Raw genomic sequence first — 288,358 nt, 5'->3', positions numbered from 1 at the left:
CCTTATGGCAATGTGAGAACAGACAAGTACCTGACCCCACCCTCAAAATTATATGCACATTCCAGGTCACTCCCTATTTTCTATCCCTCACCTCCAGCTCCTGGCAACCATGAATCTGCTTTCTGTCTCTGTAGTGCTGGCTGCTCTGGACGTTTTCTATGAGTAGGATCATAAAACACATGGCCATGGTGTGTGCCTTCTTTCTTTTGGCATTATGTTTTTGAGGTGCAGCCGCATGGTGGCCTGTGTCAGTGCTTCATTCTCTCCATGGCTGAGGACACAGTCACATTCCATGGTGTGAACACACCATGCTTTGTTTATTCATTCATCTTTCAATGGGCATTGGGGTTGTTCCCACTTTTTGGGTACTGTGAATAATGCTGCTATGAACATTCTCATACTAGTTTTGGTGTGAACATATGTCTGCAATTCCCTTGTGTATAAATACCTAGGAGCAGAATAGCCGGGTCAGATGGTAGCTCTGTTTAATTTTTTAAGGAACTGCCAAACTGTTTCTACATTGGTTGCACCATGTTACTTTCCCACCAGCAATCTATGAGAAATCCAGTTTCTCCACATCTTCACTGCACTTGTCATTTCTGTTTTGTTTTTTATTATAGCCCTCGGCATGAGTGGAAAGTGGTACTTCCATAATGAGTAGCTGCTGAGTATCTTTTCACGTACTCATTGGTCATTTGTGTATCTTCTTTGGACAAAGGTCTCTTCGAATCCTTTGCCTACTGTTTAATTTGGTTATTTTTCTTTATATTGTTGAGTTCTAAGAATTTTTATATATTCTGGATACTTGTCCCAGATGTATGATTTGCAAATATTTCACTCATTCTCTGGGTTTTCTTCTCGCTTTCTTGATCGTGAACTTTAATGCACAAAAGTTTTAAATTTTGATGAAATTCAATTTATGTATTTTTTTCCTGTGGTTGTATGTGCTCTAGAGAGTGCTACCTAATCCAAGACCATGAACATTTACACTTACTTTTTTTATAAGAGTTTTATACTTTTAGCTCTTACACTTAGGTCTTTGTTGCATTTTGTGTTTGTTTTAGTCTAAATCTCTGACATGAGTAAAGCAGGACTCACCCGATAGCAGGTGCTCTCAGATCCCTGCCCATCCATTTCCGGCCAAAAGAGCCTTCAGGACAGGTCCAGCAGTGCCAGGAAGCTGAGGAGGAGGGTTGTCATGGCCACAAGGTCTGGAGATGGGAGGGCAGGGGTGTGTGTGTGACTATGTGTGAGTGTGAGTGTGTGTGTGTGTGTGTGTGTGTGTCCCTCTTGCAGCTTCTTAGTGTACCTGTAAATGCCCCCAAGAGCAGCCGGCATGCCTGTCCTGGGCCTGTGGCCCTGATGCCCTCCCATCCATGCCCTGCCCTTCCTGCTCTGCTGTGAATCTGTGGGGTCTGGGGGAGCAGAGGCATAGAACTGGGCTTCCCACACCCCTGGTCAGCTGGCCTCAGGCTGGGTTGAGACAGCGAGAGGCCCTGGTGGGCGATGGGGCCAGGGAGGACCTGGGGTATTTTCCCACCCTTCTCCAGAGACTTCCACATCCTAGAGCAGGTCTAGAAGCTGACGTGGTCCCCACAGCCCAAGTACCCCAGTGCCCTTTCTGCACCCCCTGCAAGGCAGAATGAATGTATTTTCTTAAAGTTATGGTTAATTCCCTCTTGTTTCTGCAAAGCCCCCACACCCACACCTTCTACCACATTACTTTGAACTTGAGTGAGTTTTCCTAGAATTGACTAAATTATGTTTTCTGCATCAGTCAGAATATTGTGGTAAAAGAGAGACTAACTCCAGTTACATAAAAGTAATTGCATTTGGCATGACTGAGCTTATGAATTCTGAAATGCGAGCCCTCCGCAGCCAACACAGGAGGCTGCTGTTGGGATGCCTGTCACAGCGCAATCTGTCCTCATTCAGCCCGGCCTCACCCCCCACCATCCCCTAACCAATGCACACGCAGGGCACTGGGCCCAAGGAGAGCCTGCTCTGAGTGTGAGTCCAGGTAGAAGGCCCCGCTCAGGAACCCAAAGCAAAAAGAGGTCAGCATGGTGCCATGTCTACAGCGTTGCCACTGCTCGGCCCATTGATTAGGAGACAGCTTCCCCCAGTCAGCTTCCCATACCCTCCAGTTCTCCCGCAGACCTAGGAATAGAGCCAGGCAGGCTTTAGCCCACGGGCTCAAGTGGTGAGAGCTGGAGCTCCTGGTCCACATCCCACGCCATCCCAGCAGCTCAGGGGTTGCTGGCAGAGGCGAGGACACAGGACTGAAGGGGCTGTAGCCACTGTTCAGCCACACGAGCCTGGGGGAGAAAGGCAGCCCCTAGGCATGGCTGTATTCTCTCCTCTGCAAGAGGACTGGGCTGCCTTTTTCTGCTGGACCGAGGGTCTCCAGCTCAGAGAACCCTGGGGCTGCCTTTCCAGTGGGAGTGAGAAGGCAGCTGCCAGCTCCCCCACCCAGCTGCTCACAGGCCCACGGCCCCATCCCACACACCCCTCCCCAGGGAGAGACAGTCACCCTCCCACGTCTGCCCTCCTGCCTCTGCTCTTCACAACACCATTTTTCTCTTCTTGGGGGAAAGTCTGCCCTCATCCTGTGTATTGGGCCAGGCTTAGCTGTGTCAGCACACAAACACCTAAAACTCAACGACCTCATGAGGAAAACACTCATTTCTCTCCTCACAGGAATGTGGAGTGGTCATGGCAGTTGGGAGGAAGGCTCTGCTCCATGCAATCACTCAAGGACCCAGGCTGGTGGCTGCTCAGCTACCATCAACATGTGGTTTCCAGGATCATCTGGGTGTCACCATCCCAGTCAACAGGAAGAAGGGGGCCATGTCAGGTGATCACGGGAAGTTTAGGGCCCAGGCCTGGATGTGATGCACATAGCTTCTGCCCACATTCCCCTCTGCCCACATTCCCCTGCATAAAGGTGGTTACCTGACTATGCTCACTGCAAGGCAGATTGAGAAATGGAGTCAGCTCTGGTCCCAGGAGGGAAAATGGACTTGGGGAATAGCCAGCCACCTCTGCCCAACTGTCTTCTCATCAGGGTGCTTCACAAACCTCCCTGAGGTCACCTGTTGGTTTCCAGGTCTCTGTGCCTGTGTGCCACGTGTTCCTATGTCTTCAACAGGAAATAGGAAAATTCAGAAAACTGCTCAGAGATCTCAGGTGCCAAGAACCCCAGGCCTATGTACTTTGTCCTCTGCGTGAGTTCAGTGTGGACTTTCCTAGCTGAGAATCTCATTGCTGAGATTCACCGTTTGGGAGCCACATGGGTGCGTTTGAGGGCATGGACTGAATTCTTCATGTTTTTCCTGATAGTTGAGTCTCAGGCTGGCACCCACCAGTGTGGGTAACACTTTGTGGTACAGGAAGTTCAGGACTTGAATCTGCTACTGGGAAATGCAGTCTCCTCTGCGTGGGTGAGGTTTCTGCACAGACTCAGGCATGTGGGTGGAAGGATGTTAAGTGCCCAGAGCTCTCCAGAGACGGAAGCAGCAGAAGTCATCATTCGCAGCACAGGTTTTTAAATTGCATTTCTTCCTCCCAGTGCCCTTGCTCAGGATGAGCGCTGGGTGGAGACGTCTCCTTGGTGGAGTGAGAACCTCCCGGAGGCCTGCTTTCTCTGCTCTCTGACAGAGCACAGCTGGGCCCGGTCGTTGAAGGGTGATTTTCTGCCCAGCACTGACAGCCCCTCTGGAGGGAGGACTGAGCTGAGACCCTCCAAAGTCATGGTGCCGTGGGTGACAAGGGAAGGCAGGCTCCGGAGGTGCTGCACAAGCTCGAGGCCGGGCGTCTTCTGCGCATTTGTTGAAGTTACAGAGCCCTCGTCATGATCCTAGGGTGGAAAGTGATGCTCCTCCACTCTCCATTTGTGGGTGTTGTGCAGTGACTTGGTGACAGGCGCTGCTGGTGGGGAGTGGAGGGCACTGAGATTGAGGCAGATGGAGATGGGAGTAGGGTCTGCCCGGTTCATTTCCAGCACACATCACTGCTTTTCCAAGAGTAAGTGTTAAATCCTGACAACAAACTCTCCTGGAGACTCATCCCTCAGATTAAAGGCACTGACAAGTTCTGCAGTAAAAGAAAGTCATGCATTCACTTTGCTAATGCACTGCTTGAAAAAAATGGAAAAATTACCGCAGAATACTGTTTTCATGCAATGTCTTCATGTTCTATAGAACTAGTGTGTGCAGGAGACACTGTGAAAGAGGCAGCCCTCTAAAATGAAGACAAAACTCCTGAGCCTGGCAATCGACGCCTTCAAAAGTTTGATTCCCCTCATTATGGTCAACACCAACACAGTGACTGCATTTGCCACATGCTGTTCCAAAGCTTTGCTACGTTAACTCATTTACTCTTCACCATAAGCAAATGAGGTTTGACAATGATGCTTCTCACTTTCAAGATGAAGATGGTAATACTTGGAGTTCTCAAGATGCACCGAGCGAGGAGAAGGCCCAGGTCTGGGACCCCTATGACAGCTTCTCCAGTAACAAATGGCCCTGAAATCCCAGCAGCAGCACAAAACCTCAGTTCTTTCTCACTCACATTCCATGAGCACAGTGGGCTGGGGCTCGGCTCAGTTCCACGGAGTCACTCGGGACCCCGATGACCTGCACCCTCATGCCCACACTGGACACAGCATGTGGCCCCTTAGTCAGGGCAGCAGGAAATGTGCAGCTGGAGGGGCCCAGGGGGCTTTTCTCCACCTCAGCCAGGTGTCACCAGGTCCCTCCTGCCCTAAGTCCACTGGCCAGGACTAGTCACAAGACTTTGCCCATCAGCAGGGGGGCGGGACGTATGTGGACAGAGGGAAGGTCAGGTGGGCGCCACACCTCCACCCATCCTCCTGCTTAGACTACACAGAGGGGTCTTAGAGGGCCTTTAATTTATGATCCTGTTTCTGAGATGAACACGAAGACCTCTCGGACACCAGAGCCCAGAGGACAGAGTGTGTTGGAGCAGCCTTGTGATCGAGATTGTTTCCCACCCAGGGGGCAAACGCACCCAGGAAAGCCCCCATCGAATCCACTGAAAATGGAGAACGCACACCCCAGGGGAAGCTCAGAGCCTGCTCCACGGCTGGCGGCCAAATGCACACGGAGCCTCTGCTCAGTGTTACAAGGAAGGTTTTCACTGCACAGAAAACTCTCTTCTCTGGACTTGAGAAACAACCAAAGCAATGGCTCGTGGTGGATCCTAGCACCGTGAGGCCCAGGAGAGGGGAAGCTTCCAAAACCAGGGAGCAGGGCAGCGGCTGGAGGCGCTCGCATCCGCACCCGCTGCACAGCAAAGGGCCGCACATCTCAGGGGCGGAACGCGGGGCTTCCTTCCCAGGTGACTGCAGTTTGGCCGCGGTGGCTCAGATCTCAGTGGGGCTGGCTCAGGGGTCTGAGGGTCCAACGGGTGTCAGCTCACCTTGCGCCACTCAGATGAACAGTGCAGCAGCGGCAGTGTGGCTGGCTCTGCTCCCGCACCGCGCGTCCTCCCTGGTCCCACAGGCAGCCAGGCAGGTCCTCCTGTGCTGATGGCAGAGGCGCAGGGAGTGAGCCTCGGTGAGGAGCTCCCTGGAGCCCGGGCAGCGCCTGTCCGCTGACGTTTCACTGGACAACGCAGGTGACATGGCTTTGATTGGAGCAGGATATTCCACACCTGGAGAGCGGGGCCAGGGAGAGAAAGAATATTTCAGGAAAATCATCTCATCTCCCCCAGAACACAGTAGGGTGTGGGCCTGGGGCTGCCAGGGCCATGGGCCGCCCCTCCCAGCACTCACAGCCGCACGCTTGCGTGTGTCCTCGGCTGGACCTGGAAGGCTGCACCCCCACGGCCCCAGCAGGGAGCATACCCAGTGATGCCTGTGCTACTGGATCCGCCACTGCCAAGGCCTCCCAGGGCAACCACAGCACGCGCCCAGCATTTGTGCCCATCCCTTGCCCCACGCTGCAGGGCCTGCCTCCTGGGGGCCTCTGAGCCTCTGAGCCCTGTGCTGCTCACGACGCTGAGAATGCTCCTGATCAGGAACGGACCCTACCCGCACGCCCAGGGCCTCACCAGCTCAATCAGGCCATCCCCCGACAACAGCTTCCAGGTGTGCCCTGCCTTCTGAACATAAAAGCTGATGAAAATCCCATCGCCCATGGGGAGTAAACGCCATGTGCATGGCTGCTCAGGAGGAGTCTGTAGGGAGAGAATCTTTCTTCCTTAATCTTCCGATAAGAGACCTATTTTCCCTACTGCAGTCGTGAGACACCCATAAGCAGTGATGCGGTGTTCCTGATGAGTTGTGAATTATCTCCTAAGTGTCTAGAAAGCGCCTCAGCCCACAGCAGCCTGCTGCCTTCAGAGGATGCACTAGAGAACGGTCTCCCCAGCTGCTGGCGGGAGTCCTGTTCCAGTGTGGTGAGGAGCCAGGGACATGGACACGGGAAGCCTGAGGGATTCTGCACCGTCCCCATCCCTTTCTGCTGGCCAGAACCACTCCCAGGCTCAAGCCCAAAGCCAAGGGCAGAGGGTGGGGGCTCCGCAGGGAGGGGTGAAGCCCTGGGGCCACGAGCTGGGTCTATCGCAGCCCTCACAGAGGGCTATTTACAGGTGGGGGTGAGAGAGGAGCGGGGACATCCCTGAGGGACACCTGGGGAGGAACAGGCCCTGCAAGGTGACTCCAGGTCAACCTCTTAGGAGGACACCATCTCCCGGGATCCCGGAGGGAGCCACACGTTTCTGAACAGGGCCAGATGGAAAGTAGAAAATATGAGGGGTAGATGAGACTAGAACTGTTTTCAAAGATACAGAAAAAGGAGGGATTAACTCCAGGGACCCTCTCCCTACTAGAATTCCTGAAGGAAATGCATAAAGAAGACAATTTACTGAGAAGCAGTTTGAAATACAGTAAGTTACAGTGAGAAAAGAAAATGATGTATATGGTACAATATTAAATAATTATTAAATAATAATATTGACAGAGGAAATAAAACCAAACCCAGCTAAAAGGCTGTATGTTAACAGACTGTCAGCCAGAGGGCAATTGTTGACATTAATAATTATAATTCAGAAAGGAGGCAGAGATGGCTATTAATGAAAGTGTAATGAATTTAACACACTGGTCAAAAGATAAAGAAACGAGAGATGCAGAATGTCCATCCTAAAAACCTGTAGGGGAAGGAAAAGAATGAAAAAAACTCTGAAGAAGATAAGTCCATGCTGTGCTATATTATCTTAGAAAGCACACACATCTCCATGTTTCTGTGTGTGTTTAACATATCCCTGGAGGTTCATAAAAGACAGGGTTGCCCACGGAGGGAACGTGGAGATTCCTGTCTAAGTGGTAATTGTTGAGGAAAAGGACATTTCATTTACATTCACAGCATATTCAGGATAAAAATAAATTTATTTTTAAAGCCCACCATTTCAAACGAATTAAAAAGCAAGGCTGTAAATTGGAGGAGAACTAAAGGGCGTGCTGGGAGAGAACATGGGCTTAGGAAGGAATTCCCTTGAGACAGGTGCTCTGGGATGCCTCTTGAGATGGGACGAAGGAGGACGTGGGTGCAGCAGGACCACAGAGCGTGGTACCTGCAATGTCAGAGGGACCTGGGCAGGAACACCCGCCACAGTCGTGTCATCTTGTTTGTGCCCCGGTTCATCCTCCCGGAGCCGGCCCTTCCATCCCCAGGAGCAAACTCCGCCCTCCCTATCATAATGAGCTGACCAGGGCCAAATTGGTTTCATGAAAAGGAGACACCTGCAGGCAGAGCCCAGCAGACACTCGGTTGTCTGAAGTTGCCGCATCTGCTTCATTTTGCTTATTGAGGTACTCCTGATGCCCACAGCACTTTCTAACAAGAAATGAGCAGTGAATCCACGGAAACCAATGGGAACGGGATGTGGCAGGCACGATTTATAGTTTAGTTAATTCGAATAAGCAGAGAATCACACCTGCTGAGAGATTTGGAACCACAGCCTCCACGACACACGGCTCCTCTCAGCAGGAGTCCTTCCCAGCAAAGGCTCCCCCAACACACCCCGTTCCACATCACGGAGTGCCAGCCCCGGCCCACCCCGGCCCATCCTCAGGGAGATGGACTCAGCAGGGCTGCCAGAGCCCAGGCCAGCGCTGCTCCCTCCCTTGCCATCCACAGCTCATCTTCACAGCTCGACCCTATGCTCTGGTCACTTTTCAGCCCAGTGACTGTTTCGAAGGTGTCTGGCACAAGTCAGGAGAGTGCTGTGGAGTCAGTGGAGGCTCCCAGCCAATGAGAGCACCCCCTTCAGGTGAGCTCCTTCCCGCACGGGGACTGCAGCATGGGGGGGCTGGCTTCCCCGCATCAGCCCTGCATAAGCTCTGAGCTCTGCTGCTCCACGCCCTGCACGGCTGCTCTAGGGACAAGCATGGTGACATCTGGCTTCCATGCTGGGCAGCCTCTGGTCCATCAGCAGAGTGGGGGATGCACGCATGGCCCTGCCATGGAGACAGAAGTGTGGCTGATCGCACCCCAGGGCATTGGGACTCCCACCTATCAACAGCAGAAGTGGACCTGCTCTGTGCACAAGGGAGTTGCCTTTGACCTGATTTTGGCAGTGATGGCCGTGACCAGAGAGGTCAGGCTTTACTGAGTTAGAAAAAAAATGACCCGGGTTGCAAACCATGAGCTGTGTGGCTCTCAGGACCACAGGTGGCTGCAGACCTGGACTGAGAGGCCCCAGAGACCAGGCAGCAGGGCCCCATGTCGCCCCGAGGACACACAAGTCCAGGCCTGGCTGCTGATCTCCTGCTGGTTACCCCAGCGCCACCTCCCTCCCAGAGCCTCATTGTCCCCATCTAGATGAGGAGACAGGGGTCTGGGCCCCAGAACTAACCAGGAAGGCCCCAGTGGGATGGTGGGAAATGGGAGTGACCCACCCAAGCCTTCCCGGTGAGACCCCCAAGAGCCGCTGTGGATCTGGGACTAAAGTCCCCCGGGCAGGGCAGCTCTGGGCTGGCCGGGGGGAAGAGGCACGTGGTGAGGAAAGCGCCCTGGACGCAGGGATCAGGGCCACTTTAGGAACCAGCCAGGGCAATAGAAGCGTGTCCAGGTGATTTGGGCATGAAAAAGAGCATCTCTGGGAAGAATCGAGGGGTCTGTGCAGGGATTTGATTTTTCTGTCCCCACATCCTGCTCTGTGTCCGTGAACCCAAGAACACTGGCTCCCCTCCCTGGAGTCCACCCGGCCTCAACAGGAGGGAAGCAGGGGGCAGGTAGTGTGGAGACCTGAGCCACACTGACCACCCCCAACATATGTGCCCTCTCCAGGCACCCGAGGAGGGGCAGCTCCCTGCAGACAAGGGCTCTGCCTGGAGTAACAGGGGCTCTACCTGGAGCATCCTTGATTCATCTGAAAACTCGCCAATGGGACCCCACTCAGCAAGGAGGGTGACACTGAGCAGGGACAGGATAGGTGGACGGGGCACCCGCCTGTGTCCCCATTTACACCAATAGGAGCTCACACCACGTGGCCGTTCCTGAGCCAGATACAGCTCCATGGTTGCTGCTGTCAGCACAGGTGTGCAGGGCTCCCATGGGAAGAACCCCGTGGGGCCCCATGATGTGCCTGAGCACGCGGTGTCCAACCAGGCGCTGTGAGAGCGTTCTCCAGTCTCCAAACAATCTTCCGGCAACGGTGTGTGAACGTACATTTTGTTCAGGTGTGAATTCATTTATTGAATACATTTCCACAGTTGGAATCGATGGGGCTAAGGACAGAATTGGCTTCGACTTTGCTCAACAGAGGCAGTTTGCACCAAACACCCTGTTAAGACCCCAGGGCAGCCGCCCCGCATAGGAGTTGCAGGGAGCACATGCTTTATGCTGCTTTTCTAAGTAGGTATTTGCCCAAATTGAAGAATAAAGAAATAAAAGAAAAAAAAGAATTTTCCTGGGACAGCCAGGCATGAAACATCTGGGTAGGTTTAAAATTCTCAACGTTCCAAGCTAGAGGCCATGAAACTCCTTCGGCCTGGGTTACAGCAGAGCCACATCCCTCCCGACAGGGAACGCCGGTCCCTGTGAGAGCAACCGCGCCACGCCCTTAACCACGAGAGAGTGTTTTGCTTTCTTCTCGGTGCAAGTCGGCTGCTCCTTCCGTCTCCCCAGGGACAGCAATACCCGAGTGAGTGCTGGTGTATCCCCAGGCTGCGCTGATGTCCACACATGGCCCCGGGCAATCCCAACCACGTGGCAGGAAGGCACCCTTATCCCCTTATCCCCAGAGGAGGAGACTGAAGTCCCACAATCCGAACTGGTAGGAGCCCGGACTCACTCTCCACAAGGCCCCTGCTCAGCCCTGGGCCCCGCCTGCCAGGGTACAGCCAGTTTGTGAAGAATTTTAACAGAAAAGCCACAAATCTGCGGCAACGTCCTTCCCGTGATCCGCCTGGCTTTGTGACCTTGGCCAAGACCTTTCTTCCCTTGGGACTCAATTTCCCCATCTAAGATAAGGAGGTTACCCAAGATGGACAAAAAGAGCCAGCACAGGGACTGGGCACAGTGGCTCATGTCTGTAATCCCGGCACTTTGGAAGGCCAAGGAGGGAGGATCGCTTGAGGCCAGGAGTTTGAGACCCCATCTCTAAAAAAAAATTAAAAAAAATTGATTCTTCTTTCCTCTCTCTCCCTTCCCCTCCCCTCCTCTCCCCTACTACTCATCCTTTCCTTCCTTTCCTTTTCCCTTTCTCCTTTCCTCCCTCCCTTCTTCCCTTTTTTTAAAAAAAGTGGATCATAATATATTTTTCTGACATTTAAACCTGTAACTTAAAAAATTTTAAAAATTAGTTTAAGGGAGGCGGCGGCGGCGGTGGCGGCTCGGGTGGCTGCGCTGGGAGGCGGCGGTGAGAGGCTCGCACGCCTCCAGCCCGGCCCTGGCCCCCCGGGACGGAGAGCCGAGCAGCCCCGGCTCTGGGCTACGGACTATGGGCGAATAGCTCTGACCACCCGGCGAAGCATGCCGCCTGCCTTGGCCTCCCAAAGTGCCGAGATTGCAGCCTCTGCCCGGCTGCCACCCCGTCTGGGAAGTGAGGAGCGTCTCTGCCTGGCCGCCCATCATCTGGGACGTGAGGAGCCCCTCTGCCTGGCTACCCAGTCTGGAAAGTGAGGAGCGTCTCTGCCCGGCCGCCATCCCATCTAGGAAGTGAGGAGCGCCTCTTCCCGGCCACCATCCCATCTAGGAAGTGAGGAGCGTCTCTGCCCAGCCGCCCATCGTCTGAGATGTGGGGAGCGTCTCTGCCCCGCCGCCCCGTCTGGGAAGTGAGGAGCGCCTCTACCCGGCCGCGACCCCGTCTGGGAGGTGAGGAGCGTCTCTGCCCAGCCGCCCCGTCTGAGAAGTGAGGAGACCCTCCGCCTGGCAACCACCCCATATGAGAAGTGAGGAGCCCCTCCGCCCGGCAGCCACCCCATCTGGGAAGTGAGGAGCGTCTCTGCCTGGCCAGCCGCCCCATCCGGGAGGGAGGTGGGGGGGGTCAGCCCCCTGCCCGGCCAGCCGTCCCGTCTGGGAGGTGAGGGGCGCCTCTGCCTGGCCGCCCCTACTGGGAAGTGAGGAGCCCCTCTGCCCAGCCAGCCGCCCCGTCCGGGAAGGAGGGGGGGGTCAGCCCCCCACTCGGCCAGCCACCCACTCGGCCAGCCACCCCGTCTGGGAGGGAGGTGGGGGGGTCAGCCCCTCGCCCGGCCAGTTGCCCCGTCCGGGAGGGAGGTGGGGGGGTCAGCCCCCCACCCGGCCAGCCGCCCCGTCCAGGAGGTGAGGGGCGCCTCTGCCCGGCCGCCCCTACTGGGAAGTGAGGAGCCCCTCTGCCCAGCCAGCCGCCCCATCCGGGAGGGAGGTGGGGGGGTCAGCCCCCCGCCTGGCCCGCCGCCCTGTCCGGGAGGGAGGTGGGGGGGTCAGCCCCCCACCCGGCCAGCCGCCCCGTCTGGGAGGTGAGGGGCGCCTCTGCCCGGCCGCCCCTACTGGGAAGTGAGGAGCCCCTCTGCCCGGCCAGCCGCCCCGTCCGGGAGGGAGGTGGGGGGGTCAGCCCCCCTACCCGGCCAGCCGCCCCGTCCGGGAGGTGAGGGGCGCCTCTGCCCGGCCGCCCCTACTGGGAAGTGAGGAGCCCCTCTGCCCGGCCAGCCGCCCGGTCCGGGAAGGAGGTGGGGGGGTCAGCCCCCCACCCGGCCAGCCGCCCCATCCGGGAGGGAGGTGGGGGGGTCAGCCCCCCGCCTGGCCAGCCGCCCTGTCCGGGAGGGAGGTGGGGGGGTCAGCCCCCCGCCCGGCCAGCCGCCCCGTCCGGGAGGTGAGGGGCGCCTCTGCCTGGCCGCCCCTACTGGGAAGTGAGGAGCCCCTCTGCCTGGCCAGCCGCCCCGTCTGGGAGGGAGGTGGGGGGGTCAGCCCCCCGCCCGGCCAGCCGCCCCGTCCGGGAGGTGAGGGGCGCCTCTGCCTGGCCGCCCCTACTGGGAAGTGAGGAGCCCCTCTGCCTGGCCAGCCGCCCCGTCTGGGAGGGAGGTGGGGGGGTCAGCCCCCCGCCCGGCCAGCCGCCCGGTCTGGGAGATGAGGGGTGCCTCTGCCCGGCCGCCCCTACTGGGAAGTGAGGAGCCCCTCTGCCCGGCCACCGCCCCGTCTGGGAGGTGTACCTGGCAGCTCATTGGGAATGGGCCATGATGACAATGGCGGTTTTGTGGAATAGAAGCGGGGGAAAGGCGGGGAAGGGATTGAGAGATCGGATGGTTGCCATGTCTGTGTAGAGGGAGGTAGACACGGGAGACTTTTCATTTTGTTCTGTACTAGGAAAAATTCTTCTGCCTTGTGATCCTGTTGATCGGTGACCTTACCCCCAACTCTGTGCTCTCTGAAACATGTGCTGTGTCCACTCAGGGTTAAATGGATTAAGGGTGGTGCAAGATGTGCTTTGTTAAACAGATGCTTGAAGGCAGCATGCTCGTTAAGAGTCATCACCACTCCCTAATCTCAAGTACCCAGGGACACAAACACTACGGAAGGCCGCAGGGTCCTCTGCATAGGAAAACCAGAGACCTTTGTTCACTTGTTTATCTGCTGACCCTCCCTCCACTATTGTCCTATGACCCTGCCAAATCCCCCGCTGTGAGAAACACCCAAGAATGATCAATAAAAATAAATAAATTAAAAAAAAAAAGCCACAAATCTGATGTGAAGACGCCTACCTGAGAGACGGTGAGCGGAGGGGTGACCCGGGGCAGGGACCAATGAAGCCCCTGGAGCAGGGTGGAGGCGGGTCTGGGAGGTGCATCAGCCTCTGGGAGTCTTAGGAAGCTCCAACGATGACACAGGCCGTCCCTCACCTGAAAATGCACAGGCCGCGTCACGTGGGAGGGAGGAGGGGCTGCTTCTGGGGGTGTCCATGCCTCCGAGTGCGCGGAAGAATGGGTCAGCCGCTGAGCAAATGCTGCATTGCAGGCCTGGCCCTGTGTGACTCTGGGGGACATTCTGGCACCAATATTTCCTGAATAGTGGAGAAAACAGAAAGAAAAACAGTAAAAGACATTTGTTTTCTTCCTGTGTCCATCCGTCTGGGGCAAGGTCTCCCCTCCAGCTATTTTATCGAGGGCAGAAACTGATCACACCCAAGCCCAGAGGCCCCGAGGAAATCGATGGAAACCAGACTCATTTCCACGGTTCAGCGGCGTGAGCTTGTCACTGCTCCTGACCTGCTGCTGGGTCCTCCTGGGTGCTTCAGGCTGGAGCAAGGAGCACGGGCGGCTCCGGAGGCTCTGGAGGGGGAAGGAGCCACCCAGAGCCCGGGGAAGCAGGAGCAGCGTGAACAGTGACTTGGGGGTTATTTGTTGGGTGCCCTGCAGACTTGGCTCTGTAGGGAAACAAGCCCCAGAGATGCCCAGGTCCTGGTCCATGACAAACGCGCACTGTGTGTGTAAGTGGGAACCAGCCGGGACGCGCTAGGCTGCCCTGCGGTAACAAACATCCCCGATCCCAGCTGCTCACGAAGGGAAAGGCTCGCCCCCGCTCACGCTCTTCGTCCATTGTCCCTTGGCTGGGCGTCTCGTCCTCGCCATCTGCACTTCCTGCTGCTCAGAGGGAGGAAGAGAGAACGTGACGAATAACTCATGAAGTACTAAAGCTGCTGCCCAGAAGCCACGCCCCCCACTTCCTCTCCAGTTTTAGGGACAAAGGCAGTCGCATGGCCCAGCCTGATGTCAGTGGTGGGGAAGGTCCTCTGACACGGAGGGGCTGTGAGTGTTTATGAGCAGCCGTGCTGTGGGCTGTGCCAAGCGTTGTCTCTTCCCTCTCCCTGGTGAGCCCACGCCAGTGCATCTCTGCTGAGGGGGCCCTTCCTGCTCTTAGATTTGTCTTTTGGAAAAGGCTCCAGAACTCCTCAGGCAAGACCATGTGACTTCCCCAAGCCTAAGCCAATCAGGGCATTTATTCCACCAGCCACTGTGATTGGCTGAGGGATGGACATGTGACCCAATCCGACCCAGTGAGATCCAATGAGATGATTGCAGGGAATGCTGGGACCGAGGCAGGTGGCTTCCCAGTGGACCTGAAGCTGAGACAATGTGAGGTCCGGAGGGGCTGCAGCCATTTTACATCCATGAAGGAGGAGCCTGTCAGAGAAAGGAGTCAACGTGAAAGGAGCAAGGAGACAGTGGTGTGGGGAGAGAGGCATCGGGCCCTGATGGCGCCATGGAGCCTGAACCCAGTCTTGCAGGAGCCAGCTCTAGCCCTGGACTGTGCAGGAGCTTGAATCCGAAATCCCCTGGTTGGCTTTTCTGTCACTTGTATCCCAACGAGTTCCAGCTGCTCAGAGCACTTAGGGCCCTGTCTGGCCTTCCTCACGACACAAGACAGGGACAGGGGAAGGGTCCTCTGACACGGGGTGACCTCCTCCCAGGCTCGGGCCATGGACTAGCATGAGACTTCGGAGCTCAACCCTGGATTCTGATGGCCTGGAGTGAAGTCCGGCCTCTCCTCTTGCTCACTGTGCAACTTCTACCTCACTTTACTTATGTTCAATTCAGGAACATAACAGAACACACCTCATAGGGCTGCAGTGAAAATGCAAGGGATTAGACAAGTAAATTCCTGGTGCCTGTAAGGGGTCAAATAATGTCAGCCGGGCTGTCCCTATGTCCCCAATACCCAGCCCAGTGTCTGGAGTGGGAGCGCCTCAGGACATGTGTGACAAGGGTGTGGGATGAGATCACATAAGGGCTGTAAACCCCCTGTGAGGAGGAGGATCCCAGAGGACAAGGGAGCAAGGGTCCCCTGGAAGGTGTAGGTCAGCAGCTGATGATCAAGGAATAGTGGGATGAAGATGGAAAGAGGGAGGTGGGGAACAGAGGATTGTCCCACTGATCAGCCATGAGGACAGGTGGGAGGGGCTGGCCAGAGTCACAGTTGAGGATTCCCTATCACAAAGCAAATGTACAAGGACCACGGTGGCATGATATGGCATGATGTGTTATGACATATCACCCAGTGAGGGAGGGTGGTTGTGAAATATCATGGACTGCATTCATCCCTGTTTGGTAAAAGAAGAAAAGGCATATATTTTCAGAAAAGTAAGACCGAAGGAAAGCTGTAAAAATACTGCTAGTGAGAATGAATGACCAGACTTTTTCTTCTCTTATTTTAGACAATTATTTGGTATTAATTTCACAATATCTCAACATATTCTCTGTGTAAATCTCCGAACAGTGCCTGTATGTTTAAGAAAGAAACAAGTTAATCAAAACCACAATGAAAAATGACCTCCCTTTCTCAAAGGAATCAAGACATATAGAAAATGACAATCATTTAAAAAAAGAAAGGAGGGAAGGGTAACTGTGATAAGGTTGAAGATGGTGATGAGGATGAGGAGGATAAAAATTGCAGCCCCGTTACTCACTCACTGTGTCCTTGGGCAACTAACCACACCACTGAGTGCCTCAGTTTCCTCATTTGCATATTGAAGATAAGGCAATCCCCATCTGTTAGGATGATCATTCAGTGTGCAGGTCTTATAAGTAATTCTCCCACAAATGTGGTCAGCACAGAGCAGGTATCATTAATACTGGTTCTTCCTATCAGCACATTGATCAGGGGTGGTTCAGGGTTCACATCCTGGGGCTGGAGTCTCCAAGGGCCCTTACAGAGGCCACTCCTACTCAGGCATCCCAGATTTTATTTTACAGTACAGGAAGTGCCTAAGATAATGAACTGTCGGGCCAGATTGCTGGGTTTGAATCCAGACTATGCCAGTCATTACTTGTATGACATTAGGTGAGCTCCATAACCTCTCTGTGGCCCAATTTCCTTATCATTAAAATAGGGATTATGATGACACCTACTTTCTAGGCTTGGGATAATGATAGAGAAGTAATAGATGAAAATCACCTAGTGCAGTCACTGGGACATGGGGAGCACCATATTTCGTGATGGCTGAGATAATGGTGGCAGTGAAAATGATGACAGTTATGGCAACAGTGATAGTGAAGGTGATGAGGGCGATGATGGTAAAACATATGATAATGAAGAACACAATAACAGTGATAATGAAATGACAAGGATGGGGGTGCTCGTGATGAGTATGGTAAGAAATATGATGATAATGCAGAAGACAATAATGACAGTGATGATGATGATGGTGTTGATGGTGAGGATGATGGTGATGGTGATGATGGTGATGGTGAGAATGGTGATGGTAATGATGGTGAGGATGGTGAGAATGATGGTTATGATGATGGTAATGATGGTGATGATTGATGGTGATGGTGAGGATGATGGTGATGGTGAGGATGATGACGGTGATGGTGATGATAATGATGGTGATGATGGTGATGGTGAGGATGATGGTGATGGTGATGATGGTGATGGTGAGAATGGTGATGGTAATGATGATGGTGAGGATGGTGGGGATTATGGTTATGATGATGGTAATGATGATGGTGAGGATGGTGGGGATTATGGTTATGATGATGGTAATGATGGTCATGATGATGATTGATGGTGATGGTGAGGATGATGGTGATGGTGAGGATGATGGTGATGGTGATGATGATGATGGTAATGATGATGATAATGATGGTGGTGATGGTGAGGATGGTTATGATGATAGTGATGATAATGGTAATGATGGTGATGGTGATGATGGTGATAGAGATCATAATGGTGATGATAAGGATGGTGATGATGATGGTGCTGGTGATGGTGATAATGATAATGGTGATAGTTATGACAATAGTGATGATGAAACGGATGTTGATGGTAACAAAGGTGATGATGGCAAAGAATATGATGATAATGAAGAAGATGACAATAATGACGATAATTATTACAATGACAATGGTGAATGGTTATGGTGATGATGAGGGTGATGAAGATAATGATGATAATGGTAATAATGATGGACAGCCAGGTGGTGAGAATAAAATGGACTCCTCCTCCTTTGCCTTTCAGACCTTCCTCCTGAACTCCATTTCCATGTATATCCTTTCATTTCCCTGAGGCAAAAGAAAAAAAGGAGCGTGTGCTCAGCACCCACACCCCTATCCATGAACTTAGGCAACCTGCTTACAAGCCAGAGCCAAAATGGTACTCAAGACTTGAAGGGCTGTAGCAAGTGGCACAGGCTTTTGTTAAATCAGACAAGGCTGTAGACATGGGCCCCACCATTAGGAGTTGAGCCTAGCTCCTGCCTCTGTAGAATGGGGATAATTTTCAGGCCTGTGCCACAGGATTACCTTAAATATGCATCAGAGGATGCATAAAACACACTGAGTCAGCTTCTGGTACACATACACCAGATAAACGGTGCATATGTGGTCTTCCCTCCCCTCCACCAGTAGTTCTTCCATCATTAATGTAGGGAGCCACTGCAGATCCTGGAGCAGGGGCTGTGCGTGCTGCATATTGTACATGTGTTCCCTTCTCCTCTGCCCTGTAGAAAAGTACCCTTGACTTTTCACCCTCCCAGGACAGGGCAACAGCACCCACTGCCTGCACGACCAGGATCTGGGGGACTGGCCACCCTCTGAGGATAGCTCCTCCCTTCTGAAGCCAGGGATACATCCCCATTAACCACAGGAAGGGCATTCTCTGCTAAAGGGAGGGAGGGGACTGTTTATAGACTGAGAGTCCATGCTGGTTTCTATCATCAAGAAAATGCTGCAATTATACAAAGCTATAATAATGAAGAAGCTCTTAACCTTATTGTGTTAGAAAATTTTTCCAGCAATCTACTGAGGAGATGCAATAAAATCATACACTCTCTGCCAGTCATGTGACAAACTTCACACTAGATAAGAGACATTCTGCCTTCAGGGAAATGGGCACTATTTTTTTTTCTATTTTTAAAAATCAATTTTAATTACACAGAGATGCATGAACACATTCCGAGTCCACCATCTTGGGAAATTAATTTTTAGTTGCACACCTGTGTAAGGACACTTTCCCCTCTAAAGCTAACACATAAGTCCAGAGGCTTTGAGAGCCTCCTCCAATCGAACCACACCTCACAAAACCACTGTAACCCGTGGCCTCTGTGGCAAATATCTGCTACCCTGTGCAGTGGTCTTACAAACACACTGATGCATGCACAGAAGCATAAGGCGCATCTGACAACACAACCAAGATCTATCTCTGACATTTTGGCTGGGATGGCCACCATTTTTCCACCTGACAAGACCTCACTGGTGATGCTCTGGCTGTGATGTTGGACCATCATTTTGCCAGAAGTTACCACTGGGGAAACTGGGTAAAAGTTGCAAAAGGTCCTGTATTACTTCTTATGACAGCACATGAATCTACAATTTTTCTCAAAATCAAAGTTTGAATTGAATATATGTGATCTTTCATTGTTTACACACATGTACTTAACTTGCTTGAAACTTATGCTTGGCTCATTGGGCTTGTGTGTGAGGCACAGACAATCAAAACCCTGCATTCCCCTGGCCACAATTATAGGAACATAGATGGATGGGTGACCCAAACCAGACCTTTAGGAGACAAGGAAACTAAATTTTGGAACTCTTGTTTTAAAGAACTTGAGAAATCAAGAACTTCCCCTTCCAGCAGGGTTCCTGAGAGGCTGAGATGCAAGCCTCACAACCTCTAGAAGGTATCTTGACACCACAGTGAGGGATTCTGTCTGAGGATGCAGCCCATACAGAGGAAGCACAGGAAGAGGCAACAGGAGAGAATTATGGAGATCTCCTGGATCCAGCCATGCCTGAAGATAAACTATCCCTGAGTGGTTATTTGCATCAACAAACAATGGTGTTTAAGCCAATTCTAGAGATTTCTGCCACTTAGAAGTGAAAATAAATTCTCATTACACTGTTGCAGCTCATCACCAACATGAAGAAAAGTAGAGCCAAGAGGTGTAAAGAGACAGCCTTCAGAGACCTAAGTTGATCTCCTAGATCCAGCCATGCCTGAAGCTGACATAGCTATGAATAGTTATATGTCAAAAAACTTTCCTTCTTACTCAAGTCAGTTTGAGTTGGGCTTTCTGTCACCTACAATGGAAAAAGTCCCGATTATCCTGCTGTATCACAGTGGTTAACACATAGTCAGCATCAGTGAATACTTGGTGAATAATTGGTACATAATGAACAAAAGTGAACGTTGTGTGACCACCCCAGGATGCACTCTTTCTAAGCACCCACAAGGGGACAGACAAGGGCTCTGGAATGTTCCAGCAGATCCCATCTGCAGGTGGGAGGCTTAGGACTGGTGACTTCCAGAGGTCGCGCATGAGCAGGAAGTTCATAGAGGGGCTGAGTTTACAGTGGGGACTCCAGACAAGCAGGCAGCAGGAGCAAAGGCGCTGGGGCTGGTGTAGAGGACAGGAAGGAGTCTGGGCACCAGGGCAGATGGTGTGTGAGGATGAGAGGAGGATGAAATGGGTGGGGTAGAGGCCTGAGTGTCCTGGTGAGGGGTACGTCTGCACTAGGGTCCAACCAAGGAAAGAGGGGTCACTGCAGGTGCTTCAGCCAGTAAGAGACAATACAGGGATCTGCATGGAAAGCTGAGAAGGCAAACAAGGGCCTGTGAGGCAAAGATCAGTGACAACCCGTCACTGACCCTGGGATAGAGGAGCCAAGAGAGAGGGTTCAGTCTTCAGCTCAGGGGCCACAGAGGAGACTGGCAGCATGGTGGAGACACGGGCACTGCAGATGCGGCCCAGGCAGAGGGGAACACCGTGGGTCCTCCTTGCCCTCACCCTCCACCACAGCCCCCCACCGCTAATCCAGGCAGAGACCAGCCCTGTCAGAGCCTAGGAAATGCGGCCCATGGGGGTGAGCCCAGAGACTCATGGGAAGGGGGATGAAGTGGCCTGAGGACAAGCAGGCCCAGGGCAGCCCCGATGTTCCTCCAGACCAACCCTGAGTCCAAGAGACTTCCAGAAGCCCCTCGTGGTGCTGCTCTGAAAACACCACGCTTCAGGAAAGAGACAGCCGGCTCTTAGAGTAGCATCATTCCTCATCAGAGCAACAGGAAATGTAGTTAAATAACCAAAACTCAATCTATTTAGTCTAGACATAAATAATGAGATTTCACAGAATTCTAATTTCAAGTGTAATATATTACACAATTATTATCCCTCTAATGTGATTTTATTCCTTTGAAATGGATTCATGGATAGATTTGGCCTGGGTATAAATCTGTGTTTACAGCTGGATCACGGGCACAGGCTGATGTCCCCTGTCTCTATGCCCAGTCCCCTGCTGCTGCACAAATGGCACGTATCACATTGTGCTAACCTGGGTCGCAGCAGGTAGCCTGCCCGCAATGTCCTGCCGAGGGCAAAAGTGCCCCCAGCAAACACACTGCCCATGGTCCTGCACTGGGCTCAAGCAGCCCCAGCTGAAAAGCCATTAGCATTTGATCCACATGGATCTGCGGCCCTCAGCAAGTGGGCCGAGTGACCCTCCCGGACAGAGGCTGGAACGCCTGCATTTCACCTGGCCTGGAGCCATGACACTCATTACAGGGCCCATTCTCCAGAACCCCAAGGTCACGGGCTTGTGGATATTCAATTTCACTTTCAAGGTCTAGTGGTGAGTGAGGGACCAAAGTCAGGCAGGCTCGGCTCCTTCTTGCAGATCCAGGGAAATAAGAAAGGAGATGTTCTGGGGTGAAGTCACCCCACCCCTGCTTGTGTGTTTGTGGTTCTGTGCGCCTGTGTAGACGGTTGTTTCTGGGTTTGTGTGTGTGTGCATGTGTGTCTAAGTTTCACCTGCAGGTGTGTGTGTCTGGATCTTTTCACAGGTTTTGCATGTTTGTCTTGTCAGAGATGTGTTTTCTCTGGATACGTGCTGGCCTCCTGTCTCGCCTGTCTGCAGTCCAGCAGCAGGATGGATAAAGGATGAACCCGATCATCTCACTCCCTGGTCACATCCCTCCCATGGCTTCTGCATCATCGGGTTCTTTGCTGTAACCACAGAAGCCCACCCGTCCAGCTGCATTAAGCAGGAGTAGCTTATTACAGATCACGCTTCTCCAACTCCCATTACACACAAATCCCCAGGGGTCTTGATGAAATGCGGGCCCTGACCAGCAGGTCTGGGCTGGGGTCTGAGACTGTGCATTTCCAACGAGACCCAGGGGAAGCGGATTCCTTGGGGCCAGTGTGGACATCAGGAAGCTCCCAACCCTTTGTGGGACAGAGACTCAGTGGCTACAAGTGTCCAGCCCACACCAGGGACTGCTCTGAAGAAGGCCATTCAACCAGACCCCACAGCTCGCCCTGATGACCCCAGGAGGGGACATCAACTTCCTTCCCATTCCCCCTGAATCCACCAGGCCTTTCTAGCTCCTGTGCCCACACATTGACCTGCCCAGCACCATCTTCTCGCCCTCTTCCTGAGCAGAGGCTCAAGGGAGACTTCTGATTGGTTGAGCCTGGGTCACATGATGGGATTCGGGTCACATGAGGGGCCTGACTGCAAGGGAAGCTGGGAAATGGAGTCTGGTTTCCTCCTTGGAACTGTGCAAGGCAGCATGAGGGACGTGTGCATGTAGGAAGGGCACTCACAGGGATCATCAGAGGCCACAAAATGCCCACGGCAGCTTCTCCCAGAGCCCAAACTCTGACAAGACTCCAGGCCCCTTCCTGTGCATCTCAGCACATGCCTCCTTCACACCAACCAGGCCCATCCCCAACTCATGTCTGGAATATTCTCCTCACACATCTCCTTCCAGGCCTCAGCCAGAATGTCACCTCCTCAGAGAGCTTTCCTGACCATCCCAGTCATTTCACAACATGATACCCAAATCCAAGGCAGCAGACTGAAAAACCTGCCCAGAAGGTTCCCCAATGCCCTCCCCCTTTCAACATGAGACTCTAAAATGTCTTTCCAAGGCCATCCCAGCCAGACACCATGACCCCAGCGGATCTGGTCCATGGATGCTCCCAGGCATCTCCCAAACAGAGGCAGGGCTCCTCAGAAGGTATATTCTGGAAATGAATCTGAGTCTGCGCTGCTACCTGTGTCTGTGCATGTGGCTTCTTCAAAAGTCTGGATTCTTTGCCAGTGCCCTTCTCTGCCAGCGTGATCAGAGTTCTTGGCCCCAGCATTTAACAAGAATCCACTGTGCATGCTACCACGCTGGACTTCTCCATGCATGACACTTTTAAAGGGTCTGCCCCTCAACAAACACGGATGCTAGAGGTTGATGCAGGTGCCCAGGGTGGGGAGGAAGCCTCAGGATTGGGGTCTGTCTGTCTGCCTTCCTGAAGCAGGATGGACATGTTCTTCCGTGTTTAAATAGCAAATCATTTCCCTACGCTCAAAAAATGAGCCCAGTGATTCAGGGAAGGAAGGAAGATAGGGGCCGGTGGTGCTGGGCATGCTGGGTCTCTCAGCTGCTGCCTATTGTGGGAGGGGCTGTGGTGATGGAAGTGGGTCCATCCCCACAGCCAGTGGCAGGAACAGCAGAATGGCCTTCTGGCGTCTCCTGCATGAACTGGAGACCTCTAGCTGGTGTGTCTCCAGGAAGGACGCTGGCTCTGGCAGGATGTGTCCAGGGACCTGGAGCCCCTCTGTGTGCAATAAGTGGATCAGACTTGAAGAGCACGGACAGTGGGTGGAAGAGATGCCTGCTGGGACTGAGCCGCAGTGGACCCCTGGGGTGGTGCTGGATGCTAAGGGACTCCTGGAGGGTCCCCTCATCTGTCCATGCACACACTCACTCCCTCACTAGGTTTGGGTAAAGGGAGACAGGTCTCAGGAACATGGAGGATGGGACGGGCAGGGTTGGGGAAAGAGAAGGGAGTGGACAGAGGGCGAAGTCACAGCATCACCCAGGTGAATTGAAAGTAAGTTTAGAAGCAGGTGAGAGCCATGAAGATGGAAGCCAGGGATAGGGAGGGGGGAAGGTGAGGGCAGAGCTGTTGGGATGATAGAGAAATCAAAGTTCTTAATCCCGGCTCATTCAAACACTTGTGATCCCACTCCCCAGGGAGCTGCGGGCAGTAGTAGTGAGGGTGCCCCCAGGGTAGGCAAGAGATCAGAGGAGTGAACTGGAAGAGGCTGGATCCCTCAGCTCTGCGGCTGAAATGAGGAAATTCTTCCTAACAGGCAAGCCTGGACATCAAAGCATGAAAGAGAAAAATCTTGGTCCCCAAAGTAAGGCCCTGGTTCCTTTCATGCCTAGGATCTTCCCATTAGAGTAGGTAGACCAACTCGAATAAAGTCAGAATCATGGAAAAACACCCATAGTTCTTGAAAATTGTATTTTACCATAAAACGTATAAATGTACACTTTTTTTGCTAATCTTTTTAGTGTGGGTTTGATAGCTGGAGATCTGCCCCCTATCTCTTACATCTCTTGCACCCATAATATGTCCAAGAATAAGAGTTTTATTTTACCTTTTTAAAATTTTACATTTTATTGATACATAATAGATGTACATATTTCCAGGGTACCTGTGGTAATTTAATACATTCATACAATTTGTAAGTATAATTGGGATACCCACCACCAATTACATAATGGATATTTGAGTACCAAAATTTACAATTTGAGTACAAAATCCTTCAGACTTCTACTAAATACTTCATAGTTCTTTGATCCCAATGTACTCGTAATGGTTTAATTTTTAATGACTCTATTAAATAATTCTGAAAATAGCAATTCAGGTTTTACAGAAATAACCCATTTTGTCCTTTTATCTCAGTGGGTTACGGTGGTTTGTAAAAGTACCTAAACTCAATAACACATATAACCGGCACAAGCAGATTTCAGATCAGTCAGCATTTCCCCCAGCAGGAGCACACATGTCTGGGGACTGGAGAGGGGCTCAACCTACACGTGGTCCACACGCTCGGGCTGTGGTCAGTGTGTGTAGAGGGAAGAGTAAGTCAATGTGGGGGGTTCACCATGTGGATATAGACCAAAATGCCTTCTACTAAGTTATTATATGGCATAAAATGGGACTCTGGTGCCCACTCATCTAGCTTTTAAAATTTAAATATATATAGCCAACAGAGAGAGAGCAAGAGCAATTTAAAGCCATTTAGGTAATTCCAGTCAAGGAGCTAAACCTTGACTGCAAGGGATTTGTGGGTTGGAGTCTGCTGTCCCCTCATCAATCTCTCCTGTATGTGAACAGCTCACCATCTTCAGGGTGATCCCAGTGTTTAAAATTACATTTTTCATTCGAGAATCCTACAAACAAGGCATTCATTTCATCTGCTGCTCAACAGAAAAGAAAAACAAAAAACCAGTTATCTCTTACAATGCTGAACAATTCCAGTGATGTCTAAAGGAACTGAGCTGAAACTGTACACCCTATATCATGTAGTTATTATTTTTCATACCCACCGTTTATTGTGCTCCACCACACCATGCTGGGTCCTGGGTGTGAATGTCCCAGCTTAGACTGGAACAGACTTGGGTGGGAATCCTGGATCCACCCCTTGCTGGATGTGTGGCCAACTCTGTAAACTCTCTGTGGCCTCAGTTTCTACATGGGTAAAAAGCACATGACAGTGGTACCAGCTTCACTGGGTAAGCATTAAATAAAATACTCCATTAAGACCCCTTAGCAGAAGGACCGTCACACAGCAGGTGCTCAGTAAATGCTACTGTTATTAACATCACATGCACAAGATGGACTTTACATTGAAGGATGCAGAGGTAATATAAACATCCATCAAGCTGTGTTTCAGGGCATTGGCGAATGAAGAACTAGATTAGAAGGCTTTTGATCAAATACATTCACATCTCTCTCATAAATAGGTCCCTGGACTCAAATAATTCTTTATGTTAAATGTACATATTTGTTCCTAAACCCATATTTCTTATTGCCTCAGTCTTAATGCTTAAACCTACATTTTAGAAGAATAACAGGAATTGGAACCACTATTTATTATTTTTCAAGATTAAAATTGATTTTCAGATTTTATGCAATATTGCCTTTTTCACACTGCCTGTGGGTTATTAACATTTAGTCAGAGCTTCCATTTCACATTCTTCATATCTCATTTCTCCTGCTTGCCATCCAGAAGAAGAGAGTCTCCCTGAGTTTTTAGGCAACTCGCTTTAGATTATTTTTAATTTACTCCTGACAGAAAACTGAAATTGCTCAAACTTAAACTTTCCTATTTTCCCTCAGGCTCCTATGTCAGCAACTATGATTTCTTTTTCTCCATTTTTTTTTAGCTAAAATTTATGTAACTAAAATTAACCACTTTAAAGTGAACAATTCAATGACACTTAGTGCATTCACATGTTGTGCGACCACCACCTCTATCTAGTTCCTCAGTAGACTTGTCCCTCAGTATCCACAAGGGATTGGTTCCAGGACCCTCTGCAAATACCCAAATCTATGAATGCTCAAGCAGTTTATATAAAATGGCCTAGTATTTTCATTATTGTGCTGCTATTGTCATAGGATCTTTGGGGTGTCATTTTTCCAGCCTGAAACCTTTGTGGCTGGTGGTGCCTTTGCCTGAGTTTTGCTCAGGCCTGCTGGGCTCATTCTGCCCATTCAGCCCAGCAGGCTGCACTTGGGAGTGCTACCAGCTCAGATCCCAAGCCTGCCAAGGGTGCACCAAGTGCAGAGCAGTAAGGGGTGTGTGAGTGAGCATGGGGCCCAGCCACTGTGCACAGCCAGGCAGGCCAGCTGTGGCAGAGTGGGAAGCTCCAGGTGCCAGCACAAGCAGCAGCTTCATTCAAGGCTGCAGCTGGGCCAGACATATTGCAAGCAGCTTCCACTGTGGGCACCAGGGAACATGGTGGCACCCAGAGGCTTGGAGATGCCAGGAACTGCAGAACCCCAAAAAGGGTATCACAGCCCTGGCTTGGAGAGTCCCTAGGTCTGAGCTCTGTGCTCAGAGTGTAGCCTGCTGGTTGAGTGGGCAGAATGAGCTCAGTGGGCCTGAGCAATACTCGGGCAAAAGTGCCACCAGCCACAGATCTTCTCTCCTTCTTGTTGCCTGCAACAAGACGAGCAGGGAGCATGTTTCAGCCCTGATGGTGTTACAACTCTTTCGATTGTGCCATTCAGCAGGTCCCAAGGTCTTGTCCCATGTCTTGTCCCATGTCCAGGAAGATTGAGTGATATGGTTTGGCTGTGTCCCCATTCAAATCTCAACTTGAATTGTATCTCCCAGAATTCCCAAGTGTTGTGGGAGGGACCCAGGGGGAGGTACTTGAATCATGGGAGCCAGTCTTTCCTGTGCTATTCTCATGATAGTGAATAAGTCTCATGAGATATGATGGGTTTATCAGGGATTTCTGCTTTTTCTTCCTCCTCATTTTTCTCTTGCTGCCGCCATGTAAGAAGCACATTTTGCCTACCTCCATGATTCTGAGGCCTCCCCAGCCATGTGGAACTATAAGTCCTATTAAACCTCCTTTCCTTCCCAGTCTCAGGTAGGCATTTATCAGCAGCATGAAAACAGACTAATACAATGAGGTATGCAGACAACAGGAAGGTGAGCAAGGTGGAAAAGAGCTTCAATGAGCTACAGAACAGCTTTCAGGAGATCCAGAGGGAGTAGCCCTTCTTTCTGCAGGCAGGTCTCCCTGATGAGTGTCCAGCTCTCAGCAGAGAGAAGACCCACAGTGGGTAGCTTATTTCTGTAGGCAGGTCAACTCTCAGTGGTGCCCAGCTATCAGTGGAGAGGAGACCTGGAGTTGATAGCTCCTTTCTGCAGCAGGTTGTCCTGATGATTTGAGGAGAACCAAAGTGGGTACGTCCTTCCCACAGCTGGTAGTCATGATGTCTCTGTGAATCTGGCTGAGTCTAGGGTTTGTATGGGCCTCAGAAGGGAGGAAGTGCGTACTGATTGGTCCATGGACGGCCATGGGCGGGCCCACAAAAAGCATCATAAGTTCTTACTCCAGGCCACAGACACCACCTGGAACTGATTACACCTGGAATTGGTGGGACTCCACCTGGCCCCCATGCTTCCAGCCGTCCCTGGCTTGAAGGTGGGGCTTCACTGGAAACCCACCCCTTTCTGCCTGCCCAGGAGCGTGTCTGCCTCCTGCTGCCATCAATCATATTGTCCACAGTGCCCAGGTTGTTTGTGTCAATGGGCAGCTGTAGGCTCATGCCAAGCCACCCTCAGCACCCCCCTCAGCCTCCCTCCCATGCTCTTCAGCACCCAAAGTCTGGAGGGGGCCAAGGTGGCAGGGTCATGACATCTTAGTGCCACCCTGAGCACATGCACACCCAGCCAGGTTGAGACAGCATGCAGGCTTGGCCTCAACTTTGCTCCAAAATCAGAGCAGCCACCAGGAACAGGGAAAGGACAGGCAGCAGGAGAAGGCACTTCTGAGCCTGTGGGGGAAGGGGGATTCCCAGGCCCCTGAGGGTGAAGGAAAGCCTGGTCTGCAACCATGGCTGGGCAGCTGCAGCTGTGCCTGGGAGCATGGGGCTCCCGCCCCAATAACTCGGAATGGGGTGGGGTTCCCACCTGTTCCTGGCTCCTACTGGCTCCATAGAGCATGCAACCCCAGCTGCACCTCCCCGGCTGCAGCTGGTGTCTTCACAGTGGCTGCTCCAGATAGGCCACCGCTGCCATCACTATCATCTGTACACAAGTATTTCTTAGAATACCTGTGTTCAATTTTTTGGGGTATATACCTGTGAGTGGAATTGCTGGGTCATATGTCCTATAGTTGAAATTTGATCCCAAGTGTTGGAGGTGGGGCTTAATGGAAGGTGTTTTGGCCATGGGAGCAAATTTCTCATGAATATATTAATGCCCTCCCTGAGGAGTGAGTTCTCACTCTGTTAGTTCCCATGAGAGCTGATTATTAAAAAGAGCTTCAGACCTCCCCTTCTGCTCTTGCTTCCTGTCAGTGATCTCTGCCTCCCCTTCACCTGGCTCCCCTTCACTTTTCACCATGAGTAGAAGCAGCTTGAGGCCCTCACCAGAAGCCAAGCAGCTGCTGGTGCCATGCTTCTTGTACAGCCTGCAGAACCATGAGCCAAAGAAACCTCTTTTCTTCATAAATTACCCAGCCTCAGGCATTCTATTATAGCAACACTAAATGGACTAAGATATATGATAATTCTATGTTTAACTTTTTGAGGGACCTCCAACATTTTTATAGGGACTACATCATTCTACATTACCACCAGCAAGGTACAAGGGTTTCAATTTCTCCACATTCTGGCCAACACTTTTTATTTTCAATTTCTTATTTGTTTTTTTGCTTATAGCTATCCTTGCAGGTGTGAACTGGTATCTCATTGTGGTTTCAATATGCATTTTCTTACTGACTAATGATATCAATCATCTTTTCTTCTGCTTGTTGATTTACATATCTTCTTAGGAAAAACATCTATTTGAGTCTTTTGCAATTTTCAATATTATGTTGTTTGTCTTTTGTTGTCAAGTTATGAGTTTTTATATATTCTGTATGTTAGACCTTTATGAGATAAATGATTCACAAATGTGTTCTGCCATTCTGTGGATTGTCTTTTTACTTCCTTGGTAATGTTCATGATGGATGAAATATTTTAATTTCTTATTATTTTACTTATTTTTTAATTGATAGATTACAACTATACATACTTACTAGATACAGTGTGATGTTTTGATACATGTATATATTTTGAAATAACCAAATCAGGGCATATAGCATTCCCATCACCTTATACATTTATCATTTCTTTGTGGTGACAACATTCAAGATCCTCTCTTCCAGATATGTTGAAATATACAATGTAATATTTTTAACTATAAGCATCTTATTGTGTAATAGAACACCGAAGCTTAATCCTTTTGCCTAACTGTAACTTTGTGCCTATTGACCTATTTCTCCCTCTACCCTCCCCAGCTTCTGGCAAGCACTGTTCTATTCTCTACTTCTATGAGATGAACTTCTTTAGATTCCACATATGTGTGAGATCATGTGGCATTTGTCTTTCTGTGCCTAGCTTATTTCAATTAACATAATATCCTCCAGGTTCATTCAAATTGCTGCAAATGACAGGATTTCATTCTTTTTATGGCTGAAGAGTATTCCATTGTGTATCTATGTCACATTTTATCTATTCAATCTGTTGGTGGACACTTAGGTTGATTCCATAGCTTGACATTTGTGACTGGGTTTGCAATAAACATAGGAGCACATATGTATCTCTTTGACATAATTATTTTCTTTTGCATATATGGCCAAGTGTGAAATTGCTGGATCATATGGTAGTCCTATTTTTAATTATTTGAGGAACTATATGGTTTTTCATAATGGCTGTACAAATTTACAGTCCCACCAACAGTGTATAAGGGTTCCCATTCTTCCACATTCACACCAGAATTTGTTGGGGTGAGGAGATATTGCATTGTGGTTTTGATTTGTGTTTCTTTGATGATCAGTGATGTTAAGCATATTTTCATATATCTGTTTTTCCATTTGTATGTATTTTTTTCAGAAATGTCTATTCAGGTATTTTCACCCATGTTTTAATCAGATTATTATTTTGCCATTGAATTATGTGAGTTCCTTATATATTCTGGATATTAACCCCTTGTCAGATGCATAGTTTCCTTCACTTTAAGTCTATTTGTGTCCTTACAGGTGAAGTGAGTCTCTTGTAGACAACATATAGTGGGGTCTTGGTTTTTAATCTATTCATCCACTCCATGTCTTCTAACTGGGGGACATAATCCATGTATATTCAAGTTAATTATTGATAGGTAAGAACTTACTATTACCATTTAGATAATTATTTTCTAGTTGTTTTGTAGATTATTTCTTCCATTTTTCCTCTCTTACTCTCTTCTTTTGTGGTTGATTTTCTGTAGTGGTATGTTTTGACTCCTTGCTTTTTATTTTTATGTCTCTATTACAGATTTTTGCACTGTGGTTACCATGAGGCTCACAAAAAACATCCTATAGTTGTAGCAGGTTATTTTAACTGATGACAATTTAAATTTGATGACAAAAAAAGAAAAAAGCTCTACCATTTACCTTATTTCTCCTCCTCCCATATTTTGAGTTGTTTTTGTTTGATTGTTTGGTATTAGGTTATTTTTACTTTAGTAGCTGTAGGGGTACAAGTAGTTTTAGGTTACATGGATGAATTGTACAGTGATGAAGTCTGAAATTTTAGTGTACCCATGATATGGTTTGGCTGTGTCCCCACGCAAATCTCATCTTGAATTGTAGCTCCCATGATCCCCACATGTTATGGGAAGGACCCAATGGGAGGTAACTGAATCACAGGAGCAATTACCCCCATGCTGCTGTTCTCATGATAGTGAGTGAGTTCTTACAAGATCTGATGGTTTTATAAGGGTTCTTTTCCTCTCTGCTCATTCTCTCTCCTGCTACCCTGTGAAGAGGTGCCTTCCACCATGATTATAAGTTTCCTGAGGCTTCCCCAGCCAGGCAGAACTGTGAGTCAACTAAATCTCTTTTCTTTATAAATTACCCAGTCTCTGGTGTTTCTTCATAGCAGTGTGAGAACAAACTAACACAGTAAGTTGGGACCACAGAGAGTAGCCTGATGATGCCATAGAAAAGAAAAACCCATTTTCTGGAGGGGAAATTCAAGCCCACTGCAGAAATGTGCATAAGTAATGAGGAGCCAAATGCTAATCACCAAGCCAATGTGGAAATTTTGTCCAGGATATGTCAGAGACTTTTGTGGCAGCCCCTCCCATGACAGGCCCTGAGGCCTAGGATAGATAAATGGTTTCCTGGGCCAGGTCCAGGGCCCCCCTTTTGTATGCAGCATTGGGACTTGGTGCCCTGTGTCTCAGCCACTCCAGCTGTGGCTAAAAGGGGCCAAAGTACAGCTCAGACCATTGCTTCATAGGATGCAAGCCCCAAATCTTGGCAGCTTCCACATGGTGTTGGGCCTTCAGGTGCACAGAAGACAAGAACTGAAGTTTGGGAACCTCTGCCTAGATTTCAGAGGATGTATGGAATGCCCAGATGTCCAGGCAGAAGTCTGCTGCAAGGGCAGAGCCCTCATGGAGAACCTCTACTAGGACAGTGCAGAAGGGAAATGTGGGATCAGAGTGCCCACATTGGGGCACTGCCTAGTGAAGCTGTGAGAAGAGGGCCATTGTCCTCCAGACCCCAGAATGGTAGATCCACTGACAGCTTGCACTGTGTACCTGGAAAAGCTGCAGACACTCAACACCAGCCCATGAAGTCAGCCAGTAGGGGGGCTGTATCCTGCAAAGCCACAGGGGCAGAGCTGCCCAAGGCTATAAAAGCCCACCTCTTGTATCAGCATGTCTTGGATGTGAGACATGGAATCAAAGGAGAGAATTTTGGAACTTTAAGGTTTAATGACTGCCCAGTTGGATTCTGGACTTGCATGGGGCCTGTGGCCCCTTTGTTACGGCCAGTTCCTCCCATTTGGAGTGGGTGTATTTGCCCAATGCCTGTATCCCCATTGTATCTAGGAAGTAACTAACTTGGTTTTGATTTTGCAGGCTCATAGGCAGAAGAGACTTGCCTCATCTCAGATGAGACCTTGGAGTTGGACTTCTGGGTTAATGCTGCAATGAGTTAAGACTTTGGGGGACTGTTGGAAGGGCATTATGGTTTTTTGAAATATGAGGACATGAGATTTGGGAGGGGCCAGGAGCAGAATAATGTGATTTGGTTGTGTCCCCACCCAAATTTCATCTTGAATTGTAGTTCTGATAATCCTCACATGTCATGGGAGGGACCCAGTGGGAGGTAATTGAATCATGAATACGGTTACCTCATGCTGCTGTTCTCATGATAGTGATTGAGTTCTCATGAGATCTGATGGTTTTATACGGGGGCTTTTCCCTCTTTGCTCATTCTTCTCTCTCCTGCTTCCCTGTGAAGAGGTGCCTTCCACCATGATTGTAAGTTTCCTGAGGACTCCTCAGTCATGTATAACTGTGAGTCAATTAAACCTCTTTTCTTTATAAATTAACTCGTCTCAGGTGTTTCTTCATAGCAGCATGAGAATGGACTAATACAACCAATCACCTAAGTAGTATACAATGTACTCAATATGTAGCTTTTTATCACTCACCACCTTCCACACTTTTCCCTTCTGAGTCTCCAATGTCTATTATAACACTCTGTAGGCCTTTGTGTACTCATAGCTTAGCTTCCACTTATAAGTGAGAACGTGCTGTATTTGGGTTTTCATTCCTAAGTTGTTTCACTTAGAAAAATGGCCTCCAGCTTCATCCAAGTTGCTGCAAAAGACATTATTTCATTTTTTATGGCTGAGTAGTATTCCATGGTGTACCTATACCACATTTTCTTTATTCATTCATCAGTTAATGGGCACATATGTTGATTCCATACATTTACAATTGTGAATTGCACTGTGATAAATGTACATGTACAGGTGCATTTTTTATATAATGACTTCTTTTCCTTTGGGTAGATACCCAGTAGTGAGAAAGGAAAGTAGTGAGCTTGCTGAATCAAATGCTAGGTCAACTTTTAGTTCTTTGAGAAATCTCCATATTGTTTTCCACAGAGGTTGTACTAATTTACATTCCCACCAGCAGTGTAAGCAGTGTATAAGCATTACCTTTTCCCCACATCCACATTAATATCTATTATTTTTTGACTTTTTAATAATGACCATTCTGGCTGGGGTAATGTAGTATCTCACTGTGGTTTTAATTTGCATTTCCCTGATGATTGAGTGATGTTGAGCATTTTTGCATGTTTGTTGGCCATTTGTATGTCTTCTTTTGAGAGACAGCTATACATGTCCTTTGCCCACTTTTTGATGAGATTTTTTTTTCTTGCTAATTGAAGTTCCTTGTAGGTTTCGAATATTAGTCCTTTGTCAGATGCACAGTTTTCAAATATTTTGTCTTATTCTATGGGTTGTCTGTTTACTCTGATTATTTCTTTTGCTGCAGAGAAGCTTTTTAGTTTAATTAGGTCCCTTTTTTGTTATTACATTTGCTTCTGATATATTACTTATAAATTCTTTGCCTAAGCCAATGTCCAGAAGAGTTTTTCCTCTAGATTTTTTTATAATTTGGGATATTAGATTTAAGACTTTAATCAATCTCAAGTTGGTTTTTGTGTATGGTGAGAGATAGGGATCCAGTTTTATTCTGCTACATGTGGCTTTTCAGTCTTCCCAGCACCATTTATTGAATCAGGTATTCTTTTCTCAATTTATGTTTTTGTATGCTTTGTTAAGAATCAGTTGGTTGTAAGTATTTGGCTTTATTTCTGGGATTTTATTCTTTTCCATCGGGGTATATATCTACTTTTATACCAGCATCATGCTGTTGTGCTTACTGTAGCCTTCCTTGTAGTATAATTTGAAGTCAGGTAATGTAATGCCTCCAGGTTTTTTTGTTTTCTTAGGATTTCTTTGGCTATTCAGGCTCTTTTTTGGTTCTATATGAATTTTAGAATTTTTTTTCTATTTCAATGAAAAAAATAATGTTGACATTTTAATAGGAATTTGAATCTGCAGATTGCTTTGGGAAGTATGGTTATTTTCATGGTATTGATTCTTCCAATCCATAACCATGGGATATATTTCCATTTGTTTGTGTCATCTTTGATTTCTTTCAGCAGTGTTTTGTAGTTCTCCTTGTGGAGATATTTCATCTCTTTTGTTAAGCATATTCCTAGATATTTTACTATTTTTTCGCAGCTGTTGTAAAAGAGATAGAGTTCTTGATTTGATTCTCAGCTTGGTCATTGTTGGTGTATAACAGTGCTGTTGATTTGTATACTTTGATTTTGAATAAATAAAAGGAATAAATAAATACTGAATTCATTTATCAAATCTAGGAGTCTTTTGGAAGAGTTTATAGAGAGTCTTCCAGGTATATAATCATATCATCAGCAAACAGAGATAGCTTGACTTCCTCTTTTCCAATTTGGATACCCTTTATTTCTCTTGCCTGCTTGCTCTGGCTAGGACTTCCATTACTATACTAAATAGAGGTGGTAGAAGTGCGCATCCTTGTCTTGTTCCAATTCTTAGGTGGAGTGCTTTCTACTTTTCCGCATTCACTATGATGTTGACTGTGGGTTTGTAACATATAGCTTTTATTATTTTGAAGCATCTTCCTTCTATGCTTAGTTTGTTGATGGCTTTTATCATAAAGGGATTCTGGATTTTATTAAATGCTTTTTCACATTCATTAAGATGATCATATGGCATTTGTTTTAATTCTGTTTATGTGATGAATAACATTTATTCACTTGACTATGCTAAACCATCCCTGAATCCCTGGGATGAAACCAGTTGACCATGGTGAATTATCTTTTTCATGTGCTGTCAGATTAAGTTTACTAGTATTTTGTTGAAGGTTTTTGCATCTATGTTCATCAGAAATATTGGTTCATCAGAAAATAAGGATTCTATAAGAATCCTTATGTGTTAAGTGTGTCTCTTTTTTATTATTATACTTTAAGTTCTGGGATACATGTGCAGAAGGTGGAGGTTTGTTACATAGGTATACACATGCCATGGTGGTTTGCTGCACCCATCAACCTGCCATCTACATTAGGTATTTCTCCTAATGCTATCCCTCCCCTACCCTCCCCACCCCCCAACAGGCCCCAGTATGTGATGTTCCCCTCCCTGTGTCCATGTGTTCTCATTGTGCAACTCCCACTTATGAGGAGAACATGTGGTGTTTGGTTTTCTGTTCTTGTGTTACTTTGCTGAGAATGATGGTTTCCAGCTTCCTCGTGCCCCTGCAAAGGACATGAACTCATCCTTTTTTATGGCTGCATAGTATTCCATGGTGTATATGTGTCACATTTTCTTTATCCAGTCTATCATTGATGGGCATTTGGGTTAATTCCAAGTCTTTGCTATTGTGAACAGTTAAGTGTGTCGCTTGAGGACAGCAGATATTTGGTTTGTAAATTTTTATCCATTCTGCCAATCTGTATCTTTTAAGTGGAGCATTTAGACCATTTACTTTCAATGTTAATAGTGACATGTGAGGTACTATTCCAGTCATCATGTTGATTGTTACCTAGTTACTTTGTTTTCTTCACTGTGTTATTGTTTTCTTTTCCTTGTGAATTTTATGCTTTCAAGAGGTTCTATTGTGTTGCATCTTGACCCATTGTTTCAGGATTTAGAACTCCTTTTAGCATTTATTTTAGGGCTGGTCTGGTAGTGACAAATTCACTCAGCATTTGCTTGTCTGAAAAAGACTTTATTTCTCCTTAAGAAATTTAGTTTTGCTAGATACAAGATTCTTGTTGGACAGCTATTCTGTTTAAGGAGGCTAAAGATAGGACCCCAATCCCTTATGGCTTGTAAGGTTTCTAATGAGAAATCTGATGTTAGTCTGATAGGTTTTTCTTTATAGATGACCTGATGCTTTTCTCTCACTGCTCTAAGAATTATTTTCTTCACATTGACTTTAGATAGCATGATGACAATATTCCTTGGTGATGTTCTTTTTGCAATGAATCTCCCAGGAGTTCTTTGAGCTTCATGTATTTAGAGATCTAAATCTCTAGAAAGTCCAGGTAAGTTTTTCTCAATAATTCCCTTGAATATGTTTCCCAAACATTTTGCTTTTTCTTCTCCCTCAGGGACACCAGTGATTCTTAGGTGTGGCCTTTTGACATAACCCCATATTTCTTGGAGACCTCATTTATTTAATTCTTTTTTTCTTTATTTTTGTCTGATTGGGTTATTTCAAAAGCCTTGTCTTAGAGCTCTGAAATTCTTTCTTCTACTTGGTCTAGTCTATTGTTAAAACTTTCCACTGTATTTTGTAATTTCCTAAATGTGTCTTTCATTTCCAGAAATTCTGATTGGTTTTTCTTTAAAGTATCTATCGCTTTAGAAAATGTTTCATTCTTATCCTGAATCGATTTTTTAAAATTTCTTTATGTTGGTTTTCACTTTTCTGTTGTATTTCCTTGAGCAACCTAATAATCAAGCTCTTGAATCCTTTCCTGGTATTTCAAAGATTTCATCCTGGTTTGGATCCATTGCTGGATAGCTAGGGTAATCTTTTGGGGGGTGTTATAGAATCCTGCTTTTTCATATTGCCAAAATTATTTTTCTGGTTTCTTATCATTTGGGTAGATTATCTCTTGTAATTATTTTAATATTTTTGATTCAACTGTGTTATTTTTCCTCCCTTGAGGATGTGACTTTAATATTTATAGTTTATTGTAACCTAATTTGGCTCTGGGTGCTTTCAGGGATGAAGACTTTGCATAAGTTCCTTGGTTACAGAGAGTCTTTGTATGATGGCTTTCTCAGATGCTGGTTGTAGTAGCAATCTGCTCAGTGTGTGAGCAGGTTGGGAATGGCAAAAGTCTCATGAAGCTTATCTCATGCCCCACTGGTGTGCACTTTTTAATTTATTTATATTTTCCTCAGTGTTTTTTCACTGGGTTGAACAGTTCAGGCTTCAGGCCAGTAGGAGGTGTCCACAAGTGACAAACAGTTGTGGCTAAAGCAGGTGGGTAAATGCAATACTCAATAGTAGGCAGTAGTCCCAGCCTTTACAGAGGAGGCTGGGGGAGCTTCTCTAAAGGAGGCTGGAAGAGAATCCTGCTTCTCCTCTGGGTCTAGCCACCTAGTGAGGCTGCCACACTCCAGGGTAGTGCTGGGGAATGTCTGCAAGGGATCCAATGATGTGACCTGTTGTCAAGTCTCCCAGCAGGCGGTACCAGCACCAGCTCAGTGAGACACATTGAGGTCTTTACAGGGGGAAGGAAAGGAGCCACCTCAGCTCCTCTATCAGGCCAAAAGGAAAGTGATTTACCTCCCAGTCATACTCCTGACACAGTGTTCCAGCTATTTGGATCAGACAGGCACTTCTTTTCATCTGCAGGAATGCTGATGTCCTATGTAGAGAGGGATCATGATTCTACCCCTTGTACAAGCCTGAACCTGGAGGACACTTCTCCTGTGGGGACGCAGTGTTCTAGAAAGTCTGTCTACAGGTGCGGTGCACTCATGCCAAACTTCCTTGGGAGAAGCCCCAGTTGTGACTGCAGTGATGGGGATGTGGGAGGAGAAGAAATTTTCTTCTCCAAGACCCTTCACAAGCGCCAGAGCTGCCTGACTGTTGAGCTAGAGCTGCAGACTTTCCTCACTGAGCCCAGCACTACGCCTGTAGCACTGCTGAAAGAAACATCCCATAAGCAGAAAATTCTGGGACTCAAGTCCTGCCACCTGGATTCTTCTGTCCCATGGAATGCTCCTTTCATGTGGTGCACTCCCGTTTCCCCTAGGAGTAGGAGTCCCTGAGTCCCTGCCAGATACTGTGAATCCTGCTTTTCCTCTGGGTATAGCTACCCCAGACCAGTGCTGGGGAATGTCTGCAAGGGATCCAGTGACCTGTCCTCAAGTCTCCCATCAGTGGGTACCAGCACCAGCTCTCATGAGGGTGGCAGAGGGGTGATATAGATTCTGTGAGATTTCCTTGGTTACAAATAGCCTTAGTGTGTTGGTTTTCTCAAATGCCAGTTGTAGTCGTAATGAACTGGTCACATGGACACTCAGGACCTCCTGTAGCCAGCGTAATACAGGCAATGGTAGTAGCTGAAGTCACACATAAGTTTTCTCTTTCCTGGGCATTGTGTTATTCTACCTGCAGATGTTACAATAGACTGTTGGCTGGCCTCCAGCCAGGAGGTGGTGCTTGCAAAAGAGTGCCAACTGCAGTGGTAGCTAGCAGTGGGATTTGTGCTTGCCTTGTTACCTAGGGGAAGTACTCTGATGTCTCAGGGAATGGGCAAGGACGTGGAGCTCCCAAAAGTTTCTGTCCTTTGTGTTAAGCTACCAGAGGGGGTGGAGGAGAAAAGCCAGGTAGGGACTGGGTCAGGAAAGTCCACATTCTGGCTCTTCACATGCAGGCACAAGCAGCAGCCCCAGTGGGGAGTTGAGGGCAGTTCTCTGGCTATTGGGGTAGTGTTCCAGGGAGAAGCACAGCTGTCTCTGCTGCACAGAAAAGTCCACAGGGAGTGAGGAGTTGCAGGTGTCAGTAAGCCTCTAGCTCCCATGCACTTGGCAAGGCAGGTCTCACACCAGCAGTGTCCCACTAGCAGCAGCTAGCTAGGTTCCAGGCAGTCTGTGCTCAGAACTCAAAACTGCCACAGGCCACAAGCCTTCCCCACTGAGGCAGAAACCATGGCTTTCAGGCCACACCACTACCAGTCTTCCCATGAAGCAGGGATATGCAGTTCCTGCCTCTGTGACTACAGCACACATCCCACTGTCCCCTGAGTTCTGGACAAGAGCGGTTAACCCCACTTGATATTATATCATGAATCTCAGCTGGGAGCTTTTCTCAACCTGCGACTGCTGCCTGAGTTAGCTGGCAGATTTCTGTGAGATCCCCTGTGAGGCAGGATCAGAAATGGCATCCCTCTGTCTTCACTGGAGTCTGGGAGTGCGTACAAAGCACATCCTGATGCCACTCCTTCTTATATACTCCCCACCACTCACCAAATTAGTTCCAACACTGGGTAGGATTAAGGCCTTCCCCCACTGCCTAGATTGCCAGGTTTCCCAGTGGGAGCATATATGCTGGAGGCCGTTCCTCCTCCCTCTCACTCTGAGGACTCACAGTTTTCCACCTGGCTCATGGTGTAGGCTTCAGCCCACCAGTTCTTTCAAAGGGTCTGTGATTTCTTTCAGTTTTTTCTTTTCTTTTTTTTTTTTTTTGAGATGGAGTCTCGCTCTGTTGCCCAGGCTGGAGTGCAGTGGCGCCATCTCAGCTCACTGCAAGCTCCACCTCCCGGGTTCACACCATTCTCCTGCCTCAGCCTCCTGAATAGCTGGGACTACAGGCGCCCAATTTTCTTAAGTTCCTGTAGTGCTTCTTGGAAAAAATTTCACGGCATGAGTGGACACGCTATTTTGTCTTTACAGTGGGAGATGCATACAATGTCTCCAAACTGCCTTCTTAGAAATTTTTTTTTTACTTCTGATGTCATAATTTACATGTTTTATATTGCCTATCTCTTAATAAATTATTGTACTTATTACTATTTTAATAGCTTTGTCTTTTAACCTTCATACTAAAACTATAAATGATTTACACACCACAATTACATTTAGAGTATTCAAAATTTAACTCCCTATTTATTTTCCCAGTGACTTACATACTTTCAGATGTTTTCATGTTACTTATTAGCACTCTTTTCTTTCATCTTGAAGTAATCTCTTTAGCATTTCTTGTAATACAAGTCTGGTGGTGATCAATTTCCTCAGTTTTTTGTGTTTGTTTGTTTTGTCTGGAAAAGTCTTTCTCTCTCCTTCATTTCTTTACTGAATACAGTATTTTTGGTTGGCAGAGGTTTTTTGTTTTTTGTTTTTCCCAGCCCCACCACCAGCACTTTGACTATATCATCTCACTGTCTCCTGGCCTGTAAGGTTTTCCACTGAGAAGTATGCTGTTAAACATATTGAGGCTTCCTTATATGTTATTTGCTTCTTTTGTCTTGCTGCTTTCAGGATCCTCTCTTTGTCTTTGATCTTTGATAGTTTGATGATAACATGTCATGAAGTAGTCTTATTTGGATTGAATCTGACTCAATACCTTTGACTTTCCTGTACTTGGGTATTTATATATTTCTCTGTATTTGCAAAGTTTTCTGGTTTTCTGTTATTTCTTTAAATAAACTTTCTACCTCTTTCTCATTGCCTACTCTCTGATACAGTGATGACCCATATATTTGTTCTTTTGTTGTTATCCCATAAATCCCATAAGCGTTCTTCATTCCTTTTCATTATTTTTTCTCCTTTGAGTGTATATTTTTTATTAACCTGTCTTTGAGCTCTCATATTTTGTTCTCCTGCTTGATCAGTTCTGCTGTTACGCTCTCTATTGCATTTTAAAATTTCATTGTATTTTTCAACTCTGGGATTTCTGTTTGATTTTTAAAACTATTTCAATCTCTGCTAAATGTCTCTGATAAATTTCAGAATCACTTCTCTGTATTTGGTTGATACTTTTTGAGCTTCCTTAACCCTTTCCCATTTAGAAAAAAAAAAAGTGCAGCTCACTGCCAGCACTCACTAAATTTTATGTAAATACGCTCTTTGAAGTTGAGGCAAATCTGATTTTCAATGTGAAAATAAAATATAAAAACTGTTCTTACAGTTATTTCTAAACAGAACTAACATCAGAATCATCTGAATCATCAAAATTGTCTATTTTGAAAAAATCAGATTCATCAAATGAATCTTCAGCCAACAACTGTTTGAGAATGATGTTAACATAATGCATAGGAATGTTACATTTTCTAGGACTTGACATTTTCAGTGATCAAGAATTATTATATTTTGTAAATGGAAATGCCACTACTAAAAACAGAATGCTATAAATAGAATAATGTCTTTTGTTTGCAAAGTCGATATACTAGAGCAACGCAAAAATAATAATAAAAGTGAGCTATTTCGTGGCAAAGTTATCTCGGGGTAAACACTACAGCACAAGCACCACTAGTGAGTATTCTCAGGGGAAATGGGAAAACGGTTACAACAGCTGCTTTGAATTGTTTGTATTCTTCCATGTCCACTTTCTTAGGGTCAGTAACTAGCACCTCATTTTGTGTTTGACAATGTCATGTTTCTCTCATTAATCTTGATCCTTGTGGCCATATATTGATGTCTGTGCATTGATGTCAGTACCCAATCCAGTCTTTATGGTCTGGCTTTTGGAGTTTCCTTCAGCAGGAAGCCTGTCCAGAAATTCCAGGCAGGTTGACTTGGAGAACCTTAAGCCCATGACTGCTTCAAGCATTAAAGCCCTAGTGGTCACCCAGGACCAGGACTACTGCAGCTGGAATCCTTTAGACACCAAGGCTGAAACAGCACTGGTCACATTCAAAGCCCATGGCCACGGAGACCTGCATAGCACTGAGGCATGCCCAAGACCCATGACTTTTGCATCCTGCCCACCACTGAGATTTATTCAGTGCCCAAGGCTGCTATAGTCAGCAGGTAGTGATGTGGGCCAGATCTCACACCATCTTCCCAGGGGCATGGGTTTCCCTCTGGTACCAATGCAGTTAACAGGATCTGCCCATTGGTACCAACCTGGTATCAGGGGCTATGAGGTTCTGCCCAGTGCTGAGTTTTATTGTGGCAATCCCAGTACTGAGTTCCAAGACAAAGCCCCATACTTTTCCCAAAAGTGAGTACTCTCTCTGCACTACACTGCAGTGCCTGGAAAAGGGGTGACCTGAGCAATTCCATGGCCACTGAGGCTGACAAAGTAGGGTTACATCCAAAGCCCACAACTGCCAAGATCAGCACAGCACTGAGGCATGTCTAAGGCCCATAGGTGCTATAGTCTGCCTGCCACTGAGATTTATTCAGAGCCCAAGGCCATTGTAGTCAACCAGCAGTGATATGGGCTAGAACATGAGTACATCTCACTTGGACCAGAGGCCCCTGTTTGGCACCAGATGGTACCAGAATAGGTCAAGAGGTTCCCTCTGTGGGTACTAGCCTAGTGTCAGAGACCAAAGGGTTGTGCCCAGTGCTGGGGTTTACTGAGGAAGGCACATTACTGTGTTGCAAGGTAAAGTCCTGTGCTTACTTCCTTCTCCTTCCCCCAAGTGGACCATGTCTTTCTATGCTGTTCTCCCTGGGGTTGTAGAAGGGGTAATGTGGGTAACGTAAAACTGTCCTTCCTACCCACTTCACTACATGTTTTCTTATTATTATGCTAAAACAATGTACTGTGACCTCTCACCTGTTTCCTGAGCTCTTGTGAAGGTTTTCTTTGTGTGTGAACAGTTCTTCAAACTGATGTTTCTGTGGAGGAATTATCCCTGGAGAGTTCTACCCACCATCTTGTTTCATTGCTTCTCAAGATTTTAATTTTTACAAAATTCAATTTATTCTTTTCTTCTTTTTGCTGCTTGTGCTTTTGGTATATTTAAAAATCCATTGCCAAATCCAAGGTTATGAAGATTTGCCACTATGTTTTCTTCTAAAAGCTTCATGTTTTTTCGTCCTTATGTTCAGGCTGCTGGTCCATTGTGAGTTCATTATTGCACATGGTGTGAAATAAGGGTACACGTTTATTTTTCGCATGTGATAATGCAGTTTTCTCAGAACCATTTGTTGCAGAGACTGTGCTTTCTCCACTGAATGGTCCTGACACAGTTGTCAAAACTCATCTTACCTTATATGTGAGGGTTTATTTGGGGTTATTTATTCTATTCCATTAGTCTGTATGTCTGTCTTTATGCTAGTATCACCCTGTTTTTATTTCTGCAACTTTGTAGTAATTTTTGAAATCAGGAAGTGCAAAACCTTCAACTTTGTTCTTTTTCAAGGTGGTTTTGGCTATTTAGGGCCCCTTGAGATTCCATATAAATTTTAGAATGAATTCTCCTATTTCTACAGAAAGAAATTGAGATTTTGGTAGAAATTACATTAAATCTGTGGATCGTGTGGGTAGTATTGTCATTTTGACAATATTAAGACTTCCAATCTATGAGCACAGTATGTCATCCCATTTATTCTGGTCTTCTTTAATTTTTTCAGGGAAGTTTTGTGGATTTCAGTGTGTAAGTCTTTCACCTCTTTGGTTAAATTTATTCCTATGTATTTTATTCCTTTAGATGCTATTATGAATGGAACTGTTTTATTAATTTTTTTGATAGTTCTTTACTGGTGTCTACCATCACAACTGTTTTTTGTATGTTGATGTTGTATCTTGCAACTTTGCTGAATTCATTTGTTAGCCCTAGTTGTATGTGTGTGTATTTTTTTTGAGATTTTAAAAATATATAGGCTCATGTCATCTGTGAATAGAGATAGTCTGACTTCTTCAATTCCAATCTGAATGCCATTTGTCTCTTTCTTCTTGCCTAATTACTCTGATCATAACCTCCAGTATAATGTTAAACAGCAGTGATGAAAATGAGCTTACCTGTTTTGTTCCTGATCTTAGAAGAAAGTTTTTAGTCTTTTGCTATTATGTATATTGTTTGCTATGGATTTGTCATAAATATGCTTTATTATGTTGAAGATATTCCCTTCTGTTCCTAGTTTACTGAGTGTTTTTATGATGAAGGGGTGTTGGATTTTGTCAAATACTTTTCCTGATCATGTAGTTTTCATAAATGATCATGTGGTTTTTCTCCCCCGCATTCTATTAACGTGACATATTACATTGACTGATTTTCTTACGTTGACTCACTCTTGCATTCTTGGGATAAGTCACACTTGGTCATGTTATGCTATGCTTTTACTATGCTTTTGAATTTGGTTTGCTCATATTTTGTTAAACATTTTTGCCTCTATATTCTAAGGGATATTTGTCTGCAGTTTTCTTCCTTCTGGTATGTTTGTCTAGATTTGATATCAGGTAATATTGGCCTCATAAAATAAGTTTGGAAGTGTTGCCCTCTGATTTTTTTGGAGGAGTTTGGGAAGAGAGTTGGTGTTAATTCTGCTTTAAATATTTGGTAGAATTTAGTAAAGCTATTTGGTTGTGGGCTTTTCATTATTGGAAGGTTTTTGTTTACTGATTCTATCTCTTTCCTAGTTACAGATCTGTTCAGATTTTCTACTTCTTCTTCAGTCAGTTTTGGTAATTTGTATGTTTCTAAGAAATTATCCATTTTGTCTTGGCTATCTAAATTTTTTGGCATACAATTGTTTAGAGTATTCTCTCATAATCATTTTCATTTCTGTAACAACAGTAGTAATGGCCCCACATTTATGTTTTATTTATGACTGTCTATGACTATTTATGATTTTGGACTTTTTTTAGTCTAGCTAAATTTTTTTTGTTTTGTTTTGAGCTGGAATGTCTCACTCTGTTGCCTAGCCTGGAGTGAAGTGGCATGATCTCGGCTCGCTGCAACCTCCACCTCCTGGGTTCAAGCAATTCTCCTGCCACAGCCTCCCGAATAGCTGGGATTACAGGTGTGTGCCACCAAGCCTGGCTAATTTTTATATTTTTAGTAGAGATGGGGTTTCATCACGTTGGCCAGGCTGATCTCGAACTCCTGATCTCAAGTGATCCGCCCGCCTTGGCCTCCCAAAGTGCTGGGATTATAGTCATGAGCAACTGTGCCTGGCTTGATATTTTTAAGGAACCAACTTTTGGGCCAGGCACAGTGGCTCACGCCTGTAATCCCAGCACTTTGGGAGGCTGAGGCAGGGGGATCACAAGGTCAGGAGTTCAAGACCAGACTGCCCAACATGGTGAAACCCCGTCTCTACCAAAAATACAAAAATTAGCCTGGTGTGGTGGCGCGTGCCTGTAATCCCAGCTACTCAGAAGGCTGAGGCAGGAGAATCACTTGAATCTAGGAGGTGGAGGTTGCAGTGAGCTGAGATTGTGCCACTGCACTCCAGCCTGGGTGACAGAGCAAGACTCCGTCTCAAAAAAAAAAAAAAAAAGAACCAACTTTTGATGTTATTAGTTCTATTGTTTTTTTCTATTCTCTATTTTATTTTTCTCTGCCGTAATTTTTATTAATTACTTCCTTCTACTTTTAGGTTTTAGGTTTACATTGCTCTTCTTTTTCTAGTTCCTTAAGGTGTAAAGTTAGATTACTGGTTTGAGATTTTTCTTTTGTAATGTTGATGTTTACTGCTATAGATCTGTGTGTAAGAAGTGCTTTCACCACATTCTATAAGTTTTGGTATGTTGTATTTTTATTTTTATTTGTCTCAAAATATTTGCTAAATTATCTTGTGATTTCTTATTTGGTCCACGGTTGTTTAAGAGCATTGTTTAATTTCCATGTATTTTTGAAATACCAGGCCGGGTGCGGTGGCTCACGCCTGTAATCCCAGCACTTTGGGCGGCCAAGGCAGGTGGGTCACTTGAGGTCAGGAGTTCAAGACTAGCCTGGCCAACATGGTGAAACCCTGTCTCCACTAAAAATACAAAATTAGCAGGGTGTGGTGGCCCACGCCTGTAATCCCAGCTACTCGGGAGGCTGAGGCAGGAGAAGTCATTTAACCCAGGAGGCAGAGGCTGCAGTGAGCCAAGATTGTGCCACTGCACTCCAGCTTGGGTGACAGAGTGAAAATCTGAGAAGAAAGAAGAAAGGAAGAAGAAGAAGAAAGAAGAAGAAGAAGAGGAGAAGGAGAAGAAAAAGAAAGAAAGAAAGAGGAGGAAGAGGAAGAAGAAGAAACAATTCCAGTTTTTTTTTTTTGTTTTTTTTTTTGAGATGGAGTCTTGCTCTGTTGCCCAGGCTGGACTGCAGTGGCACGATTTGGCTCACTGCAAGCTCCACCTCCCGGGTTCACGCCATTCTCCTGCCTCAGCCTCCTGAGTAGCTGGGACTACAGGCGCCCGCCACCGCGCCCAGCTAATTTTTTGTATTTTTAGTAGAGACGGGGTTTCACCGTGTTAGCCAGGATGGTCTCGATCTCCCGACCTCATGATCCACCCGCCTCGGCCTCCCAAAGTGCTGGGATTACAGGCATGAGCCACTGCGCCCGGCCTACAATTCCAGTTTTTATTCTAATATTGATTTCTAGCTTCATTCCATAGTAGTCAGAGAAGACACTTCATACAATGTCAATCTTTTTAAACTTGGTGAGGCTTGTTTCGTGACTTAGTATATAGACTACCCCGGAGAATGTTCCATGTGCACTTGTTAGGAATGTGCATTTGGTTGTTGTTCGTCTTCTACTTCTTATTCGTCTCTGTCTATCAGTTGTACCCATTATTGAAAGTGGTCCCTCTTTCTTCTCTTTTTAATACTCACTCATATAAGGCATATTTAAATGACCCCCAAAACAATGGAACATCCCTCAAGAAAATCTTTCAGCATCCTTACAGCTGGAGGTATCCCCTTCACCCATTTCCAGGCATATTTCACACTTCCTCTCCTGCCACTCACCATCCAGCCCCTTCTGCTCTCTACAACCCCACATCTCTCAGGATGGATGATACTCTGCAGCCTGCAGGTAAGGGCTGCAGCTTCACCTGACTAACGCTTCTTAGACTCAGGGAGATAGCAGGGGTAGATCCTGCAACAACAGAACACAGCTGAAGTTCGTCACATTGGTGAAAAAGCATAAGTTTTCTGGAAATCTAGAATGTTTAACGTATTAGGAGTGAAGTCAAAATAACCTCCTTCGTGGTATACAGATAGTGCAGATTTCATCCTGCTGCCATCCCACCATCTCTGCTCCCCAAATCTCTGACATGTGAGTTGATTTACACGACTTGATCTTCCCACTGATGCTCACACCCAGCATCCAGGGGAGGGCCTGGTCCACAATCCACACTCAATAAAGATCAGGTTAAAGAGTGAATGTCAGGGAAGTGTGGAAGGGAGGCCAGGTTCCCAGGGCCATTCAGCCTGCTCCTTGTCATGGACATAGACTTATACCTAGGCTCAACATCATCATAAGAATTCAATGTGGGCTTTTCCCAGGAAGTCATCACCGCCACAGGTCACAGACAACGTTCTAAGATCCATGCCAGAGCTGGTACAGCTGGTGATCAGAAAAGCTGAGAGAAATTGCCCAACTACTCTATAAATAATGGTGTGTGATTCAGACTTGCCAGTGATAGAAAAAAATGACCCCCTCCCTAAGAACCTTTCAAAAATATCAGAAGATCACAGCAAGCAAAGCACAGTTTCTTAACAAAATCAATCTTTCAATGTATCATTTCACAGTTAGGACACAAAAAGCACAAACACAACATTCTCAATAGAAAACAAAAACACTTCAACAGATCACACACTTTCCAACCTGTTTCTTTGCCCCAGCATTTCTAGGAAGTCATTCTGCTGATCCTCTGCCAAGTCTGCTAAGCAAATGGCAGCGTCAGCACTCTGCTAAGTGGGTAATTCGCTCTCAGGATTCCAGTTCACGGTGGTGGTTATTTGGGGCTGACTCACCCTGTTCTACCTTTCAGGATACTGGTGAACACTGCCAACGTTCTCTCCTGGGCAGCTGGACGCATCCTTCTCAGCACATTTGTTTCTATTCTCCATCCTAAGGTCAGCTCTCCCCACCCAATACCTTGCACATACACCCCTGGCCTCAAGTGGAGCTGCCTTCCAGTCTCTGCAAGCTGAAGGGCAGCTTTCCTTTACTTCCAGAACCATAACCACCTATCTTAGATTCCCACTACAGCCCTAACAAATCACCACAAACTTAGTGGCTTAGACAACACAAATATTTTCTTGCAGTTCTGTAAGTCAGAAGTCTGACGTGGACCTCACTGGACTAACATCAAGGTATCCACAGGCTGTGTTCCTTTTTGGAGACCCTAGGGGAGGATAATTTGCTGACACATTCAGGTTGTTGGCAGAATTCATTTCCTTGTAGTTGTAAGACTGAGACCCCTGTTTTCTCTCTGCCTATGGGCTCAGCCTTCCCAACTTCTAGGGGCCATGTGCATGCCTTGGCAGCTTTCTCTACCTTCCAAGCCAGCAACAGGGTGAGGCTCTCTCAAGCTTTGAATTTCTCCTCCTTCTGACTCATCTCTCTGACCCAGCTGGGAAAGTTATCCTATTTTAGGGACTCACATGATGACACTGGGCTCACCTGGACAACCCAGGATGCTCTCCCTATCTCAAGGCCAATACCTTTAGTCACATCTGCAAAGCCCTTTCTCCCATGTGAAGTAACATATTTATACATCCCACAGATTTAAGTATGGACATACTGGGGGGGCGTGATTCTGCTAACCACACCATCTCCGTTCTCCCCACTATTTCCACACACAGATGCTGTCCTGTGATATGTTGAACTGCTTGTCTGTCCATCTCATGTAACATGAAAGTCAAACTTTCTCAAGGTTGAAAACAGTATCACCATTTCCAAAGATCCATTCAGTGAATATGAGTTGATGCAAAGTTGGAATCTTCAGAACACCCTCGGGCACATGGCTACAGGAGAAATGGAGCGGGTGGGCTGGATGAGCTGGTGAGAGCATGCCCCCAGGAGGGAATGTCCACTGCTCAGCCATGGCTGCCATTTGAGAATGGGGCCTGAGGTAATCAGAGTCCTGACTGTTCAGGAAAATCAGAAACCTGGATTACAAACAAAACCTCTCAATTTTAAGCATCAGCCACTAATTCAAATGTTAACACTGATCATGTTAAGTAAACACCTGAGGATCTTGCCCAGCACGTGGTCCTCCAGCGTGACGTCTCTGCCCTGGGAGATTTCTTATTTACCAGGAGCCCAGTGCCTCCTTCACAGGCCTGCAGATTAAATCTGATCTTGGTGACCATCATTTTACCCCCTCCCTCAGAGGATCCGATCCTGAGGCAGAAGGCTTTCCCCTGCCTCCTCTCCAGCTTCACCTGCTGCCCTACCTTCCTCCATCTCCCATTTCCCCCACTTCCAGCAGTTCCCCTTCACCCCGCTGTGTGCACTCCTTAAGCCTTGGTCCTGCTGGTTTCCACCCCTGGAATGTCCTCTCCCATTGCCAGCCTGGTGAATCTGCCTTCATGGAGAGCCCCCTCCTCTGTGAAGCCTTCCTCTATTTCTCCAGGGGACTCTGGGTATTTTCCTCTGAGCCAGTATCTTCCCCATAATGGGCTGCCACCGTGCATGATAGATGTTCATGGATTCAACCAAATGTTTACTTACCACCTACTATGTACTAACAGCCTCTCAATCCTGAAAACATGGCAGTGAGCAAGACACACATGGGCTTAGCCCTCATCAAGACAGTGATGCCAGCTATGAAGGGAACCAAATTGGGTGAAACGGTGGAGAGTAAGGTAGGCTTGAAAAAGGAGGTCCCAGAGGGGGTTTCTGGAGAGGTAACTCTCTCACTAGAATGATGGGAAAGAGTTGACACCCAACTGGCTGTGGGAAGAGCTTTCCAAGCAGAAGGAAAAGCAAGTGCAAAGGCCCTGAAGTAAAGAAAAAGGAAGATAATCACAGAGGCAGAGCAGGTTGGGGGTGGAGAAAGTCAAGCATATGACGCTGAGGAAATGAAGACAGAGGAGCGTGTAGGGCTTCACAGACCAAAGTGAGGGGGTTAACTGCTGATGTGGATTCTCCCCACAACCCCCACCTGCTGGGGGACTCATGAGTGCTGAAAGAGAGCACGCCCAAATCACTTGAAGGGTGGACCGCAGGGCCGTGGGGTTTGGGCCCTTTCTCCACCGTGGGACAGACTTACAGCGCGGGTGAGTGCTCTCTTCATCTTCCCCAGGTGACTCAGGAGCTCCGGGTGTCATTTAGTTGCATTGCTCATTCCCAGATCGAGCGGAAATCTCAGCCTGGCGTCTTCCACCAGCGCTCACATGCGTATCTGCAGCTCTCTGATACTTTGGGACGTCTGGGCGTGATGTCAGTTTCCGAGTTCACGAATCAGACAATTAGATTAAAAATTCAAATTCCACTTGGAACTCCCAGACCTCCGAAGCTCGGCGTGTTCTGCACTCAGTGGCCGCACAGTCCGGGTCCTGGCGCGGATGCACTGGGGCTGAACTCCTACTCCTGACAGCGCCGTCCAGAGAGGTGCGGCCCGCGGCGGGGATGGGGGAGCTGGGGACCCGCGGGCCCAGAGGAGGCGCAGGACAAGGGGCGCCGAGCCCCACCAGGACCGTCCCGGAGGCCTGAACGCAGTGTCTGGTGAGCCTGAGGAGGCCAAGACCCGGGCCGCGTCCCCGTCTCCTCGTCCCCAGTTCCCAGTGTGGGGCCTCGGGGCACACACTCCACAGCTGCTGAGGGCCTCGCCCCCTCCTTCCGGGACCTCCCGAGTTTCACTCAGGAGCCCGCCCACCCACAGCTAAGACGCTGGGACCGCTACAAGGGCTCTTGGTCTATGAAGGGGCCTGTGACCCAGGTGTGGTTGGAAGCCCCTTACCCTGGCTCTGTGATTGGTGCAGGGCTGGTCACGTGGCCCAAGCAAGTCCAATCGGAGTGAGCATCAGGATTTGTTCCCTGGCCAATGGGAAAGGTTGTTACACTTCCACAGGCTGTGCTCTGGCTTTGTGATTGGTGCAGAGCTGGCTACATGGCCGGAGCAAGTCCAATCAGAGTGTCAGGTGGCTGCACCCTGGGCCTATGATTGGTACAGACCTGGTCACATGACTCTGCCAGTCCAATCAGAGTGCATGCCAGGACCTGCCCCAGGGCTGGCGGGAGAGCTACGGAGCTGAGAGGAAGCCAGGAAGCAGCTGCAGCCATCTTACTCCTTTGTAGGGGGAGCCTGACAGGTAGAGGTCCCTGATTGGGGCATTAGCAGGGCCAAAGCTGCTGAAGGCCCAGATATGAGATAGAAAAAAAGATCACTGGAGCCCTGGATCCAGTCGAGCCTGCAGCCAGGTCTGTGCTGCAGCGTTTCCAGGGCCAGGTCCCCTCCCCGCTTTTATTTCCTTCAGCTCATTTGAGCGTTTCTTGGCTTCTGGGCTTCCTAGCCCAAGGAATCCTCATCCACACAGAGCCGGATCAGAATCCGGAACCCCAGAACCTGGATCACTCCCCTTCCTTGCTGCGCGGTCCTGACCTGGGCCCGTGGCCTCAGTTTCCCTGCTGTGAAAACCCGGAGGGCGCGGGCGTTGGGAGCGCGAGGGGCCTCAAGGCAGCATTGGGGGGGGGGGGGGCGGCACCGGGCAGACCCCGCCTGGACGCCAGCCCCGAGCCCTCAGAGCCCGCTGTCCCCGCGTCTGCCCGTGCGGGACAGAGAAACAGGGTCAGGCCGGAGAAGGGCCGCGCCAGCCGGGCAAGAGTCCACAGAGGGGCCGCAGCACTTGCCACCCGGGCAGCAGCGGGGCTCCCCGCGCCAGGCCTCTGGACGACCCCTGGTCGGAGGGGGAGTGGCTCGGGCTCGCTTCCGAGGGTCCTGGCCAGCGGAAGGAGGGGCTCAGGGACGGGCGGGGAGATGCCGTCGCGGTCCCGGTCCTGGTTCCGGTCCTGGTGAGGACAGCGGCCGGCTCTTCCCGTGACCCGGAGGGCCCTGTCGGAAGCAGCTGGAGGACCCGGAGTTCCCCGGAGTTTCTTACCAGCCCTCGTCTCTACCCGCCCCTCGCACCGCAGTAGAGGGAAGGGTGCGTCCGCGGGCGGCAGCATGTGAGTATCCATGAGGCCCCGTGCCTGGGTGACACTGGCAGTGTCCACATGTAGCACATAGGTAATAATCATGTCAGCAGCCTGCGTGTGTGACACCTATCAGTACAGGTGCAGGTGGCACAAACATGGGTGATGCAGATACACCCAGGCAGCGCCACACACAGCACCATGCAGGTCATACAAGGAAGGAATCCGCAGACTCCTCCCACGAGCAGGGGACATACGGGAGCATGCAGGAATGGTTTAATACACAGAGCAGCAGGCCCAGGTAATAGGAGGTGGCACACACAGGCTGTTTACAGGCAAACGCACAGAAGTAGCCTGCAGCAGAACGCACACACACGACATATCAGGTAAAATACAAGACTCACGTGGCAACACAAATGACCACCAGCAGACAGATGACAGGCACAAGTGACACAAGATGGTGACACACTTAGGTAACATGAAGGCACCATGGACACAGGAAATACAGACAGTGCACGCCAGCAGCCTGCACGGTCATAATAACACACGCGAGCAGCCTGCACGGTTATAATAACACATGTGAGCAACCCATTCACTCCCCGGGTGAGTGAATGTGTAGGTTGCATGTAGAGGGCATGCAGTTAATATACACATAATTCATGGAACAGCCCTTAAAGAAATGCAGCCAGGTGGTACACACATAGAGATAACACGCACACAAGATCCACACTCAGCATCAAAGGAGCATGTGATCAGGAAACATGCAGGTAACATACTGGAGCATAAGTGTAGCACACAGGTCACATATGCAGAGATAACCTCCAGATAGCAGCACACGAGAAACACTCAGATACCACACTCACTGGGAACACAGTAGTACATAGATCACTGGGAAGGAGCACATGTGTCACACCCAGGTGACACGCAGAGGCTTACACATGTAGGACCTGCAACACACATTGGCAGCCCGTAAGTCACAATTCACATGGGACCAGACAGGTAAGGCACAGGTTACTCACACAAGTAACAGATACCACCCACAGGATGCACATCCATAGGTGCAGCACGATGTTTAAATAAGGTAATTCACAGGAGTTCATTTCCTTTTTCAGCATCACTGGTGCAGTAAATACTTTGCAGTGAAGCCTTCATTTCTTAGATTTAAAAAAAAGAGCTTATGCAGACACTACTTTTTGAGTTGCTTCATAAATCTCCCCGGTTGTGTCCTACTGCCAAGGCCTGTCCAAGCACCCCTCCCCTTATTGGAAGCAGGTTTTTACTGAGATGTTAAAACTGCTGGGCTGAGACTGGAGAGACCCCCCCCAGATCCTAGGAGGCCTCAGGCAACTCTGGGAATCACAGTGGAGCTGGTGTTAGGTGACACTCAAGTTTACTGCACTCATTCCTAATACTTCAAAGAAAGTGGAGGCCAAGGACCCCTGGGAATTTTATAATGAGACAGTGGAAAGTGATGCTGCACCTGGACATTCCATCCTGAGAGCAGTTTCAAATCCTTACCCTTCAAGCGACTTGGACATACTCTCTTTCAGCACTCATAAGTCCCCCAGCACTGCCAAGTTGGGCCGAGGGAGGAAGCTGTACCTAGGAGGCGGTGTTATCCACCAGGTCCCCTAGTGGAACCCCTACTAGGGTGGGGTGAGGATGCAGTTTCACAGATGTTTGCCTGTGAGGCAGCTGTGATCTAAGCTCACTTTCATCTCTCCTTCATATGGCATGTACAAGGCATCAGAACAGGGCAAAAGTCTCAAGTTCAGATGGATATATGTTAAATTTCAAAATGTTTCTGTCTTTTCATGTTTGGCTTGATGGAGATACATATGGAGGTTTTGGCATGTGTATGTAGGCATTTACTATTTATGTAACCCTGACCAAGTTCTTTATCTATAAAATAGGGATAATTGGACTTACCTCCTCACATGATTGTAAGGATAAATGAGTAAATATAGGATCCCCATCCTTTCATTGAACCCATTTTATCTGAATTGCCCTGAGTCCAGGTCTGCTGCAAGACCTGGACCTGCAGGGACTATGACTTGTCCCTGGCAGAGATTGTGTCCTTTGGGTGCAGCACAGCCTTGGACTCAGGCTACTTGGGAAATGAAAGGCCCTTCTGCAAACCCCCTGTCACAACTCAGCTGTGATAGGACTGGCACCCCTCACCCTTTGCACCCAGACTCCAGATGCCCCCATTGATGTCCACCATGGGATGGACTTGGGAGCTGGACATTTTTATTACAGCATCTCTACCCAAATTTACCCCAAGCTCCCCTCCCAGAATGTCACCTGTCCCCAGTGCACTCAGTGGAGCATAGAGAAGGGAGGCTCTGTGTGAATTAAAAATGCATCAAGGCTGTCAAAAGACATCAAACTCGAATTCAGTTTTCAAGAACAAAATGCATTTCATGGTACAGCATTGCAATTACTTTGCATTATAAACACCCAGACCTTTTCAGACCTGTCTCCATCTCCTCATTTCTTATGCAAGATCTTAATGCAGAGTGATACCCACCTTAGTTGTAATTAAAAGCTCATAATGCACAAATGTATTTAAAAGGAAAAAGGACACAGATTCTCTGAGGATAATTATGAGATTGATAATAGCTCATTTTCTAAGTCTCATGATATGTAAAACTCACCCCATGTGTCCACCAGGGGCCCTGATGGAGCTTTGTCACATGTCATTCAGCATGCATTTTTCTGATTTTCTATCATGAGCCAGTCTCTGTGTGTTACTGATGGCATAAAACTTTGCAAGACAGAGCCCCTGCCTTCAAGGAGATTTCAGTCTAGAGAGGAACACAAAGAAGGACTGAGAAATCCTACCAACAAAGTTAAAACTAATAGTCATTAGAAGGAAAAATACAGGAGTCTATGAGAACATAAAGCAGAGAAATTCAGGAGAGAAGTCCTGAGGAAGCAACATTTGAGCTGAGATTTTTGAACCAGGCAGCTGAGTGAGATTACAAAGCCTGGTGTTTCCCTGAAGGTCACACAGATTGTCAGTGGTGAAAACAGTGCCTGTGGATATTCAGATCTGACAGTCTGTCTCCCAAGACTGTGCCCAACCACCTTATTGGAATAGCTTACAGCCTCCCTCGCCTTTGGGAAAGGGAGAGGGTGGGCTCCTTATCCTTAGTGCCACCTATCGGCCCTTAAGAGCTGTGATCAAATCCCTCTTGATGCCCCAGTTAAGAGCTCTGCAGGGGATATAGACATGTTTGGAAAAGGCAGATACCACCAGAGAAAGACCATGGCTCATCAGGAAACCAGAAGTTTCTCTAGAAACGCTATCCTGATGCTTTTGTCTCATTGAGTTTGGAGACACAAACCTAAGGACCATTACATTGCCTCAAATTATTTTCTGCCTCCTTCAAATAGAATCCCTCTCCCTCACCCGCTACCCACTCTACCCCTGCATGAGGAACCTTGACAGGAGTAAGGGCTCAGTCCCAGTCCTGTGCATTCTGGTGCCATGGGGATCACACTGACTTTGACAATGTTGTCGGAAAGAATGTGAACAAATAGTGGTGATCAATAACCCAACCTCCAGGGATGGGGAACACATAGCCCTGAGATCATGCCCCACATGGGTGATAGGCCTGTATGTTTGTGTGGCCACTGGGTGGTCACCCAGCTCTCCAGGTTCACCCTCTCTCGTGCATGTAGGAGCTTGTCTTCATCCATTTTGTACTGCTAAAACAGAATACCACAGACTGGGTAATTTATAAAGAACAGAAATTTACTTCTCATAGTTCTAAAGGCTGGAAAGTCCAAGATCAAGGTGCTGGCATCTTGTAAGGTCCTTCTTGCTGCATCCTAACATGGCAGAAGGCATCACATGGTGGAAGGACAAAGAGGGTGAGAGAGAGCAAAAGGGGACCAAACTCCCCCTTTTATAATGAACCCATTCCTGCAATAATGGCATTATCACTCATTCTCCCCTTGGGGCCTAATCACCTCTCACTACACCCCACCTTTCAGCGCTGTTGCTTTTGGGATTAAGTTTCCAACATGCTTTTTGAGGGACACATTCAAACCACAGCAGAGCCATTGACTCTTGTCCCCTCTCTAGGACCATCCAAGAGCTTAGGTTGAACGTATCAGGAATTCTACCCCCAGCTGGAAAGCATCTGTGGGGAATATTTTTACATATTTAACCTTTGACAATCATAGTGCCCATCAAGTATATCCCCTACAGGGGAGGGCACAAGACCCCAGGAGCCCCCATCAGAACTTCTGACCAGGGGTTTCAGACCAGAGCTATGGGCCTCTCTGCAATGGTGTTGGCTGGCTAGGCCAGGAAATGCCAAGCTCTGTAGGTTGATTCTCACAGAAAAAAAATTGGTCTGAGAGTCACATTGACATAGAGAAGAGGAAGGAAGAAGGCCTGGTGAGTTTGTGGGTCCCTTCCCATTGAGGCCCCATAGCTTAATGGCACCCCTGCCTCCAACAAGTTTTGGTGAAGTTCCTGTGTCGGGAATCCCCAAGACCACCCTCAGGTTTAATAATTCACTAGAAGGACTCACAGGACTCAGAAAAGCTGTTATACTCTTAGTTATGATTTACTTTCATGAAAGGATACAGATAAAATCAGTGAAAAGGAAAAGTGCATAGGTCAGAGTCCCGGAGAAGCCAGGTTCAAACTTCCAGGTGTCTTGTTCCAGTTAAGTCAGATGGACAGCACTTAATTCTCCCAGCAACAATGTGTGACAACACACATGAAGTACTGCCACCCCAGGAAGCTCCCCCAAGCCTTGGTGTGTAGAGCTTTTGCTAACAAGGCCCAGTGCAAAATGAAAATGCAGGGCCCCTCACTCAAAAATGAATGAAAAAAATGCATTTTCTTCAAAAACGAGTAAATGTTAGTAACAACAGAGCATTAAAGCAAGCATGGATCTCTTCAAAATGCAGGGCCCTGAGTGTATGCCCATGAAGCTGGCCCCGCCCTCATGAACACAGCCGTTTAGGAGTGGATGTTGTTGGAAACAGCATGTGCAAAGGCCCCGAGGCAGGAGCCTGCCTGGAGGGTGAGGAACTATGCATTCAAACAGTGTGTGCAGAACAGAATAAATGCAGAGAAAAAGAGAGCTGAGGCCAAGAGAAAATGGGAACCAGACCACATGGCCCTGTAGGCCATTCCCAGGAGGCAGGCTCTACTATGAGAGGCAGGCCAGCTGCTGGAGCATTGGGAGTAAAGGGGTACCATGGGCCTAGCTAGCAGGGCCCCACTTTACCAAGGCATGATTTACTTACAGTAAAATTCACCTATTTGAATGTACCTTTGATGAACTGCAGCCACTGTAGACAGTCCCCATTCCCATGTGCTCTCCCTCCTGCAGACCAGTTGTTCCCTCAGACGCTCCCCCTCTCCAGAGTGCAGTGAGTGTCAACTCCTTAGGGAAGCCCATGCTGACCTCCTCGACCAGGTCAAATTGTACCGCAGGTTCCCACAGCATCACGAATCTCTCCTCATAGCTGTCCCAGCTTCCTTCACATGAGTGTTTGTGGCTATTGGATTCAAGCCCATCTCCCACTAAACTGTGAGCAGCACAAGATCAGGGGCTGTGTCTGTCTTGAGTCACCATAGAGGCCCTATCACTTGAATGAACATGGCCCAGAGTGGTTGAGCAAAATAGAATTACTGAATGAGTGAATAAATGACTGAACCTACAAAACTGGAAGATAGTAAAACCATTTAACACCCAATGCTGGCTAAGCTGTGGGCAGATGGGCATTGACACTCCCTACTGTGCACTGCTCACTGGTCTCTTCTTTCTGGAGTGTCAGTGACAGTTTGCATTAGATATGATAAAGGTTCTTTGGCCCACTGATGCAGTTTCCAGAATGCATCCACAATACCTGACGTATACAAAGATATATCTATTAGTATGTTATGTACTTATAAAGGCAATTATACTCCATAGATATCTATAAAGGTGAAAATACCCATTTCCAATTACGTGGCCATGGTTAAAGAGGGACTCAGACATCCATAAAATAAGATGCTATTCATTACCACATCAGCATGACTCAATCAGCCTCCTGGGAGAGCCCAGGGTCTGGGTGTGCCCTTCAAGCCTCCTCAGGTGACTCTGAAGTTCAACCAGAGGACAACTCATGCTAGAGAAGAAAGATCAATGCCATTAAAAATAAAGTTAGACTGTATTGTTACATTGTATTGTTAAGAAAAAAGCCCAATATTTTGTAACCTTTAACCCCATCTCCCCATCTCCCTCACCCCCCAGCACCTGGTAACTACCATTATACTCTCAGCTTCTATGGGTTTGACTATTTTTGATTCCACATGTAAGTGAGGTCATGCGGTATTTGTCTTTCTGTGTTTGGCTTATTTCGCTTAACCTAATGTCCTCCAGGTTCATCCACGTTGTCACAAATGGCAGGATTTCCTTCTTTTTAAGGCTGTATAATATTCCGATGTGTGTGTGTCTGGATAGAGAGACAGAGATAGAGATAGTTTATATTTATCCACTCATCCTTTGAAGGACATTCATGTTGTTTCGTATCTTGGCTATTGTGAACAATGCTGCATTGAACATGGGAGTGCAGATCTCTCTTCAAGATCCAGATTTCATTTCCCTTGGATATATACTCAGAAGTGGGATTGCTGGAGCATATGGTAGTTGTGTTTTTAATTTTGGAGGGAACTTCTCTGGCAACTTTAGTTAACAATTTCTGTATTGTATACTTGAAATTTGCTGAGGGTAGATCTTAAGTATTCTCACCAAATAAAGGGAGGGAGGGAAGGAGGAAGGGAAGGGAGGAGGGAAGGAAAGAAGGAAAGAGGAGGGAGAAAGAAGGGAAGACATAGTAACTATGTGAGGTGATGAATATGTTAATTACTTTGTGGTGATCATTTCACAAGGTAGACAAAACATCAAGTTGCATACCTTAAATATACATAATTCCTGTTTCTCAATTATACCTCAGTAAATCTGAAGAAGACAGTTATAATATAGGATGAATCCATTTTCATGAAGACAGTGCACAAATGTGTAAGTGTATACACAAGCTCTCACATGCACAGAACCTGAAAAGCTATGAAATATTCACCACAGTTTTCTCAGTGGCATAATCATAGGTGGTTCTTTTCCTTCCTTTTGGTTATCAATAATTGACATATTTTCCATAATAAAAAAAAATTGCTTCTAAGCTTCCAAACACAGTTGTTGGTACGTGGATATTTCAGAATGGATATGTAAGATATTGTTAATACTAATAATACTATCACAAGAGGAAAAATCCCAAAACTCATGATTTTATAGACTGACATAAATGATTAAGAGTTGGAAATGAATAGAAGTAAATATGTATACCTGGAGTCAAACTGCTAAATTTTTTTCTAGTAGTTGCTCAAGAAAATGCTCTTTAAAAATTAATAAATGCACACCAATAAATAGATGATTTCCTGGAATAAGGCCAAAACTTGATTCACTGTTAAAAAAAGTGATGAGTGGAAATGTTTCATTCAGGAAGGGGCAGAAATCTTTGAGCAATCAGGGGAGACTTCACGAGAACAAGTGGAAGGTCTGAGGGTTCATCATGAGAACCAGCTGATTTCCAGGCTGGTTCCTTGCAGGGATGTCCTAAGAGAGGACACTGAGGATTACTGGGCCCAAAGAGAAACCAAGTTGACAGTTCCTCCAAGCCCGGCCCTCCAGCCCAGCACTGCAGCTTCCCCGTCTGCGTTTATAGCAAGAGTCTGTGCAGGAGCCAAAGAGAGGACGGGAGGAGGTGTGGGAGAGTGATCCCTTCTGATTGCGGGCAGACGTGCTGTCTTGAAGAGTGCTTAGCATCCTCAGGTACAGTCAGGGTTCTTGTGCCGCAGCCTCCAATTTCTAATCAACCTTCAGAAGACAGAAGGGAAGCCAATCTTAAAACCCAGCAAAATGGCTGATAAAACCTACTTCACAGACGCAGAGAAGCATGAATGGAGACTATTAACTCATCATCTGGATCTTCCCCAGGCCTCTGATATCACAATGGTGCCACAGTCTCCTGCTATGGAATGAAACTCACAGAGCAGCCAGGTGAGGAAAGGTAATACATTAACTGTCACTTGCAGCTGAAGAGTAATGGGGTGGCCTCCAGGACTCACAACATTGCAGAGCCCTCACTCTCTGCCAGGAACATCCATGTTAGATTCCTTTTTGCTGATTGCTTTTCTCTGAAGGCTGTTCTTGCAGGTGGAGCTGGACAGAAAGTGTCCTAGGTGGGGAATGTGAGACGCCTGGGCTGAGACCCCAGAAAGCATGTAAGCCCCTGCTACTCCAGGTGTGGAGTAGGACCTACAGCACAGAATCCTCTGGGAGCCTGTAAGAAATGCAGAATCCCAGGCCCCTGCCCAGACTTAGGAACCAGCAATTGCCATTTAATTAGTGCTCTAAGGAACATGGGGCTGAGCCACAGCCAGGAGGGAAGCTGCTTTCTCCAGTAGCAGCACCGCACAGAGGGTCAGGAAATGCACATGCTATGGCCATGTTGGTTAAGGTGGGATCAGCTGTGAGCCACTGAAAACCACAAACACAGGAGCTTAAACAAGACGGGAGCATACTTATCTCTCACAAAACAGTCTAGAGAAGTGTAGTCCAGACCTGGTGTCGTCATTCATCTCCATAAGGGAGGGGGACTCCTCCATCTTGCTTCCCACGCATCCTCAATATTTGATCCTCCTCACGTTCCATGATGGCTGCTTGAGCTCCAGCCCCTGCACTGCACTCCATCAGCCTGGGACAGGGAGGCCACCATCCTTATGTGACTCTACTCTCCCACCTTCTCCAGTCACCTCCACACTTGGGCTCAGCTTCACACAAAGCAGCCTTCACACAAAGGCAGCCGTGGCCTGCATCCTGCGATGAGCCCTGGGAAAGCCTAAGTAATTCTGCCGTGGGGCCAGGCAGGAGGAACTTTGTGCCCTGTGTCCCCCACCCCACATGGAAAGAGCCTGACCAGCATCCGTCTACAGGACCCACCGGGGAGAAAAGAGAGAGTCACTTCGTTTAGGAAACATCTCTCAAAACCCAGGAGATCTGCAGGACTGGGAATAGAATGGAGGGAAGGTACTGTTTGCAATCTCACTGACAAACACAGCTTGTTAACCTAATAGGAGCAGAGGAGTCTCCAGAATATGTGAGCAGGCTGGGCAGCAGGCATCAGTCTGGCCATTATCTCACTCATCTAGACAGACTCCATTAGACCATTGCTCTTTCTTTCTTTTTTTTGAGATGGAGTCTTGCTCTGTTGCCTAGGCTAGAGTGCAGTGTCGTGATCTCGGCTCACTGCAACATCCGCCTCCCGGGTTCAAGCAATTTTCCTGCTTCAGCCTCCCGAGTAGCTGGGATTAAAGGTGCACACCACCCTACCCAGCTAATTTTTTTTTTTTTTTTAGTAGAAATGGGGTTTCACCATGTTGGCCAGGCTGGTCTCGAACTCCTGACCTCATGATCCGCCCACCTTGGCCTCCCAAAATGCTGGGATTACAGGTGTGAGCCACCGTACCCAGCCTCCATTGCTCTTCCTTGATTAAATCTTCTCTAACGATGTCTGTCCAGGGAGGGAGAGAATAACCACATCTGCTGGAGGAGATGTGAGGGTGAGGATGGCAGGTGGTGCCCCTTCCAGACCTGCCCACACAGCACCTCATTCTCCCTCAGCCCTAAGTCAGAAGCAACCAGTGCATGGGCCTTCCTGCCGTGGGGGGACATCCAGGAGACCCCCAGCTGTGAACAAGAAACACTGCCCTGCTGGCTGAAGGGAATGAAGGAATTGTTCTTGTCCAGCGGTGGCCCTAAGGGGGTTTCCAGGGCCGGTCCATAAAGCAGCTCCACCCAGAATCAGGAACCTCAGCTCACTCCAACTCCGGAGCCATTCTTAGTAGTTAGCTGTAGCCTGACTAGATCTCCTGCATCACATGATGGTTCTTGACTTCCTGGGTAAACACCACAGCATCTGGGGGAGAGACAGCGAAGATACCCTTATATTGTCATGGGATCCTTGGAGTGTCACTTCACCAGCCAGAAACCTCTGTGACTGGTAGCACCTTCTGCCTGAGTACTGTTCATGCTCACTGGGCTTATTATGTCCACTCAGCCCAGCAGGCTGCGCCCGGCTCACACTACTGACCCAGATCCCACACCTGCCAAGGGCGAGCCAAACGTAGAGCAGCAAGGGGTGTGTGAGCGAGCAAGTGTGGGGTCTGGCCACTGTGTACAACCAGGCACACCAGCTGCTGCGGTGGGGTGGGCAGCTCCAGGTGTCAGCTCCATGTGAGGCAGCAGCTGGACCAGATGTACCACATGTGGTTTCCATTGCAGGCACCTGTGTCTGGACAAGGAATGTGGTGGTGTTCAGAAACTTGGAGACACCAGGAACTACAGAGCCACAAAGAGGGTGTCACAGCCCTGGCTTGGGGAGCTCCTAGGTCTGCACTCCCCAAAGGGCTACAGCTCTTCTCTCCTCATCCTCCACAACATGGCAAGTTGCGGGGGTGGGGCATGTTTCAGCCCTGTTTGTGTCACAGCTCTTTCAGTTCCACCAATCAGCAGGACTGAGTTCTGGTCCCGCCAGAAAGCATGAAGTACTCAGACAACTGGAAGGTCAGCAAGGCAGAGATGAGCTTCATTGAGTAACAGAACAGCTATCAGGAGACCTGAAAGGGTAGCTTCTTTCTGCAGGCAGGTCATCCCAAGTGTCCAGCTCTCAGTAAACAGGAGAGCCACAGTGGGTAGCTCCTTTCTGCTGGCAGGTCATCCCAATGACTGTACAGCTCTCAGCAGAGAGGAGACCCACAATGGGTAGATCCTCTCTGAAGCTGGTAGTCCCAACATCTGTGTGAGTCTGACTGAGTCAGGGGTTTTTATGGGCTCAGAAGGGAGGAAGTGTATGCTGCCATGGGCAGGTCCAGAAAAAGCACCATGAGTTCTCACTCCAGGCCACGGACTCCACCCAGCACTGGCAGCCTGGACCTCATGCTTCAGGCCGTCTCCATCGTTTTCCCAGAGTTGAGTCCAAGTTCCAGGGAGCTTCTGTAGCACCAAAGTATCAAGAAGTGGAATCGGATCCCCACTTCTGTAGCTGAGAGCCTGCACACTGCTCATTCCTCTCTCAGTATTCTCCAAGTCCCTAGAAAGACAATAAAGAGGGAAGAGGATGGGGGAAGAGAACATTTCCAATGTAGTTAAAGCACACCTTGGTGACATGCCAGGAGAGAGCTGGCAGCCAGAGAATGGGAACTGTAGCTTGTTCCTGCCATGGTGCCAGCAGGCAGCCTATCTTCCAGAGTGAAGTATTCACCAAAGCCTCACCCCACCTGGGGGAGGGTGGTCCCTCCTCCCAGCTCCCTCAGGTCTTTTTGTCTACACTAAGCGGGGAAATGCTGTCACTGGAGTAACTTGTGAGGGTTACCACCATAGATACAAACCTACTAAAAGGCTGAGATTTATTGTAAGATGATAGAACATTTCTCCTACCCCACACATTACCCCCATGACAACGAGAATACAGAACAACAGAAACTGACTACAGCTGGAAGAGATGCAAGATGCAGACTCTATGAGGAGTGTACGGGAAAAGTCCGAAGTCAAGAATAAAGACAAAAGCAAGGACACTAGAGGAATTTGAAGCCTCTGGCACCTACAGCTACAGCAAACATTAAACAGCCCAACTCCTAGCCAGGTAACGTAAGTCTCGATGTTAAAGTCCTCGTTACCTCAGTTCCTAATACCCAGTACAAAATGTTCAGCTTCTAACAACAATAACAACAAAAATCGCAAGACTACAGATGACAAGAAAAAGACCAACCAAGCATTAGAACTAGGTTCCCATATGACACAATGTTGAAATTATCAGACAGGGAATTCAAAATAACTAGGATTAATATGTTAAGAGCTATAATGGAAAAAGTACACAACATGCAAGAACAGATGGCTAATGTAAGCAGAGCTGTAAAGACTAAGAAAAAATCAAAATGAAACACTAGAAATAAAAAACCCTTTAACAGAAATGAAGAATGCCTTTGATAGGCTCGTCAGTAGACCAAATGCCGCTGAGGAACAATCAGTGAGCTTGAAGACAGGGTCATAGAAATTTCCCAGACATAAATGCAAAGAGAAAAAAGATTGGAACAAATAACACCCAAGCCTGTGAGGCAACTGTAAAAAAAAAAGTAACATGTGTAATTGGAGCATCAGAAAAAAATTAGAGGAAAGGGTTGGAAGAAACATCTGAAATAATAGCAACTGAGAACTTTCCAAAATTAATAACAGATATTAAACCACAGATCCAGAAAGCTCAGAGAATACAAAGCAGGATAAATAGAAAGAAAATCTTGATGTTTCATATTAAAATTGCAGAAAGCAAAGACAAAAAGAAAATCTTGGTCAGAGGAAAAAACGCCTTACTTATAGATGAGCAAGAATAAGAATTACAGCAGATTTCTTGTCACAAACCATAGAGGCAAATAAAGACAGTGGAGTGAAATATTCAAGTTATTGAAAGAAAAAAATCACCAATGTAAAATTAACATAATATCCAGCAAAATGATTCTATAAAGGTGAATGAGGTTGGATGTGGTGACTCATGCCTGTAATCCCAGCACTTTGGGAGGCTGAGGCAGGTGGATAACTTGAGCTCAGCAGTTAGAGACCAGCCTGGGCAACATAGTGAGACCCCATCTCATAAAAAAATAAATAAAATAAAATAAAATAAAATAGTGAAGGAGAATAAACACTATTTCAGACAAAACTTGAGGGAATTAGCCAGCAGAACTTCCCTGTAAAAAATGTATAAAGAATTTCTCCAGAGAGAAGGAAAATGATACAATCAGGATGTAAACTTAGATCTACATAAAGAATGGGAGAGTATCAGAGAAAAATAAATGGAGGTGAAAGAAAATGTTTACTTTTTTTTGTTCTTGATTGATCTAAAAATAGCTGTTTAAACTTATAGCATCAATGTATTAGATAATTATATACCACATAGACAAGTGAACTGGATGATAACAGGGCATGGGGCCAGAGGGAATTGAGATACAGTGTTGTAAGATACCTGTATATCTGTGGTATACTCTTATTTGAAGATGGATTTAGATTAGTTAAAATCTATATTACAATCTCTAGGGCAATCACTAAAAATAAAATAAAAACTAGTTAAAAATAGACATTGGGCATGGTATCTCATGCCTGTAATCCCAGCACTTTGGGATGCTGAGGTAGGAGAATCACTTGAGTCCAGGAGTTTGAGACCAGCCTGGTCAACAGAGTGAGACCTCATCCCTACAAAATAAAAGGTCAAAACTTGCCAGGTGCAGTGGTGCACACCTGTAGTCCCAGCTACTTGGGATGCTGAGGTGGGAGGATTGCTTGATCCCAGGAAGTTGAGACTGCAGTGAGCTGTGATCATGCCATTGCACTCCATCCTAGGTGACAGAGTGAGACCCTGTCTCTAAAAATTAATTAATTAAAAGTATACACATTGGAATTAAAAAGTAAGTCTAAATTCTACCAAACATTTAAATAAGAAATTATTCTAATTCTAAAAGTCAAAATAGATGGAGACATATTCCATATTCATGGATGGGAAGACTCAATATTGTTAAGAAATGAATTGTTCAAGATTGACCTGTGGATTCATTGAAATCCCAATCAACATCTCAGCAAGGTATTTTGTAGATATTGACAAACTGATTCTAAAATTTATGTGGAAAGGCAAAAGGCCTAGAATAGCCAATACAATTCTGAGGAAGAACACAGTATGGGGACTCATACTTCCTGATTTGAACAATTACCATAAAGCCAAATAATTAAGACAGTGTGGTATTGGAAGGAAAACAAATAGACACATATGTCAGTGGAATAGAATGGAGAATGCAGAACTATAACAATACAAGTATAGTCCATTGATCTTTGATGAAGGAGCAAAGGCAAGTCAATAGTGAAAGGAGAGATCTTCAAACAAATGAGGCTAGTACAACTGGATGTCCATTAAGACATCCACAGGCAAAAAGAATGTGTCTTGACTTCAGCTTCACACCTTATGCAAAAGTTATTTTTTAAAGGATTCTATATTTAAATTTAAAGCTGAAACGATAGCCCTTTTAGAAGAAAATCTTTTGGATCTAGGTTTTGCTGAAGAGTTCCTAGACATGATACCAAAAGTACAATTGACAAAAGACAAAATTGATAAAGTGAACTTTATTAAAATAAAACTTCTCTTTGGCAATTTCTCAAAAGAAGTCAAAGCAGAATTACCATTTGACCCAGCAATCCCTTATTGGGTATATACTCAAAGGAATATAAATTGTTCTACCATAAAGACATGTGCACATGTATGCTGATCACAGGACTATTCACAATAGCAAAGACATGGAATCAACCTAAATGCTCATCAATGGTAGACTGGATAAAGAAAATGTGATAGATATATACCACAGAATCTTACGTAGCATAAAAAAGAGTGAGATCATGTCCTCTGCAACAACATGGGTGGAGCTGGAGGCCATCATCCCAAGTGAACTAACAAAGGAACAGAAAACCAAATACCATATGTTCTCACTTATACATGGGAGTTAAACACTGAGCACACATGGACACAAGGAAGAGAACAGACACTGGGGGGCCTACTTGAGAGTGGAGGGAGGGAGGCAGGTGAGGAGTGAAAAATTACCTTACTGGGTACTATGCTTAATAATCTGTATATCAAACCCCTGTGACATGCAGTTTACCTGTAACAAACCTGCATTTGCATCCCTGAACCTAAAATAAAAGTTAAAAACATAAATAAATAAAACTTTTGCTCTGTGAAAGACTCTGTTAAGAGAATGAGAAGGCAAGCCACGGATGAGAGGAAAATAATTGCAAAACACGTATCTAGTAGAGGAAGGGCTCTCTCTCTCTCTCTCTCTCTCTCTCACACACACACACACACACACACACACAATGGCATGTCAGAGGGACACAAGATCCAACTGAGAAAGCTCTCAATGGCCAAAGCTGGAATAATTTGAGCAACAAAATCATTAAAGTAGTATTGGATAATAATCCATCAAGTAAGTATCCATGAGTCTGTACTGATATCAATGGCTGAATTAATTAATAAATGGGGAAGAATAGACATGTCCCATGCAGAAGAATTCAAAATAATTTATGCAGAGCCTCCTTCCTTGAGGAGGTAGAACATAACTCCACAATCCTTTAGTGTGGGCTGTGCACAGTGGCTTCCTTCTAAACAGGATGGAATGGGGAGACAGGGAGGGAGTAATTTCCCATTGGAGAAACCGGACAAACACTACCTCAGCTCAGTGATTAAGGTCATCATCGACATATAAGTCATATGTCAACATACAAGTCAACATATAAGTCATGTTGATAGTATGTACATACCCTTGACATGATGCGATGAGAATGACACTTTACCTCTAGTCTTCCTCCCCAAAACCCATAACCCAAGTCAGGCATGAGAAAAACATCAGATCCATCCCAACTTAAGTACATTCTACAACATACCTGATCATTAATCCTTAACAACTGTCAAGGTCATCAAAACAAGGAGAGACTCAGAAACTGTCACAGCCAGGAGGACTGTAAGGAGACATGGCTACTAAGTGTAATGTGGCATCTGAAATAGTATCCTGCAAGGGAGAAAGGATACAAGGGAACACCTGGAGAAATTGGAATAAAGTACTACTTTAGGTGATACAGTATCAATACTGGTTCATTATCTGTAACAAATGTGCCATATTAACATAAGATGTTAATAATAGAGAAAACTAGGTGTGGGTTACATGGAGACCTTCTGTATTATTTTCACAATTTTTCTATAAACCTAAAATGTTCTAAAATAAAATGTTTATTTTTTTAAATGAGACACGGAGAATGAAACACAGGAATCCAATCTGTGGACAGCAGGAATTCTTTATGGAGACAAAACCATCAGGTCAATAATGGGATCGATATGCAGCCAAGTCTCACCTTTTGATTTACACAGAGCTGATTTTAATTGCTTATGCTGGAGGGCCCTGACTTTCACTAATAAAAATGACTGGTTGAACTCTCTCTCCTACCCATGAGAGGAACTGCATGGTAAATATTCACCAGTTAAAAAATACACAAGGTCAATCTACAGTTATGACTGCAATGAAGCTTTTAAGTGATCTTATTAATTACAGCATGATCTACATTTGGAAAGACAGGCACCTAGATGTAGGAGACACATTGCTTATTCAAACTGTAGACAATGCTTAGGGTAGATATTGATTAGCAGATACTCTGTTTAAAAAAACAGTTCTGCGTGGCCACCACAGGCTGGGAACCACGGATCAGTACCCTGGAGGTCTGCCATAGAGTTATTTCCACTCAACCCACAATCTAGTCCCATCCCTGTATTCCAGAAAGTCTAATTAATAGCCGCCCTAGCCATGGGAAAATCCATTGAGATTCAGGAAAACAATCCTGATCTCCAGAGTAAACTCATGAGTAAGAAAAAAAGTACTGGCACTGCAGAAGATTTGCAACGCAAACACATCATAAAAAGAAGAAAATGCTCTTCTTGGAAAAGGTTTTCAAGTGAAGCAAGTAAAATTCACAGCCTGGCTGTTTTATCAATAAGATAAAAGAACACACTGCATCACATCAAGAAGAACCCATCTGGATAAAATGTGCTGTGCAGCAGAATGAAAACCACAGCAGACTAAATAAAACCTTTGTTGAAAGCAGGAAATGGAGAACTGACCCCGAAAAAAGTATAAACTTGGTAAGTAACGATTATTTTATAAAATATATCCAAAATATCAAGAAAATATAAAAATAAAGAAAAATAAGAGATGATGATAAACACAAAGGACACAGCACAGATTCCCAGCTCGTGAACAACGGGAGTCCCTGATAGAGATGAATGCACATCTCAAATATGCCATCGGAGCTGCAACTCAGAAAGGATAGCACAAAAGGCCTGGGATTCGAAAGAGTGGCATGTCTATATTCTACTAAAAACTAAGAATGAAAACAATATCAATACATAATCTGGTTAAAAATTAAACTGTAAGGGAAAGCATCTTGAAATTTTCCAAAGAGATCAGACGAGGGTAAGTTGACTTTCACATAAAATTATATTATTAACTTCTGAATTTCTCTTCGTTAAACAATCATACCTACAGATGTTTCTGGGGAAAAGGATGTGACATCAGAATTGTGTATCTTGATTTACAAAGAAAAAAACAAAAGATACTCTCTTTTTTAATAAACTTAAAATGTTCACATGGCAAGTGTTCACTCAGCAAAGTACTTCAGAACAAATTTCAGAATCACCAGAGAACCAGTGAACGAAGAGGGTGCAGAGATAAGGAGAGGCATTAGATGATAAAGCAATCAGTTCTCCAAGGAGACGTAACAGTCCTCACTGTGTATGCACCAAACAACACAACACCCCAATACATCAGGCAAACTGATGAACTGCAAGGAGAAATGGCCAATTCAGATGCTGACTGGATTAGAACAAATACCCCAAACTTGGGGAGTAGTGCTCAATATCATATGCCATTAGGGAACTGATAATTCAAACAATCAGATGTCACTACACACATATTAGCATGGCTGATATGCTGGTGAGGATGTGGAACACAGAAACTCTCATTCATTGCTGGCAGGAATGCAAAATGATGCAGCTACTTGGCAGTCTCTTATAAAACTAAACATTTTCTTACCATACAATCCAGCAATCATGCTCCTTAGTATTTATCCAAATGGGATGAAAACTTATTTCCACACAAAAACCTGCACACAAATGCCTATATTAGCTTTACTCATCACTGCCAAAATGTGGAAGCAACTAAGCTGTCCTTCATAGGTGAATGGATAAAGTGTGGCACCTCCACACAGTGGAATATTATACAGCAATAAAAAGAAATGATCTGTCAAGCCATAAAAAGATATGCAGGAACCTTAAATGCATACTGCTATGCAAAAGAACCCCATCTGAAAAACATACATACTGTATGATTCCAACTATACGACATTCTGGGATAGGCAAAGCTATAGAAACAGTAAGAAAAAAAAAAAGAAAAAAAATAGTGGTTGTCAGGCTTAGTTGGGGAGAGAGAGATGAACAGGTGAAGCCCAGAGGGTGTTTTAGGGCAGTGAAGCTACGTGATGCTGTAAGTCAATACTTTTGTCAAAACCCATAGAACAGTACAACACAGAGTGAGCCCTGGTGTAAACTATGGACTCTTGTTAACAACAACGCATCAACATTCATTCGCCAATTGTGACAGATGCACTGCACTGATGCAAGACATTGATAATCGGGGAAACTGCAGGAGAGGGATGGGGAAAAGGAGGTATGAGGGAGCTTAGTTGTTCTATAGACTTAAAAGTGCTCTAAAAATAAAGCCTATTAATTTTTAAAAAGTAGATTAACAATTTAAATTTGCTTAATTTATAAATAAGATTAAAATAGCATGAATGTGTACAACTTTTAAGAGTAAAAACACTAATATGAAAATCCTTTTATTTTTTATTTTTTGAGACAGGGTTTTGCTCTGTCACCCAGGCACAGTGGTAGGAACATGGCTCACTGCAGCCTCAACTTTCCAGGCTCAAGCGATTCTCCGGCCTCAGCCCCACAAGTAGCTGGGACTACAGGTGCACACCACCACACCCGGCTAATTTTTGTATTTTTAGTAGAGACGGGGTTTTGCCATGTTGCCCAGGCTGGTCTCAAACTCCTGAGTTCAAGTGATCTGCCTCCCTTGATCTCCCAAAGTGCTGGGATTACACGCAGGAGCCACTGTGCCTGGCCTGAAAATCCTTTCTTTAAATACCAAACAGAAACAAAGTTGCCAACAGTAAGTACACACTAAACACTAAGTTTTATGGGCCTGTATTATGGCATTAGTGCAGATGTAGTCAGGGAAAAGCCAAGATAGCGCTGAAGCAAATTATTGTAAAAGATTGAAAGATTGCAACCCAGACACCAAAAAGCAAAACAAAACAGAAATAACAGAACAACACTCCCCCCAACCCCTCTACCACAACCCCCCACCACAAAAAAACCCAGGAAGCATGAATAAAATGACGGATGCAAAATGTTACAAATAGATCACATAAATATCAAGATGTCAACTCCCCAATTAAATGCAGAGATCCTCAGACTGGCTTTGAAAGCACAGCCACTAATACGCTCTTTAGAAGGAATCATGCTAGCGCAAACTGGCATAAAGGCTAAAAATAGACGCTGGGCAAAGAGGAACCAAATACCATTTAGAAGCAAGCAGGGAATCAGACAATGCTGCAGACTGCCCACATCTTCTTTGCTCACATCCAAACTCCCTGAATTTAGCTGAAAAAAATATTTTTAAAGGCCTGTTGGAGCACGAAAATAATGACTCCCATTTGTGGACTGTAATTTCTGATGCCTCTGAAGGAAGTCAAAGGGCGGCAGGAACAGCTCGCTGTGGAGGAGGGGCCGGGATGCAGGAGGGCACTTGGGACGCCCTGCCTTCCAGAGTGGCCACTCTGCCTCATGCTTGCAGCTCCACCAACCTGACTCGTCCCCTCATCCCCAGAGGCTAAAGGGAGAGGCCTGGCCAAGGCTGGGCGTCCAGTGGCTTGCGGGAGAGGGAGGGCCCTGCACCACCCTGGATGGGCGGCACCGGCTGAGGCATTTCTCCAAGCACCCAGGACGGCCACAGCTGCTGGCTCCTGTCACCATGTGTGCGGCTCCGGTGGGACCTGGTCCCACTGTCACCACAGGAGAGCGCAATGGGGATGGTTGCAGGGCAATGAGTGATACCGTAAACAAATGAAACATCTCCCCTATATATTCAGAATTGTAGCCACCTTCCTAAGAAAATGTAAAGACATACGAAACACTGTTCAAACTCAGTAGTAATCAAGAAAATACAAATGATAAATTTCACACATACTAAGCTGGTGATGAGAACACTGCTCACCTTTCCTGTAAAAGTTTTGAGAAATGAGAGTATCAATAAGTTCTCACTGAGAATATTAATAAGGTATCACCAGCAGTGAAAACTGACCCGACAACTCTTTTGGTAAAGAATTTGGCAGAATGTTTCAAGAGTCATGGAATTCTTTACTTTTTGACGCAACACCCATTTTTTTTCAGATTTTTAACCTAAAAAATAATCAACATAAAAAATAAGGAAAAAAGTCATAAGCACAAAGACATTATATCTATTCCTCTATTATATATTACAGATATAAAAAATATTGAAATGTTACATAAATAAAAATATATATACGATAAATATGTAAATGTTGATGTATGACACAGAAGCATAGAAATAATCCAGTTATAAAACAGTGCAAGATTTTTGGTAAAATATAATATGTAACGGAACACTTTATATTACAATCATAATTATGAACAATAGAGAGTAATATGGAAAGTGGTTTATGAGTGCATATTAAGTTTAAAAGCAGACGGTGGGCCAGGAGCGGTGGCTCACACCTGTAATCCCAGCACTTTGGGAGGCCGAGGCAGGCAGATCACCTGAGGTCAGGAGTTCAAGACCAGCCACGCCAACATGGTGAAACCCTGTCTCTACTAAAAATACAAAAATTAGCTGGTTATGGTGGTGCGTGCCTGTAGTCCCAGTTACTCGGGATGTTGAGGCAGGGGAATGGCTTGATCCTGGGAGGTGGAGGTTTCAGTGAACCAAGATGGCACCACTGCACTCCAGGCTGGGTGACAGAGAGACTCTGCCTCAAAAAAATAATAATAATAATAATAAAAGCAGACGGCTGCACAGCAGAGACAATGTAGGACCATGTAAATTACATCTCTGTAAATTCTGTAAAGAGCAGAAAAACAGCATGGGGAAGGAATGAATGAGTATATCTGGGGGTGTGGCATGTGGCTGAACTCCGCCTCCTTTGAAGCAGCGGCCGTGTATTTTGCAGTAAATTACCCTGGGCAGACAAAGGCCTGTGCACGTCCCTCCAGGCCTCCTTCCCACGCTTCCTCCCCAGGCATGCTGCTTGCCCCCGGTTTGTGTTCATACCCCATCCCTGGGACACAGGCTCCCGGGGCATCCCCAGAGCAAGAATGTGTGGGGCTCACAGCAGGTGCTGAGTGAATGTCTACTGAGTAGATCCCAGCCTGGGATTTTACTGATGCGTTAAGAGACTCACGGTCCTGTTCACATTCCACCAGCAACAGATTTTAAGGAGCACACTTTCTTTTCAGGACATGAAGAGTTTATTTCATAAAAATCACAACATATTTTCACAACTTAGTGTCATCATCTTTCTTCTACTATAAACTAAACATTTCATGCTTTCCAATTTCTTATTTTTGGCCAAATTATGTATAGATAATAAAAGTACTGCAGAAGCCAAAACATAGAGCCTATAAATAAAGTGCATGACTTTCATTCATTGGAAATAAAAGGTTTAGACAGGTTTTGTTCATTACTTATCTTGAAATATTAGCTATATAGATGAATACGGCAACAGTTAAAAACAAATAATTCCATCTAAACTAAAGATAGTTCCTTACTTGATTTGTTTCACTAGAAACTAAGGAGAAATATCCAAGTGTAAATTGTAGGAATACAGTGTTCTCACTTCTAGGTGCTCACCGGCGTGATGAGGATCTGGCACTGTGGTCCACGTGACCTGGTTTCTGGGGTCACGGGAGCCTGGGGCAGTGGCTAAACATGGGACTTTAGTCCATACTAAACATGGGACTCTTCACTGAACAGCGGCCTTGGCCTGCAGCAGCCAGGTGTGCCCGCCAGAGCACAGTTGCAGGGGCCATACGCAGGGCCCGTGGCACTGTCACCATGTGGCAGGTGGCTGGTGCAGCCTGGGCCTCGCCTGACAGAAGAGCAAAGGTTCACCCCGGCAGACATGCTGCTCCCTACCTACCCTCCCCATGCAGGAGAGGCCTGCAGATGAGTGGTCCACTCCAGGCAACCAGGGGAAGAGTTACATTAAGAAGCCACCAGGTGGGCTGCAAAAGGGCCACAGGCTCCATAGAAAACTCACTCTGAAACAAGGCAGACATAGGGGTGCGGAGGGGCTGAATGAAATCATGGTCACAGTTTTAAAGGAAGAGTTTCCAGTATCAAAACCAGGTTTGAAGGTCTTACCCATATTTCACAGACACCACGAGTGCTATCAGCACGGTATGAACCTCACAGCCCGTATCTCGGTGGTGTCTTAATTCACATCTATGATCCCAAACCTGTGTTCCACAGGATCATGCCCACGCACGGGTCCATAACGATTATCCCATCTCCTCTGGGGCTGAGTCTGAGTCCATAAATTTCCCTCAACACAGAAGACACGGCTGTCGCCAGCCCTCCCTCTCCAGGTCAGTGGGGACTCAGCGCAGGTCGGTCTCATGGTGACCAGACGGAGCGCACTGTGCTACCTGCCGCGTGGTCTGCCCATTAGAAACTTCGTAGAGTGCCTGTGAGCCATGAGGAAGCCTCTGGGGAAAGCAGTGCCCTGGAAAATGCCCTCCACTTTCCACCTGGACACCAGGCACTGCGGGGACACGGCCAGCTCCTGCGGCCCAAGAACAACCAAGGAGGCTGGCACACGAGGGAGGAGGGCATCTTAAGGCCAAATTGGGGTCCAAAGAGGCAAAACTCACAGCAGATGGCCGAGAAGCTCCCCCAAGCACAGGCACCATCAGGCAGCCTCAAGGCCCAGAGCGGCTCTTCACGTGAGCAGAGGGGACCCCCCCAAGGACAGGGCAGAGGGGTCGCCCTCACCTGGAGAGTCAACGACTCCCGCCCATGGCTCGAGCTCGGCTTGGGCAGGGGCCCCAAACTGATGACACAGCACAGGTTGGCGCACGCCGGCACCACCTACAGAGACACACACCACGGCTAGCGCCGGCTGTGGGGAACTCACCACTCAGTGGATTCAGACACTGGGGACTCCTCATGCTCTTCCCCACACACCCCCAGCTGCCTGCGCCTGACTGAGGGTGCGTGGGGACCTGAACCACCTCTTTGGCCCTGAGTCCCCAAGCCCCACCAAGGCACAGAGGCTGAACATCCCCTCCTGGTGCTGCGGGACCGGCCCCGAGTGTCCTGGCCTCGCTGGGTCTGGTGCTCAGTGACGAAGGGAGGCTCAAGGGCACCATCACAGTCAGGCCACTGTGTCCTGGGAATCCCCCGAGGAAGTCACTCAGCCCACGGGTGGACGCGAGGCAGGAGGGCCCACGCTGGCCTGGGCATCAGGCTGCTGGGCTCAGCAGTGTGCTCCGACAGCCAGAGTCACAGGGGAGGACAGCTGTCTCGGGGCCACAACACCCATGTCCAGACAGCAGCAAGGAGAGGGTCCATGGGCAAAGGTGGGGCATTTCATTCTGTTTGGGGGGGTGTGTTCTGAGCGCAGCCTGGCCTGGTTGGCAGCCTCCCGGCTCACACGGCTGACAGGTCGACGCGGTGGGCAGAGTGGCTGCTCTTGTCCCAAGGGCTGAGCTTGGTGGAGGCCGTGCCTGGCCGGGTCCCATTCATCTGCAAAGCATAAAGGGATGAGCAGTGAAGGGCCTGCTCCCAGGGGGAGAGCCATAAGCCCAGTGAGTGCGGGGAGCATTGGGCCCATAGCTGCCTGAGGATTCTCCCTGCGGGAGGAAAGGTGCAGAGAGAGGGGAGCCCCCATGCTCCCGGGGGAGATGAGGATGTGCGCACTGTGGCGTCTCCAGCCGCACAGTTCTCCACGCTGACTCCCCTTAAGGGCACTGCAGGCATGCTGTGCTCAGCGCTCACTCCCTCCTCTGCTCACCCATCTGCCCGGCACCCACGCTTTCACCCCCATGCATCTGTCCACGCTGCGTTCATTCCATGGTGACTCATGGAGCGTGCCACACACCCGGCGCAGCTGTAGCTGTGGGGCTAGAGCAGCGCATGAGCCAGCCAGCTCCCATGGAGCAGGGCAGACGTGGTCCCTAAGCAAATGGAAAATCACACAGCTGCGGGCGGAGGCGGAGTGCGAAAATGGGTGGGAGCGCCTTCATTGAGCACCGTGTGCAGGGAAGGACTTCCTGAGGATGGGACACCTGAGCAGGGCTCCAGCAGGGGGGAAGCAGCGGCGCAGTGAGAACCCTAACAGGGCCTGCTCCAGGCTGCCTGGGGGCCTGCCTGGGCTCTGGAGGGCGGCGGGGATGGGCCACCTCACGGTCAGTTGATCTCTAAGTCCTTCCATCCCTAAGTGAACACAAGAAGCCCTGACTCTTCGGGGTCAAGGGGGAGGGCTTGGTGACTTCATCAGGACACAGGGCACTGCGTGGGGGACACAAGCCCAGAGCACGTGCAGCCTGCAGGCATGAGAGGGGGACAAAGACTGCTGGGCACCCGAAGCCACCTCTGCTGCCTGCACACCCCATCCTGCTGACGACCGAGCCTGGGGAAGGAGGATGGGCTGGGACCCTCGGTTTACGGAGGCTGCACTCACGAGGTCCGAGTGGAAGGGCTTCGCGTTGGAGGTGCGGGCGGAGCTGCTCGTGAGCGACCAGACCTTGGTTTTGTGCTTGAAGGCGGCTCTCACCTTGAAAGCGGGGAAGGGATCGTGAGAGCAATTTCAGAGGCTGCAACAGCCGTAACCAGAGGAGTCTGTGCCGGTGCAACTCCGGAACCAGATGCACGAGGGAGGTTGGGATTTGGAAATATCAGTCGGAGCTGGTGGCTCCACAGCTGAGCTGTGCATCGCTGCTCTGTGGGGCAGACCCAGGTTGTATCGCAGGCCAGGGAAGCTGGGTGTGGAGTGGCCTCTGCTGGGCTCCTCACACTCAGCAATGAATGTCCCGGGGTGAGTGTGAGAGAGAAGCAAATAAACAAATGCGTGGTGGGCGGGCGGGCTTCCATGGCTGCACTGCCTTCCTGCCACCCGGATCCACCTCAGGCCTTGCAAGGGGTCACTGGGCGTTGTGATCAAGGGGTCACTGGGCTTTGTGATCATGCAGCCCTTCTGCCCGGCCACCATCCTGCTCAGCAACTCTGCTCTGCCCTCCTTGGCCCACCTGGCCTGTCCTTGCAAACGGACACCGCCACTGAGATGGACCGGGCAGGACGGCCCCTCTGCCCTGGGCCCATTCCCCATCCCAAGGCAGCTCCCACAACCTCAGCCTGGCAGGGGCTCAAAGCTGACTTGGGAAAAGTTCTCCCACAGGAACAGAAGTCCTTGGGGCAGCCCCTACCTCCCCCCAGCCAAGTACACGGCAGGTGCCAGGCCCAGAGCAGCACTGAGAATAAGCCTGCGCTGGCTGCCCCAGAGTCCAAGGAGGCCACATCACAAAAGTCCTCTTCCCAGCTCCCGTGGACAGAAGTCCTCCTTCTCACAGCCAGGCCAGCTTCCCCAAGGCCCTCGAGGAGGACTGTGGGGAGCACGCCTACATCTCACTCTCCCTAAGATGCAGTCGCCACTTCTCCAGGGAGAGAGGATGCTTGCACATCGCTTAGCAACTAGGCGGGGAGAGAAGAGCTGCTCAGCAGCAGGCCCCAGGGCACACAACTTGGCATCAGGAACGTGGCTGGCTCAGGATGTGAGTCCCAGACACCACCCTGACAGGGCAACGCTGTTCCTGCTCCTGTGACCTTTCGGAAAGGAAAAGCCACCTGTACCTGCACACTGCCAGCAAGCAGAGCGGACGTACCTCTGAATTCAGGAGACAATGAAAGAGGAATATGAACAGTCCCTGGGAAGAAAGGGAAGAAACGCAGAGATTAGAGCCCTTTGCACGTAGTTAGGAACACTGGAGGTTCCTCCCATGCAGCCTGGGAGTGGCACTGGCACCGCACGCTGTGACACCAGGTCCCATGACCTGGGGCCCGTGAGGACGGAGGGGCGTCCTGGGTCCCACCCTGTGATCCAACCTAGAATCAGGCAGCTGCTCGGACCGAGTTCAGAGAGGGGGTGCTGCGTGGGCAAAGGTGCAGCAGCAGGTGGGTTCCCAGGCAGGCTCAGCGTGGGGAAGGGCAGGCACTTCCGGGGACGTGCCACTGGCCTGCAGACACAGACGCAACTTGAGTAGCCCAGGGAGGGCTGGGAGGGCCATGGATGGTGACGGGGACCCGTGCCTGCCCTTCCTTGGGGGCCTGTGGGTCTGAGGGCCCTGACCCTGCGCATCCCAAGTCTTTGGTTCCCAGATGACCCTCCCTGGCCCTTCACACAGAGGGCAGCACCTGGGGGGCCGCCCTGGCCACCTCTCTGCCTGACTTTCTTTCCAGAGCTGCCGCAGGCAGACTGTCTTACTGTCCTCCATTCCCAGCCAGGACATGCCAACTACAGATGCTGGCCAGAAGCATAGGCAGCCCCGCCCTGAAGGGGTCAGGATTCTGCAGGCCCCACTTTCTGAGAGTCCTCAGGCTTCGGGGATGCCCCGCATTACAGGCTCCTAAGGTTTGGCCGGGAGGGCAGGCCTCCCTCCTGCCCCTGCAGCCCTAGCTCCCTGCAAGCCTGCTCCTGACAGCTGGCGGCTCTGCCTCCCCGCCAGTCCCCGCGGGCTCTCACCTGCAGGGAGTTGAGCGTGGCGAACATGTACTGGAAAACCACAGCACAACCGTTGACAGCAAGCACGCCAAAGACCCACGAGGTACCCAGGATGGGCAGCAGCACGGCCACTGCCTTGGCCGTCAACCTGGAGAGAAACAGTGACAGTCACCCTGAGTGGCAGGAGGGCAGGTGCAGGCTGTGAGGACTGCCCTCGAGATGCCAGGCTTCCAGATGGGTGCAGGCACCGCCCTGCCGGGAGCAAGACCTGGAGTCCTCCCTGCAGGTAGCCCTGGTTGAGGCATTTACCTGGGAGGAGCCTCGGTGTTTCCACACCTCCATCCCCTTACAGCTGGTGGGTGGGAGAGAGCTCTGGAAAAGTTCAGGTAGCACCCAGGGCTCACCTAGGCCATAGGGAGAATCTGTCCAGGCCCAGGGCTTGCATTTGAGCTGTTTGCAAAGATGAGGAGGAGCCAGGCCGGAGGGGAGAGATTCGGGGGACTGAAGCAGCAGAGCGTCCCCCGCAGCGTCCAGAACCCAGGCCTCCTGTGAGACGCTTGGAAGGGGGCAATGAGGCCTGGGCCTGAAATGAGGCCATGGCCAGGAAGATTTCTCCAGGCCTCACTGTGCTGCAGCCCGCGTGTCCCCCGCTGATCACCCGAGCCCTCCTATGACACTGACGGTGAGTTCTCAGAGGGCAGGGCCAAGTGGTCATCTTCATGGCCCTGCTCATGCTCAAAGGACGTGCTAAACAAGGGCTTGCTGAACTGCACTGTGAACTGACAGAGCCCCATCGCCGAACACACCAGCCCCATCAGCATGCGTTTTTATCTCCCTAGAGCCCATGGGCCCTCTTGACACAGGAGAGGCAGGTTATATATTGACCCCATTGTATAATATGGAAACTGAGGCCCCACAGCCCCTGGTAATGGCTAAGGTGATACAGGGTTTCATCAGGGGCAGAACCAGAGGGTATGCAGACGTGCCCACCTGGGCCAGTTAGCACCTGCTCTGACTGGGCACACCAGCTGCCTGCCTCAAAGCCATTCCTGATGTGCTGTGTCCAATCATGGCCAACTAACTCAAGCCCAGTCCATCCTGACTTCTGAAACAGCTGGGCTTTCCACAGCAGGGACCTTCTGCCTTTGAGCTTTAGAGAAAAGTCTAGAGACTAGCGGAGTTCCTGCTGCCCAGGTCAGCCACTGTCACATGCCTCGGTTTACCCCTCATCACTCAGGCCAGTGACTGAGATTGTCTCCCTCATAGACTGTGGGTTCCTTAAAGGCTGGAACTTGGTCTTTTTGTCTCTGTAACCCCAAAGTGCATCCCAGCACCAGGACTCAGAGGCTCTCAGGAAATAAACATTGAATGAATGAATGAATGAATGAATGATGAACAAATGGACGGCCATGCAGCAGTGCTGCACACGGATCTGGCACCTCCCCGGAGGAGGTGAGATGCGGCCATAATGAGCTTCCTTGTCAGGAGACCAAGAGCCTGGCACTGACAGCTCCGGGCAACGGGTGCCTGTAAAACCCAGAAGTGTTCCAGCACTTCAGCTCGCAGAGAAGCTGCAGCCAGCTTGTTCTCATAATGCTAATGCAATAAAAATAAAACACCTGTTTCTGGGAAACAACAATATCATGCATTATTCAGCTATGATCTTTAGATCCCGGGAAACCGTATCTGAAAGGTTCAATCACTGAGAAATAGGTACCAAAATGTGCTACTTTTAAAGTGATGGTTTGACTTTTCTTAAAATGAACAATAGAAGAAGATCTTGGTGGAAGACACTGAGCTGAAGCTCTGAGGACTCTCAACACGGCCAGAGCTGTCAGTGTCCCTGGTCAAAAGCGGAAGGAGAGGGGTCCCTGGATCTGAAGGAGGCTCTGGGCAGGGGGTGTGCTTTCCTCTCTGATCTATGACCCCCTTCTGCTCCCCCAAGGTTGGCCCTGGCCTAGGGGGCTCAGGCCCTGGTCTCCAGCCCCCACAGCCACCTGCTCGTGGGTGCACTTCTGTGGGGGTCTCACCCTCATGCCCCCGCCCCCAGGGTCCCACTTGTAAAACCTGACCATTCTCTGCTTCTTTTTCAGGAGTCTGGAATCACAATCAATAAACAGAGACTTTTTTAAAAAGTGAAAGCCAGGCTTCTCCCCCTTCTCAGACCTCACCTATTCTATTCTCCACTTTTCTTGGGGTAGGGGGGTGGCAGGGAAGTGAAAGCCAACCCTGTGGAGGGCCCCTGAGGAAGAATCTTATCTTGTTATTCACTGAGTACTGGGCTGCTTGGCACTAAGAAAATCACTAGAGTAAAACCAGAGGATGAAGAATAGGAAGGTGCTGGGGAAGCTTCCTCACGATGCAGTGACTGCCTCTTCCTGCCTGGCGCCTGCTCCCTGGCTGTGCTTCGTCAGCCCTGGGAGTCAAGTGTTACACAATCCACACTAAGAAGATTGTATTGTGAGGAAATATCCCTGAGGGGTAGACCTGGCCGCCCAAAGGAGAGGAGCTGAAGGCATTGGGAAATGTGCTGGGTTGCACAATGGAGAGGGACCCAGAGTGGTCTGTCCCCAGAGACGCCTGCCTGCACCTCCCTGGGAGGGACGCATCCCTGGGCTGCCAGGTGCAGACTCAGGTGGGAAGGATGGGCAATGCCTTCAGCTGTGCCCTGCAAAGACCTGGGCATGCTCTCCCGGGGCACGCTACCTCGAGCCTTCACAAGAGCTGCAGACACAGTGCCAGCCTGTCGCTTGGAGGACATTGCCATGGAGAAGCAAAGGCAGTGGACAGAAGCTGCTTCCTGGGTGGGCACTGATGGGAGGATGGGGGGCAGTGGGGTAGAGATGGAAGGCGGTGCACAGGTGAGGGGCAGGTGCACAGGGGTGTTCTGGTGACAGTGGAAGTAGTGGCCTCATGGGGCTCAGACAGGGGAGTGTGAGCTTTTGCTGGAGACAAGCTGGCAACAGACTGGCTGACCCTGAACGCTGAGGTGAGGGCCTGGGGAGCTGAGGGCTGGGGTGAGGAAGGGACAGGTCCCTCCCCAGCCAGGCCATGAGAGGTCCAGGAGACCATCCTGGTCGCAGCAATGGAAGAGGAAAGGACGTGATCTCTGACCCCACGAGCATCTCTTCTCGCACGGGGCACAACCCTTGAAGGTTTCCAGGAGCTGAACAGCCCAAGGAGGCTGCAGCCTCTTGTCAAGTTAATTTATGGTGTTTGGAATTCATTACAGACTAATTCTCTCATAGATTCGCTGCTGACATATTTGCCACTTTTGCTTTCACATCAGAACAGATACGCGGTGGCTGAAGTAACATTACAGAATGTCAGCTGCCTGGTACCCACGCCCTGCTTTTCACAAAGCCCCCGAATTCCCTGCGAGGGACCGCCTCCCCAGCTTTCAGCCCTGTGGTTTGGGGGTGCTGACTGAACAGTCACACGGTCATATGAGTGAATCCCCCTCTACAGGGTCTGGCTCAGGGAGGGCACAGGTCCAGCCTGAGTCCCCATGGTCCTCCAGGCGCAGGCCTCTGTCTCAGCAGGTGGGACGGGGACTCCCCCTTGGGCCTGAACCCCTGCCGCAGCCATTCTGCCACCAGGGGGCAGAGTCGACCTCAGCCTGAAGCCAACACTAAGGATGCGAAGGCGAGCTGGGCCCCCGTGCTGCAACTGCCAAAGAATTCCTGCAACGCCAGGACTTCTGAGCTCTGGACTTTACAGTCAGCTGCGTCAGTGAGTCCCCCTTCTGCTTAGGCCAGTGCATGCTGGGATTTCTGTCACCTGCAATCGGCTGGGCCGTAAGAGATGCAGGTCAGGACACCCCCGATCGCAGTGAGTTGTGTGGCTGGAATCCCTCCCAGAGACCCCGCCCCTTTTCCAGGCGGGGCAGCCCAGAGCACGCCAGGACACTGCTCTCCCTTGCACCTTCCCTGATGTGCCAGCTGAGGGGGAACCTGTTATCATCCCGTTCTGCACGTGAGGAAGGCGAGGTGCCGAGGGGCTAAGCTCACTGAGCCCAGCAGATGGCCAGGGCAGACGTGGGACTGGCAGGGGCTTTCTGGCTCTAGAATCTTCCCCGTTGCCACCCCCCAGCTGCTCATCACCCTGGGGTGAAGAAATCCCTAGGAGAACTCCGTAGACTCCGTTCTTCTACACATGGGAGCTCTGGGGCTGGGTAAAGGCCCTGTCCCGGGTCACGAGAGCCAAGCGAGGGTGTGAAACCAGAGCTGCCCCGAGATGGCAGGGACACGGAGCAAGTGGAGGACTTTGGTGCCGGCCACAAGAGGCAGGAGTGGCTATCTCTCCTGTGACCTCAAAGCAGTCCTCTGGGGGCAGAAGGGCCGTGGCACTGCTGGCAGCCTGAGGTCAACTTACTTGAAGGCACTGGGGTCTCCATGGATCTTGTAGTTGTCGGCGCTGATCTGTGAGATGACTCTGGTCACAGCGATGAGGATGCCAATGTTGACCTGCACAAGAAGCCATGGAGGAAGGTGAGGGGGGCCTGGGCTGCACCTGCAGGAGAGCTGCATCCGCCTGGCCACTGCCCTCACCACAGGCTACCCCTGCCCAGCCAGGGCTCCTGGGACACAGGGGCGTCACTGGGACAAATCTCACCCTGTTCCGTGGGCTTTTACCAACACACACAACATGCAAGCTTGCCTCCGAGAGCTCCTGCACTGAGAAGACAGCAGAGACGAGTTCTAGTCCCAGGAACACATCCGGGCATGAGGGCAGGAGCCTGGGCCAGACCTTATCTTAGCATTGCTTCGTTAGTGTGACCCTGGGCAACTCACCCAGATCCTCGGAGCCTCAGTGCCCCAGGTGATGAGAAGGATAGTGCCCACTGTGCAAACGACTGCTCAATGTGCCAGGCCCCGGCACAGCGGCTGGCTCTCATCTCCCGCCCCGGCCCAGGCCTGCGGCTGCGTGAGCCACAGAAGCTGTGGCAGAGGGGCATCATCTCCTGCCAGCACCCCTCCTTGCTGGGAAACTGCTGGAAGGCTCCTGTTGGGACCTATGGGGCTGGGCGGGGCACTGAGGGGCCCTGGCAGAGGCTTCAGCACAACCTGCCCCTCACCTGGGCGGCTCCCTCAGTAGGAGGCTGGCGAGGCAGGCGCAGCATGGGGAAGAACCCCCTAGTGTCCTCTGGCTGCGGGGTTAGGGTGAGGGTTAGCCTTCTCCTTTGTGTCTGAAAAATTCTGAGGCCGTGTACAGAGTCAGCAAGGAGTCCAGTTCCAGGATAAAGTCCTCTGTGTGAATTCTCAGGCTCGAACTTTCAGGCAATGAACAGGGCTCTACCTCGCCGGCCTCACAGGGCAGCTGCTGTCCCCACGCCAGCCTGGGCGCGGCCAGAGCCTGGCAGTCTCTGAAGGGAGCTGCAGTCGGAGGGCAGCCACTGGGGCCCCGCACGGGATGGCCAGCCTCGCTCTCCCCTCACACGGGATGGGCCGGCCTCGCTCTTCCCCCGCACGGGATGGGCCAGCCTCGCTGTTCCACACACCTGCACCCCTCGCCTAGGTGCCCGCGCCAGGCCTTTCTGAAGCAACTGCTGAGCACGCCTCACCCTAGGGGCCTTGAAGCCACCTTCTGTGCCCAGGACTTTTCCACTGTGAGCCCTTCCCCTCCCTCCTCGTGCAGCTCCCGAGCCCATGAATCAGCAGGAGCCCTCCGCCCAGGGCTCTCTCAGCAGGAGACCGGCCCTGTCTGCACGGAGGCTTCAGACCCTCCTGGCGCTGTTCTTTGGGAGAGAGTGGTGCGTGGTGGGGCCGCCCCCTCCTGCCTAGCCCCTTAGGACACTATTGTGGCAGTGAGCACCCCAACTGTTCCCTCCTCGGCTCCTGTCTTCACTGACCACCACAACACCTGGAAGCTCAGCTCACGCCCAGCTCAGCTGACAGTCGGATGCACCTTAGTTGCCCTTATTTTCCCATCTGTAAAGTGAGGCTAATAATAGAAGTGTCCGAAGGCCAGGGAAGGGAAAAGAAGTCAACACATTAGCCACCCAGCATGGCGTCTGCACAAAGAGCATGTCCAGAAACGCTGATGCCCTCCAGCCAACCTCACTGTATAACGACGAGAAGAAAGCCACACTCAACTAGGAGCAGAAAGCGGGAGCAGCGTGGATGACAGGTCAGTGGTTTTCAAATGCAGTGATGATTCAACTAGGACAGTGACAAACGCGTGACTAATGTGCAGTTATTACTTCGAGTGGGGATTTCAATTGCAGATGGCTGATGGTCACTGATGTGTGAGTGCGGCCCGTGCCCTCGGGGCAGGCTGGCCTTGGCCATCTGCCTGGGAAGCACTTTCGTGCCTCCAGTGGTGGCTACAGCATCACACAGAGAGGGAGGTGGAGATGGAAGGTGCCCCAAGTCAAACTGCCACAGACCCTGCCTGCTCTTACTGAGATTCAGAAGTTTTTCTTGAATAAATGCTTTTAGTGTGCATGCCTTTGTTTCTAGAATTCCGAATATATTTTCAAAACAATTCTTCCAGTTCTTTCCTTGTTTTGGGAGTGGAGATTTCCCCAGGTCCTGACTCTGCCATTCTGCAACTCCTGCCCCTTTCCCTTGAGGGATTTCTATTCCGGGTACCTCACCCACTGACACAGGCCGGGGCCTTATCTGTAACAAGATGGGAAACAACCTGAACGTCCACACCCAGACAGCAGGGCGGGCCTGTCACTCACACCCAGACAGCAGGGCGGGCCTGTCACTCACACCCAGACAGCAGGGCGGGCCTGTCACTCACACCCAGACAGCAGGGCGGGCCTGTCACTCACACCCAGACAGAAGGGCGGGCCTGTCACTCACACCCAGACAGCAGGGTGGGGCTGCCGTCCACACTCAGACAGCAGGGCAGGGCTGCTGTCCACACCCACGCTATGGAACACTTTGTGGGTCTGAGACAGACTCAGGCAGCTCTTCCTCGGCGAAGAAGCCACACCCCACATACACTGAAGGCCGCCATGGGGTGGGTATGTAGTTACAATCCCCCTATCTGCACAAAACCCCGGGATACCCATGAAACCAGCATCACGGGTTGCCTGTTTGGAGGGAGGGTGGAAACCAGGGAATGCAAAAACATACATAGGCAGACACATTTATGCATAGATTCTTAAGCTTTTCCTTTAAATTTTGTGTTGCCAATTCAAAAATCAGATTCTTTAAATTTTAGTTTTAAACAATTATAAATTAAAAGGAAATAATATGAAACCCATTTCCTGTGAACGACTGAGCAGTGTCCTTGGGGTCAGGTGGAACAGAAACTCAGCCATGCAGTGTTCCAGTGATTCAGGGGATGGAGAAACCGTGAAGCCTGGGACCCATGAGAGGGATGCCTGGAGATGCTGGAGAGGATCTCGAGCAACTTGAGTGAGTGCATAGTTCCCATCAACCAACACCCCACCTGAGCTCAGGGTCCCATCACAACCAACCCAACCAACACCCCACCTGAGTTCAGAATCCCATCACAACCAACACAATCAACACCCCACCTGAGCTCAGAGTCCCATCACAACCAACACAGTCAACACCCCACCTGAGCTCAGAATCCCATCACAACCAACACAACCAACACCCCACCTGAGCTCAGAGTCCCATCACAACCAACCCAACCAACACCCCACCTGAGCTCAGAATCCCATCACAACCAACCCAATCAACACCCCACCTGAGCTCAGAATCCCATCACAACCAACACAATCAACACCCCACCTGAGCTCAGAGTCCCATCACAACCAACCCAACAAACACCCCACCTGAGCTCAGAATCCCATCACAACCAACCCAATCAACACCCCACCTGAGCTCAGAATCCCATCACAACCAACACAGTCAACACCCCACCTGAGCTCAGAGTCCCATCACAACCAACCCAACCAACACCCCACCTGAGCTCAGGGTCCCATCACAACCAACCTAACCAACACCCCACCTGAGCTCAGGGTCCCATCACAACCAACCCAACCAACACCCCACCTGAGCTCAGGGTCCCATCACAACCAACCTAACCAACACCCCACCTGAGCTCAGGGTCCCATCACAACCAACCTAACCAACACCCCACCTGAGCTCAGAGTCCCATCACAACCAACCCAACCAACACCCCACCTGAGCTCAGAATCCCATCACAACCAACACAACCAACACCCCACCTGAGCTCAGAGTCCCATCACAACCAACCCAACCAACACCCCACCTGAGCTCAGAGTCCCATCACAACCAACCCAACCAACACCCACCTGAGCTCAGGGTCCCATCACAACCAACCTAACCAACACCACCTGAGCTCAGGGTCCCATCACAACCAACTCAACCAACACCCCACCTGAGCTCAGGGTCCCATCACAACCAACCTAACCAACACCCCACCTGAGCTCAGGGTCCCATCACAACCAACCTAACCAACACCCCACCTGAGCTCAGAGTCCCATCACAACCAACCTAACCAACACCCCACCTGAGCTCAGAGTCCCATCACAACCAACACCCCACCTGAGCTCAGGGTCCCATCACAACCAACCTAACCAACATCCCACCTGAGCTCAGAGTCCCATCACAACCAACCCAACCAACACCCCACCTGAGCTCAGAATCCCATCACAACCAACACAACCAACACCCCACCTGAGCTCAGAGTCCCATCACAACCAACCCAACCAACACCCCACCTGAGCTCAGAGTCCCATCACAACCAACCCAACCAACACCCCACCTGAGCTCAGGGTCCCATCACAACCAACCTAACCAACACCCCACCTGAGCTCAGGGTCCCATCACAACCAACCTAACCAACACCCCATCTGAGCTCAGAGTCCCATCATAACCAACACCCCACCTGAGCTCAGGGTCCCATCACAACCAACCTAACCAACACCCCACCTGAGCTCAGGGTCCCATCACAACCAACCCAACCAACACGCCACCTGAGCTCAGTGTCCCATCACAACCAACCCAACCAACACCCCACCTGAGCTCAGAATCCCATCACAACCAACACAACCAACACCCCACCTGAGCTCAGAGTCCCATCACAACCAACCTAACCAACAACCCACCTGAGCTCAGAGTCCCATCACAACCAACCCAACCAACACCCCACCTGAGCTCAGAGTCCCATCACAACCAACCCAACCAACACCCCACATGAGCTCAGGGTCCCATCACAACCAACCTAACCAACACCCCATCTGAGCTCAGAGTCCCATCACAACCAACACCCCACCTGAGCTCAGGGTCCCATCACAACCAACCTAACCAACACCCCACCTGAGCTCAGGGTCCCATCACAACCAACCTAACCAACACCCCACCTGAGCTCAGAGTCCCATCACAACCAACCCAACCAACACCCCACCTGAGCTCAGAATCCCATCACAACCAACACAACCAACACCCCACCTGAGCTCAGAGTCCCATCACAACCAACCCAACCAACACCCCACCTGAGCTCAGGGTCCCATCACAACCAACCTAACCAACACCCCATCTGAGCTCAGAGTCCCATCACAACCAACACCCCACCTGAGCTCAGGGTCCCATCACAACCAACCTAACCAACACCCCACCTGAGCTCAGGGTCCCATCACAACCAACCTAACCAACACCCCACCTGAGCTCAGAGTCCCATCACAACCAACCCAACCAACACCCCACCTGAGCTCAGGGTCCCATCACAACCAACCCAACCAACACCCCACCTGAGCTCAGGGTCCCATCATAGCCAACCCAACCAACACCCCACCTGAGCTCAGGGTCCCATCATAGCCAACCCAACCAACACCCCACCTGAGCTCAGGGTCCCATCATAGCCAACCCAACCAACACCCCACCTGAGCTCAGGGTCCCATCACAACCAACCCAACCAACACCCCACCTGAGCTCAGGGTCCCATCACAACCAACCCAACCAACACCCCACCTGAGCTCAGGGTCCCATCACAACCAACACCCCACCTGAGCTCAGGGTCCCATCACAACCAACCCAACCAGCACCCCACCTGAGCTCAGGGTCCCATCACAAACAACCCAACCAACACCCCACCTAAGCTCAGGGTCCCATCACAACCAACCCAAGCAACACCCCACCTGAGCTCAGGGTCCCATCACAACCAACCCAACCAACACCCCACCTGAGCTCAGAGTCCCATCACAACCAACCTAACCAACACCCCACCTGAGCTCAGGGTCCCATCACAACCAACACCCCACCTGAGCTCAGAGTCCCATCACAACCAACCTAACCAACACCCCACCTGAGCTCAGGGTCCCATCACAACCAACACCCCACCTGAGCTCAGAGTCCCATCACAACCAACCCAACCAACACCCCACCTGAGTTCAGGGTCCCATCACAACCAACCCAACCAACACCCCACCTGAGCTCAGGGTCCCATCACAACCAACCTAACCAACACCCCATCTGAGCTCAGAGTCCCATCACAAACAACCCAACCAACACCCCACCTGAGCTCAGGGTCCCATCACAACCAACCCAACCAACACCCCACCTGAGCTCAGGGTCCCATCACAACCAACACCCCATCTGAGCTCAGGGTCCCATCACAACCAACCTAACCAACACCCCATCTGAGCTCAGGGTCCCATCACAACCAACACCCACATGAGCTCAGAGGTCTCATCATCACTCCTGCTTTGCCTCTGGAGGCTATAAAGCTTGGTTCTGCCCCGGACCTCTCAGCTGTAAAGCTGAAAGATGCACACATGACTGTTCCCAGACTTTTCTGACAAGGCCACTGAAAGGATGATCAAGTTGCAGCAAAATGTTTTGCCAACATGAAACGCTACAAGTGATTAATTTGAGATTTCAAGTCCTTTACTTTATCTTGACCGCTTTGCGTTAAGATGCACTCTAAGTGTTTCACAACAGTTAAGCTGATCACGTTATTACTTGTCAGAATTCATCATCTTTCCTTTTTCTCCAAAGATTTTGCTGGGTCTTTTTTTTTCTTTTAGCCTGGGTCAGTCTGGTTTCATTTTCCAGGCACATTTTTACCATCTTATCAGGATGATACATTTGCTGTGGCTTCCTAAGAGGAGGAGCGGCTCACCATGGCCTCCAATCCTGCATCGGTGCGGTGGGGGACTATGGCTGCGAGTGGCACAAATCTGACATTTCAGGAAAATATAATACAGAATCAGGCCTGGCCCCCCTCACTCCATTTCACTCATCCTCATCCATGCCTTGCTGTATGGTACACCCACACTCGACTACAAATCGGAAAATGCCCTGGGACTGAGGCATGTACAGTGTGAGTACCATGGATATTCCAGCAGCTAAGCATCTCCCCACTAAAGGCAGATGTCAAAGAAACAACTCACAGGCCTCGCTGCAGAAGAAAAACTGGAATGCACATGGAGGCAGTAGAACTGTAAAGCAAAGGTCTCGTGGCATCTATGAAGGCCAAGATCACGGTGATCTCTGGTGGGAGGAGGGAGGCAGGACTGCATAGGAATCCTGGTGTTCTGTTTCTTGACCTAGCTCAGGGTCACCAGAATGTTGATTTGTGAATAAACACTGAGCTGGACACCGCTATTTCACAATGAAAGGGCTATGCAGGTACATACACACACATACAAATAGCTAGTTTACACAGCAGTGGGTGCCTCAGTCTGTTTTCTGCTACTATAACAGAATACCACAGACTGGGTAATTTATAAAGAACAGAGATTTCTTACAGTTTGGGAGACTGGGAAATCCAAAGTTGAGGGGCCTGCATCTGGTAAGGGCCTTCTTGCTACACTGTCCCATAGCAGAAGTCGGAGAAGCAAGAGAGCACAGAGAGAGAGAAGGGGGCAAAACTCATCTTTTCATCAGAAACCTGCTCGTTCAATAATGAAACCACCCCCACAACAGCAGCATTAACTCATTCACGAGAGCAAAGCCCTCACGACCTAATCAGCTCCTAAAGTTCCACCTCTCCGAACCTGTCCCACTGGAAATTAAGTTACATGAACTTTGAGGGAAACATTCAAACCACAGCAGTATGTCTCTGTCTGTCTGTATCCGTATCTATGTATCAGTATCCACATGTATCTACAGGCAGTTCCTAACTTAGGAAGGTTCGAGTAACAATTTTTCACCTTTTCAGTGGTGTGAAAGCAAGACATGTCAGTACAAACTGTACTCTGCAAACCTATACAACTAGTTTTTCACGTCCAGTATTCAACTCATTTGATATTCAACATTGCATTATAAAGAGGCTTTGTGTTAGATGATTTTGCCCAACTCTAGGCTAACGTAAGAGTTCTGAGAATGTTTGAGGCAGGCTAGGCTATGATGTTCTGTAGGTTATATGTATTAAATGCATTTTCAATTTACGGTATTTTCTGCTTATGATGAGTTTATCAGGACTTAATCCCACTGTAAGTTCAGGAGCATCTGTATATATCTGTATCTATATTTATGCTTATCTGTGCCTATGCATCTATAGCAATGCATCTGTATCTATCTCTGTATTTGTATCTGTATCCATGTATCTGCCTATATCTGTATCTACATTTCTATCTGTGTATCTGTCTCTATGTATCTGTTTGCATCTATACCTCTGTATATATATCTGTAACCATATCTCTGTCTCTATATAGACACATAGCTACCCTGGCTTCTCCCCAAGGGAGACAAAGATTTTAAATCAGAGACTCCTTCTCTTCCCCAGACCTGGAGGCACTCTCCTTCTTCCCTTGGTGGGGCCAGCACAGAACAAGCCATTTTGAAGGCTCAGGCTAAAGTGCCCCTGACATCCACAGAGTCCCTGTTCTTTGGGGGAACGGGGTGTCTAGGCTCTGTGGCTTCTGGAAAATCAGGCGTTATGGGCTGAACTATGTCCCCTCAAATTCATACGCTGAAGCCCTAAGCCTCCGTACCTAAGAACAAGACCACTTAGAGACAGGTTCTTTAAAGACATAATTATGTTAAAACGAGGTCACTAGGGTGAGCTTTAATCCAATGACGGGCTTAGGCAGTCACTTATTTTAAGAGGAGATTAAGACGCAGACCTGCACAGAGGGAAAAGCATGTGAGGACACAGGGAAAAGACGGTTATCTACAAGCTAAGGAGAGAGGCCTCGGGAGAACCAACCCTGGCGACACCTCGATCTTGGACTTCTGGCTTCCAAAACTGTGAGAAAATAAATTTGTTTAAGCTGTGCAGCCTGTGGTCCCGTGTTCCAGCAGCCCTACAGACTAAGACACCAGGGAATGCCGGGCCTACGGCCATGTTCGCATTTTGTGTAACTAGAATCACCGAGTGAATGAAAAGCCATTTCCCTGCCTTATAGCCGAGAACAATTCAAGAACGGGCGGCGGGCAGTGTGTGTGTTACAGCTGAGAACAATTCGAGAACGGGCAGTGGGCAGTGTGTGTGTTTGGCTGTAGGTGCCTAGTGCGGGGTGTTACGGGAAGTGGCTAGGCTCTGCCCTTTTCTCCTCAACCCTAGGCCCAGCAGGCCCCACAGTGACCCTTTACTGTCTCCCAAATTCTTGCCTTTTCAGGATGAACCTTGCCAGGACACAGGGAAACTGCATGTTCTAATGTAAACACACAGCTTCCTAAAAGTTTTTAATTTTCCAATTACGCAGGCAATACATGGGTGTTTTTAGGTGCATATAATCTTGAAACACATACTCCCCAAACCCAAACCTCTCCTTAGGGAACCATTATTTTGTGTGCATCTGTCCGGGCATTTTCTTATTCAGTTATATGTTCACATGTGGGTGTGTACCCATATAGAGCTTTTAACTTTTTTAACAAATGGGGTCATGCTATACTTGTTATCCCAAAACCTGCTTTCTTCATCTGGAAATAAGGCTGAGGACTTGTGGGTAAATGAGGAATTGGCCCAGATGGCACAAACCCTGGGATCCTCTGAAGACGTGAGAGGGACAAGACCCCCAACTCCCCTCCACGGCACTCCCCGCAGGGGTCGGCTGGAACCTCCACGGCACCCCCTGGCCCAGAGGTTGATATGCCTTCTGCCAAGAGCCAGTTCGTATTTTTGGCTTTGCAGGCCACGCAGTCTTTGTTGCAACTATTCGGCTCAGCTGTTTTAGCCTGAAAGCAGCCACAGACAATGTGCAAATCAATGGACGTGGCTGTGTGCCAAGAAAACTCGATCTACAAAAGCAGGTAGTGGGCCACACTGCTGCAGTTTGCTGGCCTCTGCACTTGAACCTGGAATCTTTTTTTTTTTTTTTTTTTTTTTGAGACGGAGTCTCACTCTGTCGCCCAGGCTGGAGTGCAGTGGCGCGATCTCGGCTCACTGCAAGATCCGCCTCCCAGGTTCATGCCATTCTCCTGCCTCAGCCTCCCGAGTAGCTGGGACTACAGGCACCCGCCACCATGCCCAGCTAATTTTTTTGTATTTTTAGTAGAGGCGGGGTTTCACTGTGTTAGCCAGGATGGTCTCGATCTCCTGACCTCATGATCCACCCACCCTGGCCTCCCAAAGTGCTGGGATTACAGGCATGAGCCACTGCACCCAGCCTGAACCTGGAATCTTTTAAGGCTGCCCCATTCAGCTCTTGCCACCCTTCCAATCTGCCTGTTGCTACCAATGTCCCAGGAGGGCATGAGGACCTCAAGCCAGCTGTGCTGAGAATCATCTGGAAGATTCTAAAGGCCAAGAAGCCGAAACTTCAGGAGGTGGAGCTCAGGCAGGAATACTCTTAAAGCTTCCCGGGGCTGGGAGCAGTGGCTCACGCCTGCAGTCCCAGCACTTTGGGAGGCCGAGGCGGGTGGATCACCTGAGGTCAGGAGTTTGAGACCAGCCTGGCCAACATGGTGAAACCCTGTTTCTACTAAAAATACAAAAATTAGCTGGGCGTGGTGGCACCTGCCTGTAGTCCCAGCTGAGGCAAGAGAATTGCTTGAACCTGGGAAGCAGAGGTTGCAGTAAGCCAAGATTGTGCCACTGCACTCCAGCCTGGGCGACAGAGCGAAGACTGTCGCAAAAAAAAAAAAAAAAAAAAAAAAAAAAAAAAAAACTCCCCAGGTAATTCAATTATGTAATGAGTTTGAGGGCTCATTCTGTCCTCCAGGAATGATGGCCACTGACAACAAGGAGTGGGGTAGGGGGTGGGGCCCTGAAGGTAATGTCCCCTCAGGAATGACAAAAGGTACTCTAGTGAAGCTGGGAGACACATGGGTGCTGGGTTCCTGGCGCTGGGCCCCACGCCGTGTGGGTGGTGAAGGAGCCAGGCAGAGCCACCTCGGAACCCCAGCTGTCACTGACCGCGGTCAGACACGAAAGCCAGATGACCAGGACAGTGTCTGACACAGGGGCCTGTTCTGCCCAGGCCCTGCGGTTCTAGAGGGTTTAAGTCAGTAGAGAGAAAGGGAGAACAAGGAACAGGAGAGTCTTGAATACAACTTACCCTTCCCACCCTCTGTCACTAAACGTCCTTTAAACCCCCTCCCAACTGGCCATGCTCCAGCCAGGAGTTTGATGACTGGAGTCCGCTCTGAAAGCGTTTTTGCATTTTGGTTGACAAAATGAATGGTCCTCCCAGACCCCCAGGGAGCGCGGAGACCTCTCACTGAAGCCTCTGACACTCTTTAAAGGGTAGAGTCGGTAAAGCGATGGCAGGTGATCCTCACGCAGCCCCGGGGAGGCGCTGCGGCCCCCAGACCCTAAGAGCTCAACCGCGCAGCCCCAAAGGCGTCCCCTCTGCAGCGGACAGTGATTCCACTTGAAGAAAAACCAGCCCTGCTCGGAACTCTGTAGACGCTGTGAGGGAGGCTCTGATGCCACAAGCCTTTCCCTTGCGACCTCCTCTGCTTGCATAAACATTCCTGCCCTCGGCTCGTGGCGCCCCGCCCAACACCCCTGGGCCCCTGACGCCCCTCAGTCCAGGGAGCTGCTCCAGTTCACTGCGGGGCCCTGACCCAACCTGCAGACGGGAAGCCTGGGCCAGGACGCGCAGCCCGGGCCCAACCAGCCAGGGCCCTCAGAGACAGGCACGTGGAAGTACAGAAGGGAAAGCACAGACTCTGCTGAGGTCACACCCTCTGATCACGACCCCACCAGGCCAGCAGCCCCTGGTGTCCATCGGTGCTAACTGCACAAAGAAATCATGTGAGGCAGCCCTGACCAATCATTCAACTCCATCCCATTTCCCTGATTGGTTCTGGGACGGACACATGACTCACCACAGCCAATGAGAACCAGCCTGGGAGTTGGCGATGGGAGTGCTGGGAAAAAGCCTCCGTTTCCATCGGGGAGGCAGAGAAGATGAGGGACGAGCCTCATGCCAGCGCAGGTGCAGGAGCCCTGGGCCCAGCCTCCCCACAGATGGTCCTGACTCAGGAACCCGTAAATCCCCATTCGTGTTTAAACTCTGAGTTGGGGCCAGGCACAGTGGCTCACGCCTGTAATCCCAGCACTTTGGGAGACAGAGGAGGGCAGATCACCTGAGGTCAGGAGTTCGAGACCAGCCTGGCCAACACGGTGAAACCCCGTCTCTACTAAAAATACAAAATTAGCTGGGTGTGGTGGCGCATGGCTGTAATCCCAGCTACTTGGGAGGGTGAAGCAGGAGAATCGCCTGAACCCAGGAGGCAGAGGTTGCAGTGAGATCGCACCACTGCACTCCAGCCTGGGAGACAAAGTGAGGCTACGTCTCAAAAAAACAATAACAAAAACAACAACAAAAAACTCTGAGTTGGGTTTTCTGTCACTTGCAAACCACTGTAACTGTAACTGTTATGTGTGGTTCCCAGGAGGCTTCTGCTGAGATTCCCCTCTGCAGCCTTGGAGTCCTGGTGACTCCTGAGCAAGGAGCTAGCCGGTGGGTGAGAAGGCACCGGAGGATGGGGAAGGACGAGCCCGCGCCTGTGCTGTTCTCAGGGCTATGTGCCTGCACCTGCCGCCTCGGCTGGAAGAGCCCTGGGGCCTTGAGTGGACCCGCCTGGAAAGCACCGCCTTCCTGAGCATTCCGGGAAATAAGACCCTCAGTCACTGGCCCAGAGGAGCCCTAGCGAGGAGTGACCGAGGAACGACGCTGCATCTTTCAGAAGCTCCTCAGGGAGCCCCGCACCATCTCCAGAGCCCCGCACCCTCTCCTCCTGCCCCTCCCCAGCCCCGCTCTGCGCCCACAAGGGCAGGAAACGTACCACGATGACAAACAGGGCAGGGGCTACAAAGGCCCAGATGGCGCCACTCGCCAACGACAGCCAGCAACTGCGGAGGGAAGCAGAGCCGTTACTTCAACAACCTCGTTCCACCTGCCAGCGTACCTTCATCCAAAAGTAGTTGCTAAGGTGATGTCTTTCTCAGCTTACAGGGTCCACCTGGGGCAGTCATACAACATTCCTAATCCCTGCAAATGTATTTTTATCCATGATGATCCCACGTCTCATTCTTGGAAAGGATTTTCCAGGTTTGAAGACCAGGACAGCAACCTCTGGAGAGTTTAGCCAAAATCCAAAATAGATCTTAATTTCATTAGGAAATAAACCTTTGCTGGGGACTGGCTTTCCTGCAGAGCACTTCAAGTATGACCCAATAGGGGCCTTCTGTGAGGGATTCCCATCCTGATGAGTCGTCAGCGATGCAGCACCTGACCATTCCCATATGCCCAAAGCTTGAGGTCAGTTCCCCTCTCTCAGTGCCCTCCAACTGAGAGGAAAGGTTCCAGAGGGTCCTAGTGATTGCTCTGATGTCCTGAGAGGAGGGTCCAGTTTGAGGATCTGGCCTCTGAGAAGTGACCCCCAGAACTCAGGCAAAAAAAAAGCCAGCTCCTCCACAATTTCATCTCCAGAGCCTACAGCACTGTCAAGAGCCGAAGAGTCCCTAGGACCTCTCATCTTCTTGACTCCTGGACACTGTTGCCCAAGGACCTGGAGTGCCTTTAATTGGATCTGGGCAGGTGCGTGGCGCAGTCCTCACTAGCACCCAATGTGGTGTCTCCCCGGGGCTGGCTTATTTCTTCCCTCCGTGACTGCTCACTGAGCAGCAGGTCTGCCCCACAGCACAACAAACTCCATCATCTCATTTAATCCTATGCTGCCCCTGAGGTGGGCGCTATGATCACTCCAATCCTGCAGATGAGGAATCTGAGCCCTAAATAGCTCAGGTGACTTCAGAGATCACTGTCAGCACACTGCCTCCCTGCCCCCATTCCTCCCCAAAGCCTCCTGGACCAGGAGACGGCAAATGCCCCAAAACAAGAGACAGCACCTGCAAGAGGCTTATTCATGGCTGCACACCCAGAGCACGGAGAGGAGAAACCTCTCATCTGAGGATGCACTGTTTAAAAGGAAAATGCACTGCAAGTCTGAATGGTACCTCTGCAAAGGTGCGATTCAAACCAGGCTCTCCGGAGAGTGGGATGCTTCTGCAAAGAGAGACATTGTGCTTTCCAGCATTTCATGCAGAATTTTAAGTCAACAAGGGGCTTCTGATAGATACTCTATCCTGTTCAGAAACCCGGTGAGCTTCCTGAACCTGGCTGGTGCTGCCTGGCTTTCGGGCAAGAGTGTGGGAAAAGGCTTATATTAGAGTCAGACCCTGGGACTCAGAACTGTGAGTGAGTCCAGCATCCCCAAGCTCCAGATGGGATAAAAGGGAACAAATGCCATTAAGCTGTGTTTGAAGAGAACATTCTTCTTCTAATTAGTCCCTCAACTTCTAACAGCATCCAGAATGAAAGGAAGGCCAGAACAGTGGTCTGCATAACCACGCTTGTTTCACTGTGCGCTCAGACACTGCCTTCTACAAATGCTTCGCCTTCAGGGAACCTGCACCAACGTGGAAAAGGCTGGATTTCTCCCAGTTTCACTATTCGTCTGTACTATTATCTCATTCTGAAGCTGTGAAAATGCTCAACTTCCTTTCTGTTTGTAAGCACCGTCAATATTTATTTTCCATGTTTTCACTCAGTGGTTTCTCAGCGTGGCTAGAACAGGTAGCAGCTTCCAAGAGACATTTGAGTGAAAGCTCTTGTAAGGGAAGAAAATCATCTTTCTGGAACGTGAACAGCTGATCTGGTCCCTCAGCACCATCCCATCCTCTTCCTGACACAACTGTGGACCCATGAGCTGCATTTCAAGTGGCAACAGGAGATACTGGACATCATAAGGTCCATCCCCTACTACCCAAGCAATGGGACCCTCAAGACCACCTGCCTGGTGCACAGCAGGCCCCACTTACTCCAACATGCACGTACCTGCTCCCTGTGAGTTACTGGGCACACGGTCTGCACAGTGCGCTTGCTGACCACCCCAAGAAAGGGTGAAAGGGTCACAATTTAGCCTCTGTGGATGACCAGAACTGTGTCTGAGAAGACCACGAGGGTGAAACATTTCCAAGCAGAAACTCCTAGCAGGCCCCCTGCTATTCCTGGAGGTGCTCTGTGGTCTTTGTTGCTAGTTCCGAGGCCCCAAAACGTCCAGAGCACAGCTGGGTTGTTTCTCCCTCTCCCTGGACCACGACTTTCTCACTGGCTGGGCCTGTGGGAGCCAGCTTTGTACAGCACCGCTGCACCCAGAAGAGCACAGGAAGGCAAGAGCCATGGGGCTCTCGCCACAAGCTGTTCCATGGAACGCCTGCCAAAAGCAAGGCAGAGCCCTGCACTTACTTGTTGCTTGTTCCGTAACTGTCCATGGCAAATGACAGTGAAATGATGCAGATCAGAAGAGGAAAACCTGCAGAAGATAGGAGAATATCATGTTCACTTGCTCCAGTTTTCTTCCCTCCCTCCCACCTCCCCCCTCCCTCCCTTCCTTTCTTCATTCCTTGTACACCTCATACATGTATACAGAGAGGGAACTATGTGCTAATTGTTGGGACACAGAACAGCCCCTATCCTCAAAGAACTTTTAGTCTAAACAAAGGAATAACACACACACATTCATACTCACATGTTCACACTTATGTACTAGACAAGAAAGTGTATGAGTCTTCATCAAAACAAACCATGTGGGTGAGATGTGGCATTGTGACTGGCAGGAAGGTAAGCTCAGCTTGGTCTATCTAGACCTGTGGTTCTCAACCAGGGCCAAGGTGGCCCAAAAGAGACAACTGGCAATGGCTTAAGTCATCTAGGGTTGTCATAACGGGATGGAATCAGGCAGGCAGAGGCCAGGGCTTCTGTTAAACACCCTACAAATGCACAAGACTGCCCCACAAGAGTCACCCAGCCCAAGTATCCATAGTGTTGGTTGAGAAGCCCTGTTTTAGAGCGGCGGTGGGAAGGTGTGAGATCAGCTGAGGGGATATCGGACATGGGTGACTTTGCCATGCACACGGTCCACATTCTTACAGTATTTGAGCCCATAATTTCCTTAGGGAACCTATCACACTCCATCTTTCCATGAGGTCCAGGTGGGCTGGTTCCTTCCTGGCTCTGAGGCATGTGACCCAGGACTGGCTGACTGGAACATCAAATCCCCCAGCCACAGCTATTGGTTCAAAGATGGGCATGTGACCCTGGCTGGCCCAATGAGACTCAATCAAGGGCTTTCTTCGAAACTGCTGAGAAGAAACTCTCTTTTCTACGGAGCCCCTAAGAGGATAAGGATGTCAGTGAGCTTGGGGTCCAGGCAGCCATTTTGGCACCACAAGAGATCAGATCTGAGAGACGGAAAAAGAAAACAAAATCCTGATTATATTCCTTAAGCTCATGGATCAAGCCATATCTGAAGTCCAGCATCTTGGAACTTTTTTGTTATATGAGCCATCACATTCCCTTTTTGCCTTAGCCAGTTCAAGTTGGATTTCTATTACTTGAAACTGAGTGTGACAAATTAAATGTGTTTAATATTTGACAAAGCCAAGTGAGACTTTGGGGGAGGTGATAGAAGGGAGGCCCACGAATGAGGTAGAAAGCATCTGGATCACAGCAGTCCTCAGAGCTTCGTCATTCTGCAACGAAAACACTCTATGGCCACACTACTTGTAGGAATTGACCTAACCCAAATCTGAACTGGCCTCTACTTTCACTTTTAAAGTGCAGAGGTTTTGTATGCTAATGTGTCTTATGACTCTCCAAAAGGAAGGTCGCATTGCAACACTCCTCAAGCTCAGCCATCCACGGAATTTGTCTGGAAACATGGCTCTGCTTCCACACGCACGTGTGAGCTTTGAAACAGATCCTGCACGAATGGGAGCCTGTTTCTGAAAAGAATACACTTCTGGTTACTCAGAAAGTGGGGCATCATCCACGGGGCCTGCTCTGGTGCAGCCACCCTGAGCACAGCAGCCTCTGTCCTCTGCTCCCTCTGCAGGGAAGGATGGGAGAGAGATGAGAGACTGCAAAGGACCAGCTCCTTACTCCACCCCTGAACCTTTTCCCCAGGAGGATGCTCAAGAGACGCAGCTCCTGGCACATCTCGGATCCCTGGGATAGCAGGGTGGGGGATGGAAGTGCACGAAGAGCATGCGGCTCTCTGCCTCAGTAGCTGAAGTCACACAGGTTCTGGGAGATTTCTGCTCCAGAGGAAGAAGGAGGAGGGAAGGTGGCTCCTGGCACCCACCCGAGTGCCTCCAGGCCGCAGCCCTCCAGTGCCCTCTGGGGGCAGAGTACACGCCGTGCCTGCCCTTCCAAACGTCAGGGTTTGGGTTTCAAGTTAATTACCCTGGAAAGACATTTCCTGGACAGTCTTGTCTCTGAAATACTTGGTTTTAAATGTCAAAAGGATTGAAATGCATTACAGAATGTCTGGGCAATAAAGTTGTCCAGAAGGAGACCAGGCAGCCTCTGTGGAAGAGGTGCACAGTTGGGGCCCAGCAGTGACCGTGGGCCTTTGTCATCCTGTCACTTTGAGTTTCCCTATGTGAGCTCCTCTGCCATTTCTTCCCCTGCATCTACCGCTGTGTCCAGCAGAGGCCAAGCCATGGGCAAGGACAAAGGGTCTGAGAACAGGGTGGGGCCCACTGTCTGCTTTCTCCAAAATGAGCTGCAGGAGCTATGAAGTCTGGGTGAGTGAGTTTGTGGGGCTTTTTAAGACGAAAACATTCCTAAGTGGGAGGATAAGGAGAGGGGCAGTAAGACGGAGAAGACAGTGAGTGGGAAGAGCGTGGGCTTTGGGGCCAGAAGACACCTCGTTCTATTCCTGGGGCTGCCCGGGACCAGCTGTGCATCTACAAGGAACCAGCCGAAATTCTGTGCTCAGACTGGGGGAACGTAATGAGTTGCCTTCCTCATTAGGATGTGAGGATGACATGAGCTGTCTATGAATGATGAGCCCCTCGATGATGAAGCTGATCTTGCAATAATCTCTATCATCAACCAGCTCAGACCTCACCCCTTTCCCACCACTGCTGTCATCTGAAACTCTCACACGGTAACCTGGGCAGACCTGGAACATGCTTCTGCGGACAATGTGAAGTCCCTCTGGCCCTGTCATCAGAGACATTTACTTTGGGTGCTCCTCTTTGCAACACGGTGACCTTCAGAGGGACCAGACCGGTGCTGTCCTTGGCATCTGCCCCCTAAGATTGAGGGGCAGGTGAGGAGCATGGGTTATGAGAGATTAACCAAGGTGGGTGAAGCGAAGGCCTGGGAGGATGGGCGCATGGGCAAGGGGTCTCGACAGATGGGGTGGAGGGAGACAATACCAGGGAACTGTGGAAGTCACTGGTGCCACCTATTTCCAGATGCCCCACACGCGGGCACAGGGGAGGTCCGCACCCCTGCCCCTCGGGGCTCTTGAGGCCACGGGGCTGGTTCTGGGCACTGAGTTGTGTACAGAAGGGACACGTGTCTTATGGGCTGAGCACATGATTTCCAGTGCAGTGTCCTCTCTGACCCCTTCCCTCACACAGCAACGGCTCGAGGCGGTGCCTTCTCCGTCAGCCTGGGCTCTTCACTGTCCACCACCACGGGCCACCATGGACATGTAGCGTGCATAGGAAAATGACGTTTGTTCTTTAAAACCAAAGAGGGATGGAAGCTGTTTGTTATTGCAGCCTTGCCCGCCTACCCTGACGGATCCCCCTCCTGTGATCATGGCATTACACAATCTCCCTGGAATGAAAGTGCAGCTTCAGAGAAAGGCGGGGCCTAGAACTAAGATTAAGTTTTGTCCCTAGAGGAACAGGAGCTCACAAAAGAAACTAAGTTGCAATAAAGAAAAATAAAACGAGTTACGTTCTCTTCACCTCTGAGTTTGCAATCAGAGTTTCTTGTCTGCTTCAGTGATGTAAACTCTCCAATGTTTGTCACTCTGCCCTCCTGGCTACCTTGTGGGCTCCTTGAGGACAGAGGTTATCTGTCCCTCCCTTCAGAGTTCCTAGCACAAGTCTCGCAGTCAACAACACCTTAAGGTAAGGTGTGGATCTGATGCCCCCCCCACCCCACCTCAGTTTCCAAAAAATAATATTGCTCAAAAACTAGAGTAAGGCCAGGATGAAATCTGCAGGAAGAAGCCACCTCCCAGGGGCTCCCCCCGCCATGCTCTGGGGGGGCCTCCAGCTCCTTAATTAAAAACTGAAGGTCGAGAGAGCCCAACTGCCTGCAGACCCCCCCGACTTCAGCTTGTAGCCAGCTCCAATCCATTTGGAATGAAAGACACAGTTCTTGGGCTCCTGATGAAATTAATTAAGGGAAAGCTGACAGGGAGATAGATGGAGGTTGCAGGACTCACAGAACCAGCCAGCGCTCCATTTGCAAGAGCTGTGTCAGGGACTACAAGCTCAGTCTCCTACTGGGGCCGCATTGGTATCAGAAACCACACAGTTCTGGCCACTGTTGTCAAGGAGGAATACAAACTCAGGGCGTCGGATCTCCTCATTTTTCAAAAGAACTTTGTAATCTTGTGTAAAATCCCTCAATCTTAAAATATTGGCAAATAATTCATTTTTTCCCTCCAGCATTGTGCAGATCAAATAAAACATCCTTCCAGGCTGGATTGGTTTGGCTTAGATTCTCTGTCTGTCACACACACCCCCCGCAACCCCATCCTATCGGCGACACAGACAGCCCCGCTACATACATTGCTCTCACTCTAGCAACAAATCCTGCAGACACTTTTCGTTCACCCAGCTGTCTTTTCTGTGGCTTATGGAGAGTGTGAGTGTGTGTGCGTGTGTGTGCGTGCACACATGCACATATGCCTCTAAATTACATGACTATATCCATAAAGAAACTATAATAAACTCTAGATAGTTGGCCGTCAATCAGCCTCTAAATCCTCCCTGATGAGGTCAGATATCATCAGAAGGAGCAGCTCTCCTCTCTGGGGTGTCACGGAGGCCTGAAGAAGCAGGTCATGCATGACCTGGAGGGAGGGCAGAGGACACGGGCCTCAGGACCAGCGTGTGCAAAAGCATCCTCGTGATGATACAGCATGAGCAGTGAGGCAGGACGGAGGACATCCGTGGTGACTCGGGGAGCTCCCTGCATGACCAGCCGCAGTCTGGAGGTGGCTGCCCAAGTGGCCTCTTCAATCTCCCCAGGGAGCCACGAGGGGAGCACAATTTACCTCCACTTAATCCTCAGATAAATTACATTTGCCAACTCAAAGCACAAAGTAAGCCTGTTTACCTGCTACTTGCATAACGAAGACTGTGAAAATTAAATGTATTTGAAACAAGTAGCAGGTCCCTCATGTCTGGTCAGTGTTTCACAACAACTGCGAGAATGCTAAGTGTCAATGCACAGCCCAACCTAGAGCCTCCAGTGCTCACTGGGACCCCTTGGGATGGGCAAGGGCAAAGCTCAGCAAAGAAGCCACATCACTGGGGAGCTGACTTCCAGAATGACAGCACAAGTCGCTCAGCAGACCCCTCCCCAGAGACAGCTATCACTGAAAAAAAAAAGTTTTAAAAAACATAATCATTTAAAGTCTCTGTACATTTTCCTAAGGGTTTACAGCAAATTGAGAAAAACTGGCTCAAGAAAATCTACTAAATCTTGTTAAGAAGACTGAGTCTGTGGCACTTCAGCCAAAACCTGCTTCCCTGCCCAGCTTGGTGTGAGAGAGGCTCTGCTCCAAGTAGGTGTGGGCAAGAAGACAGGGCTCCACTCCCTCCAGCTCCCAGTCCAGGGCTACGGTATCTCCCCAGGCTGGGGGAGGTGGGGAAGGCTGCCCGCATTTCTCATTCCCCCCAACTTTGTGCTTTAGAAGCTCTACTCCAGATAAAAGCAGCTGAAAGGTTGGGACTCCCTTCCTCCTCCAACTCATAGTATGCAGGGTCTGTCCAGGTGTGGCAGGCTCAGAACACTGGGGCCTCACTGCCCTCATCTCTGTTGACTCATTGGGCAGAGGTTCTACACTGGGAGAGACAAGCTCTGAAGATTCGAAGCGATTTCCTCCACCCAGTGCCCTGCATGAGAGGCAGACATGTCACTCCACAAAAAGTGGGCCACTGTCCTTGCCTGCAGCTCCAGAGCAGTGCCTCAGGAATTCTTCCCAGGAAAAGAAGCTACCCATTAGGTTAGAGAACTTCAAAGTGCTCCCCACGGGAACTGATTTGAAGCAGAGTGGAGAAGTTCAAGCCTAAGGTAGTCTGGGAAAGAACGGAGCTTTGCAGCAGGGAACGAAGAGGAAGCTGGTGGCTCCGTGACAACACCAAGATAAACCATATTCCGGCTGGTTTACTGGAAAGCCAGGGAAGAGGCAGCTCAGAAGAGCCTTCCTGGGGTCAGAACAAACCTCAAAGACTGGCCTCAAAAATACCCCTACGAAGGGGCCTGGATTTAACCAGATCAAGCTGTAGAGCATCATGTGCCCCAAGCCATTGTTGGGAACAACAGAGCCATAGGCTGGCAATGAGTGGAACCTAACAGATGGTGTCATACAAACATAAGTAGACAGCTTGAGAGAGAGGCCATGGAAAGAGACAGAGAGAGCCCTGCTAAAACCACTGCCATCCCAGGGTGACTGTACATGCCTAAGACTGCCCTCTGGGGAGTGATGTCAGAGGAATCACACCACAAGGGAAACAGACTGTGCTAAATAGTCCAGCCAAGTTACTAAACAAATAAATAAGCAAGCAGGGAGAAGCCATGGAAGGAGGGAATCAGAATCAAGGGTGGCTACAATGTGTCATCTAAGATGACAAGTCTTCAACAAAAAACTATGAGATATACAATGAAACCAGAAAGTGTGACACATACATGGGGAAAAATCCAGGCAACGGAAACTGCCTGTGAGAAGGCTCAGTTGTCGTATTTATCAAAAAAAAAGAGACTTCAAAACAATCATTATAAATATTTTCAAAGAACTAAATGAAACTATCGTTGAAAAAGTAAAGGAATGCACAACGACCCTGTCTCATCAAACACAGAATAGCAACAAAGAGATCAAAATTCTAAAAAAAGAGCCAAATGAAAATTCTGGAGTCGAAAAGTATAATAACTGAAATTTTAAAAATCCACTAGAGGGGTTCCAAAATAGATCCAAACTGGCAGAAGAATCAGTGAACTTGAAGAGAGATAAAGAAAGATTATGCAATTTGAAGAACAAAGAAAAAAAAAACAATGAAGAAAAATCAAGAGTCTTAGAAGCTGTACTGTGAGTGTACTCTAAATGTGGAACACCATTAAGCACACCAACCTACTCATAATGGGAATATTAGAAAGACAGGAGACAGAGAAAGGAACATAAAAAGTATTTCAATAAATAATGGCTGAAATGTTCCCAAATTTGATAAAGAGAATTAATCTACACATCTAAGAAGCTCAATAAACACCAAAAAGTGGGCCAGGCATGGCGGCTCACGCCTGTAATCCCAGCCCTTTGGGAGGCTGAAGCGGGCGGACTGCTTGTGCCCGAAAGTTCAGGACCAGCCTGGACAACATGGAGAAACTCTGTCTCTACAAAAATACAAAAATGAGCCAGGCATGGTGGCCTGTACCTGTGGTCCCAGCTACTCAAGAGGGTGAGGTGGAAGCATCACTTGAGGCTGGGAGGCGGAGGTTGCAGTGAGCCGAGATGGTGCCACTGCACTCCAGCCTGGGTGATTGAAACCCTGTCTCAAAAAGAAAAAAAAAAAAGTAAACACAATGAGATACACACCCAGACACATCAGAGTTAAAATGCTGAAAGACAAAGAGAAAGTCCTCAAAGAATCAACAGAAAAACAATTCTTCAAATACAAGGGACCCCAGTAAGATTAAGTTTTGACTTATTATGAGAAACAATCGAGCCAGAAGGCAGTGAGATGACATAATCAAAGAACGAAAAGCAAAAAAGAATCTTATATCTAGAAAAACTACTTTTTAAAAATGAAGGTGAAATAAAGGGATTTCCAGATAAACAACAACTGAATCTGTTGCTAGCAGACATGCCTTACAAGAAATAACAAAGAAAGTTCTCCAGGCTGAAAGCAAATGACCCCAAAAAGTAATCTTAACACACACAGAAACATACATACACATAGCAAGCAACAACACCAGATGGAAACTCAAATTCACAGGAAAAAATACAGAGAACCAGAAATGGAAATCAGAAGGTTAATGTAACTCTATAAATATGTACTTGCTCTCCTTTTATCCCAGCTTCTTTAAAAGATACAAGATTAAAGAAATAGTTATAAAAATGTATTATTGAATTGTGCCTTATACAGATGTAACATGTATAGCAATAATCACAGAACAAAGGAAAAGAGAATATGCCTATATAAAAATAATGTTTATATCTTATAATTTAGTATAAATTTGGAATAGATTCTAATATGCTAAGATGTATATAGTAAGCATTAGGTCAATCACTAAGAAAATAACCAAAAAAAAAAGTGAAAAAAATCATTAAGAGAATTAAAGTGTTACACTAGGAAATATTCACTTAATTCAAAAGAAAGAAGTAAAGGAAGAATAGAGAAACAAAACAGATAGTAGACATATAGAAAACAAAGAGAAAAATTGTTGATGTGAATCCACCCTATGTATCATAACATTACATGGGAAAGGATTAAATGACCCAGCCAAAAGGCAGAAATTGCCAGACAATTTTTAAAAATCCAATTGTATTCTGTTTACAGGAGATATACCTTAGGTTCAAAGACACAAATAAGTGGAAAGTAAAAGGATGGAAAATATATATACTCTGCAAACAGCAACTGCAAGAAAGCTGGAGCGAGTCTACCAATCATATGGGACGAACAGACTTTAAAACAAAACATAATACTAGAGATGAAGAGATGTTTTATAAATGTAAAAGGGTCAACTCACCAGAAAGATGTAAGTATAAACAGAACCCCAAGCAACAGGAAACAACATCAACAAATTGAAGGGAGAAATACACAATACAACAAGTGGTGACTTACTTCAATACTTCGGTAATGGACAGAACAACTAGAAAAAGGATCAGCGATGAAATAGAAGACTTGAGCAACACTATAAACCAACCTAGGCCTAACAGGTATCTGTAGACCACTCCATCCAACAGCAGAATATACATTCTTCTCAAGGGCATATGGAACACTTTCCAGGATAGATACTTACTAAGGCATAAAACAAACCCTAATACAGTTAAAAGGACTGAAATCATACAAAATATGTTGTCTTTCCACAATGAAATAAAATTAGACATCAATAATAGAAAAAAGTGAGAAACTCATGGATATGTACAAATTAAACAACACAAATAATCAATGGGTCAAATAAAAATTAAATAAATTTGAAAATACTTTGAGATGAATTTAAAATGAAGACACAAAACATACAGGATGCAGCTAAAGCAGTGAGTAGAGGGAAATATATAACTATACATGCCTATATTAAAAAAGAAAATCTCAACTCAGTAACCTCAACTTTCACTTCGACACACTGGAAAAGAAGAAGAAACTAAAGCTAAAATAAGCAGAAGAAAGGAAATAATGAAGATTGAAGCAGAAATTAAAGAAACGGATAATAGAAAAACAAAAAAGAAAATCAAGCCAAAAGTTGGTTCTTTGAAAAGATCACCAAAATTGATAAATCAAGTCAGGAATGTTGGAAATGTTTCCAAGTGATGGGGAATTTTTGCCTTTGATTAGCCAGTGGATTCTCCTTCCTATTTGGGTCTCTAGGAGGCACCAAGAAGGATAATATGAAGATGAAAGCACATCTGACTTTCCCTGTCCCATCCGATCAAACCCCATTCCCACCTCCCCCCCATCCCCACCTGCCCCTTCTGTCCCCACTTCCACCTGTCTCATCCTGTCCTACCTGCCCCATCCCCACCTGTCTCTTCCTGTCCCTCCCGCCCCGCCATCCCACCTGCCCTGCCCCACCTACCCCATCCCATCCCATAGTAGTAATGGTGCTTGCTGTCCTCCGACCCAAAGACCTTGATCACCATGCTGTAGAGGTGCAGCCCCTCCACCAGCATCCATGCGAAGGCACTCAGGAAGAAGTAGTGTAGGAGCACGGCCATCACCCGGCAGGGGGTCTAGGATTTAACCAGAGATGGGAAGTGAGACAGCCCTGGGGTGGGCCCTGGGCGTGGCTATGATCCCAGCCTCCCAGTATCCATGTCCTGGGTGGTCTTTTGGTCATGTGACCATGTTTCTTCCCAGGGTATCTTCCTGTTGCTCAAGCCCAGGGATTTGGGTGTAGCGCTTGACTCAGGGCTAGCCAATTGCAGCACCATGTTGCCCCCAGGGATGGTGATTGGTTCAGCAGAGGGCACAGGACTCAGGCCCAACCAATCAGCAAAACTATCCATTCCTTGCAACAGGATTGGCTCAGGGATGGGCACATGACTCACCCGGTCCAATCAGGGTGGATTCTGGGGCTAAGGCAGGGACTATGGAAGAGTTTCCCTCCCTTCAAGTGAGGACTGGAGCAAGGAACTTTGGAAGCCACGTGGCTCCCAGAGAGGTGTGGAGCCTGCTGCCTGCCAGGTGGCTGAACCCTACATGCTGGGACTTCTAGTTCTAACTAAATTGACTGCAGCTTCCAAGTTGTAGTTACCCAGAACTGAAAGGGGCTCAGGCAACCATGCTGCTCCATAGGCTTCCCCTCAATACGGCTCAGGGACAGAAAGGCAGGGCCTTGGGAACCTCTCCATTCCTTGCCTGGGGCCTGGAGGCCCCAGGTGCCCAGGACGGAGAGAGTTGGGCCCTGCACAGTGCAGCCTCAGATCCTCCTGGGGCTCCACTCCTCTGCTCCCTGTGAGTCCAGGTGCTGTGAACAGCCAGGGCTTGTCCCTTAGCTCTAGATAAAAGGTCCAGGAAACCAGAGCCCAGGAAGGAACACAAACCAAGGACCCCAGGACAACCCAGCTCTGCTGGCACTCCAAGTTCTGTCCTTCAGATATGCCCAAGGCAGTTAGTTCTCAGAGAAGAAATGTACAAGCCACTAAATGTGTTTCTTGTCATCATGATCTGTTATATCTAGATACAAAATAAGACATACCTATTATTTTTGTTGGCTCAGCAACCCCTGGCCCTGTGTCTTCCAGGACCAGCTGCCCCTTTCCCTTGGGGAGCAGCCCCTCCCTACCCCAGAGGCTCTGGTGGGACCAACCATTACAATCATCCTCTCCCATCTGGGCACAAAGGTTTACCCTGTAGGCATATCACTCAAACAGGACCAACTGGAGCCCTTCCCTGGGATTCAGACCCAGGTCTCTGGGAGAGCGGGACCTATCAGAGCCCTTCCCTGCGATTTAGACACAGGTCTCTGGGAGAGCAGGACCCATCAGAGCCCTTCCCTGGGATTTAGCCACAGGTCTCTGGGAGAGCGGGACCCATCAGAGCCCTTCCCTGCGATTTAGACACAGGTCTCTGGGAGACCGGAACCAATCAGAGCCCTTCCCTGCGATTTAGACACAGGTCTCTGGGAGAGCAGGGCCAATCAGAGCCCTTCCCTGGGATTCAGACACAGGTCTCTGGGAAAGCGGGACCCATTGGAGCCCTTCCCTGGGATTGAGACACAGGGTTCTGGAGGAAAGATGCTCTCCCAGTCCCCTAGGGCCACCAGCTGGGATTATAGACACCTGGAGCTGCTGCAGACCTGCCTCCCCTCCTGCTGCCAGCACACAGTGGGACCTCGCTCCCCAGTATAGACTTGAACAGGCAGCGTCAGCATCACCTGAATGATTGATAGAAATACAGCATTCTGAGCTCACCCAGAGCTCCTAAACCAAAATCTGCACTGTAGGGAATCCTCATGGGAGGTTTCACACCGGAGCCTGAGAAGCGTCCAGCAGGAGAACATGAGGCCAGTGCACACCCCGTCCATTCCACGGTGCATCCAGGAACTTCTCAGATGCTCCCGAGTCTGAGGTGGGGTGCCCTGTGAGGGAGGTGCTTGCTGCCACATGAAGGTGGGTCTGTCCATAGGCAGCAGCCCCAGGACATGCATGGGGACAAAGGGCTCTGCTGGGCAGGGAGGAGGAGAGGCTCTGCTGACCCACTAGGCATGGGATAAAGCGTTCATCTTCTGTTGGCCACTCCTGATTGCACCCTAAGACCACAGGCTTATCCTGCTGGGTTCCTAAGAGCTTCTGCCAGAACCAGCTCCCTTTTTCCTCCCACACATGGAGCAGGAAGCCCTCTGTTTTTCTCTTCCATCAACTAGCTTACAAGCCCACATCACTCCACTGCTGGGTCACTTCAGAGAGTCTCAGCTCTTTGCCTTCTGTGAGGTCTAAGACTTCTTAGGGCCCCAGAGAACCCCCCACTCCATGCAAAGGGCAGGGAAAGATGGCATCTAGCTCTGCAGGCCTGCTTCGCTGAACAGAGGTGGCACAACTGTTTGCTGTCAAGCAGCTGATGAAGGGCACAGCCTGCAGCCGACAAGAGTCCTGGTCTGCCCACACCAGGCCGTCAGCTTGGCCAAGGCCTGTAAGCCCTGTGCCCTAATTCCTTTATCTGTAGGCTGAGAGGATGACAGCTGGTTAGAGGGTGACATGGCTTCGCAGATGCAAGCCCTTGTCACGGTGCCTCGCGTGTAGCTGGTGCTAGGCAGTGTGAGTGGGTGGCGGCAGCGGCAGCTTTACCCGAGGCTGGTGTGCAGCACAGAAACCAGCTCATGCACGTCACGATCTCTGCTTCCCCCGAGAAAACCACAGCCCTGGTTGTCTGGGGAGATGGGTTCTGAAATTTGAGTTGAAAAAGCTAGCAGAAGGTGCCACCCGGTGACATCCGAGGAGGCAGGGGAAGGACAGCGCAGGAACACGGAGCTGCGCCCACTCACCGTGCCCGGCTCGAGGCGGAAACTAATGAGCAGCAGGACCTGGGCCACCAGCACGGCGAAGGACAGGTTGGCGTGGATGTGGTAGCGCTGGTTCCGGATGGTGCTCACGGAGCTGAGGACAGAGGCAGGGTGTGAGGCCCGGGCCCTGCGCCGACCCAGTCCCCCAGGCTGGGCTCCCTGGCCCCACGAAGTCCCTATATCCATTCCTCCAAGAGCAGCCAGAGGGGTTGCTGTCACTCCCTGCTGTGGACCATCAATGGCTCCCTATTGCTCTTGGATCTGACCCCAGCTCCTTCCATGCCCACACAGCCCTACACAGTCTGACCCTGGGCCATGGTTCTGCTCTAACTGAGTTCCTTTCTTTCCCAGCTCATGTTCCTGCTTCTCAAAGCCCCAGCTTATTCCAGCTGTGGGGCCTTTGCATAGCTGTTCCCATGCGGTAAACCCTCTCCCAGGTCCCCGCATGGCGGCCCAAATGTCTCCCTCAGCGTAAGCTTCCTGACCACTGCTGGGACCTAGCTGCACCCCTCCCTCTCTACCCTGCTGCCTCGTGGCATGATCACAGTGAAGATGTTTGTTCTCGCTTTTGTTTACTTGGTTATTGTCCAGCCCCCATCCAAGCATGTTCTCATCTCTCTTGGGCACAGTCGGGCCCTCAAAGCCGACCACACGCCTGTGCTGAGGAACGTGGGAGCGAGAGTGAATATCTGAGCACAGGGCTGAGGTGTCCCCAGGCCCATGGCCATCCCCTTTTGCCTGGCTCGGGTTCCACCAGAATTCCTGTGCCTGGGCTGGGGGCCTTTCCAGACCTTTCCAGCTAAGCCTGGTGCTCTTACCTCCACAGCCCCTCCCCTCTCCCGTGTCTCTTCCATCTTGAGATCTGGGTGCAGGCAGGGGCCGAGGGACTGTTGGGTGGATTAGAAAAGGGGACTCACGACAGCACGGCGAAGGTGACCAGCGTGGCCACCAGGCAGAGCACGGAGAGGGAGCAGCCCACATAGCTGATAGACGACAGCGCCACCTGGTGTCCCCGTGCAAGCTGCGGGGAGCAGAGCAGAGGCGTCAGCAGCAGGCCCAGGCACCCCATCGGAGCCTGAAGCTGCAGAGGGCCCAGGTGGGTGCACAGCTGGTCCCCTGTGAGTGTGGTGCTGACCACCAAGCCTGCCTCCCAGCCCAAATGTCTGTTGCTGCCACCGACAGAGGCCGGTGCTGGGGTTGCAGCCCTGGTTCTGTGCGTGCATGTCCGGTGCCCCGAGGTACCCTACAGAACACTGAGGCTCCCTCAGCCACAGTCTCCAGACTGTGGCTGCCTGGCCGGGGCAGGCGCTGAGCCTCCTGTCTACACTGCAATACACAGGGCTGCAGACTAACAGTCAGCCCCAGAGCCAGACCTCCCGGGTTCAAGTCCCAGCTGGGCCACGTCCTGGCTGACAATCTGGGCCATGTGACACTCGGCTGTGAAATTAAAATAATGACCCCTCTCCATTCCCACAGTGGCCGCAAGGACTCCATGAATTTACAAACATAAAGTGCTGGAGCAGCTAGGGAAGAGCTGGCTACCGCCCCTGCCTGAGGCCACGACCCTCCCAGTCCCTGCACAAAGTAGTGCTAGGGAAGAGCTGGCTACCGCCCCCGCCTGAGGCCACAACCCTCCCAGTCCCCGCACAATGGCTGCCGCCTGCACACTGTGGGCCTCAGGAAAGCTCTCTAAATGGACACGGTGGTGATCACCAGCACCCGTGTCTGCTGGCTCCCAACACCTTGTGGGAATGAGGCAGAACAGAACACACCTGGGGATTAAGCGGCTGCAGGGCCACAAAGGATAGATCCGAAGCCGCAGTTCACCGACCGCACAATCCAGACGGCGCCCCCTCGGTTCTGAAGTCGGGGCCTCAAGCTCAGACACATGTGACCCTGGGCTCCAGGAGGCTCTGGGCTCCTAAGCCACAGGCCTGGAAGGGCAGCCTCCCAGCTGCTCACGTGCAGGAGGGCGCCACGTGCTTCCTCCTGTGGTCCATGGCTCTTGTCAGAGGCCCAGCTGAAGCCTGAAGCCTGCATCATGCTGTCCCTGTCCGGCACTGAGGCCCCAGACCCCAGACCCACGTCCCCCCATCCTCCGAGACGCCTGCCTCCAGCTTCCTCCTGTGGCATGCGGGTAGGGGGAGTCCAAATGCCTTCTCCCCGATCACCAGGACAAAGGAACAAAAGGAGGCCACTCTGAGTGTGTAAGGAGCTGTTGGCAATGCGGGAGGAGACGCCGCAGGCCCAGGGGGCCCCAGCTCAGGGTGAGGCAGGTAGTGCACTGAACCACGGGGAGCAACCTGGGGCCAGGGGGCCATGGGAAGCCCGAACACTCAGCAAGCACCGCCTTCAGCTGTGATTCACAGCGGAGTGGGCTCACGCCCGAGGGGCTACAGACATGCTAGATTCCTGGGTGTGTGGCGCTGGGGTAGGGGCAGCCTGGACGCCACAGCCTGTGCCTCCCACTTTAGCCGGAGCTCATTTTCACCCTGCAGGCCCTGGTATCCTCTCTGAGATCCAGTGCTTGCAGAAGGCAGGGCCTTGGCCTGGCCCCCTTCAGGAGTGAAACAGCTGTTGCCATGACACCAGCAGCATTTCCCCTGGAGGGGCCCTTTTGTGCTCTCCGGCTCAGGGACAAGGCAGAGAGGCTGAGGGCTGGGCAGAGCCACCTGTGCTGAACGCCGGCTCAGGCCTCAGCAGGCAAGGACCTGCACACAACTTCCAATTTCCCAGGGGCTGGACTTCCCTCTCCACGGACGTTGTGGCTATCACGGGAAAGGTGGGCACTGCGTGGCCAGGGCCAGGGAGACGGAAGAATCCCCCTTCCAGGTTCATGATGCCCCAGGGAGAGAGGAGGGGCGGTCACAGGGGAGCCCATCAGTATCCCTGAGGATGAGAGGGAACTTTGAAGGAATGGGGCCCCCCGTCCCCTCAGGAGAGTGGCTGCGGTTTCTTGTTCTTGTTCCTGGTTATTGCAGAATCATCCAGTTAGGGGTAGGAGAGCCCCGCTACTCCTTCTCCCATGGATAAACCTTTTTCCTTCAACTCCTGGGCCTGGCCTCCCATATTTGAGAAGACCTTCAGGCTGTTGACCTCTGACCCCTGGGAATCACAGCCATGCCCGTGGGCTTCCCTGCAGCAGGTGCCACGATGTCCCCTGGGTGTGTGCCTCCATCTCGGCTTCCCCTGACCCTCATGGGCTCTCCTGCGCTGGGCTTGAGGAACTCAAGGTGGAGACTTTGGTGAACTCACACCGACTCTGCCCAGAGCCCACTCCCTATCGCTGCCTGGCAACACCCAGGGCACCTGGGACGCTGTGGGCGAACAGGGGCCTCCCGGGGGGCCGAGGCTGCCCAGTGCTGCCCATCTCTGCTCCACCAGGTGGGAGCTGAGGCCACAGGCATCTTCTGCCAGCAGAAGGGGCCTTGTGGGAGGGGTAGGCACTCATCAGTCACCTGCCGAGTATGTTTGGCAAAACAAGTTCCTCAACAGGCGGGTGCTGCCAGTGCATTCCCACCGCAGCATTCTCGGCAATGGAAACAAACGTCTTCACCTGCAGACCAATGGGCCAAGAGCGACTCCCATTAATCGCATAGCCGCGGTGGGTGAAGGGAACTCAGTTTCTAGGCCACATTCCCCACGCTAAGTGTGTGACACTCCAGTTTCCGCATGACATTATTAGCAAATTGTCCATGAAATGATGTTTCTGCTTTCAGATAAGTTTGGAAAAAGCACCATTCTCTGCACCCCTTAAAAGACTTTTTGGATGAATATAAAGCCACTTAAGAGTTCTGAGGATTCTGCAGGTAAAATAAAACCCCCCTGTTCAGCTATGTTCAACTTGGCATCTCTTAAACTCTTTGGAGGAGGAAGGGAAGAGACCCAATGACAGCAACAGAGATGTGGTTTAAGAAGTGCTGTTTTAGAGGAAGTGAGATGTTTCAGAAACTAAGAATAAAACCAAATACAGGACACACTGACATTATACTGGATATGCAATCTTTCTAAGACAACTGAAAAGTCTTGTCTCTCACACTGATCTCTGCCTAGAGATGGAAGTGAGGGTCAGTTACAAGAGTTTTGGGCCTCAGCAGAGGGAATGGTTCTTGGAAACGAACGTCCAGCTCTTCAGCAGTCACCAAACTGAATTCAGTTAAAAACCAATGGAGGCCAGACACAGTGGCTCACGCCTGTAATCATTTTGGGAGGCCGAGGCGGGCAGATCACCTGAGGCGAGGAGTTTGAGACCAGTCTGGCCAACATGGTGAAATCCCGTCTCTCCTAAAAATACAAAAATTAGCCAGACATGGTGGCCCACACCTGTAATCCCAGCTACTCAGGAGGCTGAGGCAGGAGAATCGCTTGAACCCGGGAGGTGAAGGTTGCAGTGAGCCGAAATCGTGCCACTGCACTCCAGCCTGGGCGACAGAGCCAGACTCCATCTCAAAAAAAAAAAAAAAAAAAAAGAAAGAAAGAAAGAAAAAGAAAAAAAAAAAAAAGAAAGAAAAGAAAAGAAAAATCAGTGGAAACACTGCTAGTAAAGGAAAGAAAGCAGTGGTGTCCAAAAGCCTGCCTGGCCCACTGCCCTGGGAAGACCCCCAAGAGATGCACCCCACACAGGTCTCCACCCCACAAAGCCCTGGCTCCTCCCCACCTCTGATCATCTCTGCTCTACCCAAGTCATCTCATGTCCCACCAGAGGGATGCATATCACTCTCGGACACCATAGCTGCATTTCATGGGGCATCGTCTCTCCCCCAGGGACATGGGAAGCCCTGAGGATGCATTAGGGAAGCTTTTCCTACCTCATCTCGCAGCTCTAAGAACAGCAGTGAGCAGTACTGGGAACAATGGTAACCAGAGGTATTTGCTGAAGGGGTCAGGGGAGAAAGAGCCCTCACATCTACCCATCTGACTCTGCCACTGATTCAACAGAGAGATTTCCTAAATCTACATCACTGATTAATATCTTTTAAATTGAGAAAATAAAGCTTTAGCTCATCTATTTGCAAATGCAGTGAGGTTCCAGTGGGCTGACATGAGAGTTTGCCGCACATTGGGCTGCAGTTGGTCAGCCAACTCTCTAAAACATCTTAATCTCCGTTCTTCGCCACCCATTCTACTGGGAGTTTCTGACAAATGGGAGTCTAGCCCTAGCCCCAGACCCACACCTACCCACTTATGCCTTAAGCCTTCCAACCATATTATCGATCAACCTTATCGCCAACCAACCATGCCATCAACCAACCCATTATCAATCAACCCACCATCTACCAACCCATCATCAATCAACCTTACCATTAACCAAGCCTACCATCAACCAACCTTACATTCAAACAATGCATCATCAGCTAATCTGACTATAAACCAACTCCACCATCAACCAACCTTAACATCAACCAACCCATCATCAACCAACTCCACCATCAACCAACCTTAACATCAACCAACCCATCATCAACCAACTCCACCATCAACTGACCTTACCAACAATCAACCCATCATCAACCAACTTCACCATCAACCAACCTGAACATCAACCAAACCGACCACGAACCAACCTTGCCATCAACCAACCCATCATAAACCAATCTACCAGCCAATTCCACCATCAGTCAAACCCACCATCAACCAACCTTACCTTCAAGTAATCCACTATCAACCAACTCTACCATCAACTGACGCATCATCAACCAAACTCATCATAAACTCACCTTCAACCAACTCACTACCAACTAACCTAACCATTAACCAACCCATTAACCAAATGCATCATAAACCAACCTATCAATCAACCTGATTATCAGTCAAACCCATCATCAACCAACCCATCATCAACCAACTTTATCTTCAGCCAATCCTACCCTCAACCAACCTACTGTCAACCAACCCTATCTTCAACCAAACTTACCACCAGCAAACCTCACCATGAACCAACCCCACCATGAACCAACCCCACCATCAATCAAGTCTCTTTATCATGTACTTTTATCAAACCCACCCAAAGCCAGCATCATGCCAGGCACAATGGGGAGCACTAAAAAGAAAGACATATGGCTCTTCCCTTGAACAGAGCTAATAGCCTGACCAGGCAGCCTTGAAATGATTGTAAGAAACGTAAGGCCAGACATATTGGAGGGTCACATGGTACATGGTGCTTGAGTTATAAGGTGAGCCCATAGGTAAAAATGATAGATGATCAAAATGACCTTTGAAAACTCCTGAGATCTCCCATAAACTGGAGTCTCCATGGCTTCTGCATGTAACGTCATACATTCTTCTTCCACACAATGGTCTGAATAACGAGGCCGACTGCAGGAGGGATCAAGAAGCAACGGCATGCACACGTCAGGGTCTGCAAACCTCACTGCTTCAACACAGCTTTCAAGTCCACAGAGTGGACTGAGGCAGAAGGTGACAATCTAGGTGATCCTGATAGTGGCTCACTGCCTTCTCTTTACTACAGGGACTTTCTAGTTGTAACACACATTCAGCCATGGATTTGTCATTGTATTACTTAACCCTGCAACCTGTGTTAAACGTTGACTCCACCACGACCTGCACGCAGCCTTAGGAAACTGGAAGGGAGGGAGGGTGATCTGAAGGAGGGGGAGAGAAATACTGAGCGGGCGTTAGGAGGGAGAGGGCTTCACACAGGCCTCAATGCTTGGGCAGGAACCTGACAGACAGGACAGGAGACAGCCTTCTAGACCAGAGTGATGTGAGCTCTGACGGTAAGTTCCATGAAGACAGGTCGACTGTCTTGTTTAATTCTGAATCCCCGGGGCCCGACAGAGGATCTGGCAAACTCTAGGCATCATGGAGAATCACAGAAGAGTGGTTGGAAATGACAGAAACGAGGCACCTGCTGCTTGAAGGCATCGAATCCTCAGAGCAAGCCTGTGAGTGGACAGCATGGTTTCCCTTTACAGATGAGGACACTGAGGCAGCCGCAGTAAATGACTGCCCACCACCACGCAGCTGGCGAGAGGCAGGGCTGGGGCTGACCCGTGATGGCCCCTGCTACAGCAGCAAGCATGTATTCAGCACCTACTGTGCACCATGCACGGAAGTCTCATTGCAGTGGGGAAGCGGGTGATGAACAAAGACGTGGATGTGTAAACGTGAATAAATACCTAAGGCTGCCAGTGTCGTGTTGATGAGGCTGTGATGGAAACACACAGGGGCGGTGGCGGAGGTGACTGCAGAGGGAAGAGGGATGGTGGCCCTCACACGGCCATGATCTGAGAAAGGCCCTGACCCAGGCCCTTCCCTCTCCCTTGGAGCACCCACCTCCGAGTCCTGCTGGCTTCTCACCACTGGCCATCTGTCCCAATCCTCTCTCTGATGGATTTCTAGAGCCTCTGCCTTGATCTCTTCAGCCTCCTGGACTTCCCTGGTCTCCCCACAGCACCAGCCCCATCCTCTACCATGTCCCTCCTGGCTTGGGTTCCGCTGTACACTGGAGCCTCGTCCCTCATGGCTCACCCCCTCCATAGCGCCTGAGTCTCAGACTCAAACCCCCATTCCCCCACCATGGCTTCTGAGGCCCCGCATGCTCCAGCCCCAGCCCGTGCCTCTGACCTGCCTCCATCCACCCTCTCCCTTCATCATGGGAAAGCAAGACCCTCCCCGCTCGGGATTGGACATGGGGAGCTGGTTATGAAGGTGAGGGAAGCCCTGAAAAAGCAGAGAAGGCAGTGAGGCAGCCCAGACAGCGGCCACTGTGGGAGAAGGAAGTGAGGCCCAGACAGCGGCCACCACGGGAGAAGGCAGTGAGGCAGCCCAGACAGCAGACAACGTGGGAGAAGGCAGTGAGGTCCAGACAGTGGCCACTGCGGGAGAAGGTGGTGAGGCAGCCCAGACAGCGGCCACCGCGGGAGAAGGCAGTGAGGCAGCCCAGACAGCGGCCACCGCGGGAGAAGGCAGTGAGGCAGCCCAGACAGCAGACACCGCGGGAGAAGGCAGTGGGGCAGCCCAGACAGCGGCCACCGTGGGAGAAGGCGGTGAGGCAGCCCAGACAGCAGACACCGCGGGAGGACAGTGGGAGAGGGGACGGCAGCAGAGCCAGGTCGGGCCACCAGCAGAAACTGGAATCAGACCAGCCTGCCCAGGTGAGGCTGGCACAGGGGTGCAGGGAAGGGTCTGCATGCAGGGGCTGGAGCCACAGGGGGACGCCCATGCCAGCAGGAGCCCAGGCAGGAGGCTGGCCCCTTCGCCCACCCCAGCAGCACCATCTCTCCTTGGTTGGACTTGGCAGGAAGCCAAGCATAGAGCAGAGAGCAGGGCAAGCAGAGGATGGGCTCCTGGGCACAAGAGCAGGAACTCCGGGCTAGGTCCACACTCCACCCCCACACCAGCCCTTGAACCAACCATCTGCTCCCCAACCTTTGACGCCCACCCTGTCCCGGCCAGGCTGGCTCCTGCCTGTCTCTGGTCTCTCCGCGGCTGGCATCCAGGCTCTCACGGGGCCTGTCTCCCCTCAGGGCAGCCCTCAGCCCCTGGCTGGGCTGCACTCCTGCCCTTGGCTCCTGGACAGCACGAGTGACCAGGCCCTGGCGGATCTGTGACTCCAGGCATCCCTGGTTTGGTGACCATCCCTGGCCGTAGGCAGCCATAGCATGTGCCAGCAGCATGCAGCCAGCCTCCCCCGGGCTGGGTCCAGTTGCTGGCACATTTCACGTCCACTGATGGAAATGAACCGACAGCCCGGGGACAGGTGGAAATGAGCTGCTTGGCCACTTGAGGGCTGCTGCAGGACGGGAGAGGACTGGCCACAGGCAGGAGATCTTCCCCGAGGACCCAGCTGGGCTGCTGTGTGTTTGAACAGATGCTGGGACTGGCCTGCCTCGGGTCACAGTGACCTTGTTGAAAGTGTCAGCTGGGGGGACCATCACCCTCTTGTTTTCCAGACCAGGAACCCTGGGGGCTCCTGCTGCCTCCCCTGGCCGCACAGCTTGTGCATCAGTCTGGGGCCATCTGGGAAAACAGAAACCACTCCAGCCTTTCAGAGAGTGGAACATTTGACTCAGGGAATTGCTAACCCTCGGGAGGGGAGAGAAAGGGGGACCTCATAGGGGTAGTGAGGTGGCCCAGGAATGAGCCTCGCCACAAATCCCCCCGTGGAAGCCAGATCCATAGACTGGCCAGCAGGGCTGCAGCCACAGCAGAGGTGTGGCCACTGCCCAAAAAGCCACCTGTAGGGGCGAGAGAAGAGCTGCTGGGCCTCCTCCCCTCCCATCGCCTGCCCCAAGTGACAGAGCTGCTGGGCCTCCCCTCCCATCGCCTGCCCCAAGTGACAGACCTGCGACTCAGCACAGTGGTCGGCCGTGGGAGGCAGAGCCGGGCAGCAGGAGGCAGGTGGATCTCAGAGCAGAACCCAGGACCCAACATGACTGGGAGCTCAGGGCTGAGTCCCCACTGTGCCCCAGACGATGGCTGCTTTAAACAGCTGTGGCGATGTAAACCTGGACCGGCAGTGCCCCACGGGAACCCATCCTCACAGATGGAGGCGGGATGTGTGCACAGGATGCTGGTCATTTGCTGCGGCCAAAGACCACCATGACTTCAGTGTCCACCCTCGGGAGAGCTACGCAGTGGTTAACATGGGAGATGTGGCTCTGTGTACCCTGAGAAGGAGCAACCTCCAAGATACGTGCATACATTTTTTAAAGTGTGCTATCTTGCCAGGCATGGTGGTGCACACCTCTAGTCCCAGCTGCTTGGGAGGCTGAGGTAGGAGGATCTGTGGAGCCCAGGAGGTCAAGGCTGCAGTGAGCCGAGGTGGCGCCACTGACTCCAGCCTGGACCACAGCGTGCAACCTTGTCTCTAACACAAATAAATTGTAAATAAAAATAAAGGGAGCAGTCTTTATACTTCACTACCCTTTGTTTAAAGAAAGGTTTGCATCCATTGAGGTACAGAAAATTTTAAAAACAAACAAAAAAAGAACAAAGAGCAAAGCGGGGCCCCAGGCTCAGCAACTGCGTCTGGAATGACAGAAAAGCAAGCGCGTGTCTAGGCTGCTGCTCTGGGCAGGGCCGGGAGGCAGGAACGGTGGCCGTGACCCTAAGCCGCTGCTCTGGGCAGGGCCGGGAGGCAGGAACGGTGGCCGTGACCCTAAGCCGCTGCTCTGGGCAGGGCTGGGAGGCAGGAACGGTGGCCGTGACCCTAAGCCGCTGCTCTGGGCAGGGCTGGGAGGCGGGAACGGTGGCCGTGACTGTCAGTTTCCACACTCTGCCTTCTGTGTTCTTGCAGTTTCCCACATGCGTGTATCATCTTTACAAACAATTCAACCTACAGAACCCCTCTGTCTCCTGACACCCCAGCTTCCTGTATGTCCCAGAAAGAACCCTCGAGCTCCTGTCCCACTCCTAACACAGGGGCTGGCGGCTTCTCAAAGACGGCCCACATCCCCACTCTAATTCCCAAGATTCAACACACTCATGACAAAAAATACGTGTTGACCAGAAACCTGGCCCGCTTCAGACGTCAAGCCCTGACCACAGCCTTGCAGCCCACAGCTGCCCCCTCAAAGCGACCCGATCCCTCGGCCGGGCTATGCGTCCATCTGCCCTGGGAACGTCCAGTCTGGCCCCTGACCATGTTCCCAGTCCTGGTCACCCCGCCCACCCTCAGCCCCACAGAGTAAGACCCCAATTCTGAGGGTAGCCCCGAAAGAAGATCCCCCAAGACAGGAACACCCCAGAGGGTGCTGCAGCTCCCTCTGCAGAGCGGCTCCAGCCCAGCACACTCCAGAGCAGACACTTCTTCAGGAGAATTAGGGAATAAATGAAGCAACATATGCTTCTCCTTTAAAAGGAGCAGCCTGGGTCTGGTTGGAGGAGGCAAGGGCAATTGAATTTGTCAAGAGGGGCAGGGGTGGAACCCTCAGAACCTTGAAGCTACGTCTCCCTGCCCCCAGGACTGCAAGGTGCCCAGGCAGGGCTGGGGCTGAGCTGACAGCAAAGCTGTGTCCCGGCAGCAACTGGCTGCTGCTCCACCTCGAAGTGCAGGTTTTTACCTCTTAGGCCCATTTCCCAATGTCCCAGGTGGCCAGCAGCCTGAGAGTAGGGGGGACTGAAGGGAGAGATGGGGGTGGCAGGTGTCAGCCCTGTTCCCAGGGCTCACTCAGCTCTCCACTCAGAGAGGCACAGGCCACAGGGTACAGGGGAGGGCCCTGGGGGCTGAGAGGGGGCGTCTCGAGGGAGACTGGAGGGGCATGGGAGGGGTGGGTAGGGCAGGAGACGGGAGGGGGTGGAAGGGCGCATGCCCCTGCGCCTCCCCCGGGTAAGCTCCCAGCTCCCATCCCCAGCCCAGCTCTCAGCAGCCCAGGACAGGGCTCAGGAAAACTCACCCGTGAGGCGGGGCGGGAACAGCGTGCACCCGTGCACCTGGAGGGCTTGCTGGTGGAATGGTAAGGAGCCCATGCAGAAGGACCCAGCGGGCTTTGCCCACCACCCTCTCCTTCTGGAAGAACTGCACAGGCTGGGAAATCAGAAGGGATGGTGACAATTTTCTGGGTCTCTAAGAGGATGGTACTGAGGATGCATGCCCTCCCCACTCAGCCAGAAGACACTGGTGAACCACAGTATTGCTTGGGGAGTCGGGGGGGCGCTGCTGAACAAACCAACTTCCTTGTTACTCTTGGGCAAGGCAGGACCCTCTTCTGCCTCCAGGATTAGAGGGGTCCAGGGATGGGTGGAGGGGCCTCTCCTTGGAGCCCCTCCAGCCTCCACAGTTACCCCCACCCCCATCAACAGGGCAATAGACCGTCCTGCCCTGGTGCCCACAGCCACAGGACTGAACCTTCCTTATGAAGAGTGAATGGAAGGAGACTTGTGGCCATGAACGGGTCAATGCTGGGATGGCTGCAGTCCCAGGTGCAGTAGCCAGGCCTGCTCCACCCCACCCCACTCCCACTCCACTCTCAGGGGTCCTCAGGGCCAGGACATCCCTAGGGACCTCATACTCATGGCTCACTGTGACCTCACTCTGTCAGGCAGTGTTTGGGGCTGGGTGCTGAGGCTGGGTACTGAGGCTGTGTACTGAGACTGGGTGCTCAGGGCTGGGTACCGAGGCTGGGTGCTCAGGGCTGGGTACCGAGGCTGGGTGCTCAGGGCTGGGTGCCGAGGCTGGGTGCTGAGGCTGGGGACTGAGGCTGGGTGCTGACGCTGGGTGCTGAGGCTGGGTGCTCAGGGCTGGGTGCTGAGGCTGGGTGCTGACGCTGGGTGCTAAGGCTGGGTGCTCAGGGCTGGGTGCTGAGGCTGGGTGCTCAGGGCTGGGTGCCGAGGCTGGGTGCTGAGGCTGGGGACTGAGGCTGGGTGCTGACGCTGGGTACTGAGGCTGTGTACTGAGACTGGGTGCTCAGGGCTGGGTGCCGAGGCTGGGTGCTGAGGCTGGGGACTGAGGCTGGGTGCTGACGCTGGGTGCTCAGAGCTGGGTGCTGACGCTGGGTGCTCAGGGCTGGGTGCCGAGGCTGGGTGCTGAGGCTGGGGACTGAGGCTGGGTGCTGACGCTGGGTGCTGAGGCTGGGTGCGCAGGGCTGGGTGCTGAGGCTGGGTGCTCAGGGCTGGGTGCTCAGGGCTGGGTGCTGAGGCTGGGTGCTTGGGCCTGAGCTGTGCTTACTTCTGCCTCCTCATCACCACCACAGCTCCACAAGGAAAGGGTCCCACCCATGTCACAGTGGGGAAACTGAGGCTCAGAGCAGGCACCTGCCCAAGGCCACCTGGCACATCACTGGGAGGGACCTGTGTGTCCAGCTGGCTGGGAGGCAGAGGGGCCACTACTAACCCCAGCTGCATGCAGGAGGTGTTATTGGGAGGTGGTCTGGCTAACATTCACACAGAGACCCCGTGGAGGGAGCCTGTTTCTGACTTGAGCTGTACATGCTGCGGCTGCCGGCACTGCAGTTGGCACAGTCCCGCCTGTGACACACCCTCGGGACCGCAAACACAGCTCAGAGTGGTTCTCACAGCTCCCAGCAACACCGTGTAATTCAGGCCCCTGCCACTGCCCACCCTGTGCCCTTCCCTGGAGCCAGGGCCCATCTGAGAGGCTCAAGGCTGCACCTGGCTGGGTAACCGCGGGGCACGGGGCCTAGAACCATGGGTCTGGGCGGAGGCTGCACTGCTGTTCCTGCCTCAGGAAGGCGTGGTGTGCCCCCACGGTGCCCTTCCTTTCCCACCCGTAGCTAGATTTAGAAATGCCCAGAAAAGCCTGCAGTTGGTTTCAGGACACGGACTCCTCTGACTCAGAAACCACAACCTCAAATGCCTCCTGAGAGGCAGGGCATCAGCTCAGGAGGCCAGCGGGGACCTGCAGACATAACCACCAGGTGGGACTGTGCTGCCAAAACGAGCATCCTCCCTCCCACAGTTCTAACCCAAGTCCTTCTCAGTGGATATGTCACTTTCCCACCAAGACAAGAGCAGGAAGCATTTCACTGTCTCCTAAAAGCAGAAGAGCGATGCGAACGTGATGAGGAGGGGCAGCTGCTTGTGGTACGGGGAGGCCATGGGGACCGGGGGGCCCTGGGGACCTTGCCCTGAGTGCAGGGGTGGTAGCCACTCGCCTCCAGCATCGTTTCCAGCCAGAGGGGGAAGCCCAGCGTGGCCACATCTTCCTCTTCTTGTTTTATTTAAAAAAAAAAAAGAAATCCCAAATTTTAGATAAAATATCTGTGTTTTGGAATACTGACAACCAATTTTTAAAAATTTAAGCCTCTGTGGGCTAGGAGAAGCCCAGTCACTGGCCAGAGTCAGCCTTCAGACCACAGTTCATGACCGTCCTATTGAAATGCTTTTTCCCTGTGACCACCAGGCCCCAGGAGGGGGTGCTCGGGGACTGGCATTCCCAGGTGCTCCTGTACTGGCACAGGGCTCCTGCACCCCCCAGGTCAGAGCCACCCCAAGGCAGGTGCCCATGCCTGGGACGCTTCCCATGCCTGAAGCCTGGGAAGTGGCCGCCTGGGAGGAAGTGGCCACCTGCAGGAAGAAAGAGTGCACCGTGGCGGGCCCTGGGACTCCTCCCAACCTCCCACACGCTCCTCGACCACTGCCCTTCCCACTGGGTGCAGCCTTGGCAGGACTGTCTATCAATATCGGGGGCTCTCCCACCTTAGACAACCAGACCATCTCCCTGGCCTGCACACCCTGAGCGGGGAACACAAGCGCCAGGAGTAGGTGCAGCTGAATTTTCCCTAAGGCCAGGCCCAAATGCCTTCCACGGCACCCGTCCCCATGCCCAGCACCTTCACTGGGTGTGTGGCTTCAGCAAGAAATGCTGAGTGGTCCACGCCTGAGCCCTCCTCTCGGTCCCTGGCTGAGCCAGCCCACGCCTGCATCCACCCCTGTGTTAACCTCAGGTCCTCGATCCCTCGTACCCTGCCAGCCAGTCCTTAGGGAGGACAGAAAGTTGAGCTCCCACCTACCTGCGGCAGTACAGACCAGTTGTGCCAGCAAGACTGGGATCCACCGACTAAACCAGCACGCATGTGGCATTCTGGCCTCCAAGGAGAACACATCTCTTTCCCTAAGTTCCTCTCCCCTTGTGGAACAGACTCACTCCTCCATACCCTCATTCATACAGCAAACACAGGCATGGGCGTGTCTCAGCACCCGGACATCAGGAAGGTGCAGTGAACATGAAACACCACCCCTGGGTAGTAGGCCTCAGAAACACCTCTTCCAGCAGGCTGACTTTACTCATTTGATCATATCACACAATTCCACACAAATACACACCTGGGTCAGAGCCCACAGGCTGGTGTTTACAGTCCTTTCTCTCCCCAGCTCCTGCCACTGCCTCACCTCTGTGGCCCCCTCCTCGCCCCTGCCCAATAACAACCTTGAATGCACTGCCCGTGCCTTTCTGATAATCACATACCAAGATACAAATGTTGCATATTTAAACACATATACAGAAACACACCCACGCATAGGGGATTTTGGCGTGGCTTTACAAAAATGGGATATGTATCACTCTAGTCTACGTCTTGTCCTTTTCACACAATGTTACCTTGGTAATCCCTGCAAACGCACTGGCATAGTGACAACCCCATTCTTTCACAGTTACACCGCGTTTTGTGACTTCATCATTCCTCTTTTAGTATAGAGATGAATAATCTCCCTTAGCGTGGATGTATTAGAATTTACGCAATCATTAGTGTTATATTTATTCATGCTTCTGTTATTTCTACCATAAATAATGAAAATATTCTGATTTTATACTTTTTTATGTCATCTTACTTGCTGATTCTTTTAATTCTCTGACATAGATTCTCATGGGTATACTGAGAAGTTACAGGGTCTGTTCTGGATGAATTCTCTATCTGTTCCAATGGCCTACTTTTCTAGGATAATTTTATCCAATTAAAAGAAAAACTTGCCTTCTCTGGGTTCTTACTGGATCTGGGGTTGCTAATTTCAAAGGGGCAGAAATCACGCCTGGGGAGTGGAGCAGTTGGGGTGGTGAAGGGTGGGTCTGGATGCAGATCTGCTGGACAGCCCAGGGGTTCGTTCCCCTGCTTGAACTGCACTCAGCAGGAGAAGTTAGAAGCACCCAGAGATGACGCCATGTTTCTGTGACTCACATGTAAAGCAAAGCTACCCATTCTTGCCCCTGGCTGGAGGAGGAATAAATTGGTACACGGTTCCCAGAGTGCAATGCGGCAATGTCTTTCAAAATCAAAATGCCTGTGCCCTTTCCCCACAGATTCACCTGCCAGGAATTTATTCTAAAGAAGCATGCGCAGGGTCATGCAGTCCGGAACCACTGGAAGTCGCCAGACGCTGGAAGCCATCGCAGTGTCCATCAGCAGATGCCTTGACATGGCTCCTCAGGGCCTGGGCCCTAATCACCATGTTGACAGCAGCATGCAAAGACAGAGTGTCGTTTTGGGGTCTCCCTCCCCTGGACAGCAGCCCTGGAGCCCACCCCAGCTAGGTCCAGTTCACTCAGGTGAACTCTGTTGTCTGATAGGCTTTCCACAAAAAGGACACTGCCCACTTAGGAGGAAGAGGGGCTTCCCGAAACAACCGCCGAGGAGGAGGCCGGGTATGGAGAAAAGCCAGGGGAAAAGCTCGGAGAGAGAAGGGACACGATGAGGATGTGAGCTCCTAAGCAGAAAGCCTGCACCAGGAACCCAAAGACCAGCAGTGCGAGCCCAGGGTCCCGTGGAAGACATGACTCCAGGTCACAGAAATAAGGTCACTGGTGCTATTTTTATTAATTCTCTGAGTATGCTGCAAATTTGGTTTCTGCTTATGATATCAGCCTTAACTTTTTTTAATGTTGATGAGAATGTTCATTTTTAGCACGGATAATTTTAAACCATTTTCAAATCAACCTTTTCTGGCAATGAATAGATGCGATTTGCTCCCAGGAAGACACCCACAGACTGTCGAAATCCAGTGTCACTGAGAGGGAACGGTGACGGATTGAGACCGTAAGTCGTCTCTGTCCCAGGTTTTTTACTCGCTGGACTGGGCCCTTCCCTTCCTTCCTCTACCACAAACACACAACACACAAAAACACAGTTTTTGGCTGAAAGTGTAACTCCCCCTCTCTCTGGCCATGCCAAGAAGGAAGCCACACTGGGCTTTAGCTCTCAGCCTATAGAGGATCCAGAGGAGAAGGCTCTGCTCCCAGGCAGCTGGTGCTCCAGAGCATGGGAACAACCCCAACATTCGGGATTTGGCTTAAGGCTGGGCTCTGCCCCCTGATGTGACCTCAGGGAATCACCTATGACTCTTGTCTGTGATGGCCACATGACAACCCCTCACTCGTGTGGCGTGGACTGAAGGAGAGGGCAGGCCTGAATGCAAGCCCCAATGAGGCAGGGAGCATCCACAGGCAGGGAGCCCCCATAGGCAGGGAGCACCTTCCAGGCAAGGAGCACTCACTGGCCGGGAGCACCCACAGGCAGGGAGCACACACTGGCAGGCAGCACCCATCAGGTAGGGAGCACCCATCAGGTAGGGAGCACCCATCAGGTAGGGAGCACCAATCAGGTAGGGAGCACTCACTGGCCAGGAGCAGTACCAGGCAGTGAGCACCCACTGGCAGGGAGCACTTGCAGGCAGGGAGTATCCAACAGTTAAGAGCATCTACAGGCAGGGAGCATCTGAAATGGTGCCTGTTACTGTCTTCCCCTTACTCCCAGGTGGTCGGCTGTGTGAAGGCCACAATCACCAGCCAGCATTCAATAAATGGCTCCCGGCAGCCAGTGGGGCCGGTGCCCACTCTGCAGAGCTGTGCATGAAGGAAGACGTTCCCCGTTCCCTGAAGGCAATGCCTGTGTCCAGAAGCCCCGCCCACTGGCCCTTGGTTTGGGCTCCTTTTTAAGCCACGGTCTATTTCTTTTGTCTCTGAATCTTCCAGGTTCTCTCTTCACTCACTTCCAGGCTGAGGACCTGTCTCTCCAGTTTCCCCTCACCTCCTGCGACAAGGGAAGTTCTTCACATGCCAATGAGCACACATGTGGGGCCGGACTATCCATCCTCAGATTTGGTAACAACTGCTGCAGCCATCTCCCACGACACGAACAGAAATGCGAGCTGATGTTTGCAGACTGGGCGCCTGTGCCTGGATCTGTTCAGAGGGTGGTCTGGGACCGGTGGGGCCTCACTCCACCCGGGCCTTGTCGGAAATGAGGATGCCAGGCCCCACCCCAGACCCCCTGAATGTGGGGTCTGCATCTTCACAAGACCCCAGGCGTCTGGTCAGCACACAGATGACCTCTCACATATGGCTCAGAAGTAATAACCGACGACACCTCTAACAGTCAGAAGATTTCATGGGAGAAACAGATGGCCAGCTTTCTTAGTCGAAGATGGGGCAACCCTGGTCATCTGCAGTGGGACTCGTGCCCCTCCACCCCCTCCACACCAGCGGGGTGCCGGTTCTCGAGTCACCGCAGCAGCCTCCGCCACCTCTCCTGCTCCCTGCCTCCTGCCCCTCACGACCCCTGGGCCTGGAGCCCCTGCCTCAGCCCTGGCGTATCCCTGAGGACCACCCCTGGCTGCTCCCTCCTTGCCCTCCGTCCCGCCCTGTCCTCTGCCCGGACTGTCCTTGCTCAGGGCCAGGAGGCTCCATCCTCTCCACCCTGAGATGTAGAATCCACCGCCACCTTCTCAGGCAGGCCCTCCTGGGCTTCCGTCTTTCAAACAGCTCCGGCATCACCAGCACTGCGTTTTAGAGCCTAATTATCCGCAAGTCATCCGACATGATCTCCCGCGTGGCCCTTACGGGGCAGGACGTGGCGTGCACTGACTTGCTGTGTCTCTGTGCGTGCCACAGCATCCTCACTGCCAGGTCCCCATGGCCCGGGTGATACCTAAACAGCCCAGACTCTACCGGTAATTCAATAACACGCTGTTGAACGACCGGCGACCACCAGCAAGCGCCCCCCTCTCTCTGGGGCTGTTTCTCTGCTGGTAAGACGAGCAGCCTTGGCCACAGCACCGTGCAGACCACCCATCTCCAGGAACGAACAGGTGCTCTCCATGGGGGCAGCTCTGCGCCTTCTCCCCTGGGCTGCTCCCTACGACACCACGAGGGAAGCCCAAAGGGAGCCCTGTGGGCCGGGCCCTGGCGGGAGGGGAGAGGAGAAACGGAGCCCGTGGGAGGAGAGAGAAGGCGTCACGGCCGTCCGCAGAGGACGGTGCTCCTCAAACTGAGGCCTGGTCCATGGCAAGAAATTTAAACCCAGGAACTGTTTCTACGTTCACCGCCCTCTGGTGTGGTTTCATTTACTCTGTTTAAGTTTCTTTAAATTGCCGCCAATGATCCAGGTCATGGCTCTCCCCAGCCGCGAAGGGCCCACCTCCACATGGAGGCTCTGGGGTCTGCAGGCCAGGAGAAGAGGGGCCACTGGGAAGGCGTGGGGGGGCGTGGGGACTGGGAAGGGGCAGTCGCTGGCGGGGCAGCTGCTCTAGGGGAAACACTCCTTAAGGAACATCCCCTCGGGATTGTCTGGCGGGTCGCACCTGCCTGCACAACATTTACCACTGAAGACTGCGGGCAACGGGTGGGCTTGGGTCCCACCAGCCTCACAACAGAGCCGCCCCTTCGGAACCTCTAAAACCTCACAGCCCTGAGCCAGAAAGCCCCGGCACGCAAGGGCTTGGCAGTTCCACTTGCTTCGTGGCTGGCCCTTCTTGGGGGACCCCGACGGCATGGAAGCTACTGAGGAGGCTGCCGGTCCCCTGTCACCTGACACTTCATCTCACGCAGCGCCAAGGGCTCCTGGGCCCCGGCTCCAAAGCACGTAGGTCTAGGATGCTGGGTGTGTGTCTGTGCACGAGAGACCTGACGGTGAGTGGTGCCCCCTCCTATCCACTTAAGATATGTCTCAGAGCCTGGGCCACAAAGTGAGGACCCATCTCTACAGAAAATTAATACATGCACATAAAAAAGCTGGTGCGGTGGCTCACACCTGTAATCCCAGCACTTTGTAGGCTAAGGTGGGAGGATTGCTTGAAGCCAGGAGTTCAAGACCAGCCTGAGGAACATGGTGAGAACCCATTGCTACGAAAAAATTTAAAATTAGCCAGGCGTTGTGGCATGTGCCTGTAGTCCCAGCTACTTGGGAGGCTGAGGTGGGAGGATAGCCTGAGCCCAGGAGTTCAAGGCTGTAGTGAGCCATGATCAAACCACTGCACTCCAGCCTGGGCAACAGGGTGAGGCCCTGTCTCTAAAAATTAATTTATTTAATTTAATAAAAATAAAATATGGCTTGGACATCTCTCTGCAGTCTCCATAAGTAATTCACAGTGTGACATCAAGCATGCATTTTGTGAAAAGAAAGGGCCTTCTCTTTGGAAACAGGAATAGCTGTTTCCCTCCGGCGTCTTCTGCAGAGTGAGGCTCATACGCGCTCACGTGAGCAGCAGCCCGTCGGCCAGTGAGGCCGGGATCACACTGGCTGCAGGTGTCACGTGTGTCTTTCGCCCTGTGAGGGGCTGCAGCTCAGGAGCATCTGCCATTTTATTTTCCATGGAATTTAAAGATGAGGTTATCTCATTACAAGTCACTTCCAAACACCAGGGCCCTGTCTCCACTGATCTGAGAGTAACTGTGGTCCATCAGGCCTCTGCACACAGAACCCCGTGGCTCAGGTTTGCTGGTGGTTTCTGTTAGGGAGCGAGGGGCGCCTGGGCTGAGCGCTGGACCCGTGACTGTGTCGCAGTGGACTCGTGTCCTTCCCACAGCACCCCTGGGAGGCTGCATTCCTGGGCCCTCTTTCTGGAATAGGAAAAGTCTCCCAGGATGCAAGAAGGCGAAGCCAGGATTCTGCCTCCGTTACACCTTGAAGAGTTCTGTCTCCTGGTCAACAGGACAGTGGAAGCCCAACCCATTCAACCCCCCCAAAACCCACATAAAACCACGCAGGACACGCGGGGCAGCATCACCCTCTGGCCCAGTGCAGACACTGCGGACGCTGGTGGATTCAGGTAGATTCTGCCTGTCCACAGCCTTGATAAACGTGACCACAGAGGCAGGCAGTGACCCAGGCAGGGACGGGTGTTCAAGCCCTGGCGACAAGGTGTCTGCTGGGAACCACCTGAGCTTGGTGCCCCCTCCCGGGAGCTGCTGTGATCAGAGACATCCTGTCTCCTCCCAAAGCCACCCTGAAGAGCCCTAGACTGGGGACGAGCCTCCAGAACACGATGAGCACATGAGGCTCTAAAAGACCAGGGCCCCGCACGGAAGATGAGTCTCGTGACAAATCTGTCCGGGAGACGCTGGAGGCGTCACTGCTTCCCTGCCTGACTTACCCTCCAGCCTGGCCCTCTCTCAGGCCCCAAAATGCCCAACATCAGCCACAGGTTACAGCCCAGCATCCAACAGATCGCCGGTTCCCAACACATCTGCCAAACCCAGCCTGGCTCGGAGCAGCCACATCTATGCTGTCCAAACCAGCACTTCTGTGAGCGCAACCGACAGACGTGAGTGTGGGTGTGCACAGTGTCAGCAGCAACATCTCCTTCCACTCCTGGTTTCCACCTACATGAGCGTCTACTTGCCCCATCCCAAACCCAGGGTAGCTCAGACCAAGCTGCTCCCAGGAACAGCTCTCCAAAGGCTTCCTATGCATCTAGAATGAAACTCACGCTCCTCCCTGAGGCCTGGATGCTGGAGCCGAGCCTGCTCCTCCCTGCCTCCCACCTCCCCAGGGCCTTGGAGCTCAGGGTGCTCCATCCACGGCCATGCCAAGCCCCTTCCTGCCCCTTGTCCTGTGCACTTGCTGTTTCCTGGCCTAGAACATTCTCCCCCCAGGCCTTCAAGACATCAGCTTCCTCTGGCCATTCAAACGCCATGTCCCGGAGACACCTCTCCTCACCACTCCGTGAAGACGCCCCGCTCCCCGCTGTCTCCTCACCGCTCCGTGAAGACGCCCCGCTCCCCGCTGTCTCCTCACCGCTCCGTGAACACAGCCCCGTTCCCTGCAGTCATCTTCTACTGGGCTGTTCTCTTCCACTTTCTTCCTCCCCTGATTCAAAGTGACTAATTTATCTGCTGGTTTGTTTATTATCTGTCTTTCCCACTAGAACACAAACTCCTCAAGAGCAGGACTGTGTTGTTTTTCTTGTTTACAGCGGAGCCCCCAGCGCCCGGCTCCCAGCAGGCGCCCAGTGAGAATCTCCCAGAGGGACGGACGGAGGGATGAGGGGTCCCTCCTTGGATCCCCACAGGTGCAGTCTGGGCGTTGCTGTGCGAAGCACACCACACTGGACTCGGCTTACACAATCATGGGCTCCTTGGATATTTGCTGGCACCCAATACATGCAGGACCCTGGACTACAGAAGCCAAGAGAATGGATTCCGTCTGTAAACACAGGCCCCATGGAGTAATGTGCCCAGGGCCCGTGGGCACTGGCGGGCAAAGCACCCTCCCGCCCCCACCTGCAGCCTCATGGCACATCCCCCAGGTCCCGGGACCCCTGAGGCCTGGCTCTTACCTCCAGCGGGACCACCTGCATGAGGATGGCAAAGTTGGTGAGGTGAGTGCAGCGGCAGACGGAGTAGGTGAGGTTTCCTCTCGTGAGCGCACAGCCGTGGTTCGACCAGACCCCTTCTCCGGAGCTGAGGACACAGGAGAAAGGATCAGAGGAGGTAGCACCACACCCTTGGCAGGCAGGGGACTGAGAGCAGCACCCCTCATAACACATGGCCCCGTGAACTCATGGCGGTGCCCACACCTGCCACGCCAGGAATGCACACCCAGACCGTGGTGTGGGGGGTGGGAGGAGAGATTCTGGCCATCAGGCTGGCGAGAGCTGGAGAGGGTCTGCTGCTGGTCAGGCCACAGGAAGCAAGGCCCTCCCTCTGGGACAGGGAAGGGGGAGCTGCTTCAGCACAATCACCCTGAAAAGCACCTGGACCAAGCCCAGCACAAAATGAAACGCACACGGCCCACAGCCCTGCGCCTAGAGAACGGGCAGCGGCACGCACCAGGGGCCACATTCAAGCCCGGTCACTGAATCATGAGTGACGGTAATATAAATGCCCATCGGGGGAAACGGGTGAGAGCAGTGTGGGAGAGAGAAATATGATAAAAGACCTCGCATCGGTTAAAAAGAACATCCTTGACCAATGTGCACTGATAAGGATAAAACACCAAAACACAACGTACAGTGACCAACCACGACGCAAGGCCCGTGGAGCCAACAGCACCACACACTTCCCACCAACACAGCTATGACCGGCACAGAGACTACAGAGAAAACGCTCACACAGAAACTCCCCACGGTGTTACCGCCAGAGACGGGGTGGCGAGATCAGGATGAGACGTAAAGGTCTAGGGAGACCCTCGCTTTTTTATGTTTTACTTTTTACGTGAATAATGTGTGGATATATTACTTGCATAACTTTGTAAAATATAAACCTAGACAAAAATGACTGGAAGCAAACGTGCTCTCGGTTAACTGTGGTTAAACCTGTTGGTGTGAATATTGGTGAATATCATTTTCTTCTCTACATTTCTCTATATTTTCTTTTTTGTTTGTTTGTTTGCTTTGAGACAGGGTCTCAATCTGTTTCGCAGGCTGGAGTACAGTGGTGTGATCATAGCTCACTGCAGTCTTGACCTCCTGCGCTCACGCAATCCTCCCACCTCAGCCTCCCAAGTAGCTGGGACTACAGGTGCACGCCACCGTGCCCAATTAATACTTTTCTTTTTATTTTTGTAGAGATATAGTCTTGCTATGTTGCTCTGGCTGGTCTCAAACTCCTGGGCTAAAACAACCTTCCTGCCTCAGCCTCCCAAAGTACTAGGATTATAGGCGTGAGCCACTGTACCCTGTCTTCTATATTTTCAAATTAAAAAAAAAAAAAGATTTAAATGGTTCTTCCCTGAAGTTGGAACCTCAAGTTATCGGTAAAGACAAATCCTTACTTCAGCCAAAGGCAATGGCCCTCGGGGGAAAGCATTCATAAAGGCGAATAAATTAAAAGGCTCTAGTTTGTATTTGCTTTGCATTCACTTTCAACTGTGGTGTCAGCATGGATGTGGCAGATGAGAACTGTGGCTGTCCGGTGGCAGGACCGATGAAGACCCCAGCTTGCACCTCTCTGGCCAATGTCTACCAGATGGAGCACGCACCAGCAGCCTCGGGCAACGGTAACCCTGCGTTAGCCCTGGGCGACGCGGAGCGCGAGGGAGGGGTTGGGACGGTCTTTCCGACATGACCCAGGGGTGGCTCTGAGTTTGAGGACGGAGACTCAGACAGCAGTTCAGTGGTGATTTTCATGATTAATGATCTGGTCTTCTAGGGGAGGGAAAAGGCATTTAGCAGAGAGCAGAGGACAAAGTGAGAGCCACTCAGACGTACCAACTGAGAGGAGCAAAACCCCATTAATAACTTCAGAATTGATGGGACTTAAAGACAGGGTCATGTCCTCCTCCTCTCCCTCCCCACCCCTTTTGATCTAATTTTCCCAGGACCTTGGAGGGAGTCAGCAAACACCAGCTGTTGTGTTATATATTGCGCCTTTGTCTGTCAATTGGCTGCATGAGTACCATACTTCAATTTGAGGGGGGGGCCTGAACATTAACAGGCATTGGATTAGGTGAACGTAGCCATGGGTAGGAGCTGCCCCTTCTGCTTACACAAAGGGTAAGCTAAACAATATGAAAGTCACATCGCTCAGATGGAGCTGCAAAGGTGTGACGATGACCTAGTTAGCCAGAGGAGTAGAGCCTTAAGTGGCATCAATGAAGATCTACTTCCCAGGGACTCAGCAAAAACAAAGAGGCAGGCTTGCAGCTTGTGCATAAATAAATCTGCTATGGAAGCCAGATTAAGCAGTATCAATAACATTAAAGATATGTATGGCCCTGTGACCCAGGAAGTCTGCAGCTAAACAGAAAAATGTTCAGTCATGCATACATAAAATGTAACATACATAAATACAGTAAAAAACATGTGTGTCCACACAGGCAAAACACAGAAACAAAAGGTGGGGGAAGGATGGAAGAAACATTGAATTAAGCAACACCATATATTTCCTATGATTATAAATATAAATTATATATAAATTATTGAAAAAACACATAAAAAACCCTCCCACCGTGGTTATTACTGGGGAAAGGGGTGGAGATCAGGATAAGAGGTAAAGATCAAAGGGAACACTTGCTTTTCTATAATGTTTTACTTTTGAACAAAATAATATATTGACATATTACTTGTATAATTTATTAAAGTATCAGTCTAGAAAAAAAGTGGCCCAGAATTCTAAGCCCAGTGAAAATCTTTCAAGACTAAAAGAGAATACTTTTTCAAATGGTAACTGAATCTATTGCCAGTGGACAAGAACTACAAGAAGAGTTAAAGGAGTATGATACTAGACAAAAATCTACACAAAGAAATAGAACAGCTGGAAGTGGAATAAGTGAAGGCAAACAGGCAATTATTATTGTCTTAATTTTAATTGCTCTAGAAGATAACTCATTGTCCGGGGGAAAAAATACTAGCAATGCATTGCGTTTATGGTGTCTGTACAAAGGTGAAACGTACTACAACAACAGCACACAGAACGGGCAGGAGGAAGTGTGAACCTATTGTTACAATGTCTTAGAATACATTTGGAATGATATCATAGTACTTAAAGGCAGGCATGAATGAATTAGACATATATACACTGTAAGCTTAGGTCAACCACTATCAAAAAAGTTAAAAGGATGTATACATTAGAAATCATTTATAGTAGAGATAAAATAGCATCATAAAAGATATCCAACAATCCAAATGAAGTCAGAAAAAGATAACATTTTAAAAAGATAGAAAAGTTAGAAGACATCTAGCAAAATGGTAGATTTTAATCCAGCCACACCAATGATTACATGAAATATAAATTGTCTAAACATGTCAATTAAAAACAGAAATTTTAGGACTGCATTAAAGGAAAGACAAGACCCAGCTACATGCAGTCTAAAACAAACTCACTTTAAATATAAATATATAAATAAGATAAAAGTTAAATTATGGGAAAAGATACAGCACTCAAACACTAATCAACAAAGCTAGAGTAGTTTTATCTAAATTAAACTAAGTAGACCTCAAAGTAACGCGTATTTCCCAGCATAAAGAGGGACATTATGTAATGATAAAAGGGCTAATCTTCCAAGAAGACATAACAATCCTAAACATACATGCACCTAATAACAGAACTTCAAAATTCATTAAAGAAAAATTCATAAAACTAGGCCTGGTGCAGTGGCTCACGCCTGTAATCCCAGCACTTTGGGAGGCCGAGGCGGGCAGATCACGAGGTCAGGAGATCGAGACCATCCTGGCTAACACAGTGAAACCCCGTCTCTACTAAAAATACAAAAAATTAGCCGGGCGTGGTGGCGGGCGCCTGTAGTCCCAGCTACTCGGGAGGCTGAGGCAGGAGAATGGCGTGAACCTGGGAGGCGGAGCTTGCAGTGAGCCGAGATCATGCCACTGCACTCCAGCCTGGGTTACAGAGCGAGACTCTGTCTCAAAAAACATAAAAAAAAGAATAAAACTAGAAGTAGACATAGATAAATCCACCACTAAAATTGGAGAATTCACACTCCTCTCTCTTTAATTGACAGAACAAGTTGACAGAAAAGTAGTAGTAAGAATATAGAAGACCTAATCTTAACTATCAATTGACTTGGTGTAATTGACATTTATAGAACGTTCCACCAAGAATACACTTTTTTAAAAGTGCACATGGGACTTTCATCAAAGACTGAACATATACGGGGGTCTCATAAAAACTTTTAACAAATTTAAAAGAACTAAAATTATACAAAGAATATTTTCTGATCATAAAAAAACTATTTACAAATCAACAGCAGAAAGCTCTCTGGAAAATTCCCAACTATTTGGAATTAAACTACACACTTCAAAATAACACATAGGTTGAAGAGGTTGAAGAGGAAGTCACAAGGAAAATTAGAAAATATTTTAAATTTAATCAAAATAAAAACAACATAGCAAAATGTGTGCAATGCAGCTAGATCAGTGCTTACAGAAAAAATACAGCATTAAATGTTTATATTAGAAAATAATAAAGCTTCATAGTAATAACCTAAACCTACATTTTAAGAACTTTTAAAATGAAGAGCAAATTAAACTCAAAGAAAGCTGAAGGAAGTAAATTAAAGACAAAGAGGATAAGCCAATGAAATTGACAACAGAAAACACAAGAGAGAAAAATCAATGAAGCCAAAAGTTATATCTTTGGAAAAATATCAATAAAATTAATAAACCTGTAGTAAGAGTGACTCAGAAAAAAGAAGACACAGATTATAGATAAAAAAGTGAAATGGGAACATCACCACAGACCCTTCAGGCATGAAAAAGGCTAACAACGGAATACCACAAAAAACTCTGTGCCTATAAATTAAACAACTTTGATGAAATTGATGAATATTTCAAAAAAACATAAACTGCTAGAACTTATTTAAAAAGAAGTAGACGACCTACATAGTCCTGCATCCATAAAAGAAACTGAATGTGTAGTTGAAAACCTGCCAACATTGAAAACGAAGGCTCAGGTGACTTCATGGTGAATTCTACTAAAATGGAAGAAATAATATCAATTCTATACAGACTATTCCAAAGTGCATCCCAAAATGTAACTTTTATGCAGGTATCATTACCTCGATATAAAAACAAAGACATTACCAAAAAAAGAAAACTGCAGACCAATATCCAACATGCACGTAGACACAAAAATTCTCAACAACTGTAGCCAATTAGATTTAGCAGTATACAAAAAGATAATACGTCATGACCGAGTGTGGTTTACCCCACGAAAGCAAAGCTGGTGAAACTTCCAGCTTTAATCATAATGATCCCACTCTGAAAACTACCCAAATGTTCCTCTACTCGGGAGAAGATAAATAAACTACGGTACATCCATGTCACGGAATACCCCCTCAGCAGTGACATGTGAAAATGAGATGTTGATACATCCAACAATACACGTGTGGTGACGCTCAACACATTATGCAAAATTAAAGAGGCCAGACTCCAAAAGGCTTCCTGCGCCATGATTCCATCTATGCACACTCTGGCAGAAGCAAAACTATATAGGAACAGAAGACAAATCAGTGCTTGCAGGAGCCAGACATGAGAGGAAGGGATGACTGCAAACAGACACGGGGGCATCTTGGAGGGTGATGGATTGTTCTAATCCTGATTATGGTGGTTGCACAACTGTATTCATTTGTCAAAACTCACAGAACTGTACAATCATCTACGAGTGTGGATTTTTCTGATTATCAATTATATAATAATAAGTAATAACTGCACAATGGACAGGAAGGATACAGATACTATATTCATGATGGTGGCTGCCTCTGGGAATTGAGGGGAAAAGAACAGAAGGAGGTGGAGGGTTCGTTAACATCATCTGCGATGTTTTAGTTGTTTCATTCTTAAAAATACAAAAATATAAACATGCTAATAACTATAAATTTGGGGCAATGGGTACCTGCATTTGTTATATTATTCTCCGTACTTTTCTATGTTCTTAAAATTCCTTCAAAAATAAGAACCAACATGCCAATTTAGTTCTTACCAAATCCCATCCCGTTTTCTAGTCATAATTTTTTTCTCCAAACAGTGCCCCGGAATTGGAATAACTATTTCTAGGAGCACGTGCTTCCAAATTTTCACAATTTACAAATAAAGGAAAAAGAGCTGCAACCTGCTGAGCCTGACCAGGGCAAAATCACTGAAATTACAGAGCATCCATCCACATTGCAGAGGCATGACGCCAACTGTCATAGCCAGACGCCGACGGCCATAGCCAGAGTGAGGCATCCCGGGGGACAAAAATGTAAGCAGTGTTTGCTGGAGGTGACAGGAGCTGGGCTGCACTTTCCTCGCTGTTCACAGAACAGAGATAAAGGGAGATTATGCCGACCCGCTGCTGCACCCCCAGCTCAGCGTCTTGCAATCTCCCGGCCCTCTGGGTGCAGGGAGCAGAGACGCTTTCTCTGACGGGGACCGTACCAGCAGAGGTGGCACAGCCTGTGTGGATCCTGCCCTGAAGCAGCGGAGGAGGGAGCTGGGGAAGTGAGTCCAGGCACAGGAAGATGCCCAGGTGTTGGGGAGCCCTGACAACATGTAGGGTGATGGGCCACTAGGCAGGGTGTGAACTGGATGTCCCAGATGTGTTCCAGCTGCCTGTGCAGTGTTTTAAACATTGGGACAGTTCATATAATAATCTAGCCACAGCCAGGCACAGTGACTCACACCTGTAGTCCCAGGACTTTGAGAGGCACTTTGAGAGGCGGAAGGATTGCTTGAGCCCAGGAGTTTCAGACTACAGTGAGCTAAGATCACACCACTGCACTCCAGCCCGGGTGACAGAGTGAGACCCTGTCTCAAAAAAACAAAAACAAAAACAATATCCAGCCATGAAAACTGATGACCTGGCAACACAGGACCTGCAACCTGCATCCCACATGGAACAAGCCCCAGGGGCCACAGCTGAGCAGCAGCTGAGGATCCGGGAGCCCCACCTCTCCCTCCACTCCCCGGCCCTGCGGGGAGCTGAGTTTTCAACACTGCTGTGACTGTGGGAGCCACTCACGGTGGGCTCACGTCTAGAGGAGAATTGTGATCAGAGCGATGGTGGGAGATCCCCCAGACATTGGGCAGGTGAGCCGTGGAGGCGAGCTGGGGCGGGGGCTAGGAGGGCGGGAGGAGACTGCACGTGACAGGTGTGACAGGTGGACATGGGAGATGCTGGGGAGGATGTCCCAGTCGGGGCCCAAGTGGCAGAGGCTGAGGCCTCAGAGTTTTAGGCAGGCCTGATGGTCAGCCTGCTCCAGTGGAGCCCGCAAGGTTTCAAACAGGAAAATGCCAACGTGGCTAGTCAGAAGCCACTCCCCCAACCCCCTTCCTCAGCTGCTCCAAGACCCTCGAGGGGGACAGCCAGGGCTGTAGGGCCTGCCCCAACGGACAGCATCCTCCAGCTCCCCCGAGCATCTGCTGCACTGGCTTGAAAGTTGCCCTGGGCATTCAGAGGCTTTGTCCAGACACATCGTGTAACAGCAGGCCCCTCCTCACATGGTCTGGAGGGGAGGCCTCCACCCAGCACTGCCACCAGGCCCTGCCCACATCTCCAGCATTTCCAGCATTTTCGCATAACGCAACCATGTCAGCTGCAGAAATGGGTGACCCAGATCCTCCCCTGGGCTGGCATGGGGCGGGCCTGGGCTTGGACACCTCATGCCCACCTGCTCTCCCCTGTGCAGAGGGTACCTGAAGTCCAGGAAGGCGCAGTACACGAAGACTCGGTTGCTGCTGTTGGTGGCCTCACTGTGCTGCTTACGTGTCTGAAATGAAAGAAAGCAAACACGATGCATGACGCTGCTGAAGAGGCCCCTGGCTCTCAGCACTGACGTGAGAGCGAGACCCTCACAGCTGGGTGACCTCAGGCAGGGACAGGCACAGCCACTGATGTCTATCTCCATCCATTGTGGGTGTGGTCCCACATCACCTGGCCCAGGTCATGCTGCCCTCTGCTCTGCCCTCCCCAACCCACCCGAGGGCCCTGGCAGGTGCCGGGCCCTCCCTCTAGGACACTCCTCCTCCTAGGACGTGCCTCCCCATAGGGTGCTCCCCACCAGGCAGCCACAGGCTCCCTCCCCACTGCCCACCAGGTAGCCACAGGCTCTTCCCCACTCCCTACCAGGCCTCTGCAGGAGGAGCTCCTCAGAGAGACCTTCCCTTCCCTACCTGTTCTAAACAGCACCAGCCCCCTGCCCGCTCTAGCTCCATTCCACTCACTGATGTTTTCATAGTCTTCATCACCATGTGGCATATTACATATCCACTGTCCACTGTGTGTGTTTGCTACCTTCCCCTCTACAATATCCACTACAGAAAGGACAGAGCTTCTGTCTCATTCACGGCTGCATCCCCAGGACCTAGAGGGCATCTGGCATACAGCAGGTGCTTACTAAATATCTGTTCAGTGAATGAACAAAAGAATCAGTGAACAGGTCCGTGAGACCACCTTGTTCCGGAGACTGGCGTTCTCTCCTGGGCTGCTCCTGGGTGCCAGCTCGGAGGACTCTGCAGCTATGCTCTACCCTAAATGAAAGGCACAGACACCTTCAGGAGCCATAGTTGGAGGCTCAGGAGGCCAGCGACTCCACCAGGACCCAGGGCTGCTCAGAGGTGGCATGGCTCCGGGATAAACGGTGTCTGATGGATTCCCAGTCAGTCAAGTCAAGCATCTCTTATTTGTCTGATGCCTGCTGTGTTCTGTGACCCATTCCTGAGCCATCATTGCTCCAATGAGACCCTTCCCCCATTTCAGGGTGACCAGCCCTCAGGAAGGCACTGACTTGTGCAGGACAGAGCCGCGAGGGCAGCCCCCCTCATGAGCGCCATCCTGGCCTCGACCAAAAGCCCCTCCTTTCCCAGGAAGCAGCAGCTCTGGTGCCCCTGACAGGCACCTCGGACCCCACTGCAGAACCAAAGGGCTCACAGGGCTATCATCGCAGCATCTGTCTGACAGCTCCTCCGGCCTCAACCCAATTATCCTAGTGCTGTCTATTACTAATGTTTTGGCAAAATGGAACGTTTACTCCTTTTGCTTTGTCCCCCACCCCTGCCGCCCCGTATCTTAGGGTTATTTTAATCCATCACAGGGTCTCTTAAAACCGCCTGGAAAAGACATCTTGTCCTCTGTCTTCCCAAAGCCACAGCCCGCTGTGAACTCTTGCACAGACAACAGAGGGCCCTGTGTCCTGCAGCCACCTGGACCACAGAGGGGCATCAGCAGGAAAACTGCAGCACCAACCCCACATAATAGAAAAGACGAACAAAAACCTGGTGGCCACAGCCTGGTTCTCCGAGGGGTATAATGAGGCTTCCTTGGGCCCAGGCTACACCAGGGCCAAAGCCTCCAGCAGACAGCGTTATATGTAATTTTTTAACAAGGAGGCGTATTTGTGTGTTACCTGAGTAATTTAAAGGAAATTTAAAAAATAAGTCGGTGACCTGGGGAAGCCAGCAGCCAGACCCATACACATCAACACGGGGCAAGGGCTTCTCAGGAGTGAGGCGACGCCTCTTCCCATCACCCCCTCACCCAGCGCCAGCCCCCACCTCTGCCCCGGGTGTGGAAGCGCGGTCCCAAGGGAGCAGAGAAGAGGCTGCAGTGGCCTCTGGAAGTCCTGACACTCTGACTTCAGATCTAAATCACTCTTCAAAGGAAATGTAGAAAACAGCCACCACCGCAACAAGCCAAGCATGTGTGTGGTCGGAGGGTGGGGAAGGCAGCTAGCTTCCTCTTGGATCTGCAGCCAAGATCACGCCCTGAAACGGGGAAACTCCCTCCCCTCCATCGTCAGAGGTTCCATCACAGCCTCCACTCCTGGGATGAGAAAAGCAAATTGACTCTTCATGTGTGTGGAGTTCCCCACTGACCGGGAACAAATGCTCTCAGCAAGTCTCCAGAAAAGGGGGCCTCCCGGGCTCCCAGGGGTGTGACGTGGGGTGGGTGTGTTTTTGATATGGGAGTGTGGTGGTGCCAGAATGTAAGTCATCTGCATACAGGCCCCATCTCATGCAGAAATGTGGGAGGTGCTCACAGCCCACCAGCCTCCCTGAGGCCTGGGCGAGGCACAGAAGCCAGTTCAGTTCGTCACCAGGTGGCTGGGGAATGAGAATGAGGCGCTCCCTCCCTGTGGAGTCTTCAACAGTGTTGGGGGACAGCCGCATTCACCTGAGCGTCCTCCTGAAACCTCAAGCCAGGGGCTGCTGAGCTCTGCTGGACAGAAGTGAAGGCCCCCTCACAGGGCCGGCTCCATGGCAAGTAACCTAATTTCCCACTAGACACACTTCACTTGGGTACGTCTAATGGGGAGTGCCTGTGAGCCCTCAGGAATATCTCCCAGAGGATCTGAGATGTGCTCCAACAACCAACATGATCTTTCCAGTCAGGGAGAAGCAAACGGGATTAACCAACTGCTTGTTTATTGCCTACTGTTCATGAGCAAGGTACACCAAAGTGTCTCCTTCTAGGAGATACACGCAGAGAGAAGAAAAAAACTTGATACTCATGATAGCCTGTTAATGCCCCTTGTTTAGAAATGTGCTGGCTTTTATGTAAGTCTTGCTAGGGTTTGACTGTGTCCCCCAAAAGCTCATGTGTTGGAACCTTAATTCCCAATGCAGCAGTGTTGGGAGATGGGGCCTTTAAATGGCAACTGGGTCATGAGGGCTGAGCCCTCAGGAATGGATTAATGTCACTGTTATAGGAGTAAGTTAGTTCTTGCAGGAGTGAATTTGTTCTCATGAAATTAGGTTGATACAAAAAGCAAGCTCGACTCGCTCTTGCAGTCTCTTTCACTCACACTGGCTTCCCTTTCCCTTTTCCACCAAGAGATGAAGCAGCATGAGGTGTTCACCAGACATGGCTGCCCGAGCTTGGACTTCACAGCCTCCAGAACTGTGAGCCAAAATAAACTTCTTTCCTTTATAAATTACCCAGTCTCAGATATTTTATTATAACAACAGAAAATGGACCAGGTGTACAGTTTTACCTGTAAATAATTTGGGGAGCTACGTGTCCATCATTGTCCCAAGCAAAAGAGAGATGGCACCATGGTCCTTAAATTTGATGGTAAGTAAAGCAATATAAGGAGCCGAAATACTGACCCCAGAGCAGTGGGTCAGGTGCAGGTGGATCTCAGTGGAACGTCTGGGGCAGCCCTCTGTGCCACCCTCTTCTCCAGCCCATCTCACAACTAAACAGGGTTCAGGGCTTTGAATACTTGAAATGTCCCACCTTTAGGGAAATCAAGGATAACAGAAGTAATGGGAGAGATAATGACAAGGAAAAACCTTGAACCAGCCTCTATCTCTTGGTGCTTTCTGAGGTTTCTTGCTTTCAAAGAGTCATAAGACAGTCCAGCATGGATGAGGCAGCCACAGCCTGATAGAGGCTAAGACAGGACTTTCAGAACCTGGTTCCAGCACAGGAAGAAAAAGGTGGGAGGAGGACAGGACCCTGAATGAGGCATTTCAGGACAGGTTGATGAGCTGGGCCACCCCAGTGCTGAGAAGGAAAGGTTAGGCCAGGTGAGACCCTGGGACAGATGGCCCAGTGGAGCAGGGGCACATGGTGGGGATTTACTACTCTGCCTTCACCCCACTAGTGCCATCTGCATGTGGGCCTGTCTGGTTAAGTCACTCTCCCCAGTGCTGGCTCCTGGGCAGAGGTGAGCAGTGCCTTTGGGCGCCAAGGATACCCACAGATGCTTCTCAGACCCTTAGGACATCCCACTCAGCCCAGGCTGCTTCAGAAACCAGAGGCATCCTTCTTCCAACATGTGATCAATCCATCTGAGGACAACAGCAGAGGCCCTGGAACATGACACCCCCAAGTCTTCCCTCTCCAGGCCTCCCAGGCCCATGAGCCTGCAGAGATCTCTTTGGCGTTAAGGCAGCTTGAAGGGGTCTGTCCTTTCAATGGAATAAGTCCTGATCACAGAATGCAGGCGCCACCCCACACACACATGGTGCTGACATGTGCACGTCCTTATTTTGAGATCATGGGGCCAGATCTCAATCCTGGAGAGCAGCCTCCCCAACCTCACAACCTACTGCTTCCCTCTTCAAAGGCAACTGAGCACAGCCAAGAGACACCGGGCAGAGGGGCAGACTTGTGCAGACAAGCACAGCCCATGGCCACCTGGGACGCACCAGGGTCAGAGAGACCCACCGATGCCCCCTACTTCAGAAGACCCCAGGAAACATGGTTTTTGCCAAAGACCAAGAAGCTTCAGTTTCCTGTCTGTTCATCGTCAATGTGGGATGCTGGTCTGGTAAGAGACCCACCCTCCAGTGTGAACTGGACTCTAAACTGTGTCCCTCCCTCCAAGGTCCCCAAGTCCCTGTCTCCTCTGCGAAACCTCAGGAGTCCCGTTTGAGAAGAAAGGGGCCCGCAGACACCTGATTCTCACGCTCGGTTTATGCACAGGTGCCAGCCTGCAAGCCGGAGAGGCACGCAGAGAGGAAACTGCATTGCTGTTTCAAAACCCAAAGAAAAGAAAGTACTCTGAAATTGCGTGGGGATCTGGAGTTAGGGCAGCTTGCCCCGAAACTGAACAGAAAGTGTTTTCGCATCACCCCCTCGCCCCAGGTAGCACCCAGTCACGCGGCTCTCAGTGGAAAGCGCGGCACACGAAGCCAGGCCGGGACCCACAGCCCAGGTTCTGCATTTGGCATTTAGCAGCTGCGATGTCTCCGAGAACCCTGCAGAGACGGAGCCCACAGAGGAGGGTACAGCGTGGACCAGAAGCCACCAGAAGCCGGGCGAGGCGGCTGAGTTCAGTGCTGTCAGCCAGAGGCTGGGGAGGGAGCACCCTGGTGCCCGCGTCCCCGGTGAGCCTTGAACCCAGCATCCGGGTCTCCACTCTCTCCTTCCTCAGGCCTCCTGGACACATAGGACCCGCCAGTGCGTGCACAAGTTGCCCTCTGTGGCCCAGCAGCACTGGGGTCACCTGCACTGTGGCCATGGTACGTGTGGAGAGGTCCCATCCTTGGGAAAGAGGTCCTGAGTGTCCCGGGAGCCAGGAGGAAGAATCTCCAGAGACAAACCAGAGAATTAACCACAGGGACCCCGCCCCCTTAACTCCACCCCACTCACATTACCCTTCCCACTCACATGACACCTTCCCACTCACATGGCTCCTCTTCTCCCAGTGGCCTCGCCCCACTCACTTAGCCCCACCTTCCTTGCACAGGGCTCCACCTCCTTTCACTTAGCCCCACCTCCTTGTACATAGCCCCACCCTCTATCAAGTGGCTCCAGCCTCTCTTACATTCCCCTGATGGTGCAGCCCACAGCCCCTTCTCAGGCCCACTCTGACCCCAGGACTCTTCTCCACCATCCTGGATGGCAGACTCACCCCTGACTCTCCAGGACGTCCCGTGCAGACACTTCATGGCCCCATGGGCAGGGCACGAGAGGCCAGCCAACCTATAAGGACACAGCCTGAAGTCACATGTGCTCCGCACTCCAATCAGCTAAGGCTGTGGGTGGGGCCAGGAAGGTTCTGCCCAGGATAGTGCTGTGGGTGGAGCCTTGCAGTAATGGACACACCCTCATCTCCGTGGCAACCAGCTTTCCTCCCACCTCTGCTCACTGCGCACCTGGCTCTCCTCTCACCTGGATGATGCAGCAGCCTCCACCCCTGTCCCCCGCACCGAGTCCCCGCACAGCAGCAGGTCAACTTCTAAAGCGCGGCTCAGACCGCCTCTCCCTACAGAAGCCCCAGGGGCTCCCAGCCTCCGAGTACAACACAAACTCCTACCCACCTGCAAAGCCTGCGCCTCGTTTTCCTCCTGAGCTGCGGACACGCGACCCTCCCACTTCAGAAAAGAAAAACGCTGTCGCTGCCCTTCGTCTCTGTCTGTATAAGCGGACTCAGCACCAGGCGGTATTCGCGGGGGCTGCAGAGCTGCCTGGAGACCCCCGCCCAGCCACAGAAGGCTCTGGAAGGGGGCGGTCTCTGCTGAGGGCCTGGTTTTGCGGTCATCCCCTAGAATGCTGGAGTCTCGCCTCATACAGGTCGCGAGCCTGTGGTCCCCTCATTCGGGTGTGACAGGTCCCCCAACGCTAAGCAGAGATGTGGTCCAGAAGGGCTCCAAGGACCCAGGGGGTGCCCGGGGAGGCTCTTCCCAGAGGGAGCATTTTCTCTCTGGGACAGGATGTTCATGCTCAGGACAGACCTGCACACGGACAGGCCTTTGCTTGTGGCTTCATCTCCGTGGGAATAGGAACCTCCACATCGGATCGTCGTGGATGAGTGACACTGAATTGTCTCAGGCCCATGTTATTGGAAAGCAAGGGACTTTGGCATTTCTATCGCAACAAGGCGACCTGTATTCTTTCATACATGCAATAATAATTAACACATTTTAAATAATTTTCACTCATTAGGCTACTCAAAACGTTTTTATACAGTTGTCTCATTAGGGCTTATTTTTGGCCTGCCCTTTTTGTGCTGAATACAAAAATAATATAATACCATATAAGATATTTTCTAAGACCTTGGATTTTGTCTTGTTTTCATGACTTCACTCTGATACATTGTGCTCCCCTTATCCTTCCAATAAACTACCTTTCTGCTCAGGAGAACCAGAGTCAGCGTCTGTTGCTGGCATCCAGACATCTCTAACACCCCCTCACAGGCTGCCAGAAGCCTCCACTGAGATCATGTGTGTGAGCCCCTTGATGGTTCCCAATGATGGCAATAGTTAACCTTTTCCATGCACCTGCCCTGCGCCTGGTCCTGCTCTGTTTTACATGAGTGAAGTCATTCAATTGCTCAGCCCTTGCCAGCTGCACACACTCTTGCCCCACTTTACAAATGAAGCCACGAAGCCACATGGTGGTTGGAGGACTCATGGCAAGTGACGGAGCTGGGAAGGGGCCAATTCAGGACTCAGGTCAAGACATCCTGGTTCCAGAGCCCCACCGTGACCCACCATGTTACTCAGCACAGGTGAGTTACACTGATCTTTATCTGTCTTTTCATGCCCTGGGGATGGAATTTTCCTAGAATAGCCACTGGCTCCCCCGCCTGGTACATCATGGACTCGTAGTGCATGGCCCTGCCCTCAGATGCCTGTGACGTCAGAGATGGAGGATGGGCCTGCTGGGCCCCCCGGCTCTGTCAGCTCCAGGAGCCTCGGGGTGGGGGGGACGATCCACAGGAATCCACGAGCCTCCCAGAACATGGAAGGCCATGGCCCCAGAGCATCCAAATTCCATCTAATGGCATTTTTCAGGAGTAAAGAAAGAGGCAGAACAGAAAATCCATATAGCTGCTGTGCTCGGAATGAACACGTTTACCTGCCGAAGGGCACTACTGCCTAATCTCAGTGCTGCAGTCAGTCCAGAAAAGCAATACCTATAAACGTCTATAAAAGTGTTACAGCTTTTCAATTTGGCTCCTGGGCCATGGCTACTTGAAATCTCAGCTAGAATTTAAAGGTTGTTTTTTTTTTTCTTCCCTTTGTTCTTCTTGTCATGAAGTTGGCCAAATGGTTTCCATCAAAAGATCCAATCCATTCATTATCCTTTTATTTATTTTGTTATAGCTGGCCTCTACCCAAGAAGAATTTTGGATGACTTACAGAAACAAGGGGAAAGCATTGCTAATGCCAGAGTGTCTTTAAACTTTCAGGAGAAGCAGATATGCTGTGGTTTTTCGCATGAGAACAGTCAGGGGTTCAAAGAGGCCTGTATGTGGAATCTTGTCAAAATCAGTGCGGAGTCAAACAGCCTCAGCCACCTGGACCCTCCTCACGTTGGAAAAGTCATCATGGTACCAAGGCCTGGAGTGGCCAAGCTCATCCCACTCCACGCCTTCCCTCCCCGCCCCTCTGTCTGGTGGGGAAGATGAACATTCTTTTATTCCTAGTAGAATATCTGAGATTCTGGTCTGTCCAATGTTGGGCCAGAGGCAGAGCAAAAACCCAAATGCCCAGAGTTGACTATTCCAGTGCCACCCATGAGACACAAGCGTGCATCATCAAACCCAGCAACACGGGTTTCCAGAACACAGCAGGCTGAGGTGTGCAGCCACTCAGCCCCACTCGGCCCCAGACCTCTGCCTGTCCGGGATTCCAAGTTTCCATGGGGTTCTGGAACCAGCCCCTGGTCCCCATGGTGACCGATCTGGTGGCCTCAGGAAAGTGGCTGAGGTCTTTAGGGTGTGGTGGGACTTCTCTGAAATCTCCCTCCAGAAGGATCAGGGGCACAGCGATCAGACATACAGGAGGCAGAGGGCAGCCCCTGCTCAGAAGCCAGGTCTGGGGGAGGCCCAGAGAGGCCTGACAGAGCCAGGCCACACCTCCTCCAGGGCCTGGGCTGACCCTGATGACGCCTGACCAGTATTCTTTCTCCAGTTCTTTCTCACTAACAGAAGCAGTTTTTTGCTCGGGGTGGCAACGTGCCCAGCTAGACAACTGCAAAATCTGCATCTCCGTCCTCCATTCCAGCTCCAGCTCTACCACCACCAATGCAGCTTCCCCACCTGGGCGTCCACAGGCCTCCCAAACGGAGCATGTCCAAACCTCCCTCCTGACCTCACTCCCAGCCCTGGACTGTCCCAGAGTCATGCCCTTGTCAGTTAGTGGCCACTCTGTCCTTCAACTTTTTGAGCCCCCAAATCCTTGACCCTGTCAGCAAGCCCCCGATAGCAGACCTGAAGCTAACACCCTCCACTCCTATCCTGAGCCCGGCGACAGCCCCGTCTACCTGCTCACCCTGCCCTGTACGGGGCTTGTGAAAGCCCAAGTCCATCGCTTCCTCCCTCTGCTCAGACCCTCCGGGGGCACCCACCTTACTCAGGGGAAAGCCGAGGCCCTTAAAGTTGCCCCCAGGCCCGGAAAGATCTGCCCGTGGCCCCTGACCTGCCTCCTCCTGGCCACTCCTCAGACTTGAAGGTGTGCCCCACCCCCCGCCAGCCAGGTGTGTGATGCCTCTCCCCCGACGCCCCACGATCCCCCCATCCACGTGGCCACTCCTCAGGGCAGCCTCCCACAGGCTCCTGCCCACAGGCTTCCCACGTGCTGCTCCTTGGGATCTGATCTTGCGTGTACCTGTCACTGCCTGTCTGTCTACCTGCCTGTCACCTCCCCAGGTCCCCAGCACTGGGAGGTGAGAGTCACGGCAGGATTCAGTCTGTCTAGCTCTGTCCTCTCCCTCACAGCCTGAACGGTTGCAGGCACGCAGGGGCACTCTGTGAACTTCGGTGGGATGAACCCACACAAGGTGGCCTACGGGAGGGAGGGTACAGGGGGCCAAGGACAATGGCCCAGCCAGGCATCTCTGCTTGGAGTGAACGGACAGGGCCACCGCCCCACAGCCTGGAAGGTGCTGACAGGCCACCCGAGCCCTAAACATCCTGATGGAGTCACCCCTCGGAGTGAGCAGCAGGTGCAGACGCCTCAGCGGGAAACCCTAGGGAACCAAAGCCTGCGGTGCTTGCAGACGTGCGATCACATCCTCCGCCCTACCTGTGGCAGAGGATGCGCGGCCGGGATTATTGTTTTCTAAAAATATTCAAATCTTGTAGTGGTCACAATCGTATTGTGGCTCCTATGGCTGCTGGAGTCAGGGTTTATTTCTTTACTGCCTGCTCGTGAGTCTGGAGTTGCCCCACAAATTTGCTTCCAGTTTGGCTCAAATGGACTAAAGGCCCCTGGCCCGGCCCTGGGGCTCTAAGGTTTAACCTCAGCCTCACCCCTGCCAGAGTTCACCACAGAGACATCAGGTGTCCCCAGAAACTCCCCAGGGACTGGGCAGCTCAAACAGCGTTCCTGAGAGGCCCAAAGACCAGGGCTGAGCCAGGTCTCTTCCTCCACCCCCGGAGAGGGCCCTAACCTGGGAGATGGGGGCTTCCAGCCAGGAGCAGAAATTCAGAGTCTGTGGTACGCAAGTCACAACAACTTTTATCCTACCTTATGTGGGGAAGAGAGAGGCGAACCTCTCCCTCATCTACTGATAAAAATACCCCCTCTCCCTCATGCGCACACACTAACAACCGAGGAAGCACACCTTTAAACACACCTGGCCTCTGGCAGGGGCCTTCCCTGCACTCTGACCCCCTCCCTCCCATCACAGACTCCAGCCTGGTCTCAAAAGGGACCCAGAGCCTGGGTGCCTCTCGCCTGAGATCCGTACAAGGGAAGCTGCCCAACCCAGGACAGATCTGTATCAGGAAACACAGACAGTGACAGGCAAGGGCCTGTCTCTGACGCCTCCTCCCACAGGACAGGGGTGACTCCAGTTCTGTCTCCAGAGGGAGTGGGATCCTGGCACCGCACACCAGCCTTGGTCAGCGGCTCCAGCAGACAGAGCCGAGGGTCCACGCTGCTACAGCAGGGCCCGAGCATTCTCATGATGGTTTGCTTTTCAGACAAGGTTCACTCTTGTTCACAAATCAAAGCTGGCAGGAGCAACACCAACAGGTGTGTTTTCACTCTGGTCAATCGCTTCCCAAGCCACCCTGTCACTCCGTTTTCTCTCACCTCTACTGAGCCACTCACCTGGTACAGAAAAAAATCAACCCTGGACCCCGGCACCATTTAAGATTTGCAGAGCAGATGTTTATGGCATCAGTGTGGGGAATGGGATGGCCACGTGGCTTCTACAAGGACCAAGGAAAGATTTATTCGAAAAGGACTTCTGAGAGTGGAGAAGGGAGTAGAAGGTAAATACATACAAAGAGAGAGGAGAGGGAGAATCTGATGAATGAGGGCTGAGATAACAGCCTGCCTAGTGCTGCTCATCCTGCTCAGTAGGTCTGGCTCACTAGCTCAAGAGCTGGGCAGTTTGATGGAATTAATTTACACATCTATGCATCTAGGCAGGAATGCTCACCCAGACCAGTGTACCCAAAAGGAGCATCTCAGCACTTGAGGATTCACTGATTCCCAAAGAAAACTCTCCTTTCCCTTTGCTTTCTAAAACAACATATGAGAGTGGGGAAAACATTAAGGTTTCTCTGAATTAAGGTAAACTCACTTGAGTAGCGAAAGGGTCTTTTCTATAGAAGACATGGGATCCTCAATTGAGTCATTTCCTCCATTTAGAAAATGTGCTCCTTAAAGAGACCAAGTGCCAACACTTTTCCTTACAGTGTTTCATAAATTATATGCCCATATATTCACATGCCCCATGAAGCAAAAGATGATAGTATTCTCCTAATACACAGAATGAAGATTTAGAAAGAAAATGCACTATATAAATATAGCCCCAGTCTTCAAATGGAATGCTGTGGAATACAAGGCTGACTCAACACTTGAAAATTAGTGTAATTCACCATATTATCAGGCTAAAGAAGAAAAATCACATGATCATATCGAGGCAGAAAAACCAACAAAATCCAATATCTGTTCATGATTAGGACTCTCAAAAAACTAAGAATAAAGGGAAACTTCCTCAAATAACGGACACCTATAAAAAACCTAGAGCTAACTTATTAGTCGAAGACAGAATGGTTTCTTCCTAAGACAGGGAATAAGCAAAGATGTCTGGTCTCATTACTGTTGTTCAAATAGTACTGAGGATTCCAGCCAGCACAGAAAGGAAGAAAAAGCACACAGATCAAAAGGAAGAAGTGAAACTGTCCCTGTCTGCAGATGGTATGAGCATTTATGTCAATAATTTCAAGGAATCCAGAAAGAAACTCCTACAATTATTAAGTGAGTTCACAGTCACTCAAAAAATGTATATTTAGGTGTAAATTTAACAAAACATGCATAGGACCTATATGCCAAAAACTACAAAATACAGATGAAGAAAACCAAAGAAGGTTTTAAATAAATGGAGAGATATGCCATGTTAATGGATTGGAAGACTCAACACAATAAAGATATAAATTCTCCCAAAATTAATATACAGTCTTAATGTAATTCGTAGTCATCCCAGCAAGAATTTTTGTAGACACAGAAAATCTTACTCTGAAGTTCATCTTTAAAGGCAAAGGAACTAGAAAAGCTAAAACAATTTCATAAAAGAAGAATAACTTGATATGAATCATGTGCTCAAGCTGATTTCACTCTACCTGATTTCAAGACCTACTACACAGCTACAGTAATCAAGACTGTGTGGGACTGGCACAGGGACAGGCAATTAGATCAATGAGACAGAGCCGAGAACCTGGGAACAGCCCCACACAAGTACAGCCAACTGATTTTTGGCAAAGAAACAACAGCAATTCAATGAAGGAAGGAGAGTTTTTTTCCCCCTCAACAAATAGTGCTGAAACAGCACCTCATACAAAAAAATTAATTCAAAACGGATCATAGATTAAATGTAAAAAATAAAACCATAACACTTTTAGATAAAAACAAAGGAGAAAATCTTTGGGACCAAGAGTTTGATGAAAAGTTCTTAGTGATGACACCAAAAATATGATCCACAGAATTAGAAAATCAATAAATTGGACTTTACAAAATTTAGAAGCTTCAGCTTTGTGAAAAACTCTTGTTAAAAGGATAAAAAGATAAGCTGCAGACAAGGAGAAAATATTTACAAACCATGTAGCTGACACAGGATTCATATCTATAATAATCCAGATCCATAACTCATATCTATCTATAATATCTATAGATTCTATCTGTAATTCATATCTATAAAATAGAAAGAATTCTTAAAATTCAATGATAAAACACAAAAAGAATCCAATTAGAAAATGGGCAAAAGATACGAAGAGACATTTTATTGAAGAGAATATCCAGATGACAAGTAAGCACAAGAAAAAATTTTCAACATCACTCACCACTGGGAAAATTCAAATTAAGACCATGATGAGAACAACTAAAATAAAAAATAGTAACTATACCAAATGCTGTCAAAGAAACTAAATCACTCATACATTGCTCATGGAAATGTAAAAAGGTACAGACACTCTGGAAAATAGTTTGGAAGATTTTTTTTAATATTAAATATATTTACCACGTGACCCTTGTATTAGTTCATTTTCACCTTGCTAATAAAGACATATCCGAGACTGCATAATTTATAAAGGAAAGAGGTTTAATGGACTCTCAGTTCCACATGGCTAGGGTGACCTAATGAGGAGCAAAGTCCGGTCTTACATGGCGGCAGGTAAGAGAGAGCTTTCGCAGGGCAACTTCCCTTTATAAAACCATCAGATCTCAAGAGACATATTCACTACCATGAGAACAGTATGGGGGAAAGTGTTCCCGTGATTTAATTATCACCACCTGGCCCCCGCTTTGATATGTGGGGATTAGCTCAAGGTGAGATTTGGGTGAGGACACAGTCAAACCATATCAGCCCTGTAATAGTACTCCTGGGCATTTGTCTCACAGAAACGTAAACTTATGTCCACACAAAATGCCGTCCACAATTGTTCACAGCAGCTTTATTAGTAATAGTCAGAAGCTGGAAACAACCAAAACATCCTTCAGTGGGCAAATGGTTAAACAAACTGTGGTTTGGTCAGGCGTGGTGGCTCACGCCTATAATCCCAGCACTTTGGGAGGCCAAGGCAAGCGGATCACAAGGTCAGGAGTTCAAGACCAGCCTGGCCAACAGTGAAACCCCATCTCTACCAAAAATACAAAAATGAGCCGGGCTTGGGAGGCTGAGGCAGGAGAATCGCTTGAATCTGGGAGGCGGAGGTTGCAGTGAGCTGAAATTGCACCACCTCACTCCAGCCTGGGCCACAGAGTAAGACTCCACCTCAAAAACAAAAAACAAAAAACAAACAAACAAAAAAATCAAACTGTGGTTCCTCCATTCCATGAAATACCACACTAAGCAATGAAAAAGTATAAACAACTGACCTATACAACCATGGGCATTATGCTGAGTGGCAAAGTCCATCTCAAAAGGTCACTTACTGTATGATTCTATTTACAGGCCACTGTCATAATGACAAAATCATAAATACAGAGAACAGAACACTGGTTGCCAGGAGTTAGGGATGGTAGAAGGAAGGCAGGATAGCAACGAGGAGATCTGCTGGCTGGTAAAACGGCCTGTATCTTCATTTCAGTGGTGATTCCATGAATTTACACCTGTGTTAAACTAACAGAACTATATACATACCTAGCACTAATGTTAGTTTCCTGGTTTGACATTGCGCTGTATTTCTCTCATTTGTAATCACTGGGGGAAACTGGATGAAGGGTGCACAGGACCTCTTTGTAATTATTTTTGCAACTTCCTGTGAATCTATCATTATTCCAAAATAGAAGTTTAAAAAAACAGTTAAATCAACATCAGATCAACTATAAATGAGTCAAGATTTCTAGCTGGAGGAAACACAAGCGTGGGCAGGCGAGAAGAGGATCCTACTATTAAGCCAGAGGCTTGAATATTTACGTCTCATTTTGATTTGCTGAGTTCTGCACAGGAACAGGGAAGTCAGTGGTAAGCCTGTGAGGGGGACGGCAGGTGACAGCTGGCTACTGATCCCAAGAGGACCCATGACTAAGGTTCTCACGAAGCCAGGTCAGATGGGTTGTGGTCCCTCCTCCCCTGCCTTCAAGGCATACTCCCAGCCTGAGTCACTGGGGGTGGGAACACAGGGACTTTTGGGGGCCATAGGCATCACCTTGAGAAGCTGGGCGGGGTTCCTGACCGCAGGTCCTGATGTTATAAGCCTCATTATACTTATACCGCTGACCTGCAGGATTTGTTCTGAGGCCTGCAGTGGGGGCTGGGGGAGGGAGAATATGACGCCCTGCATGATCCTGAGCTCATTCACAGGGATGAGTCTCACGGGTGTCCAGGTCTGAACAGTGTTACGTAAAATGCACCCCAGGAGGAGGGACCTTCAGGACTCTGTCCACTCTGTTCTCCATCCAGGTAACATGGGCGGGGTGGACTGAGCCCCTGGGAGGCCAGAATTACCGCAGCCCATGAGCTTGGCCCAAGGGTCAAGGAGAAGAAGGGTTGCCTGAGAATCCAGGCAGTGGGATCTCCAAGCAGTGAGATCATAAGTGATTTTACATTACGCATCCCAAAGTTTTCATCAAAAGAATCCAGGGGTAGCTACTGATACGTGAGGACAGAAGGAAGACACAGAACCATCAGGTGTCACAGGCAGGGGTAACTGACTCTGATGTTGTTGGACAAAGAGTAAGAATCAGAATCCAACACCTCTGGTTTAGTGGCGTGGCTGCTGATGCCCCTGGAGAGGCTGCTGGTGTCCGTAAGGCCCCCTTGGCCATGGCATCTGTCACCCAGGACTGACTTGGCCAGTCTCTGCATAGTGTGGCCCAGCCAGCAGTTAACAGCCAGCATCGCTCTGACACAGCATTGTCCATGCTGCTGGGTCTTTTGAACATGACCCCTGCTGTCGCTGCCTGCGTGGATTATTTGCCTCCTGAGCTATTTGATCTGATATGTCCAGTAACCACAGAGGACCACGAAAGGGGCCACCTAGACAGGCAGTAATTAGCTACTCCAAACACCACGGGAGAAAGTGTGGCCCCACCCAGCCTCTATGAGCAAAGGCTGAGTGGGTCACAGGGCTGTGGCGGACGCCCCGAGCATCCCCAGGGAGGTGGCACTGGAGAAGACCGAGTGTGGAGCCATGGGGAGAAGCAACGCGGGGCATCAGCAGAGCCCTGGGGGAACCCAGCCCTCACCAGGACACCAAGGGACACGGAGCGGGCACTCGGACTTTCACCCCCACGCTGCAGTACTGAGGCACATGGCCCTTCCCAGTGGTGGGTGTCAGAGGAGGACTGCTAAAACAGATTTAAATACGATCCAGAGTGTCATAACATAATAACCAAAGTGTCCAGGATGCAACTGAAAATCATCTGTCATACCAAGAACCGGAAAAATCTCAACTTGAATGAGAAAAGAAAACCAACAGACATCAACACCAAATGATGCAGACAGTGAAATTAACTGACAAGGATTTTTAAAACAGCCATCATAAAAATGCTTCCATAGTTACAGACACTCTTGAAACAAATGAAAAAGAGTCTCAGCAAAGAATTAGAAGTGCTTCCAATTTTGGACTTTTTCAGATTTTGACATTTCTGCATTATACGTACCCGGCTGAGCATGCCTAAGCTGAAAATCCAAAATCTAAAGTGCTCCAGTGAGCAGTTCCTTTGAGCGTCATGTCAGCGCTCAGCAGATTTGGAGTTTTGAAGCATTTCAGATTTCAGATTTTCAGATTAGGGATCCTCAAGATCCTCAACCTGTATAAAGGAGAACCAAATGGAAAATTTAGAAGTGAAAAATAGAATAACTGAAATCAAAATCTCAATGGATGGGTTGGGCGTGGTGGCTAACGTCTGTGATCCCAGCAATTTGGGAGGCCGAGGGGGGTAGATCACTTAAGGTCAAGAGTTCAAGACCAGCCTGGCCAACATGGTGAAACCCCATCTCTACTAAAAATACAAAAAAATTAGCCGGGCGTGGTGTCTATTAGCACACCTGTAGTCCCAGCTACTCAGGAGGCTGAGGCACGAGAATCACTTGAACCTGGGGGGCTGGCTGCAGTGAGCCAGGATGGCGTCACTATACTCCAGCCTGGGTGACAGAGTGAGACTCTGTCTCAAAAAAAGAAAACAAAACACCTCAATGGATGGCTCAACAGCAAAAATAAAAATAGAGAGGACAGAGGAAAGAGTAGTGGACAGAAGGATAATTTGAAGAAAAACAACATATATTACCCAATCAGAACAACAGAGATAAAATAGATTTTAAACAATTAACAGAGCCTTGAGGACCCGTGGGACAACAACGAAAGATATAATATCCGTGTCACTGCAGCCCCATAAAGAGAAGAGAAAGGGAGTGGGGTTGGAAAAACAGTCCAATGGCCAAAATTTCTTAAATTTGGCAAAACATATAAACACACAGATTCAAGCAGCTGAGCAAACTCAAACCGGAAAACCTGAACAAATCACTGCCAGACACATTATAGTCAGACTTCTGAAAACCAAAGACAAAGAAAACAAATTGTTGAAAGCAGGGAGAGAGAAAGGACATCTCACCTACAGGGCCAGACAATTAGAATAGCGTGGATTTCCCATCAGAAACTGCTGAGGATGGAAGGGAGCGGCCTCTCTCATGAGCTGGAGGAAATGAACTGTGTACCCTGAGTTCTATGTCCAGCGAAAATACCCTTGAGGGATGAAGAAGAAACAAGAACGTTCTCAAAGGAAAACAGAGAATTTGATGCCAACAGGCCGGACATAAAAAATGTCTAAAGTACATTTCTGGAAATGGAAAGGAAATGAGAAAAGAAGGAATCTTGAAACATCAGGTATGAAGAAAGATCAGTGGAAAATAAAAATATGGTCCCAGCCTGCAAATGTGTACAGTGGTACCTTGCTCAGCAACTGAAACCCAGCACATTCCAAACAGATCACTGAAAGGGCATGGAGGTTTCTGCTGGGCCGAGCAGCCGACCCGCCCTGGGTCACATCCTCTTGAGGAGCTCCCACTGACCCAGGACGCTCACGACGCTTCCCTAGAATCCAGCAAGCAACAGACACAGCTACGGAAAATGTGTTCTGTAGGATCTGGAATCTGAGCCCTCTGGAGGGATGCTATGAAATACAAAACCCAGACTCTGCCACCAAAGAACTTCTAGTCTCATGGGGAGGGCAAGGCCAGAATCCATGAAAAAAATATTGTCAGAAATGAAAAGCACAAAAGAGTAACCTCTGAAACCCCTCTTCCTCTAAACTTCTGGATCTAGGAAGTTGCTGTCTGCTTCTCTTAATACTTATTTCCCAATAAAGTTACAAAGGTTAAAATAACAGAAGCTCATTCTCCCTGGTGCATAGACAAGGAAAAACATGAACAAGAAAGAAGCGAGATGAGCACAAAGACGGCTGCGGTCAGTCCTGCAGGAAAGCACATGGGGTCCTTGACTAGGGAGGTACCAGTGAAGACAGAGACATGCAGACCCATTTTCTGCCTCATCCCAGCTCCACCTGCGTTGTGGGTTGAACGGTTTCCCCACAAAATTCATGTCTCCCCAGAACCCTCAGAATGTGACCCTATTTGGAAATGGGGTCCTTGCAGATGTCATTAATGTAAGGTTGAAGATGAGACTGTGCTAGATGGGGACGAGCCCCCAGTCCCATCTGAGTGTCCTCGTACACTGCGGGAAAGGACAATGACACACGGAAGAGGAGGCCGTGGGGAGACGGGGCAGAGACTGGAGTGGGCTGCCGCAGGCCAGGACTGCTACGAGACAGGCAGGGGTGGATGTTCCCGCTGAGCCTCCAGAACGAACCAGCTCTGCCAACGCCTTTGTCTCAGACTCGCGGACTCAAGAGCTGCAGGAGAATGGCTTTCTGCTGTTTAAAGCCACTAGCCATTTGTCACGGTGGCCCTAGGAAACGGCCACAGCAGCGCAGATTCGGCTCCGCTGCCATCTGGCCCGTTTTCTCCACCGTTCCCCTTCCAAGCGTTCTCTGGTCCGCGGCGTGTCTCAACACATTAGGAAGCACTGATGCCATCCAACCCAGCTTCAGGGGTGAAGCACAGAGCTTCTCTCAAACACCAGCAGGCGCTCGCCAGGCAGCGTTCCGTGCAGTTCTTCAAACCTGTTTATCACAGCGGGGGTAGCCTGTGATTATTTCCTGCAACAATTTCCTCCGCTTCAAAAATTACACCCATGTCGTTGCCACAAAATCATCTCTCTAAATTTTATCCCGTTACTGTAATCATTGTGGACAATGCTACCATAATTAGTAATTATCCTCCTCCTCCTTCCCAGCATCCTAAATCTCATCTATTTGTCGAATGTCAACACACGTGAGTCCAAGACCCACGGCACAATCAACGCCTCCACAACCGGCTCCTGGGACATGGGTGTCTTCAGTTCTCCCCAGGGACATGGCTTCCTTCGTCGTCCTAGGGCCCTGGAAGCTGTATTAACACCTGCTTGCATCCAGAAGCGTGTGCTTTGTTTCCTCTTTCCAACATAAGGATCTCTTGTGTGGTCCACGCTAGAACCAAGGGAAGTGATTATCCCCATGGGGTCTTCCGCCCTGTGTCAGGTTCCATGGTCCACCCACATCAAAGGTGCTGGCTCTGCCTCTAGGTCTCTTTCCAGACTATTTTTCTTCTCAGATGCCTCTTGCTCATGGAATATTCATGTTATAAATTATTTTTCTCCAGACACTTGGTTAGAATTTTGCCAAGTTCTCCACAACTTCATGTTAATGTTATCGGTGCTGTGATATAGCACAGTATCAGAGGAAGAAAAGAGAAGCCCAGCTTAAAATACAGCCTCAGCAATGATGGGCTCCATGTTTCCCAGAGGAACCCTCCACCTTGGCCTCTTGTCCCCGAATTTTGACAGAGTCAGGGCCCCAGTGTGGCTAGACCTGAGCTTTAGGAGAATATTCTTTATAAAGATCAAAAGAATGGGCAGTGGTCCCTGCATTGATCATTCTCACTGGTTCCTGTTTCCAATGCCACAACTTGGGATTTTCCCTATAGTCGGCAAACTTTCCTCCTGGATTGTAAACTAAAGTACAACCTCTAACATGTGTCTGAAAAAGCATTTACGATCAGAACAAGTTAACACTGCCTCTATGTATATCAGTGATCCTCAACCAAGAGGAAAAAAATAATACTTTCATAACACAATCTACAAAACAGGACTCTCAATATATTCCTTCAGGGTGGAAGATTTCAGATAATGGGAAAATTTCCATCATAGGTTTGCCCCCAGGGAACCATATCAGGAGCTCCCAGGGGTGTAATCCTCACTCCTGTGAAAATAATGGTGTGGGTTTCAAAGTTTGTAAAATTCTGATCTATTTTACAGCCTAGCTCTGTGGCTGTTAATAATAACCGGTCATGTTTGTGGTCTTGAGCCCTCTGATATGCCACATCAAAAATGATGTTATTTTCCATGAAAGATGAGTGGTTTTACTTAGAAAAGAACGGGGGAATCTGACAGCCCACAGTTTCCTTCTAGAACCGTCTAAGGAGAGATATGCTCTGTGAAGCTCTGTGGCTGTCCCCAGAGTCTGTGCTCGTTCATATTTCTGTTCGTCTGCTTTGTCTCACAGTTTCCCTTATTTGCTATGCTACTTTGTAAGTTCACAAATGAAACAGTTTAAACCAGGTTTTCCCAGGCCTGGAGCACACAAACGCACAAGAACTCTGAAGTCAACAACATAGAAAGCCTTCCCCTTGAAATTCTCCCCCACATATTAAAGGATAACTTTTAACAAGGTAAATCGCGACTCTCATACAGAGATAAAATGAACACACATCAAAGGTATTATTTAACGTGTTAATGGGCAAGGGAACCTGTGAGATGTGACCGTCACTTTAAAGGGAAATTCAAAGAACCATACGTACATGAGCCCATCCCAAATGCTGAAGTCAGTGTGCTTAATAGACACAAAACTGGCAGAACTTGATGTCCAGGGAGAAGAATCAACTGAATCAACCAGACGAGACCTACATGTCAATGGCCAAGGATCACATGAATCCGTGGGCACCGTGTCACTCACAGGGTTGTGAGGTGGCTCAGGGACACGGTGGGGAGCACAGACTCCCGAGAATCAGGTAACCCAGATAACACCCACTTCCCATGAAACGCATTCAGCAATCTTTTTGGTCTATTTCAAAATCTTCCATAATTTTTCCCTCCACAAATTAAGCGTATTTCTTAAAATCTAACTTTCCAAACTAAAAAGATATGGCCAAGTTCAAAACTTAAATAAAATTTCCATGCACCAGAAACAGGATAGAAACATAAAGTAACAAGCTCAGTCGAGACTTGTGCCCAAGACAGTGTAACAAGACCGGACTCACCGCCCATTGGCACCAACTGAAACCTAAGGCGAGTTTGTGAATTTGTGCCTTTCACAGCACTGGACGTCCGTCAGGCAATGAAGGGGAGGGGTGCATGAGGGACAGGAAACAGTGTAGAAGCAAGCTCTATGACTGCCCCGGAGCTCAGCCTTGAGACAGTTCCCAGATGCTGCAGCAGCGAGGGGAACCTAGGCAAGACCCGGCAGAGACCCTGGTGCTCAGATATCCAAGATCAGTGACCGGAGAGGAGAGAGCTGCACGGAGCGGAGGGCCCCTCGAGTTCTCTGCACAGCAGAGACTGCAAAGTGCAGGGAGGAAGCGCCCAGAACAGGGAAAGAACCACCCAACGGATTACAGGGAACCGAACTGGAGCTCACGCAGGGTCGGGAATAGCCTGAGTCCACACCTGCCGGCCTGGAAACCTTGGAACTTCTAGGGCACCGGGTGGAGCGCTCAGAAGGGTCTTGGCTTGCTAGTCCAGTGAGCAAAACTGGACTTAGCTTGACACTAATGGCTTAGCAAAGCAATAATGCTGAGTGGAAAACGCCAGGCCAGAAAAGAGTACATACTATACAATTCCATCATACAAAAGTTCTAGAAAATGCAGATTAATCTATGGCGAAAGAACAAGTATTAGCGGTTGCCTTGGGACAGGGGAGGGAGGTGGGAAGGAACAGGGAGGGGACAGGGATTACAAAGGGGACCCAGGGAACTTTTGGGGTGACACACACGTTCATCGTCTTCACCATGGTGATGGTTTTATGGGTAAATGCTTTGAACACTTTACACATGTGCAGTTATTTTTTTGCCAGTTACACCTCAATAAGTGTGTTTTTGTTTTTTTATTGTTTGTAACTGTGCAGGTGAAGCAGCTCTAGGCCTGGGGACTCTGATACAGGTTTGGGTTCTCGTGGTGAGGGGTTAAAACCCAAGGTGAGGAGAAGCAGAAACCGGGAGGGAGACGGTAAATGGGACGGGCTATAACCAGGTGAGAGATGCTCACACTCACAGGTAATCAGGGAAATGCAAATTACATCTTCAGTGAGATCCTGTTTCACACCAGTGAGGGTGGCAAGACTTTACGTCTACTACACTGGTGGGCTATCGGTGCTGCTCTGGACAGAAATTTGGCAAAAATCAGCAAAACTGAAGTGTTTCTCACCATGTGACCCCATTCCCAAGCACACCCCCCAAGTAAACGACATGAATAACCATCAGTAGAGTAACGGCTGAGTCAGTGGTGGGGTTGTCGCAGCACACTACCGCCCTCCCATTTTGGATGTTTGTCTTTGGGTTGACTTTCTTGAGATTTATCCATGTTGATTAGCACCATTCTGGTTCATTGACTTTGACTGATGTTATGGAAAGTCTAAAATTCTTAAAAACAGCCCTGTTTATGGGGTTACTGTGGGGTGATGGCCGATTACTTCTGAAATGATCACCTGTCATTCCCAGGCCACAAAAATCATGTCAGGTCCTCTCTAAATCACTATGTTTGCTTCTACAGAAAACCCTTTACTTAAAAGATACACATTTTCCTGATTTAGCAGAGCACTTCAGCAGAATTAAGCAGCCTTGATCGAATGAAGACGGGTTTCCAAGAAAATAAAACACTGACAACATGCCACAGCACATGCGTGTGAAGAAAGCAGGGTGCAAATGTTCACAGCACAGGAACGGGGCAGGGAAGTGGAAGCAGACAGCAGAGGGCCCAGGCCATCACCAGCCTGCACTCCGTCATCAGAGTGACTCTGTGAGCACTGTCAGAGAAAGAGCTACCAGAAGGACTGTAAATTATGCTTTAGAAACCAGCATGCCACCAGGAGTGACTTGGGAGGTCCCAGTGCCCCGATCTGACCGAGAAAGGCCCAGGCCTGTGCAGAAAGGATCATTTGGCCCCACTGTATGGCAGAGGGAGCTCATGTTTTCTGGATCAGGCAGAAAAACAGCCATGGACATATTCTGTGCTATAAACTGGGGCTGAGGTGCCTTGGGACCCAGCTCTTGAATGCACCTGGCAGACAGTGTCATGTTCTCCACAAGCAGAGATGTGGGACTGGCTGGCCTTCAGCAGGTCTAGTGGCAGATGCTCCCACCTGCCCTCTCCAGGGTCCTCACCCCTCCAGAGCTACCGACGGCTCCTCAGGGGCTCATGAAACCACAGCATCTTCTTGGAGTCAATGCCATGAGGCCAACAGGAAGAAATGGAGTCCTAGAGGTGGGTTGTTTTGGCTACTCAGAAGCTACTCACACTTCTGTCCATTTAACCCTAATTTAATTTCATTCTAGTGAGCCTCTCATTCCTCCCCCCACAAAGACCACTCCCCATTCCCTAGGTCTAAGCCAATCCGTGCATTTTATGCCCCCCCCCGACTGCTCCTGAATAAAGCAGACCGTGCCAGCCCTGGCGGAGGCAGATGCCTGGTTGCAGACCTCCAGGAGAGCCCTGGAAGCACCTTTTAATTCCCAGTGAATGTGAAGCAAGAGCCCTCAGGAAGAACAGAGCTCTTGCCCTGAATGTTCCAGCTATAGAAGAAGAGCTCGCTTTGGGGACTGAGTTCGGGAACAGGTGAGAAGACAAGAAGTGATGGTGATGTGGGCACAAGGTCGGAGTGAAACGGCAGGAAGCCAGCAGGTGCCCACCCACGCCAGCCTCAGGACACGGCCCTGACCAGGGTGGGACTCGGTGCAGGGGGTCTCATCTCAGAGAAAATGAGCCCCGGGAGTGGCTCGCACAGCCCAGTGTTCCCAGGCAGAGCTTTTCCAATTTGTGGAGCAGCAGCAGCCTCCCCTTAGCTCGGCTCCTGCAAGCCCTTCTCTCCAGGACAACCTTCTTGGGGTAATAAAGGAGGGTCCCGTGCAGACCCCAGGAGGAGCTGGAAGTTTTCAGATCAGAGCTCACCATGCAGGGTTATGAAAGATGTGATTTCTGAAGCAGGAGGAGGAGATCTCAACGTAAACCATTTAATTAAGAAACGCAGAGCAGGGAGATGCGAGTTTGGAAACATCCTTTGAAGCAAACTTGATCCTCTCCATATGTATGTTTCAATTCATATTCAATTCAATTCTCCACCACTCTGGAAACAGAATGTTTTCTCCTTCTTTAAATAATTGCCTACTGGTAGAGAAATGCTAAGAAAGTGTTAGGAAAACAGCTATCACCCGGGCGCGGTAGCTCACACCTGAAATCCCAGCACTTTGGGAGGCCAAGGCAGGTGGACTGCCTGAGGTCAGGAGTTTGAGATCAGCCTGGTCAACATGGTAAAACCCTGCCTCTACTAAATATGCAAAAAAATTCGCCTGGCGTGGTAGTGGGCACCTGTAATCCCAGCTACTCAGGAGGCTGAAGGACGAGAATAGCTTGAACCTGAGAGATGGAGGTTGCAGTGAGCCAAGATACCGCCACTGCACTCCAGCCTGGGCAACAGAGTGAGACTTTGGCTCCAAAAAAAAAAAAAAAGGAAAGAAAAAAAGAAAGAAAACAGATATCCACTGCTCTCTCAAGGATCTTCTCCTCCAGAACATTATATGTTGTTCCTGAGATTCCCAATTTGTTTAAACAGGAATTTTGATGGAAAATTACCATTTGAATACAAACACCCAAGTTCTGTTTCAAATCAAACAGCAGAAAAGAAGGAAAATGAAGCAGGCCATTGGCTACTGTTGATGTCAATCAAAAGAAACAAGGAATCGTTCCTGGGGCAGCATAATCCTGAACTTCCCACAAGCACGAGCGCCCCAGGACATGGGCGAGACTTTGTGCATCTTCCTCCCCCAGCTGCGCAGGACAGTGCCCGTCTGAGGCAGGACGTGGTTCAGATCTGTGTCCCCACCAAATCTCATGTTGAACTATAATCCCCAGTGTTGCAGGCGGGGCCTGCTGGGAGGTGACTGGATCATGCGGGCGGCGTTCTCGTGAATGGTTTAACACAGGGGTTCCCAACACCAGGGCCATGAACCAGGACCAGCCCGTGGCCTGTTAGGAACCGGGCACACAGCACACAGAGCGGTGGGCAAGCAGGCATTCCCACCTGAGCTCCCCTCCTATCAGATCAGCCGGGCGTTTGATTCTCATAGGAATGCAAGCCGACCATGAACTCTGCTTGTGAGGCATCTAGGTTTCAAGCTCCTCATGAGAGTCTAGTGCCTGATGATCTGAGGGGGAACAGTTTCATCCGGAATCCATCCCCCACCCCATCCGTGCAAAAATTGTCTTCCACGAAACCAGTCCCTGGTGCCAAAATGTCTGGGGACAGCTGGCTTAACACCATCCCTCTTGGCACTGTCCCCACGATCATGCGTTCTCGTGGATCTGGTCGCTTAAAAGTGTGTGGCACCCCCCACCTCTCTTGATCTGCCCATGTAAGACGTGCCCGGTTCCCTCCACCTTCTGCCATGACTGTAGCTCCCGGAGGCCTTCCCAGAAGCTGAGCAGAGGTCAGCACCATGCTTCCTGTTCCGCCTGCAGAACTGTGAGGCAATTAAACCTCTTTTTTTAAAATAAATTACCCAGCCTCAGGTATTTCTTACAGCAATGAACAGACTAACACACAGGGCAACACACGAGTGGCTCGTGATCTTGGGAAATCTGGGCTAGAAAAACACAAGTCAAATTTTAGTTCCAGCAACTCCAGAGTACTTGGCCTGCCCAACTAACAGCACTTCCTGGCTACGAATAGCACCGGATGTCCTGACTGAGAATCTCATTGATGATGATGATGATGACGATGATGATGGTGATTTCAACTTGAGACAGGAAAATCTGTTATGTAACAGGCCACCAAGAGGCGATGAGGTTCGTGCTGGCCCAGGAGGACACACTGAATTCCCAGCTTCCTGCACGCATTCCTGGACCCCCGTGTATCCAATCTATGTGCCAAGCACTATGCAAGAGAAGCATTCGTGCCCAGTTTCCCAGGGAAAGGGCCAAGCCCAGGCAGAGGACTCTTCCTGGACCACCAGGGCGACATCTGCAAGCCACAAACAACTGTCCTGCTTGTCCAGGTTTTAGATGCTCGGTTCCCGTCTTTTCCTGCTGTGTCTCCCCCGACGCCCTCTCCAGCCAGAGACCTTGACTGGGAGTGGCTCCGAGTCCCCCACGGACCCCACTCACAAGCACAGCTGGTCCTGCTGGACGGTTGGGCCCATGCTCTCCCCTGCTCCAGGAAAGCCATTCCTAAAGGCAGCCCCACTGGCCGGCCCCAAACCTGCCCTCACTCTGCAGCCTACACGGCCGCCCCTGCTCGCACCCCAGACGGCAGCACACACTTGAAAGCACATGGTTATGATCCTGTGGGGCAGCCAGGGAGGCCAGCAATCCCATTAACCAGCGCTCGCCAGGAGACAAGTCATGAGGTCACTGCTGATCTACAAGGTCACTCTGGGTGGTGCACGGATGAGCACTTTATTTCAGTGACATGTGCATTCTAAGGCATATTAGGAAGTGACATAGTCAACACTCTGTGTCCAGAATCTCTGGCTATAATGGCTTAGAGTGAGGGAAAAGTAGGTGTGGAGATCGAAAAGACGTTTCTCCACATCGAGTGGAGGAAGTGCATGGGGCACGAGTGTGCAGGAGGCACACAGGTGGGGCAGGAGTGAGAGGAGCAGAGGACGGGTATCAGGGCCATGCCTGGCAGCGCAGGGCTCACAACCTGCCCCCCAAGGCCAGGTCCCACCGTATGTGCGGCATGCAGCCCTCGTGCCAGCCCTGGGCTCAGACAGTATCCAAGGCCCCGCCTGATAAGGCAGGAAGCTGAGACCAGAGACCCCAGGGACTCGGTCACAGTCACACAGCTAATCCACAAAGGAGCAGGCACCTGAGCCTGAGGGTCCAGCTCCAGAGTGCTCGTGACGTACAGCATATGAAGTATCATCCGCTTTTCCAAACTCCCTTCCTCGGCCTTTGGCCTCGCCCTCTCTCCCATCCCTTAAAACCCATTCTCACCCTCTCTCTCTCTCTCCCATCCCTTAAAACCCATTCTCCTTGTGCTTCCTTTCTCCTTTCTTCCTTCTCAGACCCCTCCTCTTGCCCTGAGTATCAGGAAGCTAAGCAGGCTTCTTCCCCACCCCCTGGAGGCCCTTTCCCTGCACAGTCTTGGAGAGGGGAGACAGCAGGCCCTGCCGCCCAGCCCTTCAGGAGGGACCTGGCTCCTGGAATGTGGGTGTAGCCCCGTGGTGCACAGGCGGGCCATGCCAGCATCTGAAAATGATCCCTGCCCTGCCCACAAATGAAGACTGGTTTCTCAGAAGACAAGAGTATTTCTGTGAACTATAAAAAGCTACTGGATCGACAACCTATTATCATTGTGGAAGAAATTACTGATCTGCACGTCAGCTGGGAGGGTGCCTGGCTGGGCCGTCCGCCCCGCAAATCCATGGAGCCCCGGATCACCAGAGACTCCCTCGGTGGCCACGCCCCACATGCACACACCCATCTCAGCGCTTCCCGTAGGCTGTGGGCTCAAACCCGGGAAAGATGGGCAGGCCCCTCTGCACATCGGGGCCGCCCCACAGCTGTAGCAGCGGGGGTGCAGGAAGACACCCGAGGATGGGCAGCTGCTTCCAGCTCTCCACGACAGACATGGGTGCACTCCTGGCCAGCTGCAGGATGTGTGAAAGGAAACATGCTCCCTGGGGAGTGCGAGACTCACAGATGGTGCGGGGCTGCCCACCCACCGTGCCGTCTGCTGCTAGATTCACAGTGTCAGAAGCACTGCTGGCCCCGGCTGACCCTGCGCCCTCAGCCTTCCACTCAGCACACTGTGTGCATAAGCCCCAGTGCTGGGGCAGGGCCAGAGAGAGCTCTGTGACCGACAAGCATCTGCTCTCCCTGTTTCAGGGTTGAAGGGCCTTTGACCACCAGCAAGTCCAGCTGGTGAGAGGTCAACAGCACATGTGAAGCCCCCAACCCCCTTCAGGGGAGCCGACACTCTGCCTCTGCCACCCCCATCCCAACCCTGTGACATGGGATGTGGAGATGACTGGCAGAGCCCCATCCTGGGCTTGGAGGAGAAGGGGCTGAAAGTTGGGGCCAGGTCCACAGGGCCTGGTTCTGCAAGTATCAGATGTTCATCTCAGACCCTTACTTGAGGGAGAAGCAGGCCATCAGCAGGGCTGTCATTCTTTGGGGGTGGCTGTTGGTGATGATGTCTTTACGCTGAGCCAAGCCTCCTCCCACTGACCCACGTCTTCCAAGAAATGCTGAGGTGGGGAATTTATGGCCTCACCCAACCCCCAGAGCCACGCACAGTCGTGACGTCCCTGGCACTGACACTGGCTGGCTAACTCTTGTCTGGAATGGTCACAGCCATGGAGGAGAGTCCCAGCCCCAGCCTGGCAGAGGAAGTGTCCCCACGTGAGCTCACAGGGCGGTGCAACTGTCCTCACATTGCACATTATGTCACTGCCTCTGTGGCTCCTCTCACCAGGCTGCTGACCTGACTCTGTATCTGCCCCTCTCCTCCCGACAGGGGGCTCCCTGGATGGATGGGGAGGGGGTGCAAAAGGGGGCCCGGGGCTGCCTGCTCCTGGAATGCTCCCACCCATCTGCCCTTCAGAGCCGTCGCCCCATTGTCCAGGCTCCAGGTGCGGAGGGCACCGGAGCAGTCTCCAAACCACAACGTCTCCTCGCCGTGGGTCACCTGACTCCCCTCCTTCAGGCCAGCACACAAGGACAGAAACTGGCCACACCCAGTGCTGGAGATCCTCACAGGACTCGCCCCTGCCCTCAATGGGCTCCGTCCTCCCTGCCTTAGAGACCAACCAGGGAGGCCACTGACGAGGAAAGGAACACTGATTAGGGGGGACACTGACCAGGGAGGCCACTGACTAGAGAGGGAGCAGTGACCAGGGAGGACACTGACCAGGGAGGGAGCACTGACCAGGGAGGAGCATTGACCAGGGAGGACACTGACCAGGGAGGACACTGACTAGAGAGGGAGCACTGACCAGGGAGGACACTGACCAGGGAGGGAGCACTCACCAGGGAGGACACTGGCCAGGGAGGGGGCACTGACCAGGGAGGGAGCATTGACCAGGGAGGACACTGGCCAGGGAGGGAGCATTGACCAGGGAGGACACTGGCCAGGGAGGGAACACTGACCAGGGAGGACACTGACCAGGGAGGGGGCACTGACCAGGGAGGGAGCATTGACCAGGGAGGGAGTACTGACCAGGAGGACACTGACCAGGGAGGAGCACTGACCAGGGAGGACACTGACGAGGGAGGACACTGACCAGGGAGGGAGCACTGACCAGGGAGGGAGCACTGACCAGGGAGGACACTGACCAGGGAGGGAGCACTGACCAGGGAGGACACTGACCAGGGAGGACACTGACCAGGGAGGGAGCATTGACCAGGGAGGACACTGACCAGGGAGGGAGCATTGACCAGGGAGGACACTGACCAGGGAGGGAATGCTGACCAGGGAGGACACTGACCAGGGAGGACACTGAGCAGAGAGGGAGCACTGACCAGGGAGGACGCTGACCAGGAAGGACACTGACCTGGGAGAAGTGCTGACCAGGGAGGACACTGACCAGGGAGGACACTGAGCAAGGAGGGAGCACTCCCCAGGGAGGACACTGGCCAGGGAGGGGGCACTGACCAGGGAGGGAGCATTGACCAGGGAGGACACTGACCAGGGAGGGAATGCTGACCAGGGAGGACACTGACCAGGGAGGACACTGAGCAGAGAGGGAGCACTGACCAGGGAGGACACTGACCTGGGAGGGAGCATTGACCAGGGAGGACGCTGACCAGGAAGGACACTGACCTGGGAGAAGTGCTGACCAGGGAGGACACTGACCAGGGAGGACACTGAGCAAGGAGGGAGCACTCCCCAGGGAGGACACTGACCAGGGAGGGAGCACCGACCAGGGCAGGAGCACCACCAGGAAGGATATGGACAAGGCAGGGAGCACTGACCAGGACGGAGCGCTATCACCTTGGTCACATCTCAGCCTGTGCCCGCCCTGAGGACCACAGGGCAGCTCCCTCGCTGGCCGCCTGGTGCCGGCAGCTGTGGTGCTTTGTCCCCCAAAGAGAAAGCATGATCTTCGGAATGAGACTCAACTCTAATCCCAACTCCGCTGTGGATTTGGGCAGCATGGTGACTTCCCTGAGCCTCAGTTTCCCCAACTGTAAATCCCTTCCAGCACACAGAGCTGCTGTAAGAAGGAACCCGGTGGGCATGGGCGTGATCCAGGTACAGCCGTGTGCTGAGCGAGGCTGGCTTGTGGGCTGGATGTGCCCGGGCAGGGAGGCGGGGGTGGGGGGGGGTCCCTGTACAGCACTGCCCTGCCGCAGCTCCCGGGCATGCGCTGACAGAGGCTGCCCCGCTCTTCTCCTCCTGGAGCCCCTTGTGAACAGAGTTTCAGGATCCTCCTGTCGCCCTCCCTGCCTGGGGCTGATGCCCAGAGACCAACATGATGGCACCAGGTTTCGGGAGAAGACGAGATCCCTGCCTCCCGAACACTGTCCCGCCTACGGGGTCCACATGAAGCAGTGCTGGACGGAGGGCTCAGCCCACATGACGGCCGCGACCTGGAGACCCACAGGTCCTGCGGGCTGCCCTGGGGACTGGGGGACGAGGGCCAGGCTCATCCACGCTCTCCCGGATTTCGGCATGCCCAATGCGCCCGCAGGTGGTGTGGGAGGCGTGTGCCTGCCTGGAGGCCCCCTGGACAGCAACCATTTGCACTCGGATCCGCTCCTGGCGCTGCAACACCACTGCGTGGCACACGCCGCAGAAACCGACCGGCACGTGCACCACGGCCTGCGGAGAAGGCGCTCCCGAGCACCACGCACGAGGAACAAGAGGGCGAAGCCTGAACATCGGTAACAGAGCGGCCCCGCAGGGACCAGCCACACGAACCGCGGCGCAGCCACGCGGTGGAATACGGCGCGAGGCGGGCGTGCTCTTCGGATTTCGGTTTCATTTTTGTCCTTTAATGAAGTAGCTCTGTGTGCTGGAAGGAAGTCTCCCAGAGCGCCGCTGCAGCTCAGAACCACACTGGCAGCGTGATGCCGTCGTGTGTGTGTAAAAAGAAACTCGCACACCCAGAGGTTTCCAATGGGTGCAAATCTAAACACGAGGGGAAATCTGGAAGGACAGCCGTGGGAGGGAGGGCAGCGGGGGGTCTCGGGGGAGGGGAAGATAAACCAGGCCTGGGAATCATGGTGAAAAGGACACTGCCAGCATTTGGAATGTTTCAGGTTCTTAATGGAGATGTAATTATGTTTACAGAATTACAAATAAATATTTTAAGTGGGCCACTTTTAAAAGCAAAAGGGTGCAGAGCCAGTCCTCTGAGACCAGGAGCTGCGAGTCTCTTGTGACCCCACCCAGGACCGGTCCCCTCAGGCCCCTGTGCTTCTGCCTCTCCTGTCAAGGGGGGAACTCGTGGGTGGATGGGTTCCTGGGAGCCGGACAGCAACACGCGCGGACCCAGCTCTGCAGACACAGCGTGGCCTCCTCGGCCCCGATGCGTTTGTGCACACAGGACACAAGGGCACCCATGTGAGGACGGCTGCTTCATCCTTCTAACAAGACTCAGCGATCATTAAATGGTCCTAACACCACTTCCCACATAGCTAGGACTTCACAGCTGCCAGTGAGAAAGCGATGCTTTATCAGAACCTGTTCTAAGTCCCCACAGAGGTGTGTAGAGATTCAGTTCACTCTATGGAAACCCAATTAGAACCTCTATTTCTTGTTGATGGAGTTCCTACACGGTGTCAGGCCTGAAGTTAACACCCAGTCTTCCCTGCTGTCTTGACGCCTGGTAGAACCAGGGAACCTCTAGTGGCCTGGCCAAATGCTTCCCTCCCAACTCTGTTCCTCGGAATAAGGTCCCCAAAAGACCCCCCTCCTCATGGGAACCAGGTGCACTTCCCACTCATCCCAGGGTGGTGGGTTTCAGTCCCACCCACCTGCAGAATTATCCAAGAAGCCACTCACATCCTCCCGAGGGAGCCAGGGCGCCCCGCCCTCCAGTCACTATGCCCTCCGGTCACTATGAGCCTGCTCCCCAGCTGCACGAGCCCGTTCCCCAGCCCTGCGGGTGCACTCTGCCCCACGTGCATCCCCGTGTGGCCCTGTGTGCGTGCGCAGGGCCCTCCATCCCGGGACCCGAGCTTTCGCGTCTTCCTCTGTCCAGTGCTGGGCACCCCATGGCCCTCAGGCAGCACTGCCTCCCTCACCAAAGGGTGTAGAGAAGGAGAGCCAGCCTCCTGCCCACACGCAGCCTGCAGGGGAGAGGCCTGCATGGTGTCTGCAAGGACAAAGCCGTGCGTTCCACACGCCCACAGCCAAGTCATGTTTTGCCAGGGCAGTGAGCGTGGCTGCTGGAGGAGCCCAGAGCTGGTATGCACCCAAAGGGATGGTTTTCACCCCTGTCAGTCCAGGGGCCCAAAGATGCGGTTCCTACTCCCGTTTCCAGTGCTTAGTGGCAGGTCTGGACTCACAGGACCTCCACAAGTCTCAGTTTCCTCATCTGCGAAAAGGTAGTAAGGCCTCTCCCCAGCTCTTCACCAGAGCTGTGGGAGGAAGCAATGAACCCGGACAGGAGGCCGTCTGAGAAAATGCACGGCATGCTCAGCCCCGGGCCCGGCTGCTCCAGGGTGCACAGGACCCTGGCCTGTCTTGCTCCCAACCCCACCCTGCACTTTGCTCTTTGCTCAGCTTTGAGTTGATGTACTTGAGGTCTGCAGGCTCCCAGCTGAAAGCAGGGGCAACAACTCACCTGCCCACAGGGGCCAGGCTGGGCCCTGCGCAGGAGGGCACAGGTTGGCAGGGCCGCAGGGCGGGGAGGGCCGCAGCCTCGCATGGGCAGACACTCAGCTGTGGACAATCCGACAGTTACCACTGGGGAATGCGCCCAGCTGTGCCCGCAGGCCCTAGTCCAGATTTCATGTGAAATCAACCAATTCGTAACTGTTGCCAGCTAAATCAAATTATTCTGCTGGCCTAAAGCCATCAATTTCAAACTCTGGCTCGAATGCTGCTCCCACACGCTCAGGAGGAACAGCCTTTGTGTTGCAGACGCCATGCTGGGGTTGGAGGTCGGCGTCCCCCTCCTGGCTCACCTGGGCTGCGACAGACAGAGCCGCAGCGCCTGTGACCCCACCGGGACCGAACACGGAGCTGGGAGAAGCCAGCAGCAAGGCTGCTACCTGGTGGGAGTTTCCTTTAGAAACCAAACATCCGAGCTGGGAGAGTGACGAGTCCTCAAGGTTTTCAAGTGGAGGACGTATAGACGTGAAGTCAGGAGCGGTGTCTGCTGGATTTTCTTTAACTCACATGTAATTTCTTATGTCTACTTCATTCATTCATTCAACAAATATTTACTGTGTACCATGAGGCTGTTTCTGGAACATTCCTCTTGGCTCATCAGTGTCGGGGCAGCAAGAACGCGGCTCAGGGGGCTGGGGGTAGCGCTGGGCAGGCTCCGGAACCTGAGGCTCACTGGGGAGTGGGAGGCTTGTCGGGATGATGCCAACCAAGGGCTCTGGGAGGTCCAGGATGTGGCCCCATGGAAGGGCTGGGTTTGGCCTGTTCAGCACTTAAGCTGTTTTGAATCACTTGCTAATATTTTTAAAATTGGGACAGTTCATAACTTTACCAAAACCATCTGGATCACCAGTTCTGTAAAAAAACATCCCTGTGGGCAAGTGGCAGCTGGGGCGCAGTGGCCCCCTTTCCTCACCTGCTGGGCAACTGCCCCGTGCAGGAGCCTGGGGCGCAGCCGATAATAAAATGCCCAAGGACACATGGTGCCTTCTCCTCGGGGACTCGGATAACAAACCCGACTGCGAAGGAACCCTAGGTCATGTCAATGTCAGCAGTGGCATCTAGAAAAATAACCCAGGAAAGGAGGACCGTGGGGAGGGAATGTGACGTGGGCAAAGACCCCAGAAGAGTGAGAATGTGCTTCCCGGGCGGGTGCAGGCAGAGGCGCCAGGCAGGGGGAGGCTGCGGCAACAGCGTGCAGTGTGTTCCCCGAGAACTGCTCCCTGATTCATGCATGACATGTCCACTCTGGCACCTGGTGTCCCTGAGTGGATGGCCAAGCCCCTGGGTCTCTGCAGAGCCTCATTAAGCTGCACACCTGCCTCTCCAGCTATAACTGGATGTTTGCTTTTCTGTTTCTTTGATTCTGAATACATGCTGTCCTGGCCACCACGGTCTCCGTCTCCCTGCGGAGGTCACAAAGTGGTCTCGGTCTCGGTCTCCCTGCCAAGGTCACTAGTTATACCCTCAAGGGTGGGGTGGGAGGCAAAAGCTGCTTCAGGTGGCTGGGTCAGCTCCCCAGCGAGGCTTTCCACTGGACGGGGAAAGGGCGGACCTCTGCCCTGTCCACACCTGCTCTTCTCCCCAGACAACTTCCTCCTTCCAGGGCTGGTATCCTCTGCAGCTCCTTTGCACCCACATCCCCCACCCACACCCTCCGGCTCCACAAGATCATCCAAGAACCAGGCCCTGGAGGATCCTTCTGGGTGCCTCCCCACATTCTCTGCGCCAGTGGCCAGCACCAAGACCCCCGATTTTCTGTGCTCAGTGAAGTCCCTGCTACCCTTTCCTGGTAAGAGCATCGAAACATTCACCCCAGGACAAGTGAGGGCATCAGAGAAATGGTGGCATCATCACCACAGGTCACAACTCAGATGTCCCCAGGGAACATCCAGGTGGGGATGATGGCAAACTCCAGGGGGGCCACCATTCAGCCCCCCTGTCCTGCCACACAGCAGGTCAGACCTGCACAGCGAGAAGTTCAGGTTTCAGGAAGAAGCTAGCAATTCTGATGCTAAGGTAAGAATCGTCTGATGTAAATATTGGCCACTGTCTTGAAACTGAAACAGTGTCTGGGTCACCTGCAGGCTGAATGGTGCAAAGGCCACTGCCCGGCAGGCTCCGGTCCAAGAGCGAGCAAGCCTGCCGTTTCCCAAATGACTGTCACATGCGATCTGGCAGCCAGCAGCCCCTGAGGCTGGCACATACAGGATTGTTCTATCCCTGTCTTACAGATAACAAGGCAGCTCTGGAGGGTGGGTGGTTTACCCCAAAATCACAGTTCACCTAGGTGTGCACCTGGGGCTGTTTCTGAGCTGCCTGGCCCAGGCTTCTATTAGTTCCCTGCCCTGGCTCAAGGGGCAGGCTGCCCACGGTGGTGCTCACAGGACTATCCTAGGTCCCTGCAAGTATGAGAAGCATGTGAGCATTTTGTTTAATAGTTAAGTATATAATGCATTTTTAAAAGGGTGTGCCAAACACATGATTTTATGGAGATTACTGCTTAAGACTTTGCCCTTAAGAAATAATATACATTTATTTTAATGTATAAACATATGTAACCACACATCCAAACCATGATTCACCCTGTGTTCTTTTTAATAAGAGAATGTCAGCTCCTTCTGAATAAGGAGAAGAAGGGGAGGATGAAGAGCAGGAGGGAGAGGAGGAAGCCACTGACTTCTCCGCACCAGTTGCACCTCTGGTTGACAAAACACCTCAAATCCCTGTCCTGTTAACGACAAACCCCATCATCTCCTCCAGACTCCCGGGAAAAAGCATCAGAGATACAATAAAGTGGCCCCTGGGAGCAGGAGCCAGTTCATGGGTCTCAAACTCAGGCTCCTACAGGGGCCAGGAAGGTCATGCCTGAGGGCGCCGCTGGTGGGGTGGGGCTCTGGAAACAGAGCAGCCAGGTCCCTCTGTGGCCCTTGGTGTCTGTCTTGTTCATAAAACAGGGACAGAATGATCCTATCTGCGCCGGCCTCAGGGACCGCCGGCAGGGCCACCAGCACAGCTGGCCGGCAGCACCTTCTCAGATCCTCTATTTGCCAAGGGAACATAGAACTCCAGGTTTTTATGTGGCATCTCCGAGCTTTGAAATGTCTGCAAGTAATTCATTATTTTAAAGCAGAAAGCCCTGTTTGGGCCCAGCTGAGTCTGGGCCCTTTCCCAGCGTGAGCCTGGGCTGAGCGGCAGGGGCGTGGACCAGCCACCCTCCTCCAGGGAGTGCCACCCCAGCCAAGGCGCCCCAGGGTTGGGTTCGGGTGGGTGCGCCCCATGTTTGAAACGGCAAAGCACTCAGAGAGGAAAGCCTTCAACAAACAAGTGACCCCCTCAGAGTCCACAGCCAGCCTCCAGGACCAGATGTTCAGAGCTGTCCCTTGTCAGAGCTCCCTGCAGGGAACAGGACTCATTTGTCTTTGAACAATCCTTCCATCTCAGGCACGGCCATCGTGAACTCTGTGTGACTTTTTCACAACTTTCTGAATAATGACCGAAGATGGTCTAGACTGGGAAATCTATTTTTATGGAAACCCTCCTCTCAGGCTGAGCTGGCTTTTCCCCCAATTCCCCGGCGTTGAAAGGGTCACCCCGTGAGGGTCCTGGTGGGACTGGGGGCTGAGCTGGAGCCTGCAGGGGCCAGGAGCACAGGGCTCTCCGCACCGTCCCGGCTCAGCGGGCAGTGGCCTGGAGGAGCACGGGACTCTCCGCACCGTCCCGGCTCAGCGGGCAGTGGCTGGAGGAGCACGGGACTCTCCGCACCGTCCCGGCTCAGCGGGCAGTGGCTGGAGGAGCACGGGACTCTCCGCACCGTCCCGGCTCAGCGGGCAGTGGCCTGGAGGAGCACAGGCTCCATGCGTTCCTGCTCCGCACACAGCTCGGGGCCTTCGACAGAGGACTAGACTCAGCAGTTTCCTGGCCTCTCCCGCAGGCGGCTCCCTCTGAGCTTGGCCTGGAGAGGCTCTGGGGAGATGACCATAGGCTTCCTCCTCCCTAGGGGGACAGCCTTGCTCCCTCCTCCACTCGAGGCCGTAACCACCCTGCTCCATCTGCCCCAGGTGTCGGCCTGCGACCTAGTCTTTTCCCTTTTATGTTTTGCAAATATTTAAAAATCAGAAGTCTCAGGCAAACAGCTCTTCTGGGAAAATCAGCAGGTTGGGGGACAGGACGGGTCTAGGGGACCCATCACATCAGGTTTGCTTCTGACCCTGAGGTCAAAGGTCAGCCTACCTGTCACTGCCGTCCCCCTCGCCTGCACCCCGGCTGTGCTCTCGTGGCAGAGTCAGAGGCAGGTTGCCCCTCCATCACCTCTGCCTCCAGCCATGAGGAAACAGCCCACGCTGATGAGTGTCCACCTGCCCCACACCGTGGGCCACTCCAGTGGCTGAGCCCCAGGGGCATTTCCACTTGCCACGTCTGCCCCCCGACTGTAGTATTGGCCCCTCTGTTGTCTGGCCCCAGTCACAGAGAAGAAAGATGCTCTCAGCTGGATGGGCCTGGGTGGAAATAAGCAGGGCTCATTCCCTTGTGGGAGGAGTGTCGGCTCTGCGATACCAAACCAGAATGGATGCCTAACAACCCGGAGGCGGCAGGCAGGCGAGATGCAGGTTTGAAGGTTGAGAGGAATTCTAACACATGGCTGCCCTGCGCCACCTGCCACCTGCCCTGGCTCAGCGCACAGGCCCTCCCGGCACTGTGGAGACACTGGGCTATGTGGATGGGGGAAGTCCAGGGCTTCCAGACTGCTGGGTCATCTGAACCCCTCCACAGGGGCCTGGTGATGGTCCCCACACATCTCAACAGTTAGAGCAAAAATCAGCAGAAAGGGGCCAAACCCCCAAATGATGCAGTGAGTGAGACCCAGTGTAGTGAGTAAGACCCAGTGCAGTGAGAACTGGTGTAGTGAGTGAGACCCGGTGCAGTGAGTGAGGCCTGGTGTAGTGAGTGAGGCTCCATGCAGTGAGTGAGACCCCAGTGCAGTGAGTAAGACCCAGTGCAGTGAGTGGGGCCCGGTGCAGTGAGTGAGGCCCCATGCAGTGAGTAAGATCCTGGTGCAGTGAGACCCGGTGCAGTGAGTGAGGCTCAGTGCAGTGAGTAAGATCCTGGTGCAGTGAGTGAGACCCGGTGCAGTGAGTGAGGCCCCATACAGTGAGTAAGATCCTGGTGCAGTGAGTGAGACCCGGTGCAGTGAGTGAGGCCCCATGCAGTGAGTAAGATCCTGGTGCAGTGAGTGAGACCCGGTGCAGTGAGTGAGGCCCCATGCAGTAAGATCCTGGTGCAGTGAGTGAGACCCAGTGCAGTGACTGAGACCTGGTGTACTGAGTGAGACCCCAGTGCAGTGAGTAAGACCCAGTGCAATGAGTAAGACCCAGTGCAGTGAGTGAGGCCCGGTGCAGTGAGTGAGGCCCCATGCAGTGAGTAAGATCCTGGTGCAGTGAGACCCAGTGCAGTGACTGAGACGTGGTGTAGTGAGTGAGGCTCAGTGCAGTGAGTGAGACCCAGTGCAGTGAGTGAGACCTGGTGTAGTGAGTGAGGCCCCATGCAGTAAGGCCTGGGACAGTGAGTGAGGCCCAGTGCCGTGAGTGAGGCCCGGTGCAGTGAGTGAGGCCCGGTGCCGTGAGTGAGGCCCGGTGCAGTGAGTGAGACCCAGTGCAGTGAGTGAGACCCGGTGCCGTGAGTGAGGCCCGGTGCAGTGAGTGAGGCCCCATGCAGTGAGTGAGGCCCCATGCAGTGAGTGAGGTCCCATGCAGTGAGTAAGATCCTGGTGCAGTGAGTGAGACCCGGTGCAGTGACTGAGGCCCCATGCAGTGAGTAAGATCCTGTTGCTGTGAGTGAGACCCAGTGCAGTGACTGAGACCTGGTGTAGTGAGTGAGGCTCAGTGCAGTGAGTAAGACCCAGTGCAGTGAGTGAAACCTGGTGTAGTGAGTGAGGCCCCATGCAGTAAGGCCTGGGGCAGTGAGTGAGGCCCGGTGCAGTGAGTGAGGCCCCATGCAGTGAGTAAGATCCTGTTGCTGTGAGTGAGACCCAGTGCAGTGACTGAGACCTGGTGTAGTGAGTGAGGCCCCATGCAGTAAGGCCTGGGGCAGTGAGTGAGACCTGGGGCAGTGAGTGAGACCCAGTGCCGTGAGTGAGGCCCGGTGCAGTGAGTGAAGCCTGGTGCAGTGAGTGAGGCCCCGTGCAGTGAGTGAGGCCCGGTGCAGTGAGTGAGGCCCCATGCAGTGAGTGAGACCTGGTGTAGTGAGTGAGGCCCAGTGTAGCGAGTGAGACCTGGGGCAGTGAGTGAGACCCAGTGCCGTGAGTGAGGCCCGGTGCAGTGAGTGAGGCCTGGTGCAGTGAGTGAGGCCCCATGCAGTGAGTGAGGCCCAGTGTAGCAAGTGAGGCCTGGTGCAGTGAGTGAGGCCCGGTGCAGTGAGTGAGGCCCCGTGCAGTGAGTGAGGCCCCGTTCAGTGAGTGAGGCCCCATGCAGTGAGTGAGGCCCAGTGTAGCGAGTGAGGCCTGGTGCAGTGAGTGAGGCCCCATGCAGTCAGTGAGGCCCAGTGTAGCAAGTGAGGCCTGGTGCAGTGAGTGAGGCCCGGTGCAGTGAGTGAGGCCCGGTGCAGTGAGTGAGACCTGGTGTATTGAGTGAGGCCCCATGCAGTGAGTGAGGCCCAGTGTAGCGAGTGAGGCCTGGTGCAGTGAGTGAGGCCCCATGCAGTGAGTGAGGCCCAGTGCAGCAAGTGAGGCCTGGTGCAGTGAGTGAGGCCCGGTGCAGTGAGTGAAGCCTGGTGCAGTGAGTGAGGCCCGGTGCAGTGAGTGAGGCCTGGTGCAGTGAGTGAGACCCGGTGCAGTGAGTGAGGCCCAGTGCAGTGAGTGAGACCCGGTGCAGTGAGTGAGGCCCGGTGCAGTGAGTGAGGCCCAGTGCAGTGAGTGAGACCTGGTGTAGTGAGTGAGGCCCCATGCAGTGAGTGAGGCCCAGTGTAGCAAGTGAGGCCTGGTGCAGTGTGTGAGGCCCGGTGCAGTGAGTGAGGCCCGGTGCAGTGAGTGAGACCTGGTGTAGTGAGTGAGGCCCCATGCAGTGAGTAAGGCCTGGGGCAGTGAGTGAGACCTGGAGCAGTAAGACCTGATGCAATAAGACCCTGGTGCAGTGAGTAAGACCCAGTGCAGTGAGTGAGGCCCCATGCAGTGAGTAAGGCCTGGGGCAGTGAGTGAGACCTAGTGCAGTAAGACCCGGTGCAGTGAGTGAGGCCCAGTGCAGTGAGTGAGACCCAGTGCAGTGAGTGAGACTCACTGCAGTGAGTAAGGCCTGATGCAGTAAGACCCGGTGCAGTGGTTAAGACCCCGCCTCCCGTGAATGAGACCCCCTCCAGTGAGTACAACCCCCTCCAGTGAGTAAGACTCGCTGCAAGGCTGAGCCCTGCTGTCCCCATGCCTCTCCAGGGGCCTGATATAAAGGGGCCAGGAACAGGAGCAGCCTCACCAAAGTTAATTTCTTTTTATTTTTAAACCCAAATAAGCTTTGTTGTTTTTAAAGCAGGTAAACAAAAAGGAGACCAGGAGAACCTTAGTAGTGGTATAATGTGACTCAGTTTTGGCTTGGGTGTGAATAAATCTCCAAGCAATCATCTTGCCTTTTATAGATATAGTGAAAATAATTAACTAGGAGAATAACATTTTTATCTACATTATAATTTCCACTTATAAAACGTTCATGTCTGTGTGCATAAGGCATAACAGGTCTATATCTAGGAAAATGGATCCATTTTTCTCCTTTTGATTTGGCTCCTATTAACATTGTTATAATACAGTTTCTTCGATAAATAATAACAACATCATACTATGTCAGTGATTGACTGCTGCCCTGTTTCTATTTTCAAACAGGCAACCAGACATCATGTGTGGGGGCAGCTGCTAACACCCCATCATCAGTTAAGCACAGAGAAGCTGTGTCTCGGCTCAGTGGATTTCCTTCTTGAGGCATAAAATGCAGAGGCGGTCTGAAGGTGCAGACTGCAGTCTCAATTTATTCTACGTAGAAAACAGACGCTACTGAAGTCGCACTTGCAGTCAGAACTCCGGGCCCCTCGGGGCGTGACTGCCCAGCTGTGTCACCTGGAGCAGCTCATGCTGCTTCTAAGCTCAGCTTCCTTGTTGGCAAAGGGCCCTACTGTGTGGCACACGCCGTGCACGTCAGGACAAGCACCACGCATGGCACACACCACCTGCTGGGAGAGGCAATTGTGCACTCTACAGCCACAGGGACAGGACACAGCGCGGTGAGCCCACCCGGTCCAGGAGCGCTGGGAAAGGGCCCCAGGAGAGGCAGCAGAGCTGAGACAGGACGACGACCAGGAGCGACCAGGAAGGGGAGGAGGGGAGTGCTCTGGGCAGAGGGGACAGCGTGTGCAAAGGCCCGGAGACGAGGGCACGGACAGGAGGAGAGAGGTTCAAGATGAGGCTGGGCTGACCACACAGGGCTGTGAGTCACAGGTCAGGGTCTGTCTTCACCCTGAGTGACAGGGACCCAGAAGACTCCACAGCAGAGGAGGGAGTGATCAGATTTGCTTCTTTAAAAGGCACTCGTCCTGCTGTGGAGGGGAGGGCTGAAGGGGGCGGAGGAGCAGCTGTAGGCGTGGGGCACCAGTGAGGAGGCCCTGCAGGCCCCAGGCAAGAGCGGCCCTGTGTTCAGGTGGAGGCTGGGGAGCGGGAGCCGGTGCAGTGACATTTCCAAGGTGACGTGACCAGGTTGGTGAAGGAGGGAGCCTCAGGTAGAGCCACCTTCTCCAGAGCTGGGGGACACATGGCAAGCCCACCCTGCCCAGCGAGGGGCCACCACCGTGTCCTAGCCTCAGTCATTCAACAAACATGTTTATGGAGACCCTGTCATATGCCAGGTTCTGTTCTAGACTCAGGAAATAGCAATAAACATGACAGCCTCTCTCTTCCCCAACTCCCTCTCTCTCCTGCTCTTCTCTCTCTCTGTCCCTCTCTCTGCCTCCCTCCCTTCCTTCCTCCACCCCATGGAGTTTACTTTCTAGTGAAGGAGACAAAGAAGAAAGAATAAGCAAACACACAAGTAAGACAGTGCTGCCTTCCAGGAAAGAAATGGAGCCAGCTGATGTGGCGAGTGGCTGGCGAGGCTGGGCTGGGCAGTGGAGGACAGTCAGGTCGGCAGTGGTGACTCTGGGAAGGTGTCAACCATGCGGGGATCTGGGGGAAGAGCATTCCATTCAAAAGGACAGGCGTGCAAAGGCCCTGGGGTGGGAATGCACTTGATGTGGCGCAGAGCAAGGCAGACGCATGGCGGGAGCGGAGTGGAACGGGCGGGGAGTGGCCCAGAATGCAGCAGGGTGGGCAGGGGAACAAGGGCGTGTAGATCTTACTTGAAATGCAGAGGAAGCCCCGAGAGGGTTCAAGCACAGGGTGACACCACCTGACGGCCATGTCGAATATTACTCTGGCTGCTGTGTGCAGCTGGGGGCGGCTGGGAGGCTGGCGCTGGCCTCCGGGGTAGACAGTGAAACCAGGGGCAAGGCTGGTGATGGTGACGATGGGTACCGGTGGAAATCGGACGTGAGCTGCAGGTGGAGCCGGCATCCCCCGGGGAGGACTGGCAGAGGGTGGAGCTCTGTCCTGCCAGGAGTGCCGTGAAAATGCACAGACGCTCACACCTAGATCCTGCAGATACCACGTGTCCCCCGCCTTCACCCACGCCGCTCAGGGAAGCTGCTTCCCCCTAGCAGACACAGCAGCCGTGGAAATGACCACAGAGGACACACGGCTGTGCAGCCCTGGTTGGGCACCTGCTCCAGGGACCTGGCAACCACCACATCCTGTGCCCCTGCAAGCCCCTGTGGCCACCCAGGCCCACGGTCTGCCCCCTCCAGGGCCGGCTCCAGTCCACTCCACTGGGACCCAGGCCTGTCAGCCAAGGCAAGAGGGACACACACTCCCGTCTTCACTGAGAACTTGCCTGGCTGCCCCCGTCACTGCACACCTGCGCAACCCAGCCCAGCAGAGGACAAGAATTCCCTGCATTCAGGGGGCTCCGAAAAGACATAAGGAACCCAACCCTGCATGCCACGCTCTGAGCGGGAAGGAAGGCCGCATGTGGACGCCTGTCCTGCTCACTGTGCCTCCAGGGCTCTGACGGTGCTGAGCACAGATGCGGTGCTTGGGCAGTGCTTGTGGGGTGCATGATGGAAGGGCACCCTGGCCCCAGCAATGACCAGCTCTAGAAACCCCTCCGGCCTGGAAGTCCTTCCTTCCCACCCCACCCCAGCCCCTGCCACACAAAAACAAGACAATCCCATCTGGACATGGCTACAGGGGGTCCACCCAACGGCCCTGCCTGCACAAAAAAAAGAGCTCGGGCAGGGCCAGCCTGGTCTGCACACGGAGGGTGGGCATGCAGGAGACCCAGGGCACTGCCCGGCACAAGCCATGAATGTCCTGGAGGGCAGGGTGGGGCTCGTCGCGCGCCATTTAGCTCGGGAGGAGAGGAAGCTGCAAATGAAGTGGTCTCTGTGACGGGGTGGCGATTTCTCTAATAAGCGTCACCTCTGTGACGGGGTGGCGATTTCTCTAATAAGCGTCACCTCTGTGACGGGGTGGTGATTTCTCTAATAAGCATAATCGTCACTGCCCCACCATAGGGATAGGAAGCAGAGGGGCCCTGGAGGAAGCACAGTGAGCAACCACGTGGAGCTGCAGAGCCCTCTCCGCTCACTGCTCTCCTAAGAGGGCAGCCGAGAGTTCATGTGCAGGTGCTGGCGCCCGGGCCTGCAGCAAGAACACTCGGGGAAAAGGCCACACAGCGGTGGGGGACGTGTCAGCGGAGGCATCGCATGTACTTCCAGGGTACCAAAGTGAGTTGTGACACCTCCTACTACGCTGAATTTTCAAAGCAGGCGTCAGAACCCGTGAGATGATTCGTGCTCGTGGAGGATCTAGGCGGGGTGGCGAGTGGCACAATAAGCTGTGGACCTGTGAGACTGTCTTTGAATAGAGCTGTTTTGTGAGCTCTGCCTCCACCGCCAGGGTGGAGAGGGAAGGTCTGCCGCCTCCTGAATGCCTGTGTAGCCTAGGAGGGGGCTTCAGTAGAGCCTGGGGGAGCCCTGTGTGCCCCTTGCGGGGGACAGGGTTGGAGCTGGTGCCTGACACTTGGAGGAGGACATTTGGGCTGTGTCTCAGGGCTAAGGGCTGCATTTTGGAAAGGAATGTCACCCCCTCTATCTGTGGGGCACAGCGGCAGGAACCCCAGAGCCAAGGGTGGAGGCTGCGATAGGAGAGAAGTCAGGCTGGTTCATCTGAAGGCCTCCCTTCCGGGGCAGCAGTTCACCAAACAGACACAAATGGCTCCCCAGCTTCCCACAGGGAAGGCAGGTAGGCACCTGGCACATGCGGGGACAAGGCAATGACACCTCTCAGGGTTTCCGAGCATTGGCAGAAGTGACCCGGATGTTTGGTATGCAGAGCTGGCCCCTGGGGAGAAGCCAAGTCACTTCCTGAGGTTTTGGGGAGACAAGGTGTTGACACCCAGGCCCAACCCTGGGGGCACAAGAATCAAAGACACAGAGATCCGTGGAGGTGGCCCTGGGGGTCCAGTACAATGGGATGGTGGAGAGGGGTCCCAGAACTCCTGCAGCCTCAAGGGGAGGGGCAGGTGGGTGACCTGGTTTAAGACCAGGCCTGAAGGAAGGGTGGGGGGGCCGTGTTTGCTAATCCTGGAACCTTGGGAAAACCACCGACAAACGCGAATCTGAGAAGCTGTGAGCAATGGGTGACTCGTCGACAGAACCGCATGGGTGAGGAACTGCATTTATGTCTCAAGCTGTGTAAATGGTCATCCCAGCAACATGTCAGAACTCACCCCATTCCAGTCATGCCCCACAGTCTCCCCGAATCCTCCTGCACCTGGGCTCAGACCTGCAAGAGGCTAACCCAGGCCTAAAGGGATGAAGGCCACCGTCCAGTGTTTGAGCCGCACCGGGGCAGCACGCAGTACCCAAGGCTGCCCCAGACGTGAGTGGGCTCTGCTGTCAGAGCCCCCCACAAATGACATGGCACAGGAAGGGAGGGTGGGAGGCAGGGAGCAGCTTCGACAGGACCCCCCAAGGCAGCAGAGCTTCCGGCAGTGGAGCTCAGAGTTGAGACCGCCCAGCCCCTGGCTCCCCGGGGCCCAGTGTGGTGAGTTGGGATGAGGTGTTGCCCTTCCTGCGTTCCGGGCTCCCATGTGGCCTGTTCAGAAACCCTGGTGAAAAGAGCGGCCCTCGGTGGGGGCCCTGGCTGTGGGCGAGTGCTCCTCTGGAAGGAGACTCCGACACACTGCACACTGTGACAGAGGCGGCCGTAACCAAGGTGACCCCAGAACAACAGGCTGCAGATGCGGCTCAGTGTCTCTCCTACACAATAGCTGACCTGTGCTCTGCACACCCCGGCGTATTCAAAGCGATGAGCCCTCAGCCACGGGTTAAAGTACTGGTGTCTTCTGTTCTTTACAGTCTCAGTGTGCCACATTGAGGTGTCACTCGCCACACTCCATGGCATCCACGCTACAGATGCCAAAGGCCACGGGAAAGCGAGTTCGCCATTCTGTTGAGGTGGGCAGGCTACTATTCCCCGGGACGTGGCTGACACCCCTCACCTGCCCAATGTGCAGCTGAAGAGACCCCTCGTCCGGCCTTGGCCTCAGGGGAGGGACGATGTCCAGCAAGCTTCTATCTGACCCTGTGTCTGCCACATCAACTGGAGCAAAGACAACTGGATACAGAAAATCCCATTCACCAAGGTGGGTGCCCTCAGGAGGAAGGGCCTGCGCATGCTGCAACGTTGGGGATGCATTCTGATATCTAGCTGCATTCTCGGAGATCCAGCCGCTGCCCCAAGAATTTCAGCGGCACGGTCTGGAAGGGCTCCCCACAGATTCTTAATTTACCCTCTGCGGCGGACAAAACACAATCCCCACCCTCCACCAGAGGGGTCCACAACCTAACCCCAGAGCCTGGGAATGTCACCTACGACGGGTCCACAACCTAACCCCAGAGCCTGGGAATGTCACCATACAAGGGGTCCACAACCTAACCCCAGAGCCTGGGAATGTCACCGAACGAGGGGTCCACAACCTAACCCCAGAGCCTGGGAATGTCACCATACAAGGGGTCCACAACCTAACCCCAGAGCCTGGGAATGTCACCGTATGAGGGGTCCACAACCTAACCCCAGAGCCTGGGAATGTCACCGAACGAGGGGTCCACAACCTAACCCCAGAGCCTGGGAATGTCACCGTAGGATGGGTCCACAACCTAACCCCAGAGCCTGGGAATGTCACCATACAAGGGGTCCACAACCTAACCCCAGAGCCTGGGAATGTCACCGTAGGATGGGTCCACAACCTAACCCCAGAGCCTGGGAATGTCACCGAACGAGGGGTCCACAACGTAACCCCAGAGCCTGGGAATGTCACCTATGACGGGTCCACAACCTAACCCCAGAGCCTGGGAATGTCACCGTATGACGGTCCACAACCTAACCCCAGAGCCTGGGAATGTCACCACACGAGGGGTCCACAACCTAACCCCAGAGCCTGGGAATGTCACCGAACGAGGGGTCCACAACCTAACCCCAGAGCCTGGGAATGTCACCGTATGAGGGGTCCACAACCTAACCCCAGAGCCTGGGAATGTCACCATACGAGGGGTCCACAACCTAACCCCAGAGCCTGGGAATGTCACCACACGAGGGGTCCACAACCTAACCCCAGAGCCTGGGAATGTCACCGTACGAGGGGTCCACAACCTAACCCCAGAGCCTGGGAATGTCACCGTACGAGGGGTCCACAACCTAACCCCAGAGCCTGGGAATGTCACCACACGAGGGGTCCACAACCTAACCCCAGAGCCTGGGAATGTCACCGTACGAGAGTCCCACAACCTAACCCCAGAGCCTGGGAATGTCACTTTACATGGCAAAAGGGACCTTTCTGATGTGGGTAAATTTAAACGTCTGGAGGTGGGAGGTGATCCTGGATTAGCCACATGTATCCAGTGTGATCCCAAGGATCTTGACAGAGGGAGGCAGGAGCAGAGGAGGGGGAGGCACAGAGGCTGGGGTCAGGGGAACGGATTCGCACTGCAGGTTCAAGTGTTCATCCGCACTGACTATAATAGTCAATATAAAAATAAGCCTGGTAGATTGCAGCAGCAGGCAATGAGTTAACGCTGGAACTACATCGAGAGCTCTCAGAAGTCACTAACAAAACAAACACTCCACTGGAGAAATCAGGAAAGTAGGTGGTTACAACATAAAGAAAAGTGCAGATGGCCAGTTCACTTAGGAAGCCTCACCAATAACCAAAGCTACGCAGCTATTAATGACAACCAGGTGTGACTTCCTGCGCATCAGAGTCTGCAATGGCGTGGGAGAGGCGGCACTGCCGAGCCCCACCCATGGCTGGATAAATGGTTACGACCTTTCTGAAGGGCAGTTTCACGACGCGCATCAAATTTTTAAATGCGTCTCACCAAAAATAGCCGAGGCCGCCTGGAATAACAAGCTGGAGGGTTTACACGAGCCGGTCTCAGGCCTTGGCATAGGACGTGGCAGTTGCAATCGTACCGGCATGCAAATGGGATGACGGACAGAGCAGAGTCCAGAAACAGCCACGTCGCCCCTCCCGTGACTGACGGCAAAGGCGGCACCACAGCACTAGGGGAGAGGTTGGTCTTCCCACACGTGGAGCTGGGTAAATTACATATCCGTCTGGGGACAGTGGTCAGTCTCAACCTCTACTGCACTGCAGACACAGAAACAAGCAGAGAAGGACCACAGGCCCAAACACGAAAGTGAAAACAACAAATGTCCCAGGTAACACAGGAAACTACTTTCATGGCCTCGGGTTAGGCAGGATTCCTCCACCAGGACATAAAAGCACTGAATACAGAAGAGCTTGATAAACCGGACTGCACTGACGTTGAAAACTGCTGTCCATCAGCAGACACCATCGAAGTCAAAAGGGAAGACCCCGTGGAAGAGATATTTGCAATACGTATATCAAACAAATGACTCATACTCAAAATACACAAAAACTCCTTAAAAAATCAGTAAGAAAGAAAAGCAAACAGCACAACAGAAAAATGAGCAGAAGACTTGAGTAGATTTTTTTAAAAGGATATCGATATCCAACAAACATAAAAAGGTCACCAATGTCATTCAAGAAAAGCAAATAAAAAACAGAATGAGACAACATTAGCCACCAGAATGGCTGACCTGGAAAAGACGGGCCACACCCAATGCTGGACACTGGGCTTCTCACGCTCTGCCAAGGGGAGAGTGAACCAGTACCCACTCTGGAGAAGGCACCGGGCACCATCTGTTCATGCTGAACATGCCCCTCGACCCAGTGACGCCATCCTGAGCAGATCCCACAAAGAAGGGCACAGTCAGGTTCACCAGCAGAAATGCGCTCACTAGAACATCCGGCAGCTCTGTTCTGCTGGCGTCTGGAAAGGCATTCCGTGGTGCTGGCCGTGGGCTGCTTCCTGACCTGAGGGGTGATTTCTTGGTTATGTTCGCTTTGTAAAAACTGTCGTACCATACACACATATACGTGCTTTTCTGCAGGCATGTTATACTCCAATAACACGTTTGCTTTTAAAACATGGCTGGCAGGGGGATGCAGGGTGATGAGAAGTTTGGTCTGAGTAACCCTGAACCCCTAGCTCTAATTTTTTTCTCTGTGACTCTACAATTCTACCTGCTCCCCTCAGTAAATAAACACAGATCTGGCTTAAACATCCAAAATAAATTTTAAAATGAGAAAAAAAATGTGTAGACATTTAATGGAGCAATTCTACCTCTGAGAATTCATCCTACAGAGATAACCCAGCAAGAACACAGAAGATTCATTACAGCATTGTGAGAATGCAAACCCGAAGCCAGACGCACACCAGCAGGATGACAAACGTAGACTATTAAGCAGCCGTGAGAATGATGATACAGTCTGAGCTACTGGCACGGAAATATAGACATGGTAAATTTAAAAACTGAAGCTGCGAAACGGCACGGATAGCAGAACCCCATTTATATAAAATCGTGCGTGCACACACACCTAGAGAAGCTCCGAAAGAAGTCACCACAATGTTGACACTGGTCGTCTCTGGGGGATGGGATTTCAAACGATGTTTGGCTATGTGTGTGTGCATGTGTGTGCGTGTGTGTGTGTTAAACAGCCTGCAGAGTAGGAATATCCTGGATCTACAGTGCACCAAGGAATGACCATGGGAAGAAAATGAACCTTGCTTCATTCACAATCAACCGTTTTTCCCTCATTCACAGCAAATCCTAGAGAAATAACAGCTGTGTGCCACAATCCCTACGAGAAAGTACCTGCCTCCAAGAGAAGCCACCCGCCTGCTTTCATCTCCCTCAAATATGGTTCTGAATCTGAGAAGCACAGGAAAGTGACTGTGTTTAATAGTCCGCAACTGGAAACAGCCAAATTATGGTTACAAGGACGAGTCAGCGGTGGCCTATTCATATAATGGAATATGGAATAGTGATGAGTAGCATCCAGCCGTGAATGCTGCAATATCCCCTGGGAGACTCTCACCTGGGAGTCTCCCGGGTATATTGGCAATGCCTAGAGACGTATCTAGTTGTCATACCTGGGGAGGGGCTGCCGGCATCAAGTGGGTAGAGGCCAGGGATGCTGCTCCACACCCTCCCTGCAATGCCCAGGCCAGCCCCACAGCCACAGTGCCCCAACACCAATGCATCTCAACACAGCAGAACCAGTTCCCTTGGGAGATTAAGCCCCAGTAACACAAGTCAACTTCAAAAGGCCAAAGTCTGGATTCCACTCTATGCCTGGGAACATCCTCTGTTCCGGGGTGACACGGACGCTGGAGCTCCACACGGTCAGGAAGCGCTCCGGAGCTCGGCTGCACGCGGTCAGTAAGTGCTCTGGAGCTCACTCCCTTCCAATGCCCTGAGAGATCGGACAGACCATTGCTGACGTCAGTGGCAAAGGATCCCCCCCCACAGACATTAAAATGAGCCCTTTGGGAGAATAAGGGATTCCATCCAGCTCAGAAGGGCAGGAGTAATGAGGCCACCCAGCCCTCTGGAGGGCACCGGGAAAGGCTGGAAGCAGGGTCTGTGCCCTGAGACACAGTCCACTGAGACACAGTCCATGGCCCAGCCATGCCCGCGGCTGCCCCGTTTGTCTGTAGAGTGCAGGCTCCCCAGCAGGGGAGAAGCACAGATGGCACCTCACTGACCATTCCCACTTGCCCTCTGCAGCCTGAGGGCCCAGACACACTGATGGCACTGGCACAATTGACATGAACCGGGCACAGTGACACAGTCACGTGTCCCAGGGCCTCCGTGGGCTTCCGTGGTGCAGCCCTGGGGCATGCAGAGTGCCCAGCCTCACCCCCAGGCTTTACCAGGTGCCCCCTCAGAGCCTCCAGGATGGGCCTGCAACTCTGTCCCTCACACCCTGGGGAGCTTGCACCCCATTCTGTGCCAGCAAAAGAAGGTATCTCAGGCCAGGCACAGTGGCCCACGCCTGTAATCCCAGCACTTTGGGAGACGGAGGTGGATGGATCACTTCAGGCCAGGAGTTCGAGACCAGCCTGAACAACACGGTGAAACCCTGTCACTACTAAAATTACAAAAATTAGCAGGGAGCATGCCTGTAATCCCAGCTACTCAGGAGGCTGAGGCAGGAGAATTGCTTGAACCCAGGAGGTGGAAGTTGCAGTGAGCCGAGATCGTGCCATTGCACTCCAGCCTGGATGACAGAGCAAGACTCTGTATCAAAAAAAAAAAGAAAAGAAAAGAAGGCATCTCAGCCTCAGGCCTCAAGACCTCAGCCCATGTTGGGAGAAAATTCCTGCAGCCTCCATGTCACGGTTCCCTGACAACGATGTGGGGGACAAATGTGTGACTCTCTTCTGAGTTCACCTCCTCCTCACGGCCCGTGACAGAGTGCCGCCAGGGGAAATCTTCCCATCAGACAAATCACTTTAACTTAGAAGAGCAGGCCCCCGCAACATCCTCAGAAATATAAAAGCAACCTTCAAAAGAAAAACCCCAAAACCCTAGAGAACGCTTGGCTAAGACAAGCCTTAATTACCATCCTCTTTCGGTATGATAAAAATTCCTCTCCACCTCTCTTCAAGACAGGATTCCTTATTCAAACACTTTCTTTTTTTAAAAATAACTGCAGTAACCAACCATTAAAACGGGGACTGCATTTTAATCCACCCTTTCTTTTTCTCTGGTTTTCAAACTGGCACCTTTCATACTTCACAGAAGACACAAACATGGCCTTCTACAAAACTTCCAACCACGGCATCAAGCCCCACAGGGCCTGTAATTCACTGGAGCCGGGAGGTGAGAAGTGCCTGCAGAGACGGTTCCCCCAGGCCACCATGCCATCCCTGCCCTCGGGCCACGGCCAGCAGGCCTCAGGACCAGTGAGAAAATGGCCCGGAGAGCCCTGCCTGAGCTTCTCACACAGACACGCCTGCTGCATTGCTCACTTCCCATTGCTCCCTTCTCGTGTCTGGGAGGGCTGAATGGTGCCTCAAGGAAAAGGAGTACAGTCTTGCATCACTTAATGACAAGGACACATTGTGAAAATGCATCATTAGGCGATTTCATCGTGCTGTGAACATCACAGAGGGGACTTACACAAAGCTAGACGATGTAGTCCACCACACACCTGGCTGTATGGAGTAGCCTATTGCTCCTAGGCTACAAACTGTGCCCACTACTGTACTGAATGCTGCCAGCGGCTGTAACACAATGGGAAGGATCTGTGCATTGAAATACATCAAAACATAGATGAGGTACAGGGAAAATCTGGTCTTACAGTCTGATGGGACCACTGTGGTATACGCAATCTATCACTGACCGGAACATGACTGAAATGTTTCCAAGACACACAGGACGCTCGGTTGCGTCTGCTGCGGCACCAGCCACACTGGAAACCCTGGTGGCTTTAGGGACCACTAGAAGCCACGCTCGACCTCCCCTCTGCCAGGAAAGCCAGCACACTGAGGAGCTAGCCATCAGGCACCAGCACCAGGCTCCAGCCCTCCGTGTGGGCCTCTCTGACCCTGACGTCACAGAGAACCCCAGTGACCCGGCCAGCGGGGCTGCCTGCACCTGCTTCCTGCACGACTTCCCCCAGGCCACTCTGCCGGGGGCAGGAAAGCACTGTCCCTCAGGGGTGGCTAATTCTAGGCTTTGCCACTCCCAAAACCATTATTCGGATCATCCAGATGCTAACCCCAGATACATCATTCATCTCTCAGATCCGTTCTGTCTTCATCTGTGGTCGACAGCTCATCAGGTTGAATCCTCAGAAATGACTTAAATCCACACACCAGGGTCAGGAGCAGAAGGCGGCTAGCTGGGGACCATTCTGAGTTGTCTATTTGCAGAGACTGGTCATTTTCTCCCTGCTGTTTGTCACTTCACTGCCCCTCAACACTGCCCGAGGGTCAACATAAGGGGAAGAAGAAGGTCCATCTGCAGGTAAATAGAAACTTTCTGGGTTTCCAGAACAGAGGCTGGACCGCCCACTGCAGGAATATGCAGGTTCACAGGGTCATTTGCTGCAACAAGTTATTTATACAAAATATGGGTAACAACTTAAATGCCCATGAGTAGGAGACGAGCTGAATAAGCTGGCGATGGTTGAGTAAACCCACACAGTGGGGCTGTGCGCAGCTGAGAAGCTGGAAGGCCTCTGCAGATGGGTTTGGAGTGACTTCCAGGATCAACTGAGTACCAAAGAGTTTCTATGGTGTACCACCCTTCACAGGAGACAGAAGGGGCTATTTAAAAAGTACATGTATCTGTTCATTTGGCACAAAAGAGATACAAAAAACACACACACACGAATGGGACCAGCTTACCTGGGGAAGTGGGTGGGAACAGGGTGCAGGGAATGGAGGATGGAGACAGAGCGGGGGTGCGCCGTGGCTCGGAGGAAGCCTTCAGAACCACAGGATGGTTCACATACCCCTCAAATACATCAACACTGAAAATCAACCAACCTGTGGGGGACCCAGAAGAGAGTACCAATGACAGCAGATGAACTTGACTGTGTTCTAAGTGACGCTACAGGAAGGGAGGCAGAAGAAAGAAGGCAGCTATGGAACACAGAGAAATGGTATCTTAACTACATGGTGTAAGGCTAAAAGCAGAGAGGATGGGAACAAACACTGTCCCCTCATCAGGACATACGTTTCCCACAAGGGTGTGGGTTAGCAATTCTGAACCTGTGTGTGCAGCACATTTATACAAATAAAATTATTGAGAATAATGAGAGACAGGTTTCCTACTTTGGGAGAAAGAAGAACATACAAGGAAAGGCTAAATGAATCCCACAGTCTTAGACCAGAAACAGGTATCAGAATGCAATCCTAGTTTGCAACACAGACACACATACAGACACACAGAAAAATGCAGGAAGATGCAGGTGCATGCGTGTGCTTCTGAGAACACACACACACAGATTTCCCGGCTCTGTCCACCGAGAGAGGACTGAGAACAGTGACGCTCCAGCAGAAATGAGCACGCCTGTCCCTAATCCTGCTTTCTAAATGCCATTCTCCAACCAAAGGCACCAGGGCTCCTTAGGGAAAGAGCCGATTCCATGAGCCCAGCATATCTTTAATGCCTGAATGTAAGGAGGGACTCAGAAAATGAGGGAGGCATCAAAGGAGGCAGAAACCAACTGGACAGAGCTCCCGACAGTCACGGCTGCAACAACGGGAGCAACAGAATCCGTAATGATAGAGCCGGACAGCGCCCTGTGGGATGAAATAGTACCCCTGAGTCATAGCAACACCAGCAACTGAATAAATAAATCACGGTTTGTACTTATCATAGAATTCCAATTAATAAATGCAGAAGGAATGGTGGAAATAGAAAGTCATCATTAGGCAAACATTACAGTCAAAATTTTTGCAGGCAAGAGCAATCAAAATGTAGAAATTCATGAAGGAAGATGAGCTGAAGGAAGGTTGTGTAGTTTCACGGTATCTCCCAACCACCAAGATATTTATTCTAGGCAAAGGGGAAAACCATCCCTTTACAGTGGGTTCATCTGGCAGACACCACCTCACTCATGCCATCCACGTGAGCATTACCGGCAACAATGAACATTCACATCCCATATTTGCTATGCTGGAGCCGAATTGCTCCCCACTAAAGTCACCTGTTGAAGCCCTAACCCCCAGTACCTCAGAATGTGACAGTGTTTGGAGTCAGGGTCTTTGAAGGGGTGATTACGATAAAATGAGGTCATTAGAGTAGGCCCTGATCCAATGTGACCAGTGTCCTTATAAGAAGAGATCAGGGCCAAGCGTGGTGGCTCGTACCTGTAATCCCAGCACTTTGGGAGGCTGAGGCAGAATCGCCTGAGCCCAGGAGTTCAAGACCAGCCTAAGCAACATAGTGAGATCTCATCTCTACAAATAACTGAAAAATGAGCAGGGCATTGTGATGCATGTCTGAGGTCCCAGATTCTCAGGAGGCTGACGCAGGAGGATGGTTTGAGCCCGGCGATCAGGGCTGCAGTGAGCCGTGACCGCACCTCTACACTCCAGCCTGGGCAAGAGAGAGAGAGACTCTGTCTCAAAAAAAGAAAAAATGGAAGATCAGGACACAGACACGCACGAGGGATGACCATGTGAGGACATAGGGAGAAGACACTGTCTGCAAGCCGAGGAGAGAGGCCTTGGGAGAAACCAAACCTACCGACACCTTGATCTTGGATTTCCAACCCCTAGAACGACGAGAAAATAAATGTCTCTTGCTTGGTAGCCCACAGGCCGACTCACACAGCCTGATGCTGCGATAAGAAAGGACCATTTCACTTCCCTGGCGTTCTTGTCAAAGACGCACAGCATCGGCCTAATCAGGAGGAAGCATCGGACAGTGCCCAGGGATGCTCCACAAAGCACCGGCCGGCCGCCGCGAAGTGTCAAAGTCATGGGAGACAAAGGGAAGCTAAGAACCCTTACAGACTGCAGTTGCCTAGGAGACGTGACAACTAAACGCTCTGTGCCAGCCGAGATGAGACCCCGGGACTGAAAAAAAGCTGCAAGCGAGGAAACTGACACCATTCAAAAAACGTCTGTCGTTAATATCAGTGTCAATTTACTGGTTTCAATCATTGTACTTAAAAATACCACCATCAGGGAAGACAGATGAATGATCTGTATGTCTGTAGACATACAGGGGCATTCTGTACTATTCTTGACATTTTTTTCTGTAACTTTAAAATCATTTCAGAATAAAAAGCTTAAAACATTGAGGTTGTAAACTGTTGACCTCCTGGCTGAATGCAACCCACACATAGGGTTTCTTTGACAACACTGGAAACAAATTTGAATTAGCTGCCAACAAGACACATCCAGGGATATAATTTAAAGCCCAAATTCTGGGCTGCTCTTCGAAAGTCACAAGCTGTGGTGACGGTGACACCCCAAGGAGGCCAAAACCCAGCCCGAAGGCACCCTGTGTCCAGGGCTGCTCCTCACACTGGCCATCCCGGGCCTGGCCCCTGAGAGCCACACCTAGAGGAGGGCCTAGTTTGAGGAGGTGCCCAGTCCTGAGGACACAGGTCCCCCGCACTGCACAAGGACAGAGCCTGAGGGCTTCTTCACCGTCCAGGGGCCTCGGATAAATGTCCAGGGTTCAGCCTTACCCAGGGCTTCATGTGAGGGCATCCACAGCTTGGGCAACTGCCTCGTTCAGACCTGGCCCATGTCCAGGTGGGCATGGCCAACATTTCAGAGCACTCAGCTTACAGACCTCCTTTTGCCAACAGTGCCTCCGTTTCCCTCCTCAGATCACCAGTGCCCCACTGCGTGTGAGCCTGGGGAACCAAACCTCTTCCCTGACCTCAGCCCTGGGGTGCTATTAGGCATGCATGAGGGGCAGAGCCCTGCCCTGGCCGGAGCTTGGGGTCCTGGCCTGGAACATCTCCCCGGAGCACCCTCTGCCCTGGCCGGAGCTCAGGGTCCTGCCCCTGGAACATCTCCCTCGAGCACCCCCTGCCCTGGATGGAGCTCGGGGTCCTGCCCCTGGAATATCTCCCTCGAGCACCCCCTGCCCTGGATGGAGCTCGGCGTCCTGCCCCTGGAATATCTCCCTCGAGCACCCCCTGCCCTGGATGGAGCTCGGGGTCCTGCCCCTGGAATATCTCCCTCGAGCACCCCCTGCCCTGGATGGAGCTCGGGGTCCTGCCCCTGGAATATCTCCCTCGAGCACCCCCTGCCCTGGATGGAGCTCGGGGTCCTGCCCCTGGAATATCTCCCTCGAGCACCCCCTGCCCTGGATGGAGCTCGGCGTCCTGCCCCTGGAATATCTCCCTCGAGCACCCCCTGCCCTGGATGGAGCTCGGGGTCCTGCCCCTGGAATATCTCCCTCGAGCACCCCCTGCCCTGGATGGAGCTCGGGGTCCTGCCCCTGGAATATCTCCCTCGAGCACCCCCTGCCCTGGATGGAGCTCGGGGTCCTGCCCCTGGAATATCTCCCTCGAGCACCCCCTGCCCTGGATGGAGCTCGGGGTCCTGCCCCTGGAATATCTCCCTCGAGCACCCCCTGCCCTGGATGGAGCTCGGGGTCCTGCCCCTGGAATATCTCCCTCGAGCACCCCCTGCCCTGGATGGAGCTCGGGGTCCTTCCCTGGAGCATCTCCCTGGAACACCCTCATTACACTCAGTCCCTTCCAGAATTTGTGGTAGCCTGAGCGATGGCCTGGCTTTGGGACTGACTGACATTCAGGTGGAGCTGAGGCCGTCTGATGAGAAAATTTTTGACAACAGCCATCAAACTGGCAGCACTGGGCTCTTTGCAATACATATTTCTGGTGCTTATTCTAATTCTGAAATTTCCCAAGACTCTGCTTCGCTCATTCCTTGCTCCCTTCTAAGGAAAAAGCTTTCATCTTCATTGACCTGGGAAACTGACATTTCAATGTTGAATTAAAACTTCAGATTTTGGTTGAACGCAGTGAGCAATTTTGACTGAAGAGAACACTGCAGATTCTGATCGATCGTCGTGTCGAAAACCCCTGGCGTCCCAGGGTGGTGTGTGGGTAGCATCCCTGTCCAGAGCCTCAGTGGAACTGCTGGAAAGGCCTCCTGCGTAGCCCTGGGTGAGGCACCCTGGAGACCCGCTCTGCCCAACAGCATAGCCTGAGCTGCAGAAGGTCTCAGCCCACTGGGTGCCCCTAGAGCCGGGGGGGACAGTGGCCAGAGGTCAGGGTGACCAAGGAGGAGCAGCAGGAGCCGGTCCACCAGAGGCCACTGCTGAGTCGGCCCAAGGTCAGGGTCTGAATCTGGATTATTTGATAGTTTGGGGAGCAAACAATGTTAAAAAGCAAAATCCTGCAGAGGCGTCTGTGCAGGGCTCTGAAGTGTGCACACCCGGGCACAGGCTGGGCCACCACGGCTGTTCTGAACCAGAGACCTATGAGTCTGTGCCCCGGCCTTGCTGAGACGCTGCCTGTCATGTCCCCAGGCCCCAACTGGGCTCCTGCCCCCACCTGCAGGACCTCACAGAACCAGAATAACCCGGAAGCCAAAAGCAAAGTCCCTCTCAAACACCTCAGTCTGTCCTGAAAGAAAATGACTGAGCGTACTGAGAAAGAGTGGTGGAAATGAAACGTCTGTGCTTTGAGAAAGAAGCTCCACGAGAATGTCAACACCTCTAATTAACAGAAATGATCCAGGGGTGCCACTAAACAGTGTTAAGCAAAATACATTTATTTGCCCTTTGTGTGTAAAAGGCAAAACCCTCCATATCAGGGAGGTGGGCTCTTTTCTATTTTATTTTGCACCGGTCATAACTGACTCAAGCTGGTTTCCTAAGGAAATAGAAGAGCGGGATTTTTTAACATACGGGTCCTCGTGGCCTGAAGTCAGTGAATGATGGGGCAGCACGAGGGAAGCGCTGAGTGAGGCGGCCGACCCGAGGTGGAGCTTCCCTCCTGTCTCACTGGTGGACCCTCTCGGTGGGAAACCGCGGGGATGAACCGATCTCTAAGACTAAGGTTCACCAGGCACCACAGGGGGTGTCCTCCACAGCAGGGCAAGGCGGGATTTAACCAAAACCCGAGCCGATGCCCCTCATCCCGGGGTGAAGGGTCAGACATGCAGACACCTGGGAGAATGCGGGCCTCAGCCCTGCAATCTAACCACGTGGCTGTGATTCGGTTTACTGCCACCCTGCCTTCCTGGGAGCTGGAGGAGTGGGAGAGGAGGGGGCTGCCTAGGCGGGAGAGCGGATAGGCGTGAGGCCCCTGGGTGAGGCACCCTAGAGACCCGCTCTGTGCCGGAGAGGGAGAAGCCACACCAGACAAAACAAATCACTTTCCACTTTCCAAATTCCAGAGCTCCTACCTGCCGGCCCTGCAAGGATGGGATGTGGGTATGTGTGTCGGTGTGTGTGGTGTACTGAGGCTGGGTATGTGCACATATGTGCCTATATGGGTGCTGGATGCAGGTACGTGCACTGGGTGTGTACTGAGTGTGTGTCTGTGCTGGGTGTGTGTGCACTGGTTGTGTGTGTCTGTGCTGGCTGTGTGTATACTAAGTGTGTGTGCCTGTGCTGGGTGTGTGTGCACTGGGTGTGTGTGGACTGGGTGTGTGCGCACTGGGTGTGTCTGTGTTGGGTGTGTGTGTACTGAGTGTGTGAGCACTGGGTATGTGTGCACTGGGTGTGTCTGTGCTGGGTATGTGTACTGGGGGTGTGAGCACTGGGTGTGTGTGCACTGGGTGTTTGTGTCTGTGTTGGGTGTATCTGTTGGGTGTGTCTGTGCTGGGTGTGTGTGCACTAGGTGTTTGTGTGCTGGGTGTGTCTGTGCTGGGAGTGTGTGGACTGAGTGTGTGTGGACTGAGTGTGTGGAGTGAGTGTGTGTGCACTGGGTGTGTGTGTCTGTGCTGGGTGGGTATAAATGGGGTGTGTGTGGACTGGGTGTGTGTGTGTCTGTGCTGGGTGTATGTGGACTGGGTGTGTGTGGACTGGGTATGGACTGGGTGTGGACTGGGTGTGTGTGGACTGAGTGTGTGGACTGAGTGTATGTGGACTGGGTGTGTGTGGACTGTGTGCACTGGGTGTGTGTGGACTGGGTGTGTGTGGACTGAGTGTATGTGGACTGGGTGTGTGTGGACTGTGTGCATGTGCATGTGTGTGTATGCGTGTGCATGTGTGCTGTGTAACCTCACTGGCTGTGTGGCTCTCCTGCAGCCATGGCACTCAAGCTGTGCTCTCATCTCCTGCCTCCCCTCTCTGCCCGTGCCCTCCCCTCTCCACTTGCCCCCGCCTCACCTTCTGGGATGATCCCTGACTCCTGCTCTTCAAAGTCCCTCAGGCCCTGTGGTCGGCTGTGTTTCACAGTGCCCACCTCACTCACAAGGACAACTTCAACCTCAGAGCACACAGAGGTTCCAGAGTCCTTCAGAACAAGCCTCCTGCCTTTACAGACTTTTTTTTTTTTTTTTTTTTGAGGCAGAGTCTCACTCTATCGCCCAGGCTGGAACGCACTGGCCCGATCTCTGCTCACTGCAACCTCTGCCTCCCGGGTTCAAGTGATTCTCCTGCCTCAGTCTCCCAAGTAGCTGGGATTACAGGCTCGGGCCACCTGCCCGGATGATTTTTGTATTTTTAGTAGAGACGGGAATTCACCATGTTGGTCACGCTGGTCTCAAACTCCTGACCTCAGGTGATCCGCCCACCTTGGCCTCCCGAAGTGCTGGGATTACAGGCTGAGCCACTGCGCCCAGCTACAGACTCTTGACTACAGGCTTGACACGCCTCAGGGCAGCACTGCCCTACCCTCAAGCCCAGAAGCTCCAAGTGTCTCTGCTGCATGTCACAGTCACATTTCCAAACATCGGCTGAGCCCGTGGAGCGCACCCTCACTGACGTCACGGCAGAGGGGACAGCCTGTGCAGGGGACCAGGATTCTCTCCACACAAAGAGAAGACACAAATGTCAACTGCACAACTGCAAGACAGGGCACTGACTCCAGCACAGCACTCACTCAGCAAGCGTCTCCTGAGCCTCCACGCAGTGCCAAGGCCACTGCGGGCAGGGGGGAAAGGGCAGTGGGCTCCATGCTGGATCTGGCAGCCTCTGAGAAGCTGCAGGCCATTTAAGGGATTACTGATTAGCATAAATGATTATAGCATACAGAGCTGAAACTCCGTGCTAATACAGCACAAAGACCGCGTGGAGGGAGGTTCCCTTCTGTGCAGGCCGCAGAGGGCTTGGAGGAGAGAAGGCTCCTCCTGAGATGGGTGAACTCAGACAGCAGATGTGTGAGAGAGGCCGACCAGGCACAGGGAACGACACCCGCAATGACAGCAGCTGTCTGCTGGGCTTGGAAGGAGAGCCAGAGGTGCAGATGGAAAGCCGGACGGGAAGGGGCTGCTACAGATCTGCTGACAGGCCCAGAGTGTCAGTTCTCCTGCAGGGAACCTTGAGTCCCGGAAGGTCTTTGAATAGGTAAGTAGCACCACCTGATCTGTGTGTTTGACAATAAATCTGTAAACTGTGGGGAGAATGGAGCAGACAGAACACGAGGAGGCTGCTGGTCCAGGTGAGAAGTGACTGGGAAGGAGAGGGACACCGGGAGGGGCAGAGGAAGCAAGGCAGGGGACACACTGAAAACAGGCTCACGGCTGGTCACATGCAGAGAGGAAGAGCAAGGAGGCTGAGGTGACCAGTCTCATCTCCAATCCCCTCTCCATCTCCATTCCCATCTCCATCTCCAACTCCATCTCCATCTCCAACTCCAGTCCCCTCTCCATCTCCAACTCCAGTCCCCTCTCCATCTCCATCTCCATTCCCATCTCCATCTCCAACTCCAGTCCCCTCTCCATCTCCAACTCCAGTCCCCTCTCCATCTCCATCTCCATTCCCATCTCCATCTCCAACTCCAGTCCCCTCTCCATCTCCATTTCCATCTCTATCTCCATCATCTCCAGTCCCCTCTCCATCTCCATCTCCATTCCCATCTCCATCTCAATCTCCAATTCCAGTCCCCTCTGCATCTCCATTCCCATCTCCATCTGCACCTCCATCTCCAGTCCCCTCTCCATCTCCATCTTCCACTCCAGTCCCATCTCCGTCTCCAGTACCATCTCTTGACTGCCCCAGCTCACCCAGCAGCACAAGTGTGTGGGTCCTTCCCAGGTGGGGCAGAAACACAGTCACCCTGGAAAGAACAGAAGCACCCACCCAGGTATGCGCACAGAGTTGGCCTTGGCCATAGAGCAGAGCGAAACAGAATGAAATAGAAAATCCTGCCAGGAAATGCCTTTAGTGTTAATTCTGACCAATAACACAGTGAGTTCTTGAATAAACACTTTGAAAAATCTCACTCTTTGAGTGTCACATCAAACACCATACCTCCTGACATGAACCTGGCGTGGGGAACAGCGCACGCGTTTTTTAAAGAACGGCAGCATTATACTCTGGTTTCTCCTCAGATTGTATATATCTTTTGCCTTTTACTAAAGAACGGCAGCGCATCGGTATCCCCAATGTCTCTGTCAGTCCTAGTCACTGACAAAAACAAACGACATGTGCAGAGGAGAGCGGTTACGAAGCATCAGGACCAACAGCTTATCACGCAATGCCTGAAGCGTAAAAATGGTTTTTCCTGAGCTCTGAAGCACGTTTCTCTCTAACAGAACACAGTGCTGCATCTTGCTGATGGCTAATAACACACATGGTAACTGCGATGGCCAAGGTACCCCCCTCCTCCAGTAAGGACACTTGTTATAAATGAGGAAGATCCGTGATCACTCCACACACGTCTAGGAGAGCCACCTCGACGCCTCTTCCCCAACATCGACACCGCGCAGCCAGCCCAGGCACTATGCGAGGGGCCTCCCACTGCAGCTCAGAAACAAAGGCCCAGGAGAAGGAGCTCCAGGGAGAGGAAGATTCCAGTTCGGGCCGGCACCAAGGCTGTTGGAGATTCTTTATGCAAGCACACAGACAACCCAACATTCCTCAGTGTGAAACCAGATCAAAGGCGGCAACAAGGGTGAAGGCACCGCCACTCACCAATCTGTGCTTGAGGTGGACCGTAATGAGCGGAGAGCCCGACAGGTTCTGAGACAGGGTGGGTGGTGGGGACACCTCCAGGGAAATCAGGTGGCTGGTGGCGAACAGCAGGCAGTCCTGGTGATGCATGGCCTCCGCGATCCTTGGGAAGAGACGGAAATCATTACAAAATGGGAAACGCGGGGGAGCAGCACACAGCTAAAACCTAGGCTGGGAGCCAGCGTTCCACCCGAAACTATTGAGACGGAAATCTTCTTTGGATGAAGCTTTGATTTCTTTCATTCAGCTCCAGCTGCTCTCCTTCAAGATGTGAAGCTGGTACCTGCAGGCGAGTTCAACTATTCTGTGTTTTAACTCTGTCCCCTGAATTCTTATCTTCAATACCTGCTCTCGTTAAGGTCTGATGCCAGGACCAAGAGGTGAGACAGAGCCCTTGACCTCAAAGAGTTTATAAGAAAAGTAAGATGGTCCAGGAAGCATGGATGAGCAGAAATGCTCAAAATAACAGGGCATGAATCTCACCAGTTCCACTTAATCAGCTGTGTGACCTTGGGCAGGTAACTCGCCCTGTCTGAATGTCAGTTTCCCTGATTATAGGATGGTGCAGTGGCCATCTGCTGTTTTACCCACCCAGTATTCATTCACCGTTTTCCTGATCAAAGCACCTGCATTCCCCTCTAGGTGGCCATCCCCTTCCCCGTTGACAGCCCACACAGCCTGGAGTTGACTCTATCTTGGCTCAGGAGGAAGCCCTGGTATCTGGGTCTGGATCAGTCAGTGCACTGCAGCCCTCAGGCCATGGGGACCATTTAGGAATGACACCCAATCCAGTCAAATCCGAGGAGATGCCACAAGGCGAGGTGGGGGGAGAATGCGGGCTCAAAGACCCTCATTCTCCCTGCCAGACTTCTCCTCATGCCCTGAGGCACAAGGCCCTGGGAGCTGCTTGCATTCATGAGGAGGGAGACTGACTGAGAAGGGAATTGCTGAGAGATGGAGCCCAGCGATATCAACGGGATGCTGGATCGAGCTGCTCCTGAAGCGAGCTCTCTGCGGAGCTCTCAGCTTACGTGATCCAATAAATTCCCCCTTGGCCTAAAACTGTTTAAGATGGGTTTTCCGCCCCTTGCAGCCCAATCTAAAGAAGCCTAACTGATATCTACAGTGGCTGTCTCGTGGGGTTATGAGCTTGAAAAGATATTCAGGGCCAGGAGGAGTGTGAGGGAAGCCAGGTACCTGAAGGGCAAGATTGAAGAAGGTGCTCACACTGGGCACGACCCCAAGGATGACCAGCTCCTTTAATTTTGTGCCCTCAGCCCATTTGCCTGATTTGATCCCAGCCCTGCCTGGCACACAGCAGGTCACCAAGTATCTGTTCCATGAATTTGAATTTGGGGTGACTACACAAAGATGCCTGAGACGTGCTGTCACCGGGCCCCCCCGCGGTCACCCAGCCGTCTGCTTCTGTGTGGGCCTCACCCGGTCCTGTGCGCCTCCCCCTTCCACCATCCAAAGCGCTGACTGACTGAGGAACCTGCAGGTCCCTGTTTCGACACCCACTGAACCACCTTTGGGACATTCCACAAGGCCCTGGGAGCTGGGGGCACCATATTTTTCCTCCCTCAACTTGTTTTTCCTTCTAACTAGATTCAAACACCATGTTCAGTGACCCTGCCTGGGATGGGCGGTGGGGCTCATGGAGCAGGAGCACGTCCCACCTCACCCCCGGCCTCTGCACTGTCTCCTTACACACATCCCTGAGAAAGAGCAGGCCTCCAAGAAGCACGCAGAATTATTCCTGGAATTGTAAATACAAAGTGTTTACAAAGATGGCGCCATAGAGAATGAACACCCTGTCTGTTCCCGCAGAAGCGACTTCCTGCAGATCATCACCAGTTCACAGGGTCTGGAGCAAACCAGGGTCATCGATTCTCAGGCCTGTGAGTAACAACAGACGCGACTGCTCGATCCAGCAATTCCTCTATGTGACCATGTTATTGATCCGAGCCCAAAGTCCAGATGACACACATGGAGTAAAACGCAAACTTAAAAAAAAAAAAAAAAATGAAAAGAAAGCATCACCCTAGGTCCACATGTCTCAACCATTTTTTTCATTATAGCCCCTCTGAAGAGGCTTTTTAGACATTTTTTTCTAATAAACTTGCCCAGAAAGTTTTAGTCCCACAGAGATACAAGCTGTACGTACAGAACGTACATAAACATTCCACTCTGCAGAGCCGCAGACCCGGGTAGTATCTCAGATGTTTCCCCGGAAGAACAACATTCACCGTCTGAGAACATTCACCACTGGGCATGCGTGGGCTCAGTCCCCACTGCAGAAAGTGAGGGTGGGCTCGAGGCCGCAGAAAGTTGGGGGGGACCAAGGCAGAGCCCCGCGGCGCCCAGCCTGACTCACTCAGCAGAACCTTGTCCCCGCCCCGCACGTGACTCCAAGGCCCTAAGACGTGTTGTGTGTTCGCTTCAGCCAGGAGCCTGGTTCTCGCTCTCTGTGCCCAGTGCCCCGATGCTCGTGGCCTTTTCTGCAGAGCTCCATGAACTCAACACGTGTGCAATTCCACCAAACGCGTTGGAAAAACCACGTTTCTAGCAACACTTAGGGCTGTGCCATTAGCCAGAACAGAAAGTCGCAGCTGTGAGCTTCAGGCCCTAAACACGCAGCATGATTTGCCCCTTGACTTTCCCTCCGTGGACATTTCCTGATGGTGCAACCGGTGGTCATCATCTCCCTCCCAGAACAGAAATTCCCCTGGGGCCCGGATGCTTTCCCGTTTGGTTCGCTGCTCTCCCCAGCTCCCGGAACCACGCCTGACACAGTGGGTGCTCAGCACACACGTGAGTGAGTGAGTGGATGAATCTACTCACAGGCAAGTGGCGATGACTTAGATCCATTTCTTAGGAAAAACATAAGGAAAACATTAAGTGGGAACCTTCTATGAACACAAATGATATGAGAGCAAATCTGGAGTGGTTTCCTGGATTCCGCTCGGGGAACACGTGGCCTCCACCAGGCCCAGTTTGGTAATCAGTGCGACGCCAGATGTCGGCCAAGTCAAGATGAGAATGGGGCCAGACGCCTCCTTAGGAGCATTTTCCTCCGGTAAAGGTGGGGACAGAGGCGAGGTGGGGAAGGGTAGGGCAGGGGTGAGGTGGGGCAGGGTGGGAAAGGGGTGAGGTGGGGCAGGGTGGGGCAGGGGTGAGGTGGGGCAGGGTGGGGAAGGGGTGAGGTGGGGCAGGGTGGGGCAGGGGTGAGGTGGGGCAGGGAGGGGCAGGGGTGAGGTGGGGCAGGGTGGGGCAGGGGTGAGGTGGGGCAGGGTGGGGCAGGGGTGAGGTGGGGCAGGGTGGGGCAGGGGTGAGGTGGGGCAGGGTGGGGCAGGGGTGAGGTGGGGCAGGGTGGGGCAGGGGTGAGGTGGGGCAGGGTGGGGCAGGGGTGAGGTGGGGCAGGGTGGGGAAGGGGTGAGGTGGGGCAGGGTGGGGAAGGGGTGAGGTGGGGCAGGGTGGGGAAGGGGTGAGGTGGGGAAGGGTGGGGAAGGGGTGAGGTGGGGAAGGGTGGGGCAGGGGTGAGGTGGGGCAGGGTGGGGCAGAGGCTGTGCTGGCTTTTCCTCTGCCCCTTATACCCTGTCTCCACCCACCCCGTCCTGTGCCCATCAGCCAGGCTCTGGGCTCTCTGCCTTCATGTGCTCAGCAAAAGGGAAGCCCCAGAAGGTCAGAGGGCGTCGGAGCAGATAGTGGGGCCAGGATTCTCTTCCCTCAGCCTACCAGGGCACAGTCGCTGCCCCAGGGGCCCCTCCATCTCTGCCCGGGCATGGTGCGCTCCCCTGCCTGGCTGGCCCTGGGGAAAGCAGCATGCCCCCATTCTTGTTCCTGGCCCGTGACTGTGCTGTCCCCCAGAGCTCTCCACTCCTGATTGCACCTTTGCAAATCCTCCTTCCTTCAATGTGCCCCAAGTTACTACCTGGCCCCACGGAGCCCCACCGATAGTCAGGCTCTGCGTCCTTCACCCCATGCAGCACATCTGAGCCAAAGCCACGCTGCTGCTCCGCCTTCCGTTACACAAAGAGGGGACTTAAAGTTACATGAGGCTTCAGAGGAGTGCTGAAATCTACGAGGAGACACAGAGACTTCCCAGCATGTGCAGGAGACCGGCTCAGGAACTCAATCCAAAGAAGTCAGACCAAGTGGAGTAAGAAAAAGGGCTGTTATTAGGTTATTTGGAGAATTATCAAGTCCCCACAGTTACCATGCCGCATTGGGGAGTGAACAAACATCGCAAATGAAAATATTCCCTGGTAAAGGAACTCCTTGATAACTGGCTCCTGCTGACACATGCCTGTGTGCTCAAGGAATCCCCTCACCCATCCGTCACACGCTGCTTGTCACCCTCCCTCAGCGCGAGAATTCAACGCCACCCTGGGAACACAGTGTGAAGGAAACTCCAAATCTTGCCAACAAGGCGGCACATGGCGGCATCTCTGAGTGTGATCTTGGGTGATGGTGAATTCTTGAAGGAGACTGAGCCCCTGACTGACGCAAACAGCAGAAGGAGACAGCATCGAGGGTAACAGGCGACTTCCTCAGCGCCGATGCTGCCCAGGTGACGTTGTTCTCTGTTTCGAGCAGTACTGCAGCCAGGGCCTTTCAGAAAGGACAGCAACAGCCACCATTCCTGCCCATGCCAGGAACCCCCGCAGCTTTGCACTGTTAAATAGTGAAACCCGCAGGAAATCTGCCAGAAAACAGTACAACGCATAGGCTTCACCTACACTCTCAGCTCTTATCATTTGCCATGTTCACTTTATCTGGCAATAGTCACGCTCACACTTGACACACACATACCACACACATACCACACACATACATGCAGGTATACACACATACCTCACATGTACACACACACATGCACATGTACGCACATACAACACACAAATGCACACACGCACATTTGCATGCCCACAGCACACACAAAACACACATGCACATATGTGCACACATAACGCACATACACCACACAAGCACATACATGCACATGCACCTGTGTGCACACACACAACACACAAATACACGCACACATGCACGTTTCCTTTCTGCTGAAGCACTAGCAGTGTGTTGCAGGCATCACAGCATACTCCATCTCTACCACGTGTCTCCTAAAAATGGAGACTGCCTCCTACATAACCATCAATGATCACACTCAGAAATTTAACGAGGACCCCACAAGATGCTCTAATGCACAGTCCAGAGTCAACTGCACACACCCCCCACCGTCACTCACGTCCTCCAGAACTCCACTTCTCTCAACCCAGGAACGTGCATTAGCTCAGGCACGAACCTCTTTAGTCTCCCCCAATCCGGAACTGCCCAACTTCTTCTCCCTTGCAGTCCAAACCACAGCAGCACACAACATCGCTTAGTTCAGGTGTGTCTGACTGCTTCCTCGTGAGGGGCGTGAGGCCATGCATCTGACAGGAGTATGCCACAGGAGGCATGGACGTCTCCCCATGACGTGACAGCAAGAGACACGGGCCCACAACGTGTCCCACGTTGATAATGTTGAGTGTGGCCACCTGGCTGCAGGCGTGCGGCAGACATCCCCATCACCAGGCACCCTCCGACCTGGTACAGCTAGGACTCTGCAGGTCGGTGAGGTCCCCCGCCCCGCAACCCTGCTCCCGCTGGTGTGCACATCCACTGATAGCTTCTGCCTGGGTCAGTTACTGCACTGAGGGCTGCAGAACCGTGACCTACTGGTTCCATCAGTGCTCCGTGTCACTCTATAGTGAATAAGGACACACGCTGAGCCGGGTCCACCTCCCCACTCATCTTTCTCGAGCACCCGTGAGTCCCTCACAGCCTGGGGAGAGGCCCTTCCCTCTGTGGGCTGTGGCTTCCATCTCTACAGGAGGAGTGGGAGCAGGTCAGTCTCAGCCCCGTCCACCTGGAGGAACCGGCCGTCCCGGTGCTGGCTGAGCCTAGCACGAGCACCCGTAAAAGCTGAACAGTCTCCATCATTGCGGGGCCAGGCAGCGAGTGAGACTCAAAGGATCCTAGGGGTACAAGCAGCCCGGCAGGAAGCAGCTAAGCCCCCACCGGGCCGTGGGTGGTCAGATATCATCCCCTCCGTCATCACAGGAGCCCTGGAATGGTCTGCCTGGGGCTGGCTGTGGAGACAAAAGTTCCTTCCGGCCCAGGCCCTACCCTTTGTGCGCTGAGCCTCACGTACTGACTTAGACCCTCACCCTCATCCCTGGAGAAGAAATGAAAGGACACTACGGCACCAAAGCATCCTTTCATCCTCACGACACACTGCGGATGTATGAGGATGACAGCGCACAATACAAACAAAGACGGAGGGAAGTCCCCTGCAGGCTGGCAGGAACCCGGCATATGTGCGCACATAAACGTGCTGCCTGCACGGCAGCTGCACTAACCTGCTTCTCATCGTGCCCAGGATTTGATAATTACCTCAAAGGCAAAATGGCGCAAATGCCCTATCAGCTTACAAAATCACAAAAGCAGGCACTTGTATGTCATGTTTAAGAATACCAAGCCCTACTTACACCATTAACTCATTCAGTCCTCCTGGCAATCCTCAGAAATCAGTGCTATTATTACTCCTGTTTTAAGAGAAGAACACAGGCCTCCAGGCTCAAGTCACTTGCCCAGGGTCACACAGATAAGGAGGGCACCTGTGAACCAAACTCTTTGTCCCCTCCACTTCCGTCCACCTCTTCTGCTACAGGTACAAGGTACACAGGTACAATGTAACAAGTACAGAGACTTTACTGGATGAGCTGTTTGCATGATTTTTTTCCAGGTGAATTTTGATGACAAGGCATCTTTGCACTAAGTGCTGAAGAGAACTTCACCTGAGCTGAAGATCCAACTTCACTGCAAATGAAAAACATGTTCCATCGCTGCACGGCAATTCTGCTTTGGCTTCAGCACGTAAATGTGCTGCTCATGGAACTTGTTATGGGGCTGGTGTCAATGCTGACGAACCAGGGATGACTTGCCTGTCCAATTTCCAGGCCCTCGGTTTGCAGGGGGACGTCAGAGTTAGCTGCATTGTTCTGGGACACAGTGGCCTGAATCCTGGGGCTCCAGTGTCCTGTCTGCAGACACCTGGGTCCGTGAGGACAGCAGAGGGAGAGTGAAGGCTGAGGCCCTGGGGACAGGCGAGACAGACTGTCTTCCATCTGCAAGGCTGTGGGCTCCCCAGAGCAGGCCCCGCCAGCCTCTCCTCTGCCCATCCCTGCCAGCGCTGATCTAATGGAGGGTCTGGCAAAGATCTGCAAACTGCAGCTCTTGGGCTGGCCGCCTGGTTTTGTAAATAAAGCTGTATTGGAAGGCAGCCACTCCCCCGTTTCCCCACGTAGTGTCTCTGGCTGCCTTCACCCTGCGAGGGCAGAGTTCTGGAAAGCCAAGGCGATTTACAAGCTGGCCCTTCATGAAAGAGCTGGCTGACACCTGGCTGGAGTCAGATTCTGGTGGTCACAGTGAATTGCCCCTGAAATGTGTGCACCCTGCGTCTGGAAGCAATCCTCCCGCCTTTGTGAAGTTGTGGGCCGTGGCACGGATGCCGCTTTCCCACGCAGGTTCTCACTGTGGCCGCACAAGACACAGCGACACCTCACAAATGCACGTCTCATACATTTCACAGCAAGGCCAGTTTCGTGGTGGAAACTTCAGCAGGAGGGGCCAAGGAAGGGTCAACTTTTCATTCACTGTCTTGGAAAGATCTCCCCAAATAACTGAGATGGCATCTTTTTGAGGAAAATAGATTGCATTTTTCTTTGACCATTTTCCTGAAGAATTTTGGAAATCACACATAAAGAGTGGCGGGCCCCCCACTTTTTTTCATTAGGAGGAAATTGGTAAGCATGCAGGCTTTCCCCAAGAAATCTGACGCAGAAGACGGTGTTTCCTCCAGATCACAAAATTTAGGACTACATTCCTCAGGAAAGAGGCACCCCCTCCCCTCCCTCCTCATTTCCCTCGTCCTCCCCACCCTCGCCGCCCCCCTCACGGTCCCCACCCTCCTTGCTCTCCTTCTGGGTTCTCAGGACCCAAACCCACATGAGGCGATGCTGCAGAAGCCAGCTCTGCTCCTATGGAGGGGCCTGTCTGGAGGACAGCAGAGGCAGGGGGCAGACAGAGCAGGTCTAGACGGCATCCTCGGGGTCCCCGGGTCCAGCCATGACTGAGGCCCACCTGCTCCTCCCTTTTCAGTCCCCTGAGCCCTCAGTTTCCTGGCCTTCCACTTAAGCTGATGTGAAATGGCTTTGCCCATCTGTGTGTTTGCCCATGACTGACACAGACAGGTCTGTGGTCTTCCATTACACAGCAGTGGAAACTGAGGCTCAGAGAGGTTAAGTCCCTTGCCCAAGGTCACACAGTTCTGTCCAGGCGGGTGGGTAGGGTCTTCTGGCCCGTGCTCCTGACCTCCACTCCACCAGCCTGGCCCCGGCCTTGCAGTTCCCAAGTGGCCTTCAAAACGCCGCACATTTCCTTGCCCGAGCGGTGAAGCGCCCGGTACTCGTGTCCAGAGTTCTCAAACAGTGTTGTGCGTGTGGGGCAGGCATCCCTGTGGCCAGCCACCCAGCAAACCCACGCACACCCACGCCCCTGAGCTGAGCACCCCCGAGACTCACTTGGTGTGGGCGGGCCAGATGTTGTTCAGGTAGTAGTGCATGCTGTGGTACAGCAGACCCACGACGGTGCTCCAGGCTGCAGAGAGAGCAGAGGGGCAGGCGCTGTCAGCGCTCCAGGCCACAGGCAGGAAAAACACAAAGCCCCATGCCCCGCCATGCATGGTGCTGCCCCTCACTCCCAAGAACCCTCTGGGGAGAAGGAAGTGAAGGACACTCGGGCAGAATTTGCAAGGACAAAGACTCTGCGGCAACTCAGCAGCGTGACGGTGGATCCCTGCTCCATCCCCTGAGCCAGCTCCAGACATGTGGAGGCTGAAACCCCCCAGGGAGGGCCAGGCTCACCCAGGGCATCACACGGTCTCAGAGCCCCTGCAGGGAGAGCCACGCTCACCCAGGGATCCCACGGTCTCAGAGCCCCTGCAGGGAGAGCCAGGCTCACCCAGGGCATCCCACGGTCTCAGAGCCCCTGCAGGGAGAGCCACGCTCACCCAGGGATCCCACGGTCTCAGAGTCCCTGCAGGGAGAGCCAGGCTCACCCAGGGCATCCCACGGTCTCAGAGCCCCTGCAGGGAGAGCCACGCTCACCCAGGGATCCCACGGTCTCAGAGCCCCTGCAGGGAGAGCCAGGCTCACCCAGGGCATCCCACGGTCTCAGAGCACCTGCAGGGAGAGCCAGGCTCACCCAGGGCATCCCACAGTCTCAGAGCCCCTGCAGGGAGAGCCACGCTCACCCAGGGATCCCACGGTCTCAGAGCCCCTGCAGGGAGAGCCAGGCTCACCCAAGGCATCCCACGGTCTCAGAGCCCCTGCAGGGAGAGCCACGCTCACCCAGGGATCCCACGGTCTCAGAGCCCCTGCAGGGAGAGCCAGGCTCACCCAGGGCATCCCACGGTCTCAGAGCCCCTGCAGGGAGAGCCAGGCTCACCCAGGGCATCCCACGGTCTCAGAGCCCCTGCAGGGAGGGCCAGGCTCACCCAGGGCATCCCACGGTCTCAGAGCCCCTGCAGGGAGGGCCAGGCTCACCCAGGGCATCCCACGGTCTCAGAGCCCCTTCAGGGAGAGCCAGGCTCACCCAGGGCATCACACGGTCTCAGAGCCCCTGCAGGGAGAGCCAGGCTCACCCAGGGCATCCCACGGTCTCAGAGCCCCTGCAGGGAGAGCCAGGCTCACCCAGGGCATCACACGGTCTCAGAGCCCCTGCAGGGAGAGCCACGCTCACCCAGGGATCCCACGGTCTCAGAGCCCCTGCAGGGAGGGCCAGGCTCACCCAGGGCATCCCACGGTCTCAGAGCCCCTGCAGGGAGACGGCCCCTGCAAGTCAACGGGGGGCAGTGCCAGCCTCCAGCCTTGCCCCACGAGTGCATCCCGTCTGCCCTCCGCACGCAGAGGATTTAGGGCAACACTGAGTGAGGCAGAATGCAGGTTTTCAAGGGGGCAGCAGCCACCGGGAAGTCTGTATGCCTTCGCCTGGCCACACCTCTATTATATCCAGCCATGAAGCAGGGTCACATGTGCTTTTGCTATTTCACTCCATGGCTCGGCCACGGCTCTGCCAGGATTGGAAATCAGGGCACTCCCAGCAGATCATGCGGCCAGGAGATGCTGGTGGATGTCGGCACCATCCCTGGGCCCTCCCTGCTGATGCTGGAGGAAGGTGGCATCGTCCCTGGGCCCTTCCCTTGGCTTCTGGGGTAGGGACATCCCTGCCTCTGCCCTAGGAGCAGGGCACACCTGACATCATGCTAGTTGAGGACGGGGCAGAGAACCAGTCGGGGCACCTTTCCCACAGACAATCAAGATGGTGGTGGGTGCAGAGACAGGCTCCCCACTGCAGAGGGAGATGTCTGATGAGGGCTGTCCTGGTCCCCATCCCTAAGGCAGAACCCTGGGAAGGGGGCGTGGCCTCTGGCCAGGGTGGCAGGGGCAAAAATCTGAGGCTCTCCCCTGCTTGCCCGAGGTCCCCAGGGAGGGCAGGAGAGGAAGGAGATGTCTGCAGAGTCATATTCGCTTTTCCAGGAACCAGAGAGGGTGACGGTCATTGTAGCAAAAAATAGCCAGGGCCATCTGGGCTCCCAACAGGGCTCCCTGGTCAGAGGCAGGGGGTCCCCTGAGCCTCTCGTTTTTTATTATGTGACTCGACTCGGGCCTGCACAGGAGTGGAACCCCAGGTTCCTGAACGGATGAACCCCTCACCTGGCCCACAGCTACCTGAGCAGGAAGGGGAGGTGGCCCCATCTTTTTATCTTGGGCTGACCAGGTGTGTGCCGATTTAGGAGGATGTAGGTAGGATGACTTCCCAGTGGGCCCGATTCCCCAGGCGAGCAGGTTGAGATGCTCCCAGACCCCACCCCAAATTCCAGTTCAGTGGCCTGGAGTGGGCACAGCATTGGCATCACTAAGGAACCTCTCAAGTGTGTCCATGAGGGTGGCCTGAGGACACGCTTTGAGAACGGCTGCCCAGAGTCCCTCTCCTGCAGGACAGGACAGGCAATCAGCCGGGGGAGCACCGCAGGCGGCCCGGGGAAGCGCCGCAGCTCCCTGGCGCGGTGGGCACACAGCAAAGCTTGGGGACTCTTCAGAAAGACTTGAGGGAGCCGCCCCGGAAGGGAGTCCGGCGCAGCCACACTCACCGTGCCTGTGGAAGGCCTCGTGGGGGATCTGGATGAAGCTCTGCCCGTGGGCCGGGAAGCGGTAATGGGAGGAATTCACGGTCTTGGGCAGGATTTTAGCCACGGAAAACTCTGCGGTGGAAGGAGCGAGAGAGCGGAAGTCCCGTCAGAGAGCTCCCAGGCTGCAGGAAATCAGACTGCAAAACCCCGTCTGCTTTTCTTTTTGGACAGGACAAGCTCCCCACGGGAAGTATAATTACCTTTAGAAAGCATGGCCTCAAAAAAAAAAAAAAAAAAAAAAAAAAAAAGGATAAAGCAATGAGGAGCCCAGGCAGTGACTGCCACGGGGAGGCTCAGCATTCCGGCCCACGGGCGCGCGGCTCCTCACCTGGGGCGCCCTCCGCCCCAGCACAGCCCCCAGCTCTCAAGGCCGGTGCAAGGATGGGTGTGCTCAGCGATGCGGTGACATCGGCTCCTCCCCAAGCGCAGCCGGCGAGGGCAACACGGCCCGGAGGGAGAGGTCTGGGCCAACAAACTGCGACTAAACTAACCCCTGTGGCTTCAGCCCATTTTCCCCAGCTCGGCTCTTGCAGCGAAGTATCAGCACAATAATGCACTCCTGGTAAAGACTTTTAAAATCGAAAGGTCATCACCTCTGCCTCTACAATTAGACAACTGTGACAATTATCCTGGAGCCCAGGTGAGAGCAAGCTGACTCCAGAAACCCGAGGGCGCCCCTTTTATCCCACAGACTCTTGCAGGCACTGCTGCTTCTGCCTCCTGCTCTGAACCGAGACCATCGCCCCAGGGCAGGAGCTTGGCTCCCAAGTCACTGGGAAAAGCTTATGGGCCCCGTCTGCATATCATGGCCGAACACACCTGCCCTGATCTGACCACGGGTTTTCCTTCCAAATGTGGTTTGCGCCAGGCAGAGCAGTCAGGGAGACAGAGCATGGCTCTCTGCTACGGGTGTAAAAAGACAGGCAGTGAAACGCAGCCTCCAGCCCCCGCCCCTGCCATGTGGCTCACCCTTACAAGCGACAGCTACCTGCCATGGCAGAGGAGCCCTCCACGGTGACCTGGGGCATGCTGCCGTGCAGGTTGGAGGAGACGTGGCCCATGACGGTGTCAATAGTGTGGATTAGACTCAGTACCACGGCGCTGTCCTGCAGCAACACAAGCACCGGGAGTCATGAAAATCCACCCCACTCAGCCAGGGCACCAGGCAGGTGCACCAGGCACACAACATCAAGTTTCCCCACGTTGGCCACGAGGGAGGAAGAGTCACACAACTGCCCCTTCCCATGGATCAGGAGGGGACCACACGGAGGCCACACGCCCGACTGAGCTCACGGAGCACGGACACAGCCCAGGTGGACCCATCACCCCAGCCATCGCCGGCTCCTGCATTTCTACACTTAGACACGGGGACTGAGGGGACCCAACTCCTGGTCCTGCCTCCTCCCTGAACTCACAGAGGGACCCTCAGCACATCCCAGACCCTCCCCCTACCTCCCTGTGCTTCACGAGGAGGGGCTGATCGCCCCCAGGTCCACTCTGGGATGGGGACACCAGCAGCTCTGTCCCCTTCTCCATGAAGGGTGGCTGCTTCCGAGGTGCCGGCACCCAGAGCTATCTCCGGCTGCCTTGACTTCCCAGGAGCTTGCCTTCTACTCCAAGAGCCCTCTTTCCTTTCTGAGTTCCAGAGCAGAGGATCCTGGTAGACACTGCCCCCAAGAAAGCAGTGGGCCCTCATCCTCAGACACACATCACCAGGGGAGAGGCCTCTCTTAAGCCCTGCTGAGCTGGGCCAGTGAGCTCTGCCTTCACTGCTTCTCTTCCTGCCTTTCTGGGGAAGCACCTGCCTGCTGCCTGCTGCTAAGTCCTCAGCATTCTCCCACAAACACACACTCCAGGAGAGCCTCATGAGCTGGAAATAGAATGCTGAGGCCAATTTTAGATATTTGCTTTTAGGCCCATGGCCTGATTTCAGTCAGCCAGGCCCAGTTAAGCACATGGAAGTCTGTGTTTCTGGCATGCAGTTCTGTGGGGTAGAGACCAATTCATGCGTTCTCTTTAATGCATATTGGACCCTGCCTGAGTCTGGACAGTTTCCTGGTTATTCATATTTTTAACAGATTTGCATATTTTGCATTCAAAAGCAGTTAATTTAAAATCATGCACAAAATACGTCTGCCTGGATCTTCCATTGGCTGTCCTCTGGGTGTTCCCAGCCTGCAGCTTTGGACACAAAGTCCCCTTGAAATCATGAAAGAGGTCAAACCTTTTATAAAGGAATTGTTTTCTAGGTAAGACTGTATCCATCTTACATTCTTGAGCCTTTTTTTCTCCCTTTGCCACTGTTAAACCTAATCTCATTCCACTTGAAATTATTCAAACAAAAGTTTATCAAATGTAAACTCTAACGCAATCTTATTAATAGTGAGAGAATAAAATGCCACTTCTGCCCTCAAACTGGCAAACATTTTTAAATATTATCAGGGCTTAGGAGAATGAGCACTTTAATATCATGGTGGTGTGGCTGGGACCCTTCTGGGCCAAGGCAGTTAAGAGTCCTCCTCACCCTTCTCTGCCCCTGCCTGGCAACCTTGGAAACCACATATTGAGAAGCCAGCACCAGAAGACAGATGGAGCCAGGATCCCTGAGTATCTGGGTGGAGAAGAGGCTCCTCTGACTCACTCTGGACTTTGCATGGCAGAGAAGTAAATTTCTACTGTGCTGAGCCACTGAGATGTGGGGATCTATTTGTTACTGCAGTGCACCCTGGCCTGTCCTGACTAATACAGTGTTGCAGGTGAATACTTAGTATCATTGGAAAGTGTTATTGACATAATTAAGGAAAAACAAATTAAGTCAAATATACAGTATATCTGTTGAACACATATATAAGTGAATTGAAAACTAGACTATAAGGAAATATACAAGAATGTTAATAATCTCAGTTTTAGGATTTGAAGTGATTTTTATTTTGTTTTTTATTATCTGCATTTTCTAACTTCTCCACAACTATTTATTTGTTTTCTTTTTAAATAAGTACAATCAAGTTATTTTCAGAAATATAGGAAAAATTATTTCATTCTCCTTTCTAGCTATTTTGAGTAAAGAGAACAAGAGAAGCTTTTTTTCTGCACCTTAATCATGAAGTACATATTGTCATGTATTCTCCTTTTTCTTACTAAATCCAATGACTTTTAACATAAAAAGCTTTCTATTATCATTCAAGAATGATGGGATGGTAAAGAAAAAAAAAATACATATTACATGAAATGACCAAGATGAACCAAGTACACATTTCTCATGGGGAAAAAACCATCATTTCCTTCTTCCATGTTTAGGACAGTAACACATTACTGACACACGTGCATTTCTTTTGCCTTAGAGGACAAGGCATTCTGAATCAGTTGCATGTCTACTCAAAATGAGCTCTTATATCCCAGATGTCAGGACTGGGAGATACATCATTCTTTTTGTGGATGTGACTGGGTCATATTATGCCACTTCTAGGAAGACAAAATGGTTCCCAAGGCACATACGTTTTGAAGATCAAAATGTTCTTTTCTCTCTCTCTCTTTTTTTTTTTTTTTTTGGTTTTTTGAGACAGAGTCTCACTCTGTTGCCCAGGCTGGAGTGCAGTGGCACAACCTCGGCTCACTGCAACCTCCGCCTCCCAGGTTCAAGCAATTCTCCTGCCTCAGCCTCTGGAGTAGCTGGGACTACAGGTGCCCGCCACCACGCCTGGCTAATTTTTGTATTTTTAGTAGAGATGGGGTTTTGCCACATTGGCCAGGCTGGTCTTGACTCCTGACCTCAAGTGATCCACCCGCCTTGGCCTCCCAAAGTGCTGGGATTATAGGCATGAGCCACCGTGACCAACCATGTTCTTTTCTCTTACCTCTGACACAGCAATCCAACCAGGCAGTAGAAGGATCTCTCCCACGGCTTTTAAGAAGGTCTAAAGGTGGACAAAATGACACTGCTCAGCACCCGTCCTTAGGCAACAAACTTGAAGACCTTCAGTTTTCCCCGCATCTTCCAATGGGTCTCTATCAACCACCAGTTCAGTTTTATGCACAGCAGTCAACAAAAATAGCTGAGTCATGGACCACATGATATGTTACGAAGCCCCTTTATGGACGTTATCTTATTTGCTCCTGTGGCAGCCCTGTCGAGTCAGTGACCAGCACCGGAACGTCAGAATGAACACTGCTCAGTGACGGCAGGGGCCCTAGCACAGCGCCTGGGGGACACGGCAGGCCCTCAGTGAAAGCCCGTGGAGTGGAGAGACGTGTGGGAAAATCATGACCTGCTGGATGCGCTTTTCTTGGGGCGAGAAACCAAACTGACGTGGAAGCACTCGTGTTCACTGAAAATGACCTCTCTAGAAAGCAGAAGCTACTCAGGCCCTTGGTCAGGTCACCTTAAAACCATGTTTGGTTCGGCTCACTATTATTCTAAGGAAACAATGAAATTAATTTCTACTGTTTCCTAATCAGGAGATTTAAATGAAAACATGTAGATTTTCTACTTCGTTTTTAAAAAGCAGACTCTTGGACACCCCTTAGCCCACATTCCCATAAAACCATAATTGACCACAGCTGAGCGGCACCGGCTTAGTGGATGTGTCCCCAGCCCATTCCAGACCCCGCCATCCCCACTGCCTCATACGCTCACGTCCGTTTCACTCATCTGCATTATTCACACACACTCCTGTTTGTCTCCAACTATCAGCATCAGAATTAAACTTAGAGGCTGACTGAACTCTCACATATTTCCACCAAACCACCATCTCCAGAAGACTCACGTTCTTCCTCACACTCTGAGACACTAAATTCTTAGAGCACATCATCAAAACTCATCATGCATTCGTTTATCTTTATGAGATAAATATTTTTTGAGACCTTAGAGTGCAAGGCCTTAAGAATTAATGAAATAGGGAATAATCACCATCCTGTCTTCACTGAGCCGGAGCAGGGGCAGCAAACTTCTTAAAGTGTCACACAGGAACGAGGTCAGGCCTCATGGGTCACGCCCTGTGTCACAAACACTCAACTCTGCCATGGCAGTGCAAAAGCAGCCACAGACAATATGCAAACAAATGGGCATGCATGAATAAAACTTTATTTCCAAAAGCAAGCAACGGGCCAGATTTGGCTCGAGGGCCATAGTTTGCCGACTCTTGATCCAGAGCAGTCTATCACACAGAAACATAATACGGGCCACATCTATCATTTTAAATTTTCTAGCAGCAAGCACATTTTTAAGAAGTAGAATAAAAAAGGTGAAACTAATTTTAATAATGTATTTTTACTTAGCTCAAAAACCTAAAATATTGTCATTTCAACACAGAATCCATATGAAATTACTAATTAGATATTTCCCTTTTCTTTGCACAAAGTTTTAGAAATCCAGTGTGCATCTTACACTCACAGCACATCTCTAGTTGGACGAGCCACACGTAGCTAATCACTGCCTCACGGTACAGTACAGGAAATGACCCCTTGCCATTTTCCCGTCCAGCTGCTAGTGGACATGTGAGAAGCCAGGACACCATAGAAACTTGTAGAATGGGGCCGGGCACAGTGGCTCACACCTGTCATCCCAGCACTTTGGAAGGCTGAGACGGGTGGATCATTTGAGGTCAGGAGTTGAAGACCAGCCTGGGAAACACAGTGAGACCCCATCTCTACTAAAAATACAAAAATTAGTCAGGCGTAGTGGTGCATGCCTGTAGTCCCAGCTACTTGGGAGGCTGAGGCAGGAGAATCGCTTGAACTCAGAAGGCAGAGGTTGCAGTGAGCCAAGATCATGCCACTGCACTCCAACCTGGGTGACGGAGCGAGACTCCATCTCAAAAAAAGAAAGGAAAAGAAAAGAAAAGAAAAAAGAAAGAAACTAACTTGTATAATGGATGCCAAAAACTTTGACTTCTCATCAGGTCAGAGATCACTGGGGTTTTGGGTAAATCTGCATGACTCATCCCCAGGGTCCCCAGCCAGATACCCCAAAACAGGTCTACACCAGGGGTCCCACAGGGATGGCACACAGGCTGAGCCTGCCTCGTAGATGTCTTGTATTTGGTCTGCACATAATTTCATTTAAGATTTCAGTTCACTGCCCATTTCTTAAAATTGGGAGATGTTCCGTTTTAAAAATCCAGGTCTGGGGCTTTTCTTGCAAAATCAGAAGCAGTCACCCTAACGGTTACAGACAGGTGGCCTTGAGTCACTAGCAACTGCTGGCTGCAGAGGAGGTGGTGCATTCAGGCTGCCACTACCTCCACTCCCCACTGTTGCTCTGTCTGGCCCATGCCATCCATTTCCTTTGGCCCCTGAAGCCACATGAGTTTGCAACCTCTGACTCTCAGGTATAGCTGAGGGAGAGAAGGAAGAAAAGCAGCAAGGAAAGTAAAAGTGACCAAGCTTAAAAAGAAAGTGTTTCCTGTGTAGACCTGCATTGCCTTGTGTTGCAAACCAGACAGCCAATAAGGATACGGAGCTGCCTTGGCCTCCACCCACCTCACTGCGCATACGCCATCCCCACCCAACACCCCCAGCCCCCACACCTGGGCTCCGCAGAGGGCAGTCCTGCCTGGCCTTTTCTGGGGTGCGTGCCTGTCTGGCCTTGGCCCCAAGTTCTGCTTGTCCTACTTTGTCCCTGTCTCACTCCTGCCAGCCCCACCACCAACTCTTCCCACAGCCCTGCCAGCCTGGCCACTCCCTATCACACTCAGTTCAAGGACCTGCTGGGTGGTGTGGGCCACAATGACACGGCTAACTGCTGCCACTGCAGTGTCAGGTGCAAGACAGACCCATCTAGCCCGTGATGAAGAGATCACAGAGCCAGGCAGGCGGTGGGCCACAGTGGGTCCAGCCTGCCCTAGGGCAGGACACACACTTCTAGAAGGTTCTGAGGAGTGACCTTTAGGACCAGCACCCCACAGGCAGCCTTCCAGCTAACTGGACACGCCCCTGGCCACAAGCCCCACGAAGGCAGGGGCAATGCCCGGCACATCCATCACACATCCCCAGCACCAAGCCCAGCATCTGGCAGAGAGCGGAGGCTGCACAATGTGCTTAATTAATAAAGTCATCAGTGAACCCACTCATGAGAATGCAACTGTGGCTCATTAAGCCATCCATTTTATAATTAATCAAGCAACCCACCCACAAGTAGGTGTTTAATCAACATTCGTCTAATTAATTTATCCTCACTTGGACTCCCTCCTTCCCTAGACACCCAGAAACACAGAGGGAGCCTGCTAAGTGTCTGCTGCACATTTCTGAGGATGCTTCAGGGTACCCATGGCTAGTCAGAGGGGAGGGCGCCCGTGCCCAGAGTGGGTGTTTATTGAGCGCCGACTGTGTACCACGGCTAGAGGGGAGGGTGCCAGTGCCCAGAGTGGGCATGAAGCCCCGACTGCATACCTTAGCTACAGGCAGGGCACTAGTGCCCGGAGTGTGAGTGTTTACTAAGTGCTAACTGCATAGAAGGCACCGCCTGTCACAGTCACCCCTTGCAGCCCATCTCAATAAAAACAAGACTGTTAGTATTAATAAAGCACTTACTGCATACCAAGCCCTGTCTCGGGGCCTCACGCCCGGTCCTGTGCATACATGCATAAGGACCTTCCAGCTTGTCTATACCCGCTCTTTCCACCCAACACCCCGCGGGTCCTTCCCTTCGGAGCCCGGAAGCTCTCCCACACTGGGCAGCCTTGGCCCCACCCTAGAGCTCCTTCATGAATGGCTGAGCTAGTTGCTAATCCCACTCCCCTTGGTTAGTGATTGGCCCAGTTGTGGTCATGTGGCCCAGCTCTGGCCACTGAGATGTGAGGGGGTGTCTCAGCAAAGGGAACCATGGGAAAGATTTCCCCCTGACGAGGAGGGAGTCCCCCGACCCGTTCTTTCCCTCCTGGACGTGCTAGGGTAAGGCGAGGGTGCTGGGGGCCTGCAGCTGGGCGAGAAAAGGGCCGAGTGCCGAGAGAATTGTGGCGGTGCCTATCCAGCCCCTGCTGTGAGTGAAGACTGAGTTAGTGACTCCTAGGATTCCCACCTCTGGGCCTCTTGTTGCCTGAAGCGAGTACATGGCCTGAAGTCTAAGTCCGCTAAGCAGAGGGCCCTGTTTCTCACAGCCAGAAGCACCTGAGAGACGTGGGCGATCTCATTGTCCCCATGTCACAGTGGGCAAGCAGGTGTGCTGAGGTTAAATAACCTTCCCACGGACACAGAGCCGGGAGTGGTGGAGCTGGGGTCAAAGCCAGGTCTCTGTGACTCCAGGACCGCTGAGTCCCACAGCTCCATGTAGTTCCCTTTAAAGCCCCTCTCAGACTCCATGACCTGTCATCACTCCCTCAACCCTGAGCCTCTTGAAAGCAGGGAGTATTAGCACTTGGTCATCCTGCACTCCCAGAATCTAGTATGGTCTATGAATGAATGAACGAATGAATGAATGAATGAATGAATGAAATCTGAGAAGTCTAACTTCTCTTACGTGGACAGAAAAGCTGAGGGCAACCTCCCTCCATTCCAAGATGTCTCAAGTCCCTGAACACATGGCTCTGCGTGTGCTTCTTTGGGTGTGACTTCAGCAAGGAAATCAGTAAGAATTAAGAACCCTTGAAAAGTGCTCACCACGTACCCAGCACTGTTCTGTGCACATAGGAACCCACTTATCCCCGATGAAGTGGGTGCTGTTATTATTTCCTCCACATCTCAGGAGCCAAGTGAGGCAGGGATGTTAGGTCACTTGACCAAGGACACCGAGTAACTGCAGATCAAAGGTCAGTGCAGTCGTGGGACTCCATATACCTGCTCCTAACCCACATGCTGTGCTTTCAAGGTGAGCCAATCTCAAAACCCCTTCTGTCTTCGCATCCACCAAGATAAGCCCTAGCCCTGAAACAGAAGACAGCAAGTCCACGAGAGCCCACGATCCACCCTCTGCCTTCACCTGGAAACTATTTGGAGGAGCAGAAAGAGAAACCATCTTGATTTTAATGCCATAAATGTTGCATTCTCTAAGTGTTTAGATAGCTTTGGGGACTCCCACTGTGCACAGGCTGTGGCCCACGCCCCACGGCTGGATCTGCCAGTGAGGCCTCTCCACCTTTTACCTGTTGCCAGGAGGCAGCAGAGTTTATTTAGTTTAGGAGTTGCCAACCCACACGCCCGCGGGGGCCAGGTGGCTGCACAGGGGGGACCAGGCAGGTTGGGCATTGGGAAACCACAGCAAAGACTCAAGTGCCCATAAAGGAAGCTCCACTGAGCTGTACAGAGCTGGCCAGGAGGGCCACACCAGCTGGTCGTTCATGAGAAGCCTGAAACCCAAACGTTTCAGTAAAAGTTCCTGCTTTTTTTAAACTCGATCTAGGTCAAACAGAAACATCTATGGTCCCGGTAAGGGTGCCACCCCTGGTCCACCAGACACAGACATCAAATAGCCTTACCTTGGTGAGATTCAAGGCTGTCTGCTCCGAGAGGGACTTACTGGGTAAGCTGAGGGATACATTTTGGAGGTAACTCAGTATCACTCCGGGACTTTGGAAGGTTTTTCTCTCTTCTGTCAGGTTGGTTATGATGGGATGGTAGGCATCTGTGGGCATCTGAAAGAAATTGGCAACATGAGTTTCTACTAAGAACTAAAACCAAAATATTATACAGAAGTTTAATGTGTCCTACTCTGGGTCGAATGCTTTTTTTAATTTTTTTTTTTTTTTTTTTGAGACTGAGTCTTGCTCTGTTGCCCAGGCTGGAGTGCAGTGGCGCAATCTTGGCTCACTGCAGCCTCTGCCTCCCGGGTTCAAGCGAGTCTCTTGCCTCAGCCTCCCAAGTAGCTGAGACTACAGGCATGCACCACCATGCCTGGCTAATTTTTGTATTTTTAGTAGAGACAGGGTTTCACTGTGTTGGCCAGGCTGGTCTCGAGCTCCGGACCTCAAGTGATCCTTCTGCCTCGACCTCCCAAATTGCTGGGATTACAGGCATAAGCAACTGTGCCTGGCTGCTCTTTTTTTTATTTATAGAGATGGGGTTTCACTGTGTTTCCCAGGCTGGACTCGAGCAGTCCTCCTGTCTCAGCCTTCTGAGCAGCTGGGACTACAGGTGCAACCACCACACCCAGCTGGTCAAATGTTTTTATACCATAATAGTAATATAGCTCCTACCATGTATCTGACACTTTTGTGAATATTTTGCTTATATTAACATTTCATCCTCACAACAACCTTACAAAATAAGTCCCCATTTGATGGATGACACTAAGCGCAGAGAGGCTTACTCAAAAATAAGTGGTAGAACTTGGATTTGAACCCAAGCAGATGGGTCAGAGTCTGTGCACTCACTATTATATTAACGTTCTCAAGAAAGGACAGTTCTTTAACTACAAACACTAATTCCAGACAAGAATTTTTCTATATGAATTGAACTTTTCTCTAACATCAAACGAAAAGGGCATAGAGAGAAGCCAAGCAGGGCAGATTCCTCACTCCCCACTCACGGCGCCCACGTCCCATGAATGAGCCCGGTATTTCCTTTTGGGCACCTGAGGTTCCTGGTGGCAGGAGTTGAGAGTTTTCCCTTCAGTCACTCTTAGCACCAAGAATTAGTACTGCAGTTGGCTTCCCCTCCATTTGTTATTTCTTCCCATACAATGTACTGCTGATAACAGAGAGCCCAGACACCTAATGGAATTTTCTCTCTCCCAGCAAACAGCCCAAGCCGAAGAACATCAGCAAGGGGGGCCAAGGAAGATGCGTCTGCTCACCATGGGGCTTGCTGTAGATGTCATGAAGAGGCTTGGCAGCGTTGAAGACAATAAAGCATGCTTTCCTGGAAGAAACAATGCTGGATTAAGGACTAAAACATGGTCACTTTTTTCACCACAAGGAAGACCTGTCCTTATTAAAAATGTACTGGCTTCAGACACATGGAAGAGAGTCTGAGGATGTTTTGAGTAGGAATGTTGCTGGAGATAAATTATGGGCTAAGAAATCAGCTGACTGAGTCGACCGTATAGATTTTCCCAGGTCACATTACTTTTCCATTTGTATTCTCAATCGCTTTTGAACACCCTTCATGCAAGTCAGCATACCAAAAGATGATTTTATACAAGGATTACCGATTTCAAATAAATAAAGAACCAAAAGAAATAGATTTCAATTGCATCCAGACTGGTTGGAGATAAAATGAGGAGTGCTACAACTCGCTGGGCCAGCACAGACAGGAGCCCTGGGAGCGCTCTCCTCTGAGATCGATGAAGTGAGAATAGGCCCCAGTAAAGCAGTGGAGAAAACTGTCTTCCTGAGCCCCCTCTAGCCCAAGGATTCCAGCTATTCTTTGCACTCAGCCCCCATGGGGTTAATGATGAATTATTACAAACAATGAAGACGTTTAAGGCTGAAGACTAAGCCATGATTTGCTGTTCTCTGCCTGTTCACCCCCAACTATTTCTAATCCCACTATTTCCTGATGAGAACACACACTTAACCAGATATTCTACTTCATTTTTGGAAAATCTCTTGAAGTTGCTTTGGATGAGCTGAGGAAATGACATCATCACCCCTTGCTGGCTGCAGGAGTGACTGAGCCCTTGGGTTTGGGTGGGGTTGGGCTGCTGGTGAACGCAGAAGGTGTGGCACTGCCGAGAGAACTGGACCCCAGAACCGCTCTGTTCTCCAAGTCAGAGTGACATTCACTCCTCAGGTGCCAATGAGTTACAGAGGAGTCATGTCAAACTCACATTTAACTCGTGTGTGTCCACAAAGCAGAGTGAGGGATAGTGAAAATCGGTCCAGCGATCCTGCCAACGCTTGCAAGCGATGACCACGGAGACTGGAGTGAAAATGAGAATCTGCCAGGTCCTCAGTCGGTCCCAGTTCCCACGTGTTGAGTGTGTTTCCAGTGCCCAAAGGTACACGCTTTCCGATTACACATATCTGAACATAACCTTCTTTCTCCTCTACAGAAAGAGCTGCTGTCCATTCCAGTGGTAGGGGAGAGGGGACACCTGGCCAGGGTGACAGACGGTCAGCACTGTGCCTTTGTATCAGGAAAGGCCACCACACCTGGACGGACCGGTCAGCAAATGGTGCCAGCTCTGGCTCATGAGATTAGAGAAGGTGTCACCTCTGCCCAGGTCACTCAGAAAAAAGCCCCCTCTGGGCACCTACAGCCCCAGCACAGCTTCAAATGCAGACAGGTCTTCATGTAAAGAAAGACTTCTACCTACTTGTGTGGCCATGTCCCCACCGAGGCCCGGCCTGGCTGGGAGCAGGCTGGATTTCAGTTCCAGTTGTCACTCTGCATGGCTGCCCTGAACTCGGCTGTGTCAGACTCACTGAGCAGTGGTACACGGGGCCCCACACAGGCCTTCCAGGGACTTCAAGAGCCATTCTCCTATACATGCTTTACGTCATATGCCTTGTCTTCAGACCAGGTCACCAGGTGCAATGGGATTCTGGTCGATCCAGTTCTGGTTCAGTTCTGGTTCTGGCGATGAGGGTTTGCTCTCACAAGAACAAGAACCAGAAACAAGGGCACCTCTTTCCAGTGTTACTAAAACAAGTAAACTGTCAGGAGGGCAGGCTTTGTTTGAAGCTTTTCATAACATAAATACAAGTGATATCTTGGTTTCAAACTGACAACTCTAAACCCTAGGCAATAAAATGCAGTAGATTGGTACATTTTTTTCTTCTGAAGGATGCTATCATTTGCCCTCTGTCAGTGCTAGGAGAGGGAGTGCATTCCGTTTTCCTGGATGGAAGCTGGAAGATGTAAATGTCGAAGGCTGTAGTGGACACAGGCTGTTTTGCCTGCACAGCATCTGTTCCTTCTGAGACCAGCATCCCTGATTGTCCCCTGGGAGTCCCCTCTCCTCCACATGTTCTGGACAAGGCTGACCTCACTGTCATTTCAGGGGGGCTGGGGATGGGGGACTATGACCCAGACCTAAGCCAGTCAGCATATTCTGCACTCCCAGACACAGAAAATGACTCATGGAAGGTGCATGGATAAATGTGAGCCAATGTGAGTCCTGCCCAGCCCCAGCATGGGAAGTCATAAGAGAAAGAAGCTCCCTCTTTTCCACAGAGGCTGCTGAGGGCAGAGGATGCAACACTAGAAGCATGACAGCCACCTTGGCACCAGGAGGAGGCTAACAAAAGAGGGCAGGGTCAAACGCAGAGATTCCCACTGACATCATGTGAGCACCTGGACCAAACCAGTTCTGAAGCAGTTTCCCCTAGAGCTTCCATTGCAAGAGATGAAAAAGAAACACATGGCTTTCTTGGCTAAAGTTATCTTGAATTGGGTTTTCTGTCATACAATCAGTAGGGTCCTAACAACTGAGGGACTCAACGTCAGAAGGGGAACGAGGGCAGGCAGCGTCTGGAACTCAGGCCTTTCTCTCCTGGTCCTGACATCCGCTGTGCTGGGTCCCAGTGAAGCAGCAGCCACATGTTTGTGAGTGCCTACATGGGGTCTGTCATTTTTTAGCAGATTATTTTATGTGGAAATAAAGAAACCCATTGGGGAAAAAATGGTGCATTCACTTGTGGGCAGCATGAAAATGGAATTGTAGGGGAAAGATGAATATTAATTTTAAAAACAGCTAAGAACCACTGGATTCTTGCCATATGCCAGGCATTGTGCTAATGGCCTTTATTATCAACACCACCCCCAGAAAGGGAGTAGTAGTATTTTTATCCATTTAACAGAGCAAAAAAAAATCTGAGAGATTAAGACAAAAAGGTTATACGTTACACATTTCCATTTATGTGGAATCTCCAAAATAGGTAAAGACAGAAAGTAGATTCGTGGTTGCCAGAGTCTGGGGGAGGGGAAGACGGGGAGTGACTGTGCTCACTGGGTGCGGGGTTTCCTTTTGGGGGGATGAAAATGTTTCCAAGCCAGGTAGAGGTGGCAGCTGCATAACGCCGTGAATGTGCCAAGTGCTACTGATTTGTTCATTTTTAAATGGTTATGTTTATGTTATATGAATTTGACCTCAGTTTTTAAAAATGACTTCCCAAAGTCTCACGGCTCATTATGGCACAATGAATATTTGAACCCCAGTCCACCTACCCACAGGCCCCTGCCCCGAACAACTGCCCTGTGCTGAATAGGAAGAGGTATCTTCGGGGCTTTCCAAGGGCCCATCCCCTGGGAGGCACACGGCTAACATTTGTTGATCAAAAACACTAATGGATCTGGAATATTTGCTCTCCAAAGCCTTCTATAATCCTCCATCACATATACCTTGAAACCCCCGTGATGATCAAGAGAACAATATTCATCTCAAAGCATCTCTAGTAAATTGTTAACTCCTCTATCTCAGGGAACAGGTGTTCTAACACACAACTGTGTTTATAAGGTTCATTAGGACACATCTCACGCCTGCAGTGCTGATAGCTGCAACGGGAGAGTGGGAAGAAAGGAGGCTGATACCAGGGTGACCCTGGGAACAGACAGCGGATCTGCCCCAGCCCTTCACACTCACTGACCAATGGCAGCAGTGAAATACATGGCGATCTCATCCGGAGTCAGGGCCCGCTCCCAGATGATGAACTCATCGAAAGCACCGTTCTCATAACACTTGGCCTGGTCCTGCTCAGACCCTATCACGAGGTTGACGTTGGACTCTCCATAGTCACGAGACACTTTTCCACTCGGGTCAGAGGTGCTCAGGGTCCCGTTGACGTAGACTTTCAGGCCCTCCTTGGATTTCCATGTAAATAGGACATGAGTCCAATAGGGGCCTGGAAAAGAGTGAAGATCGCCATTCTGAGTGCTGTGGGAATGAGCTCCCCATGCACAGGTTTTTCCTGTTCGTAGGCACATCCTTCTTTCTTAAGATGATCAATCACTGTTAACTGTGGTGCGTCCTAATACAAGGTATAACACAGACCCGACTTTCCCCAGTCCTTTGGAGCACAGGAAAGATGTTATCTTTTTATCCTCATGCCCTAAATTCCAGAAGCAGTTCAAGGAGACTCCTTGTTATTTTAACATAGTAGTTACAAATTCAAATGCCCACAAGCAAGTGTGATTAAAATATTTGAAAAATGGCAGGGCACAAGTGCCAACCAATCAGACCATAAGCTCAGTTAAGAAAAAAATGGTCAGGAGCGAGGCAAGGATGTCCCCTTTTACCACTCCTTTTTAACATTGTACTGAAAGTCCTAACTAATGCAATAAGGCAAAAAAGGAAAAAAAAAAAAAAAAGGAAATAAGAATATACATATTGGGAAGGATGCAATAAAACTATATTTATTCACAGATGACATGATTGTCTATGTAGAAAATCCAAAAGAATCAACAACAAAGCTGAAACTAATGAGTGAGCATAGCAAGATTACAGGCTACAAGGTTAATACACAAGTCAATTGCTCTCCATCTGCCAGCAACGAACAAGTAGAATTTACAATTAAAAAACACATTACCATTGTCATTGGTGCCAAAAAAGGAAAAAGAAATACATATATTATAACAATACATTTATAAGCTATATATGAAGAAAACTATATAACTGATGAAAGAAATTAAACAAGAACTAAATAAATGGAGAGATATTCCATATTCATGGACAGAAAGACTCAATGTTGTGAAGATGTCAGTTCTTCCCAAATTGATCTATATCTTCAACACAATCCCAATAAAAATCTCATCAAGTTATTTTGTGGATATTGATAAACTATGGAGAAGGAAGAGAGCCAGAATAGCCAATACAATATTGAAGGAGAAAAACAACATTGGAGGAACAACACTACCCAATTTCCAGACTTACTATAAAAAGTTACAGTAGTCAAGACAGTGTGGCATTGGAAAAAAACAGATGAATAGATCTGTGGGACAGAATAAACAGCCGAGAGATAGACCAATAAAAATAAAGTCAACCAATCTTTGACAAAAGAGAAAAGGCAGTACAATGAACAAACAGAGTCTTTGCAACAAATGGTGCTGCAACAACTGAATATCCACGTTCCAAAAAATAAAAAAGAATCTTGGCCAGACGCAGTGGCTCACACCTGTAACCTCAGCACTTTGGGAGGCCGAGGCAGGTGGATCACCTGAAGTCAGGAGTTCGAGACCAGCCTAGCCAACATGGCAAAACCCCATCTCCACAAAAATACAAAAAATTAGCTGGGCATGGTGGCAGGTGTCTGTAATCCCAGCTACTCAGGAGGCTGAGGCAGGAAGAATTGCTTGAACCCGGGAGGCGGAGGTTGCAGTGAGCCGAGATCGCCCCATTGCACTCCAGCCTGGACAACAAGAGCCAAACACCATCTCAAAAAAAAAAAAAAAATCTTAAACCTGTCATAAAAATTAATTCAAAATGGACTATAGGTCTAATATAAAATGCAAAACTATAAAACCCTTAGAAGATAATATAGGAAAAACATCTAGATGACCTTGGGTTTAGTGATGGCTTATTAGATCCAACACCAAAGGCACAATCCATGAAAGAAATAATTGACAAGCTGGACTTCCTTACAACTAGAAATGTCTGCTCTGTGAAAGACACTGTCAAGAGAATGAGAAGACAAGTCACAGATGGGGAGAAAATATTTGCAAAAGACATGATAAAGGACTATTATCCAAAATATACCCAAAAACTCTTAAAATTCAACAGTAAGAAAACAACCCGCATTTTGGGAGGCTGAGATGGGAGGATCGCTTGAAGCCAGGAGTTTGAGACCAGCCTGGGCAACCAAGTAAGACCTCACCTGTACCAAAAAAAAAAAAAAACTAGTGAGACATGGTGGCACATGCCGGTAATCCCAGCTACTTGGGCAACTGAGGTAGGAGGATCACCTGAGCCCTAGAGTTAAACGCTGCAGTAAGCTATGATTGCACCACTGTACTCCAGCCTGGATGACAGATCCTGTCAGAAAGAAAAAGAAAGAAAGAGAGAAAGAGAGAAGAGAGGAGACAGAGAGTGAGAGAGAGAGAGAAGAGAAGAAAGAAGGAAGGAAAGAAGGAAAGGAAGGGAGCAAGGGAGGATGGAAGGCAAGAAGGAAGAAAAGAAGGAAGGAAGGAAGGAAGGGAGGAAGGAAGGGACGGAGAAAGGGAGGAAAGGAAGGGAGAAAGGGAAGGGGAAGGAAGGAGGAAGGAAGGGAGGGAGGGAAAGAAGGAAAAGAGGGAGGAAGGAAGGAAGGAAAGAAGGAAGGAAGGAGGAAGGAAGGGAGCGAGGGAAAGAAGGAAAAGAGGGAGGAAGGAAGGAAGGAAAGAAGGAAGGAAGGAAGGGAGGGAGGGGGGGAAGGAAGGAGGAAGGAGGAAGGGAGGGAGGGGGGAAGGAAGGAGGAAGGAAGGAAGGGAGGGGGGGAAGGAAGGAGGAAGGAGGAAGGGAGGGAGGGGGGAAGGAAGGAAGGAGGAAGGAAGGGAGGGAGGGGGGAAGGAAGGAGGAAGGAAGGAAGGGGGGGAAGGAAGGAAGGAGGAAGGAAGGGAGGGAGGGGGGAAGGAAGGAAGGAGGAAGGAAGGGAGGGAGGGGGGAAGGAAGGGAGGGAGGGAAAGAAGGAAAAGAGGGAGGAAGGAAGGAAGGAAAGAAGGAAGGAAGGAAGGAGGAAGGAAGGGAGGGAGGGGGGGAAGGAAGGAGGAAGGGAGGGAGGGGGGAAGGAAGGAGGAAGGAAGGGAGGGGGGGGAAGGAAGGAGGAAGGAAGGAAGGGAGGGAGGGGGGAAGGAAGGAGGAAGGAAGGGAGGGAGGGGGGAAGGAAGGAGGAAGGAAGGAAGGGAGGGAGGGGGGAAGGAAGGAGGAAGGAAGGGAGGGAGGGAGGGAGGGAGGGAAGGAAAAGAGGGAGGAAGGGAAGAGGAAAGGGAGGAAGGAAAAAAGAAAGAAAAACAATCCAATTTTTAAAATGGGCGAAAGATCAACCTCACCAATGCACCAACGCATAGAGTGTACAACACCGAGAACAAATGCTAATGTGAACTATGGACTTTGGGTGACAATGATGTGTCACTGTAGGTTCATCACATGTAACAAATGGATCATTCCGGTGGGGGAATGTCCATAGTGGGGGAAGCTGTGCCTGTGTAGAGGCGGAGGGTAATGGGAATTCTCTGAACTTTGTACTCAATTTTTCTGTGAATCTAAAACTGTTCTAAAAAATAAAATCTATTAAAATCTAACAGCAATACAGGCACTCCATGGCGCCCACCAACCCAGTCTGCAGAGGCCAAGGAGCGGGTAAGCACAGTAATGAGCTTTCCCTGAGGACGTGGCTTCTGTGCTGACTGCAGTGCGTGGAAGGGCGGCTGCCCCATCACGAGGTGGCCCCTACTCACCTCCTCCATCAGTAACATGAGAGATGAAGAGCCTGCCTTGCCAGTCTTTTTATTTCCAAAAGAAATTGGAAAATCTTAATTTTAAAATAAAATCATAACTAATGATCGTAAATCATTCCAAATATTTTTCTTACGAACTTGGCCTAGGCAATCACAATATAGGACCATAAAACCCATCTGAGGACCCAACTCAGCCCACAGGCCATTGGCATCAGCCTGTGCTCTAAGCAAGGGTGTATAATGTTAACCAACATGGGAGTGAGTTGGTAGAGGGAAGACCAACCTCCCTGCTCATTGAGGAACCTCCATCAACCAGCATTTGTGTTACTCTTCTCTCTGGCACAAGAAGCACGCTCATCAACAAGAATGTTCATCAGACTTTGACTGTTGATTCCCCCACAAAGGTTCCCTTTGTTCTGCCAGCGTGTGTGGTAAGCTGTCCTCCTGAGCTTGCTGCTGGAAGGAACAGGGCAGCCCTTTTAAGGGACACACATCACCTCTAGCCAGCTATGCATCTTAGATCACCCAGAATGACATCGGGGCTTCTTGCTCAAGATTGTGCAACTTTCTGATAATTTTGAGTCTCTGGAGCACGCTTGGACCCTAGGTTGGTCCAAAGTATTATTGCCCCTGAGTTTGAAAGTAAGAATAACAAACGCCTTCAATGCACAAAAGAGAGCACATTGCCAGCCAGAAGTGTTTCTAATTCTCGCCCTTTCCCTGGGTGGAAAAGCAGCCAGAGTTGAGCATACTTTACCTTTGTTCAAGGTCAAAGAACCTAATGGATGCCTGAAACCATGTTCCACCAGCCCCAAGGAGCAGAGAGATAAGCTGCTTACAATCGGGCTCTGATAGCAAGTGGAACAGGAAGGTCACGGACAAGGTTCAGATGGTTCTGTGTCAGGGGAGGGAGGCAGAGATTATTTCTGACCTTAGGGATCACAGAGGGCAAATTTGAAGTAGATGTTTGCTGAACTGCCCCACTTTACAGAGGTGGAGGTACAAGCTGGTCCGAGCATACTGAGCATCCACAGAAGAAGGCAAACACCTTCTGGGCCCACTGTGCCATCATTCCACGCTTTATGCCTGGCAGCCCACTTAGTTCTCACAGTCACCCTATGATGTGATACTGCTATTACTGCCATATTATGAATGAGGAAACTGAGGCATAGGGCAGTTAGGGAAGGTGCCCAGGTTCACACAACTACCAACATCCAGAGGCGGGATTTGATCCAGCCTGTTTGGCTCCAGAGTTCACGCTTTTTAATAACTGGGCCATGCAGCCTCCCTTAAGAATGAGCCAGAAAATGGATTTCCCTTAAATACATCAAAGATGTTTCCTACCGGAGGAGACCATCCTAGGCTTTTGTGCTGCCCCCTCCACCTCTGCCCTTCCCTTGTTGGGCTCCAGTGCTGACTTGGCCCCCACTCCATGCCACCCTGAGTCCTTCTGTGTCCCCAGCCACCTGTTCCCCTTCTCCAGCTTCCACTTCAGACCTTCGTCAGCCTCTGCAGCCTACTGCCCCACGTCCATGTCTCAACACCCACCTGCAAACTCAGCCAATGTGCAGGGACCCCTGTTCTCTTCCCACACATCCAGGGCCCCTCCCTCCCCCAAGACCACGCACAGTCCAGTGCTTCATGCGCTCTCCCCCAGCCCCTTCCTCTGCTCCCCGATTCTTCAGCCTCTCTCTCCAAAAGCTTCTTCTCGTCATGCTTTAAACAATTTCAAGTCTATACCACTAAGAAGAAGGAAGAAGAGGAGGGGGAGGAAGAGAAAGAGGAAGAGACAAAGACTATGAGAGAAAAAGGAGGCGGATGAGGAGGAAGAGGGAAAATGAGAAGGAAAAGAAGGAGAAATGTAACCACTGCTTGCACTTTGCACACCATATCTTCAGCTTAATGTCCTGGAAACCGTGAGGTAAGTACTGTCAATATCATCTGCACATCACAGGTGTGATCACTGAGGTCAGTGTGGTCAGGTAACCTACAGCAGGCACACAGTGCACGGGCAGACGGAGCCCAGGCTCTGCACCACCCAAAGGCGGCTTACCAAGGGCACCTCCTTGCCTCTCCCCATGCACCTCCCCAACAACCCTTAAAGGAAAGGAGCTCGGGTGCCAGGAGGCAGCAGCATCCCTGGGCTCCTTGGGCTGCGCTGGGCTTCTCAGCGTCCATTCTCAGAGAAGACTCCACTCCTCCAGGCAGAGCCTCCCGGGGCCAACGCTGTCACTCACCTGGGGGGCTGAAGGAGGCCTCCCATGTCACCTCCAGGCAGAGCCTCCTGGGACCGTCGCTGTCACTCACCTGGGGGGCTGAAGGAGGCCTCCCATGTCATGGAATTGTCCCGCGTGTACAGCTCCACAGAGCCTCTGCCACCGCTGGAGCAGACTTTGAACCCATTGGAGATGACCTGTCCCCCATACGCAGAAGGGATTGGTCTAGACTGTTCTCCTTGTGTCTTCCAGAAAAAAGAAAACGTGACCCCTGAGGAGAGGAAAGTCACAAGATCAGTTATTCACAGAGAGCAGGATCTTGATTTCTCGTAAGCGCATGGTTCTCTTTGCTTTTTATTTTTCATTCGAAAAGCATTTTGTCCCCATTCTAAAGGCAGTGTATGTTCAGTTCAGAAAATCCAGACAGTGATATTTGCTCATGTTTATTAAGGGCTCACGCAGTGGCAGGCACTTTTCTAGGAGTTTGAAATGAATTCTTGCCTTTTAAAAAGTACAAAAATCCTGCTTCATCCCCACTATACAGATGAAGGAACTGAGGCTAGTTCACTCAAGGTCACCAGTGACTGATGGAGATCGCTGCAGCCCCAGGCAGTTCCCCGCCCCCACTCCCCGGGATCATGCAAATGTGAAGCCCTACGCCCTCCAGGTTTCTCTCCTATTCCTCCAGAAATGTGGTTAGGGCGGCTCCTTCCTAAGCCTCTTCTATAAATAGACTTTACAAAGACACGAACCATCTCAGGCACACTGGTTTATAAACAACATTTCTATAAAGTTTACTCCACCGTGAACTTCCTCCGATGTCCATAAATACACTGTCACGTTGTCACTTTTATGTCTGCACAGCGGCGCATTCTAAACAAGCACCAGAGTCTTTTTTTTAAACAGCAATCCCCTGTCGCTGGATCTTAAGGTTTTCTTCCACTTTTTGAAGAAATTTTCAAACAGAGCTTGAAGCAAATTCTTTTGCATATCTCAGACTATATGCCTTTAGGATACATTTCCAAGAGGGGATTTCTTGCCAAAGGGAAGCACACTTTTAAGGTTGTTGATATCTTCAATTGTTCATTTCCCACAGTTGGATACAGAGGGGGCAGCAGCTGAAACCTTTTTCAAGACCCCAGTCTGCACATTCGTGGTAAGTCCTGACCCCAGGCCCACGCTGCGGGGGAGGCGGGATTGCACCTGGACTAAATGGTCTGAGCGACGCATGTTAGCATGAATGAGCTGGCTCATTAGTTCATGTTGCCTCCGCCACCAGCAGCAGATAGGACATCCCTCAAATGTGTTGTGGCAGTATATTACAGTAACTTATGACAATTAGATATTGTACCTTTGTGGGTGCAAAGTCCTACTGTGATCATTGTAAACATGGAAAAACCGTGTAACTTTTATGATCCTCATGTGGGATTTCTCCATGTTTTTACTATAAGAGGAAGTGCAGGCCGGGCGCGGTGGCTCACGCCTGTCATCCCAGCACTTTGGGAGGCCGAGGCAAGTGGATCACCTGAGGTCAGGAGTTTGAGACCAGCCTGGCCAGCATAGTGAAATGCCGTCTCTACTAAAAATATAAAAATTGGCCGGGTGTGGTGGCATGCACCTGTAGTCCCAGCTACTCAGGAGGCTGAGGCAGAATTGTTTGAACCGCAGAGGCAGAGGTTGCAGTGAGCCGAGACCACGCCATTGCACTCCAGCCTGGGCAACAGAGCAAGACTCTGTCTCAAAAAAAAGAGGGTCCAGGCACAGTGGCTCACGCCTGTAATCCCAGCACTTTGGGAGGCCGAGGCGGGTGGATCACGAGGTCAGGAGATCGAGACCATCTTTACTAACATGGTGAAACCCCGTCTCTACTAAAAATACAAAAAATTAGCCAGGCGTGGTGGCAGGTGCCTGTCGTCCCAGCTGCTCAGGAGGCTGAGGCAGGAGAATGGCGTGAACCCGGGAGGCAGAGCTTGCAGTGAGCCGAGATTGTGCCACTGCACTCCAGCCTGGGCGACAGAGCGAGACTCCGTCTCAAAAAAAAAAAAAAGAGGAACCGCAAAAGCCCAGCTCCTGAGCATGCCCCGCACCCACCCCGACCGCTGTTCTGCACTCACGCCCACTGGTCTGGGGGCCGGGCTCTCTGCTGAAGGGGAAGTCAGGGCAGGGCCTGGCTGGAGGCTCCGTGGAGCTTGGGCCTCTCTGGCGTTGCATTTTGGAGCTCTGGTTGTCTCTATTCCACTTCTCTGCCTCCAGTAGCATCTGCCCACCTGGCCTTTCTTTGTGTGTAAACTCCAGTGTGTGTGTGTGTGTGTGTGTGTGTGTGTGTGTGACACACTAGCTGCCTGTCTGGATTCTGCCCCTGACAGCTGGAAATACATCCAGCTGCCTCACCCCCGCCAAGCCTGGCCCAGGCACATGGGTAAGAGGGTTCAGTGGTGCTGAGAGAGAACACGTGCCCAGAACTGGTCCAAAGAGGCCCATGATGGGACGGTGGGTGCAGGGGAGAGGCAGAAGGATATTTGCCCTGGGCTTTATTTCTATAAATGGTGCCAAATTTAGACTTTAGGCCTTACCTTCACATGACGTTATGGACACAGTCTTAGAGAGTCACTGAATTCAAAGAAGACATTTGTCATTCGTGTATAAGGCAGTGTCTCATTGCCCACCGTGCTTTCTGTGATGCCTTATGAATTAACATATCTGTTAGAAGTCCTTCAAATGTCTTGTGACAATATATCAAGACAACTATACCTTTGTGAGTTCAAAGCCCTCGCAGGATTCAGAAAAAACACAGCATACATTTTATAACCCTGGTATGGAACTTCCCCATTTTATTTTTTAAGAGAAGAAGAACCTCAAAAAAATTGGAAGAGGCCTGGACCTTTCTGGACCTCTGAGAGGCTACGGTGTACAACTCCAAGCCCTGCGGCATCTGTCCTTAGGGCTCCTGGGAAAGAAAACAGCCCGCGCAAGTGCCCAGTAATGTGGGTCACCGCAAAAGGGTGCGACTGTGGGGGTTGCACAGAGGCCTGGGGCAGCTGACGCTGGTGTCCCCAGACCCACCTCATGAACGGGCTTCCTGCAACACCTGCCTTGGGCGCTGAGGGGTACAGAAGCCAGGACAAACCCCCAAGCCTCCCGCCACTTCCCTGCACACTCAGAAACAACCCGTTTCACAAGGAAGTCAGCACAGTGCGTTGTGAAATTTTTGTTATGAAACAAATTCCCAGGAGGATTCATGGAAGTTAATTTTTTCCAAAAACTTTGCTGCATTTTAAAATTTCTTTCACTCAATTCAAAATGAGCCTGTCTTGGCCAAATGTCTTTCTGTTCAGGAAGAAAAATAAAAATAAAAAAATTCCATGTGGTGTTAGGTAAGGGTAGATTGAAGGCCATCCATGGTGCCGGTAACCAAGCTTTTCATTTAGTTAACTCAACCCACAAAACAATGACTTCTACCTGAGCAACAGCTTATATTTAAGTATCAATTCACGTCTTCATAGAGTCATAACAAATTCACAATGTGCCTTCCATATTAGCCTTTTAAGGAACTTTGCCTCATGGAGTTGGGCCATCTATACAACAAGGAAAAATCTGAAGGAAAAAGAAACAAGCACAATATTGACAAACTAATTTGATAATTTTTTCTTGTTATAAGCACTGAATCCTAAAACATCCAAAAAATAAAATGAGGAAAGATCCTTTTTGACAAGACAAAAAAAGGAAAAATAAAAATCTAGGAGTCATAAGAAAAGACTAATAAATTTAAGTGCATAAATATAATATTCTGCAAGGCAAAAAAAATTACCATAACAAACTCAAAGACAGACAACCGTCTAGGGAAAGAATATTTGTCACAGATTTACTAGATGAGAAGTTAATTCCCTTCATATGTAGAGACCACGGCATAAGACAAAGGATGATTTCTAGCAGGTGAGGAGAACTTATATGGGCTGAGGCTAAATCCTCACAACAACCTGTGAATTAGGGGTCATTACTGTCCCCATTTCACAGGGGAGAAAACTGAAGCACAGGGAGGTGCGGTAACTTGCCCAAGGCCACACAGCTGGTCTGGGACGAGTCAGGATTTGAACCCAGGCAGCCTGGATCTGGAGTCTGCGTTTGTAATCACTGTGCTGTGGCTCCCGCCCTTCCCTTGGAGATCATGCATGCAGCTGCCCTTCCCAGGCCCACAGACTCAGCACCGTGCAAGAGCATGATCAACACATGCCAAAGAAGCAGCGGCCCAGGAAGGCGCGAGGTTGTACAGGCATGGGGGCCCGCCTGGCGTCTGTACCCCCACCCCAGTCACCACAGACCACACACCTGAAGGCTGACTCGGGCTGGGCCTATCAGAATCACCAGGACTGACCCAGGCATGGGCAGGCTCACCTGACAAAACCAGAACTTGGAGCTTCTGAGCAGATGCTGCTCCCACACCAGGAAGGCAGCCTTGAGAACAGAGCTGGAGCAAGGCAGGGACAGGGTCTGATGGCCGTTCTGGCACCCGGAGCAGCCTGTGGCCCACCGCGTTTCCCAAAGAGCCACGAGGATGCGCGTCCCATACGCTTTCACGCAAGACTCAGAGCCCGTTTCCCGGCTGCCTCATGGGCCCTGTGCCTGCTGTGGCCAGGAGGAGACACTCGTTTGCATATCGAGCCTTTAAAATTCTCACTCCACACCCCCACCCCAAAGCCCCACTCTAATCGCTTCCTGAAATGACTGGGGCTGTAGGACACTCACTTTCCCCATGGGAATAAGAAATTATTCCCTTTCCCCTTTCCCTGCTCCTCTAACAAAGCCACACGCAGGCCATCCTGGGGAATGGCCACCGCCTTCAGTCACGGCGACAGACAGCAGAGAGTCCTGCAGGCTGAGGACAACTGGAAAATGCTGGCCCTGCCTTAAGGGGCGGTCACTCCTTACCCCTGACCAACTGCTGCCAGTGGGGTGCAGGGGAGCAGTTCTCATATTTTAAGAGAAGTCAGAAGTGTAGATTTTTAAATGAAATTTTCCCATATATAAAGGTTGAATTTTTTTGAGACAGTGTCTTGCCCTGTGGTCCAGGCTGGAGTGCAGTGGTGCAATCATGGCTCACTGCAGGCTTGACCTCCTGGGCCCAAGTGATCCTCCCACCTCAGCCTCCTGAGTAGCTAGGATGACAGGTACACACCACCTCGCCCTGCTAAATGTTTTTTTTTTTTTTTTTTTCGTTGAGACAGGGTCTTCCTGTGGTGCCCAGGCTGGTCTGAAACTCTTGGGTTCAAACAATCCTCCTGCCTCGGCCTCCTAAAGTGTTGGGATTACAGGTGTGAGCCACTGTGTCCTGCCAGAATTGAATGTTAATTTTAAAAGAAAAACACTGAAAGCACCGGGAGAAATTCCATTTCTGGAAACCTCGTGGGCTGGGGTATTTGGATCCACCCACCTGGCAGGAGACAATGTAGAAAGTCTCACTCTAAAAACAGAAGATCAACACGGCGCCCACCAAACCAAGCACGTATAGTCAGCCGCGGATTCCGGGATGTGGTATCACGTGAGTTGCGAGAATCACCTGGAGAGACTGGCTAAAAATGCAGATTCCCAGGCCTTGTCCACTGAGACTCGGAATCAGCACGTCCTGGTTGGGGCCTGGGAACCTGCAGTTGCTGCCACCCAGGGCCTACGAGCTGTACCTGGAGATGCACTGTACCACAGCATCGTGCAGCTCAGGCTCATCTTGCATCCTCTCTGGGCCTCAGTTTCCCCATCTGTTCAAGGAGTGTGCTGAATGAATGCTTCTCTGAGGATCATCTGCTCCACAGGCCTCCAAGCCCCCTGACCCCAGATCGCCTGAGTAAGAGAGTAGCTAGATCCCTGCCAGGCCCGTGTCCCCCAGGCCCCTCTGGAAATTTCTATCCTAAAACTCCATCTGCAAGTATTTTAGCATATTGTTGACAGCGTTTTAAATTTAGGAAACAAATGCAAAGGGGGAAAAAGTCAACTCAAAGCTGAGAAGAGGGAAATGGCCGCGCGGAGATGCTCCAGCTGCTGCCTCGGGACCTCAGCAGCCTCCCTGGGGTTTATAAGCAGAAGAGGTTCTTAATGCATGTGAGGAAAAAGCAAACATTCACAGAGGGAGGAAGGTGAAGCTGAGGGGCTAATCGGGGAGGCTGCCTTTCCCAGGAGCTGCCAAAGCCATTCACAGGAGAGCTGGAACTAGAAGCAATGGGCCGAAGTTACTCGAGACGGAATTTAGCCCAATATCAGAAATAACACACTAAAAGTCAGAGGAGTCCAACAGCGGAATGGACTTCTTTTTCTGCCGTTGTCCGTGTTTTTACTTGTTATATCAAATAACATTATCTTAACTGACACAGCAATAAATCAGAGGTAGAAATGAGAGTAAGCAAGGAAGAATTACCTAATAATCTGCACCTTGATGCTGGAAATGACCTTTTTTGGATTTTATGCAATCAGTTCCCTTTCATTTAACTTTATTATGGTCACAGACTTCACATGAGATCTACCTCCTAGCAACATTCTTGAGTGTCCAGTCAGTATTGACTATAGGTTCAATGTAGGGGAAACGATTTCTCTAGGAGTCGTGAATGGCCCTTGTTCAGTATTCAAGTGAAGGTGCAGCAAACCCTGGATGGAGATGCATTCAATGTGCAGTATCTATGGTGTGCCAGGCACTGAGAACTCATCACTGGCCAAGGCAGACTCAGTCCTCGTCCTCACTGAGCTGAAGACCGAGTAAGGGAGACGGAAGTGACAGGCCGTCGGCGGCGGCGCAAGTTCTAGGAAGAAAGGTAGGGGGAGCAATAAGGGCATGAGACAGAGGATCTCACCTGGACTGGAGCTCATCCCCATAAAGTTTACACTTGAGCTGAGCCTTCAAGGTCTCCAGGTAGGTGAAAGAAGGTGCCAGAACATTCCAGCAAGTGCCCCTTCCTATTTTCAGCTTCCCCACCTGTGTGCTCACTGGTCAGGGGAGTTGAAAGACAGAATCCTGAGTATTGAGGGAACAGACTGTTTTCTAAGCTTAACATTCAAGAATGGCCAGGGATCCAAACAGCCTTTTTCTCTCCAATGTCCTCCAAAGCTTGCCCCATTAGCAGCAAGTGACCTTAAGAACATGTCCCCAGAAGGCACCATTTGCCAAAAGACAGGACCCACAGCAGCTCCTAGAATGAAGGCAGGCGGACAAGCAGCAGAGAGGCTCTGGAAGAAGCAAGGGTGGAGGGAGGGCCCGGAGCGGGGGTCCGGAGCAGGGCCGCAGCAGGGACCTCTGCCTTCTATGGGGACCCTCGGGGATAGCCACATTTCTCAGCATCAACCCTGTCCCCTAAAACATTATTTGTTAAAAAAATCAGCTGAAAATATGAACAGAGACCACATCAGGATTTGGAAATCAGAAATATAAAAGCAGTGGGCCTGTTAGGCAGGGGCTGGAGAGCATTTCTCTATTTAAGCGTTGTTTTTCGTTATAAGAATAACAGGTTATAAGTTTGTGCCCACACCAATAAGTGTGGCGGAGGACTCACTGAACACATCTGAAAAGGCTAATTCAATGCTTCCCACGTTCTAATCATTCACAATTTTTATGAGATCTGAATAACACCTGAATTATGATTATTAGGGAATATTTTCCTTTAAATCTACCCATTTTTAAAGCTCAATGCTCACTGAAGTCTCCTCTTAAATAATATATGTGAAAACTCATTTCTCATGCGCCCAGTATATTAAAATAAAAACATAACCATTGATTTTTGTTTTAGTTGCTCCAGGTGCCCCCTGAGAAGGCCTCCTCTGCCTCCTGCTACAGGGACTTTAATTTGGAAAATGCTGGGCAGGTCTTCCCTGTTCACGGCTTGTTTTCCCGCACACAGAAGTACAAGCTCATCGGGGCCCCAGGAGAATCCGCCTGAGCCAAGGATACAGCAGAGGAAAGCGGGGAAGGCATGCCATGGCCCTCGCACAAGCTCATGGCCCGGTCACCTTGTGAGGCTGAACTCAAGACCCAGGGGGGCACAGTGAGAAATGCCCCACCTACCCTCTGCGTCTGCATCAGGCCTCACGAGAGCAGCCTCTCACCGAGCCAGCGTTGATTGAAGGTTTCCTGACTTTGTTTCCTTTCTCTTCCTTTTCTTTAAGTTAGAGACAAGATCTCACTGTGTTGCCGAGGCTGGTCTCGAACTCCTGGGCTCATGCAATCATCCCGCCTCTGCCTCCCAAAACACTGGGATTACAGGTGTGAGCCACCGCACCCCCGGCTTTGTTTTATATCTGGCCATGCTCTAAAGAAAGTGGCCACATGAACAATATCTTAAAAGTTCTGCTTAACCATGACACAAAAGAAATTGTCAACAGTGGGACATGAAGCCCGAGTTCATGGCTCTTTCTTCACCCAGGTTCTTGTGTGTCTCATGTTGGGGGCATGAAATGAGTGAATACATGTTTGGGATTAGACCAAGGATTGGTGCAGAGTCGGGGCTCAACAAGGGTATGCAGCTATTATGATCAGTTCAACCACAACGGCCCCTCTGTCAGAAGTCACCCTCCAAGCAGGCAAAGTGGTGTTCTTAGAAAAGATACCCTAGTGACGAAGGGGAAGTTTGGAATCATGGACACATGAGCGATAAACCCAAACGGCCTCCCGACAGCTGGACCAACCACGTGCCAGGAATATGCTGTAATAGTTCTTCCAGTCTTCACAGCAACTGTATGGGAAGGTCCTTTTATTCACTCACTTTACAGATAAGGCTTTTCAAAGGGAAGCAGTGGTTGCCCAAGATCCCCACAAACAGGTCGGAACCGGAAGTGGAACCCACACCTTCTGGCCCCAGAGCTCATGCTGCGGACAGGCTCTGTTCGACCTGAAGATTATTGAAGAGTCGAGAAGTCTGGTGGGGACTGAGGGGAACTGGAGACAGAAGTCCAGGGCCACCGCGACTTAGCTCCAGCCAGCCAGAGAAGTCAGGAGAGATTTATCAAGAAAAACTGGAAATGTGTGGAAATTTCCTATTTTTCAGTGTTGACAGCTAATTTTAAAATTTTAACCCGATGCCTGTCCAACCGAACACAGCCACAGGCCAGAATCAGCTCAAAGGCCTCTCATGTGTGACCTCGGCGTGCAGACAAAACTTGTCCAGTAGCTCTGATTTCCCGCTGGTCCCATCACTGTCTCCTTTCTTGGGTTGGTTATCTGTGATAGTCCCAGGCATTGGAACCCCCGGCACCTGCACCATCCTTGTCCTCAAATGAGATCAATTCCAGTGTGGTTGCTGGAGCTTTCTGGATGCCTCTACTCCAAAGAGAAGCCATTCCCTAGAAACCCAGAAAAAGCCACCACAGATATGCCCCCGCCCTTCCCGAATCCAATGCAAGGAAGGAGCACATATTACTCTCCCGTCCTCCTCGCCCCTGCCACCGAGCCCACGCCGAGCCCATGGTTGTTTTTTACTTTGTAAAAATAAATAAGCCTGGGATGTTTATGGAGCTGCTTGAACTCAGGAACGGCATAAACTATGAGTTTGTAAACCTGACCGTGGTTTTGGGCCTCATAACCATTGCTCAAAATTCTGGTTTCCACAAAGCCCAAGATGTGTCCTCCCACATGTTTTTGCCTTGCTAAGCTGTTGTTTATTTTTACTGGAACAAAGTCCATTTTGTCCTACAATCATGTACAATGAACTCATCACAGAAGGCCATCTGATGTCCAAAATGCCTTAGAGCTTCATACGAGGACTGCATTAAGCTTTGTTCCTCCCTAGAAATCATAACTTTCATTTTGCCTAGGAGAAAGGAACTTGAAGGCTCCAAGCTGGTTTGGAAGGCAGAGAACAATTTCCCAGAAAATTTGCAATGTGGTCCAGACGGGCATTGCCTGAAGCCTAGACACGAGAGAGCAGGTTACACTTCACACAGTAAAAGCAAACGAAAGCAAGTCGATTCCCAGTTTTTCTTTTGCATCTCTGCTCTGTCCATGGCATGACTTTAGCCACAAGCCTGCGACCGCTTGCCGGGACAGTTCGAGCCACTGCCCAGCCCCTCTCGATGAATGTAAAAGAACAAAAACCAGGCGCAAGTGTTCTTGGGTATGCCCTGCCCGCTCACCGTCAACATCCCAGAGCCAGAAATCACACTGCAGGTGCCATGCCATCAATTTCCTTCCCACAAACGCCACGGCCCTGTCCAATCCCCACTGTGACATTGCTGTGTCTGTTTTTCAGGAAGGTTTTTTTCATCTTTTACAAGATTAAGTATTTTGATCTCACATCTCTGTAAGAGGATGTTATAACTTCCAGCCACCAGGACAAGTCTCTGCTTAGTAACCTCCTTGCCTGTATTCCTCCCTCCCCTGCCCTCCGATCCATCGTTGACATTCTCACGCATTCTGCAATTGATGAGAACCTCAGGTTCACATCTTCCAGTCACCAGAGGAGCAGGTGCTCCGTGAGAATAAAATGGTTGACAAAGATGCTGCAGGGATCAGCCACTCACCTTCAGGGCCACACTGCTCTGGCTTGCTAATGCAGGAGCTGTTGTACCTGCCGTAATAGAGAAGCGTGACTCCCTTTTCCTCTTTCAGGTAAATGCCTTTGTTGACCTTCCCTTCCACAATATCTAAGGAAGAAAAATGACAACATCATATGTTAATAACCTTCTGAGATTAAAAGTCTGAAGATGTGTGTCAGACCTACAAATAACTTATGTGTAAGTATGCATTATTATTTATCTTTCTAATTATATATTTATAACATCATATATTATTCTATAATGTTAATATTCATAGCATCAGTAATATTTAATTATTAGTAATTAAATTGTAAATTATTAATGTGTATGTGTCAGATAAAATTTAATATTAAATGATATTAATGTATTTGTATATAATATGCATGTATTATATACAAATGCATACAGACCTTTGCATATGGATTTCATATTGCATATCATATCGTATGATGATGTGATAATTGTGATATTTGCCAACAGATGGGTTACCAAGCGTGGCGTGGCGACCGCCTCCTCTCCTGGACTTTGTGCCGACCTGCTTTTCGAGCCCTCCCCACTCCCGTCCTCATGCTGAGTGTTCCAAGTGGAACGTTTCAGTGCAAGCGTGAACGTGGAGCTACAGCTGAACTCCTTCTCCTTTTGAGTTTTAATTGAAATCCCCTGAACCTGAACAGGTAGATTCGGGATTTTAGCAGAACCCATTTTCAGGCGCCAGGAGGAAAACCCCAAGTAACATTTTGCATAGTCCCAGGAGAGCCTGTGGGTGACAAGCCCAGCTGGCCGCAAATCCCGAGGGGCACTGCCCCGTCCGATCATCTTGTTGTGTCCCGTTCCCATGGCCAGGGTATCTGATGGTGAGGGCGTGGGGTAAATGGTTTACAGAATAGATAAGTGAAGACTGTAAAAATCAGGAGCGAGTAGATTTACTGTTAACTGGGGTCATAGTCGCTCAGAGATCTTTGCTACCACATGGGCTGGGAAGAATGTCTGAGCCCCCGGCAGCCGTCAGCCCAGCTGAAGACACACGGGAGAGCTAACGGGGTCTGTGGACCCGACCCCAACCCCAGCTCAGGCTTAGAGTTAACGGGGTCTGTGGGCCCGACCCCGACCCCAGCTCAGGCTTAGAGCTCACGGGGTCTGTGGACCCGACCCCGACCCCAGCTCAGGCTTAGAGCTCACGGGGTCTGTGGACCCGACCCCGACCCCAGCTCAGGCTTAGAGCTCACGGGGTCTGTGGACCCGACCCCGACCCCAGCTCAGGCTTAGAGCTAACGGGGTCTGTGGACCCGACCCCGACCCCAGCTCAGGCTTTCCAGCTACGTTGTCACATGGATAACCGACTCAAGGGACCTCAGTGTTTTTCCTTACTGCTTTTAAACTCATTTTTAAATTTTATCCCATTTTTGCTGAGGGAGACCTATATATTGCAAGGTTGAATGGATCACTAGTGGTTGCGTAATTGAGCTAGGCTGTATAAATCCCTAAGTCAGAGTGCTTGACTGGAAACATTAATTTTGGAAGCCAATCACCTTACAGTTGAAAGAGCAGTCAGTTTCTGTGTTGAAAAGGATCACAGGGTAAGATTGACAGGGTCAGAACTGGCTTCTACGCTGATCTAATAAATGCCTCAGTTGCTACTACCCCTTTTGCTTTGAGCTTCTTGTTGAGCCATGTAGGCTCTGGAGGTTATCAAATAAGACAATAATTTAACCATGATTCTTGTGGGTATATGTTTCACAAACAGCTTTTAACGATTTTTTTAAAGTCCAGCTACAGACGAAATGCTGATTTTAATGTTTATAAGAAATCAAATGTTTGATGAGGTATTTTTAAATTAACTTTAATTTTCCATTAAAATGGCATGCTTTTCCTCCCCCAAAGAAGACAATTCATTTAAAAATCCAAACAATCTCTATGTTTAGAAAAGGTCTCATCTTGGGTCTGTTTTGTTCTGAAAACAAGCAGCTGGCTTAGACAATCCTGGGAACTTGAAAGAATATATATACCTTCTAGTGCGGTGGTCCCCAGCATTTTTGGCACCAGGGACCGGTTTCATGGAAGACAATTTTTCCATGGATGGGTTGGAGCGGTTGGTTTCGGGATGATTCAAGTGCATTACATTTATTGTGCACTTTATTTCTCTTATTATTATATTACAATATGTAATGAAATAATTATACAACTCACCATCACATAGAATCGGGGGAGCCCTGAGCTTATTTTCCTGCAACTAGACGGTCCCCTCTGGGGGTGATGGGAGACAGTGACAGATCATCGGGCATTAGATTCTCATAAGGAGCATGCAACCTAGATCCCTCCCATGTGCAGTTCACAGTAGGGTTTGTGCTCCCAAGAGAATTTAATGCTGCTGCTGATCTGACAGGAGGTGGAGCTTGGGCGGTAATGCGAGCGATAGAGAGCAGCTGTAAATACAGATGAAGCTTCACTCACTCACCCACCACTCACCTCCTGCTGTGCAGCCCAGTTCCTAACAGGCTAAGGATTGCTGCCAGTCTGTGGCCCAGGGACTGGGGACCCCTGTTCTAATGTATTGCAATCTTCCTTTAGACTTAACCCTAGTGGTTATTTTTTAACACCTTGGATCTGCTGTCTTGACTGGGACATTTGCTCACTTGCTAGCCAAGATGTAGTGAATTCAGATACTACCAAACAGAATTGGCCTTAGAATTCATCGTAGATGCAAACTTGACAGAACGAAGAACAAAAGTACATAAATGCTCACCTACGGTTGCAGAGAGATTTGAGTAGGCAGAATCATTGGAATACACAAAAGTAGCATTACGGGAAGGAAGCACAGTGAGCTTGTGGGTTCGGGACGCTGGGTGAAACAACAAAAAGAAAAAGCACAGCAAGTGAGTGAGACAAAAGACAAATGGGACCAACATATCTCTCAACCTGCAGCAGGCACCAGGAGGGGCTCTTTCATCCAAGAGCGCCCTGGACTTTCTCTTCGGACCTCACGTCCGCCAGCCTCCACCACCCTTGTTTACTTTGGTCAGCAGCTCGGCCACTCCAGTGGCGCCACTCAGTTCCCACACCAGGGCGTGATGGCTGCTGAATTTGGCCACAAGCGATAGTTCTAATTTTCTGGCTCCAACACATAGGCGGATACTTAGTTGAGAGATATGAAATTGAACTTGGCCACTCATAACACAGGCTCAACAAAAGGATGAATGGTTATGATGTCACAAGAACTGATGAGACAGACACTCTGCATGAAAATGACTGCATGAGATGATGACAAATGGACAAAACGACGGAGAGTTCGGCAACAAACGACAAAGCCGCACATCCTCAAAAGGCTTGCCAAAGCTATTCACCTGTTCCCCGCAGCAAAATGTGCTGATGGGGACTATTCTTTTCTTTTCTCCCTTAAGAAGGCTGTAATCAATTGAAATATGCCAGCATAGCATTCCAACCTAGAGAATGCATCCAGTAGGGAAGTGCAGAGAAAGCTTCCACATTGCAATGTTCCAGGACAAACACGGATATATTAGTGCTTTACTGGAAGTCAATATATTCAGGCAGCAAAATTCAGCCACAGTGTGTAACTGTATCTGTGTGATTATATCACCTTAGGAGAAGAGTTTTTCATAGGTAAAGGTTTCAAAGCACCAAGAGTTACTGATTTAAGCCACCACAATGAGTTCAGGTATAGGGGTGAAGAGAGAAAGACACTGACAGTTATTCAAGCTTTTGTTTGAAAAAACTCCTAGCATTTTAGTTGCTGGGTCCTGGAACAGTGAGCTGTTTCAAGAAGGTATTTCCACTTGGTGAAATGACCCCGTTTCCATGGCTTTAAAATAAAGGCCTTGAAAAAAGAAAACTAGATGCCAACAAGGGAACGTGGTTTGTTTGAACCCGAGCCAGTGGTGAAACAAACTTGCACAAGGGCTTTCTCAGCCCTGCCAGGCCGACCCTTTGGAAAAGACATCTGGCTGTAGGGTGGTTTCCAAATGTGGCCATATTGCTGCCCTACAGGCAGGCGGATGAGAGCGATGCTGGGCAGGGAGCGCGTGGCACCCACGCAGGTGCCCTTCACGGAGTGCGTGCTCCTCAACTGCGCCCCACTCTGAGAACACCAGCAACAGAGGCAGCACCGATGGTTCTCAGTTTGCAAATTTTAAGGAAACATTTCAGAAGCTTCAGCAGTGATGTCCAGCAACATATTAAATCACAGGAGTAAGGAAAATGCCAGTGTGTCAATGTGGAAATCACAGTCACCAGCAATACATGGTTTTAAAAATAAAATGCCTCCCACGGAACAGGGACGACCGAAGCACGTGCTAGGATTGCTGTACGGTAAACCCTCGCCGCCCATGTCAGCCATCTGACATGATCAAGAGCAATCAGTAAATAAAAATAAAAATGGAAAACTGTCATACAAAGCTTACGGTTTTTAAAGAGTCCTTATTAGAAAGGGGAAAAAAATACCCAGAAAGATGTGAGGTTTCTCCTACCAGCAAATGTCTGAATGAACTCAAACAGACTATTTGGAACTGGGCCTCACTGGAAACGTCTTAGGCGATGCTTACTCTTTTCAAATGGAGCTGATGTGTGGGGAAGCTGATTGGTAGATGGGGATGCGTTTGCTGAATGAAACGGGGGCCCTTCAAACATGTGAGTTGGTCTTAGTTGGCATGACCTTTGACATCTGCTTCAAATAGGCCCCTGCTGTGGCCAGTGTGCAGATGACGCTAGTCCATTCAACGTAGAAAACAGACGCCTGACTTGCACATAGAGGCATCCTCAGGCCAGCTTCTGTTTCAAGATTGTTGGGGAAAATGCACATTTTAATCATATTTTGAATCAGAAATTCTCCCATTCAATATGCAATAGCTCTCTCTATAAAAATTCTAGTAAAATACTTCGTGGCCTGGCACAGTGGCTCACGCCTGTAATTCCAGCACTTTGGGAGGCCAAGGCCAGAGGATTGCTGAGGCCAGGAGCTTGAGACCAGCCTGGCAACATAGCAAGACCCCATCTCTAAAAAAAAAAAAAAGCTTTGAAATAACTATTACGGGAAGTTACACAAGTATTTGTTCATCTCTATCACCGTGGCTTCAAAGCAGATTCTGTCCACATCTGCTCCCCTGATGGCTCTGGGATTCCCCGGCCCACAGTCACTCTCAGCACCCACGTCCCCCAATGGCCCTGGGATTTCAAGGCCAGCCACTCTCAGCACCCGCGCCTCCTGATGGCCCTGGGATTCCCACGCCCACAGCCGCTCTCAGCACCCGCGTCTCTACCTCCAGTTGTATCCTGAAGTTCATGGATCCCATCCACATTCTCCAGTGGCCAGTAATGGGAAGCAGATGCCAACACCTGAAATCCTTGGGGAAAAAAGAATAAAAGTTTTAAATCATCATTAGGGAGGAAAGAACTAGAGGGTAAGAACCGCTTAGCACACACATTATGGGGGAAGAGTAAAAGGATCCCATGTCTGTGGGAGATACTGAAAGCATATTTAATAAAATTCAACACACACTCTTGGTTAGAAAAAGAAACTCTTAAATTAGAAGTTGGTAAATAGTTCCTTAACTGGACAAAACAGGGTAAATAGGAATAGATGCCTCTTGTTGCATGAAAACAGAAGCCACTGCGTTTACTGGTGACACACTAGAAGCTTGCCCATTCATGTCAGGAAAAGATAAGAATGTTCCATATCCCGCTGTTATTTACCATTATTTTAGAGTTAATATCAATGCAATCACACTATAGAAACAAATAAGGGTAAAATCATTTTAAAAGAGGAGAAAACTAACATGAATGGTATGCCAGACACTGAGGTCCTTAACAAGCACTTCCTCACTTCATGCTAACAATAATCTATAAGAAAATTGAATTCTTAGCCTATTTGTAAAGACAGGAAATGAAAGTCTTGCACAAAATCACACTGCCAGCTCATTGTAGACGCAATACTCACTTTCTCAATGTAATCCTGGTCATTCTATTTTCCCTGTATGCTTCCTCCACACTAAGCATTACTCAGTTCGAAATTTCCTTCGTGATCCTTATACTTTGAGTAAACATAACTTTATGCAGGTATGTTATTTTCTATTCTGCTCTTCTCATTGAATGCTATATGAATTATTTCTTTGTTTCTATCTAACCCTCATAATTGAGTTTGGGTAACAGTCTCTTGAGTGGCTGCCCCATAACATGTTTAGCCATTCTTCTGCTAATGAACAATCAATAGCTTCCATCCTTATTCGTACAGGTGGCGCTGACATGAGTGGCTTTACGCATACAATTTTAGTCTTCTCGGGGATTAGTCCTCTGGGATTCATTCACAGAAGTGGAAATAATGGTTCAGATGACTAAACAATAATCAACTGCCCCAAGCGACTGCTAGATCATAGAAAAGGACAGACTAATAGTCTCTATGTTAGTCCTTGTTTTTTTAAAAAAAAATACTTTTTAAAGAGGAGATAATAAGATCATTATTTTCAAATGATGTATGCCTGATAACCAAAGTGGAAAATGATTACAAATAAGAAAAGAATTTCGTAAGTGAAACACTATTACAAACAATAAAAGAATTTAGCAAGGAGGCTTGTACAAATTTAATATACAAATGTCAATTGCTTTTCTGTATTCCAACAATAATGCTACAAAAAAAGAAGAGTTCTCCTAAGTGCAGCCAACAAAAAGAAAATATTTATGAAAACAAGAATAAGAATTGTACAAGATTTTCATGAAGAAAATAAAAAATAATAATTCTGAGGGATGTGAAAGCACCCTCGAATGCATGAAGGATTCAACCTATTCTTGGAAAAGCCGACTCAATGTCGTAAACTATACTTTAATCTATGAGTATTAGAAAATTTGTTGTAAAAATGCTGAGAGAATTTTGTGGGGGAGATATCTGATTATAGAGTTTATATAAAAAATAAGAAAGAAAATCTGGAGAAGAAACAGAAGAGGATAAAGAGAGGAGATTCACACTCAATGATAAGGCACAGCATGAAACTACAATAAAGATGGCTGATTGTTACACGCGGATAGACAGTTCAGCGGGAGAAAAATCCACAAAGATGCCTAAGTACATATGGAAATTCAGTTTGTGATAAAGAGGGTCTTTTATTTTTTATTTACTTATTTATTTTTTGAGATAGAGCTTTGCTGTTGTTGCCCAGGCTGGAGTGCAATGGCGCGATCTCGGCTCACTGCAACCTCCGCCTCCTGGGTTCAAGCGATTCTCCTGCCTCAGCCTCCCAAGTAGCTGGGATTACAGGCACCGACCACCATGCCCGGCAATTTTTGTATTTTTAGTAGAGACGGGGTTTCACCATGTTGGCCAGGCTGGTCTCGAACTCCTGACCTCAGGTGATCCACCTGCCTCAGCCTCCCAAAATGCTGGGATTACAGGCGTGAGCCAACGCGCCTGGCCCCAAAGCTGGTCTTTTAAATTAGAGGAGAAATATTATTCAACAAAGACATTGGAACCAGTTCACCACATGGAAAAAATTAAGATCCCAACCTCACTCTTTATACCAGAACAATTTCCAGATAGATCAAAATTTACATGTAATAAAATAAAACAAAACACAAAACTTCTGCAGAAAACAGGCTATACATTTGACAACATACCTTTTTAAAATTTCTGTGCAGAAAAACAAAATCAAGCAAAATCAAACCGAGGAGTGTTGTTTATATAATACATATTACAGAAGGGTACTGATGTCTTTTTAGAGGTATTAAACGTATTATATTAGTAAAACTCCTACTATTAAAAAGAACCAACCGAATATTGAGGCAAAGGAGATAATCAAATAGTTCAATGAAAAAGAAATAAAAATTACGTATAAATATATCAAGTGATGCCCAACCTTGCTCACAAGTTTAAAAAGTATATTAAACAACAATGAGCCTATCAGAGTTCACCCATCAGACTGGCAAGCAAAAAGTTAGCTATACTAAGCTGGCAACTTCCACCACATTTCTGATGGGAGTTCAAATCAGTACACCCCTTCTGAAGGGTAATTTGACAGTATCTATCCCAATTGTAAGTGTACATTCCCTTTGATCTAGTAATTCCACCTCTAGGAATTTATTCTAGAGATACACTCATACATATGATCAAAGACCTCTGTGCAAGGCTTGTTTGTTGCAGAATTTTTTAATAGTATCAGAAACCTGAGAACAGCCTAAATGCTCATCTACAGAGCGCTGGCTAAATAAATATGGCACATCTACACTCTGGACTGGAATACAGCTGGGACGAATACTAAGGTTCATAAATGAACTGAGATGGCATATTCTTTCATTGATATTGTCTAATTTTTAAAAATTAAGGTGATAAAAATGTGTACACTATGAGCTATTTGTGTAAAATATCGTTGGTTCAGGGCAGGGATGGAGAAGAGAAGAGGAGAGAGAAGAAGAGAGAGAGATGTCTGGAGAGATACTGCAGAAACCAATACTGCTGTTTTGGGAGTGAAGAAATCGAAAAGCTAAGTGCGAGGTGTAAGAAGAAAATTTACATTGCATTATCTTTCTGTTCTATTTGAATTTTTTTTTCTTTTTTTTGAGACGGAGTCTCGCTCTGTCGCCCAGGCTGGAGTGCAGTGGCGCAATCTCCGCTCACTGCAAGCTCCGCCTCCCGGCTTCACGCCATTCTCCTGCCTCAGCTTCCCAAGTAGCTGGGACTACAGGCTCCCGCCACCACACCTGGCTAATTTTTTGTATTTGTAGTAGAGATGGGGTTTCACCGTGTTAGCCAGGATGGTTTCGATCTCCTGACTTCGTGATCCGCCCGCCTCGGCCTCCCAAAGTGCTGGGATTACAGGTGTGAGCCACCGCGCCGGGCCTCTATTTGAATTTTTCAATCTGTATTCCTTTAGAAATATTTTAAGGCTTGCTTTCACAATTGAAGTGCCATAGGTAGTTATGAACATACCATCATTTTCAGATAAGAACTGACGCACCCCATGTAATATCTGAATTTTTGTTCACAGGGCGCCCAACATCCACACATGTCCCGTTCCTTGGTTCCACTTTTCAGTTTGCATCTGTCCCTCCAGCTTTATGTACACAAGCTCAAAATGTAAGCCAAGAACCAAGTTAACTCTGTAATATGAGCTAAAGAGAAGTATCTAAACAATAACTTAAGTGTCTTGTTACTCTCTAAATAAAATAGCCCTATCTAGATAAAGTAGCACATTAGAAAGTAAGGCCTGACTTCAGTTGATTTCCAGTGGGGATAGTTCTACTATTGTAATGCAATATGAAGAATCTGAAATGCAAAAATCAAAAAGATTCATTTTCATTCCCACTGTGCTTTTTTTCCCCCTAAAGTCTAGGATATTCATTTTGAAGAGGACAAAACCTCATTGACTTGTTATTCAAGTCATCTGGGAAAAAAAATTGTAAAAGGAAATAACATCTGTTATACAAAGAACAGATGTGTCTTCAGAATCCTCATCTTTATAAAATAAACCCTGTGGACGATAAAGCCCTCCCCATTCTTTCCATTTACAAATGGCCACAATCAGTCCTGGCAGAAAGGCTGACAGAGTAAAGTGATGGTGTCTCGTTCACCCCAAAGCCAGCCAGAGTTCATAGGTGGCCAGTGATGAGAAGAGCAGGGTTGAGGCCAGAACACTGCCTTCTCTCCACACCACTGCACTTCAGACAAGTGTAAAACACCTCAGTTGCCACAGATGTTTTGCAACTAGCAACACTGACTGGAAACAAGCAATGAAGGGGCTGCAAACTGTGACACCCGCAGGGGACGGCGAGTCCTGAGAAGTGACTGGACAGAGTCCAGGGATGGCATCCAAGGTAGTTAACAAGCTGGAAGGCACAGGCCAGACTTATCAGAGCAGATGCTGGAAACCATCAGCTGGTACCACCGCAGTTGTAGGGCAGGAGAGGCGGAGGCGACGCGGAAAACTGTGCCCTGTCTAAATTAAGTAGTGCCTCCTGATGCCGAACGAAGCATTGCGGCTCTGCAGGCAGCTTTGCCCAGGATTGTCAGGTCTTCATTTTTTAAAGCAGAGTCAGAAATTCAGATTTTTTTTAAAGCAAAATCTATCAAAATTTTAATGTTAGCAATTTTTAAAAATAAAACATTGTGTGGTGCTAATGGGATGGGCTGAATTCAGCCCACAGGTTCCTTTTCCAACTCAAGCAGTAAAATAACTCATAGTCCTACAAGTTTCATCAGAGCAAGAAAGTCTCATTCTTTCGGGAAAAAGGCACTCTGTGGCATTTTTCCCATTGAGAAGGTGGCATGAGACCACCTAACTCTGCAACCACCTTGATTTTCACCAAACTCTTCTAAAGACTAAACGTCTTCTTAGGCAGGTCAGCCAGCCAAGCAAAACCATGGCCCATTTGAGGACTCCAAAACAACCCCAGCCTGCAAAACAAGTAGCAGGGGACAGAGCCAGAGAGAAAATGGAGGCAGGGTGGGGAGGAAGAGAAAGAACGAGAGAGAGAGAGGAAAGGGCAGAGAGAAAAAGGGGTATTTTCAGCCCACATCACCACAGTTCTTCAGAATTAATTTATCATCCATATGTAATGTTATATTAAGTTTGGTGTGTGTGTCAGAGACAGACATAGGAGAGAGATGAAAGACAGAGTATTAATACTCAAAACAACTTAATAAAACCTTTAATTTTTCCTTTTCCATTTTTCTTCCAGATTTCCCTATTCTTCCTTCCCTGTTACTTACTCCTTGTGTGCGTCCAGGGAAACCTTTATCCCTTGGTTTCCTGCAGGGAAATAATCTTCAGTGTTGCACTGACTTGGTCCAGCTGGAATCTATACCACACAGAGGAATGCCAGCCCCTGCCGATGGTCGGGCTGGCTTCGTGGCTCCATCCTCCTTGGCCTCCAACACATGGAGCTCATTTTTCCTGCATAACTTTGCCTGCTGTTCCCACTGCCTGGAATGCTGATCCCCGCGTTTGTGTAGCTCATCCTGATTCAGGTCTCAGTTCACAGGACACCTCCCCTCAGGCCACCCCTTCGTCACCACCACCATCCACTCTTTCTTTCAGGTCCTTATTTGGTTTTCTCATGGCATTTACTATTGTTTGGGATTTTTTTGTTAGTATATTTGTGTGTTGTCTCCTATATCAGACTCTGTTCCTTGAATGTTCTATTTACATTGTATCCTCCATGTCTAAGACAAGGGGCCCAGGAGGGGTGTGTGTGTGTGTGTGTGTGTGTGTGTGTGTGTGTGAGAGAGAGAGAGACTTTTGCATTTGAAATCTCCCAAATTTTTAATGTTAGCAATTTAAAAACTAACTATACAGGTAGAATGAATGATAAAATGCAAAAATAAATAAATAAATGAATAAACATAGAATATAATTATCTGTATAATTCTAGTATTTAGAAAATCTCTATTTGCCAAATTTCCATTTCTTCAATCGGATATAAACATTGTTTTTTTTAAATTCTATTATAAATACTACGAAGATGAAGAATCCAGTTTCTGCCATGGCCTAGCAGTTCTGACAGTTCTTTAGAAACTCTAAGGCATGATGGAGATCTAAGGAATGATAATTACTGTAATTATCTGCTTGGCCTCCCAGACCCCTAAATAGAGCGGGTGAAGTGAGCCGCCCCAAACTTCTGGAAACGGCTGGAGCCAGCTGTGCCATGTGCCCCGGGACCAGGAAACTGCTGGGTAATGACATGCTTTGGGTTTGTTTTAAGTTCTCTTTTCCTCATTACAAATGTCATGTATAAAATGGCATGCTTATAAACTTTTTAAGAATGGCCTGCAATTTATTGGCCAGTGCCATTTATGGATTCAGATTAATCAACCATCACAGCTTCATAAGGCTGTCCCCTGGGGAGCAGAGGCAAGAAATCAGGCAGCCTGGGGCCCTGGAAAAGCTTCCAGATGTGGGGAGGGGCCCGGACTCTGCCGACCCTGGATTTCCCTCTCCAAACCTACCTCCTGGCTTCCCTGTAAAGTGAGAAGTGGCTCAATAGTCCCTACGGTCCCTCAACTGCGACATTCTATAATGCCTCCAGAATGACAATCTATGGTCACAGATAAGCACAGAGTATGCAAAGGCTTAAAATGATTTCAGGTTGTTTGGCAATTACTTACAAAATGAAACACCTCTCTACATGGTAGACATAAAGATCTGGCAAATATCTGGCTACCTCTGCCAGTGTAGACAGGCAAACCAGGTAATACAAGCCAAAACAGCCACCTGTGAGCCGAATGCATGCTGGTTGGCTAGCTTTATTGACGCGGTTTACCAGATGACTAGCAAATCTTCAGTGACTGTGCATAGACAAGTCAATAAATATATAGATATTTTTTTGAGACAGGGTCTCACTCTGTCACCAAGGCTGGAGTGCAGTGGTGTGATCACGGTTCACTGCAGCCTTAAACTTCTGGACTCAAGTGATCCTCCCACCTCAGCCTCCCAAGTAGCTGGGACTAGAGGCATGCACCACCATGCTCAGCTGAATGTTTATTTTTTATAAAGGTGGGGTCTCACTATGTTGCCCAGGCTGGTCTTGAATTCCTGGGCTCAAGTGATCCTCCTGGCTCAGCCTCCCAAAGTGCTGGGATTCCAGGCATGAGCCACTGTGCCAGCCCAACAAATATTTATTGCGTGCCTCCTATGCCTAAGGCACAGTGCTGAGTGCCAGAATCAGAAAACAAGAAATGCTTAATAGTTGTGAGAACCTTTAACAAAATAATACAGTTTGGTGTGGTCGTGGTGGAAAGTAGGCTGGCATTTGGAAGATCAGGCTCTCGCTCTATACTGGAGACTCCTCCTTAAGGCTCCCCCAGCACCTGAGCGAACCTATGTCCCAGTACTGACCACTCGGCTGCTGTTTTCCAAGAATCTCTGTTTGTGTCTGTCTCCACTAATTCCCCTCACGCTGTGAGCTTCTTGGGCTTAATATTGTGTCCTCTGAGCCCTGTGACCTTGAGCAAATCGCTTGGTCTGTCTGAAAGACACGCTTCTCCACCCGCGGTGCGAGGGCATGACACCACCGCAGGGCTCTTGCAAGGATGATGTAAAATCATTGAAAGGCCCAACGTGCAGACAAACTGGCCGCTTTTCACAGCTGTTTAGCACTCTTTAGAATGAAATGCTACGTGTTAAGGAGCTGCTCTCTTGCAATGGAAACAGGTTGTTTCTGTTGGTGTGTTTGTGACACCCGTGCCTGTCATGAGCGCTCCTGAGGAGACACGCCAGGGCCAGGCTTCCTCTGCCAGAGCTGCCCGGGGGCAGGCGAGCCTCAAGGATGGAAGCTGGAGCATGAAGGAGGCCCCTAGATTCTGCTTCACACAGACAGCCAGGGATGCGGCTTTTCAGCAGGAAACGAGGTGAGCAGAGTCTGAGATGTCGGAAGAGAAGACAAAAACAAAGGACTGGGGCTGGGTGTGGTGGCTCACACCTGTAATCCCAGCACTCTGGGAGGCCGAGGCAGGCGGATCACCTGAGGTCAGGAGTTTGAGACCAGCCTGGTCAACATGGTGAAACCCCGTCTCTACTAAAAATACAAAAATTAGCCAGCCTTGGTCACGGGCACCTGTAGTCCCAGCTACTCGGGTGACTGAGGCAGGAGAATCACTAGAACCCAGGGGGCAGAGGTTGCAGTGAGCTGAGATCACGCCATTGCACTCCAGCCTGGGCGACAGAGAAAGAGTCTGTCTCAAAAAAAAAAGAGAAAGGATTGGATAGGATGGAGGGAGTGGGGAGGGAGGGAAGGAAATGAGGGAGGGAAATGGAAAAAAGAAAATGAGACAGGAAACAAAGTGAGAGAGAAGGCAGGAGAAGGGGAGGAGGGGAACAGTGAGGAGGAAGGGAAGGCAGGCAGGCAGCAGGATGTCTTGTTCATGGAGGACACCTAAATATTCAGCAAATGTGTCCACCTTCACCATTATTCTAAAAAGGAAGGAAGGAGGAAGGAAGAGAAAAAAGGAAAAGTTCAGAAACAATTTGCAGTGAGAGGAGACGAGGAAGGACGAGGAGACAAAGAGGGACTGCTAGAACCTGGAAAGCTGAGGAGAGAGAAACCTTGCGGTTTCAAGAGCTCAGGAGGCATGGCCGCCTTCACCGTGCTTTTCCACACAGGCTACGGGTCACCACACCCTTCCGTCCCTTTCTACTGTCAGCAGCATGGCCGTCGTTTCTCGAAGACAGTGCCTTGATCAGGAAATGTTGATTTCTACCCTAAATCCAGACTTGGAAGAACAAAGCTTCTATATGGAACAACGACTGAGTTCAAACTGCTCCTTCAAGTTTAGATACAAAAATGCAAGTGCACGTGTGCATGTGTGTGTGCATGTGTGTGTACATATGTGTACGTGTGTGCATATGTGAGCTGTGTAAATAGGTGTACATGTGTGTGGATGTGGGATGTGTGTGAATGTGTGAGGGTGTGTGTGCATGTGTGTGCACACGTGTGAGTATGTGAAGATGTGTGTGGACACGTGCATGCATATGAGTGTGTGTGGACATGTGTGTGGGGTGTACGTGTGTGAGCATGTGTGTATGTATGTGCATGTGTGTAGAGATGTGCGAGCATGTGCAGATGTGTGTAGACACGTGGACTTGTGTGAATGCGTGCACATGTGTATGCATGTGTGTAGAAATGTATGGATGTGTGTGGATGCATGTGGATGTGTGTAGTCTGTGACTGTGTGGTCATGTGTGTAGACACGTGGATATGTGTGGACATGTGTGAACATGTGTAAATACATATATGTTGGTGCATGTAGACATGTGTTGGCACATGTGGGTGTGGGTTGTGCATGGATGTGTATATGTGTGTCTACATATGTGAATTGTGTGGACACGTGTGGATGCATGTGGACACATGTTGATGGATGCAGGTGTGTGCATATGTGTGGATGCTTTTGCATGTGTATGCATGTGTGTCAACATGTCTGATGTGTATGGATGTGAGTGGTGGGTGGACATGTGATGTGTGTTGGCACATGTGGCCGTATGTTGACACATGTAGACATCTGGTGTGTGTGTGTGTATGCATATGTGTCACCATGTGTGGATGTGTGTGATTTGTGTTGGTGCATGTGGGCATATGTTGACACATGTAGACATGTAGCATGGGGGGCATGTGGACACATGTGCATGTGTGAGAGTGCGTGTGGGCTCTGTATCATAAGCAGAAGTCCGGGGAGAACCCGCACAGCTTTTCTCCAACACTGAGCAGCAGTGAGGGCCATGCTGGGGCCTCGGGGGCCACCTGCCTGCTGCAGGAGCCGGGTGCACAGCTCTGCCTGACCGCCCTGCAGTTCGAGGGGCTACCCCTCTCCTCCTCTCAGTCCTCTCCCCTACTGGAGCCCAGCCCAAGCCATGAGGCCTGCATTCACCTTGAAAGCAAGGTGTCCAAGGTGGACACGTCCTCTCTTTATCGCAGCGCTGGGCATGTTTATTCGTTCCCAAGCCACGGGAGCCCTTGTTTCATTCAGCGATTTGGCTGAGGAGAGAGGAATGTGTGGAAACTCACAGCTTCCACACCTTTTTAAAAGGAGCTCCCTATGCATGTGGACGAAACAGAAGTGGCAGCGTCCCCACCCCCGAGTTGGTGAATGGAGGTGGTGGCGAGGCGACGATGCCTGGAACATCCTGGCATGGGGCTGCCGGGCAGCCGGAAAGGATACAGAGGCTGAGGGCACAGCCCCTGGCCCTAGACCCCAGCAGGCTCCTGGTGCTCCATCCAGGAAAGGGGCTCTCCCTGGAGGCCTGGGCATCGCCCTGGGATCTGCCCACAGTGTTGGCCTGAGTCCATTTGTGGTTGATCATCAAAGGCTGGTTCCCAGCCAGGCGCAGTGGCTCACATCTGTAATCCCAACACTTTGGGAGGCCGAGGTGGTTGGATCACCCGAGGTCAGGAGATCGAGACCAGCCTGGCCAACATGGCAAAACCTTGTGTCTACTACAAATACAAAAATTAGCCAGGCGTGGTGGCATGGGCCTGTAATCCCAGCTGCTTGGGAGGCTGAGGCACAAGAATCGCTTGAACCCGGGAGGCAGAGGTAGCAGAGAGCCGAGACTGAGATCTCACCACTCAACTCCAGCCTGGGTGACAGAGTGAGACTTTGTCTCAAAAAATAAAAACAAAAATAATTTTTTAAAAAAGGCTGATTTCCCATCAGAGACAGGCAGGGCCATACAATAGCGCTCGGGGGGGTGCCCAGCCAAGCTCTGGTGGGGCGGGGGCAGAGGCTGTGCTCACAACAGGCTTCCCAGCAGGGGTTCAGGCACTGGCAGGGTCTCCTCCCCACCTCCTGCAACCTCCAGCAGGGAGCAACAGCCCAGTGACTGCCTGCTGCTCCCAGAAAGCCTTGTCTTCCCGTCCCTGCCCCTGGCTGACCAGAACGTGTGCCCACACTCTTAACAGCAAAGGGTGTGTGCCTCCCTGTCTTCCCGAGAGAAGCCCCGTCCTGATGCTTCCTGGTTGGGTGTCACAATGGCCAAAGGAATGTGGCTCTGGGGCTGGAGCAAGGGTGGCCCTCTATCCTGAGTCCCACTCATCGGCTGCTCCAGGCTGAGCTGGTCAGCACTCTGAGGCTGGAGGTCCCGAGACCCTGCTACGGGCCAGAGCTCCAACTCCCCGCCAGTGAATCTGCCCTGAAGACATGAGATGGGTGTGGTGGCTCACATCTGTAATCCCAGCACTCTGGGAGGCCAAGGCGGGCGGATCACCTGAAATCAGGAGTTCAAGACCAGCCTGGCCAACATAGTGAAACCCTGTCTCTACTAAAAATACAAAAAAAAAAAAAAAAAAGCTGGGTGTAGTGGTGCACACCTGTGATCCCAACTACTCAGGAGGCTGAGGCAGGAGAATTGCTTGAACCTGGGAGGCAGAGGTTGAGGCCACTGCACTCCAGCCTGGGCAACAGAGCAAGACTCCATCTCAAAAAGAAAAAAAAAAGGAAGAAAGGAAGAAAGAGAGAAAGAAAGAGGCAGAAGGCATTCAAATGAAGGAGATCATATTTCCTTAATCACAATGTTTCATATGACCCAGCTCAAGGGGTCCAGAACCACTTCTCCATCCACCACTCAGCCCGTGAGGGGTGGCAGAGCTGCCCAGGGTCACAGTGTGTGGTGAGGCAGTGAGGTCGGGGACCAGGAGCCCAACAAGGGCCATTCGCTGATGCCTCAGAGATGAACAAGTGGGCTGTTCCTGGGATACCCGCACTAGGCAGGGGGAGGGCGGTGCTCAGAGTGAGAAGGAAACACTCTTACCTGGATGGTCCTGCGATCTGGAGTAGACGCCACGCACCTGCGCACAAAAGACCACAGTGTGAGACACGCTCAGGGAAAGCCTCCGGAGAAACCAAGCCTGTCGCCATCCCGGCCACCTGGGGACATTACCTGAAAGTTGTAATAAAATAGCAGCAGCCAGGAGCACCAGCAGCACAGCCGCAGCAGCTTTTCCATGGCTCTCTCGGAGGTCAAAGCTCGGAGCCAAGCGAAATTCCTGAGGGTCTGTGAGAACGAGACCTCTTAACCTTCACTTCCTTGGAAAAGGGACATTTTCACAGGTTCCAGGGGAGAAAATTTCTGTCTCCTTAAAGTTTGTGAAACACAGCTGTCTTGGAGACCTAATGGGTGTTTCTTCCTCGTCTCAAAACTTGAGATTCTTCAGTGATCAATAAACACGTTGCGATGACCAGAGCAGCTGTGGAATGCAGGGAGGAGAAACCCAAGCCCGACTCGCAGTCCTGGGAAAGCAATCCCAGGTCACCACTGTGACCACGACCTGCGCCCGGAGACGGGAGGCTGTTTGTCCTGCGGTATTTTCTTTTTATTTCAAGAGCCTCCGTTTGTCTCAGTCAGGTTTGGAGCTTCCCTTTTCTCTGAAGAAGGTTTTGTGCGTGGTTTTTCCCTGGAGCGCCCGCCTGCTCCTCGGGCTTGTCCTGTGGCCGCTGTCGAGCTCCTTCTGGTCTGGCTCAAGTTCACACCTCCGTCCTGCTCTCTGGGTGGAGGGGGAGTGAGTGATGTAAGTCTCTCTCCTCAAACTTTGTTCTGTTCTCCTTTTCTATTTATATCCCCACTGCTGTGTCCTTCCTGGGTCCTAACTCCAGCCTCTTAACAACAGCTGAAATATTTTCAGGATCTCAGGCTCAGAATCAAACCAAACAGACGTGGTGTGTGGTGTGTGTGCGTGTGCGTGTGTGTGTTACTGATGCCTTCTGGTCAGCGCCTTCAAAGTCGGCATAAATATTAATAAATACAAAATGCAAAACAAACCGTAAACTCTGTTTAGATCTGAGTCTTGTTTGCCCCCAAAAGAGAATGAAGTTGACAGAGGGAAAAGGAAAAGCAGCACACCCACTGTGCCCTCCATACTAAGCGCTGACCACATTTTTCTCTCTAATCCTTTCAGACGTCAGTGAAAGCTACGGAATTAATCACAAGGTACGCTGTGCAGTTATAGCATCCCACATATCCCCCCACCCCAGCACCAGGAGGATGTTCTCAATGGGATAGAAAAGAGTCAGCCCCTTCGCCAGACATGCCTCAGTTTACCCAAGACCAAAGTTTATCCGATCTACTCCAAATACACGTGGACACACAGAGACACACACCCTAGAATTGCAGTCACAGCTATATTTGCTATGTGATTTAAGTAATATTTACCGCTTCCTACTTTCTCCAACATTCACCAGCTGTGCTCCTAGGCAAATTACTTGATCTCTCTTAGTTTTCGAATTCCTCATCCACAAAATGGGGGTTAATAGTTCCTCCTCCTCAGGGCTGTAACAATAAATTAGAGGACAGATCCAAGGCTCTTCAGGCAGTACTTGGAAAATATGTGGCACTCAGTAAATGCTGCTATTTTTTATTAAGAAAAATTATCACTCAGTAAATGTTAGCTATGATTATTATTAGCAAGTATAACATAACACCCAGTAAATGTTAGCTGATACAGTTATCTCAATTGTCCTGACTTTAAATGGGAATTAAGAATCCTGAATCCAACATACTTCCTAAAGAGGATAAGAAAATGACTTCCAATCTCTGTGGGACAGAAAAAAAGAAAGTGCCGTCAAAACGTTAGGTGATTATTTTTAACTTGTGCCTGCAGCCCACAACCGCTCAGATCCTCTGATAGCCTGAGCCTCTCTGTGGAGCTGGAGGAGGGTTCCAGAGAGTTCCATCTCCTAGCAATGGAGAAACTGTGAACTCCAAAGGCCGGGGGCTGTCTGTAATAACAACCTTTATCCTGTTGCTCAGGCTGGTCGGCTTCAGGGAAAGCTAATTTACAACCTTTATCTCTGCCATTTCATCAGCTCTCCAGTCCCCCACTGCCTCTGGCTGGAAGAGGTGAAGGCAGGGACAGGCAGCTGCAGGTTTTTCTCAGCTCCAGTTGTAACCTGGAAGAATTCAACAGATTGCTGAATATGCGGACCTTTCCCATCTCCATGACCAAACAAAGCCAGCGTGGTTTCTTTTCATCAGATAACGGGAGACACCCCATTCAATGACTGTAATAAAAACTAGATAGAAAAGCAATTCAGCAGAGCTTGCCCTGCAGGCATCTGCACTCATCCGCAGACTCACTCTGACTCTCCATCGCGGACTACGGTCTCGGTCTCGTGCCTCATGCTATTTGCCTGCGTCCTGTCTCAGGCCTTGTTCAGAGGCCCAGATGAAGAGCCCGCCTCCATGTAAAGCAGCGTGTCCTAAAGCCTGGAGATTTGAGACAGGGCCTTGAGTGGTCCGTGGGCCTGGAACCAAGCAACTCTGATGTCTCTGAGCGTCTCATTCCATCACCCAAACGTCGGGGTGTTCGGCACCCAAACATCACCTTGACAGCAGGTCTCCCTCTCCCTAAAGCCCTCCCCTGCTGTATTTTCTCGATCCCACTAACCACGATCCAATGTACTTCATATCTTAGACGTTTATTTCATTTATTGTCAGTCTCTCCCCACCGAGGCGTAGGCCCCATGAGAGCAGAGACCTTCTTTCTGCCTGTTCGCTCTGCACCCCAGCCCCGAGAACAGGGCTTGGTACTTTGTGAGCACTCAGCGTTTGTCACTGAACCCAGCCTGGCTCTGCCCTCCTGCAGCAAAGCCAAACATGGACGTCGGGATTGCAGTGAGAGGAAGCGAGGCATTTAGAGCAGGGCACCAGGAGAGCAGAACCTGGCGGCTCACACTTCAGACCTGAACTCCCCGATGGCTGATGGGGAGGGTTTTTCAAGGTGGAGAGGCAGAGGTTACAGGCTAAGTCCCACATGAATAATACCTGGAGGCTGCACATTGGTTTGACCGAAAAAGCTAGGACATCTTGAACTGGGGGCCCACAGGTCGTATAGGTAGATTCAGAGGTTTTCTGATTTGTGATTGGTTAAGAAGGCAAGGCTTTGTCAAAAAATTTGAGATCAGCAAAAAAGAATGTTAGCTCTGGCCTGTGGGCATGACCTCCTCCAGGCCCCTCAGGAAGAAATTTAGAACAAAGAACAGGGGTGGGCCCCGGAGGGGTGGATCCCAACACTTTGGGAGGCTGAGGCAGGTGGATCACCTGAGGTCAGGGGTTCGAGACCAGCCTGGCCAACATGGCGAAACCCCGTCTCTACTAAAAATACAAAAATTAGCCGGGTGTGGTGGCACATACCTGTACTCAGGAGGATACTTGGGAGGCTGAGGCAAGAGAATCGCTTGAACCCAGGAGGCGGAGGTTGCAGTGAGCTGAGATTGAGCCACTGCACTCCAGCCTGGGCAACAGAGTGAGACTCTGTCTCAAAAAACAAAGAACAAAGAACGGTGGTGGAGTTCAGCTCTCCACTCCCCCATATCAGAGGTCTGTAAGTCAACAGATCCATTTGGTGGGGATCCAGGTTCTGAAAAACAACTCCGGGTCATTTGTTACGATGTTGTCTTTAGTTTCTACAGGGAAGCAATGAATTCCTGACTCTAACTCTCTTGACTGTTGTTTCTCGCCACTATTAACTTCTTGCTTCTCAAGTTGCTCATGTATTTCTCAGGGCCAGCTAGGTGGCTGGAATTCCCCTTCAAGGAACCCAAGATTTTATTGTATTTCTTTATTTATTTTGAGATGGAGTCTCATTCTGTTGCCCAGGCTAGAGTGCAGTGGCACGATCTCAGCTCACCACAACCTCACTGAGCTCCCAGGTTCAAGCAATTCTCCTGCCTCAGCCTCCTGAGTAGCCAGGATTACAGGCACCCGCCACCACACCCGGCTAATTTTTTTGTATTTTTAGTAGAGGCGGAGTTTCACCATGTTGGCCAGGCTGGTCTCGAACTCCTGACCTCGTGATCCGCCCACCTCAGCCTCCCAAAGTGCTGGGATTACAGGTGTGAGCCACCGCACCCGGCCCGATTTTCTTTTCTTTCTATGCTTGGGTGGGGAGTGCCGGGCAGGCAGCCTCACATTCAACATTCAAGTCATAGTTTTGGGCCACATGCATGTGTACTTTACTTAAAGAATGAAAAACATTGTTACGCTTTGGGAAAATATTTCAGACTTTACTGGGAGGATGCTAATTAAACATTAAAAATGAGACCTTACATTGTGATTAGGCTCCACTCAAAATTTTACAGGGACATAAAGTGTGACGCCAGCTACCAATGGGAACGTAACTGGATTATTTGCAAAGCTGATGCCCTGCGCACAACAGAGCATGTTTCCTGGTGCTGAGCAGCTCAGATGTCCCAGGAGGACAGATCGGGCCTGAACAAAGAATTCTGTGGAGTGGCCCAAATGCTGAGGGAGAGCTGGACAAGCTGTGAGCACAGGAGTTCCTGATGCCTGATTCACACCAATCCAAGGTGTGCCTCCCTCCAGCTCAGACCCTCCCATACGCCGGCATATTTGTGAGAGGCAGCAAGAGTTGTGTGTCCATCATGTTTACTCCTGTGTAGATAAGCAAGGCGGAGCAGCAGTTCGTAAGCAGTGTGCTAGGAGGGGTGTGCAGCACACAACGTACATGGAAATGAACCGTGTTAGAAGCCTGGGGATGAATTCACTGAGAAACTCACGTGAAGGAGTTCAAGAATTCTTTCTCTGAGTGGTTAAGGGATGGGACATTCTGGAAAGAAGCTATGGAATGGGCTAAAGCTCCGATGCAGCATGCCATGGACCGTGGGCGTGTGTTGTTTCTACCAGCCCAGCCTCCCCTCCGGCTCCTGTCGGCTTTCCTTTTGAAGGACGTTTCTTCCACCGACCCGTGAGCTCAGACGGGACTGTCAGAAGCTGCAGGTGTTGCAGGGGAGTTGTGACCCAGTGGGAACACTTGCAGCTCCTCCATACCACAGGCACTGTGAATGGCCCAAAGGTGTACATGTGACCCACTCAGAACCAGTCAGTGTCTTCCCCGGGATCAATAGATTGACCATGGGAGAGAAAAGACTCCCTCCGCCACTGCAGTTGCTAATCCAGAATGGTCTTCAATCAAGGCTGGTGATGCCCATTTTTCCCACAACAAGAAAAGAATTACGCAGAGCTGAAGATAACAAGCAAACATAGAGACTCTAGCCGCCTAGCCTTGGAGAGGGTCAAGAGAAAACCTGATGCTGTCAGCTGAGCCCTTGGATCCTACAAGACCTAAAGCCAGCATTCCCTGACAGGCACCGAGAAATTTATGTTAGGCTCAAGCAAGTTTGAGCTTGGTTTCTGTCCCTGGTCATTAAGAGTCCTGGTCAGTGACACAGATTTGAGAAACCACAATTAATTATATATTCAATGAAGAGTAGGCACAAGTAGGGAAAGTGGCAGGGGCTGAGGCTGGAGAGAGTCAACAACATAATCAAGAGGGCCTGTGTACGGGGCCCCTTTCATTCACCTCTTTAAATCTTCTCTGCCCTACTTCTTATCCACCTACCAGTAGGATGATCAGCTCCACACTGGCTTCCACCAGCGTTGCTCCTGATGGCGATGCCCTCAGAAGCCAGAGCATGCTCCACCCTGGGGTCTCTGACTCAGCAGATGGGAGGCCCAGGAAAGCCCTGCAGCCTCAGGCATAAGCACCCAGAAACGTGAGGTACTCGAGCCCATGAAGTGCAGGATCCAGTGGACAAACCCGCTTTTCTCCCTCCAGCCATCATAGTTGCAACACGATAGCATTTCCCTGCATTGCCGCTTCCCCACTTCTGTGTCTGTTGCCCCCGTCCCCCACTTTGGCCCCCTGGACTCACACTCTAAAGCACTGCTCACACGTGAGTGTTGGCGCTGGGCTCTGCTCTCAGAGAACCAAGAACGAGACACTCGCGTAGGTTAGTCCCAATGAAGCAGCGTCATTTGTCTGGGGAAATCCCCGGGGTTTGTTGTCTCCTGCTAAGGAAATCAAAGACATGGACACACAAGGAGTAGGTTTAAGAGCAGAAAGTTTAATAGGCGAAAGAAAGAAGAGCGCTGCCTTGTGTAAAGGGAGGGGGACCCAGCAGGTTTCTGGGTTTGGGGTGAGATGTGTTTGATTTTATAGATGAGCTGGAGGAGGCGGTGTCGATTTACATAGGGTGTAGTGGATTGGTTGGACCAGATATGCCATTTACATAGCCCGGAAGAGGCTGGCTATCCCACTCTAATCTTTTATTATGCAAATGGAGTCTTTACTTGGCTGGCACCATGATGCCCGCACATGTGGCGACAAAGAAAAGGGAAGAGGGAACCTCCATGTTGAACATACCTGGCTTCCAGGTTTCCCTTTTCTATTGGCACAGCGGCCAGCATTCACCTATGCAGGCTTCCAGCTTACTTATCTACACTGGCAGCTCGATTTTTCAGGCTGCTTTTTGTTAGAAAAGAAATGACTTGGAGGCTGCTTTCTTATTAAAAGGAAACCTTACCAAGGACTCCCGTACCCTCACTAACCACCTAAATCATTTCTTTTTAGCTCCTGTATCACCAAGGATCCCAAAGGCATTCACAGATAAGACTTCAGGGATCAGGAAATGCTCTGGATCACATATACTTTTTTTTTTTTTTTTGGTGACAGAGTCTCACTTTGTCACCCAGGCTGGAGTGCAGTGGCATGATCTCCACTCACTGCAACCTCCACCTCCAGGGCTCAAGTGATTCTCCTGCCTCAACCTCCCAAGTAGCTGGGATTACAGGCACCTACCACCACATCTGGCTAATTTTTTGTATTTTTAGTAGAGGTGGGTTTTCACCGTATTCGCCAGGCTGGCCTCGAACTCCTGATGTCAGGTGATCCGCCCGCCTCAGCCTTCCAAAGTGCTAGGATTACAGGCGTGAGCCACCATGCCCAGCCCACGTGCACATTTTGAATGTGCATATGTGAATTTTGGGGGGAGAAGGTCCATAGCTTTTATCCAGTTTTCAAGGACAATGAGAGCAAGGATGAAAGAGTAAGAAACTGCTTAGTTGGTAAGGAGTGTTTTCAGCAAGAATATGCACAAAGGACATTGCTAATTGCCTGCCCAAATCTGTTCTCTTCTTTCTCTGTATGCAGAATTGCAAATATATTTGGGTGCCAATATGCACAGGTAAAAAGGTTACTTCCCTTTCAGCTAGGGGTGGCCATGTGACCTACAGGCAATGAGAGACAGGCAGAAGTCTCTTGAATGGGCTTCTGAGAAGACATTTTGAAAAGGCAAACTCCTTTTGACCTTTGTTCTTCCTGAAGGCTTCTGACCTTGACCTTTCTGGCTGGAATGTGGAAATGCTAAGCTGAGGTGGAGCAGCTGTCCTCAACCATGAGAATGAAAACCACAAGCTTTTCCTCCTGGGATGTAAAAGGCTGGAAAGAACATCACTCCCATCACGAGAAAAAGCCAGGTAATCTACAAAATCTTAACTTTTCTTGAACCCATCAGAGAGCTGAGGTTCAAGGAAATCACCCTGCCCGAAATCTAGGGGAAGATAGGTCTAAGGAGAAATGGGACATGAGCGTCATCTCGCAGGTGGCAGAGCATGAGCTCAACAGGTAAGAAGCATTCAGCAAAAGCTTTTGATGGATTTCTAAAGGCCGGTGTAGGCTGGAGTGAGAGCATAGACTGCTGGCAGCTGCACACCAAGGAAGTTTGTTCCCATCTCGGCCTCTTCTCCCCGGATGCCCAGCAGGTTCAGAAGAAGGACTGGGAGCAGGCAGGAGGTTGGAGAGAACCACTCTGCACAGCTGGAGAAGTGAGTGGCCATCACTGTGCAAAGGCACGAAGCCCTGCCTGGACCTTTCTCCCCAAGGAACAAAGCACAAGCAGTCCTTGTGCCGCTGGGGGAAGGACAGCCAGCCCTGCCAGCTGCAGGGCACAGGGAAGAACCTCTGGGATGCAGTGGGGAGAAACTACCCTCTATTCCCAGGGCAGGGGCAGAAACTCTCCTGGGCCCAGATCATCAAAGATCTCCTTCAAATAGGAAAGGGGCAGGGCCACCAAGAAAATCCATCTCAAGACACAGAGACACAAAGTCCACCTAAGACTGAGGCTGGGCCTCAGAACCTTCTCTATTCCCCATGCCCAGGCTTGCAAGATCCAGCGTTCGAGGATTGAGAGGGCAGGAGCCAGAGGAGAGCTGCTCTGACATTCTGGCATACAAGAAACGCTTAAAACTGAAAGTAGAGCAGAAACACTGAGAAAAACCTTCTGCCAAACCAAACCCCACCCAAAGCGCAAGATTCTGCCAGAGGAATGTGAAGCTACCAGTGGACTGAAGGCAACCATAGCAACAGAACCCAAACCCAGCTCAACTCGCCTGATTGACTTAACACACACATCACACACACATGCACATATACACACCAACACACATACCTTACACACATGCACATAAACACACACATCTGCACACACACACACACACATGCAAGGACACACATGCATTAATGACCTAGCAGAGAAGACTTTTCCCCATTTCCTGGCATAAATACTACTTATCTTAGTCTCCACTGTCCTATGTGTGATGTCCAGCACTCATTCTAAAATTATGACACACACAAAAGAGAAAGAAAAAACAACCCACTGCCAAGAAACAAAGCAATCAAACTAGAAGATAGACTGGTTTAAACAACTATGATTAATATGTTAAATGTTTTACTGGAAAAATGATGACAACGCTGATGAATAAATGGAGAATTTCTGCAGAGAGATGGAAGTTATATGAAGGAGTCAAATGGAAATGCTATCACTAAAAAAGAGCAGATAACAGATGAAACATTCCTTCTCTGGGTTCATCAGTACACTCCACACAGGCAAGGAAATGGAAATGCTATCACTAAAAAATGGTAGATAACAGATAAAACATTCCTTCTCTGTGTTCATCAGTACACTCCACACAGGCAAGGAAAGAATCCATTAACATTGTGATAGGTCAATTAAAATTATCCAAACTGAAACACAAAGTGAAAAAGAAAATATATATATTTTTAAAATCAGAGCATGAAAGAGCAATGTCACAATAGCAAATAATCTAACGTATGTGTAATTGGAATTGTAGATGTAGACGTGAGAAAATAAGACAGAAAAAAGTTTGAAGACATAAAGTCTAAGAATTTAAAAAGAAAGAAAGAAAGATATTCAATTACAGACCCAAGAAGCTCAGACAATCCCAAGCAAGATAAATATCAAACACACATACCCCTAGAAACATTTAGACACATTATCATCACACTGCCAAAAATCAAATATAAAAGCAAAATCATGAAGGCAGCAAAAGGAAAAATATACACTATGTACAGAGAAGAAAAAATCAGAATTACAGTAGACTTCTTATCAATAACTATGTAAGCCAAAGGATGATGTCATGAAGTATCTAAAGTGCTGTGGGGTCAGGAGGATGAGGAGGGCCCTGTCAACCCAGAATTCTATATCCAGTAAGAATATCTTTCAGAAATGAATGACAAGTCTGGGAATGGGGGAAGGGGGGAGTGACTGCCACTGGATACAAGCTTCCTTTGGGGGTTGATGAAAATGTTCTGAAATTAAATAGTGATGATGGTTGCACAACCTTGTGAATATACTCAAAACCACTGAATTTTACACTTAAAAATGAACTTTATTGTGTGTAAATTATATCTCAAAAAAAGAAAGAGATATAAGCTATTTTTCAAACAGAAAGTGACAGAATTTATTATCAGAAACCAGAACTACAAGAAATGTGAAAGAAGCTCTTTAGACAGAGCACTATGACACCACACAGAAACTTGGATCTACACAAAGAAATGAAGACACTCAGAAATGATTAAATTTGAAGTAAGTATAAAAGGCGTTTTTCTTATTTTCAGTTGCCATAGAAAGAAAACATTGACTGTCTAATGACAAGAGAGTAGAAGGTGCTGTGGGTTGATAGCATTTGTAAAAGTAAAATTTACGACTAAATGTAATAAAACGTGGGAGGGAGGAAGTAGGAGTACCCTGTCCTGAGGTGCTCACACGATGCATGGAGTGGCATAATATTATTGGAAGGTAATTTGAAGAGATAGATTCTATGACAACCACAGGGGGTGGGAAAAAAGCATTTGGTAAGCCTTAGGACAACCCCTGGGAGAAAATGTTATAGAGGGATAAATAATAAGCCAATAATATACATGAAAAGGAATCATACATTCTGAATTAATCCAAAAGCAGATGGAGAAAGAAGGAAGGAGAGAACAAAGGACAGATGGAACAAATAGAAAATAACTGGCAAAGATGTCCAATTTTATTCCAATCATATCGATCATTGCACTGAGCTTTAATGATCTGAATACACCAAAGAGAAGATAGAGATTCCCTGGATAAAACAAAAAGACCCAACTATTTTCTATCTACAAGAAACACATTTTAAATATAAATACTTAGTGAGGTTAAAAGTACAAGCAGAGTGAAAAGACATACCATGGAACACCAAATAGAAGAAAACTGGAGTGGCTGTCTGGAGTGGAAAAAGTAGACTTCAGAACAAGAGAGACCATTAGGGATAAAAAGGGTCATTACATAAGGATAAAGGGGTGAATTCACCAACAACACATAGCAATCCTCGGTAGGTATCTCTCTAACAAAAGAACCACAAATACATGTCAAAAGCCACTACAGTTGAAAGGAGAAACGGAGAAATCCAGTTATATTCAGAGACTCCTCTCTCAGTAATCAATAAAATAAGTAGACAGAAAATCAGTAAGGATACAGAAGACTGACTAACATTATCAACTTACTTGGCTTAATGACATTTATAGAACGCTCCATCCCACAACAGAGAAATTACATCCTTTTTCAGTGCACATAAAATATACACCGATTAGACCATACTCTGGGCCATAAAATAAACCTCAGCAAATATGAAATTTTGAAATTCTATAAAGTATGTCCTCTTAATGGTAATGGAATTGAACTAGAAGTCAAAATGAAAGAACGATAACTATTTGGGTGATAAAATGTTCTAAAATTAGATTATGATGGTTTTTACATGACTGTCAATACACTAAGAAACATTGAACTGTGCACTTTAAAGGAGTGAACTTTATAATAAATAAATTACTAGAACTAATAAGTGAGTTTAGCAAGGTCACAGAAACAGGTTCAACATAAAAAAATTAATTTGCTTTGATACAATAGCAATGGATGATTGGGAATTTAAATTTTTAAATGCTATTTTAAATATCATTTTACATATGACATTAAATATCTAAAATGTAATTTTTAATTACCATGTATAATAACACCACCAAAAAATTAAATATTTCCCTTCTTAGGGAAATTTTTTGCAGTGTTGGACAAATTTTGTGTCTTGTAATGGTAGTGGTTACATGACTATGTGTTTGTCGAAACTCATGGAGCTGTACTCTAGAAAGAGTGATTATTTTCATATATGAGTTACACCTAAATACACCTGCCTGAAATATCCCATAAGCTAAGAATGACAGAGCCACAGGCTAGAAGGTGCTCGAGTCCCTGGTGACATTGCAGAACTGCCATATTGCCCCTCTACTTGCCTAAGCCACTGGAATCTTGTGTTTATTACATGTACTTGAAAAATAATCTTGGCCAGGTGCGGTGGCTCACGCCTGTAATCCCAGCACTTTGGGAAGTTGAGGCAGGCAGATCACGAGGTCTGGAGTTCGAGACCAGCCTGGCCAACATGGTGAAACCCCATCTCTACTAAAAATACAAAAAATTAGCTGGGCATGGTGGCGCATACCTGTAGTCCCAGCTACTCAGGAGGCTGAGGCAGAAGAATCGCTTGAACCCGGTAGGCGGGGTTGCAGTGAGCTGAGATTGTGCCACCATACTCCAGCCTGGGTGACAGAGTGAGACTCCATCTCAAAAAGAAAAGAAAAAATAAAAGAAAAAGAATCTCTAACTGACACAGTATGACAAGTGGATTGGGGCCTCATCTTGATTACTCAGGTGATTTCTCAGTCCAGAGTGGCTTTTTCACTTTGCCTCTGAACTCAGCCAAAGTCATGGGATACCTACCAATGAGTCCATTTTTATTTTCACCCACCTGTAACTGAGGAATAAACAACTCTAGATATTAAAAGGTGGAATCCTATTAGACAGTGAGGCACTACATTATCATCTGTCATCACCACCACCATCATCACATGACCAATTAACAGACCGTCCAGCAAACAGTATGATTTGTCATTTGGAAGCAAAATCAACTGCAGGGGAAAAGACAATCAATTACCTTGCACCTTTTAGAAAGTCATGCTGAACTGCAGCAAAACTAGCCATTAATTAATACCTCACTCACTGTCTCAGTGAATAACAATATCAAGCTCGAAAAAACCTCCAAAAAGAGAATTGCATGTCAAGGGACGTATTCTGGGGAAATCCTATACCAACAAGTGTTCCAATACTTAATTTTGTGAAGGCCCTAGAAAGAGAATTAAACTAGAAATCAAAAAAGATATCTGGTTTGAAAATCAATTGAATTGTACCACAATTTTGTGATGTATGAGGTACTGTAACTTAACCCATAACAATAAAAGGAATTTACCATAATGTCCTTCCTCGAAACCTTCTTCAGGACAATATCAATCAGGGTGCTCTCTGTTGCAAGAAACAGAAAATACAACAGACTTAACCAAAAAGGAGGAAAGTATGTATTTACACTCAAGCTATTAAAATCCCAGAGGATGGTATGGCCATCTTCAGGGCCTAGTCAATGGCATTGGGAATTTTTTTTCTATTTCTCAGTCTCCACTCACTTCCTGTTGGCTCCATTCTCTATCAGCCTCATGCCTCACTGTCACAAAACGGCTGCTGAAACATCTTTCTACACCCTAGCATCTGCAGAAAAATGTCCACTGCATTTCACTGGGTCGTGTGCCCATGCCTAAACCAATCCCTGTGATCAAGGGAATGTGTTGAGCTGACTGAAGCAGCATTGAGTCAGGCGTTCAATCCCTGGGTCCTGGGGCAGACCCACATTCAGGCTGTAAGGATTGATAGGAAATAGAGCAGTCATTGATGCTGTTCAACAAATGTCTGTAGTTCTACTTCTAGGCACGTGCAAGGATTTCATTTCCTGCTCATTTGAAGTTAGTGTGACTATATGCCTTGCTGTGCCTCACAGCAGGTGAGTGGAAGTGATACATGTCACTTCCATATGGAAGACCATACTCAAGTTTTCACTGCCTCATTGACTGCAGAAACTTGTGAGTGAGTGGATGAAACCTTCAACTGAGTGACTTCAATGAGCTGACCCCCTCCAGCAGTCCAAGTTTTATACATAATGTGAGCAAAATTAAGATGAAATTTTGTTGTCTTAAGCCACTAAGATGTTGGAACTGTTGTTGCTATAGCATATACCTACAACCTATACTGACTGATATAGTGGGTAAGGAATAGAATGAAAATCAGAATCTGGAACTCAAAGAAGGGTGAATGAATGTTGAACAAGCAATCAGTCAATTTCCACTCCACAGTGCTAAACTGCTGGTTAAGCTTTCATTCCTAGCCAGTGGTACCTCTATTCCTCATGTCCCTGGGCTCAAAATATCAGAATTATCTTCCCCACCCTACTCTTCTTTGCTGGAAAACTTCCAGCTGGTCACGAAGGCAGAGCCCTCATGGGTGGAATTAGTCCCCTTACAAGAAGAGACATAAGGGAGATGATCTGTCTCTGCCATATAAGGACAAAACAAGAAGGCATCTGTCTGTAAACCAGAAAGAGAGCCTTCACCAGAACCTGAGTATGCTGGCACCTGATCTTGGACTTCCCACCCTCCAGATGATGAGATATAAATTTCTGTTGTTTAAACCCCAGTCTATGGTACTTTGTTATGAAAGCCAAAGCTAAGCCGCCATGCTCCAGAAACACTGCCCTTTATTCTCTACCTCATCTTGGTCATTCCCTCCTGGAGGACTTTGCCCATCTTGTTTCCCCTGCCTGGGATCCTCTGTCCTTATTATTATTACTCAGGCTTTAGTTCAGTTACCACTTCTTCAGAGAGAACTTTTCATGACCAATAATAAGATGATATAGACGTTGAAATTATCCGACAGAATGTAAAGCAGCTATTATGAAAATGCTCAAATGAGTAATCACAAACACTGTTGAAACAAAAGTTAAAATAGAAAGTAGAAAAGGTCTCTAGGATTAACATCGAATCTGCTTTTAGTCTCATTTGCTTTTGCAACAACATCAACTGTACCTGTACCATAACAAATGTCTCTCATAGAAAAAGTTAAATTGTGTTTACAATACGATTTGATAGAATTGGAAACACACACACACACACAAGTGGAAAAAAATAAAAATATAAAGAAAAAACAAATGGAAGTTTTAGAACTAGAAAATACAATAACAAATAAAAAAAGATGTTGAACTTGAAGCTAGATCAATAAAGATTAAGCAGTCTGAACAATAGAGAAAAATGATTAAAAGAAAAACAGTAGAATATCAGGGACCTGTGGGACAATAAACACAGCCTAACATTTATGTCTTCGATATAGAAGAGGAGAGAGTGTGGGGCTAAGACAATCTTTTTAAGAAACAATAACCGTAAACTTTGCAAGTTTGATAAAAAACATAAACCTACATACTCAAAAGCTGAGCAAATCCCAAACAAAAATCCATGCCCAGAAACATCATAATCAAACTGCTGAAAACTAAAGGCAAAGGAAAAGTAGCAAAAGTAGGCAGAGAAAAAGAGCACATTACCTATAGGCAGACACTATTTAAAATAACTGAAGATTTCTCATCAGAAACCATGGAGGCAAGAAAAAAAAAACATTTTTCAAAAACTAAAATAAAATAACTATCAACCCAGAAGTCTACATCCAGCAAAAATATTCCTCAGGAAGACCAGACACGGCGGCTCACACCTGTAATCCCAGCACTTTGGGAGGCCAAGGCGGGCAGATCACAAGGACCAGGAGATCGAGACCATCCTGGCTAACATGGTGAAAACCCGTCTCTACTGAAAATACAAAAAAATTAGCCGGGTGTGGTGGCGGGTGCCTGTAGTCCCAGCTACTCGGGAGGCTGAGGCAGGAGAATGGCGTAAACCCGGGAGGTGGAGCTTGCAGTGAGTGGAGATCATGCCACTGTACTCCAGCCTGGGCAACAGACCAAGACTCTGTCTCAAAAAAAAAAAAAAAAATATATATATATATATATATATATATATTCTTCAGGAAGATGATAAAATGAAAACATTGTGAGATAAAGAAGAGCTAAGAAAATTTATATCCAGCAGACATGCTCTAAAAATATACTAAAGGGGCCAGGTACAGTGGCTCATGACTGTGACCCCAGCACTTTGGGAGGCAGGAGGGTAACTTGAGGCTAATAATTTGAGACCAGCCTGGACAATAAAGCAAGATCCCATCTCTACAAAAAATTTAAAAATTAGAAGGGTGCGGTGGCACACACCTCTAGTCCCAGCTACTTGGGAGGCTGAGGTGGGAGGATCACTTGATTCTAGAAGTTCAAGGCTGCAGAGAGCTATGACTGCACCACTGCACTCCAGCCTGGGGAACAGAGCAAGACCTTGTATCTTAAATAAAAAAAAAAAAAAAAGATATGGTAAAGAAAGCTCTTTCGATACCAGAAGAAAAAAAATGGAACATCAGGAATAGAGAAAGAGTAATAGAAGTGGTAGATATCTGGGTAAATACGATAGATTATTCTTCCCTTCCAGAATTTTAAAAAATATGTTTGACAGTTGAAAGGAAAAAATATAACATCATCTAGTGGAGTTTTTAGTATATGTAAATGTAATATGTAAGGCAACTATTGCATAAAGACAAGAGGACAAAGGAACTTTAGAGTGACAAGATTTCTACATTCAAATTGAAGTAGTAAAACCAGGCATGGAGGCACAGGCCTGTAATGCCAGCTGCTTGGGAGGCTGAAGGGGAAGGATAGTTTGAGCCCAGGAATGCAAGACCAGCAGCCTGGGCAGTATAGCAAGACCTTGTATCTAAAACAAACAGAAAAAACAAATTGAAGTTATAAAATATTGATTCTATATAAACTGTGAAAAGTTAAGACTGTATTTTGTAATCCCAAGATTAACCACTAAAAAATATGTACCAAAAAATACTCAAAATCAAAACAAGTTTAAATGACCTGCTAAAATATGCTTCAATAAACCTAAATAAGTTAGAAAAGGGGAAACAGAAGAACCAAAAAATCCAACAAAGAGACAACAAATATTAAAATGATAGACCTAAATCCAAACTTACCAATAATTAAATTTAATACAATGCCAATTAAAAGATACAAATTGTCAGATTAAATTTTATATAATGATGTAAGTATAAGCTGTTTACAAGAAACTCACTTCAAACACGACAATAGTGGTAAGTTAAAAGTGAGAGAATGGAAAATGTATATATATATATCACACAAACACTGATTTTATTTATTTATTTTTTATTATTATACTTTAAGTTCTAGGGTACATGTGCACAACGTGCAGTTTTGTTACATAGGCATACATGTGCCATGTTGGTTTGCTGCACCCATTAACTCGTCATTTACATTACATATATGCTATCCCTCCCCTAGCCCCCCACCTCATGACAGGCCCCAGTGTGTGATGTTCCCCGCCCTGTGTCCAAGTGTTCTCCTTGTTCGTTTCCCACCTATAAGTGAGAACATGTGGTGTTTGGTTTTCTGTCCTTGTGATAGTTTGCTCAGAATGATGGTTTCCAGCTTCATCCATGTCCCTGCAAAGGACATGAACTCATCCTTTTTTATGGCTGCATAGTATTCCATGGTGTATGTGTGCCACATTTTCTTAATCCAGTCTACCATTGATGGACATTTGGGTTGGTTCTGAGTCTTTGCTATTGATAAACACTAATTTTAAAAATCAGACTGGTTATATTAATATCAGACAGGATAGATTTCAGAACAAATAAAATTATAAAAGATAAAGAAAGATAATATGTAAGCCAATTCATCAAGAATATAAAACAATACCAAATGTGTATGCGCCTAACTACAGAGCTTCAAAACACATAAACAATTGACAAAATTGAAAGGCTTAATGGACAAATCCACAGTTAAAATCAGAGACTTCAGCATTTCTCCCTCAGTAACTATGATGGTTAATTTTATGTGTCAACTTGACAGGGCAAAGAGATGCAGAGATAGCTGGTAAAACATTCTTTCTGGGTGTGTCAGTGAGGATGTTTTGGGAAGAGATTAGCGTTTGAATCAGTAGATGGAATAAAGAATATCCACCCTCATCGATGTAGGTAGCCAAGATCCAATACATTGAGGAAGGAAGAATTTGCTCTCTTCCTGAGTTGAAATATCCATCTTCTCTGCTCTCAGACATGGGAGCTTTTGGATCTTGGGCCTTCAGACTCCTGGACTTATACCAGTGCCCCACTACGTTCTTAGGGCTTTGTACTTAAACTGGGAGTTACACCATTGTCTCCCCTGGTTCTCAGGCTTTCAGACAAAAACACACCACCTGCTTTCCTATTTCTCCAGCTTGCAGAGAGCAGAGAGTGGAACTTCTCAGTTTTCATCATGACATAAGCCAATTTCCATATCAATCTCTCTTATTTACAGAGAGGTAGGTAGATAGGTAGACAGATAGATAGAAACATATCCTATTGGTTTCGTTTCTCCAAAGAGCTGTGACGATAGACTAATAGACCATACTATGAGGCAGAAAATCAGCAAAGGACTTAGAAGAAATGAACAGCATGATCAACCTTCTGGATCTAATTGACGTTTATGGAACACTCCACCCAACAACAGCAGAATACACATTCTTCTCAAGTGCACATGAGAAGCATTCACCAAGATAAAACAGACCTTAATCAATTTAAAAGAAGTAAAACCACACAAAATATGCTCTCTGGACATAATGAAATTGAGCTAGAAATCAGTAACAGAAAAAATAGCAGGCAAATCTCAAATCACTTTTTGATTAACAAACATGCTCCCAACTAATCCATAGGTCAAGTATGAACTCTCAGTGGAAATTAGAAACTATTTGGAACTAAGTGAAAATGAAAATACAACATATCACAATTTGTGGGGTATAGCTAAGGCAGTGCTTAGAGGGAAATTTATAGCATCAAATCCATATATTAGAAAAGAAAAAAAAGCCTCAAATCAATAATCTAATAACTTGCCATGCTAAGAAACTGGGGAAAATAGAGCAAAATATATTAGAAAAGAAAAAAGAGCCTCAAATCAATAATCTAGTAAGTTGCCATGTTACGCAACTGGGGAAGATAGAGCATAATAAACCTAAATCAAGCAGAAGGGAAAAAATAAGTTTTATTACATTATTATATGTTGCAAATGATTTCTGGGGAAGATAATTGTTGGAGAAACTAAGCCATCTCAACATCTTTCCTGCTTAGAGATCTTCGGTAACATATAATCATTCACCAAAAAGAGAATGGTTACTAATGTTCTTCCCCATTATGATCCCACATAACTTCCCAATATTATCATCTTCTCCTTCCCATTTTCTCAAGTAAACTGAGTATTTCAGCTACTGCCAACCATGCTTTCTTGCTCCTCATGCTTCTTTTGTTTACATGGTTCCATTTGGAAGTTCCTTGCCCACCTTTATCTTACATTTAAATTCTATTCAACCTTAAGATAAAATGCCTCTATCCTTAGTGCTACAAATTGAATATTTAGCAGTAAGATGCTGTTTTATTTATATCTTATGTGCATCATTTTATCTAATATTTCTGATAATTCTAAGAGGTGGGTACTGATAGTTTCTATATCTTTAGAAAGTAAGGAAACCGAGGCACAGAACTATTAAATAACTTAGCAAAGAGTACACAAGTAGTAAAAAGAGAAACAGAAAATTGAACCCGGACAGGCCTCCTCCTGCATTAATGCCCTAATCACTTCAGGGTCCTGCTTCCCTTCTCTGAACTTCCAAAGTATCACATCTACACCTATCATGGCATTTACCAAGCTCTGTCTGAAGTTTCAGTCTTTGCGTCCTTATCTCAACTCCCTTAATAGACTCTTAGTCTCCAGAGCACAAAGACCAGACCATATCAACTTTTTATTGAATTAAATTAAGGCTTTATACATATTTGTGGGATGGAGGAGGGAGGGAAGGCCACCAAAGCCTTCAGGTGGTGTCCTAAGTGCTTTAAGAGGACAAGTGAGGCTGACCCTTATCCAATGGAGAAAATTCTCTGAACTTGCACAAAATTTTAGAGATCTGATATCATGAGATTGTTCTCAGTGTCAGCCTTTCTTCTCACCATCACCACCTCCCTCCCTGAAACAAAGCATGTTTTAATAGCATCTGTGTTCTAAAGAAGCTTCAGCTATCACTGGGTAACAACAGATCAGCAAAGAGTTACACATCACCTGTCAGCTTATCAATTTAGTCCCTTTAAATTTTAAAACTTGTAAAAAGCAATCAACCTACAAAACAAAAGAAGGAAGGAAGGAAGGAAAGAGAAAGGAAGGAAGGAGAGAAAGAGAGAGAGAGGTGGAGAGAAGGAAAGAACAGGAAAGGAAAGGAAAGGAAAGGAAAAAAGGAGAAAGAAGCGCAGATTGGTGTTCGTGACTTGGGCGAAGGGAAGCGTTACTGCAGTTTGAGGGCCAGGGAAGACTCTGCTGAACAGGTAATATTTGAGTTGAGCCCGGGCATGCAAAGATCTGAAGAAAGAGTGTGCTGGCTGGGCGCGGTGGCTCACACCTGTACCTGAGGTCAGGAGTTTGAGACCAGCCTGGCCAAAATGGTGAAACCCCATCTCTATTTAAAATACAAAAAAATTAGCTGGGTGTGGTAGTGCATGCCTGTAATCCTAGCTGCTCTGCTCAGGAGGCTGGGGTCAGAGGATTGCTTGAACCTGGAAGGTGAAGGTTGCAGTGAGCCGAGACTGCACCACTGCACACTCCAGCGAGACTCCATCTCAAATAAAAAAAAAAAAAGAGTGTGCTGGATGAACAGATCTTCGCATTCCCCATGGCAAGAATGAGCCTGGTGTTTATGAGAGCTGTCAAAGCTGGCATGACCAAAGCAGTAGGCAAAGGGGGAGGCTGAGAAGGGGCTGGGGGTGCACAGGGGCCAGGCACGAGCAGCTCCACAGAGCACAGGAAGGAGGCTGGAGTGGACTCAGAGGGTAACGGGAAGCCCAGATGCATTCGCCAATGGACACTGCCAGAAGATTGCTGTGGCTGCGCTATAGATCCTCAGTTCCCGGGGTGGAGGGCAGCAACCCTGGAAGTCGAGCTGAGACCCCTTTGAGGACATCCAGCCACGAGTGATGGCGGCTTGGACCAGGGAAGTGGAGGTGGGAGTGGGGCAGAGAGATGGGGGTAAAGTCAAGGCATCCTTTTGGAAACAGGGCTGACAAGATGCGATGATGGAGTGGACAAGAACAGGCGCAGAATCTGGGGAGTGGGACTGACTCCCGGGCTCTGGGATAAGCAGCTAGTGGGGGCAGCCGGCGTGCCCTGGATGAGAAGCAGGCTGGGGAGGAGCAGGCTGCGGCCTCAGACGGCAGAACCTGGAGGAAGGAGGTCCTGACCCCACAGGGAATCAGCATCCGAGGTCCTGCCCGCCCGGGTCCGTGTGGGTCTCGACAGGCACCTGCTGCGACCCACAGGGAATCAGCATCCGAGGTCCTGCCCGCCCGGGTCCGTGTGGGTCTCGACAGGCACCTGCTGCGACCCACAGGGAATCAGCATCCGAGGTCCTGCCCGCCCGGGTCCGTGTGGGTCTCGACAGGCACCTGCTGCGACCCACAGGGAATCAGCATCCGAGGTCCTGCCCGCCCGGGTCCGTGTGGGTCTCGACAGGCACCTGCTGCGACCCACAGGGAATCAGCATCCGAGGTCCTGCCCGCCCGGGTCCGTGTGGGTCTCGACAGGCACCTGCTGCGACCCACAGGGAATCAGCATCCGAGGTCCTGCCCGCCCGGGTCCGTGTGGGTCTCGACAGGCACCTGCTGCGACCCACAGGGAATCAGCATCCGAGGTCCTGCCCGCCCGGGTCCGTGTGGGTCTCGACAGGCACCTGCTGCGACCCACAGGGAATCAGCATCCGAGGTCCTGCCCGCCCGGGTCCGTGTGGGTCTCGACAGGCACCTGCTGCGACCCACAGGGAATCAGCATCCGAGGTCCTGCCCGCCCGGGTCCGTGTGGGTCTCGACAGGCACCTGCTGCGACCCACAGGGAATCAGCATCCGAGGTCCTGCCCGCCCGGGTCCGTGTGGGTCTCGACAGGCACCTGCTGCGACCCACAGGGAATCAGCATCCGAGGTCCTGCCCGCCCGGGTCCGTGTGGGTCTCGACAGGCACCTGCTGCGACCCACAGGGAATCAGCATCCGAGGTCCTGCCCGCCCGGGTCCGTGTGGGTCTCGACAGGCACCTGCTGCGACCCACAGGGAATCAGCATCCGAGGTCCTGCCCGCCCGGGTCCGTGTGGGTCTCGACAGGCACCTGCTGCGACCCACAGGGAATCAGCATCCGAGGTCCTGCCCGCCCGGGTCCGTGTGGGTCTCGACAGGCACCTGCTGCGACCCACAGGGAATCAGCATCCGAGGTCCTGCCCGCCCGGGTCCGTGTGGGTCTCGACAGGCACCTGCTGCGACCCACAGGGAATCAGCATCCGAGGTCCTGCCCGCCCGGGTCCGTGTGGGTCTCGACAGGCACCTGCTGCGACCCACAGGGAATCAGCATCCGAGGTCCTGCCCGCCCGGGTCCGTGTGGGTCTCGACAGGCACCTGCTGCGACCCACAGGGAATCAGCATCCGAGGTCCTGCCCGCCCGGGTCCGTGTGGGTCTCGACAGGCACCTGCTGCGACCCACAGGGAATCAGCATCCGAGGTCCTGCCCGCCCGGGTCCGTGTGGGTCTCGACAGGCACCTGCTGCGACCCACAGGGAATCAGCATCCGAGGTCCTGCCCGCCCGGGTCCGTGTGGGTCTCGACAGGCACCTGCTGCGACCCACAGGGAATCAGCATCCGAGGTCCTGCCCGCCCGGGTCCGTGTGGGTCTCGACAGGCACCTGCTGCGACCCACAGGGAATCAGCATCCGAGGTCCTGCCCGCCCGGGTCCGTGTGGGTCTCGACAGGCACCTGCTGCGACCCACAGGGAATCAGCATCCGAGGTCCTGCCCGCCCGGGTCCGTGTGGGTCTCGACAGGCACCTGCTGCGACCCACAGGGAATCAGCATCCGAGGTCCTGCCCGCCCGGGTCCGTGTGGGTCTCGACAGGCACCTGCTGCGACCCACAGGGAATCAGCATCCGAGGTCCTGCCCGCCCGGGTCCGTGTGGGTCTCGACAGGCACCTGCTGCGACCCACAGGGAATCAGCATCCGAGGTCCTGCCCGCCCGGGTCCGTGTGGGTCTCGACAGGCACCTGCTGCGACCCACAGGGAATCAGCATCCGAGGTCCTGCCCGCCCGGGTCCGTGTGGGTCTCGACAGGCACCTGCTGCGACCCACAGGGAATCAGCATCCGAGGTCCTGCCCGCCCGGGTCCGTGTGGGTCTCGACAGGCACCTGCTGCGACCCACAGGGAATCAGCATCCGAGGTCCTGCCCGCCCGGGTCCGTGTGGGTCTCGACAGGCACCTGCTGCGACCCACAGGGAATCAGCATCCGAGGTCCTGCCCGCCCGGGTCCGTGTGGGTCTCGACAGGCACCTGCTGCGACCCACAGGGAATCAGCATCCGAGGTCCTGCCCGCCCGGGTCCGTGTGGGTCTCGACAGGCACCTGCTGCGACCCACAGGGAATCAGCATCCGAGGTCCTGCCCGCCCGGGTCCGTGTGGGTCTCGACAGGCACCTGCTGCGACCCACAGGGAATCAGCATCCGAGGTCCTGCCCGCCCGGGTCCGTGTGGGTCTCGACAGGCACCTGCTGCGACCCACAGGGAATCAGCATCCGAGGTCCTGCCCGCCCGGGTCCGTGTGGGTCTCGACAGGCACCTGCTGCGACCCACAGGGAATCAGCATCCGAGGTCCTGCCCGCCCGGGTCCGTGTGGGTCTCGACAGGCACCTGCTGCGACCCACAGGGAATCAGCATCCGAGGTCCTGCCCGCCCGGGTCCGTGTGGGTCTCGACAGGCACCTGCTGCGACCCACAGGGAATCAGCATCCGAGGTCCTGCCCGCCCGGGTCCGTGTGGGTCTCGACAGGCACCTGCTGCGACCCACAGGGAATCAGCATCCGAGGTCCTGCCCGCCCGGGTCCGTGTGGGTCTCGACAGGCACCTGCTGCGACCCACAGGGAATCAGCATCCGAGGTCCTGCCCGCCCGGGTCCGTGTGGGTCTCGACAGGCACCTGCTGCGACCCACAGGGAATCAGCATCCGAGGTCCTGCCCGCCCGGGTCCGTGTGGGTCTCGACAGGCACCTGCTGCGACCCACAGGGAATCAGCATCCGAGGTCCTGCCCGCCCGGGTCCGTGTGGGTCTCGACAGGCACCTGCTGCGACCCACAGGGAATCAGCATCCGAGGTCCTGCCCGCCCGGGTCCGTGTGGGTCTCGACAGGCACCTGCTGCGACCCACAGGGAATCAGCATCCGAGGTCCTGCCCGCCCGGGTCCGTGTGGGTCTCGACAGGCACCTGCTGCCTGCCTCCGTGTCGGGGCCCTGAGGAGCGCCCGGACACCGGGAGCCTCATGGGTGCAGCGATCAGGCCAAAACCTGGGGAGTCATCCTGGGGACAGGCTTGACCCCCGGGATCTGACGTGGGGACGCCACGAGGGGCCTGGATCCTCCATCTCAGGCGGCCTCCCGTTCCCCAGCTCTCTGGTCTATCCCACATCGGGGACTGTGGGGCTCTGGAGAATTCCCGCAGTGCCCACAGGAACCACTTCAGAAGCCGCTTGCACAACCAAAAACGTCCTCGTCTACTGTGGGGCTTGTCATTGAAAGGGGTTGGTGACACCCACATCTGGGCTTGCATCTGACGTGTGTTTACGTCCACTTCAGTGGTGACAACCTCCCTGCCTCCCGCCCCCCGAGCTGCAAACAAAAGAGCCCTTCATGCCCCTTAGAGGTTGCCTTTGTATCTTTTCTCCAGGGCTCACCCATACTTATTTGTTTTCGATGTGGTGTTTTGCTAAGTGTCCTTGGAATGTGTCTCGTTGGCCAATTGAGCTGGAATAGAACAGAAAAGGAGGCGGCCATTAGTGCCGTTAATTCCTTAAAAATCATTTCTTAAAAAACAAGGAAGTAGCAGCACCCTGTCGGTTTCTCCGTCAGTTTCTCTTCTGTCCTCAGCTGTCATTCATCTTTCCAGAATGAAAGGCACCTGCTGAGTCCCTAGAGCACAGCTAGACCCCAGATGTACCTCAGAGCCCTGAAACCCCAGCCACGCTCTGTCCTTTCATGATGCCACATGGAAGGCAATAGATCAAATGTCACTTTTGACTACAGTTATGATAAAAAGGAGGGGAATGAACTTACGAGACTCTCCCTGGCTGGCAGAAAGTTCATCAGGGTTGATGTTTTTATCTTTCACTTTAATCTATAGTTTCATTTTACTCGGAGGTTAGTTGATAACATAGCTAAGAGATCCCTGTGCCATCTCTGGTGCTAAAATATTTAGTAAATCTGGAAGAAAATGGTTTCATAAACTTCCCAGGTGTTAGATTGCATTTCTAGTTGGCCTCATTTCCCAAAAAGACTTACAACCCACGGAAACTCCAGAGGAGCTGGGTTATCTCACATCGTGCTGTTCTAAAATAAAGTGGCAAAAGCTATTGGCTGTTTAATGAGTCTGAGACTTCTCTCATTAGAAGGGGAATAAGAGAGATGCCATAATGGAGATGACTTTGCGGTTGGGGATTTTGGGTTTAGGGGAGCACGGTTTGCAGAACCAGAGGCTCTCCTGGTACATCTATGGCTCAGGGTACAGGGGACAAGGAGGGGAGCAGGAAGAGTGTAAGTGTGTGTCCCAGCATCCCAGCGTTCAACCTCACTCTCGAAGTTGCAGCCTCCCAGCCTCAGGGGGAGAGGGACAACAGAAAACATATGTGAAGGGATGAATAATGATTTCTGTGTCTCAATGATTTTATTTATTTCCTTGACCCTAAATTTTGGATGTCTATAAACCACACTTTAAAAAAATTCTGTAACTCAGAATGTGAGGAATTTGGGAAATTGAAAATGTTTATTTCCTGAGCTCATTTGTTTGCCTCCCATTTACCAACAGCATGTGGTTCCACATCACTGAGGGAAAATATGCTATTTAGGCAATTACCAAGTATCATCTTTCCTGAACCCTGATCCAGAGCATAACCTCCTGCATGTCACTTTAAACTCATTAATTACCATTTTTAGTAGAAATGCAGTGACTGCAGGGGTGTCGCTTGTGTGCCTCACTGCTTTTTTTTTTTGGAGACAGAGTCTCACTATGTCGCCCAGGCTGGAGTGCAGTGGTGTGATCTTGGCTCAGTGCAACTTCCGCCTCCCGGGTTCAAGCAATTATCATGCCTCAGCCTCCTGAGTAGCTGGGATTATAGGCATGCACCACCACCCCCGCTAATGTTTGTATTTTGAGTACAGACAGGGTTTTGCCACGTTGGCCAGGCTGGTCTCAAACTCCTGACCTCAGGTGATCCACCACCTTGGCCTCCCAAAGTGTTGGGATTACAGGCGTGAGCCACTATGCCTGGCCCTCATTCCTTCTCTGGTTCTTTGTCACATTATTCCTATAATGGTATAAACTATTCTTTTTTCTGTTGTTTTTGTTTTTCAGACAAGGTCTTGCTCTGTTTCCCAGGCTGGAGTGCAATAATGCAATCATGGCTCACTGCAGCCTCAACCTCTCAGGATCAAATGATCCTCCCACCTCAGCCTCCTGAGTAGCTGGGACTACAGGCACGTGACATGACATCCAGCTAATTTTTAAATTTTTTTGTAGAGATGAGGTCTCACTATGTTATCCAGGCTGGTCTCGAACTTCCAGGCTCAAGGGATCTGTCCACCTAAGCCTCCCAAAGTGCTGGGATTACAGGCCTAAGCCACCATCCCCAGCCCAGAAACTATTCTTTTTAAATTTCTTTCTTTTGTACATGTGCTCAGAGATGATTAAACACAAAGCATGCCAAGTGGTAATGATAAATGTAGAAAGTAACAGTTTGTAATCTATTTACATGAATCATATTAAGCTACAGAACAGCGCATTCTTCTGAGAGCCTTTGGCCTAGGATCCCGATCATATCCTGTTATGGGTGATGGATTTGCCAAAATCCCTTTGAGAACTGGGACTCCCAACCTGTACACTGACAATTTCAGGAAAATCTTTTCAAAATTATTTACAAAAATCAGAATAAAGTATTTCTAAGGAGTAAAAAGCCCCGGGAAAGATGTTGTGTGTGAGAGAGAAAGAGAGGCCAGGCAAGGTGGTTCACGCCTGTAATCCCAGCACTTTGGGAGACCAAGGCAGGTGGATCACCTGAGGTCGGGAGTTTGAGACCAGCCTGACCAACATGGAGAAACCCTGTCTCTACTAAAAATACAAAATTAGCCAGGTGTGGTGATGTGCACCTGTAATCCCAGCTACTTGGGAGGCTGAGGCAGAAGAATTGCTTGAACCCAGGAAACGGAGGTTGCAGTGAGCCAAGATTGCACCAGTGCACTCCAGCCTGGGCAACAAGAGTGAGATTCCGTCTCAAAAAAAAAAAAAAGAAAGAGAGAGAGAAGGCTGAACCATTGATTATAACCAGCAGAGCCAGTTGGCAGCTACTGTGCAGCCAGCCACACGTCTCATTGAGACCTGCAGGAACAGCCAGTAAATGAGTGGGAATGGATGACCCTTGCACACGACCCTGCTCCAAAATCAGCACTGTGTCTGCAGCCCACCTTGTTTCCCTCTGGCAGAAAAATAACCTTGAGCTGTGCAGCTGCTGAGCTGAACATCCAGAGGACTGAGCACACCCAGACCTGTAAGTGCCACAGAGGAAGCATGGAATGAGGAAGCTTTAGCTCATCCTGGAAGATGAGAACGCACACCTGAAACCATGACCTT

General features: G+C 50.2%; 1 protein-coding gene and 1 long non-coding RNA gene across 6 annotated transcripts; one reads left to right on the top strand and one right to left on the bottom strand.

The window, feature by feature from the left end:
- Window positions 1-72,628: 72,628 nt before the first annotated feature.
- Window positions 72,629-262,003, bottom strand: ADGRD1 (adhesion G protein-coupled receptor D1). 5 transcript variants are annotated; one of them, XM_024348156.3, is made up of 27 exons: window positions 261,379-261,545; window positions 261,250-261,286; window positions 249,289-249,372; window positions 246,762-246,857; window positions 244,004-244,126; window positions 233,607-233,786; window positions 227,519-227,773; window positions 223,783-223,847; window positions 222,467-222,622; window positions 216,914-216,973; window positions 214,048-214,165; window positions 213,021-213,131; window positions 210,391-210,466; window positions 201,722-201,863; window positions 139,771-139,844; window positions 131,977-132,100; window positions 131,397-131,507; window positions 110,925-111,028; window positions 109,990-110,101; window positions 107,083-107,236; window positions 97,498-97,564; window positions 95,033-95,099; window positions 82,275-82,366; window positions 77,922-78,048; window positions 77,065-77,106; window positions 75,867-75,959; window positions 72,629-74,929 (listed from the first exon to the last, which is right to left on the bottom strand). In XM_024348156.3, exons 1-27 carry the CDS (start codon window positions 261,442-261,444, stop codon window positions 74,834-74,836), a joined length of 2,832 nt encoding a protein of 943 aa, XP_024203924.2. In that variant the 5' UTR covers window positions 261,445-261,545; the 3' UTR covers window positions 72,629-74,833. The 5 variants fall into 5 exon arrangements, with proteins under 5 accessions (XP_024203924.2, XP_024203926.2, XP_054520717.1 ...); XM_024348158.3 differs by lacking the exon at window positions 131,397-131,507 and having other exon boundaries at window positions 261,379-262,003; XM_054664742.2 differs by lacking the exon at window positions 246,762-246,857 and having other exon boundaries at window positions 261,379-261,934.
- LOC129136702 (uncharacterized) lies at window positions 221,253-226,549 on the top strand. The gene is made up of 3 exons (XR_008538614.2): window positions 221,253-221,859; window positions 222,391-222,510; window positions 223,724-226,549. It is a non-coding gene; the product is annotated as an uncharacterized LOC129136702 (long non-coding RNA).
- Window positions 262,004-288,358: the final 26,355 nt, after the last annotated feature.

Source organism: Pan troglodytes, chromosome 10 (genome assembly GCF_028858775.2).
Source record: "Pan troglodytes isolate AG18354 chromosome 10, NHGRI_mPanTro3-v2.0_pri, whole genome shotgun sequence".
Taxonomy (NCBI): Eukaryota; Metazoa; Chordata; class Mammalia; order Primates; family Hominidae; genus Pan; species Pan troglodytes.
The sequence above is the reverse complement of the archived record's forward strand: the minus strand, read 5'-3'. Positions and strand labels throughout refer to the sequence as shown.

What these genes read in the sequence shown, in the direction of transcription:
- ADGRD1 (XM_024348156.3), bottom strand. Translation starts at nt 261,444, where the DNA reads ATGGAAAAGCTGCTGCGGCTGTGCTGCTGGTGCTCCTGGCTGCTGCTA. An exon ending in CAGCCTTGAATCTCACCAAG is followed by an intron (nt 216,974 to 222,466) that starts GTAAGGCTATTT and finishes GTCCACCTTTAG; the next exon opens with ACCTTCTTAAAAGCCGTGGG. An exon ending in GTTGGATTGCTGTGTCAGAG is followed by an intron (nt 214,166 to 216,913) that starts GTAAGAGAAAAG and finishes GTGTTGCTGCAG; the next exon opens with GACAGCGCCGTGGTACTGAG.